General features: G+C 46.0%; 1 protein-coding gene and 1 long non-coding RNA gene across 2 annotated transcripts; one reads left to right on the forward strand and one right to left on the reverse strand.

Moving 5' to 3' along the window:
* The first annotated feature begins 82,664 nt into the window (after nucleotides 1–82,664).
* LOC116991819 (adhesion G protein-coupled receptor E2-like) lies at nucleotides 82,665–239,932 on the forward strand. The gene is made up of 15 exons (XM_033050784.1): nucleotides 82,665–82,964; nucleotides 111,261–111,347; nucleotides 121,359–121,511; nucleotides 149,635–149,672; nucleotides 150,848–151,025; nucleotides 167,868–167,987; nucleotides 176,806–176,990; nucleotides 186,977–187,135; nucleotides 203,262–203,462; nucleotides 217,397–217,617; nucleotides 221,882–221,948; nucleotides 223,747–223,838; nucleotides 224,608–224,776; nucleotides 237,176–237,265; nucleotides 238,525–239,932. Exons 1-15 carry the CDS (start codon nucleotides 82,934–82,936, stop codon nucleotides 238,555–238,557), a joined length of 1,824 nt encoding a protein of 607 aa, XP_032906675.1. The 5' UTR covers nucleotides 82,665–82,933; the 3' UTR covers nucleotides 238,558–239,932.
* Nucleotides 158,722–179,685, reverse strand: LOC116991820. The gene is made up of 3 exons (XR_004416908.1): nucleotides 179,675–179,685; nucleotides 178,864–178,875; nucleotides 158,722–158,937 (listed from the first exon to the last, which is right to left on the reverse strand). It is a non-coding gene; the product is annotated as an uncharacterized LOC116991820 (long non-coding RNA).
* Nucleotides 239,933–288,358: the final 48,426 nt, after the last annotated feature.

The following is a 288,358-nucleotide window of genomic DNA, read 5'->3' on the forward strand; positions in this document are numbered from 1 at the left end:
AATTTTCCCTCCCATTCCCACACTTATCTTTTTGTCCTGGACCTCCTCCATTGTTGGACTGAGGCCCAGCGCAAATTGGAGGAACAAAACTTCATATTTTGCTTGGGTAGCTTACACCCCAGCGGTATGAAGATCTCTAACTTCACATAGGCCTTGCTTTCCCTCTTTCTCCATCCCCTCCCCCTTCCCCGTTCTCCTACCAGTCTTACTGTCTCCAACTACAATATATCTCTGTACCATCCACTCCCCTGACATCAATCTGAAGAAGCGTCACCCGTTTCTTCTCTCCAGAGATGTTGCCTGTCCTACTGAGTTACTCCAGCATTTTGTGTCTATCTTCATGTCAAACATGATGCCAGGTTAAACTAATCTCCTCTGCCTGAACATTCCATATCTCTTCATTCTCTGCAAACCTCTTCTGCAGCATCTTGAAAGCCTCATCATTCTACGTGTAATGGGGTAAACTGAACTGCACACAATATTCCAAATGCAGCCTAACTAATATCCTATGAAGCTACAATGTAACATCCTTTTATGCGATGCTCCAACCAATGAAGGCAAGCATATTATACCTTCAGCCAGGGAATTTTATTTTTCGTAAAAACAAGCATCTGTACTTCATTGTTTCTACAAATACATCATATGCCTTTACCAGAAAGAAATGACTCATATCTTTTTCCAACAGATTAGAAACGACAGGTGTCCATAGAGTTGAGATATTCAGTAGAGATACACTTTGTCACACTCAGTTCATACCTCTTCAATCTATTAAAACAAAATTAGCAAAATGGTTTTTATTGCTCCAAGACTTAGCTAAACCACTGGACATCTTCACAATAATTCCCTGGCAAAAATTAATCAAGCCAGTCAATTTACCGAGAAACTCATTGGTAGGCGTAGCCAATCTTGCAACAAGATTACACTTACTCAAGTAATGGTTTCTTGCTTGGGTGCTGGTTAAGTCACATAATTAATTTGCTCAGTTATAAATAAACTCGATGGGAAACCTCGAACTTAAGTCAAGTAGCAGGAAACTAAAACAACTAAATCTATCCTTATTTTGCATACCCTTAATTTTCCTTTGAATTTAAGCAGTGTGTGCAATGGGCATCAATGATCCCATTAGTTCCCATAAAATTACTTAGTTCAATATTACCCTGCCAACAGCCTGTTTTTTAGTCTTTTATTTTGTTATTTTTAGTGCTTTTAAAAAGTTTGTATAAAAAATGGTCTCCTGTTTGTTTTATGTGGGGGAAGGGGGAGGGGGTTGGAGGTTTTTCTGTCTCTTACCCTGCTGGAGATGCGAGTTTTCCGGATCACATCTCTGGTCGTTCTGTGGCCTAACATTGTGGAGCTGGAGGCCTGCTCGGACTGACTTTGAGCCACACAGCGGGGTGTGGACTTAACATTCAATTCAATTCAATTCAATTCAATTCAACTTTAATGTCATTGCACAAATACTGAGTATGGGTACAACGAAATGCAGTTTTGCGTCAGTCCGTAGTAGTGCAATATAGAAAATTAAATAAAAAAAAGAGGATACAGAATAATAAAAAATACAGAATAATTAAACAATGGGGACGGAGGGACCGGAGGAATCTATCGGCGGGACTCCGAGTTCAGCAATGCGACGGTATGATTGTAGAAGCTGTTCCTCATCCTACTGGTACGAGACCTGAGGCTCCTGTACCGCCTCCCTGATGGGAGGAGGGCAAACAGTCCATGGTTGGGGTGGGAGGGGTCTTTAATGATCTTCCCAGCTCGTTTCAGACACCGTTTTCGGTGGAGGGCATCCATGGCAGGGAGCGGGGCGCCGATGATGTGCTGCGCGGTTTTCACCACCCGTTGTAGTGCCTTCCTGTCCGCAACAGTGCAGCTGCTGTACCATACCGTGAAGCAGGCGGTCAGGATGCTCTCGATGGTACACCTGTAGAAGTTGGTCAGGATCTGGGGGGACAGGTGGGCTTTCTTGAGCCTCCTCAGGAAGTAAAGGCGCTGCTGTGCCTTTTTGATCAGCTTGGAGGTGTTGAGGGACCAGGACAAATCCTCCGAGATGTGTACCCCGAGGAATTTGTAGCTGGAGACGCGCTCCACCTCAGTCCCGTTTATGTGGATGGGGGTATGTCTGCCCCCTCTGACCTTCCTGAAGTCGACAATAAGTTCCTTCGTCTTCTTGGAGTTGAGGACGAGGTTATTATTGGCACACCAGGTTGTCAGGTGCTGGACCTCCTCTCGGTAGGCTGACTCATCGTTGTCACTGATCAGTCCTACCACCGGAACATAAGAGCTGATGCCTTGCCTGGGACTTTACATCGAGAGCTCGCAGTCTCGGGAGAGGCCGAGTCAGGAGCTCCAACGATGCAGAGATTCGACGCCCAAACCTGGAGTCCGATTGCCCATGTGGGGGAGCTGACATCCCCCCGATGCGGGAACTGATCGCTCCAACGAGGAGGGCCCAAACGCCACCGGCTACAGGAATCAAGACCATCCTGTCAACGGAAGGCTCGAGGCCCCCGACCGCAGGGGAACAAAGAAGAGAAGAGAAGATAACTTTTTTTTTCACCTTCCATCCCAGTGAGGAATGTGGAGGAGTCACTGTGGTGGATGTTTATATTAAAATCTATTTTGTGTGTTTTGTTGCTTTTTATTTGTATGACTGACTTGACAAATGAAATTCCTTGTATGTTGCAAAACCTAGTTGGCTAATAAAGTATTATTATAATTTATTATTTGTAATAAAGTATTATTGTATTGTATTACGTATGGTGTGTTTTCACTCCTGTAACTCATGATCCTCACTCGCACTTCCCTCTTGATTCTGTAATTCCTGAATTTGATATAAACATCTGGATAGAGTTAAACAAGACTCTAATAGTAGCGCATGTCATAGTTTATTGTACTTACGAATATACCAACTGCTATTCCTTTGAACATTCAATTCTCTTTTAACTTTAATGTTATTACTCACATTTACAGCTCTTTAACAGCAGATAATCTCAAATAAGTCATTCCAATGATCACCTGGAGTGGTATGTACAGGTGATCACTACTGTCCACTCTCTTGCACTTTGCGAATGTGCATTCACCCTCTTCAATACAAGAATCAAACCCATTACTTTTTGATGTTGTTGTTTACAGTAAACACTTGAAATGGTTCCTCCGCTAGTCCGCCTATGTCTACGTGATCTCCTGGTTGCTAAACACTTTAACTTCCCCTCCTATTCCCATACTGACCTTTCTGTTCTGGGCCTCCTCCACTATCAGTGATACTCAACAGAATTCTCACTGACTTAGCCCATCTCGTGCGGCCTCACTAAAGTCCAATAGAACAGCATCATGACATCCTGATTCTTATCCGAGTGGTGGCACCATCGAGTGTAGCTGTGTCGCCTGCAACTGTCTGTCCTTTCATTCATTTTGTTATTTTTTAGTCTGCTTTGAAGTGTATTTTTGGAGGTCTTTTAGTCTTTTTGTATGTGGGGGGAGGGGGAAACGGTTTTTCTTAGTCACTTCCTGGTCGAGGATGCGACTATTCTCCGAGCCACATCTTTGCCCCCTCCTCGCGGCCTACCATCTGGATTGGCGCGGCCTTTCCTGCTGGAGACTGGCCAGAGCTTCAGCTACAGCAGCGGCGCAGCACTGGATTCCATCGCAGAGCGAGCGATGCCTTAACAGGAATCGCCGTGTTGGAGCTCCGGAGTAATGGGACTGCCGAATATGAACACCATGGAACTGTGGTCTGTGGAGCTTCCAGCCGCTGGCGGCACTGACTTTTCAGCCGCTGACTTTGACATCGCGGAGCCTGGGATTTCTCGTCGAGATCGCCAGTGTTGAATCTCCGCCCAGCTCAGCCTGTGGACTTCGGAAGCTGCGGTTTCTGGTAGGAAGCGGCTGATTCGGAGGCTCCGGGCCGCTGAGAGTGTTGGTGCCAGAGGGACCACATCACCCCGATTCTGGCCTCTCTCCGCTGGCTCTGCGGTTCCGAATAAATTTCAAGATCACCCTTTATGTTTACAAAGCCCTTAACGGGCTTGCCCCCACCTACATCAAAAGTCTGCTTACCCACCACACCACCTCCAGGTCCCTCAGATCGGCCGACTTGGGGTTACTGACCATTTGCGCGGTGTAGGCATAAGCTCAGGGGCGACCGCACCTTTGTGGTTGCAGCTCCTGGTCTATGGAACAGCATCCCTCTTCCCATCAGAACTGCCCCCTCCTTTGACTCTTAAGTCGAGACTTAAAACTCATCTTGACTCTCAAGCCTTTCTTGACGCCCTCTGAGGGAGGGCTATATGTATGTATTTATGTATGTATTAAATTTATGAAAGACTGTTGTATAACGTTAGTACATCCACCAATGTAAAGCACTTTGGTCAACGAGAGTTGTTTATAAATGTGCTATAGAAATAAAAGTGACTTGACTTCCCTCACAGTGGGAAACGTTGATTCCGCTGTGGGGGGGGGGGGGGGATGTTTTTTATGTTTTATGTTAAATTCAATGTTGTGTTTATCTTATTTGTGTGCTGCATGGTAACTTGAATTTCACTGCACCAATTGGTGTATGTGACAATGTCTTTTGTCCTTTATACTTAGAGTCATAGAGCTTGGAAACAGGTCCTTCGGCCCAATTTGCCCACACCGACTAACATGACCCATCTATTCATGTACTGCCACGATTTCCCTCCAAATGTTTCCTATCCATGTACCTGTCTAAATGTTTCTTAAACATTGCGATAGTATCTGCCTCAACTACCTCCTCCGCAGCTCATTCCATACACGCACTACCCTTTGTGTTAAAAGGTTGCCCCTCAGGTTCCTATTAATTCTTTCCTCCTTCACCTTAAAACTGTGACTTCTGTTTCTCTATTCCCTTACTCTGGGCATGTGATTGTGTGTTTACCTGATCAATTCCGCTCACGATATTATACAACTCTATAACAACACCCCTCATCCTCCTACGCTCCAAAGAATGGTGTCCTAGATTGCTCAACCTCTCTCTCTAGCTCGAGCCCTTGGGTCCTGGATACATCGTCATAAATGTTCTCTGTACCCTTTCCATCTTAACAAGTTTCCTGTAATATGAAACTGAACACAATACTCTAAATGTCAGGGGAGTGGGCAGTACAGAGATAAAATGTAGTCGGAGACAGTAAGACTGATTGAACTGGTAAGGGGGTGGGGATGGAGAGAGAGAGAAAGCAAGGGCTACTTGAAGTTAGAGAAGTCATTGTTCATGCCTCTGGGGTGTAAGCTACCCAAGCAAAACATGAGGTGCTGTTCCTCCAATTTGCACTGGGCCTCACTCTGGCAATGAAGGAGATCCAGGACAGACATGCCAATGTGGTAGTGGGAAAGGGAATTAAACACTTGTCCCTATACCTCCCCCCTCGCAGGATCCCAACAGTCTTTTCAGGTGAGGCAGAGGTTCACTTGCACCTCCTCCAACCTCATTTACTGTATGTGCTGTTTCAGGTGTGGACTCCTGTATATCGGCGAGACCAAGTGCAGGCTCGACGATCGTTTCATTGAACACCTCCGCTCAGTCTGACTAAACCTACCTGATTTCCCAGTTGCTCAACACTTTAATTCCCCCTCCAATTCCCACACTGAGGTTTCTGTCCTGGGCCTCCTCCATTGTCAGAGTCCGGCCCAGCGCAAAATGGTGGAACACAACAGCACCTCATATTTTGCATGGGTAGCTTACACCCCAGTGGCATGAAGATTGACTACTCTAACTTCAAGTAGTCCTTGCTTTCCTTCTGTCTCCATCCCCACCCCAGTTCGCCTACCAGTCTTACTGTCTCCGACTACATTGTATCTGTCTCGCCCACCCCCCTGACATCAGTCTGAAGGGTCTCAACCCAAAACGTCACACATTCCTTCTCTCCAGTGATGCTGCCTGTGCCGCCGAGTTACTCCAGCATTTGGTGTCTGTCTTCGATTTAAACCAGAATACAGAAGACATTGATCAGATTTTGTCTGCAACAGAAGCCTGGTTTAAGGAGAGATTGGATGGTGGGTTTCCATTCACTGCAGGTGCTGCCAAACATAATGGAGGGTTATATTATAATGATCAAAGATCCTCTAGTATTTTTGATTATGATGGGCTCCACCACCGCCCCGCACTCCTTGCCCCGCCCCGCGCTCCCTGTCCCGCCCCGCGCTCCCTGCCCCGCCCCGCGCTCCCTGCCCCGCCCCGCGCGCATTGCCCCGCCCCGCGCTCCCTGCCCCGCCCCGCGCTCCCTGCCCCGCCCCGCGCTCCCTGTCCCGCCCCGCGCTCCCTGTCCCGCCCCGCGCTCCCTGCCCCGCCCCGCGCTCCCTGCCCCGCCCCGCGCTCCCTGCCCCGCCCCGCGCTCCCTGCCCCGCCCCGCGCTCCCTGCCCCGCCCCGCGCTCCCTGCCCCGCCCCGCGCTCCCTGCCCCGCCCCGCGCTCCCTGCCCCGCCCCGCGCTCCTGCCCCGCCCCGCGCTCCCTGCCCCGCCCCGCGCTCCCTGCCCCGCCCCGCGCTCCCTGCCCAGCCCCGCGCGCATTGCCCCGCCCCGCGCTCCCTGCCCCGCCCCGCGCTCCCTGCCTCGCCCCGCGCTCCCTGCCCCGCCCCGCGCTCCCTGCCCCGCCCCGCGCTCCCTGCCCCGCCCCGCGCGCATTGCCCCGCCCCGCGCGCATTGCCCCGCCCCGCGCGCATTGCCCCGCCCCGCGCGCATTGCCCCGCCCCGCGCGCAATGCCCCGCCCCGCGCGCATTGCCCCGCCCCGCGCGCATTGCTCTGCCCCGCGCGGATTGCCCCGCCCCGCGCTCCCCGCCCCGCGCGCATTGCCCTGCCCCGCGCTCCCCGCCCCGCGCTCCGACACCTTCCGCGAGCTCCCACAAGTTCCGCGCGCTCCTTCCTTACTGCTACCCCTGACGTGCCCGCGCTCTCTGACCAACCGCCTCCCTGCACCGCTCTCCGATCAATGGCCGCCCTGCTCCGCCCCGCGCGCTCCCATCCCGCGCCGCCCGCTCCACTCTGCCAGTCCACTGCTCGCCATCTGCCGCAGTTTGGTGACGGTCGCTTTGTAAATCGTTTCCAGGGTATGTGAACTTTATAACACGCGGCAAGCTGTGTGCCCGCTGCTGCTGCAAAACTTTCCATTCACCTCCTGCCAGAACGTCAAACTAATTTTAAGATTCCCTATCAACTATATTCCCCTTCCTGTGTAAGGATCTTTCATTCATCGTTGTCTCCTTAGAGCGTGAACCTCATTACATTTTCCAACTGTAAACCTTCCATTCACTGTTTTTCTGAATGTTCACCTCATATTCACCTCATATTCACCTCTATGTAAGTATTCAAATAATGCATTCATTATTTCCTAATTGTAAAATGCTTTATTCATGTTAGCACACAAACATAGAAACATAGAACATAGGTGCTTGAGGAGGCCATTCGGCCCTTCGATTAATTGTGATCATGGCTGATCGCCCCCAATCAATAACCCGTGCCTGCCTTCTCCCCATATCCCATGATGCCACTAGCCCCAAGAACAAAAGATTCTCACTGTATCTTGTTACACGTGACAATAATAAACTAAACATTTACCATCAAAGATAGATCACTCAACGAAAAAGTCGTAGTACGGTCATGGGCAGATTCAAGGGTAATTTTCGACCCCATTTCCGTAACCGGCTTCCGTCTCCACACCAAAGATCACATAGGATACTACTGCGGAGACGGAAGCCAGTTACGGAAACATCCTCGTAAAAATAAAAGTTATTTGGGAAAAATCTTCTAATTTTCAGAATTATAATTTATTAACACAAACTGTCCCTCCGCAACGCTGAATACACTGCAAGTCAGGTCGGGTTACTGAAATGGATTTAAAAAAGGCCCATGTTCCGCTTCGTTGCGTACTGCACGTCAGCCCATTGAATTTAGAAGGAGTGGTCTATCTTGCTTGCTATAGGATCTTTGTTTACCATCTTCATCCAGCATAGGCTGTGGGCCGAGGAGCTTTTTCATTCAGGTTCGTGATGCAACTCACGGAACCTGAATTTTTAACATGTGTAAAAATATTATATAAATCATACCTGAAACTCGTCAAGAACAAAACCTGCACATTTTGAGTAAATATGACAAGAACTTCCAATTTTCCGAGTAGTAATTGTTCAATCAATGCAAGTTTGATGTCGGAAGCAAATTGACCAATCCCGCGATTTGTTTTATGGTCGCTAGGCAACGAGGATCCTGGGATCATAGCTGCCTCCTCATTACATCAAGAGCAATAACAAGGTTTCCAAGGATAAAGGTAATGCTCACCTTGCTGATCAATTTGTTTTTCAATTGATTTATCTTTATAAAGTTATGATGTGAACTGTTAAATAAAAATGATAAATAACAAATGTACAACTAGGGTCAGGGTTAGGGTCAGAGTCAGGGTCGGGCTTGTCGGTAGGCCGTTGGATGCTGTGGAGGATCGGTCGGGCTGTCGGAAGGCCGGTGAGTGCTGCAAAGGATCGGTCAGGCTGTCGGAAGGTCGGTGAGTACTGCGAGGGGGTCGGTCTGGCTGTCGGTAGGCCTGTGAGTGCTGCGAAGGGTCGGTCGGGCTGTCGGCCGGCCGGTGTTGCAGCGAGCGAGCGGGCAGACTGACAGAGTCGGCGCTATGGGGGTGCTGAAGGCAGCCCAGGTGGTGTGCAAGGCAGTGTTACTCCCCACCATCATCATGACGATCCAGAAGGGAATGCTGGCCGAGGTGGACTCTGAACGGCCACACGTATGGAACCCGCAGCCGGTCCGAAAGCGGTTCCAGCTCCAGCCATGGGCAGCTCTGAAAGGGGGGCGTGTTAGGGTTAGTATAGGGTTAGGCATTTTCCTCTCAGTGGAAGGTGCTTTCGCCTTCCCCCAGCCTGGCACTGCCCCAGTCCCACGATGGCCGTGACCCCCACTCTGCACACTGGCAGTCAGTGGGGTTCAGTAAACGGGGGAACCCAGAAGAACTGCCCTCACCCATTAATTAGGCTGGTTCAGGAGGCGGACCTCTGCGGCAGTCTCATTCAATAAACACACACAATTATATTAATTACTAGACTAAGTAGGACCCGTTGGGTCCCAGCATCACACGGGAGGGCTTGTCACCCAACGCAATATTCCACCTCTCCACCAATCCCAATATTGCTGGCCAGTGGGGGGGGGCTTTCTGTTGTGCTAGTATGGGTGTTGTGGGCCGAAGAATCTGATTTCAGGAGGGCTAGTATGGACATTGTGGGCCGAATGGATTATTGGGCTGGCAGCTCAGTCACTGAGGCCTGGCAGTACAGTCACTCAGACCTGGCAGGCTGGCAGCTGAGAAACTGCCAGAAATTGTGCCCAAAACAGGTAATGGGCTCTGTGAGAGAGGAGGAGAGGGTGAGCTGGCAGTTCAGTCACTCATGCCTGGTACGTTGGCAGTTCATTGTCACCCCTCCTCCCTTCATCCCCCCACTCTGCTCTTTTCCCCTCCGCCCACTCTGCTCTATTCCCCTCCCCCCTACGCATTCAGTCCATCTCCCCACAACCTCCCCCCATGCACTCTTCGCAGCTCTCCCACAGAGCAGCCATTCCTGCCTATTAGGTTCCCATTGTGATGAAGAACACGCAGCCATGAAAAGTGGAAAAAGGATTTATTAAAGTTTAAATTGTGAATTACTCTTAAAATATAAGAACAAATTAAATGTTAAAGATGAGAATTATTAAGTACTTTCTTGTTGTGTCTCTTGTTGTGTTCTGCTGCTCACTGCCTCTTGATGGCTATTTGCTGTTGATAAAAAAAGGGACAATTATAATATAGAGAGATTGATCGGTTGTAATTTGTTGTAATTCTCAATCTTCTGGACTCACCGAAGAATTTGTGCAAAACATTTTTTTGAGGCGGGGGCTGCCGGGGTGGTGTGAGGGGTGGCTTCTTCTTTCGTGTGGCGTGCACAGCCTAAAGTTGTAGGACAACTTGTTCTATTTGATCTTCTGTTTGTGCACGTCGAGTTGATTGCATTAGTCGAAGCAGGGCGGATCACGTGAAGGTTGCAATCTTCCACCCCGGGGGTGGCAAACGTCCTGCAGCCGAGGGAGGGGGACGGCTTCAGGCGGGGGCTCTCATGGGCTGATGAGGGAGGGGGTGTCCTGCAGCGGGGGATGGGGGCTGGTGCTGGGGCTGCTGCAAAGGCATATGTAAATGAATCCATTCCGATTGGACATCTGTGAGCATTGGGCATTGTGACATCACACGATGGAACGTTCACCAGGGGCTGGGGCTGCTGCAAAGGCATATGTAAAGGGATCCATTCCGATTGGACATCTGTGAGCATTTGGCATTATGACATCACAGGATGGAACATTCACCAACATTCTTTGGGTGAGGAGCTGTTTTATTTTGAGGGGAGGGTAAGAGTGCGGAAGAGGGGTAGGGGAAGCGGTGGAAGAGGCAGAGATGGGAAGGGGAGAGAGGGGTGGGGGTTGGAGTGGGAGGGGAGGAGGGAGAGAGGGGTGCGGGAGGGGGTGAGAGAAGGTGGGGGAGGGGGGAAAGAGGATGGTGGAGGGGGAGAGAGGAGAGAGGGAGGGGAGGAGGGAAAGGGGAAGAGTGTGGAGGGAGGTGGAGAGGGGTAGGGGAGAGGGGGGGGAAGAGTGTGGAGGAAGGGGGAGAGCGGAGAGAGGGGGTAGAGGGGAGGGAGAAGGGAGGGGGAAGAGAGAGGGGTAGGGAGGTAGATGTGTTGGTGGGTCGGGGGAGATAAGTGGAAGAATGCGGAGGGCTGGAGAGCGGTGTAGGGGGGAGTGGTGGAAGTTGGAGAGAGGGAGGGGGGTAGCGGGAGTGGTGGAAGAGGGACAGAGGGGTAGGGGAAGGGGTGGGGGAGAGAGGGGAGCAAGGGGGGAGGGAGGGGGAAGGGAGGGGGAGAGAGGGGTGGGGGAGGGAGAGGTTGTGTGGTAAGGGGGAGAGAAGGGGGAAGGGGGGAGGGAGGAGAGAGATGGGGGAGGGGGGGGTGGAAGGGAGGTGGGGGGGGGGGAAGAGATGGGAGGGGGGGGGGGGGGGAGAGAGTGAAGGGGGTGGGGGAGACAGGGATTGGGGTGAGGGCAGGAGGGGGAGAGGGGTGGGGAGGGGGAGAGGGGTAGGGGAGAGAGGGAGGAGGAGGGGGAGTAGGGCAGGGAAGGAGGAGGGAGAGGGGGAAGAGTGGATGGAGGAGGAGAGTGGAAGGGGGCGGATGAAGAGTGGGATGGGAGGGGGAGAGGGGTGGGGGAGAGAGGGGAAAGAGTGGGGAGGGAGTGGGAGGGGGAAGGGGTAGCAGGAGTGGTGGAAGAGGGACAGGGGGAGTGGTGGAGAGGGACAGGGGTAGGGGAAGGGGGGGGGGGGAGAGAGGGAAGGGAGGGGGAAGAGAGGGGTGGGGGAGGGAGAGGGGTGGGGTAAGGGGGAGATAAGTGGAAGAGTGGGGAGGGGGAGAGTGGTGGAAGAGGGACAGGGGGCTAGGGGGAAGGGGGCGAGGGGAGAGAGTGAAGGGGGTGGGGTAGAGAGGGAAGGGGGGTGGGAAGAGAGGGATGGGGGTGGGAGGAGAGGGAGAGGGGTGGGAAGAGAGGAGGGAGAGGGGGAGGAGAGAGGGTAGGGGAGAGAGGGGTGGGGAGTAGGAGAGGAGGGAGAGGGGGGGTAGAGGGTAGAGGAGGGGAGAGTGGAGGGAGGGGGAAGAATGGGGAGAGGGAAGGGGGGGTGGGGGAGAGGGGATGGAGAGAGGGGTGGGGGACGGGAGGAGAAGGGTGGGGGAGTGGGAGGGTGTGGGGGAGGGGGAGGAAGAGGAGGGGGGAGTTGGGGTAGGTGAGGGAGGGAGAAGAGTGTGGAGGGAGGGGTAGGTGGAGGGAGCGTGGGAGGGGGGGTAGAGAAGTGGAAGAGTGGGAAGGGAGGGGAGAGGGGTAGGGGAGTGGTGGAAGAGGGACAGGGGGTGTTGTGGAAGAGGGACAGAGGGGTAGGGGAAGGGGAGGGATGGGGATGGAGGGAGGAGGGAGAGGGTAGGGGGGGGGAGGGAGGGGTAAGAGTGTGGACGGTAGGGGAGAGGGGGGGGGGGGGAGGGAAAGGTGGGGGAGGGAAGGGGTGGGGGGCGAGGAGGTGGGGGAGAGAGAAGGGGGGGGGGGAGGGGGGTGGGGCGGGAGGGGATGGGGGGGGTGGGAGGGGGAGAGGGGGAGGAGAGGGAGCGGAGAGGGGTGAGGAGAGGAAAGGGAGAGGAGAGGGGGAGAGGGATGGGAGGAGGAGAGAGGGAGGGGGGAGGGGGAGAGAGGGATGGGGAGGGGGGAGAGAGGGGGGGGGAGGAGGGGAGGAGGAGAGGGGGGGAGGAGGGAGGGAGGGGGGGGGGGGGGGGGGAAGGGGAGAGGGGGGGAAGAGGAGAGGGGGGAGGAGGGGGGGGGAGAGAGGAGGGGTGGAGATGAGAGGGGGGAGAGGAGAGGGGGGGAGAGGAGAGGGGGGGAGAGGAGAGGGAGGGGGGAGAGGAGAGGGAGGGGGAGAGGAGAGGGAGGGGGGGGAGAGGAGATGGAGGAGGGGGGAGAGGAGAGGGAGGTGGGAGGAGAGGGAGGGGGGGAGAGGAGATGGAGAGGGGGGGGAGGAGAGGGAGGAGGGGGGGGACAGGAGAGGGAGGACGGGGGCAGGAGAGGGAGGACGGGGGGGGGAGGAGAGGGAGGGGGGGGGGGAGTGCCTTTTTACTTCAACACAAACAACCATTTGCAGGCAGTGCTTTTTTTACCTCTAACCATATTTTCATTTTCAAACCAAATTAAGGGTACTCGCAGTGCTGTAAACATTTGTCAGTGTCATGCAAAGCTCTGATTGAGGCACACCACTTGCAGAGACTGATTGAGGCACACCACTTCCTGGTTTTATAGTCCCTCTCCCTCCCTCCAGCAGGGGCAGCAGAGAGAATGGGGAATGATGTAAAAACATTAATATCTCTGTCAATTTTCATCGACGGGAAAAATCCTCGGCACACATGTGGCGGAGGGGTCCTGAGCGAGGTGGCCAAAAATGGCGGCCGTAGGTGGCGGCGTACTCTCGGAAACCGCAGCACAGAAAGCCAAAACCGGTCAAGAACAAAGTTTTAGTAATATAGATAGTATAGATAGAATAGATAGATAGATATATATAAACTAAATATATATAAACTAAACCAAACCCCTCCTTCCTATCTGACTTCACTGAACTCCTCACACTTGCCTCATCCCTCTCCTCACGTCTGCTGCTACTTGGTGACTTAAATATTCACATGGACTCCCCCACCTGCAAGCTCGCATCTGAATTCGCCTTTTTACTGGACAACTTCTCTATCTCTCAGCACGTCACCTTTCCCACCCATGACAAAGGTCACATCCTTGATCTGGTCTGCTCCATAAATCAACCGGTACTCGACCTCCATCCTTGCCTCTTCCCCCTCTCTGATCATAAGCTTATACGGTTCACCATCCCTTCTCCGACACCTCGCCCCCGCTTCCTCCGAGAAATCACCTTCCGGAATCTAAAATCCATTGATCCCCTCCATCTCTCTGACCTGCTCTCCACCACTCTCCCACTGGACTCGACCCCCATCTCACCTGATGATCTCACAAACCATCTCAACTCCACCTTGTCTACCTCCCTCAACACTCTGGCCCCCCTCAAAACAAGAACCGTAACTTTCAACACATCCTCACCCTGGTACACACCTGCACTTCGTAAACTGAAACAGACTGGTCGCCAACTCGAACGACTAATAAAAAAATCATCTCTCACAGTCCACCTTGAAGCTTACAAACTCCACCTCACTGACTACAAAGATGCCCTCATTGCTGCAAAATCTGCCTACCTCTCCTCCATATTCACCGATCCCTGCCTAAACCACAGAACCCTCTTCTCCACAGTGGGCAACCTCCTCAAGCCTCGAGCCAACACTCTCCCTACCTCTACTCCGGATCTCTGCAACTCATTCCTCCACTTTTTCGCTGATAAAATCAGCACCATCTATCAATCTTTATCCCCTGTACCCGACTCCTCAGCATCTACTCCACCACCTACCACGGCCCCTCCTTTCAACATCTCCACTGACCTCCTTACCCCTCCTCCACACTGCTTCCTCTCCCAGTTTGACCTGGTCACCCCTATTGAAATCTCCAAACTCATCAGCTCTTCCAAACCCACCACCTGCTCCCTCGACCCTCTCCCCACTCCCCTGTTGAAGTCCTGCCTCCCCGTACTCTGCCCCTACCTCACTAATCTCTTCAACTCCTCATTGTCCCAAGGAATTGTCCCCTCCGCTTTCAAAACTGCTGCCGTTACACCAATCTTAAAGAAACCTGGTCTTGATCCCTCCTCTCTCATTAACTACCGCCCAATCTCAAACCTCCCCTTCCTTTCAAAAACCCTGGAGCGTATCGTTGCGTCACAACTTCATTCCCACCTCCTTGCGTATAACCTACTTGAACCCCTCCAATCTGGCTTTCGCCCCCTCCATAGCACAGAAACTGCTCTCCTCAAAGTCCTCAACGACCTCCTCACCTCTGCTGACACTGGTTCCCTCAACATCCTCATCCTCCTCGACCTGAGCGCAGCCTTCGATACAGTGAACCATAACATCCTGCTCACCAGACTCAAGGACCTCGGCATTGAAGGCTCTGCACTCAGCTGGCTCCGTTCCTACCTTTCCAACAGATCCCACTTCATCTCTCTCCACAACCACACCTCTGCTACAGCCGCAGTCACTCAAGGCGTTCCCCAAGGCTCCGTACTCGGCCCCCTCCTCTTCATCATCTACATCCTCCCCCTTGGTCAGATACTCCGCCACTTCAATCTGGACTTCCACTGTTACGCTGATGACACCCAGATTTACCTTGGCACCAAATCCCCCCACAACCCCCCCCTCTCCCATATCAACTCCTGTTTGTCAGCAATAAAAACCTGGATGCAACATAATTTCCTCAAACTCAACAGCGATAAGACAGAATTTCTCCTCATAGGCTCCAAAGCCACACTTAGCAAAATCAATAACCCCACTCTCACCATCGACGGCACCACTGTCTCCCCATCTCCCCAGGCCCGCAACCTTGGCGTGATCTTTGATTCCACCCTCTCCCTTGAGCCTCACATCCGCCATGTCATTAAAACCTCCTTCTTTCATCTCCGCAACATCGCCAAACTCAGACCCTCTCTCACACCGCCTGCTGCTGAAAGACTCATCCATGCCTTCATCTCCTCCCGACTGGACTATTGCAACTCACTTCTCCTTGGCATCAGCTCCACCTACATCAACCGACTCCAACTGGTCCAGAACGCAGCCGCCCGACTCATCACCCACACCAAATCCTGGCATCACATCACTCCAGTCCTCAAAAAACTTCACTGGCTTCCCGTCTCCCACCGGATCACCTACAAAATCCTGGTCCTCACCTACAAAGCCCTCCACCATCTGGCCCCCACATATCTCATTGACCTCCTCTCCCCCTACCAACCCTCACGGTCCCTCAGATCCACATCAGCCGGTCTCCTCTCCATCCACAAGTCCAACCTCCGCAGTTTTGGGGACAGAGCCTTCTCCAGGGCAGCTCCCAGGCTCTGGAACTCCCTCCCCCAACTGATCCGCAATTCCGTGTCCCTCCCCATCTTCCAGTCCCGCCTCAAGACCCATCTCTTCACCTCTGCCTATCCTTAGCCCCACGTCCCCGTCCCTTTTCATCTGTGCATTAATTGCCTCATGCTGTGTTTTGTATTGAATTCTGTCTTTACTTTGTGTACTAGTCATGTCTCTACTATTTATTTCATTCCCCTTACATGTTTTTCCTATACATGCTCAATTTTTGTAAGGTGTCCTTGAGACTCTTGAAAGGCGCCCATAAATAAAATGTATTATTATTATTATTATTATATATATATGGTATAATATATTGTTTAAATAGACTGCAACATGGAAATCGGCTCTCCATGGTGTAATATCGGCATTGGACATGAGATGGCATTACTTTTTTTAATCTCATTTTCTAATTAGTTTCATTAATTATTGTGCAACGTTTGGTACTGAGGGGTTATGACTTCCTTCTCAATTATATTTAATCTAAATCTGTGGAAAATTTCATGGTGTTCCGAGACATGGGTCCGGAAAGTTGATTTCTAGACACATCTTTGATGCTCGACCCACAGCCTAACAGGCCATCAGTTCAATCCTGCCACCCTTACAATAATGGCACAGTGGCGCGGCGGAAGAGTTGCTACCTTAGAGCGCCAGAAACCCGGATTTGATCCTGACTACAGATGTTGTCTGCACGGAGATTGTACGTTCTCCATGTGACCTGCATGGGTTTTCTCTGGGATCCCTGGAGTGGGTCCAAGACACTTGCTCGCTCCCAAAGACCAGCAACCAAAAGCAGGAGAGTCGGAAACATCGGCGGACGCTTTATCAAAGGGCCAGTAGGAGAACTGGGGGTCTAACCTTCCTCACCCTTGAGGTTGGCTGCTCGAGGCACCCCCGGAGCGGAGAAGGAGGGCTCCCTGGCGAACTAAATGAGGTGATGGCTGAAATAGGTATTTTTGGCCAGCTGCAGCTTAGCACCAATGGCACCAAAATCTAGCGACTATTGCATATGGACTCTGGGCTGTTTCCATGCATGGGTTACTTAATTAGGGATTGTCTTTATGTATGGCAATAATTGCACTGATCTATATTCCACAAAATGTATTTTACTGTACCTTTGGTACAATCGAACCATAAACAATTTATCTACTACCAATGTGTAAATCTTGCATTTACCATTTCATATCCCGAACTGTTTAAATATTTTATTCACCAATCCTTCCAGTGTGTAAACTTTTCATGCACATCCTCCCTTCTCCTATGCATTTGCTGTTCACTAACGTGTGTTATTATTCACTATTTTCCCAGTTTATTTAGTTGAGTTTAGTTTAGAGATACAACATGGAAACAGGTCCTTCGACCCAATGAGTCCATGCCGACCATCGATCGCCCTTTCAAACTAGTTCTCGATTATGTGACTTTCTATTCCATTCACCATTTTATTCCATCGATTCCATTAATCTGAGTGAAGAAATCTTTCAGTTGCTTTTCTTACATTTAACAACCAATCTGATTGAAGCTTTATTGCCTGGGAACTGCTGTTAGAATGCAGTGGAAACAGCCTCAATGATATTTTTCAATGATATTTGGAATAAGTACTGTAAGGTGAAGCGTAGTAAAACTATGGGATTAAACATTCTGCTCCAACAAGAGCTAAATGACCTATCTTGTTTCCTTCTACAATTTCCAAAAGAATTGGTGTAAATTTTAATTAACACACCTCCAAATGAATTGCCTTTCCAATCACAACAAATGAAATTGATTAATTTTGAACAGAAAAGAGTTGTATTAATTGCTTAAATTTAAGACATAAGATAATGCAGATGCTGGAATCTGGAGCAACAAAGTGATGAAGGAATTCAGCAGGTAGACAAAAATGCTGGAGAAACTCAGCGTGTGAGGCAGCATCTATGGAGCGAAGAGAATAGGCAACGTTTCGGGTCGAAACCCTTCAGACTGAATTCAGCAGGCCAGCCAGAATCCATAGAGGGAAAAGGGCAGGCTACATTTTGGGTTGTGACTCTTCTTCAGACTGCTTACTTCATTTTTTGTACCTGCCTAAAGTCTATAATCAAGAGTTTGCAAGAAGTACAGTAACTTTTTAATAGACATGATTTCTTAATAGACATGCATTGAACAAAGCCTTGAGTTCATTGTTTTGGTGAATAGAGAATAAAACAAGGGAAGCTAATGATAGCTGCTGAAAGCATAATGTTACTGAAAGTCTGGAAGACTGGTGTTGCAATAAAAAGGCATAGATTACCACCAAAGTTTGGAAGACCATGGAGTTGCAATTAAAAAGGCATAGATTGTAGGAGCAGGGAGAAGACATGCTAGAGTTATATAAAACGTAGTCAGCTACAGATTTTTATATTCCAAATGACATAAAAGATTTTGTATCACTAGAGCAGGCCTTGTGCTTTCCCATATTCCAGCATTTGACTGCTTTTCTTGCTGTTTGATTATTTTTACTGGGCAAAATATTTTAGCTGCATCCAACCAGAGCATTATCTATTCTAAAGCCTGCAATCTCCTGTTGTGGCAGTACTGTTCAACTTCCTTTTTGTCTTATTGATTGTTACTCCATATTGACTGATCAAGATTAAGTTCCAGAAGCAAGCAATCATGCAAAGTATTGTATGAAATAAGAATATACAATAGCTACAGTATACCAGGAACTAATCAGACATGTATAAAAACGTAGGATCAAGATAACTAAGAAATAAGATTCTTGAGATCACAGCATCACTGATAATCAGTCTTGAAAACAAAGCAGAACACAAAATTGGAAATGCACTATGGCTTTATAAAAGTAATAAAATTAATAATTTATTTTACAGTATGTGGCTCACTGCTTGAAAGCACAAACTTTACTCAATATTGCTCTATGGCAACAATACTTGTCAACTTGAAGCATTCACTTGTTCAAATTTAAACTTGAGAGTACCAAGAACAGCAAGTTGTTATATTGCACCATCAAAATAGAAGAACGTCCCAGGGTGTTTTATTGTATTTTAAATAACATTTGATCTTTGTTCAAAGCTGTGACCTTAAAGCTGAAATATAGGTCGAGGTGGCAAAATATATGGGAGGGATTCCAGATCTTAGGGCCTTGGTAGATGAAGTTACAATGGATCAATTAAACATAAATTAGTAGGTCAGAATTAATGTGGTGCAGGGATTTCAGAGGATTGTAGAGATGGGGAGATTGCAGTCATGAAAAGCCAATAGAATAGCCTAAAAACAGATGAGAATGACGGGTAATAGGTACATGTGAATTGGCTTAAATTAGAATGAATGCAGAATCTTGGATGACTAAGTTAATAGAGGTGAGGTCAAAGGATGCCTACAAGTATCATGTTAGAGATAGGTACAGCTTGGAAACATGCCCTTCGGCTCTACTTCCCCACACCGGCTGACATGTCCCAGCTACACTAGTCCCACCTGCCCGTGTTTGGCCCGTATCCCTCTAGACATATACCTGTCTAACTGTTTCTCAAATGTTGGGATAGTCCCTGCCTCAGCTACCTCCTCTGACAGCTTGTTCCATACCCCGACCACCCTTTGTGTGAAAAAAGGTACCCCTCAGATTCCTATTAAATCTGGGCATTTTGAGCTCCAAGTCCATATCTCCTTGAAAGTGGCAACATTATTGGATAGAATGGTTAAGATGGTGTATGGTATGCTGGCCTGCATTGGTCAGGGCATTGAAATTAAGTGTCAGGAAATCACAGCTTTATAGGACTTTGGCTAGGCTACATTTAAATTATTGTGGGGGGGGGGGGATCTGCGAATGGGCAATTTAGCCAGGCCCAGGAGCAAACTGACACGGAGATCCCGTTTCCACCATGCATCCGTTCCCCCAACGGAACCCTTTTCTCCCACTCACTCACTGTGTAGGTCATTTAAAAAAAATGCAATTGCACTAAAATTTAATGTGATGTAGGTGCCACCGACAAGTCCGTCTTTTGTTATCCAAATCTAATCATTAAACTTTGCTCTGCTGGGTTAGGCTGGCATATTCTTTCCCTGAAGGACATTTGGTGTGAAGGACTCAGTGTTCTGGGATAGAAACATTGAAGTCGGTAGGGCATTGAGACATCATCACTGCCTAACTGACAGTTCAGATTTGAAGAAATCCAATTTTTAAATGTCACTAGACCACGGGGGACCCGTTGGGTGCCGTCCCCTCAACGTGCGCGGGAGGGGGGGGGGGGGGGGGGGGGGGAAAGAAAAGGGATGGCGGGGGAGGAAGAGAGAGGCTGGGGAGAGAAAGGTTGGGAGGGGAGAGAGTGGAGGGGGGAGAAAGGGAGAGGGGGAGGAGGGTGGGAGAAGAGGGGTGGGTGGAAGAGAGGTGGGATGGAAGAGAGGACCTGGGGGTGGGGTGGTGAAAGGCCGGGAGGAGAGAGGCCAGGGGGGGTGGAGAGGCCGAGGGGGGGGGGGGTGGAAGAGAGCCTGGGGGGGGGGAGAGATAGCCAGGTGGGAGAGAGAGCCCGGGGGGGGGGGGGGAGGTAGAGAAACCGGGGGGTGGGGAGAGAGTGAGAGAGCCCGGGGGAGGAGAGAGAGCCCTGGGGAGAGAGAGCAGGGCTAGCAGAACTCGGTGTACTTGGATAGCAACAATGTTGCGAGCAGGGCTACAATTCCTTTGTGACGTCACAACTGTAAGCACAGGAAATTAGCAGTTATTTTTTCCCAAGTCTATTCAGATATTTGAACATTTTGATTAACATTTTGATCAATAACTCAAGAAATAATGCAGGATAAGGCAATTTTTGACCACGGGATAAAACTCTAGATGAATATGTAAAATATTTACCGTCAGAGCATCGTTTTCTCAAGCAGTAAGATTATACACACACGCACCCACACACACACCCACATCCAAGATCAGACTTTTAATAGTTCCTAGACCAAGTGCAGACCCGTTGCGTCTGTTTCCCCAACGCATGTTTGTGGGGGTGGGGGGGGGGGGGGCGGGCTGCGGCATCACACTTTACACTAACCACCCCCCAAACACACAGGTGGGGGGAGGGTGGTAGAGGGAGATGGGGTGGGAGAGGGGATGGTGAGAAGAGGGGAGGGAGGGGAGAGGGAAGGGGAGGAGAGCGGGGTAGGGGAAGAGAGAGAGGGTAGGGGAGGAGAGTGGGGAGTGGGAGGAGAGCGGGGAGGGCAGGAATTGGGGAAGAGGGGTAGGGGGGTGGGCGAGGGGTAGCGGGGAGTGTTGCAAGAGAGGGGAATGGGGTGGTGGGGGAGATGGGGGTGAAGAGGGGTGGGGGAGGGGGGAGAGGGGGTGGGAGGAGAGGAGGGAGAGGGGGGAGGAGAGGGTGATGGAGAGGGAGGAGAGAGGGGGAAGGGGAGGAGGAGAGGGGTGGGGGAGGGGATGGGAGAGGGGTGGGGCAGGGGGGAGAGAGGTGTGGGGGAAGGGGAGAGGGAGGAGGGAGGGGAAGGAGGAGGGGGTACGGGAGAGAGGGGGAAGGGGGAGGGGGAGAGGAGTGAGGGAGGGGAGGATGGAGGGGAGGGAGAGGGGGAAGGGTGTGGAGAGGGGGAGGGGGGGGAGAGGGGGAAGAGTGGAGGGAGGGGGAGAGCGGAGGGAGGGGGAAGAGTGGGGAAGGAGAGGGAAGGGAGGGGGAGAGAGAGGGGTGGGGGAGGGAGATGGGGAGGGGTCGGGGATGGGTTTGGAAAGGTAAGTGGAAGAATGGGGAGGGAGGGGGAGAGGTGTAGGGGGGAGTGGTGGAAGTGGGCGAGAGGGAGGGGGGTAGGGGGGAGTGGTGGAAGAGGGAGAGAAGGGTAGGGGAAGGGGGTGGGGGGAGAGAGGGAGGGGGAGAGAGAGGGTGGGGGAGGGAGAGAGAGACGGAGAGAGGTGGGGTAAGGGGGAGAGAAGTGGAAGAGTGGGGAGGAAGGGGTAGGTGGAGTGGTGGAAGACGGACAGAGGGGTAGGGGAAGGGGTAGGAGAGAGGGATGGGGAGGGGGTGAGAGGTGTGGGGGAGGGAGGGGAGGAGGGAGATGGGGTAGGGGAGGGAGGGGGAATAGTGTGGAGGGAGGGGGAGAGGGGTGGGGGGAGAGAGGGGAAATAGTGGGGAGGGAGAGTGGTAGGGGTAGGGCCAGTCCATCTGTTCCCCATTCCCTATCACCCCCAATCCTCTTTCTCTATTCCTACACACGTGATGACGCGCTTCGACACAGGCTGCGGGGGTGGGGGGGGGGGGGGGGGGGGGGGGCTAGGGCTGGTGCAAAGACATGTAAATGGATCCATTCCGATTGGACATCTGTGAGCATTGGGCATTGTGACATCACACGGTGGAACGTTCACCAACATTCTATGGGTGAAAGCTGTTTTTTTTTACATTTTGGAATTTTGGAGGGGGGGAGTAGGATTGTATTAAAAATGTGTACGTAAACACGACAAAATTTAATCAGGAGTGGATATGTGGATGTAAAAGTGAAATCTCTACTGAAATGGAAAGAGAGGAATATGAACGTTGTGCAGGCAGATGGGACCAGTTTAGTTTGGCGTTGTGATTGAAGTGGGCAAAGTCAGACAAAGGGCCTGTTTGTGTGCTGTACTGTGGTGTTTTTGATGTTTGTAAGAGACTCTAGCACCAGCTCTACCGAGGTGGAGACTAATATAAATCACTCCCTTAGTGTCTCAACCTTGACCTCCATCTCCATGAGTGAATCTCCCTTTTGGTCCCTGACAGGCTGCAGTCTCACTGTTACAACCCTTTCTCTCTTCACTTGCTTGTAAGAAATCTTTCCGGATCCCCCTTTTGTGCGTGCTGCCAGTCTTTATGTCACGCTATCTCCTGCCTCTTTACTTCCACTGCGAATATTCTGAAATCAGCCTGGTTCTCTCTCGTATCAACAACCTGGCATCCGTCAAAAACTCTCTCTTTTCTGCTCCACTTCACTCATTCACTTTTTTGGTCTTTCACGGAGCTCTGGGTTTAATTTCCACTCCCTGTTCCCTCACGGGAATGGGTGGAGACTGTAGCTGAAACATCTCCATTTTAAAGGCCTTTCAGTGAACAATTACGGAGAATGGCACAGGAGATTAGTGATAGGGGTGGATGGGAAACTAATGTTGGCCTTTCTGAATTATTCACAGAGGGCAGTCGCTGCTGTTGGTGAAAGCTAAAACATAAATGTGGAATAGATTTTTACATTCAGTGCAGTGTTCAAGCTCACTGTTTTAATGATGGATCAGAACAAACTCAAGTCTTATCATTCAGCAGCAATGCATCATTCACTACAGCCTCAAGGAGCGAATGACAGCAGCTTTAATCTGAATCATTATTCTCTACAATGCACCCATGGTCAACCATGTTGACCTTCATGTAGATCAAATATCCAGAGAGACAAGGATCGCCCGCCGAGTGGTATGACTGCAAGCCATGTTTTTTGAGGATTATGGAAATTCTACATTGTTTTTATGTGTGGATAGTTGGCAATGGAGAGAAGAAATTCCTCTTTGCTGAATGGAGTCACATGTGGCAGAGGTGGATGGGTGGGGGCGTTTGTTGTGCATAACCACAGCGCGGAGACGCAGCGGTACAGTTGCTGTCTTACAGCGCCGGAGACCCAGGTTCGATCCTGACTGGGTGCTGTCGGCACAGAGTTTGTACGTTCTCCCTGTGATCACCTGGGCTTTCTCTTGGTACTCCGGTTTCCTCCCACACTCCAAAGACGTACGGGTTCGTAGGTTACTTGGCCTGGTATAATTGTAAATTGTCCCTAGTAGCCTTTGTGTGCAGGGATTGCTGGTCAGCGCAGACTCGGTGGGCCGAAGGGCCTGTTTCTGCGCTGTATCTCTAAACTAAACTAAACCAGTAGCTGATAACCTTGCACAGATTGTATGAATTTCTTCCCCACTGGCAGAATGTTTCCCGGCTAAAGTTGTGGGTGTCCGTGGTGACTTTCTACTTCAACCGATCTGGGGTTGTTTTCCCAGGGGCAAATAGACAAGCTGTAGTTGAGGTAATGAAAATGAATGTAGTGGAGCAGAACACTTAACCTTTCTAAAACTGTGCATTTATAAATATATTACTCAGACCCAATGCCCATTTTACATACTTTGAATTTCCATATTGAATTAAATTGAAAGATACAGCTTGGTGACAGGCCTGTGGTGCCTTCACACCCATGTTGGTGTTGCATATAGCCTGTCACCGCTGGCTACTCGCTAGCAGCCTCACGAGAAGGTTTCTGCGTGTGGTGTTGGTGTAGCAACGAATCAAAGGCTAGCACCCACAAACACATCCAGGCAGAAACACACACACACACACACACATAGCCACACACACACACACACAGCCACTGAGTTTTAATATATAGCTAGACTAGACCAACGAGCGGGGGTGGGCGCCTTCGGCATCACTCACACACTAACCACCCCCCTCACACACACACACCTCTCCCCTTGATAGATTATTATTAATTCGCTCCTTTTACCCCATTCTCCGCCCTATCCACTCACTCATAACCTCCAACTGCGCAGAGAGAAGGGGGGTAGTGAGGGAGAAGGTGGGGTTGGTAGATAGAGAGGGGGAGGGGGTAGAGAGAGAGACGGAGGGGGTAGAGAGGGGTGTGGCGCGCAGCGTCACAGGGAAGGGTGGTTCCTGAACGCAATACTCCACCAGAGAGGGAGGGGGGGCTGAGAGGGTGGGTGCAGGGAGGGAGGGGGAGAGAGGGAAGGGGATCAGAAAGGGAGGGGGGCAGAAAGGGAGGGGGTAGAGAGAGAGGGGAAGGGGGTAGAGGCAGCACCTATCCAGGTCGTAGAGCCACGGGGGGATAGGCCGCGGGGGGGGGGGGGGGTGGTGGGAAGGGAGCCGGGGGTCGGGGGGAAGAGAGCCCGGGGGGGGGGAAAGAGTGCTGGGGTTGGGGGAAAGAGAGCCCGGGGGGTGGGAGAGCCCGTGCGGGAGAGAGAGGCCGGGGAGAGAGCCCGAGGGGGTGGGGGGGTGAGGAGAGAAAGAGAGAGACGGAGAGAGAGAAAGAGGATGGGAGGGAGCGAGAGAGAGAGGGAGCAAGAGAGATAGCTCATTCTTCACTCGCAGCGGATGTTGCAAGTCTGAAAAGCGAGCGGGGAGTTGAGGAAGGGTGCGGGCTGCGGTGCACGCGTCAACCAAATTACTGCGTGTTCAGCGGCTTCAATCCAGAGCCTGGGGGGGAGGGAGGCTGTGCTGTGGGCAGGGCGGGGCCGCCGGCCGGCCGAGTGCGAGTCGACTGCGAGCAGGTGACGACCAAATGATTGCGGGTCGGCGGAAGGGGGGTGAGGTGACTCTCAGTGCGTGGAAAGTAGTGCACAGCAGCCGGCGTGTGGAAAACAGTGCGCAGCGGGCGACTGTGAGATGGCATTGTGACATCATCACTGGAAGCTGCTAGAAAATTCTCACTCTCACGATTAGTTAGTGTTTTCAAAGTTGGCTTTTTAAAAACTTTAATCATCACTAACTTGTGAAATATAGCATCAGATCTGAAGGGAACCTGATTATGGTGTGGATGGAGAAAATGTGAGTAAGAATGTGGAAAATTTTCACGCTACCGAAGGTACAAAAACAGACATACACAGACACACACACACATACAAGTTGAGAATTTTAGAAGTATATAGATCAAATGCCTTGGGATTTTTCCTAATCCAACTCTCCAACGGTCGCATTTGGCCCTTCCAATCACCCGCTTCAGTTGTTTCCTGCTTACTTCATATTCCTTATAAGCCCCATCTAATGTCACCTTCGGAATCTTGACATATACTTCCTGTTTCTTCCTGACTACGTTTACAACCCCCTTGGCTTTATCTTGCTGACCTTATGCCTCCATCTTACTGGTACATGCTGATCTTGCTCATTGATCAGCAAGACTTTAAAGACTCCCACATTTTGCCTTGCACTTAACCAATAACATCTGCTCCCAATCTAACCTATTTAGCTCGAGCCTAATGACATTTTAATCTGCCTTGCTCCAATTAAGTACCTTTCCCATCATCCAGATCAATCCATGGTCAAAACATTATTAAAACTTATGAAGTTGTGATCACTATTTCCTAAAATGCAATTTCACCATAGCACCAATCACCTGGCCATGCTCGTTTCCAAATGCATCGCTATAGTTTCCTTTTCGGAAGTAGAGGCTCTCGAATTTGGAGATGCTCTTGGATTAATCTTTCAAGGCTCAAAGAAGACAGAGGGTTGTAGTGGAAGAGTTATTCTGGCAAGTGATCTGTGACAGTGAAGGTCTGCAGGAATCGCTGCTGGGACCTCAGCTGTTTGCTGTTTCCAGAGATTCCCCACGCTCTGGCTAAAGAAACTCTTCATCTCCATTCTTAAGGTACATCCTTTTATTCTGAGGTTGTACCCTCTGGTTCTCGCCTCTCACACTACTGGAAACATCCTCTCCACATCCATTCTATCTCAGTTCCTCATTATTCACTAGGTTATAATGAGATATCCCTTCATCCTTTTAAACTCCTGTGAGTAAAGGCCGAGAGGCATCAAACTCTCCTCATACAGTAACCCTCTGATCCTCCTGCTGTTAATTGTCTTGCCATTAACTGTATACTTTTCCTTTATATCCGAATTCCCAAAGGGTAACACTTTATACTTGCAGAAATTAAACTCCTGATGTCATTTCCCCACTAATTAGGAAGGCAAGTTTCTGGAGAGTATTCTGAGGGATAGGATATACAGGCATTTGGATGTGCAAGGGCTGATTAGGGACAGTCAGCATGGTTTTGTACATGGAAGGTCATGTCTCACAAATCTGATTGATTTTTTTGAAGGCGTGAGCAAAAAGGTTGATGAAAGCAGAGCTGTAGATGTTGTGTACATGGACTTTAGAAAGGCATTTGACAAGGTGCCGTATGGTAGGCTGCTCGAGAAGGCTAGATCTCATGGGATCCAAGGAGAGATAGCTGAATGGATAGCAAATTGGCTCCATGGAAGGAAGCAGAGGGTGGTGGTGGAAAGTTGCTTCTCAGAATGGAGGCCTGTGAGTAATGTTGTGCCACAAGGTTCGGTGCTGGGCCCGTTTCTGTTTGTCATCTACATCAATGATTTGGTTGAGAATTTACAGGGCAAGATTAGCAAGTTGGCTGATGATACAAAAGTTAGCGGTTTTGCAGATAGTGAAGATGGTTGTGAACGATTGCAGCAGAATCTGGATCGATTTGTCAGGTGGGCGGAGGAATGATTGATGGAATTTAATACAGAGAAGTGTGAGCTGTTGCATTTTGGGACGTCGAACAACGACAGTGTGGTAGAGCAGAGGGATCTAGGAGTACAAGTGCATGGTTCCTTGAAACATAGAAACATAGAAACATAGAAATTAGGTGCAGGAGTAGGCCATTCGGCCCTTCGAGCCTGCACCGCCATTCAATATGATCATGGCTGATCATCCAACTCAGTATCCCGTACCTGCCTTCTCTCCATACCCTCTGATCCCCTTAGCCACAAGGGCCACATCTAACTCCCTCTTAAATATAGCCAATGAACTGGCCTCGACTACCCTCTGTGGCAGCGAGTTCCAGAGATTCACCACTCTCTGTGTGAAAAAAGTTCTTCTCATCTCGGTTTTAAAGGATTTCCCCCTTATCCTTAAGCTGTGACCCCTTGTCCTGGACTTCCCCAACATCGGGAGCAATCTTCCTGCATCTAGCCTGTCCAACCCCTTAAGAATTTTGTAAGTTTCTATAAGATCCCCTCTCAATCTCCTAAATTCTAGAGAGTATAAACCAAGTCTATCCAGTCTTTCTTCATAAGACAGTCCTGACATCCCAAGAATCAGTCTGGTGAACCTTCTCTGCATTCCCTCTATGGCAATAATGTCCTTCCTCAGATTTGGAGACCAAAACTGTACGCAATACTCCAGGTGTGGTCTCACCAAGACCCTGTACAACTGCAGTAGAACCTCCCTGCTCCTATACTCAAATCCTTTTGCTATGAAAGCTAACATACCATTCGCTTTCTTCACTGCCTGCTGCACCTGCATGCCCACTTTCAATGACTGGTGTACCATGACACCCAGGTCTCGCTGCATCTCCCCTTTTCCTAGTCGGCCACCATTTAGATAATAGTCTGCTTTCATGTTTTTGCCACCAAAATGGATAAAATTGAAGGTCGAGTCGCAGGTAGATAAGGTGGTCAAAACGGCTTGAGTATTGAGTATAGAAGTTGGGAGGTCATGTTACATAGAAACATAGAAACATAGAAATTAGGTGCAGGAGTAGGCCATTCGGCCCTTCGAGCCTGCACCGCCATTCAATATGATCATGGCTGATCATCCAACTCAGTATCCCGTACCTGCCTTCTCTCCATACCCTCTGATCCCCTTAGCCACCAGGGCCACATCTAACTCCCTCTTAAATATAGCCAATGAACTGGCCTCGACTACCCTCTGTGGCAGGGAGTTCCAGAGATTCACCACTCTCTGTGTGAAAAAAGTTATTCTCATCTCGGTTTTAAAGGATTTCCCCCTTATCCTTAAGCTGTGACCCCTTGTCCTGGACTTCCCCAACATCGGGAGCAATCTTCCTGCATCTAGCCTGTCCAACCCCTTAAGAATTTTGTAAATTATGGACCAAGCGCAGGTAGGTTGAACTAGGGTAGCTGGGACATTGTTCTCCGGTGTGGGCGAGTTGGGCTGAAGGACTCTAAATGGTATGCATGTCTTCATTATAAGAGGATTTGTATAGGAAAAAAGATGTTGCAGTTGTATAAGACGTTTGTGAGACTGTATTTAGAATATTGTGTTCAGTTCTGGGCACCATGTTATAGGAAGGATATTGTCAAGCTTGAAAGGGTTGGGAAAAGATTTACGAGGATGTTCCCAGGACTAGCGGGTGTGAGCTATAGGGAGAGGTTGAGTAGGCTGGGTCTCTATTCCATGGAGCGAAGGAGGATGAGGGGAGATCTTATAGAGGTGTACAAAAACATTAGAGGAATAGATCATGTAGAAGCACAGAGTCTTTTACCCAGAGTAGGGGAATGGAGGACCAGAGGACATAGGTTCAAGGTAAAGGGGAAAAGATTTAATAGGAATCCGAGGGGTAACTTTTTCACACAGAGGGTGGTGGGTGTATGGAACAAGCTGCCAGAGGAGGTAGTTGAGGCTGGGACTAGTACATGGATAGAACAGGTTTGGAGGGTTATGGACCAAGCACAGGTAGGTTGAACTAGGGTAGCTGGGACATTGTTCTCCGGTGTGGGCGAGTTGGGCTGAAGGACTCTAAATGGTATGCATGTCTTCATTATAAGAGGATTTGTATAGGAAAAAAGATGTCTAACTGCCATTATCTTTGATGACATTGCTCCTGGGAGATGGGTACATTTTTAGTCTTCTTACGTAAGAAAAGAAGATACATGCCACAGATGGATTGCAGCAAAGGTACACAAAGCGAGTTCTTGGGATGGCAAGCTTGCCATCTGAGGACAGACTGTAAACTAGGACTGCATCAAAATCCTAACAAGGGTCGACAGGATGGATAGAGAATGGCTAAAGTGATAGATTCAAGTGGTTCTGGTCTCAAAGTGAAATGCAGGCCAGTTAGGACTGAGATGTGCAGAATGTTTTTCCAGAGAAAGCTGAATCTTTGCAATTTTTTGTGTTGAAGGGCATTCATTCAAAACAGAGATTGACAGATTTCTGGGCTTGAGGAATTAAGGGATTTGGTGAAAGAACTAGAAAATAACACTGATGCAGATCAGATATGTTCTTGATGAATGACAGACAGGTTTGAAGTTCAAATGGCCTCAGCCTGCTCTTATATTTTAAATTATCATCGAATGTTCTTGTAAATGAATGTGAGTTTCTCAATAATTGGAAGATCTCTGCCAATTTTTTTCTCTATCATCTGCTCTTATTTAAGATAGGCACAAAGGAAGCAATTGGATCTTATTCCTGCTTGGGTTTGTGAACTATTAGCTATTCTGGCCTTGTGAATACCCCATGTCGTTTGATTTTCAGTGTTCAAGTAGCATTGCTGGTCACCTAAATGGTGTTTGTGAAAGTTCCAGAGAGCGTGAAGGGATGTTGTACTCATGGGAAAGTCTGAAGGAGAGCTCAGGCACTTGGGCAGCTGATGAAGAAGGGCAGCTGCAGGAGTACGTGCCTTGTGCCAGAGGGCCCAGGGAATGCACATGGTGACAGCTCGAATTTCCTGGCAGGAAGTTGCAAGGCAGATGTGTCCCTGTGATGATGGTCTGTAAATGTCTACAACCTTGCCGAATCTACTCAGCCTGTTCTTGTGGACTGAAGAAAAAGCTGACTAAGTCTCTTCTTGAGACCAACAGCGCTGGGCAGCAAACTGTCAGATGATGCTAAGCAGAGATCGACAGCAGGTCAGGAGTGTTCCTGAGACACCAAGCTGATGGTATTGATATCTTGTTCTGTATGGATAAGGTAGCCAAGATGCATGTCCTCCTTTACATGAGCAAAAATAAGAATAGTCTTGGCAACGTTTCACTGAATCCTTGCACTCAATCTGATAAAGGGCCTGTCCCACTTTCACAACTTAATTCACGACATCTGCCGAGTTTGCCCTTGATTCATACTTGCAGCATGGTCGACACGAGGTTGTAGGTAGGTCGTAGCAGGTCATGATGCTAGTCGTAGGTACTCGTGGCATCAAGTAGGTTGGGGAGTTTTTCTAATGTGATGAAAAATGTCCATGAGTAAAAAAGGTCGTGAATTAGGTCGTGAAAGTAGGACAGGCCCTTAAGGCCTCCTGGAACTCCTAGTTGCTAACCATTTTAACTTGCCTTCCCATTCCCACACTGATGTTTCTCTCCTGGGCCTCCTCCATTGCCAGTGAAATCATACACAAACTGGAGGAACAGCACCTCATATTCCACTCGGGTATCTTACAATTCAACGGTACGATCATTGAATTCTCCAGTTTCAATTAATATCCCCTCATACCCTCCCTCTTTCCTGTGCCCCGATCACCCTCAATGCACCCATTTCTATCATCAACTCTTATTCCCCAGTCAACCATATAACCATATAACCATATAACAATTACAGCACGGAAACAGGCCATCTCGACCCCTCTAGTCCGTGCCGAACACATAATCTCCCCTAGTCCCATATAGGTGCAGTCACCCTGCACCTTTCCCCTCCTTCGTACACTCATCTCCCATCCCTTTAATTCCTGGCATGTGAGTGACGAGATCAGCCCAATCGTGCCAATTAAACGGGGTTGGGTGAGTGGGCAGACAGATGGCAGATGCAGTGTTATTTGATTAAATGAGAGATCATCCACTCTGATGGCAATAACAGGAAGACAAAGTATTAGCTGGTGATGAAATGAGAAAGGCGGAGGTGCCACAAGACAAAATGCCTTTGTGCACCAATTGCTGAAGATCAGTGTGCAGGTGGAATGGGAGATTAAGAAGACAGCAGTATATTTAATTTCACAGTGAGCGGATTCAATAAAGCAGGAATACAATACAATACAATACAATATTTATTGTCATTTGAGCCTCAGTGAGGCTCAAACGAAATTCCGTTTCTACAGCCATACAAAGACAATTTCCTACAGACATACACACAATTTAATTCACACAAACATCCATCACAGTGAACCTACTGTGATGGAAGGCAAAGTCTTTTCTCTCCCCTGTTCTCCATTTCTCTCCCGATGTCCAAGCCCCAGGCGGGCGATGATAAGTCCCACGGCCATTTTAGGCCGTGCCGGGCGATTTACGGCCCCGCTCCCGGTCTAAAAGTCACAATGTTGGAGCTCCCGGCGGGCGCTGTAATGTCCCACGGCCATGAAGCCGCGCTGGGCGATGTACGGCCCCGCTCTGGGTCGTTCCAACCCCGCGACACGGGCTGGAGAAGTCGCTTTGCGGGAGCTCAGGTAAGCGGTCTCTCCACCCAGACCCACGAGCTCCTGATGTCCCAGTCCACCGGACCTGCGACTGCGTTGCTAGAGCCTCCGAGCCTCAGGAGTCGAGTCGCAGCAGCGAGTCACCACCGCTCCCCACGCTCCGAGGCCGGCCAGCCCCACGATGGTGAGTAGTCCGCAGCTCCGCAGTCTCCCGAGCCCCCGGGTCGTTCAGGTTGGAGGCCGCTCCACGGTGCTAGGCCCCAACGACAACGGAAACCCGACAGGGAAAAGGTCGGGTCTCCCGGACAGGGAAGAGATTTTAAACAGTTTCCCCCACTCCCCACATATGCACATTTAAAACCAGTATTAAAAAACACCAACACTACATTTAACTAGACAAAAAATAAAAAAAAGACAGACAGGCTGTAGGGGCCGCTGCAACGGGTGAGTCGCGCCGCCGAATACATGCTGCAATTGTACAGAGCCTTGGCAAGAGCACACCTGAGGTAGTGTGTGGAGTTTAGATAATCTTAACTGAGGGAAGATGTTTTTGTTATGGAGGAAGTTCAGTTAAGATTAACTAGAATGATTCCCAGATGCAAGGATTGAAGTTTGAAGAGAGAGATTGGGTTCAAAACCAGCAGAAAGTATACAATCTGTTATTGTATTAACTTCAAGATTTCCAACTTTTGCTTGAACTCTGAAGCCAAAGATTTCACCTCCTTGCTCTTCCTTCCATCAGCAAAGCGTAGAAGTTTCTTATTTAGAAACATAGAAACATAGAAAAATAGGTGCAGGAGAAGGCCATTCGGCCCTTCGAGCCTGCTCCGCCATTTAATATGATCATGGCTGATCATCCAACTCAGTATCCTGTACCTGCCTTCTCTCCATACCCCCTGATCCCTTTAGCCACAAGGGCCACATCTAACTCCCTCTTAAATATAGCCAATGAACTGGCCTCAACTACCTTCTGTGGCAGAGAATTCCAGAGAGTCACCACTCTCTGTGTGAAAAATGTTTTCTCATCTCGGTCCTAAAAGATTTCCCCCTTATCCTTAAACATTTAATATCAGTTCATTTGCCACAAAGAAATGTACAATGTGATGACTGTCCTTTTTGTGAACCACTGGTAACTGAATGAGAGACTTCCTGTTTATCACAGTTCTTGCAGATTCGTTGCTTTTACAAGTTGAGGTATTCACACCAATTTCAGCAAAACAAAAGCATAAGAAAAGTGGAACAATTGTCAGTCTCCAGAATCCTCAACCCTGCCCCATTATTCAATCTTATCATGGCTCATCTATCCTGGTTTCAACTCCTGATCTTTGCAGTTCCCCACAACCGTTATCAGGTAATTTTTCACATATTTATTTTGCTCCACTGTAATTATATATAGTGATCTGGCCTCCATAACCATTGGGCAGAGAATTCTAGAAATTCATCATTCCAGAGATTCAGTTTTAAATGACCATCTCCTCAATTTGAAGCTGTACCCCCTGTGCAACAATCACAGTTCTTGCAGATTAATTGCTATAACAAACTGAAGTATTTACATCAATTTCAGCAAAACAAAAGCATAAGAAAAGTGGTCCAGTTTTCAGCCTCCTCAACCCACAACAAAGCCCTTTACATCTTATGTGTTTATAATATACAAAAAGTAAAGTTACCCTCAATCTTCTGAACTCCAAGGAGTACAAACTCAAACGGTCTCACTTCCCTTGATGGACAATCCTTGCCTGGTGAATCTCCTTTGGACTGCCTCCAATGCTACTACATTTTTTTAGATAAGGAGACCAAAACTGTGCACAGTATTCCAGGCGTGACCTCACCACCACATTGTACACTTGCAGCAAAACTTACCTATTTTCCAACCCCTTCGCAATAAAGGCCAACACGACATTCGCCATCTTTATTGCTTGTTGGACCTGCCTGCAAACTTCTTGTGATTCATGCACTAGAACATCTGAGATTCACTTAGTTATAGTCTCCCCCTCATTTGGAATAATCCACACTTTGATTTCTCTTACCAAGGTGCATGATCTCCCAAGTCATGCACTTGGCTTCAGTAAGGCATTTGACAAGGTTCCGCATTATATGCTGCTCTGGAAGGTTAGATCACATGGGATCCAGGGAGAGCTAGCCGACTGGATAGAGTTATCCTCATGGACAGAAGCAGAGGGTGATAGTGGAAGGTTGTCTTTTGGACTGGAGGACTGTGACTAGTCGTGAGCCTCATGGTTTTCAGTGCTGGACCCATTGTCGTTTGAGGTTTATATCGCTGATTTGTATGAAAATGTATAACGCATGATTAGCAAGTTTGCAGATGACAAAAAAGTGGGTGGCATCATAGATAGCGAAGATAGTTATCAAAAATTACAGCAGGATCTTGATCGGTTGAGCAGGTGGGCTGAGGAATGGTTATTGTAGTTTAATACAGTGTTCTATGTTGGGAAGTCAAACCTGGGCAGGAACTTCACAGTGAATGGCAGTGCTCTGGGAGTGTTGTGGAGTAGAGGGATATCAGAGTGCTGGGACACAGTTCCTTGAAAGTGGCATCACAGGTAGATCGGGCGGTCAAGAAGGCATTTGGTACCTTGGCATCCATCAATCACGGTATTGTATAGAGGTTAGGAGGTTATGTTACAGTCGTATAAGACATTGGTGTTAAGCTAGAAGTAATGCAGGGAAGAATTAGTAACTTGAAATAGAGATCCAAAGTTAAATATCCAAACAAACCAAGGATCGTGGCGTCAAATGCAGAATGATCTGCGTTGGAATGGTCAGACTCATCATGCAACGATGAAAGCAACAGGTGTCCTAAACTTTCTGAGGCGCAACTTTCATCATTGTTCAACTTCTGTCAAGGAGAAGCTATACTTCACCCTCGTTAGACCTCATTTGGACAACGCAGTTGCAGCATGGGACCCATACACAAATAAAAACATTTCTACCATCGAACGTTTCCAAAGACAGGCAACTCGATTTGTTACTAACACCTATGAGAGAGAAGCGAGTGTCACCAAACTTCTGAATTCTCTGGGGTGGAACCCTCTCCGAGACAGACGTGAAGCTCACCGTTTGACCTGTTTTTACAAAATGTTAAATGGTCAGCTCGACATAGACTACAAGACCTACACCAAACCCAAACCAATTAGGAGCAGACGAGGGCATTCGATCCAATTTCTGATCCCATCTACAAAGACAGATGTATACAGCAATTCGTTCTTCCCCCACACAATTAAAGCATGGAATAATCTCCACCCAACTATAGTTACCCAACCAGATGCAACTAAATTTAAAGTAGCTCTTTCTTCCCAATAACCTTTTCTAGCTTAAGCCCTCCCTTCACCACCTCCAGTTTAAATTCCATTTGGAATATTTTGGAGGACCAAGAAACCAAGATCCAAGAACCAAGAATCTTCTGATGAGACCTTGCCAGCAAGGTAGGCTCTAACAATAAAAACAAGAGCATAAAACATTAGAAATACACAATGGATCAGTTAGCATTGGGACCGTCAATATGATCTGACAAAGATGCACCCATTCCTGGTTGAATTAATAATAAAGATAAGATAAGTGCATTTTCTTTTAGCACTTCATAGAAGGTTCAAAGTCCTTTACCGAGCAGGCTCCCACTGGCCTTCGCCAGACGGGTACCATTAGGATGTGATTTACTCATGGAGGCATTGCACAAAGGTTCCCTGGAGAATCAAGCAGCTCCACCTCTCTGATTTTACCTCTCTGATGTCCTTGCCCTGCAGTCTTCTACTCAACCACCAGTTGCACAGCACAACAAAAAAAAATGTTCATCTCAGGCCAGCAAAATGTCTTTCCACTCCTCTTTTTCCACCAGCTATGGAAAATAGACTTTTCCTTTCCAGCTTCTCCCTGATCCATAGTTCCTAAATTGACTCTAATGGACAAACGAGTGCTAAAAGTGAGAAAACTCGTGACAAAGTAAAGGAAGTCAAGAGCCAAGCAGGCAAGTGTTTCTGTGAACAAATTATCTGATAAAGGTGCAAAATACTATTTCCCTATTTCTTTTTTAAACTGGTGATTGTTTTATGATTTCCTCTCAATCATTTTGTTAGAAACTGTCTTGCCGGTGATTCGTGGACATACAACAGTGTAGAGGAAATAATCCTTCACCCGTTAGATTATAATGATGCAGAACACCAGCAGAATCAAACTGCAAATGATTTGCAGACAACAAATGCATCTAAATCATACCACTGGAAGCATAATGAGACAAAAAAGGACTGAAATTAATTTAGGGCGCAATTACCAAATCTTGACTTAAGAGAAGGCTATTAAGAGTCAGGAAGACATGTTTCAGCTTTATGGGACTTTGGTGAGGCTGCATTTGGCGAAGTACAACAGTCTGCCTCGTCCCTTTCTCTCTTTATTGTTTTTTAGTCTGTAGCTAACTGTTGTTTTAGTGTATGTTTAGTTTTGCATTATGTGGGGGGGGGGACTTTTTTATCTCTTTCCTCGACGGAGATGTGACTTTTCCTTTTCGTGTCTACGTCTGCACTGCGGCCTAACATCGTGGAGCTGGCGGCCTCTTGCTGGGGATCGATCTCGGGTCCTCCAGCCGCGGGAGCGTGCGGATTTAACATCGTGGAGCTCATGGTCTCTGGTTAGGCACCGAGTTCCAGAGCTCCAACCGCAGAAGCTTCAACCGCCCCGACATGGGAGCATCAATTGAAGGCTGCGGGAGCTTCAATCATCCTGACTGCGGATGGTTCGACTCCCCCGACCGCGGGAGGAAAGGAGATAAGATTTTATTGCCTTCGATCACAGTGAGGAATGTGGAGGAGCTGCTGTGATGGATGCTTTTGTTTAATTTGTATGTGGTTGCGTGTTTTGTTGCTTTATTGGTATGACTGTATGGCAAATCAAATTCCTCGTATGATTTACATACTTGTTTTGTTTTCATACTTGGCTAATAAAAAAAATAAAAATTACAATTAGTTCTGGTCGCATCATTGCAGTAAGGATGTAGAGGCCTTGGAGAGGGTGCTGAAGATATTTACTAAAGTTTTCTCTGAATTAGAGGGATTAGCTATATGTTGTGTGCTGTACACTCTATGCTGAGGTGTATTGTAATTGTTTCTTTTGTGGACCAGTTGGGTAGGTCAAGGTGTGCATACTTGGGCGCCTCTTTTGAATATTCCTACGTTGTTACAAGTGTGGTATTGTGCCCTCTCTGATGTCAAGAAGATGTAAGAAGACACAGGAAGCAACCACTTTCCATACTCTCATGAGTAATGGAAAAAAGGATTTAAATGAGGAACATAGAACAGTACAGCTCAGGAACAGATCATACTGTCCACAATGTCCATGCAGAATAAGATACCAGGATAAACTAATCACTACATGCAAGTAATCCATACCCTTCATTCCTTGCATATTCATGTGCCTATCTAAAAGATTCTTAAATGCCACTACCATACCTGTCTCCATCACCACCCCTAGCAGCGGGTTCCTGGCACCCACCACCATCTTTGAAAACACTTACCCGTCACATCTCCTTTAAATTTTGGCTTCTCAGTTTAAAGCTATGCCCACTAGTCTTTGATACTTCCATTCTGAGAAAAGGGTTCTGTCTATCTAAAGAAAATATTGGAGTCCTTTCTGTGCCTCTCGTCATTTTATATACCGATCAGATCTTCCCTCAGTCCCTGATGCTCCATAAAAAGTAATCCAAGTTGTCCAACCACTTCTTATAGCTAACATCCTCAAATACAGGCATCAATGTGTTTACAGTTTTGTGTTTGGACCCCTTTAGGGAATGTGGTGTTTAAAGTATTTTGAGCAATACTTTCTGAATTTGATCACCCCTTTCAATCTCCCACATTTGATATCAAGTTTACCTTGACATCATGTTCGACATGGACAGTGTGGGCCAAAGGCCTATTCCTGTACTGTTCTATGTTAATGGCCATCAAATATCTCCCAGGCTGCATGTGTCAGCTCTCCTTCTGTCAAATGCTTGTGAGGCATCTGCAACTGCCTGCAGCTTGCCCAGAGAGTCCTGACAGATCAGACTGGTTTGCTCTCCGATTCCTGTTTCTGATTCTGGTTTGCATTTGCATTTTCATAAGTTCATGTCATAGGAACAGAATAAGGCCATTTGGCCCATCGAGTCCACTCCGCCATTCAATATTCAATATTCACTTTCTCTCTCAACCCCATTATCTTGCCTTCTCCCCATAAGCTTTGATACCCTTACTAATCAAGAACCTGTCAACCTCTGCTTGAGAAATACCCAAATATTTGGCCACCACAACCATCTGTGGCAATGAATTCCATGGATTCACCACCCTCAGAAATTCTTCCTTGTCTCCTTTCTGAAATGACATTATTTTATTTTGAGGCTCGGTCCTCTGGTCCTAGACTCTTCCACTATTGGAAGCATGCTCTCAACATTCACTCTATCCGGGCCTTTCATTATTTGGTAAGTTTCAATGAGGTCCCCCCTCATCTTAAACTCCAGCAAGTATAGACCTAGAGCCATCAAATGCTCATCATAGTACGTCACCCCATCATCCCCGGGAGTATTCTCTTAAACCTTCTCTGAACCCTCTTCAATGCCACCATATCCTTCCTTATGTATGGGGCCCAAAACTGCTCACAATACTCCAAATGCGGTCTGACCTGTCCCTTACGAAGACTCTGCATTACATCGCTGCTTTTATGTTCTAGTCCTCTCGAAATGAATGTAAACATTGTAATTGCCTTCCTTACTACCAATTCAACTTGCAAATTAACCTTTTGGGAATCCTGTACCGCACTTCTAAGTTTCTTTGCACCTCTGATTTCAGAATCGTCTCCCCATTTAGAATGTAGTCTGTGCCTTAATTCCTTCTTTCAAAGTGTATGACTGCACATTTTGCTACACTGTATTACATCTGCCACTTCTTTGCTCGCTCTCCCAACCTGTCCACGCCCTTCATCAAAATCTTTGAGATATCAGTCATTTGCGTGAGAATGCATGAGGCATTATCGGTAAGTTTGCAAATGACAGTAAGTAAATAGTAAACAAAATGTATAAGAAGGAACTGCAGATGCTGGTTTAAACTAAAGATAGACACAAAAAGCTGGAGTAACTTAGCGGGACAGGCAACATCTCTGGAGAGGAATGGATGGTATTTCGGGTCGAGACCCTTCTTCAGATGAAACTTCACCCAGAGATGCTGCCTGTCCCGCTGAGTTATTCCAGCTTTTTGTGTCTTTCTTAAGTGGATAGCGAAGATGGTTAATAAAATTTACAGCAATTGTGCAAGTTGGCTGAAGATTGGCTAATGATGTTTAATGCATTTTGGAAACTCAAACCATGGCACGACATTTAAGGTGAATGTTAGGGCATTGGGGAGTGTTGAAGAGCAGAGGGATTAAGGAGTACAGGTACATAAGTGGCATCGCAGGTAGGTAGGATGGCAAGGAATGCTTTGGTAAACCGCATTATGAGTATTATGTTCCATTTTGGACTCCCTGGTATAGAAATGATGTTATTAAGCTGGAAAGCATGCAGAGAGGACATGATGGCGTGCTGGGATTTCTGAGGCTGAACTATAGGCAGAAATTGGTCAGGCTAGGATTTTATTCCGTGGAGCACTGGAGGGGTATGGTTGATCTTATACAGGTGTAGTATATCATGAGGGGAATGCGCAGTCTTTACCCAGGGTAGACGTCAAAAAACAAAGGTTTAAAGTGAGATGGGCAAGATGCAATACAAACCTGAATGGCAACCTTTCACTCAGAGGTTGGTGGGTACAGGTTGGCACATTGGCGCGGCAGTAGAGTTGCTGTCTGTACAGAGTTTGAACGTTCTCCCCGTGACTGTGTGGGTTTTCCCTGGGTGCTCCGGTTTCCTCACACACCCCAAAGATGTACAGGCTTGTAGGTGAATTGGCTTTGGTAAAAATTGTCAATCATCCCTCGTGTGTAGTGTGTGCTAATCTAATGAGGATCATTGGTCGGTGCAAACTCGGTGCGACAAAGTAAACCTGTACTGTCTGACCTGTAAAAACAATCACAACATTACAATATTTAAAAATCGTTTGGACAGATGTATGGATCGGAATGGTTTAGAGTGCTATATGTAGCAATGTTACAACATTTTGAGATTTTAAAGATCAAGTCTGTAATTTATCCCATCAGATAAAGCATAAAAATAAGTTTAATTTGACACCTAATTCACTTTCATATCTCAAGTATTTAAAAAGTTATGGCCATTTTCATACTGGGAAATGAGCATCTTGTTCCCTATTGATTTTCTATGGACATAACAAAAAAGCTGTGATCGTGAACAGTCAAAAGCCCATAACTTTCTTAAAAATTAAGAGAACTGAATGAAATTTTCAGTTATCATAGATTGAAGCATTCTGAAACAAATATAAAATAATCTTACTTGGATGACCTGAAATTAAAGCATATAATTAGTTAGTTACCTAATTGTAGCTAATTTCAGACTTCAATTACTAGATCTAAACATCTATCCATTTCTTAATAAATGATTAACATTTTTAAATAGCCTAAATGTCCAAATAATATTCACAAATAATTCACAATAAAACATGATTTTTAAATCTCATTTACATTAATTTATAGGCCAAATGGAAGGAATTTAGTGTTTAATTGCTGTAAATAAATGGCCATTTAAATCAGCTTTCCAGTGGGTCCCTGTGGAACGCGCTGGTTTAGAACGTTCACATTGCGGTAGATTTGTGCCCCAAATGCCGAGAAAAATACTGCGCGATATAATGGGCCCAAATTGAGCTACTCGCAATATTAAACTTAGTATAAAGGGATCTTTAGAAGCCCTTTTTAATGTAAAAATATACAACCTAACTTCTGCTATTTGCTTTATGAGACCCTGCGGTTGCTGGCGGTCGCGGGTTTAGAGATTGATTTTTAAACTACTATAACTATTATTCAAGGCCTTTAAACCTAATAATAGCTTTTGCGACGGGGTCTTCCAGCGATTTTTCGTTAATAATTAACTAGGCTGAACATTTTCGATTGGAACAGCTTAGAGAAAATCGCGTTTTAAACCCGCCCCCTCTAAACGGCGCCAAAATCGCGCACACCCTCAGCAGCAGATCTTCAACGACGCTTCAGGTAGGCTTTGCAACATACCTACTATATGTCAAATGCAGGCCAATAGGTCTAACCCAGCATGCTAACTTGATTTACATGGACAGGGCCGGCCTTAAGCCGATTGGACCGATTGATCCCAATTGGGCCCCGCGCCTAAGGGGGCCCCACGCTAATTTTCCGTATTTCGTACGGAAATACAAACTCGCGTTGTTAAATACAGATTTTATTTTTTAAATGAACATGGATAAAAACTGCTGCATCGGCCATCAGGCAAAAATGATTTGTTAACTACCACTTGTAAACAGCCAGTAGTTAACACGTAGTTATGCAATGTGTCATCAATGCATCAATCCACATTCCTCAGTAAATGTAATTGTGTTTTGACTAAGTATTAATGACGCCGCTTTCCTTTTAATATAATTCACGGGAATCCCATGAATTTTATTCACAGGAACACGGCGTCATTAATACATGGTCAAAACATAATTACATTTACTGAGGATTGTAGATCGATGTATTGATGACACATTGAGAATTTCTTAAAACTCACTGTCATGATTGAGGGCTCCGGACCGCGAGATTCTTGGTGTGCAGGTAAAGTAATTCACCAACCGTCCCACGTTGTGTCTCTCTCTCTCCCGCTCCCCATCTCGTCTCTCTCGCTCTCTCACTCCCTCTCTCTCACCCTGTAGCCTCGGCGTTCCCAGAATCATTTGACGTTTTGCGGTGACGGCTGCATCTGCGGTTCCTTTCTGTTGAGGAGGGGGGGAAAAGTCCTGGCCCGTGGCGGCTCCTGATCAGTTCCCTCTGCGGGTGCCGCCTTGCCCGCTGAGTTCCTCCAGCACTCTGTGTTTTTTGTTTGGCTCTGGAGTTGAAGGTGGACACAGGGGGCTGTGGTGGCTCAGCGGAACGGGCAGCGGCTCTGTGAAGAGGGTTGCGTTTCTGGTTGAAACCCTTCTTCAGACAATCACAAGTACTCTCACCGATGAGAGTTCAGTTCAGTCTGAAGAAGGGTCTTCTCTCCATAGTCGCTGCGCTGCATGTCCTGCTGAGTTACTCCCGCTTTATGTCTATCTTCAATTTCAGAGAAATAAAATTTCTCACGAGGGGCTTATAGCGTCTACCCCCCATCCTTCCCAACCTCAGCCTCACGGACCTTAGCGTACTCCTAGTTCCTAAATCCCATTTCCATCACTGTTCATGTTGCACTTATAATGCAGAGACCGGGCTTGAAGTGATTCTGTGATAATGGGTGCTATAGAAAGTGGCCTGATTCCATGGCAGATTTGTTTTCACCAGTGGCGGAAATCCCGGGGGTCCAGGGGGGACGTGTCCCCTCCATGTTTACAGAGGTGGGGGATGGTTACCCACCCACCCCCCCATATGTTGGGTTTAATAAGTAGTCGTTCGTTTCGAGTCGAGTCGTTCGATTCGAGTCATTCGTTCATCACTGCATTCCTCTGAGTCACAAAAACGATGTGCTAACTGTCTATGTGACTTAACTGCTATCGATATCCACTCCTGCATCCTTAGTAATTATAATTGTGTCACATCGTTTTCGTGAGTCAGAGGAATCGATGCATCAGAGTTTTAATGACATCTCCCGTTAATTTATTCAAAGGAACACGAAATACTTGAAGCAAGGTCAGTTCACGAAAATGATGTGTTAACTGTCAGTGTTATTTGCTGCATCGAAATACATTCATTATTCCTTATAATATAATTGTGTGAACTGACCTTGCTTCAAGCATGATGCGTTCCTTTAAATATAATTATGTCATTAAAACTCCATTCCTCTGACTCACGAAAACGATGTGACTCAATTATAATTACTAAGGATGCAGGAATGGATATCGATAGCAGTCAGATGCGGGCACAATTATCATTTGAACTTTCGAGGCTGATTTACGAGAGAAGGAATAGGCGACGTTTTGGGTCGAGACCCTTCTTCAGACCCTTTGTGAACATCGAAATGTCTGACGGTCCAATGCGGAGATGTTTGATGAGAAGGCATCCAGACATACTTCATCTCAAAATGAGAGACAAAGAACACTACATTCATTTTTCGTGCAGGTACCACTTTCCAAAAGGTATATTTTAAGTGCTGATCAACTACCTATCTTTTCTCATTTCACTTTTTTATATTTTGTATGAATATTATTGCATGGAAGAAACTGCAGAAAATCTACCATTATGTTGTAGCAGCCCGTTCTTATTCAGTGATATCATGAAAGAATGTTACTTATATACTTTACCCGGGACTTGCACTTATATCATTACAGATGGGCTAGTGAGGCTTGTGACATTCATCGGCTCTACATTTTGCATTTAATGATAGGAAACAAACTTCATTCCAATGTACATTTTAGGGTCAAAGTTCCCTTGGGCGTTTTAAGTGCATTAGATAAACTTGTCATAAAAATAACAGAAATCATATTTACTAATTGAAACTTAACTTCTGGCAAATTTTCAATGATTTACCAATTTGAACTTTGTTATGTAACCAGCTTTTAAACAAAAACTTTCCAGTTTTTACTTCTAACTGAAATATCGATGTTCTAAAGAAGTCGATCTATCGCTGACTAAATTTAAAATTGGTGAGAAAGCGCAACTATTATGTTCAGGTCTTCCAATTTATTTTTATTCGCCCCTGTAATAATTTGGGGGAAATAAAAATGTTGACATGACAATTTATATATTTTTATTCGCCCCTGTAATAATTTGGGGGAAATAAAAATGTTGACATGACAATTTCATGAAATTTCATTTAAAAAAAATTGTAAAGAGCCATGGTTTTCAAGGGAAATTGGACACTTGGTTCGGAAAAAGAGGGAGATCTACAATAGTTATAGGCAGCATGGAGTAAATGAGGTGCTTGAGGAGTATAAAGAAAGTAAAAAGAATCTTAAGAAAGAAATTAGAAAAGCTAAAAGAAGATATGAGGTTGCTTCGGCAAGTAAGGTAAAAGTAAATCCGAAGGGTTTCTACCGCTATATTAATAGCAAAAGGATAACGAGGGATAAAATTAGTCCATTAGAGAGTCAGAGTGGCCAACTATCTGCAGAGCCAAAAGAGATGGGGGAGATATTGAACAGTTTCTTTTCTTCGGTATTCACCAAGGAGAAGGATATTGAATTATGTGAGGTAAGGGAAACAAGTAGTGTAGCTATGGAAACTATGAGGATCAAAGAAAAGGAAGTACTGACACTTTTGAGAAATATAAAAGTGGATAAGTCTCCAGGTCCGGACAGGATATTCCCTAGGACATTGAGGGAAGTTAGTGTAGAAATAGCAGGGGCTATGGCAGAAATATTTCAAATGTCATTAGAAACGGGAATAGTGCCGGAGGATTGGCGTACTGCGCATGTTGTTCCATTGTTTAAAAAGGGGTCTAAGAGTAAACCTAGCAATTATAGACCTGTTAGTTTGACGTCAGTGGTGGGCAAATTAATGGAAAGAATACTTAGAGATAATATATATAAGCATCTGGATAAATAGGGTCTGATTAGGAACAGTCAACATGGATTTGTGCCTGGAAGGTCATGTTTAACTAATCTTCTTGAATTTTTTGAAGATGTTACTCGGGAAATTGATGAGGGTAAAGCAGTGGATGTTGTGTATATGGACTTCAGTAAGGCCTTTGACAAGGTTCCTCATGGAAGGTTGGTTAAGAAGGTTCAATGGTTGGGTATTAATGGTGGAGTAGCAAGATGGATTCAACAGTGGCTGAATGGGAGATGCCAGAGAGTAATGGTGGATGGTTGTTTGTCAGGTTGGAGGCCAGTGACGAGTGGGGTGCCACAGGGATCTGTGTTGGGTCCACTGTTGTTTGTCATGTACATCAATGATCTGGACGATGGTGTGGTAAATTGGATTAGTAAGTATGCAGATGATACTAAGATAGGTGGGGTTGCGGGTAATGAAGTAGAGTTTCAAAGTCTACAGAGAGATTTATGCCAGTTGGAAGAGTGGGCTGAAAGAAGGCAGATGGAGTTTAATGCTGATAAGTGTGAGGTGCTACATCTTGGCAGGACAAATCAAAATAGGACGTACATGGTAAATGGTAGGGAATTGAAGAATGTAGGTGAACAGAGGGATCTGGGAATAACTGTGCACAGTTCCCTGAAAGTGGAATCTCATGTAGATAGGGTGGTAAAGAAAGCTTTTGGTGTGCTGGCCTTTATAAATCAGAGCATTGAGTATAGAAGTTGGGATGTAATGTTAAAATTGTACAAGGCATTGGTGAGGCCAATTCTGGAGTATGGTGTACAATTTTGGTTGCCTAATTATAGGAAGGATGTCAACAAAATAGAGAGAGTACAGAGGAGATTTACTAGAATGTTGCCTGGGTTTCAGCAACTAAGTTACAGAGAAAGGTTGAACAAGTTAGGGCTTTATTCTTTGGAGCGCAGAAGGTTAAGGGGGGACTTGATAGAGGTTTTTAAAATGATGAGAGGGATAGACAGAGTTGACGTGGAAAAGCTTTTCCCACTGAGAGTAGGGAAGATTCAAACAAGGGGACATGACTTGAGAATTAAGGGACTGAAGTTTAGGGGTAACATGAGGGGGAACTTCTTTACTCAGAGAGTGGTAGCTGTGTGGAATGAGCTTCCAGTGAAGGTGGTGGAGGCAGGTTCGTTTTTATCATTTAAAAATAAATTGGATAGTTATATGGATGGGAAAGGAATGGAGGGTTATGGTCTGAGCGCAGGTATATGGGACTAGGGGAGATTATGTGTTCGGCACGGACTAGAAGGGTCGAGATGGCCTGTTTCCGTGCTGTAATTGTTATATCGTTATATGGTTAATTTAAACACAGACACAATCGTAAACTAACAATTCACACTTGTAAATATTGATGTAAATGCGAGGACAGAACTTGTGGGCAGAAAGGTCCAATGGTGAACAAAGTGACACAAAGGAAAGTCTAAGTATGGTTTTACTAAATAACTTTATAATAAGGCTTATTTGTGCAGCCCGTTTTGAAACAACTCGCGGATATCGGTTCCCACAATTCAGCTTCCCCATCTTAAAATATATATCGTACTGAGGTGATTTGTTAGCTATCGACTCTCCCTATTATTGTGGAGCCAGCAACATATGGTAGGATGGGGGTTGCTGATTTTTGAGTCACTCTCCTTTACTCAGGCAATGATGTGTGGACAATTTGAAGCACTCTTGGTTATTTTCATGCGAATCCTGCCCTCCAGAAAGCAGCTGAAGAAAACAACAACAAAATAAGGCAGCAAATGTGAAACATTTGGTCACGTTCTTGTTTCGCTTGTGTAGAAATAATCAAGCTCCATGAAAGCAAGAAAAGATAAGAAAAGTGGTCGTCTTTGGTGGGCTGCGTAATGAGGTTTGGAGCAAAACCGGGTTAAATCGATGCAACCGGGTTAGAACGAGATGTTATCACGCAAAAAGTGACAGAATTAAATAAAACTGGACAAAAACTAACTGAACCAGAAACGATCGGGTTGAGGAAAGCAATTTGGCCCCGTTTTCTTAGCTCACGTTGGGACAAATGGACTTGTGAATTAAGAGCAGTGAAAAGCTGGTCTTTTCCGGTGGTCAGCATTTAACCTCTGTGCAGGTTCTGAGCCGTTTAATATTGATCTGTAGGTGACACACTATTCCTCAAACATTGTCTTGGAGACTTCTGTTCTCCCGACTAGTGTTGCTAAAGCCCCTGTCCCACTTGGGCGACCTAATCCGCGTGTCCAGAAGAGTTCCTTCAACCTTCAAGCTTGAGGGCACTCACCTGGAAAGCCTCGAGCTGGATTGACCGGCCGCGTTGAAACCGCGTGCTGCATCTTCAGACCACACATGCACACGCGCACACACAAACACATCGCGAAGGTGGGGGCCAGGGAAAGTGGAGTAACGCTGTCTGCGCGATAAAGAAGAAGGTAAACGGCTGCCACAGAGGACGGTAAGTCCTTTAGAGAGCGCGGAGGGGGGAGGGGAGAGAAGGCCCCATAGTAGAAACATCCACGTCGTGGGGCTGGAAACTGGAAGAACCCCGAGTTAATTTCCGTTCACAGGGCGCACAGCTGAAGCTTCCGATGCCTCGCGTGTGTGTGTTGGTGTGCGCATGCCATCAAGGCAAGAAATTGTGTCCCCCCTGTCCCCCGGTCCCCTCCATGTCTTGACAGTGATTTCCGTCACTGGTTTTCACAGCAGCCTGAAGCACTTCAGCCTATTAGCCCTGTGACCAGCTGTTTCAAGTTTTGTACTGCTGTTGGTCTGAAACCAGCTCTTTATCTTTTTGTTTGATGGTGCCTGCTGCTTTGGTGGCAGGCACACCATCACGTTTAACCACTGATTGATTTTCAAGTGGTCAGTGCAAAGACTGCTTTCTTAAAAACTGGTATCGTTGGCAAAAGTGACTTGCTGCGTGAATATGGGCAGTTGTAAAAATAAACCCCAGTGCCTTCTGAGCTACGTGTTGCTGTATTGTTCAATATTCTTGCTAATTTTCGAAACTAATGGATGGCCCCATGCTGCGCTGCCTGTCGTGCTGAGTTACTCCCGCTAGCATGTGCAAGAACATTGTATTAAATCACAAGCGACTGCAGATCTTGAGGAAAAAAAACAAACTGCTGAAGGAATATTGGGTCACACCATTTAGTGAAACCACCTACCAAAGGGATGCTCTTTGGAGGTGAATAGTCACTTCCTGACTAACTGCTGACTCTTTTTAACTTGGCGCAGAGTGCAATGGTTACCCATTTTCTATTACACAAATGCTTGAGTGAAGATATGAGGTTGCTTTGGCAGAAGATATGAGGTTGCTTTGGCAAGTAAGGTAAAAGTAAATCCGAAGGGTTTCTACCACTATATTAATAGCAAAAGGATAACGAGGGATAAAATTGGTCCATTAGAGAGTCAGAGTGGCCAACTATCTGCAGAGCCAAAAGAGATGGGGGAGATATTGAACAGTTTCTTTTCTTCGGTATTCACCAAGGAGAAGGATATTGAATTATGTGAGGTAAGGGAAACAAGTAGAGTAGCTATGGAAACTATGAGGATCAAAGAAGAGGAAGTACTGACACTTTTGAGAAATATAAAAGTGGATAAGTCTCCAGGTCCGGACAGGATATTCCCTAGGACATTGAGGGAAGTTAGTGTAGAAATAGCAGGGGCTATGGCAGAAATATTTCAAATGTCATTAGAAACGGGAATAGTGCCGGAGGATTGGCGTACTGTGCATGTTGTGCCATTGTTTAAAAAGGGGTCTAAGAGTAAACCTAGCAATTATAGCCCTATTAGTTTGACGTCAGTGGTGGGCAAATTAATGGAAAGAATACTTAGAGATAATATATATAAGCATCTGGATAAACAGGGTCTGATTAGGAACAGTCAACATGGATTTGTGCCTGGAAGGTCATGTTTAACTAATCTTCTTGAATTTTTTGAAGATGTTACTCGGGAAATTGATGAGGGTAAAGCAGTGGATGTTGTGTATATGGACTTCAGTAAGGCCTTTGACAAGGTTCCTCATGGAAGGTTGGTTAAGAAGGTTCAATGGTTGGGTATTAATGGTGGAGTAGCAAGATGGATTCAACAGTGGCTGAATGGGAGATGCCAGAGAGTAATGGTGGATGGTTGTTTGTCAGGTTGGAGGCCAGTGACGAGTGGGGTGCCACAGGGATCTGTGTTGGGTCCACTGTTGTTTGTCATGTACATCAATGATGTGGACGATGGTGTGGTAAATTGGATTAGTAAGTATGCAGATGATACTAAGATAGGTGGGGTTGCGGGTAATGAAGAAGAGTTTCAAAGTCTACAGAGAGATTTATGCCAGTTGGAAGAGTGGGCTGAAAGATGGCAGATGGAGTTTAATGCTGATAAGTGTGAGGTGCTACATCTTGGCAGGACAAATCAAAATAGGACGTACATGGTAAATGGTAGGGAATTGAAGAATGTAGGTGAACAGAGGGATCTGGGAATAACTGTGCACAGTTCCATGAAAGTGGAATCTCATGTAGATAGGGTGGTAAAGAAAGCTTTTGGTGTGCTGGCCTTTATAAATCAGAGCATTGAGTATAGAAGTTGGGATATAATGTTAAAATTGTACAAGGCATTGGTGAGGCCAATTCTGGAGTATGGTGTACAATTTTGGTCGCCTAATTATAGGAAGGATGTCAACAAAATAGAGAGAGTACAGAGGAGATTTACTAGAATGTTGCCTGGGTTTCAGCAACTAAGTTACAGAGAAAGGTTGAACAAGTTAGGGCTTTATTCTTTGGAGCGCAGAAGGTTAAGGGGGGACTTGATAGAGGTTTTTAAAATGATGAGAGGGATAGACAGAGTTGACGTGGAAAAGCTTTTCCCACTGAGAGTAGGGAAGATTCAAACAAGGGGACATGACTTGAGAATTAAGGGACTGAAGTTTAGGGGTAACATGAGGGGGAACTTCTTTACTCAGAGAGTGGTAGCTGTGTGGAATGAGCTTCCAGTGAAGGTGGTGGAGGCAGGTTCGTTTTTATCATTTAAAAATAAATTGGATAGTTATATGGATGGGAAAGGAATGGAGGGTTATGGTCTGAGCGCAGGTATATGGGACTAGGGGAGACTATGTGTTCGGCACGGACTAGAGGGGTCGAGATGGCCTGTTTCCGTGCTGTAATTGTTATATGGTTATATGGTTATATGGAGTCGAGTCAAGAATGTATAATTGTCATGTGTACCCACAACAGGACAATTAAATTCTTATTTGCAGCAGCATAACAGGCGTGTAAACACAATACTCATAGATTGTATGAGAACGTATGAGAAACGACTATATTCAATAACTTAATAACCTTAATACTAGTGCAAAAAAGCCCAGGGTGCCCCATCAAATCTTATCAATCGCTTGCTAATCGCACGACTGCATACAACTGCTGTCTGATTCGTTGATCGTATTGCTAAATATGAACTGTTTTGGGAGATAAAAATGTCCTGATCTGCCCACGGCAGACCAAACATGTTAAATAGAGATTTACCCAGTGAGAAATAGCGAAATAATCACTGAATTTTATTTAAAATGATTGTACCTGCATGTTATACTGTTTAGTTTGGAGATACAGCACAGATAGTCCACTGAGTTCGCACCGGCCAGCGAATCCCGCACATTAACGCTATTCGACACAGCCTGAGGACTATTTACAATTTTACCTGAGCCAATCGGCCTACAAACCTGGAGATCCCAGAGAAAACCCACATCGGTCACGGGCAGAGCGTACAAACTCCGTGCACTCAGCACCCATAGTCACGATTGAACCCGGGTCTCTGGCCCTATAAGGCAGCAACTCTACCGCTGCGCCACTGTACTGCCCGCACTGTTATAGTGGCTTGCTACTTCTGTGTGACAGCCTTGCTGCAGGTTTCAGTGGGTTAATCCATTACAATGCAGGTACTACTGTTCAAGTGGTACTTTCTGAATGAGTCCAGGAACAACGACAGTGGCCATGGTCAAGTCCGATTCAGATTCAGATTCAGATTCAACTTTATTGTCATTGTGCAGTGTACAGTACAGAGACAACGAAATGCAGTACCTTCAGTGTAACTGAAGTAGCGCTACTCCCTCCTCAATTCGTGGAGTGCACCACTGGCTCACTATTGTTTGTGATGTTTGCTTTCCAAATATATTCAAGTATTCCGCCTGTCTTCCTCTTGCAAAAACGGAATGCATTAATAGCATGTCTCAATCTCGTCGGGTTAGTTCACTTCATCAACTGAAACTCTCCAGAATGCAGCTTTCTTTACTCCAGAATTTAATGTCTGCCTTTAAATGAAATCCGTGGTCCGCTGAAGAAACAACACGATAGACCACTCTGGAAGTGCAAGTTTTGCTGTATACTTCATACTGTAGAACACATCATAATACACCTTGAGTGAATTAATGGGGTAAGATTCGTTTTTTTAATCTGTTGTCTAGAATTAATCGATACCCACCCTATGAACATTACATCAGATTTAAATCCGATTTTTTTTTAAATCTGATTTTTTTGTTTTCCTATTTGTCAATTTTTTTGTGCCCGATTATTTGACAGCCAATCAACCGCTGTCTCTAAGGGGGTTGCGTCCAATCACCGACCAGCTTGCCTTAAAATTCCCGTCCAATCAACAAATCTATCTCCTCCCGTCCAATCAGCCGCTGTCTCCAAGGGCATTGTGTCCAATCACATAATGCAGTTTAATGGTAATTAGCAGCTACGGTAAAGGTTGGAAGCCAGCGGAGGCACTGACAGTCAGACAGAAGCAGGAGAGATTAAGACAGTGTATAATCCATAGCAGTTTAGTGTACAATTTCATAATATATACTAAATAACAGGGCTGACAAACCTTGGCTGGGAACCTGGGGCTCACCCAAATTGTTCCCCCAACCTCCTAAGGCCGGCCATGGGCATGGACAATAGTCATAGTTTCAAACGACACAGAAATAAGCCTTTCTGACTTACTTTCCCGTGCCGAGCAAGTTGCCCAATCTGCACTAATCCTATCTGCCTGTGTTTGGCCCATATCCCTCAAAACCATGTACCTGTCCAACTACCTCTTCTGACAGCTCTTTCCATACACCCACCATTCTCTATGTGAAAAAGTTTCCCCTTATATCTCTATACCTATAAAAGTCTGATCTTGTGTGTGTGTGTTTGTCTGTCTGTCTGTCAAAACGCTACGCTACGGGGGGGAGGTGGGGGGGAGGGGGAGGGGAGAGGGAGAGGGAGAGGGAGAGGGAGAGGGAGAGGGAGAGGGAGAGGGAGAGGGAGAGGGAGAGGGAGTGGGAGAGGGAGAGGGAGAGGGAGAGAGAGAGAGGCTAGGAGAAAAAGAGAAAGAGAGAGGCAGGGGGAGGGAGATAGAGAGAGAGATTCTGGTTGCATTTTAGTCCCACTATCCTGGTGTTTGGACACAAGGTAGGGAGTGGGGAGGGCCGATCCCGGGTGGGGGTGGGGGGGTGAGGGTGAGATCTCCCTGTCGGTCTGCTCCTGGGCGTGGCCAAGATGCCCGCATCCCCCACCCCTGTCCCCGCAACCCCAATGTGGGGACGATTGAGTGCCGCCATAAATTCCATAATTTGCCTTGCGGGAGTGATGGGGGTGATTTGCTCCAGGGGGTGCCTGTCTCCGGGGTGAGCACTGATGCTGCAGCCCCCCTCCCTCCCGCGTTGGGGGACGGGACACAAGGGGACCCATTTGGTCTAGTTCCCATTAAATCTTCCCCTCTTTACATAAACCTATGTCCCTTGTTCTTGATTTCAAAATCCAGGGTAAAAGGCTCTCTGCATTCACTCTATTCCCCTCGTGATTTTATGTATCTCTATAAGATCACTCCACAGCCTGCCCACCGCTCCCTTTAGCTCAGGCCTGGCTACATCTTTGTAAATCTTCTCTGCACTATCTCCAGTTTAAAATCGTTCCTACAGCAGGCTGACCAAAACCGAACACAATACTCCAAATGCAGCCTCATCAATGTAATGTACAACCGTAATATAACATACCTACCTCTATACTTAATACTTTGACTGATGATGGGTTATGTACCAAAAGCCTTCTTGATCTCCCTTTCTATCTGTGACACTACTTCAGGGAACTGTATCTGCTCTCCTAGATCCCTCTATTCTACAACCCTCCCCAGAATACTGCAATTCACTGTGAAGGTTCTGCCCTGGGTTGGCTTACCAAATTGCAATAGCTTGCAAGTTTTTCTCAATTTTTGATAGTGATCTTTACTATCTATGCTACCACATATTTTAGTGTCATCTGCAAACTTACTAATCATGTCTTGTACATTCTCATCCGTTGATAAAAATCACATAACAGCACTGATCTCACTAGTCGCAGGTCTCCACTCCAAAAAACAACCTTGCACAATCACCCTCTGCTTCCTTCTGATAATATTGGCTATCTTAGAGTCTGACAAAATGGAGGATTTCTGCTTTTGCAAAACCTGCTTGGCATCTTTTTGCAAAGGCTACAAAGATCATGAGGATCATGGCTCCCGAATGTCTGTGACCTGGGAGGAAGTTAAGTACAGGGTGATGTCCAGATGTCCTTTAATTGTTAATATGTATAGTATAGTATATCTTTATTGTCATTTTCCTGAGTACTCACATACCCAGAGGAAACAAAAAAACGTTGCTCAACCAGTATCCATTCAGTGTGCAGTAAAAAATAAATAGAAATAAAAATACATGTATCATGACAAATTAAACACTCTACTCTCTACTAAACATCAACAGGCGTTCCGATCGGCAGCGGCACGATACTTTGGCAGGGGGCAAAGTCCGTTTATCAGTCTTATAGCCTGCGGGAAGAAGCCGAGGAGCATGCTGCTGGTTTTGCAGCTAATGCTCCTGTACCTCTTCCCAGATGGCAGGATGGAGAATATGTGATGCGATGGGTGGTAGGGGTCTTTGATGATGGAGATGGCTCTGCTGATACATCTCTTCCTGTATATGTCCAGCAGGAAAGGGAGTGGAGCACCAATAATCCTGCTGGCGGTCTTCACAATCCTGTCAAGTTGGTGCCGTTCGTAAGCCTTGCAGCTCCCGAACTAGGAAGTGATGCCGTAGGTTAATGTGCTCTCGATTGTCCCCCTATAAAAAGTTCGTAGGTGTGTAGTGGGGAGACCTGCTTTACGTAGTCTTCGGAGAGGGTGTAGTCGCTGCTGGCCTCTCTTGACCAGTGCTGTGGTGTTGGTCGTGGACGTCAGGTCATCTGACAGGTGGAGTCCTAGGAACTTCATGCTGCTGACCCTTTCCACATCAGCTCCATCGATGTGCAGAGGTGTATGGTGTTGTTTTCCCGCCCTCCTGAAGTCAACCACCATCTCCTTAGTTTTTCCCACGTTGAGAATGAGGTTGTGGGATTTGCACCATCCTGTGAGCAGCTCCACCTCCATCCTGTACGCCGACATCATTGTCACTGATGAGACCCACCACTGTTGTGTCATCAGCGAACTTGTTGATGAAGTTGTTGTTGAGTCTAGCAGTACAGTCGTGTGTAAGCAGACTAAACAGCAGGGGGCTTAGGACACAGCCTTGGGGCGAGCCAGTGCTCACGGCTATGGTTTTTGATGTCCTACTGCCCACCCTGACTGTCTGCTGCCGTTGCGATAGAAAGTTCAGGACCCAGTTACATGTGCCAGCATCAACCCCCAATAGCTCCAACTTCTCCACCAGCTGCTGCGGAATGATTGTGTTAAAAGCAGAGCTGAAGTCTATGAAGAGAATCCTGGCATAAGTATTTTTCCGATCAAGGTGTGACAGTACGAGGTTCAGTGTTGTTGAGACTGCGTCCTCTGTGGATCGGTTGGCTCTGTAGGCGAACTGCAGTGGGTCTAGGTCGTCAGGTAGACTATTTTTGATATGCTGCATAACCAGTCGCTCAAAACACTTCATTACTATGGGTGTTAGAGCCACTGGTCGAAAGTCATTATGGCAGGCTGGGTTTGGTTTCTTCGGGACAGGGACGATGGTGGCACTCTTAAGACAGTTGGGCACTACAGCCTGGCTGAGTGATATGTTAAAAATGTCTGTGAAGACATCTTTCAGTTGCTCGGCGCAGTCTCTTAAAACGCATCCAGGAATGTTGTCCGGCCCTGCAGCTTTGTGTGGATTGATGCTGGCATAGGCCTTTTTAACTCCGGCTGCGGACATCCTGAGCGACTGGTCATTGGGAGATGGCAGTAGTGCACGTGTCTGGGTGCTGTTTTTAACCTCAAACCGTGTGTAGAGCTCGTTCAGTTCATCTGGTAGAGAGGGGTCGTTTTGGCATATCCGCAGCGGGGGGGGGGGGGGGGGGGGGGGGGGGGGGGGGCTTGTAGTCATGATGGTATGAAATCCCTGCCATAAGCGACGTGTGTCTTTGTCATTTGCGAAATGGCTATTAAGTTTTTGTCCATACAGCCTCTTCGCTTCCCTGATCCCCCGGGATAGGTTACTCCTTGCCAGTTTGTATGCTGCGTTGTCCCCAGATTTGAATGCAGCATTCCGGATTCTCAGTAGGGAACACACTTCCCCAGTTAGCCAAGGTTTCTGATTGGCACGCCTCCTGACGGTTTTGACCACCGTTACATCATCAATGCATTTATTGATGTATCCGATGACGGATTCTGTGTATTCTTGGAGGTTGATGCCACTGTCATCTGTTGCTGCCTCTCTGAAAATGGCCCACTGTGTGGTTTCGAAAAAGTCTTGTAGTGCTGCGGTAGCTCCCTGTGGCCATGTTCTGACTTCTTTGACCGTTGGCCTGTCCTGTTTCACCCTGGGTCTGTATGCAGGTGTGAGCATAACCGCTAGGTGGTCAGAGTTGCCGATATGGGGGAGGGGGGCTGCTTTATATGCATCTTTAATGTTGGTGTACACCAGATCTAGTTTGTTCTTTCCCCTGGTTGCAATGTTCACATGCTGGTAGAATTTAGGCAGAACAGATGTAAGACTTGCCTGGTTGAAATCCCCAGCTGCCATGAAGAAAGCATCTGGATGTTCCCTCTGCTGCTCACTGATGTTGTTGTAGAGCTCTGTCATAGCATCCTTCACGTCCGCGCTCGGTGGTACATAGATGGCCGTTATGAAGACTGCCGTTAGCTCCCTGGGTAAGTAGAAGGGTCGGCATTTCACAGTCATTAGCTCTACGTGGGGTGAGCAGTTAGTGGAAATCACCACAGCATCCCGGCACCATGATCTGTTCACATACACAGCCAGTCCCCCTCCTCTTGCCTTACCAGCTAGCGAAGCTACTCTATCAGCTCTGTATAGCATAAGTCCCTCCAACTGGATCGCAGCGTCTGTGATGTTCTGATTCAGCCAGGTCTCCATTAGGAGGTAGACACAGCAGTTCTTCACGCTTCGTATGAGGGTTTTGCAGAAGGAGCTGAGTCCTGCTGAAAATGCATGATCAGGATTGGTTGGGGAATGGTATGTTATAATACCATTGTTAACTATATTGCATGGTCTTTGCACTGTTATTTGTGATTGGTCAAGGAGAGGGGCCTTGCCCAAATTGTTTATATTATCTGGTAAAATGTTTCTTAAGGGAACTGTCTCCCACCCCCCGCCCCATGTATTTCGCGCCACAGGTCCGATATAGTATATAAGAGGGGAGAGCACATGAGTCGGTGTCGATCTTCTGAGGTAGCACTTGGGACTGCGCTGACCATCTGGAGGTGTCTATTCACACGAGGCTGAACGGCTTGGACAAGTAGAGTCAAGGATCGGACCCATGGTGTTGGTTAGGTATCATATAGGTAGTGTGTTTGTGATTCAAAAATAAAGTTAGTTGATCCAGTGCCTGTTTTAATTAACCAGACTAACAGGGTGAGAATAGGAGCAGAATTACACTTCCATGAAACTTATTCTCTGTCTGGTCGGCTAGCTCTCCCTGGACCCCATGTGATCTAACCTTCCACACCAGACCAGCAGCCTACCATACAGAAGCTTATTAAATGCCTCATTGAAGTCCATATATACAATGTCTACGGTTTTGACCTCATCAACCTTTTTGGTTACCATCAAAAATCGCAATTAGATCCATAAGACATGATTTCCCACGTACAAAAGCATGCTGACTTTCCCTAATCAGCCCTGTCTATCCAAATGCATATAATTTATCCATCAGAATCCTCTCCTATAAACTGTCTACCTCTGAGGTAGACTCACTGGTCTATAATTCCCAGGCTTTTCCTTACAGCTCTTTCTAAATAGAGGCTACCTTCTAGTTTTCCAGCACTTCACCCGTGTCCAATGATTCCATAAATATTTCTGCAAGGGCCTCTGATCATTTCTTCCCTTGATTCAGTTCGTCAGGCCCTGGGGATTGATCCAACTTAATGAGCTTTAAAACTACTAATACCTCTTCTGTGGGATTCATATATGATCTAAAGGGCCTGCCCCACTTGGCCGTCATTTACGCGACTGGCCGGTAGTGACTGTCGCAGGCGTCATCACGTGTCTTCATGCCGTCTGGAGTGCGTGACGTCATTTGAATACCTAGTTGATGATATTTACCCAGTTTATGATATTTATGGTGATTTTCTAAAATGTTCCAGTTTCTTGTGTGGTGCTAGCAATTGGAAAACTGCAGATGTAATGCACCTATTCAAAAAAAAGAGGTGAATGAAAAGTAGCAAGCTTCAGACCAAATTAATCTGTAGGAAGGAATTGCAGATGCTGGTTTAAATTGAAGATAGACACAAAATGCAGGAGTAACTCGGCGGGGCAGACAGCAGAAGGAATGGATGATATTACGGGTTGAGACTCTTCTTCAGTCTGAAGAAGGGTCTCGACCTGAAACGTCACCCATTGCTTCTCTCCAGAAATGCTGCTGGTCCCGCTGAGTTACTCCTGCATTTTGTATCATATATCTGGTTTGCTCTTCCATTTCTACCAACTCAAGTTCAAGTTCAAGTGAGTTTATTGTCATGTGTCCCTGTATAGGACAATGAAATTCTTGCTATGCTTAAGCACACAGAAAATAGTAGGCATTTACTACAAAACAGATAAATGTGTCCATATACCATGATATAAATATATACACACGTGAATAAATAAACTGGTAGTGCAAATAACAGAAAGTGGTTGCTAATAATCAGAGTTTTGTCCGAGCCAGGTTTAATAGCCTGATGGCTGAGGGGAAGTAGCTATTCCTGAACCTGGTTGTTGCAGTCTTCAGGCTCCTGTACCTTCTACCTGAAGGTAGCAGGGAAATGACTGTGTGGCCAGGATGGTGTGGGTCTTTGATGATACTGCCAGCCTTTTTGAGGCAGCGACTGCGATAAATCCCCTCGATGGAAGGAAGGTCAGAGCCGATGATGGACTGGGCAGTGTTTACTACTTTTTGTAGTCTTTTCCTCTCCAGGGCGCTCAAATTTCCGAACCAAGCCACGATGCAACCGGTCAGCATGCTCTCGACTGTGCACCTGTAGAAGTTAGAGAGAGTCTTCCTTGACAATCCGACTCTCCGTAATCTTCTCAGGAAGTAGAGGCGCTGATGAGCTTTTTTGATAATTGCGTTAGTGTTCTCGGACCAGGAAAGATCTTCAGAGATGTGCACCCCCAGGAATTTGAAGTTCTTGACCCTTTCAACCATCGACCCGTTGATATAAATGGGGCTGTGGGTCCCCCTCCTACTCCTTCCAAAGTCCACAATCAGTTCCTTGGTTTTGCTGGTGTTCAGGGCCAGGTTATTGCGCTGGCACCATATGGACAGTTGCTCGATCTCTCTTCTGTACTCTGACTCATCCCCATCAGTGATACGCCCCACAATAGTGGTGTCGTCAGCGAACTTGATGATGGAGTTCGCACTGTGGTTCGCTACGCAGATCCTACGCAGTCAACTGCACCCCTTCTCGTGTCATTCGTTCATCCAGCTGTAGGAAATACAATATTTGTCTTTTTAACCTCTTCCTTACCCACAATCCAGGGACCCAAGCAGTCATTGATAGTGAAGCATCAATTCACGTTTGCACTTTCTGGTTTAGTGTATTTTAGTGTTCACCAGGTAGTTTTCTCTCCGAAACTGTGCACATTTTAAAATCGCGCGCCCTTATATCCATGACGCGTAAAAGGCGGGCCGAATGCGTATGGGCGGCGCGCTGCCGCGCATGATTACACACTGTGACGTAATCATGCGTCACCACGCACTACATGTACGAGGTCAGGACATCAGCGTGCGATCGCAGTACGTCCGCATGCGTAAGCGAAATGCCACGCTGGTGGCGCGCGAAGATTTAGTGCAGCACGAAATCCCGGAGCGTCGCGCGATACCACGCGCAACTCCACACTCCTCCACGCCTCTCCATGCGCCTGGGACCCATGTGAACATGGGACCCAACGGGTCCCACTTAGTCTAGTTAAATACTATTACTAGGCAGCGCAGCTGAGGACCCTGATAGCATGGATAACAAATGATAAGGAAACGGGGTGGGTGAATATACAGCAAAATTCATGACCCAGTACTGCCCTGGCAGGGCTCCCATTCCTAAGTCAAGCAAACTGGAAGAAATTAAAAACAGATATTGAATGGATCAAATTCACAATAAAAACTTGGTTGGATATAAGAAAGCAACTAAATCTCTTGAATTCTATATCTAGAGTACTGAAGATAGCAAAATTGACAATGGTTTCAGAAATTGGGCGGACAAAGGGCTCACTACTGTGGATCGGCTTTTTTGTGGGGAAGTTTTGAAATCATATGAGCATCTTCAGAAATGGGAATTGGAAATGAATATTATTATTACTGATGAAACGTGGAAAAAAACATGTTTTTTGGGTCATAAGTTAACAAACAGCCCAGCCTAGAGGGAGTTTGAATGGAAAACTAGAATGAGTATTTAAGACTCCTCTTATGTTAGCAAGATTCAGCAACACCTCAGATCTATGCTGGAGACAATGCGGGAAGATTAGTGATCACACCCATATTTTTTGGGATTGTCCCAAATTGTATCAATATTGCAGAGATATTCAGGTGGAGATTAAGCTAATTTTGGGGGTGGATCTACCTCTGGAGCCGGCATGCTTCATACTAGGAGAGATTCCAGAAAATATAGATACCAAAAATCAGACATATTTGCTTGGGGTGTTGCTGTTGATTGCAAAGAAGATGATTACAGTGTCATGGAGAAATGTAAAGCCACCAAATGTTCAACAGTGGAGGGAAAGACTGAAAAGTGTATATTTGATGGAAAGTATAACAGCTAAACTCCAGTTAAGGACTGATGCTTTAAACATTATGTGGACATCGGTATTACTACAACTGCCAAGACTGATTAAGAACACGATTTCTCCATAGCCCCAGTGGAGGGGAGGAGTTTGATTGGTATTGTATACGTGGATTTGGAACCATATGTACAGACATGATTGTGACTGTGTATAAGTCCATACATAGGGACGATCAATGACAAAATAAGTTCTTCAAATGGCATACAAGTGTCTGGTTTAACATAAGGAGTGACTATATATTAAGTAGGATTAAATATGATGAGCTTGCGTGAGTGCCTGTGAATCTGATGCTTCTGCGACAGATCTCTAGGATGATCTGATGTGATGCTGACTGCTGCTGTGTGATTTGTATACCTTGTTTCTATGTGTACTTTGTCGTTAATATATGTTGAGTGCAAACACAACAACAAAAAACAAATATCTTTTGAATACTGTTATAGTATCTCCCTCAACTACCTCCTTTGGCAGGTTGTTCCATATAACCACCACCCACTAAGTAAAAAAGTTGCCCCTCAGTTCCCTATTAAATCTTGCTCCTTTCACCTATGGCTTGGTTTTTGATTCCCCTACCTCAGGTAAAAGACACTGTGCATTCATCCTATCTATGCCCCTAGTGATTTTCCACACATGAATAATAGCTTCCTACCATCCAAGGAATAGTCCTACACATTCCAACATCTGGATTCACTATCTTGAGTGCCTGGCTTTCTTTATTCATGTCAACTCTCACATGTTGATAATTTATACATGTGGCCTACTTACTCCTATCTTTCAGTGCAAGCCTTCAGCAATGTCTTCACCTAAGCACCTCTTTGTCTTGGTTGCAAAGCATGGGCCATATACACATGCTCCAACTGTCCTTCTTGCAGCTGAACGAACATTGATCAAGTACATGTTGTAAATCCTGCTCCATACAATACTAATATTTCCCCAGGATGAGCCAGTGTCATTATCTCCAGTTCCACTATTTCACTTCACACAACTGCTTCTCCTCTCGAAAGGGAGTTCAACGAAAGGGCATCCATCTGCATCTGTGATGCTTTATAACAAAAGCCATGACTTACCTCTTGCTAGTGACAAATTGCAATGCCAGCACCCTGCATTTGTGTTGCATCTCTTCTGCCTGCACATGATTCATATCTCTCTAATACATTCATATACATGGACCTTTCCTGTGTGCCTCTTAAATACCACTATCGTATCTGTCTCCCCCACCACCCCAGGCAGCGTGTTCCTGCCATTCACCGCTCTCTGTGCAAAATGCTTGCCCACCATATCTTCAAACTTTGCCCCTCATTCTTTAAAATTATGCACTCTAATCTTTTATAATTCCACCCTGGGAATGAGGTTTTGATTATCTGGCCTTTTAATGCCTCTTGTAATTTTATATAGTTCTACTAGGTCTCCTCACAACCCCTGTTGCTCTGTAGAAAGCTATCTAAGTTTTTCCAAACACTCCTACACTCCTAGTAGTTAATACCGCCTAATCCATGCAGCATTCTGGTAAACCTCTACTGCACGGTCTCCTGGGCCCCATGTGTTTCTTGTAATGGGGTGACTAGAACTGCATGCAATAATCCAAAATTGGCCCAACAAATGTCCTACAATCCTGCAACGTGACTTTGACTTTTATACTTAATGCCCCGACCAGTGAAGGTAAGCAAATTTTACTATTCTTTATGATGTCTCCGTCAGGGTCCCATGGACCCCAACATCCCTCCATACATCAATGCTTTAATGGATATACCATTAACTATACACTTGACTTCCCAGAGTGCAAAGCTCACATTTGCTTGGATTAAACTTTTTACCACCCATTTTTGTAGGTTTAGTTTAGTGGAGAGATACAGAGTGGAAACTGACCCTTTGGCCCACTGGGTCTGCGCCGACCAGCGATTCTCGCATATATTAACATTATCCTACACCCACCACGGACAATTTTTCTGTTTACCAAGCTAATTAACGTACATACCTGTACGTCTTTGGAGTGTGGGAGGAAACCGAAGATCTCGGAGAAAACCCACGCAGGTCACGAGGAGAACGTACAAACTCTGTACAGACAGCACCCGTAGTCGGGATCTAACTCGGTTTTCCAGCGCAGCACTCACTGTAAGGCAGCAACTCTACCGCTGCACCACCACCAAATTGAGTTTGGTGGCCTGCACTCTGCCTGAAATGCTGTGAAATTGCGTTCGGTGGCTTGCACTCTGCCCGAAATACTGTGAAATTGAGTTCGGTGGCCTGCACTCTGCCCGAAATACTGTGAAATTGAGTTTGGTGGCCTGCACTCTGCCTGAAATGCTGTGAAATTGAGTTCGGTGGCCTGCACTCTGCCCGAAATACTGTGAAATTGAGTTCGGTGGCCTGCACTCTGCCCGAAATACTGTGAAATTGAGTTCAGTGGCCTGCACTCTGCCCGGAATGCTGTGAAATTGAGTTTGGTGGCCTGCACTCTGCACGAAATGCTGTGAAATTGAGTTTGGTGGCCTGCACTCTGCTTGAAATGGAATTTCAAGGAATAGCCGTGAATGAACTGCCAACCCACCAGCCCTGAGTGACTGACCTGCCAGCCCACCAAACTTGAGTGACAGCTGTCAGCCCACCAGCCCTGAGTGACTGAGCTGCCAGCCCACCAGCCATGAGTGACTGAGCTGCCAGCCCACCAGCTCTGAGTGACTGAGCTGCCAGCTCACCAGCCCTGAGTGACTGAGCTGCCAGCCCACCAGCCCTGAGTGAATGAGCACCCAGCCACCAGCCCTGAGTGACTGAGCTTCCAGCCCACCAGGCCTGAGTGACTGAAATGCCAGCCCACCAGGCCTGAGTGACTGAGCTGCCAGCCCAATAATCCATTTGGCCCACAATGTCCATACTAGCCCTCTGGAAACCAATCCCTTCGGCCCACAATACCCATACTAGCGCTCCAGAAAGCCCAATTGGAATTGGTGGAGAGGTGGAATATTGCGTGTGAACATGAGACCCAACGGGTCCCACTTAGTCTAGTATATATATAACACAAAGAACAGAGGTCCCAGCACAGCACAGATCCCTGCAGAACTCCGCTGGTCGGAAAACATTCTTCCACTACAACCCTCTGCCTTCTACGTGTAAACGAGTTCTGAATATAAATGATCAAATCACAATGGATGCCGTACTTCTTAATCTTCGGGATCAACGTATCAAGTTTCCAGAATTGCCGTATTCTTGTCGAGGAATACTGAGGTGTTATTAGTTCACAAATAAGTAATAATTATCATAGTCATTCCAGTATAACACCAAACAAACATAAAGCTGTCATATTTCCCTGTGATAGGTTGGTCAGTGCACCAGTAAATAGTGAGCTGTCTCTGTTTCCACCGAAAACAGAAGAGAACCAACTGTGGTTAACCGGTGTTTGGAGTATTGTGTGCAGGTCTGGTTAATCCATGACACGAAGGATGTGGAGGCTTTGACGAGGGTTTAGTTTAGTTTACTGCAGGCCTTTCAGCCCACCTGTGCCGGCCAACGATCACCCATACACCAGTTCTATCCTACACTCCAGGGACAATTTATATGCCAATTAACCAACAAACCTGCATGCCTTTAGGATGTTGGAGGAAACCGGAGCGCCTGGAGAAAACCCGTGTGATCACAGGGAGAAGGGTACAAAAGACGTGTTCCACAACTGGTTTAAAGGGTTTTAGTGAAAAGGAGATGTTGGACAAACTTTGTCTCTCTGCAGCATCAGTGGTTGACAGAAACTTTGTTTAAGAATGGAAATAGGGAGAATCAAGGGCATTATCATCCAGTGAGCCTTGTGTCAGTGGTAGCGAAGCTATTAGATTCTTCGGGATTGCATTTACTCCCATTTAGAACATAATGGGTTAATTAGAAACAGTCAGTACAGCTTTGTCCATGGCAGGTCATGTCTTATCAAAGGACCTTGACATACTGGTGTAGACGTGTGATTACATGCAACCCAAGGTCCATGGGATATGCAACATCTAGTTTGGTCTTATGTCCCTGTCTACTCTGCTTGACTAATCATGAACAAAACATGTTTATTATAGCCCACAGATATGATCATCCTATCCAGTGCAGCAATGACTGGACCCATAGCGCTGTACTCAGCACCATGGCATAACCACTAGTAAGTGAGTTTGACCAAGGACAGGGATGTTGCTGGTGCCCATCGGCGAAGTGATGTAGCACAATGTTAACAACCCATATCTCTGCGTCCCTAGACCTTTGAGGTTTTAAGTTGATGATACCCTTCATAATCTAGATGTCAGAGGGTGAGACCGGACAGAGTGGTTTATGTTCACCGCAGCCTAATGATGAGGAGGTACTTCAGGCGCAGTAAATGGAATATTAACTTTTTTTATTTATTTTTTTTAATTTTTTTATTAGAAGTACAGTAAATTACATTAATACACATCACATATATCTTATTACATTTTGTTGTACCACTTCGTTTTTAGATCTTTAAAAAAGGTAGAAATAAAAGAAGTAAGGAAAGTGAGCAAGTGTCGTGAAGGTGCATGAAAGTGTTGGGAGAAGAAAGCCCCATTAGGGAAGAAATTAGAGAAGGAAGTAAACAAAGGAAATAAGACCCTAGAAAGAAAAGAAAAAAAAAACAAAAAAGGGGAAAAACAATCGCTCTATTGTAACACATGGAATATTAACTTAATGTTATAATCCCATAAGACTGAATTTCAAGATGTCAGTCATCCGTACCGAGTTAAACGTAAAGAAGCATAAACAATACTTCCCATCTCCTATGAGGAATGCTGCTATTTGATGCTATTCCTGCAATCTGCAGTGAGCACTCCCAATGCTTTAGGTTTGACAACCCGAGCCGCAGGAACGGTCTCTCAGAGTCTATGTCAATGAATTGATTACATCATGCAGAGGATGGTTTCAACATCACAACTGAACCAGCATCTTTGTGCCCAGAAATAACCATGTAACGTTTTATGCTCATACCCCACATTAGCGGGAACCATGGGTAAATCACCCAGGCAGGCATTATGAAAAGCCGGAAGCGGGAATTTTGCATGACCCGTCCTATGAGGCCAAATGGAGGAAGACATGAAAGACCATTCCTCCCTTGTGTAGCGAGAATACACCCTTCGCCACTGATATGCCTCATATTTTTGCAACTGGTGATTGAGCCTGGATGCAAGCATCTTGATCGTTAGTGTTCCATCGATTCACAATGTCATTAAATACCTTGTGATCGCACATTCATTCTGTGTTGTCATTGATTTGCATGATAATACACCAGTGCTAAATGCGGTTAGGTAAAACTATCACCGGATACGTTGATTTGATTGTACCTTAGTGATTAACATATTCCACCAGTAAAGTGTATCACCTAGGACTTGCGCATGCAGATTATGCATATTCACACACACTTTAATGCACAGAACGCACCTGGTGTCCATTGGCAGTTGATACCATGACTGGACAATTGATAACATGCTAATCCCATCTGCCTCCGTAACTAGAGAAGGTATTAGTAAATTACCCATCTTTGAGCAATAGCATCAGTTTGTGAATGACTGAAGAATTACGGATGAGAGGTTTAGTGGAGCAACGCTGAATACTGTTCGTCCACCATTGTGACTTTGATAGTTTCAGCTGCGAACAGCAGATGTCTAATCTTTTGTCTCAGAGCCGAATCCCAGACAAATAAATGGATTGATTGTATTCCAATAATCAATAGTTTCAGTTGGTATCAGCTTGATTTAAATTTAACTGGACGGGTTAAAACCCCAATTTATCAAATATAGCTATGTGGCTGATAGGCTAATTTAGTAAAATTCAGTATGTTCAATATCTTCCAGATTGGCCATAACACTTATTTGTTAGCTCTGTGCAGTCAAAGCACTGATTGTAATGATTTGGTAAAAAATAAGTTAGCCCATTTTGCAACGCTACTGAGTGTCTCATTGCCTCATCCAGTTAAATTTCAATTATCTCCGAATCCTGTGAGCGGAAATGATCACATGTAAGTTATTCAGAAATGTCTATACTGCTCTTGCAGTTTGCGGTTGTTGACAATGATCAGGCCACATCTCCATAATTGTGAGCCTGCCTTGAAAGGCTACTCCAACCATACCTGCTGTGCAGTATAAACTAATCTTATGTTATCCCAAACCAGGGTAAATATTCAAACCAGTGTAAATATTACCAACTTGTATCTGTGACAGGAGACATCATGATGTGGCTCCCTACCTTCACACCGCCGGATGGGGAACTTCCAGGAGTTGCCTCAATCAGCTTCATCCTTCCACATCCGAATGGGAGGACTTATGCAACCCGACCCAGGAGCAGCCTCAACCATGTGTGCATAATTTTGCACTTCTGCTCCTGGGAGGTAGAGGAGCTCGAGTATGGGGTTGGCGCTTCTTCCAGGAAGGCCGTTCTGGGTTGTGGCCTAAAAAGACCTTTGTCCTGGTTGTACGGCCTTCAAGCTTTCACCAGCTTCAATGTATCGTGGTTTGCTGGTGGGTGCGTAGAGGTGCTGCTGTTGGAGATGTGAGGTCTTGCGTGATGATGTGGCCTTCATGAGCCCAACGGCCCTTGTCGAGCTTCTTGACTTGTTTCATCAGGTTGCCCAAATGGCAGTATCCCCCTGATAGCTGTTCACCGCAGGGACACTGAGCGAAATACAGTTCCCTGATGCTGGGTATTTGGTAGTTGTTATTCACAGCCTTCTCCTACTGCTGGTTATGTTGTTCCTACACCCCAATCACACTTGTGGTATCTTCAGCTAAACCCCTGTCTTCAGAGTCAGCCCAGAAGTGACTCCTAATGCTCCCCTCTGTCGAGGGAGATGCATTATGCAGCCCTCGATAAGGTGGCGTCCTAGGACCCCATGGTGACTAGAACTCCATATACATGTCACATTGGAGCATCAGCTCCATTAACCGCTCCATGCGGGATTTGCGATCATAGTTACTACCGCCGGCGGTGAGTCTTCACAGCCCGACTCGTCCGAGTCTTCGGGCCTGTCCGACTTCTGCTTGGCCTTCCCGCCAGTCTGTGGCGTCGATTCCGACTGTGCAGGTGCCAGGTCGGAGACTGCTGATCAATAACGATCCAGGTGCAGCCTACCGCTGCTGACTGCCCGCAATTCCGCGGTCCTCCTCAGTCAGTCTGGATGCGGTCATTCCTGTAACATTCTCATAAAATAGCACAAAACAACCTTTGAGTTACGATTTTACCTGCATGTCCTGTTTTAAACCTTCTGCTGCAGGGGCAACGCTCCTCCCGAGCCTGGTCTCATGGTCTTAGTTGTTGCAGCTGGTGTTCCATCTGTGGTCCTTGTAGAAAGGTTTCCACGTTGGGTATTTCTCTCCCGAGCTTTACCTCCGCGGTCCCTTAAAGCAGAGCTTCTCCGCGATGTTCTCCAGTCGGGGCTTCCCCCCCCCCCCCCCCCCCCCAGCTGGGTATCCCCGCAGTAACTGCAGCCGGGATATCCCCGCGGTCCCTATAAAAGGGATAGCCGCGATTTGCAATGTCGGGGTTCGGTGGGGTGGGGGGGGGGGGCATCTGCTCTGGGTGCCACCAGCACCAATACGAAGAACGCTGGTTTTCTGCCAGCGGCTCGGAAGGCGCATCCACTGCTCCCCGCGTTCCGCGGACTCCGGAGCGGTTCTCCAGGTGCCCCCGGCACCAATATGAAGCCGCTGGTTCCACCGCCAGCGGCTCGGTAGGCGAATCCACCGCTCCCCGCGTTCCGCGGTCTCCCGAGCGGGTTCTCCACCTATATGAAGCCGCTGGCTCCACCACCAGCAGCTCGAAAGGCGAATCCACCTCCGCTCGCTACCTGCATTCTGCGGTCTCCCGAGCGACTTGGTCCGTGGGCAGGCATCCCCGTGACCGGGGTTCCCTGGAAGGTCGTGACGGGTTCCCCCTAGTCCCGACTTTTAGCAGGACCTCTAAGTGGAGGTTCCTGCAAGAAAATGAAAATCCTGAAAAAGTTTTTAAAAAACTTACCTCAGGTCTTTTGCTGGCAGGAGAATCACGTCCATCCTGCCAGTCGTCACGCAATGCAATAGACGATATTACACGCATGCGTACTGGCGGGGTCTTCACGTGTCTCCAAAGTAAAATAGGAATCTGAAGGGTAACATTTTCACATAAAGGGTGGTGGGTGTATGGAACTAGCTGCCAGAGGAGGTATTCAAAAGGGAACTGCAGATGCTGGAATATCGAAGGTACACAAAATTGCTGGGGAAACTCAGCGGGTGCAGCAGCATCTATGGAGCGAAGGAAATAGGCGACGTTTCGGGCCGAAACCCTTCTTCAGTCTGAAGAAGGGTTTCGGCCCGAAACATCGCCTATTTCCTTCGCTCCATAGATGCTGCTGCACCCGCTGAGTTTCCCCAGCAATTTTGTGTACCTGCCAGAGGAGGTAGTTGAGTCAGGGATTATCCCAACATTTAAGAAACAGTTAGATAGGTACATGGATAGGACAGGTTTGGAGGGATATGGACCAAAAGCTGCCAGGTGGGACTAGTGTAGCTGGAACATTGTTGGCCGGTGTTGAATGGTGTCATAACAACAATCATGCTCTCAACGTTATCAAAACCATGAGCAGATTGTTGACTTCAGAAGGGAATGCAAAGATTCAAGAACCTGTCTAATCTGACAATGCAACAGTGAAAAGTGTCACCAGCTTCAAATTTTTGGATGTGTTGATCTCTGATGATTTGTCCTGGGCTCAGCATGTTGATGCTAACATAAAGAAAGCTTATCAACATCTCTACTTTCTTAAAGGTTTGAGGAGATTTGGCATGTTTTTGGCAACACCATTGAACATCTATGGGTGGCTAGAGAGCACAGCGATTGGTTGTAATACGTCAACTCAAATACCCAAGAATGAAGAAGGCTGCACAATGTGGTGTTCACTGCCTGGTCCATCAGTAATATTGACCATCAAAGGGATCTACAGGAATTGCTGCCTCAAAAAGGTTGCTAATATCATTATAAAACCTCCACCACCCTGGTCAGGCTCTCATCGCACTGCTACCATTTGGAAAAACGTAGAGAAGACTGTTAACCATGACCTCCAGGTTCAAGAGCAGCTAGTTCCGATCAATCTTAAAATGTGTGGAGTTTGGAAATCAAAAAATATGAAACACTGGAAATTTGAAACATACACAGAAAATCCTAGAAATACTCAGTCAAATATCATCTGTGGAGCGAGAGAAATAGAATTTGGAAAGAAAAATACCTGAAGAAAGAATATAGATCTGAAATTTTAGATCTGTTTCTCTTTGCACAGCTGCTGTCTGATCTACTGAGTATTGTCAGCTTTTTCTGTTTTATAGACTTTGGAAAGAATGAAGAGGAGGTTTACGAGGATGATGCCTGGAATTGAGGGTATGTGCTACAAGGAGAGGTTGGATTAATGATTGACGAGCATTTGACGGCACTGGGCCTGCACTTGCTGGAGTTTAGAAGAATGAGGGAGAACCTCATTGGAGCTTACCAAACAGTGAAAGGCCTGGATAGAGTGGATGTGGAGAAGATGTTTCCACGAGTAGGACTAGAGGGCATGGCCTCAGAATAAAATGACGTACCTTGACAAAGATGAGGTTCTTTTGGTCAGTGGGGAGTGAATCTGTGGAATTCATTGCCACAGAAGGCTGTGGAGGCCAAGTCATTGGATATTTTTAAGGTAGAGATTGACAGATTCTTCATTAGTAAGGGTGGCAAAGCTTAGAGGGAGAAGGCAAAAGAATGGGTTGGGAGGGAAACATAGATCTGGCTTGATTGAATGGTGGAGTAGACTCCATGGGCCGAATGGCCTAAGTGTGCTGCTATGAATGATATAACCATATAACATATAACCATATAACAATTACAGAACGGAAACAGGCCATCTCGGCCCTACAAGTCCATGCCGAACAACTTTACTGATGAACTTACGATAGACTTGCATTCTTTTCTTTGGAATACCAGAGGTTGAGGATAGACCTGATAGAAGTATATAACTATGAGAAGCATAGTTAGAGTATACTGTCACAACCCTTTTCTCCAGGATTGAAATATCAAATATTAAAGGAAATAGCTTTAAGGTGAAAGGAGCAAAGATAAAAGGAGATTTACAGGGCAAGTTTTTTACACAAGGGTGGCAAATTCCCAGAACTGGCTGCTGGGGTGGTGATGGAGGCAGGTACCTCAATGGCTTTTGATAGATTTTTGGATAGGTACATGAAAATGCAGAGAATGGAGGGATAGAGATTATGTGCAGGCAGTTAAGAGTTGGTCTAGGCATTATGTTCACATTTGTGGGCCGAAGTGCCTGTTTCTGTGCTCTTCAGTTCAATGATCTGTATTTAAGAAGGAACTGCAGATGCTGGAAAATCGAAGGTACACAAAAAAGCTGGAGAAACTCAGCGGGTGCAGCAGCATCTATGGAGCGAAGGAAATAGGCAACGTTTCGGGCCGAAACCCTTCTTCAGACCAATGATCTGTATGTTACTAGGAGGTCAAAGGTCAAAGGTCAAAAACTTTATTTGCCATTTGTGCTTACACACATAGGAACTCTTGTGCGGCTATTCAGAGAGTCAAGTCAAGTCAAGTTAAAAATTAAAATTAAGAATTAAAAGATTTAAAAAAATTAAAAAGACACACAAAAACACATAATCCATAAAAAACACATACCACTCCAGAAATAAAAAAAGAAAATGCCTAAAACCCTATACAAAGGGGAAAGTGAGAGCATTGTAACTTGCACAAACCCTATATCAGGACATCAGTTCATTTTGTTTTGTTTTGGCCAAGAGTCTCACTGTTGCAGGGAAGAAGCTCTTAAAAAAGCGTGTTCTATTTGTGGCGATACTGTCCGCTCGTCTGTGCCTGAGGTTGTATGTGCAGTTTTTGTGTTTGAGCAGGGAGTGAGCTGGATGTAGTGTGTCTCTGATGATTCTCTCTGCTCTTTTTTGACAGCGCTGTGTGTAGCTTGTGTCCATGGAGGGGAGTTCAGTTCTGATGGGACAAGATGATAGGGTTGTGATTGGTTTTTATTTGTAGCATAGGGTTATTTGACCAGAAAGGTTTTGCGAGGATGTTACTGGGTCTGGATGGCTTAAGTTATAGAAGAGGCTGTGGTATTTTTCCCTAGAGTGTAGGGTATTGAGGGTGATCTTATAGAGGTTTATAAAGTCGTGACGGGCATAGAAAAGTGGTTATAGCCTTTTCCCAAGGATGGAGTTTAAAATTAGGGGGATAGTTTTAAGGTAAGAGGGGAACAACTTATAGCAACCTAGCACACAGAGAGTAGTGTGTATATGGAAAGGGAGTAGTTGAGGCAGTTACAATTACAGCATGATGTAATGTTTATATATGTTGCTATATTTAAGAGGGAGTTAGATGTGGCCCTTGTTGCTAAAGGGATCAGGGGGTATGGAGAGAAGGCAGGTACAGGATACTGAGTTGGATAATCAGCCATGGTCATATTGAATGGCGGTGCAGGCTTGAAAGGCCGAATGGCCTACTCCTGCACCTATTTTCTATGTTTCTATGTAAAGACATTTAGACAGCTACATAGATAGGAAGGTTTTGGAGCGATATGGCCAGACGCAGGCAAGGGGGACTAGTTTGGTTCAACAACTTTTTTGTCAAGGACCATTTTGGCTAAAATACTCAGTGGCTGTACAACTCAGTGACTCCAGAATCTGACATAGACGAGGGAATTGCAGACAGGAAGACTTAGGAACTTGGAAATTAAAGAGTGTTCTGGACGGTTGCTATTACATTGGAGGACAGGCTGGACAACCTCAGGCGTATGAGGGACGACAGATGGCACAATGGGCTAAGTGTTCGGCTGGCGACCGGAAGCTAGCCGGTTCGAATCCCGCTTGGAGTGCATACTGTCGTTGTGTCCTTGGGAAAGACAATTCACCCACCTTTGCCTGTGTGTGAATGTGTGTGAGTGATTGGTGGTGGTCGGAGGGGCCGTAGGCGCAGAATGGCAGCCACGCTTCCGTCAGTCTGCCCCAGGGCAGCTGTGGCTACAGAAGTAGCTTACCACCACCGAGTATGACTGAGGAGTGAATGAATAATGCGATGTAAAGCGCCTTGAGTATTAGAAAGGCGCTATATAAATCCCATCCATTATTATTATTATTAGATAAATCTCCTGGGCCTGATCAGATATATCTGATGGTTTGCGGGTGCCATTAAAATTGATGGTGTTGGTGATTATGGTTATCGAATGTCAAGAGACACAAATCAAGAGAATCAAGAGTTGTGTTTAATTATCATATGTACCAAAACAAAACAATTAAATTCTTACTTGCAGCAGCACAAAATTTTTGGAAAGACAGTTAAAGATAATATAATAAACAAAAGTTCAATAAAAAGAAAACAAAAACAATATTTTGCATAAAACAAAAGCTCAAAATCTCTTGTGAAATTAAGACACTTAATCGTATTTCATAATTCTAGACATTTCATAACCTGTTGACTCCCACAGCTATCTAGACTACACTTTCCATCCTGCCTCCTGCAAAGACTCTATCCCCTACTCCCAATTCCTCCGTCTATGCCGCATTGGCACACAAGATGTAGTGGGACATACCACAACGTGCTCATTCTTTAGGGATCGGGATTTCCATCATTGATGAGGCCCTCACAAGGGTCTCTTCAGTATCCCGCATCTCTTCTCTTGCTCCCCCTCCCCCCAGTCACAACATGGACAGAGTCCCCATCATCCTCACATTTAACCCCATCAGCTGTCGCCTACAGTACCTAATCCTCCAACATCTTCGCCACCTCCAATGGGTTCCCACCACTAGCCACATCTTCTCATCTCCACCCCTTTCTGCTTTCCACAGAGATTGTTCCTACCACAACTCCCTGGTTAACTCATCCCTTCTCACCCAAACCACCCCCTCGCCAGGTAATTTCCCCTGCCATCGCAGGAAATGCAACACCTGTCCCTATACCTCCTCCCTAGACTCCATCCAAAGACCCCAACAGTGTTTTCAGGTGAGGCAGAGGTACACTTGCACCTCCTCCAACCTCATCTACTGTATCTGCTGTTCCAGTTGTGGACTCCCTTGTATCGGCAAGGCCAAGCTCGGGGCGGGAACGGTGCTCCGGTGGCTGGGACGGCGTTCTGGCGGCGGTGACCTGAGTCCTGGGTTGAGCCGCGGGCCAGCGGCTGCATGTGCTGGACTGGAGGGCGGCAGCTTCGACCACCCCCGTGTTTGAACCGGCCCGTTTGCGGGGTTTGGTGAGCCGCGGGACTGTTGTGCCATCGCCCGGTGGGGAATCGCCTCAGCACAGAGGGAGAAGAGGAGGGAAGAGACAGTAACCCTAAGATTTTTGCCTCCACCACAGTGAGGAGGTGCTTGGAGGATACACTGTGGTGGTGTTAATTTGTGTTTATTGTTGTTTATTATTGTATGATTGTATGTATGACTGCAGGCACGAAATTTCGTTCAGACCGTAAGGTCTGAATGACAATAAAGGTATTCAATTCAATTCAATTCAATTCAATTCAATTCAATTCAAAAGCGCAGGCTTGGTGATCGTGTTGCTGCACACCTCCAGTATTTTGTGTCTTATTTTTGTATAAAATGACAGGAATAGATAGGGTAAATTCACAGATTGTTTTTACCCAGAGAAGGAGTACCGAGAACTAGAAATCTTAGGTTTAAGGAGAGAGGGGAAGGAGTTAATAGATAGTTCAGTTTAGTTTAGTTTAGTGTCATGTGTACTGAGGTGCAGTTAAACCTGAGTGGCAACTTTTTTCACATACAGGATAGTGGATAAACGGAATGAGCTCAATGATTCATTTCAATTATACTTTATTGCCACCAGGGCAAGTAGTTGAGGCAGGTACAATGGTATCATTTAAAATATATTTGAAAGGTACACAAGCAGGAAAGGTTTAGAGGGATATAGATCACATGTTGGCAAATGAGATTTGGTTAGATGTGGAATTTTTTATCAGCATGGGCTGAGTTGGTTCAAACGGCCTGTTTCCCTGCTGTATGACTCTGATCATACTAGGCTGTGTCTGTCCAATAAATTCCATGCAATTCCATATGAAGTCCTTTGTTTCATAACTAGGCTGTAGCAGGCAACCTGCTGTATGACCACAATTTAGTACAATAGAGGCTAGGATAACTTTCAACTGCTGCTCTGTCTCCATTTCCAGAGCTGTGTTGGTGTCTACCGAGGTGTGATTTTGAACAGTTCTGCACTTACAGCTTTATATATATGGTTTATTTTTAGAGACAGGAAAAGTGACGTTAGCATTCCAAGCCATACACTAAACGAAACTTGCTACATGCTGTGAAATCTTACAAATCTTTGTGATGCTGACAGGAAAGAGAGAAATACCAAAATACATGTACTAAACCATATCCTTTTATGACTGCAGGATGTCGCAATGCTTATCAGATCAACAGCACAAATCCGCATACATGTAGTACTTCTAATGTATGGAATCATCTCTACATCACTTCACAATAGGATGACTGAGGTTTTACACACACATTTCTCACAAATTTTGGGACAAATGGTCAAAGAGGTTGGATTTCAAGTCGTCAAGTCAAGAGAGTTTATTGTCATGTGTCCCAGATAGGACAATGAAATTCTTGCTTGCTGCATCACAACAGAATATTGTAGGCATAAATACAGATCAGATCAGTATGTCCATATAACATAGAATATATATGTACACACGTAAATAAACCGATGAAGTGCAATAGGCTGTTATAGTTCAGAGTTTGTATGAACTTGTGTTCAATAGTCTGATGGCTATGGGGAAGTAGCTGTTCCTGAATCTGGATGTTGCAGATTTCAGGCTCCTGTACCTTCTACCTGATGGCAGCAGAGAGATGAGTGTGTGGCCAGAATGGTGTGGGTCCTTGATGATGCTGGCAGCCTTTTTGAGGTAGTGACTGTGATAGATCCCCTCAATGGTAGAGAGGTCAGAACTGATGATGGACTGGGCAGTGTTTACAACTTTTTGCAGCCTTTTCCGCTCATGGACGCTCACGTTGCCGTACCAAGCCACGTACAGTAGACTCTCTACTGTGCACCTGTAGAAATTCGAGAGAGTCCTCCTTGACAAACCGACTCTCCGCAATCATCTCAGGAAGTAGAGGTGCTGATGTGCTTTCTTTATGATTGCATCAGTGTTCTGGAACCAGGAGAGATCTTCGGAAATATGCACGCCCACGAATTTGATGTTCTTGACCCTTTCCACCATCGACCCGTTGATATAAATGTGACTGTGGGTCCCCATCCTACCCCTTCCAAAGTCCACAATCAGTTCCTTGGTTTTGCTGGTATTGAGAGCGAGGTTATTGTGCTGGCACCATTTGGTCAATCGGTCGATCTCACTTCTATACTCTGACTTGTCCCCATCAGTGATACGTCCAACAACAGTGGTGTCGTCAGCGAACTTGATGATAGAGTTCACACTGTGTCCGGCTACACAGTCATGAGTTTAGAGTGAGTAAAGCAAGGGGCTGAGCACGCAGCCTTGAGGTGCTCCCATGCTGATTGTTATCGAGGATGACATATTTCCACCAATAAGGACAGACTGGTCTGTAAATTAGGAAGTCGAGGATCCAATTGCAGAGGGATGCACAGAGACCCAGATCTGTGAACTTGGTAACCAGCTTGGAGCGGATGATGGAGTTAAATGCCGAGCTGTAGTCAATGAATAACAGCCTGACATATGAGTTTTTGTTGTCCAAGTGGTCCAGAGCGGAGAGAGATCGCATCCACCGTTGATCTGTTGTGGCGGTAGGCAAACTGCAGTGGGTCCAGGTTTTTGTCGAGGTTGGAGTTGATTTGTGCCATGATCAGCCTCTCAAAGCACTTCATCACCACAGACGTTAGTGCCACTGGTCAATAGTCATTGAGGCACGTCACCTTGCTCTTCTTGGGCACTGCTATTATTGATGCCCTTTTAAAGGAGGTGGGAACCTCAGGCCACAGAAGTGAGATGTTGAAAATGTCCGTAAAAACTCCGGCCAGTTGGTCCGCACAGGTTTTATAGCATCAGTTCCAGGCGCTTTCTGAGGGTTCACCCGTCTGAAGGATCTTCTGATGTCGGCCTCTGTGCCTGTGATCGAAATACCATCACGGCGAATGGGGGCTCGGGAAGGCACATCAGTGTTCTCCCTATCAAAGCGTGTGCAAAATGCATTGAGCTCGGCAGAGAGTGATGCTTCGCTGACAATTGAGCTGCCTCCTGATTTTGCCTTGTAGGAGGTGATGGCATTCAAGCCCTGCCACAGTTGCCGAACATCCGTCTCATCCTCCAGCTTGGAGCAGAAGTCCCTTTTGGCCTTTTTGTTGACCTTACCAAGGTTGTTCTTGATTCTTGGTTTCTTGGTCCTCCAAAATATTCCAAATGGATTTTAAACTGGAGGTATATCTGGACTTCTTGTAGACCTCTGTATCTCCAGACCTGAATGCCCGGGATCTGGTCTTCAGAAGAATGCGGATCTCATGGTTCATCCAAGGCTTCTGGTTAGGAAACGCTCGGAAGGTTTTGTTGGGATGCAGTCCTCCACACATTTCTTCATGAAGTCTGTAGCGACTGTGGCGTATTCATTCAGGTCCGTTGCCGAGTCCCTGAACATTGCCCAGTCTACAGACTCCAAACAATCCTAGAGTTGTTCCTCCCCCCCCCCCAATTGCTGCCTATAGGTAGGAAGAAGCAGCACCGCAGTATGGTTGGATTTACTGAAGTGAGGGCGAGGGATAGAGCGATAGGCATCCTTGATGGTCGTGTAGCAGTGGTCGTGGGTGTTTGGTCCTCTGGTGCTGCAGGAGACATGTTGGTGGAAGTTAGGGAGCGATTTCTTAAGGTTAGCTTTGTTGAAATCCCCGGCTATGGTGGTAAATGCCTTCGGGTGAGGTGCTGGAAAAGAGATGAAGATGATTCGAGATGCACTGTGATCTAGAAACCATCTAAAGTTGAAAAAGGTTGCAGTGTGGAATGAAGGCCTTAGAAAGCTTCACTATAATTTAGTTTTGTTTTGAAATACAGCATGAAACAGGCCCTTTGGTCCACCGAGTCCATGATGATCATCAATTCACACTAGTTCTATGTTATCCCACTTTTGCATCCGTTCCCTCGATGAATGGATTAGGGGTTATTTACAGAGGATAGTTAATCGATAAACTACACATTTTTGGGATGTGTGAGAAACTGGTGCACCCAGAGGAAAGCCACATGGTCACAGGGAGAACGTGCAAACTCCACAAAGACAGCACCCGAGATCACGATTGAACTTGGGTCTCTGGAGCTGAGAGGCAGCAGTTTTCTCAACTGGTAGACACAAAATGCTGGAGTAACTCAGCGGGGCAGGCAGCAATTCTGTGGAGAAGGAAGGGGTGATGTTTCGGTTCAAGACCCTTCTTCAGACTGATGTCGGGAGTGGGTGAGACAAAGATAGAATGTAGTCGGAGACAGTAAGACGTGGGAGAACTGGGAAGGGGAGGGGATGGAGAGAGAGGGAAAGCAAGAACTATTTGAAGTTTGAGAAGCCAATGTTCATGCTGCTGGGGTGTAAGCTACCCAAGCGAAATATGAGGTGCTGCTCCTCCAATTTATGCTGGACCTCACTTTGACAATGAAGGAGGCCCAGGACAGAAAGGTCAGATTGGGAATGGGAGGGGGAATTGAAGTGCTAAGCCACCGGGAGATCAGGTAAGTTAAAGCGGACCGAGCGGAGGTATCCTGCAAAACCAGCTGAGCCACTATGCTGCTTTAAATGATTTGATATCGGAATGGGAACCTTTGTATTTTATTAGGTCTACAAGAAGAGAGGTCATGGATGTACATAAGTATTGGAGGACATTAACAATGTGTCTGTCACTGTAGTCACCCCATTTATATTGCATGAGGAATACAACATTAGGCACATCTGTACTGTTTTATTTCCCATTTCCCATCTGCATCACTGCTCAGCTTCCCATCTATCAAAGCAAGCACACTACGACCTCCTCAGGCGCCTCCAGGTAGTATTAACAGGAAATCATCCCTCTTAGGCAGTCCCTTGAGATGACCCATTGCCATTACATAAATCATAGAAAAGGGCACCACAGGAACAGACTCTTCGGCCCACAAATCTGTACTGTGTAAGATGTTTAAATTTAATCTCCATGTATGTGATCCAAATCCTTCTATCCCCTGCATATTCATGTACTTATCTGAGATCCTCTAATGCACCACTATCATAGCTGTCTCCACCGACATTCTGGCAGCGCGTTCCAAGTTCCCAATAATATTTGTGTTCAAAACGTGGCCCAAGGCAAGGCAACTTTATTTATATAGCACATTTAATACACGAGGCAGACTCAAAGTGCTTCACATAAAAACATGTCATACAATAAAATGAAATAAGAAAATGAAATAAAATAGAAGAACTAAAAGAAAAGCAAAATTAAAAATGCATTATAAAAAGTGCAAAAGTTAAAAGTGCAATGTAGTTAAGATTTAGCTGAAAGCTAAAGTAAACATAAAAGTTTTCAGTCTTGTTTTAAAAGTGGTCAAAGTTGAGGCAAGTCTTAAATCTTCAGGAAGTTTATTCCAGCTATTTGTTGCATAGTAACTAAATCCTGCTTTCCCATGTTTTGTATTTACTCTGGGAACCACTAACAGATTGGTTTCAGAAGATCTTAGTGGTCTAGAAGGCTTATATAGTGGAAGCATGTCAGTGATATTCTTTGGTCCTAAACCATGTAGTGATTTATAGGTGAGCAGCAGGATTTTAAAATCAATTCTCTGACATACAGGGAGCCAATGTAAGGATTTAAGAATTGGTGTAATGTGTTCAAATTTTTTAGTCTTTGTTAGAACTCTAGCAGCAGCGTTCTGAACAAGTTGTAGCTGCCTGACAGTGTTTTTCGGAAGATCTGCAAGGAGATCGTTACAATAATCTAGCCTGCTAGTGATAAAGGCATGTACAAGTTTTTCTAAGTCTTGAGCTGACATGAGTCCTCTTAATCTTGCTACGTTTTTGAGGTGATAGTAGGCCGATTTTGTTACTGATTTGATGTGACTGTCGAAATTTAAATCTGAATCCATAATGACCCCAAGATTTCTGGCTTTGTTTGAAGTTTTCAGGGACAGAGAGTGAAGGTGTTGGGTTACTTTAAACCTTTATTTTTTAGCACCAAAAACAATTATCTCCGTTTTGTCCTTATTTAGTTGGAGAAAATGTTGGCACATCCAGTCTTTGACTTGCTCAATGCACTGGCACAGCAGATCTATGGGGCGATAGTCATTTGGTGATAGCGCTACATAGATTTGAGTGTCATTGGCATAGCAGTGGTGGTCAATATTATTATTTCGCATGATTTGCCCTAGTGGGAGCATGTAGATGTTGAATAAAGAGGGCCCTAAGATCGAACCTTGCGGGACTCCACACGTCACGTTGGTTGGTTCTGATACAAAGTCGCCAATGGAAACAAAATAGTTCCTATCTTGTAGATATGACCTGAACCAACTTAAGACTGTGCCTGAGAGCCCCACCCATTTTTCCAACCTGTCCAAAAGTATTGAGTGATCAACAGTGTCGAATGCAGCACTGAGGTCTAATAGCATTAATATTGAAACTTTGCCAGAGTCTGTGTTAAGACGGATGTCGTTTACAACTTTAATAAGGGCGGTCTCAGTGCTATGAAGAGGTCGAAATCCTGACTGGAAGTTGTCGTAGCAGCCAGTTGAAGCCAGGAGGTGATTAAGTTGCTGGAGGACAACTTTCTCAATAATTTTACTTATGAAAGACAGGTTTGATATTGGTCTATAATTGTTAATAATAGAGGCATCTAGGCTCCGCTTTTTTAAAAGAGGTTTAATAACTGCAGTTTTCAAGGCTTTTTGGAAATTGCCTGATTGAAGAGAGCTGTTAACTATTTGCAGTATGTCTATTGCTAGGCAGTCAAAAACATTCTTAAAGAAGTTGGTAGGTAAAGCATCAAGGCAGCAGGTGGATGGCCTTAGTTGTGTCACCGTTTCCACAAGAGTTTTAGAGTCTATGACATTAAAGCATGTCATCATTGCCACATTACCTTTGCCTAAACAGGGTGGCCCACCCATCTTGTTTAAACTTTCCCCCCATCATCCTAAAACGATGCCCTCCAGCCTTTGACATTTTCACCCAAGCTAAATGGTTCTGCCTGTCTATCCTATCTATGCCCCTGATAATGTCATATACGTCTATCCAGACTCTGCTCAACCAACTGTTCAAGTCTGTCCAAGCTCTCCTTATATGTAATACTCTTTAATCCAGGCAGCATTCGGGTAATGCATCATTCTACACCCTATCTAAAACCTCCATGTTGTTCCTGTAATGAGGTGACTCATACTGCAGCCTAGCAAAAGTCCTACAAAGCTGCAACATGACTGCTTTACTCTTAAGATCAATCTGGTGTTGTGGGTTCTAAGATAGCCAATAGTTTTTTTTTTTTTTTTTTTTTTTGGCGCGGCGGGGGAGCAGACAGAGGAGAGAAACAGAGAAGAGAGAGAGAGAGAGGGAGAGAGAGCGAGAGAGCGAAGCGCAGAGAGAGAGAGCGCGGAAGACAGAAGCTAGAGCCCCGAGAGAAGCACGCCGAGAGAGACAGCTCTAGATCTCGCTAAGATCTACTCTCTCTCGCTCTAGCTCCCTCGTCTCTTCTCTCTCTCTAGTCGCTCTCTCTCTCTCCCTCTCTCTCTCTCTCTCTCTCCCTCTCTCTGTATCTACCTCTCTCTGTATCTCTCTGTATCTACCTCTCTCTGTGACTAGTGGGGTACCGCAAGGCTCGGTCCCGGCACCACAGCTATTTACAATATACATCAATGATTTGGATGAAGGGATTCAAAGTATCATCAGCAAATTTGCAGAGGACACAAAGCTGGGTGGCAGTGTGAACTGTGAGGAGGATGCTATGAGAATGCAGGGTGACTTGGTCAGGTTGTGTGAGTGGTTAGATGCATGGCAGATTAAGATTAATGCGGATAAATGTGAGGTTATCCACTTTGGTAGCAAAAACAGGAAGGCAGTATCTAAATGGTGTCAACTTGAGAAAAGGGAAAGTACAACGGGATCTGGGGGTCCTTGTTCATCAGTCTATGAAAGTAAGCATGCAGGTAGAGCAAGCAGTGAGGAAAGCGAATGGCATGTTGGCCTTTGTAACAAGAGGAGTCGAATATATGAGCAAAGAGGTCCTTCTGTAGTTGTACAGAGCCCTAGTGAGACCGCACCTGGAGTATTGTGTGCAGTTTTGGTCCCCTCATTTGAGGAAGGACTTTCTTGCTATTGAGGGAGTGCAGCGTAGGTTTACAAGGTTGATTCCCGGGATGGCGGGACTGTCATATGCTGAGAGAATGGAGTGGCTTGGCTTGTACACTCTGGAGTTTAGAACAAATATGATTGTTAAGGGCTAGAGGCAGGAAACATATTCCCGATGTTGGGGGAGTCCAGAACCAGCGGCCACAGTTTAAGAATAAGGAGTAAGCCATTTAGAACGGAGACGAGGAAACACTTTTTCTCACAGAGAGTTGTGAGTCTGGAATTCTCTGCCTCAGAGGGCCGTGGTGGCAGGCTCTCTGGATGCTTTCAAGAGAGAGCTAGATAGGGCTCTTAAAAATAGCGGAGTCAGGGGATATGGGGAGAAGGCAGGAACGGGGTACTGATTTTGGATGATCAGACATGATCACATTAAATGGCGGTGCTGACTCGAAGGGCCGAATGGCCTACTCCTGCACCTATTGTCTATCTATCTATCTATCTATCTATCTATCTATCTATCTATCTATCTATCTATCTATCTATCTATCTATCTATCTATCTATCTATCTATCTATCTATCTATCTATCTATCTATCTATTTATCTATCTATAACTAAAACTCTGATCTTGTAAACTTCCTGTTTGCGCGGTCTTTCTATTTGCACAAATACGGTACGCATTAGCGCCACGATTTTTCACCAGCTCACTCACCGTTCTCCGGTGCTGATTCAAAGATTCGTTTAATGTCAGTTAGCAAGGTTTAAAAATCTTAAAATCCGCGCTGCGCAGATCGATTAGTCTCTTCTCCTGTCACTCCCCGAGACGGTCCGCCCCTTTCTGCGCCATCGCGTCTTTACTGGAGCTCCAACCGGACACAATTTTTGGAGGGACCGGAAGTGGCCCAGCCCAGCCAAGCCTGGAGTCGGAGATGTCGCCAAACAGAAAGTGGGGACTCTGATCCCGGCAGAGGAGAACGACCAGCGATCTGCGCCCGCTGTGAGTACCTGTCGCCCTGCCAGCTCCAGCCCCTACCCCTCTGGTCCCCTAACTGGCTCCTGCCCCCTCTCCCTCGTGGCTCTTCCCCCGTCTTTTCTCCGAGCTCTCTCCACCTCCCTCCCCGCCCACACACCCACCTCCCCCCACAACTTCCCGCCCACACCCACCCTCCCCCACAACGCCCCGTCCACAACGCCCCGCGAACACCCACCTTCCCCCACAACACCCCGCCCACACCCACCCTCCCCCACAACACCCCGCCCACACCCACCCTCCCCCACAACGCCCCCCCACACCCACCCTCCCTCACAACGTCCCGCCTACACAATGCCCCGCCCACACCCACCCCACCCACCTCCCCCCACAACGCCCCGCCCACACCCACCCCCACAACGCCCCACCCTCCCCCACAACGCCCCCCCCCACACCCACCCTCCCCCACAACGCCCCCCCACACCCACCCTCCCTCACAACGTCCCGCCTACACAATGCCCCGCCCACACCCACCCTCCCCCACAACGCCCCGCCCACACCCACCCTCCCCCACAACGCCAACGGGTCCCACTTAGTCTAGTACCATCTAGTACTCAGTTCTTAAAGTTACAATTACCATTATATACACTACAGAGTGTGCGCTTTCTATGCCTTTCATCATTTTGTATAATATTAGTTTTAGTTTAGAGATGTAGCGTAGAAATAAGCCATTCGGCCCACTGGGTCTGCACGAACCAACGATCACCCATACATTAGCTCTGTGTTTTTCCAGTTTCGCATTCGACACACTAGGGGGGTTTTGCAGAAGCCAATTAACCTTCAAAGCCACACATCTTTGGAATGTGGGTGGAAACTAACACACGGAGAAAACCTACGCGGTTAAAGGGTGAACTGCGGACCGCCAGCGCCCTTAATCAGTGTCGAACCCGGGTCTCTTGCGCTGTCAGGCAGCAACGCTACCGCTGCGCCACTGTACTTATTCTTTTATCAGCTCTTCTCTCAATCCCGGACACTTCAGGGAAAGCGATCCAAGTAACACCGTCTAATTAGGACAGAATTCTGGCGAAATTACAGATTTGAATTTATAATAGGGTGAAAGCCTTCTGGAGGAACTGAAATCGAGCTCCCACTCCCCATCTGTGGGTGGGGAGTGGGACACACAAACTCTACGTTTTGGGTCCAGACCCTGCATCAGGACGGTCTCTGATGCTCAAACTGAACCGTTTTTGCCCCACAGACGCTGCTCTCTGCGCTGAGTTCCTCCAGCAGATTGTTTGTCGCTCCAGATTACAGCATCTGCAGCCTCATGTGTCTCCTCCAGGGTTAACGTCCGGTGCATTGATAGGTCTGGGAACTGACCAGATCTGAATTTCATGTCCTCCTCAGTGGGGCGTGCCTCTGTACAGCTGCTGAAGTTCTGCCGGACGATGTGAGTCGTACAAAAGCCTGAACGAGGTCATTACCGAGCAGTCACTGTTCGATCTTTCTGAGAGCAGGATGCGAGCCGTGTACAGCTGCCTTCTATTGGGTATGTGAAGTGATATTTATCTCCGTGTAACACGCCGTCTCACCATGTTTATACAGTTAAACGCATCTTTTTCTGTAAGAATTACTCGTGGTCTTCTCAGCTTTACGATTTCCTTCCTTCATATACATAGAAAAGGATCCCTTCTCTTACCTCTTAAATAATGTTCAGACCGGATAATTAGACTTGTGGCTAACACAAAGTGCTGGATCGAGTAGCATCTGTGGAGGGAATGAACGGGTGGGGACCTTTCCGATCGGGACCTTCCTTTACATTTTTAATTGAATCTCCCAGCGTGTCGTCTCTTTCCCTGTCACCGCCACCTTATCTATATCTCTACATCTATTTTTGATTTAATCTTTATTCATCGTGGTGACTTTTCCTCTCTCTCTGCCCCATCTCAGGGTAACTCCGTTTCTGCACATTCCATTTTCCGCACTCTCTCCCGAGCGAGTGAATGTTTTCACGAGCTTCCGGAGCAGACCTGTACACTGCAAATAGTCGTGGTTTAACTAGCATTGTGGTGGGAGTCTCCAGGAAGCCCACAGCTTGCTGGCAGTTGTAGCGGTCAACGCACCGTGAAACTGTTCTCCCTGCAATGTTGCAATACAGAAACTGATCGCCTTGAACTATGGAAGCTCATTCGTGAATACAAGACAATTGTAGACTCAATAGTACGTGGGGAAAAGCTAGTACATGATGCGGTCCTCAGGCAGTGTGTGGGTGGAACTTCTTAAAAATATTAGTTTGAAAAGGTGCGCGCTGCTCGAAGACCATTAGTGAAGGCGTGAGTGATCCCCACATGTTGCGCTGCTGTGTCGCCGCAATGTCGCCTCTGCTTTCGCCGAAGATAGACACAAAAAGCTGGAGTTTGCGGGCCAGACAGCATCTCTGGAGAGAAGGAATGGGGGATGTTTCGGGTCGAGACCCTTCTTCAGACTGTCAGGGGCTTGCTTTCGCAGACTCTGACTGATCATTATGGCTGTAGGAAACAACGAGAGGCATAGATAGGGTAGACAATCAGAACCTTTTTCCCAGGGTGGAAATGCCAAAGCCGAGAGGGCATCGTTTTAAGCTCTGATCTTTCGGTTGCTAAACACTTTAATTATCCTTCCCATTCCCACACAGACCTTTCTGTCCAAGGTCTCCTCCATTGTCAGGGTGATGCTAAACGCAAATCCCATGTTTCGCTTGAGCAGCTTACAGCCCAGCGGTATGAATATTGATTTATCTAACTTCAAGTAACCCTGACATTGCCTTTCTTTCTATCCTTCCCCCACCCAAGTCATAACAGCTTTCCGTTTTTCACCCAACAAACACCTGACAATGGCCTGTATTATTGTTAGTTTTTTGCATCTATTTCATTCATCAAAGGTATTTTCATTATACTTTACCTCTCCATCATAGTCTATATCTCTCATTTCCCTTATCCCTAACCAAACTGAAGAAGTGTCTCGACCCGAAACGTCACTCAATCCTTCTCACCGGAGATGCTGCCTGTCCTGCTGAGTTGCTCCAGCTTTTTGTGTAGATAGCTTTAATGTGATAGTTTATAGAGAAGTTTAAAGAAGATGCGCGGGGCAAGTTGTTTAACAGTGTGTTGGGTGTCTGTAACGTTGCTGCCAGGACTGGTGCTGGAGGCAGATACAATTGTGGTGTATAAGAGGGTTTAGATAGGCTCATGGTTATGCAGGGATACAGGAATATGCATCATGCAGACATGCTCTATGTTCTATGACCATGGGAAGCGGCTTCAGCAGGTTTGATCCCAATTGATGAAAATGTCTATAGATTTAATAATTTACAGATTATTGCATTTTAATTATTATGTTGAGTTTTGAAAACACTGCAATAGCAAAAATAAGTTGAGTTTCCTCCAGGTATTCCATTCCTCCCACATGCCTAAGACTTGTTAATTAGCCTCTGTAAATTGCCGCGAGTATGTAGGGTGTATGAGAAAATGGGATAATATAGAACTAATGTGAAAGGGTGATTGATTGATGATCAGCATGACTCAATAGGCCACAGGGCCTGTTTCCATACTGTATCTGTAAACTCAACTAAACTTACAAAAGAATGTTATAGTAATGGTGAGAGTGCAGAAAAGGTTAACCAAGATGTTGTGCAAGAAAGGTCCCGACCCAAAATGTTGTCTCTCTATTTCCCTCCACGGAGAATGCCTGAGTCAGTCTGTTTCCACAAGGCTGTTGAATATACAACTTAAGGTTTTGATTTAAGATGAGAGGGGAGAAATTACAATGTTTAAATCGGTTTGGACAAGTGCTTGGAAAGGAAAGATGTAAGGGAATACCGGGTTCATCCAGGTAATTGGGATCAGCATAGATCGGCATCATGATCAGTGTGATCGTGGGGGACAGGGGTGGCAAGAGGGTCCTGTTCTCTGCTGGTTCCCAATACTTTGCTCTGCGGTTTGACTATACTTTTTTTTCTATTATTACAAGAGAATCGATCTTTCAAATTCATGAATTTCCCAGTTCTTACGAAATCAGCACCCGTTTCCACCCTGTATCTCTAAATAAACATTCGTACCATGTCTGTTATCATGCTTACCAGATTCTCTCTGCCTAAGTGATGATGTGCTGATAATCGCCCAACTCCAACTAATCTCGGCTCTGTGGTTTACACTCGGTGCGGAGACCATGCCCAGCCAATGTGCCTTCCTTAAATTCAATCGAAAATAATTCTCTGCGAGAGGCCTGTATGATTTTACAAGGGTCCATTTGTGAAAAGTGCCAATGTAAAGATGTTAACGGTATCTGAATCCAGAAGGCCAGAGTTCCATGAAGAACCAGCCATGATGTCTACTTAACGCACTCGGAACTGACCGGCCCTTCTGTGGGACTTGCTCATTGACTTTAGTATCCCTACAGGTCATCACGTACATGGTTACTAAAACTGTCAAATACAGAAGTCAAAGTGCTGGAGCAACTCAATGAGTCAGGCAGCATCTGTGGAGGGATTGGACAGATGACATTTTAGGTCATGACCTTTCAAACTGATGGAGTAGTGGGGAGAAAGTTGGAAAAGATGGATAGGCGTGGGGCCTGGCATTTGATGTGGATATATGTGGGGGTGGGGTGATTGGCAGATGAATGCAGTAAATGAAAGAGATGAAAAGGAGACGAAAAGCCTGTCAGATAAGAAGGGAACAGGAGTGAATTGTGTGGGGGGAGGAGACGGCGGTGGAAAGATGGAAAGAAATGGCAATGGGATAGTCAGGGATGGGAGACGAGTCTTCAAAGGAGGGGTAAGGAGCAGAGTCAAGTCAAGAGTGTTTTTTATTGTCAAATGTTCCGGACGGGACAATGAAATTCTTACTTGCTGCAGCACAACAGAATATGTGAATATGTAAACATTGTATATAACGGGAAAAATAGAAAAAGTTCCATAAATAACAAACACAGTGCAAATAACAAATAATAATAGTATTTTGCAGTGGTAGGGTGAGAGATAATGGGAGAAATGGGTATGCAACAGTGCCAGGAGGGACCACAGGACAGAGAGAGACGGTAAGGAGATATTACTTGAAATTGGAGAATTCAATGAAGATGCCGATGGGTTGTAAGCTACCCATGTGGGATATGCTCCTTGTCGAGTGGACTCGTATGCCAAGTTCACAGGACAAAGCTGAGAACTGTTGACAGATAATGCGGTGGGGGGGGGGGGGGGGGGGGAGTGGGGGGGGGGATTGGTCTGCCAACAGTCCTGAAACACAAGATACATGAAACATGAAATTAAAGTGACGAGTGGAAAGTCCAGGATAGATGATGTGCAAATATTGGGGTGGAGGGGATGGGGGGGGGGGGGGGGGGGGTTGGAGTCAGTCTACCCCATGACAGAAGGGCGAGGAGTTGTACAATTTGATAACCACAGGGAAGAAGGATCTCCTGTGGCATTCTGTGCTGCATCTTGGTGGATCCAGTCTGTTGCTGAAGGCACTACTCAGGTTGACCAGTGCCATGGAGGGGGTGAGCTGTATTGTCCAAGATGCTCCTCAGTTTGAAGAGCGTCCTCCCCTCCAAGACGACCTCCAATGAATCTAACTCCACTCCCAGGATGGAGCTAGCCTTCCTGATGAGCTTGATAATTCTGTTTGCATCCAAAGCCTTTGCCCTGCTACACCAGCACACGGCAGCGTAGAAGATGGCACTGACCACCACAGATTGGTAGAACACTTGCAACATCTTACTGCAGATGTTGAAGGAGTGGGGCCTCATCAGTAAGTACAGATGGCTCTGATCCTTTTTATACAGTGCCTCAGCGTTCCTGGACCAGTCCAGTTTACTATCCAGGAACACTCCAAGGTACTTGTACTCCTAGATAAAATGCACATCCACACCCATGATGGAGACAGGGGACAGGGGTGTTCCTCTCCTCCTAAAGTCCACCAGTAACTCCTTAGTCTTGTCGATGTTGAGCTGCAGGTGATGCCGCCCACACCACTCAACAAAGTCGTTGACTACACCTTTATATTCAGCTTCCCTTCCCTCACTGATATAGCCCACAATTTCAGAGACATCTGAAAACTTCAGCAGGTGGCAGGAGTCTGCATTGTATCCGAAGTCCGAGGTGTAGATGGTGAACAGGAAGGGACAGAGGACCTATCCAGGTGAGCATAGGAATGATGGACCAGGTGGATGATGGCGACCTCCACCCCCACCTTTGTTTGTTAAGTGAACTGCAGGGCGTTAAGGTAGGGTTTAACCAGGGGTCGCAGGTGACTGAGGACCAGCCTCTCCAGGGACTTCATGATGGGTGAGGTCAGCACCACTGGTCTGTGGTCATTGGAGGAGTTGGGACACGTCCTCTTTTATACAGGGTCCGGGCAGTACGTCTTCCACATCACAGGAACCCTCTCCAGGCTCAGGCTCAGGTTGACGATATGCTGGAGATGTGAGACCAGCTTCATTTTCTAGATGAAACACATGTTGGTGGCTGTGGTGTAATAAATGGTCAGTTGAGTGCGGTGGCTGCTGGCATTGGCCAGGCTGAGCCCAGTGGCCAGGACCCAGGGATGATTGTGAGGAATCGGGGGCAGTGCGGTAAAGAGTAAAATGTTGCTGCAACGGGATTCCCTCCATAACCGACGGAGACTGATGTCGGGTTTCAGTCTGATGTCAGTCTGAAGAAGGGTTTTGGCCCGAAATGTTGCCTATTTCCTTCGCTCCATAGATGCTGCTGCACTCGCTGAGTTTCTCCAGCTTTTTTGTGTACCTTCGATTTTCCAGCATCTGCAGTTCCTTCTTGAACACAGAGACTGATGTCAGTATGATTTTGGATGCAGACTCTGATTTAATCTCCATGACATTCAAATATCACAGTGCAAGTCTTTTTCCTTTGAGAATAGGGAAGATTCAAACAAGAGGACATGACTTCAGAATTAAGGGACATAAGTTTAGGGGTGACATGAGTGGGAACTTCCTTACTCGGAGAGTGGTAGCGGTGTGGAATGAGCTTCCAGTGGAAGTGGTGGAGGCAGGTTCGTTGGTATCATTTAAAAATAAATTGGATAGGCATATGGATGAGAAGGGAATGGAGGGTTATGGTATGAGTGCAGGCAGGTGGGACTAAGGGGGAAAAAAAGTTGTTTGGCATGGACTTGTAGGGCCGAGATGGCCTGTTTCCGTGCTGTAATTGTTATATGGTTATATGGTTATAAGTCACTCCATCTCCACCACGGCCCTTCAGAGTTCCAGAGGCTGGCCTAGCTCGATCAGCTGACTGCCCCAGCGACTCAATGCCAAATCCAAATGTATAAAAACATTTAATTTAGTCCCAAGACTCCAGTTTGAAAATCACCGTTGCAGGAAGCTGCTGGCTGCCAATCACTGGCCGGTCCAAATATTATCCATGAGGGCAACCTTGCGTATACAGTGACCTAAACCGATGGAGTTTGATGCTTGACCCCCGCTTCAGTTGAGACCATTTCTCTAGCAAACTGAGATCCAGGAACCCATTTGTGGAAAAGACGGCTTTCAAGCATTCTCTGCCGGTCACCTCTTCCTCTTCCTCACCCCTCCTCGCATTAGTGACCCCCCTCACTTCCCCTCTCTCCCATTGAACACCCACCCCCTCTCCATACCCTCCTCTGAACACCAACTTCCTCACCTTCCCCCTCTTCCTCCTCCAACACCAATCCCCTCCTCTCCCCATACCCCTCTCTACACCAGCCTTCTCTGTCCTCTCCTGCTCCTCCCCCACTCTCAACAAACCCATTCTCTCCTCCCCCTTACCTACCTCCTCTCAACACCAACCTTCTCCGCTTTCCCACTCAACCCCATCCTTTCCCTCCCTCCCTTCCCGGTGCCCGAGAGGTCACAGCTCCAGTTCCCCTATTTACACCCTTCCCCCGCCTCCACTGCTGCTTCAGCTTGTGTGAATCTGCTTTCTTCAGCTACTTTCCACAGCTTGTTTGTTCTCACTTCTGTTAACCCTTTCCCACCCACCTTGACCTTTCTTGCTTTTTCCTCACTACTACACGGTCCGAAGAAGGGACCCAGCCTGAAATGTTGTCTGTCCATTCCCATCAAAGGTGCTTCCTGACCCACTGAGTTGCTCCAGCATGTTATGTTTTGTATAAACTTAAGAGTGTTTAATTGTCAAATGGAACGGATGTGAACCGGAACAATGAAATTCTTACTTGCTGCATCTTTACAGACACATTAGATGTGGCATCAACAATGTACATTGACTTATCAATACATTGAGTTATTCTCAATATTTATAACCACGGTGGCACAGTGGCGCAGCGGTAGAGTTGCTGCCACACAGCACCGGTGACCCGGGTTCGATCCTGACTATGGGTGCTGTCTGTACAGACTTTGTACATTCTCCCCGTGACCTCGTGGGTTTTCACTGAGATCTTTGGTTTCCTCCCACATTCCAAACATGTACAATGTTGTAGGTTATTTGGCTTGGTACAAGTGTAAATTGTCCCTAGTGTGTGTAGGATAGTTTTAATATGCGGGGTTCGCTGGTCAGTGCGGACTCGGTGGGCCGACGGGCCTGTTTCCACGATGTATCTCAAAACTAAACAAAACTAAACCACAGTGAAGAATCGGGCATAGAAGGGGAGGTAGTAGAAATCCCCTAGCAAGTGCAGCAAAAACATAGAACATAGAGGTTATCAGAAATTACAACAGGATCTCAATCAGTTGAACAAGTGGGCTGAGGTTAATGGAGTTTAATGCAGATAAGTCTGAGGCAAGTTAAACCAGGGCAGGGCCTTCACAGTGAATGGCAGAGCCCTGGGAGTGTTGCAGAACAGAATGATATGGAGTGCAGGGACCTATATCCTTATCAGTGGCATCACACAAGATACAAGATACATTTATTTGTTACATGTTGGCACAGTGAAATGTGATTACCATACAGCCATACAGTAGAAATAAAGAACACAACACACGATAGAATTCAACATAAAAACATCCCCACGCAGCATAATCAAAGTTTCCCACTGTGAGGGAAGGCACCAATGTCAGTCACACATAATGTGTGACCACACGTGGGTTAAGAAGGCTTTCAGTATATTGACGTTCATCGGTCAGGATATTGAATGTAGAAGTTGGGATGTTGTACATGATGTTGGTGAGATTGCATTTGGAGTATTGTGTTCCGTTTTGTTCACTTTGTTATATGATGGATGTGATGAAAAGAGTGCCGTGAAAATTTACAACAATGTTGCCAGGACCTGAGAGCCTGAGCTCTAGGAAGAGGGTGGGCAGGCTAGGATTTCTTACTTGGAGCGCAGGAGGCTGAGGGGTGCTGCTACACAGGTGCATACAATCTTGTGGGGAATAGATTGGGTGAAGGCACAGGTTTTTTACCTAGAGTATCTCTCCTTGCAGCTAAGACCTTCTAATGCAGGCAGAATTCTGGTAGAAAGTGTTTGAGACTCTCTAGTGGTGAGCAGCATATCTACTCAGGCTCTGTGGCCACGAGCCCTTCTCCACTTCCGAGTACTTGCGCAGGTTAGAGGGCACCGTTGTTACTTGTGCTTTGGCTGTCTACGGTGACAGGCTTCAATTACTGTTTAGTTTAGTTTAGTTCAGAGTTGCAACGCGGAAACAGAGCCTTCGTCCAACTGAGTCCGAACCAATACACAATCACCTGTACACTAGTTCCATCCTAGTCACGAGGAGCAATTTAAAGAGCCCAATTAACATACAAACCTGGACATCTTTGGAATGTAGGAGAAACCCGGAGCACCCGGTGAAATCCTATGTGGTCACAGGGAGAACATACAAACTCTGTACAGACAGCACCCATAGGCAGAATTGAACCTGGTTCTCTGGCACTGTAAGGCAGCAACTCTAACTCTGCGTCACTGTGTCATGTGTGAGGTACATCAGAACCAGCAACTGCCTTCACATTGCCACCACATTCTGTCCTGGCCAGTACATCACCTCATTTGCAATAGGATTTATTTTACTTATGTTGAACTTACAAGTTCTGCCAACTGGTTGTCTGAAACTGTGTAACCTTGGTTTGTAGCTGATATTTTGAATGATTATGGCAATGTGCCAAACATGACTTTTTATGATTCAGAGAAGGAAGGATTTGCTTGAATCTTAACATACGATTGGCAAGAGGAGCAAAGTTTAAAGAAGACATGTGTGGCAAGTTTTTGGTGTAAAACAAAAGTGAGAGTAGTGGGTATCTGGAACATACTACCAGGGGTGGGAGTGGAGGCAGGTACAAGACTCACATGTTAGAGGCTTTTAGATAGGCACATGCATATGGAGGGATATGGATCACATGCAGATAGATGAGATTAGTTTCCAAACCCCAACTCCTTCTCTGCTACATTACTGATCGTATCAGAGCAGCCATGCAAAACGTGTTGATTTCATTAACTTGACCACTACCTTCCACCCTGGCCTCAAATGCATTTTATCCATCTCTGACACCCCTCTCCACTTTCTTAATCAGTGTCTGCTTCACAAGGGGTTGACTATTGACTGGCCTCTAACACAAACACGCTGACACCCATGGTTATATGGACTACACTTCCTTCCACCCTGCCATCCCCTACTCTCAATTTCTGCATATCCACCGCATCTGCTCCAAAGAGGATTACAGATCCTCTCCATTTGCCTAGGCGTATGCAACCCCTAGATCTCATACCAATCCGGAAACCACAAACCTGTCAGACACTGACCAAGTCCAATAATGTAGGATCGATATTCCTCAACTTGACATTCGATGGTATAACTATTACTGTCTTCTCTGCACCTTTTCCATGCAATTGGCATCTTTCCAAATAACAGGGTGACCAAAATTAAACATAGTACTACAATATGTCTAGGGCCTCTTCCATTACAAGAGTTAGGCCTCATGCATACTGGAGGAACAGCACTGCATATTTGTCACTGCTAAGTTACTCCATCACTTTGTGTCTTTTTTTAGATTAGTGGTCCACGGGATAGAGCTGCCAGAGGAAATTACAGAAACAATAATTCCTTCTAATAGATATTTGGACAGCTATTTCACTACGGTGGGTTTAAGGTTAAAGTGGGGCATCTGGTAAAGCTGCTCCCTCACAGCACCAGAAAGTTTGTGTGCGTTTCCTGCAGGTGCTTTGGTGTCCACCCACATCCCAAAGATGTGTGGATTTGTAGGTTAGTTGCTTTAAATTGTCCCTAATATGTAGCGAGTGGATGAAAAACTGGTAAAACATAGAACATGTGTGAGCGGGTGATTGATGAAAGTCATGGGTTGGGTTGGCCAAAGGGCCTGTTTCCATGCTGTATCACTAAACTAAATGTGTTTGGCCCAAGTGCAGGCAAATGAGAATAACCTAGTCTGCAAACTTGGTCGGATGCACATGATGGGCCAAAGGGCTTGTTTCCATGCACAATAGGTAATCACGTCATATGCCACAGAAACACTCCCTTCGGCCCAACTTGCCCATGCCGATCAAGATGCCCCAGCTACACTAGTCCCACCTTCCTGCATTTGGTCCGTATCCCACTAAACTCTTCCTATCCATGTGACTGTCTAAATATCTTTTCAATGGTGTTATATAATAATAATAACAATAATGTTTTGTTTATAGGGACAGTGCATATTAATGAACATTTGCATGTAAATATGCGAGATTGTAGCCAATCAGTAGCTAATTTCCGTCTCTAGTCCCAGGCAAAGGTAGGTGGAGTGTCTTGCCCAAGGACACAATGACAGTACACACTCCAAGCAGGATTCGAACCGGCCACCTTCAGGTTGCCAGCCGAATACTTAGCCCATTGTGCCATCTGTCGTCCTATATTAACTGTTTCAACAACCTCTTTTGGCTGGTCATTCCATACACACCATTTTTAGTGTGCAAAAGTGTGCCCCGCAGGTTGCTATGAAATCTTTCCCCTCTCATTTTAAACCTATGTCTATGAAGCTATGAAACAATGAGGAACTCTAATTCTTCATTCCCCTACTCTTGGTAAAAGTGTACATTCACCCTATCTATTCCCTTCATGACTTTACACACCTCTACAAGATCATCCCACAGGTCAAGGAATAAAGTTCTAGCCTGCCCAACCTCTCCCTATTGCTCAGGTCCTTGAATCATGGCAACGCCTTAATCTTAAAAAAAAAAAAAATGTTTTAAATATAAACGGTCTAATTACCCAAAAGAACCAACATGATCTTCTCAATGTCGGGAGATAAGGCTTTTGTTCTGCACTACACGGAAATTATTTTTGAAATCTCCTGCATTAAACCCTGTCGACCTATAACCTGGTCCTGCTCTCATTCAATTCTGGTCTCCATCTGATCCCTTTGCTTGATAGTGTTACAGGGATATTTTCAGAAATTAAAGGCCAACCACTACCATGACAAGCACAATTTCTCAGAGAACTTAACCAACTGTGTCCTCAAACTCCACGCAAATTACCGATCTCATCTCTGGTGCCACAAATTCCTAACTAACCCTCAATCACAGGTAAGCTTCCCCATCTTCATTCTATCAACTGTGCTTTTGAAGACATTTTTTTAATCTCCCCTCAACGAGCTTTGCAATACAACTTCTATATCCACAAAACAATTCCCCATCCTTTGCACCCAGTCTCTCCACACTCACCTAGACCTTGAATTCCTCTGTAAAAACAATAGAAGTCAAACATAGGTGACCATCTGTATAATGAGAAACCTCCTCGTACAACTCTGATCTAAGTCTGCTTTAAAGAGCCTTACTGAGATATTCAGTTACTGCTGCGATTGTGAATCAGAGCAGTAGGCACCTCATTATTTTTAATCATCACCCAGAGGGTGGTGACTCCAAATGAGCTGCAAGAGGAGGTAGTTGTGGCAGATACAATAACAGGAACACTTGGACAGGGATATGGATAGGAAAGATTTAAAGGGATATTGGCCAAACATGGGTGAATGGGATTAGCTTGAATGAAGTATCTTGGTGGACATGGATGAATTGAGCTGATGTGCTCGTTTCTCTATGCCTCTATGACTGGTTGCACCAAACAACTGAATTGGTGCCGGGCTATTGGAGAGGCAGCTTTATGTCAGCCATGTCAGTGTGAACCAAGTCCAGGCAGATGAAGGAAAGCACACAACATTCTCTTCCAAAGCAAACCTGGATTAGTGACAGGGAGGAAGCATCATTGTTCTTCATCTCAGTCTATTCATCCCCAATGTAATGTTGAGCAGTCAAGAACCTAAATTATATTTTTGATAGTTTAAACGTTCCTCAAATCCAATCAGCATGAGGAGCTTTGAGAATGGGTGAGGAAGTCGGATTTTGGAAGTTCACTCTGGAATTCAGCCCCCGGATTCCTGTTTGGACTAAGACTGTGATGAGATCTGGAGTAAGTGATAGTTGATTGAAAGATACTGCATGGAAACAGGCCCTTTGGCCCACCGCGTCCACACTGATCATCTGTTCACACTGGTTCTATGTTATTGCACTTTCACATTCACTCTCTACACATTAAGGGTCAATTTACTGAGGCCAATTAACCCACAAACCTGCACGTCATTGGGATAATGATGGAAACCTACACAGTAATATGAAGAACATGCAAACTACACACAGGCGGCACCTGACGTCATTGTGACACAGCAACTCTACCAACTGCACCATTTTGCTGCCCTCGGGTAAAGACTTCACAAAACCCAAACTGGAAGCTCGGATTTCTTCCTGCATCCCAAAGATGTGTGGATTTGTAATTTAATGGCCCTCTGTACATTGCCCTGAGTGATTGGTGAATGATAGAATCTGGGTGGAGTTGGTCAGAATATGGGGTGAATTAAAATAAAAGGGATTAATATGTCTATGTCTGATATTGGATTAGTGTTTGATGGTTAGTGGACCTGTTATTTTGTCCTGCACAGAACCACATGTATCTGCAATGCTCCCAGTGAGGTGCCATTGCTAAGGTACTGGTTACATGGCAGCAAGTTTGTCCAAGGGACGTGGTGGGAGCTCTCAATGCACGAGGAAGCTTCACCATCTGAGTCTCCAGCTGATGGAGTATACTGCCACCTGGTGGGAAGAGTTTAGATTATTATCTCATGTACATGATAAAGGAAATAAAGTTTAGTGCATGATAAAGTCTGATTAATGATAATCAGAGGGTCTTCAATGAGACAAATAGTATCTCAGGACCGCTCACCAGTTCTAACCATTTTAGTTTCATGATAACAGCTGGGACGAAAAAGTTCCAGACACAAAAAACTGCAGATACTGCAATCTTCAACAAAATACTGTTTTGGAGGAACTCAATAGGTCATTGCAGCATCTGTGGGGGGGATGGACAGGCGATGGTTTGGAGCAGGGTGCTTTTTCTATTTGTAGAGTCACTCAGCACAGAAACAGGCCCTCCAGCTCAACTAGTGCATATCGACCAAGGTACCCCATCTAAGCTAGTCCTATTTGCCCACGTTTGGCCCATATTCCTCTAAACATTTCCTATCCTTGTACCTATCCTCTTTCTACCCTGCTACTTAAATGCACATGCAATAAAAGCCAACAGACATTAGCCTTCTTAACTGCTTACCTACCATACCCAAATGGTATCTCAGTGACATGCAAGAAGCTTAGTTTTAGTTTAGTTTATTGTCATGTGTACCAAGGTACAGTGAAACGCTTTTTGTTGCATGCTAACCAGTCAGCAAAAAGACTACATATGATTACAATCGAGCCGTCCACTGTGTACAGATACAGGATAAAGGGAATAAGGTTTAGTACATGACAGTCCAGTAAAGGCCGATTAATGATAATCTGAGCTTCTCCAATGAGGTAGATGTCAGCTAAGTTGGTATCCAGTTGGTGATAGGATGGTTCAGTTGCCTGACAACAGCAGGGAATACACTGACCCTGAATCTGGAGGTATGTGTTTTCACACTTTTACCTGAAGGGAGAGGGGAGAAGAGGCAGTGTCTAGGGTGAGACTTGGCCTTGATTATGCTGGTGGCCTTGCAGAGGAAGCGTGGAAGTGTAGATGGAGACAATGGAAGGGAGGTTGGTTTGTGTGATGGTTTGGACTATGTCCACAATTCCGTTATTTCTTGCAGTCTTAGATGGAGCTGTTCACAAACCGTGCTGTGATGCATCCCGATAAAATGCTTTTTATAGCGCATCTGTAAAAGTTGGTGAGAGTTGTTGGGGACATACTGAACTTCCTAAGCCTCCTAAGGAAGCAGAGGGGTTGGAGTGCTTTTCTTGGCCATTGCTTTGCTGTGACTACTCCAAGACAGGTTGCTGATTTACTCTCAGGAACTTGAAGCATTATGAAGTGAAATTGAGGACTGTTTATTTGAGATCCCACACCACCAGGGCTACAGAACAGGTCAGGTATCTAGCCCAATGTCTGTTGTTCAACTACTAACAGATTATAAGGTGGATATTCAATGGTTCAATTGTTATTTTATTGTTCACATGCAAATACCGCAGCCGACCTTGAGGACATGATAGGCCAGACCTCCGTTCCCTCTCCTCTCCTACCAGCCTTGCTCCTCGCCCCTCACGTCCGTCATCATCACTGGCTGTGGTCCATGGGGGATGAGCAGGGGACAGCTCGGCAGGCTCCCCCTTCCAGGCCACAGTTCACCAGGCCACCAAGCTTCCTCCTGCAGGCCGGGTCTTGTGCTCAGCTGTGGAAAGGCTGAGGCCATCTGGGAGTTTGTGCTGCGTGTCACTGTGCATGTCACTGGCATGGCAACATCAGTTTTCCTTCACTACCTGCCCTAGAACCTAGGAAGCATTTATGTTCAATTTCAAGTTCAATATCAAGTTCATAGTTATTGTCACATGTGCCAATTATGGTACAGTGATATTTGAGTTACCATATAGCCATAATAAGTGAAAAAACAAAAATACACACAGCACATAAAATAAAGTTTAACATCAACATCCACCACAGTAGAATCAATATTCCTCACTGTGATGGAAGGCAATAAAGTTCAGTCATCTTCCTCCTTTGTTCACCCGTGATCGGGGCTGAACCCTCCGCACTTGCTGCTGCCGACGGTCCACTGCTCAAGCCATCTCGTCAGGATGATGGAAACTCTGGCATCAGGATCGAATGGAGCATGGAGCTCCCGAGTCGGCCTCTTCTTACCGGAGACCGCTGCTTCACGGTGTTAAAGTCCACAGGATCCATAGGTCGGAGATCCTTCACTGGCGATCCTCGGCAAAGGATCCCAGTCCCCACAATGGTAAGTCACGGCTTGAAGCCCCGAGACGGACTCCAGGAAAGGCCGTACCACTCCACGTTGTTAGGCCGCAGGGGGGACGGAGATGTGACACGGAGATAAATTGCATCTCTGTCGAGGTAAGTGACTGGAAAAAGTCCACCCCACCACATAAGACATCCCAAAAAACATTAAAACAAACATTCAAGACATACTTAAAATAATGAAACAGAGAAGTGGATGAACAGAGTGTTGGCGAGGCAGCCACAACGGTGGCGCCACCCGATGGATAAGTGTTGTGTACATTACTGTGGGTATGAGTTCACAAACCCAGCCCAGGTAACAAGAACAGATTCCTTCCTGAAGAAGGTTAATGACCAGTCTCGACCCGAAACGTCACCTATTCCTTTTCTCCAGAGATGCTATCAGACCTGCTGAGTTACTCCTGCCTTTTGTGTCGAACTTCGGATTAAACCAGCATCTGCAGTTCCTTTCTACACATCAAAATTGGCATCATTGTTTAAAATGAACTTTGTTATAGATCTTTTGGGACATGTTTGAGGTGATTTCTTGAGTTCTCCCCCCTGCACAATATTCCACCTCGGCTTTACCCACTTGCATTGAAGAGCCCTTCCTACTGCCATCGACAACAATCCGATTATCTTTGCTCCAGAGAGAGTATATTTAGGATGCAGGTGTCATGGGCAATGCTGGGATTGATGACGATGGCTAATTATGGGTTGTAGAATCAGCCTCTCTGGCCACTGATCTCTGTGAAATGAAGGTTCTGCTGCAGTAGAATTTCCAGGACGTCATTGAATGACTGTGGTTATGCTGCCCATTGGAGATAGGATGTGACTTGGAGAGGAGTAAAGATGGTGGCATCCCCACTGAACCATGCATCTAGGGAGCTCAGGAGGCACAGGGGATAGAAGTTTGATCCATTCCTTGGCACTGACTGCGTGGAGTTTGCACATTCTCCCTATGACTGTATAGACTTCTCCCGGTGTTTCAGTTTCCTCCCACATCGTAAAGATGTGTAGATTGGTAGATTAATTGGCTACTATGCAATTGTCTTCAGTGTGTGGGTGAAGGGTAGAATATGAGGGGAGTTAGCTTTACGTCTAGATTTATTATTGTCACGTGTACTGAAGAACAGTGAAAAACTTTGTTTTGCATGCTGTCTTACAAATAAGAATATATTGTACATCAACACTATAACGCCAAACTCAAGCACAATAGGTAGAGTGAAGAGAAAGATACAGAATGCAGAAAGAAGTTCTCAGCAATGTAGCGCCACAGATTAAGAGACAAAGTCCAATATCCACAATGGGGTACAGGTGAATTTGAATTGAATTCTGTCTTTACTTTGTGTACTAGTCATGTCTCTACTATTTATTTCATTCCCCTTACATGTTTTTCCTCTACCTGCTAAATTTTTGTAAGGTGTCCTTGAGACTCTTGAAAGGCGCCCATAAATGTATTATTATTATTATTAATTATGGAAGGAGCATTCAGTAGCCTGATAATAGAGAGGAAGAGGCTGTTCCTGAGTCTGGTGGTGCACATTTTCAAGTTTCTGTGTCTTTCACCTGTCAGGAGTGGGATAAGGAGGCATGACCAAGGTGGTCTTGAAGTCTGGACCCGTAATAAGACCCAAGGACTCAAATCATTAACCATCAACAGTTGGTTTATTTTACTTGCGCATGGGGAGATGCGTCTCAGTCAAAGGCGGTGATCACATCTCCAACAATAGTTGAAAACAACAGGAAATTTATACACCAAGATGATTATTGATGATGTTGGGTAGATCAATGTGGAATATACAACAAAGACGACTTTTAATGGTCTGGACGTAATGCACACAGATGACAATTTCTGTAGATCAATGTGTTAATTGCATTGCTGAGGTTGCATCAATCACCCAGGTTGCACAATATTGTGCCAGGTATCCCATTAGGCTTTGCAATACTAAAGGTTTTACTTATACAGCGGGCCAAGTCTTTGATTATGAATGTTGCTTTTTTGAGACAGCATGAAGTGCAGATGGAGTCCGTGATGGGAAGTGTAGTCCGTGTGAAGGATTGAGCTACTTCCATAATTCTGTATAATATCTTGTAGATAGACACAAAAAGCTGGAGTTACTCAGCGGGACAGGCAGCATCTCTAGAGAGAAGGAACGGGTGACGTTTTGGGTTAGGACCCTTCTTCAGACTGGTTAGGGATAAGGGAAATGAGAGATATAAACGATGATGTAGAGAGATAAAAAACAATGAATAAAAGATGTGCAAAAAATTAACGATGATAAAGGTAACAAGCTATTGTTAGCTGTTTGTAGGGTGAAAACGAGAACCTAGTGCGATGGGTGGGGAAGGGATAGAGAGAGAGAGAGAGAGAGAGAGAGAGAGAGAGAGAGAGAGAGAGAGAGAGAGAGAGAGAGAGAGAGGGAATGTTGGGGCTACCTGAAGTGAGAGAAATCAATATTCATACCACTAAGCTGCCAAGCGAAATATGAGATGCTGTTCCTCCAATTTGGTTTATCCTCACTCTGACAATGGAGGAGACCTAGGACAGAAAGGTCAGTGTAGGAATGGGAAGGAGAATGAAAGTGTCCAGGAGATCAGGTAGGTTCAGGCGGGCTGAGCGAAGGTGTTCCGTAAAACGATCGCCCATTCTACATTTGTTCTTGATGATGTAAAAGAGTCCACATCTTGAACAACGAATACAGTAGATGAGGTTAGAGAAGGTGCAAGTGACCTTGTGAACTTGGACAGAGGTGTTAACAAAGCAAGCTGTGATGCAACCCAACATTATGCTTTCTGTGATCCATCTATAGAAGAATGTCTACATTGGAGACATGCTAAATTTCCTTAGTCTCCTGAAGAAATAGATGCCTTGGTGTACCCTCTTGGCTGTCATTTCAATGTGGTTGGTCCATGGCAGACCGTTGATAACATTTATGCCAAGGAAGCTCTCAACCATTTCTATTCTTGCATCATTGTTGCTGATTGGGTCATGTACTCCACAATGTTATAGAGTTATAGTGATGCAGCATGGAAACAGGCTCTTCGGCCCAACTTGCCCACACAGGCCAACATGTCCCAGCTACACTAGTCCCACCTGCCAGCGTTTGGGCCATATCTCCCCAAACCTGTCCTCCCCATGTACCGGTCTAACTGTTTCTTAAACATTGGGATAATCCCTGCCTCAACTACCTCTGGCATCTTATCCATATACCCACCACCATTTGGGTGAACAAGTTACCCCTCAGATTCCTATGTTTAAGAAAGAACTGCAGATGCTAGAAAAATCAAAGGTAGACAAAAATGCTGGAGAAACTCAGCAGGTGAGGCAGCATCTATGGAGAGAAGGAATAGGCAATGTTTCAGAATGAAGAAAGGTCTAGACCTGAAACATCTCCAGAGATGCTGCGTCGCCCGCTGAGTTTCTCCAGCACTTTTGTCTACCTCAAATTCCTATTAAATCTTTTCCCCTTCATCTTAAACCTATGTCCTCTGGTCCTCGATTCGCCTACTCTGGGCAAGAGACTGTGCATCTAGCCCATCTATTACTCTCATGATTTTAAACTCCTTTCTAAGATCTCCCCTCGTCTTCCTGTGCTCCAAGGCATAGAGTCCCAGCCTACTCAACATCCTATAGCTCAGACCCTCTAGTCCTGGCAGCATCCTTGTAAATCTTCTCTCTACTGTTTCCAGCTTGTTTCCTGAAGTCAAGAAATAGCACCTTTGTCTTACTGCTATTGTCCTGACACAATGTTACTTTGTTCTGTATTCTTGGCTCATCGTTGTTAGTGATCCGGCCCACTGCAGTGGTGTCATCTACAAACTGATGGAACGCCCAGGAGCAAAGAAGACTGCAAAAAGTGGTGAACACTGCCCAGTCCATCACACGTACTAACCTCCCCACCATCTAAGGGATTTACAAGAGTCACTGCCACAAAAAGGCAGCCAGCATCATCAGAGACCCACGCCTCGTTGGCCACACTCATATCACCCCTGCTCATCATCAGGAAGAAGATTTAGGAGCCTGAAATCTGCAGTGTTCAGGAACAGCTTCTTTCCTGCAGCCATCAGCCTATTAAACACTACAACCTCTAAATAAGCTCTGAACTACATACTTGGGGACACTGGTTTTATCTTTTTGCACTATTATTGTTTGTTCCTTTGTGTGTAGGTACTAATATATATATATATATATTTATATATATTGAAATTTCCAATTCATTGATCATATTGTTAACAGAGTGCTATGTTTACATATTCTGTTGTGCCGCTGCAAGTAGGAATCTCTTTTTTTAATCCTTGTTCGAGGCGTACCGTGGCCCTATCCCCGAACTCTACCTCCACTACATCGACGACTGCATTGGTGCTACCTCGTGTACCCATACAGAACTCACTGACGATCCATTTCACCACTAACTTCCATCCGGCACACAAATTCACCTGGATTATTTCCGACATCTCCCTACCATTTCTAGACCTCATTATCTCCATCGCAGCTATCAGACTACTGACCGACATCTCCTATAAACCCACTGACTCCCATGGCTATCTGGACTACACTTCTTCCCACTCTGCTTCCTGTAAGGACTCTCCTACTTCCAATTCCTCCGTCTACGCCTCCACTGCACCCAGGATGAAGTGTTCCAAACCAGGGCATCGGAGATGTCCTCATTCTTTAGAGGACGGGGGCTCCCCTCTTCAACTATAGATGAGGCTCTCACCAGGGTCTCTTCTATACCCCGTAATTCTGCTCTCACTCCACATCCCCCCCAATCGTAACACAAGCAGAGTTCCCCTTGTCCTCACCTTCCACCCTACCAGGCGTCACATACAACAGATAATCCTCTGACATTTTCGCCACCTCCAACAAGATCCCATCACTGGCCACATCTTCCCATCTCCTCCCCTTTAGGCTTTCCGCAGAGACCGCTCCCTCCATAACTTCCTGGTCAATTTGTCCTTTCCCACCCAAACCACCCACCCCTGGTACTTTCCCTTGCAACCGCAGGAAATGCTACAATTGTCGCTTTACCTCCCCACTTGACTCCATCCAAGGAACCAAACAGTCTTTCCATGTGCAGCAGAGGTTCACCTGCACCTCCTCCAACCTCATCTATTGCATCCGCTGCTCTCGGTGTCAGTTGCTCTACATCAGTGAGACCAAGTGCAGGCTTGGCGATCGCTTCGCCCAACACCTTCGCTCAGTTCGCAATAACCAACCTGATCTCCCAGTGGCTCAGCACTTCAACTCCCCCTCCCATTCCGAATCCGAACTTTCTGTCCTGGGCCTCCTCCATGGCCACAGTGAGTCCCACCATAAAGCACCTCATATTTTGCTTGGGTAGTTTACACCCCAGCGGTATGGACATTGACTTCTCCAATGTCAGGTAGTCCCTCTTTCCTCTCCCACAGCCCACTGTCTCCGCCTCTTTGTTTCTTCTTCCTGCCCCCACCACACCCACACATGTCTGAAGAAGGGTCTCGACCCAAAACTTCACCTATTCCTTCGCTCCATAGATGCTGCCTCACCCGCTGAGTTTCTTCAGCATTTTTATCTATCTTTGATTTTTCCAGCATCTGCAGTTCCTACTTAATCTTTTTTTTGATTGGGACATGTGACAATAAAATACTCTTGACTCTTGAGTTTGACCACACAGTCACGAGTGTTTTGGGAGTATAGCAGGGACTGAGCAGGGATCCAGTGGGATACCCGTGTTGAGAGTTATTGTGGAGGATGTGTTTTTACCTCTCCCTACTGATCGTGGTCTGGGTCAGAAAGACGAGGATCAAATGGCAGAGGAGTGTATATAAAATGTAGGATTGATAGAGGTGGGCGGTTGATTGTTGCAAGGACTCAAGGGCCCGTTTCTCTGCTGTATGACTAACTCTAACTGGTGTATGACGAACTTTAACAGCACTTAGCAGTCTTCTTCATCACATATTTGAGGAGCTACTGAACTCTTCTGTTAATGTTGTCAATTGGCAAAGCATTAATCATAATCATAATCATAACCATAATTGGCAAAGCATTAACCATAATCGGCGACTGTGGAGGCCTCAATAGGCCCGACTATGGGTGGACAAGAGGATGGGGACTGGACTTTGTGCCTTCCCCCACAGTGGGAATCACTGTGGGGGATGTTTTGGTGTTGAATTTCTTTGAATACTGTGTTGTATATCCGGAGGAGGCGCTGTCCTGAACGGCTGCCTGTCCTGCAGCTGTCCGTTTTTTCCCCTTCTTTTTTATTATTTTTAGTTCGTTAAATGTATAGTCAGGGGGCCTAAATCTTTTATGTGTGGGGGGTGGTGGGGGGGAAGGGGGAAACTGCTTTTCTAAGTCCCTACCTGGTCGGAGGGGTTGCCTTCCTCCGAGCAGCGACTTCGACCTGTCCTCGCGGCCTACCAGCGGGTCCTGGAGCGACGTTTCCCTGAGGACCTGGCCAGAACATCGGCGGTGGCGGCGGCGCAGAACGTTGGCGGCGGCGGCGGCGCGGAACGTCGGCTTTGGCGGCGGCACAGCGCTGGAGCGCTATTGCGGAGCGGGGATGCCTTTCCTGGGTCGCCGCGCTGGAACTCCGGTATGCTGGGACCGCCGAGGAAAACATCGTGGAGCCGCGGTTCTGCGGAGCGGCCAGCTGCGGCGTTTGAACTAACATCTCGCCGAGATCACCAGTGTGCGGAGCTCCGTCTGGCGTGGTCTGTTGGCTTGGAAGCCGCAGGCTTCGGTGGGAAGGCGGCCGTTCCTGGCACCCCAAGCTGCTGAGGGTTCTCCCGACGCCGGAGTACCATCACCCGGCGAGAACATCGGGCGCCGTGGCGGCGACTGTGGAGGCCTCAATAGGCCCGACTATGGGTGGACAAGAGGATGGGGACTGGACTTTGTGCCTTCCCCCACAGTGGGAATCACTGTGGGGGATGTTTTGGTGTTGAATTTCTTTGAATACTGTGTTGTATTTTTATTAGTGTGCTGCATGGACATCAGAATTTCCCCTGAATAAGGGGATTAATAAAGTATTTATCTATCTTATCTATCTATCTAAACTGAATGATATGATTAAATTTTGGAAAACGCTTCCGTTCTCATTGATAGGTAGAATTAACGCTATAAAAATGACTTTCTTACCACAATTAATATATTTGTTTCAAGCGATCCCAATATATATTTCAAAATATTTTTTCAAAAAACTAGATTCCACTATCACTAATTTTATATGGGATTACAGAACACATAGAATTCAACGAAAGCATTTGTGCAAATCTAAAGAAGTTGGGGGTTTATCATTACCTAACTTTATGTATTACTGCTGGGCAGTGCATATTAAGAACATAATGTACTGGCTGGATAGTTCCACTCAGCAGTTGGAGTGGATAAGAATGGAGAAAGAGGAGTGCTATCCACACGATATAGGAACGATCCTGCTCTCACCGATAAAATTGAATAGTATAATATATAAGAAGAACCCAATTATTCACAATATAATAAGAATTTGGAAACAAATAAAAGTATCCTTGAAATTAAATAATTTATCAGTACTAACCCCACTATTGAACAACCCCGCATTCAAACCTTCTCTCATCGACAACACATATCAACAATGGGATAGACTGGGGATTAGGAAAGTAGGGGATATGTATGAATTGGGCAAACTGTTATCATTTCAACAATTAAAATTAAAATTAAATTGAAGGATAATCAATATTTTAAATATATACAGGTATGTGACTTTATGAAGAAATATACACATAGATTTCAAACTATATTTTTAGACCCTTTAGAAGAAGCAATGAATATTAAGGCTGATTCACAAAAATTAATATCATACTTTTATAATAATATATTATATAGAGAATCACCCTCAACAGAAGCACTAAGGGAAGATTGGGAACATGAGCTAATGATAAAGATCTCGAAGGATAGATGGGAAAAGTATTTGATGAATACACATAACTGTTCTATTAATGCAAGACATAATTTAATTCAATTCAAATTATTACATAGACTATATTATTCAAAAACGAGGTTGAATAAATTTTATCCAAACGTCTCTCCCAGATGCGATAAATGTTTGTTTCAAAACGCTAATATAACACATTCATTTGTAGGATGTACAAAGTTGAATAAATTTTGGAGTGATATATTTGATATATTTACAAAGCTCTTCAAGTCAAGAATAGAACCCAAAATGGAATAGATTATATTTGGAATAATAGGAGAAGATACCAATTTAAATAAAGACCAAAATGTTTTTTTTAATTATGGGTTAATAATTGGAAAGAAATTGATACTTAAATTTTGGAAAAATACAACCATACCAACTGTTAAAATGTGGATTAGGAATATGATGGACATAGCACGCCTTGAAGAAATGAGACTCCGACTAATAGATAAATATGACCAATTCTTAAGGAGTTGGTCTCCTTTCATCGACTTTTTGGAATCATGTGATGCAGCGGTACCATAAGGATTGCTGATTTCAGTTCATGACGTGGATAGATTTACATCTCCGAATATAGATTTGAAAAATTCTCTTTTAAGGGACCTTCTCTTCTATTTCTACTTTCCACTTTTTCTTTTTTATTTTATTTTTTTTATTTTTATATACACACTTCACAGTTTTTCTACTCTCTACCATCTATTTTTCCACTCTTTTCCCCTTTCTATTGTTTTCTTTTTCTTGTCTTGCTTACTTCCTTCTCATAACATAAAACTAGAGGTTGTACATAGAATGGATTACGGTATGACATAGTTGGCACCTAAAATTAGGTGCCACTGTATTGTTTTGTACTGTATTAACTTCTAATAAAATAAACAAAAAACAACCATAATAGTAAGATTAAACGAGAACTTACCAGTTTGAAGTTTGATCTGTATTTTATGAGGAGTTACGATGAGGGATTACGTGAAGAACCCGCTCAGTGCGCAGGCGCGGCATACTTCCAAGCTGCGGTGTGGAATCACAGATAGACACAGTTATTTTGAAGTAAACATAGTAAAGATAAGAGAGGAGACATCAATTTATTAGTTTGATCCATATAATGAGGGTGGGAGCGGAGGGCACGTAATCCCTCATCGTAACTCCTCATAAAATACAGATCAAACTTCGAACTGGTAAGTTCTCGTTTAATCTTACTATTTTACTTCGGAGTCACGTGAGTGACTACGTGAAGATTTCAAAGCTCTGTGATTTCAAACCGTGTAACAGTTTCATTTCACTCACTGCCGAAGTTCTTGAGGGAGGAAGTGTTATCGTAATGAACCAATGAGTCTATTTGTAGAAAAACACAATGGTATTTTTTAAACAATAACAACAAAGAATTAAGTTGCTCCCCTGGGCTTAAATTAAATATTTGCAGTTCGTAAATCTTTACTGCAAATAAACCAGGTTTTGCCAACGGCTTATTATAAAATTTCTGAACGGTCTTTTCCCTTCCCACCATCCTGCTGTAGCCAGGATGTGGTCTATAGGCATGTCCATTCTTTAGCCGTCGACATGGATGCTGCCCTGGTGGAATAAAATTTGTACATGTTAGTGTTTATCCCAGCAGTTTCTAGCACCTGCTTGAGCCATCTCGCAATGGTTTGGCTCGTACCCCACCATAAGGTTTTTGTGACTGACCCACAAGGCTTTTCATCTCCCTCGAATATTCTGGTTGTGTCTATGTAGGATAGTAGGTGGGTCATGGCACATAACCGTGGTTCTGGTGGGTAAGCCACGACTGGATTAGGTGTTCCTGGTCTGCTCTGTTTGACCAGTCGCTGGATAACGACAGATCTGGTCTGGAGCTGTGATCATGTTGTCCAGTCGCAATAGGTGTAGTGACTGGACCCTCTGAGCGGATACAAGTGCCATCAACATGAGCGTCTTTAGTGTAGCTTGCTCGAGGCCGGGGGATCTGGCTGGTGGCCATTCCCTGAGATATGTCAGGACCACACTGATATCCCAAATATGGGTATACCTGGGCTTAGGGCTTGATATTGTAAATGCCCTTCATCAGTTTTACCACCAGTGGATGGGATCCCATCGCCTGTTGTCCTGGCCGCTGGTTTGAGATAAGCAGAAAGAGCACTCTGCGCTGTGTTGATGGCACTGTAGCTGATCCCTACATCGTGGTGTAGATAGGCCAGGAACTCCAGTATGTTGGTGGCTGTAGCTGTTGCGTATGTTGTCCCATGTTTCCTGGGCAGTACTTCTCCCTTTTTTGATGCTGGTTAAGTACTGCCTCTTGGTGGATGTTCGAAGGGATGCCGACATGGTGGTGATGGTTTGTTTGGACAATCCCAGTTCCAGGTAAGGTCTGTTCAAACTTGCAACCCAGGCGTTTAATTTTCTCATGGCATGGGTGTTTAGCTTACCTGGTAGGTAAGTAGCTGATAGCCAAATATGTCTTTCGACACACCATTGCCAAATCATGTTGACCAATTTGTCGCATGATAATGATTTTATGCCACCCATATGGTTAATATAAGCCATCACAGTAGTATTTATCAATTTGTAACCGAACATGCAAGTGCTGCATATTAGATACTTATGCTTTTAAACCATAAAAGGCGCCCAACATCTCTAGATAGTTAATGCCCAGTGTAAGTAGTAATGATGACTCTAGTTTAGTCCATCTACCACTTGTGCTGGATATGGAGTTAGTCGCTCCCCAGCCTTGAGCACTGGCATCTGTTTGAATAACTAAAGTAGGGTTAGGTGATAAAGACAGGGCTGAAACTATGCCAAACGTTTTCTGCCCACCACTGTAGCTTCTGATATTGCTTCAGTGGGTAAGTTCATGACACGATCATAGTGACCTGTATGTCGTTTTATTGCCCGTACCTTTGCTCTCTGTAAATCTTTTGATAGTGCAAAGGTCCGAATTGTGTAGCCGGAAATGCTGCTACCATTTCCCCAATTACTCTTGCTACTTGTCGAATAGTTGGTCGCTCGTTGACCATTAATTTGTTGCATGATTGTGCTAATTCAACCATTTTTGCCTTTGGCAAGGTAACAGTCATATGGACTGAGTTAATTGTGAAGCCCAGGTAGTCCATGATAGTGGATGGCTTCAACTTAGATTTATCTGGATGTAGGACGAACCCCAGAGTTTCGAGGAGCTGTTTTGTAGCTGATACTGCTGCCACAGCCAATTCCATCGTTTTCCCTACTATGAGAATATCCTCCAGATATGCCATGACAATATGTTTTTGTTTTCTTAGTATTGCCATGGCTGGGTTCAATATTTTGGTGAATAATCTTGGGCTGAAGTTCGCCCATAGGGCAATGCTTTGTACCATCCAGATAAATTTTAGGTATCTGCGATGATCCTTGTATATGGGTACTAGATAGTAAGCATCTTTAAGATAAATGCTTGCCATGAAGTGTCCTTTGGAATTCAGTTGTTTGGCAGTAACATATGTCTCCATTTTGAAATGTATATACTTAACAAATTTGTTTAGTGATGTTAAGTCAATGATGATGCGACAGACACCATCTTTTTTGGTTTTAGTGAATATATTCGATACAAATTCCAAAGGTTCATGTTTGGTCTTTTCGATGACCCCCTTTGTGATAAGTCTCACCAGTTCAGCTTGTCCCTCACGTTTCTCTTTGACGGAGGGAGAAATACCCTTTGGGGCCATTGTTGAACTGGCGGCGTTTTTTCTGACATGAATTGTATTTTATATCCTGTAATGTTGTTGAGTATATACTTGTCACTCGTGACCATACCCCATGCTTCTTTAAACAAGTGTAATCTCCCCCCTGTTAATATAGCACCCTTATTCTCTATATGCTGGTAGGGACCAGACCCACCTACCTCCATGGTTATTGGCGATTCTCATTTTCCTGAAGACTTTGTTCTGACGTGCTGGCGATGTTGGGGGGAGGCGCATTTTCCAGAGGGTCCGCTGCGGGCCCTGATCTGAAAGATCTTTGGGGATAATGTGCGGACCCCAAGCGTTCACCAGTCCCATATTGCGGACGTCGACTGGTGGATGCCGTGGGGTGCTGCCGCTTGGGTATCGGAGGTCTTGGTTTGCTCGTCCCGGGGCCTGCCCTCATTAGGCCGAAGGTTTTTGATGCTTCCTGCATCTCCTTCAGTTTTTTATTGAAATCTTTCCCAAATAGCAGCGCGCCGTCTCCGCAGCTGGGGCTTTACACAAGCCAGCAAATTTGGGATTGAGGGCAGGTCTTATGTTTCCCTCCGGAGATTGTTGATCTCAAATTGTGTGGTACACATTAATGCCAGCACATCCTGCTGGCAGGTATCCATCTCCGTGGTCTCCACGGAACGAGCAAAGGCTGTGATGGCTGACGTCAGGAGCCTTAGGATCCGCTGTAGCTTGAGTTCTTGGGTCTGGATGTGTGACCCACATGCCCCCAGATTTGGCTGTTGACACTTTTTACTTTGAGGGCCTCACCGTTTTCTGGTGCTGTGTGTTGTTTCAGCACCTCAGCGAGCACCTTTTCCAGTAATGGTTGATGCTGGCCGCCATTCTTGGTTCCAGCGGTGCTCCAGCCCGTGGGGTTGCTACAAGCGGTCCATCACACCCAACAGCTCTTCATGTTCCTGCACCCCTGGCATACTCCCGAATTCGTCCGCCTGCCCCTGTTCCAGACCAGCCCAGCCCTGGTCTCCAATGCTAGCCTCCAGTAATGAGGGAGCAGAGGGCAGTGCATGAAGCACTGTGGAGGGGGTGCCTGACCTCCCTCCGCAAGAGCGCTCTTTCTGCGCATCTCGCTGGAGCTGCTCCAATTGCTGTTGGATGCAGCTCAGGCGGCTGTCTCTCCTCCATTTAGGTGGAGACATGTCCCCGTCCGACGAATCGGACGCCACCGGCCGGATGCCTGTTCGGATGGCTAGACATCCAGCCCGCAGTTCAGGCACTAGCGGGACTGGGCTCGGCGCGGTGATGGGGATAGCGGAGCGACCGGTAATTGTTCCTACCGCCTGTTGCTGCCCCCCTGCAATGGAACGCTCCTCCGCTGGAGTCGAGCGGGGGACAGGTTCTTCTGGAGCTTTTGTGCCTTGTAGTAGCGAGAGCGCCCCTCAAGCAGCGCGTATCGCAGGCACCTGCTCCGTGAGCCGCTCCAGCGGCTCAGGCGGCTCTCTCTCCCCCCATGCGGGTGGAGAGACGTCCCGTCCGACATCGGGAACACCTGCCGGATGCCTCTCGAGTGGCTATGCGTCCAGCCCGCTGCTTCAGGTACTAGCGGGCTGGCCTCGGCACGGTGTCGGGGAATTACGGAACACCGGGTAACGCTCTTACCGCCTGTTGCTGCCCCCCTCCCCAACGGGAAAACGGGGGACAGTTTTGTTCCAGAGCCTTTTTCTCTGCCTGTAAAAAACACAATCAGAAAAAGGCTCACCTGTAAAAGAAAACCCGACCTCAGGGTACTCACCTGACGGTCCGGTTCAACCTGTAACGGGAGTGCCTAGCTCCCGTGGCAGCCGCTGTTGCACTGCTGGCGTAATGCCGCGCCTGCGCACTGAGCGGGTTCTTCACGTAGTCACTCGCGTGACTCCGAAGTAAAATCAATCTCCTTCTTTGCAGCTCTGTGGGAACAGAATAATGTATGGACATGGATTCTTCCAATATCTAACCCTGTTCTGGTTTGTTTTGCAGTGATTTACAACAGCCATCTGACGTTTCTAGTTTCATCCAAAACCTGTGGAGAAGGACACGTGAAAGCAACAAATGGCACGTGCTTTGGTGAGTCAGAATACAATTTCACTTGAGAACGTTCATTCTATCGTTCTATTCTATCCTTTGTATCACTACCTGTCAGCCAGGGCTCGGCAAAATAAATAAGCAACTCATTTTCTTAGACTATTCATAAGTAAAGGATCCCTTGTAGTTGAAGGTGAATGGGGAGGCTGTTGTGCCCAAACATCCACACTTACAGACTGGACCAGGGCAGGTGGGCTTCCGGGTATCACAGCAACAGAATGTGGAGCAGGAGCAGGCCATTTGGCCCATCGATCCTGTTCAACCATTCAGAATGGTCACGACTGATCACCCACGCTCTGTGTCCAGTTGCAGCTTTCTCCACAGCCCTTGTTCCCTTTAACCCCCAGAAATATCCAACCACTTACATATATTTAATGATTTGGCTTCAACACTTTTTAGTGGTGGAGAATTTCACAGAATCTCCATTCTCTGGGAGAAGACATTTCCTGTCAGCCCCCTTCTTAACTGGCTGACCCCTGACCTTTAGTCTGTGACCTCTGGCCTGAGAGTCCCTGACCATCAGGAACACCTTCCTGTATCCAATTCTATTGGTGTCCAGTAGTCTATGACATCCCCCTCATTCTCCTAAATTCTAATGAAGGTGGCCCTAACGAATACAGTCTCTCCATTTATCAGTCTTGCCATCCAGTATCTACCAGAGAGCCAGTGCCATAGAGCATGAAAACAGGCCCTTCGGCCCAACTTGTCCATGCTGATCAAAGTTCTTCACATTTGGCCACATTTGTCTGATATCCTACTCAACCTTTCCTATCCGTCTACCTGTCAAAGTGCGTTTAAATGTTGTTCATAGTACCTGCCTCAACTACCTCCTCTGGCAGCTCATTGCATATCCCCACCATCCTTGAGTGAACAAGCCTCCATCAGGTTTGTGTTACCATAAACACGTGTCTCCTTGTTTTTGATTCCCCTGCTGTGGGTAAAAGACTGTGCATTCACTATCTATTTGGTTTAGTGGTGCTGCATTAAAACAGGCTCTTTAGTCCACCAAGACTATGCTGACCATTGATCACTCATTCACATGAGTTCTGTTTTATCCCACTTTCTTATCCTCTCCCTGTACACTCGGGGAAATTTGCAGAGAGAGGGCCAATTCAACTGCAAACCTGCACATCGTTGGGATGAGGGAGGAAACCGGAGAACCCAAAGTAATCCCACACAGTCACAGGGAGAACGTGCAAACTTCACACAGATAACACCCAAGGTCAGGATCGAACCTAGGTCTGGATCAAACCTAGGTCACTGGCACTGTGATGTAGCAGCTCGACCAGCTGTGTCAACCTAAATCCTTTCTGACTTTCTACATCTCTGAAGGATCTACCTCCAGCCTCCTACACTCCAATGAATAAAGTCCTAGACTGCCCAACCTCTCCCAATAGCTCACTCCCTAAAGTCATGGTAATAACCTCGAAAATCTTCTCTGTCTGCTTTCCAACTTAATGACATCCTTCCTGTGGCTGGATGACCAAAACAGTTCAGTACTACACATGGGCATAAAGTAACTCAGCAGGTCAGGCAGCATCTCTGGAGAACTTCAATAGGTGACATTTCAGGTCAGGAACACCGATTGCAGACGCCATTTAAAATATTTCATCTGAAGAAAGATCCTGAAGTTTGAAAAGTCTGATGAAGGATCCCAAACTGAAACATGCTGCCTAACACATTGAGTTACTGATGCACTTTGTGTCTTTTTTTTATAATCCAGCACATGCAGTCCCTTGTTTCTCCATTCAAGTCCCCTATCACCTTGGCTCTGCCTGTCTTCACCCTTCCATGCTGTGACTCAGACCCACGCCCAATGTTACAAACCTGACTGCTGCTGCTCTCCCGACCAGACATCCCCCTACTGAATAGTATCCAAAAGGGCATACCTGTTGTCAAGGGGAATGGCCACAGGGGATTACTGTACTCTCTGCCTGCTCCCTTTCTTGGTGATCAACCGTCTCCATTCTGCCCATACTCTCGGCATGACCACCTAACTGTAACTGTGCTATCTATGTCCTTCTCAGTCTCCCAGATGATCCCTACATCGTCCAGCTGCTGCTCCAGTGCCCTAACGCCACCTGTAAGGACCTGCAGCTGCGCACACCTCACCCCGGTGTAGTTCTAAGGGACACTGTAAGTTTCCCTGACTTCCCACATCCTGCAGGAGGAAGGTGCCTCCTCTCTTCCTTCCCTAACTGCCGTCTCTACAGTACTAGACAACAGAAGATTTACGAAAGAAAGAAAAAGCACTGACCACACCTTATCCCACCATTACCCTCCACACCAAACCCTGTTGAGCTAAAGTCTCACAGTTACCTTCAGCACAGTCACTCCCAACAGCTCCTCTAGTGTCTGCCTTCCTTATCATGCACCCGCAAGTAGGTCACTCCAGGTTGCGAACTGCTTTCAGCTACAAAACTTAATGTGTCTCATGAAGTGGCTGCTGACTTAAAAGTTCCACTCTTTGTTCCTATTGTCAATTGCTCCCTAAATATGATCTTCTGACCTTTTAATATTGTCACCTTCTCCTTTCAATTGCAAGAACTGAATGTTTTTCTCCTTTCAGTTGGAAAACCTGAATGTCTTGTAAAACTTTGCTGAATTTGTTCTGTAATCAGATCATCCGTCCTCCGATATGGGAAGTGCACACTGTACTCCCGGTGCACTCACAAGGGGCCTGTGGGTTGTTGCTCCTGAACTCAAATCCTCCCACGGCAAAGGTCAACCAATCATCTGTCATGCTATCAGCTGCTGCGTCTGCATGCTCCCATCCCGCCACTGATGCACATGGACACCAGGTCTCATGGTGCCACCACTTATCAGAATCTGAAAACACTGGCCTTCCTGTCACTGCCACCAAAATCCATCAGCCCACATTTATCCACATTCAACAGCATCTGCCAACTGGTGAAATTATTATGGGCAACAAGGAAACATAGAAACATAGAAACATAGAAAGTAGGTGCGAGAGTAGACCACCAGGTCCGTCGAGCCCGCACCGCCATTCGCTCATGGCTGAACACTAAACAGACACACTTACCCACAAACAGTAGACACAAGACACAGAACACAAGACACTACCCTCCCCTTTATACCGCTATCACCCCTCTCCACCCCAAGAACCGCGTGATCTCCTGGGGGAGGCAAAAAACCGGATAAAAACCCAGGTCCAATTCGGGAAAAAAATCCGGGAAATTCCTCTCCGACCCCAATCCAGGCGATCGACACTTGTCCAGGAGATCACTCAGGTCTTACTATACTAACCATACCTAGGTCCATATCCCTGCCCTCTCCCCGTAGCCCCTTATCCCCTTGGCAGCTAAAAAACCATCTATTTTAGACTTAAATATATTTAACGTTTCTGCTTCCACTGCTCCCTGGGGCAGTGAATTCCATAAATTAACCACCCTCTGGGTGAAGAAGTTCTTCCTCATCTCAGTTTTAAAAGAGCCCCCCCTTATTCTGCGACTATGTCCCCTAGTTCTAGTTTCCCCGATCATTGGGAACATCCTCGGTGCATCCACCCGATCAAGGCCCCTCACGATCTTATATGTTTCAATGAGATCGCCTCTCATTCTTCTAAACTCCAAAGAGTAGAGTTCCAGCCTACTTAACCTTTCCTCATATGTCAATCCCCTCATTGCAGAAATTAATCTTGTAAACCTTCGCTGCACTGCCTCCAGGGCTAGTACATCCTTTCTTAAGTATGGACCCCAGAACTGTACACAGTATTCCAAATGTGGTCTCACTAATACTGTGTACAGCTGCAGCAAGACCTCCGTGTTTTTATACTCAATCCCCCTAGCAATAAAGGCCAAAACTCCATTGGCCTTCCTGATTGCTTGCTGCACCTGCATACTAACTTTTAGTGATTCATGTACTAATACCCCTAGATCCCTTTGCGTTGCATTACAACGCAGCTCCTCCTCATTTAGAAAATAACTTGCCCTATCATTTTTTTTCCCAAAGTGAATGACTTCACATTTATTAGTATTAAATTTCATCTGCCAAGTTGTTGCCCACTCACCTAGCTTATCTATATCCTTTTGCAGACTCTTCCTATCCTCCTCATCCCCTACTTTTCCTCCCATTTTTGTATCGTCCGCAAATTTTGATATATTACACTTGGTTCCCTCCTCCAAATCATTTATATAAATTGTGAACAACTGGGGTCCCAGCACCGACCCTTGCGGAACCCCGCTAGTTACCGGTTGCCATCCCGAGTATGAACCATTTATCCCCACTCTCTGCTTCCTATTTGTTAGCCAATCCTCTACCCATGCTAATATATTACCCCCAATCCCATAATTTTTTATTTTTAGCAATAGTCTCTTATGTGGCACCTTGTCAAAAGCCTTTTGGAAGTCCAAGTATACCACATCCACCGGTTCCCCTTTATCCACCCGGGTTGTTACTTCCTCAAAGAATTCGAGCAGATTCGTTAAACAGGACTTCCCCTTCACAAAACCATGCTGGTTCTGTCCGATGAAGTCATGTTTATCCAAGTGCCCCGTTAGTGTTTCTTTAATAATTGTCTCTAACATTTTACCCACCACCGATGTTAGACTAACCGGTCTATAGTTACCCGCCTTCTGTTTACTTCCTTTTTTAAATATAGGTGTTACATTGGCCATTTTCCAATCCACTGGGACCGTTCCTGCCTCCAGGGAGTTTTGGAAAATTATCACCAATGCATCCACAATCCCCACCGCTATCTCCCTCAAGACCCTTGGATGTAATCCATCAGGCCCAGGGGATTTATCCTCCTTCAGTCTCATTAATTTCCCTAATACCACCTCCTTGGTGATCTTAATAGTATTTAGCTCCTCCATTCCTACCGCCCCCTGTTTATCCAGCGTTGGAATATTTTTTGTGTCTTCTATGGTGAAGACTGATACAAAATACTCGTTTGTTAATCGAAATGGCAGAAGAGTTGAATAGGTTATTTGGATCTGTCATCAATAAGGAAGACACAAACAATCTCCCAGATGTACTGGAGGACAGAGGATCTAAGGGGGTAGAGGAACTGAAAGACATTTTCATTAGGCGAGAAATAGTATTGGGTAGGCTAATGGGGCTGAAGGATGATAAATCCCCTGGGCCTGATGGTCTGCATTCCAGGGTCCTCAGGAGGTGGCTCTAGAAATAGTGAACGCATTGCTGATCATTTTCCAATGTTCAATAGATTCAGGATCAGTTCCTGTGGATTGGAGGAAAGCTAATGTTATCCAATACAATACAATATTTATTGTTATTTAAACCTCAGTGAGGCTCAAACAAAACTCTGTTTCTACAGTCATACAAACAAAAAATGATTCCTACTAGACACACAACCAATTCACACAAACATCCATCACAGTGAACCTCCTCCTCACTGTGATGGAAGGCAAAGTATTTTCCCTGCTCTCCATTTTTCTCCCGATGTTGAAGCCCGATGTTAAAGCCCCAGGCGGGTGATGGTAAGTCCCACGGCCATTTTAGGCTGCGCCGGCGATGTACGGCTCCGCTCCAGGTCTAAATGTCACAATGTTGGAGCCCCCTGCGGGCGTTCGAATGTCCCACGGCCATTAAAGCCGCGCCGGGTTTTCACTTTTCAAGAAAGGAATGAGAGAGAAAACGGGGAATTAAAGACCAGTTAGCCTGACTTCAGTGGTGGGAAAGATGCTGGAGTCAATTATTAAAGAGGTGATAATGTGGCATTTGGAGAGCTGTAAAAGGATTAGTCCGTCGACATGGATTTATGAAAGGGAAATTATGCTTGATTAATCTTCTGGAATTTTTTGAGGATGTGACAAATAAAATGGATGAAGGTGTGCCAGTGGATGTAGTGTATCTAGATTTTCAGAAAGCCTTTGATAAGGTCCCGCACAGGAGACTGGTGACTAAAATTAGAGCACATTGTATTGGGGCTAGGGTGTTGACATGGATAGAAAATTGGTTGGCAGACTGGAAGCAAAGAGTAGGAGTGAACGGGTCCTTTTCAGAATGGCACGCAGTGGTGAGTGGAGAGCCACAAGGCTCGGTGTTGGGGCCGCAACTGTTTACCATATATATAAATAATTTGGAAGAGGGAATTAGGAGCAACACTAGCAAGTTTGCGGATGACACGAAGCTGGATGGCAGTGTGAACTGTGAAGAGGATGTTAGGAGGTTGCAGGGTGACCTGGACAGGTTGAGTGAGTGGGCAGATGCATGGCAGATGCAGTATAATATAGATAAATGTGAGGTTATCCACTTTGGCGGCAAAAAAAGGGGGCAGATTATTATCTCAATGGGGTTAGGTTAGGTGAGGTGGAGGTGCAGTGAGACCTGGGCGTCCTTCGACACCGGTCACTGAAAGTTGGCTTACAGGTACAGAATGCAGTGAAGAAAGCTAATGGAATGTTGGCCTTCATAACAAGAGGATTTCAGTATCGGAGTAAAGAGGTTCTTCTGCAGTTGCATAGGGCTCTGGTGAGACCACATAGAAACATACCTAGAAACATGGAAAATAGGTGCGGGAGTAGGCCATTCAGCCCTTCAAGCCTGCACCGTCAATCAATATGATCATGGCTGATCATCCAACTCAGTATCCTGTACCTGCCTTCTCTCCATACCCCCTGATCCCTTTTGCCACAAGGGCCACATCTAACTCCCTACTAAATATAGCCAATGAACTGGCCTCAACTACATTCTGTGGCAGAGAGTTCCAGAGATTCACCACTCTCTGTGTGAAAAATGTTTTTTTCATCTCAGACCTAAAAGATTTCCCCCTTATCCTTAAACTGTAACCCCTTGTTCTGGACTTCCCCAACATCGGGAACAATCTTCCTGCATCTAGCCTGTCCAGCCTCTTAAGAATTTTGTAAGTGTCTATAAGATCCCCCCTCAATCTTCTAAATTCTAGTGAGTACAAGCCAAGTCTATCCAGTCTTTCTTCATATGAAAGTCCTGACATCCCAGGAATCAGTCTGGTGAACTTTCTCTGTACTCCCCCTATGGCAAGAATATCTTTCCTCAGCTTTGGAGACCAAAACTGTATGCAATACTCCAGGTGTGGTCTCACCAAGAACCTGTACAACTGCAGTAGAACTTCCTTGCTCCTATACTCAAATTCTTTTGCTATGAATGCTAACATACCATTCGTTTTCTTCACTGCCTGCTGCCCCTGCATGCCTACTTTCAATGACTGGTGTACCATGACACCCAGGTCTTGTTGCATCTCCCCTTTTCCTAATCGGCCACCATTCAGATAACAGTCTATTTTCCTGTTTTTGCCACCAAAGTGGATCTCACATTTATCTACATTATACTACATCTGCCATGCATTTGCCCACTCCCCCAGCCTATCCAAGTCACCTTGCAGCCTCCTAGCATCCTTATCAACTGTTTTCCCCCTCTGACTCACTTCTAACTCTCCTCCCACTCGGGCTAGAGCCAATCAGTGTTTTCTCCTGCTTCTCTGTGTTGCTGTTGCTTTAAAATCCACGGGAGCTCTGAGTAAAGTCTGTCTGTGCTTTGCCTCTCCTTGTCAACTGTTTTCCCCCTCTGACTCACTTCTAACTTTCCTCCCACTCGGGCTAGAGCCTATAAGTGTTTTCTCCTGCTTCTCCTTGTTGCTATTGCTTCAAAATCCACGGGAGATCTGAGTAAAGTCTGCCTGTGCTTTGCCTCTCCTTATCAACTGTTTCCCCCCCCTCTAACTCTACTTCTAATTCTCCTCCCACTCGTTGTCTACATGGATTTTAGTAAGGCATTAGATAAAGGTCCCATGGTTTGCTGATTCAGAACATTATGATGCATGGGATAAACAGTGACTTGGTCATATGGATTCAGAACAGAGGACTGTGGTGGAAACATAATATTCAGGTTGGAGGTCTGTGACAAGTGGAGTCCCACAGGGATCTGTTCTGGAATAGATGTGTGTGATATATATAAATGAGTTGGATGTGAATGTTATTGGGTATTTAGTAAATTTGCAGATGACACCAAGATTGCAGGGGTAACAGAATGTATGGAAGGCTGTCAAAGTATACAGTGGGATATAGATCAGCCACAGGGATCTGCGGAGAAATGGCAGATGGAAATATCAAATGATTTGACTAGATAACCCATGATGCAACAATTTTCATCGTATATCAGCACATCTGATATAGTTTATTAGTGGCACAGTGGTGCGACTGACAGAGCTGCTGGCTCACAGCGCCAGGAACCCGAGTTTGATCCTGGCCTCGGGCATTGTCTGCTGGTTGCTAACCATTTTAACTCCCCTTCCCATTTCCATACTGACCTGTCCTGGGCCTCCTCCATTGCCAGAGTGAGGCCAAGCAAAAACTGGAGGAACAACATCTCGTATACGCCTTTAACTTACCATCCAATGGCATTAACATTGAGTTCTCCAACATGAGGTAACTAATCCAAAAACAACCCGGCTTCCCCTTTTTCTCCCCCCCTTTTATACCCACCCTATTCCTTGTGGCCAAGCCGGATTCTCACCTATTTCTCTACCTCCGTCCCCTTCCATCTATATATCTATCTATGGATTTATCATTCGACCTTTTCTATCCTCATCTTACATTGTTTGTCTTTTCATGCCTGGCCTTTATACAGTCATCTGTCAATCAGCCCCCTCCCCACTTGTATCTACATATCACTTGCCAGGCTTTGTCCTGTCTCGAATTCTCTACCTGCTTTCTCCCCCCCCCCCCCCCCCCCCCCCCCCCCCCCCCCCCCCCCCCCCCGCCACGACAACGCAAAATGTCACCTGTACCTGTTCTCCAGTGATGCTGCCTGGTCTGCTGAGTTACTCCAGCACGTTGTGTCTTTTTCTATAAGCCAGCATCTGTAGTTCCTGAATGGCGGATGGTACGGATGGTTCAACATGTATCCATGACACCAAGATGGGGAAAGCTGATACAAGGTCAGGGTACCTCACTCTGCCTCAAGTTTCCTAGTCTCCCCACCTTCAATCACCAGGTGTCTCTAACCCTATCAAGGGAAGACTGCTCATTCTGGAATCGCATTGCCTCAAGAGCGATGGAAACTTGGACAAAGCTAACCGCCCTTACTTTCAGATCGCACTAAAGCCTTCGGTTGTGAAAAGTCCAAGAAAATTGTTCTATTTCTCTTGAGATTAATATTTGAATGAGAGTGAAACATGAGGTAGTCTCGGAGGCATGAGAGATCGCAGATGCTGGGATCTGGCACAACGAAGGAGCGTTGTCAGTGGGTCAGACAGCATCTCTGGTGGAAAATGGACAGGTTCTGACCTTCATGTGGGCAGAAAGAATAGAAGGGAGATAGCCACTGTAAAGAGTGTGGGAGGGCTTGGGGCAAGTGTGGCAAGTGATAGGTGGATACAGATGAGTAAGGGTTCATTAGCAGATTGAGTGAGGTGGGGAAGGGAAGGGTGGAGATAGGGACAGGGACCGGGAGGTGATGTGAAAAAGAGAAAAGGCTGCAGATTCAGGAATTTGATAGGAAAGCAAGGTGAAGAGTGAATCAATATGGGAAGAGTAGTGGGGGATGGGTACAACGGAGGGTGGAGGGGGTCCACTGGGAGTGATGTGTGGTGATGGCCAGGTGGGGTAGGTGGGGGGGAGAGTGAGGGGTATTGTGAGAAGCAGGGGTAGGCAAGGCTCCTTGTAATGACATAACACACTTCACAAAAAGCAGAAAGAATCTAAGTTTGCTGATATAGATGTGGGAGTAACAGAGGAGCAGAGAGGCAGCAGCTTTGTCCGTTTAGGCCTGGGCTGAGGAAAGGTCCCTTTGCTCAGAAGGTTGTGAGTCTTCCTGTTCCTCACTGTGGAGCCACAGTTGTTGAGGACACACCAGGCTGACATTGTAAATGTTGATTGATTCAAGGGATGGTGGAGATGGAGGGACAGGTCACGATAGGACCAGGAATGATCAGCTGTGGAGTGTGAGGGCTGGCATGGGCAACAGACCACTCATCCCTTCTTGGTTTTTATTAAAGCATGGATCTTTTTTTCTCTTCCTCTCATCCAGATGAGGATGAATGTATGGGACTTTCTGCACAAACACTGTGTGGCAACAACACTGATTGTCACAACACAGTGGGAAGCTACTACTGTACCTGTAAGGCAGGATATTTCCAGCCGAGCAAACAACGTAACTTCACAGACAGCAGACGCTGCGAAGGTGGGTGGTGAGACTCATATTTTTGTATTAAATACTTTACTGTTTTGCCTCACTGGGGAGCTTGTGCTTTGAACTTGGCATGAATGGGAAAAGGCAAGGCCATAGCAGCAGGTTTCAGGTACATAGAGGAGTATTGGAAAATCAATAGACAACAGACAATAGACAATAGGTGCAGGAATAGGCCATTCGGTCCTTCGAGCCAGCACCGCCATTTAATGTGATCATGGCTGATCATCCCCAATCAGTACCCCGTACCTGCCTTCTCCCCATATCCCCTGACTCCGCTATCTTTAAGAGCCCTATCTAGCTCTCTCTTGAAAGTATCCAGAGAACCGGCCTCCACCACCATCTGAGGCAGAAAATCCACAGACTCACAACTCTCTGTGAGAAAAAGTGTTTCTCGTCTCCGTCCTAAATGGTTTACCCCTTATTCTGAAACTGTGGCCCTTCGTTCTGGACTCCCCCAACATCGGGAATATTGTTTCCTGCCTCTAGCATGTCCAAACCCTTAATAATCTTATATGTTTCAATAAGATATCCAATCATCCTTCTAAACTCCAGAGTATACATTCTCTCAGCATATGACAGTCCCGCCATCCCGGGAATTAACCTTGTTAACCTATGCTGAACTCCCTCAATAGCAAGAATGTCCTTCCTCAAATTAGGGGACCAAAACTGCACACAATACTCCAGGTGTGGTCTCACAAGGGCCCTATACAACTGCAGAAGGACCTCTTTGCTTCTATACTCAACTCCTCTTGTTATAAAGGCCAACATGCCATTCGCTTTCTTCACTGCCTGCTGTAGCTGCATGCTTACTTTCATTAAATGATGAACAAGGACCCCCAGATCCTGTTGTACTTCCCCTTTTCCCAACTTGACACCATTTACATAGTAATCTGCCTTCCTGTTTTTGCTACCAAAGTGGATAACCTAACATTTATCCACATTAAACTGCATCTGCCATGCATCTGTCCACACGATCAACCTGTCCAAGTCACCCTGCATTCTCATAACATCCTCCTCACAGTTCACACTGCCACCCAGCTTTCTGTCATCTGCAAATTTGCTAATGTTACTCCCACTAGTCACTGCCTCCCAATGGTCGCTGCCTACCATTCTGAAAGGGACCCTTTAACCCTACTCTTTGTTTCCTGTCTGCCAACCAATTTTTTATCCATGTCGGCATTCTACCCCCAATACCTTATGCCCTAATTTTGCCCACTAATCTCCTATGTGGGACCTTATCAAATGCTTTCTGAAAGTCCAGGTACACTCACCACTGGCTCTCCCTTGTCCATTTTCCTAGTTACATCCTCAAAAATTCCAGAAGATTAGTCAAGCATGATTTCCCCTTCGTAAATCCGTGCTGACGCGGACCGATCCTGTTACTGCTATCCAAATGTGCCGCTATTTCATCTTTTATAATTGTCTCCAGCATCTTTCCCACCACCGATGTCAGGCTAACTGGTTTATAATTCCCTGGTTTCTCTCTCCCGCCTTTCTTAAAAAGTGGGATAACATTATCTACCCTCTTATCCACAGGAACTGATCCTGAATGTATAAAACTCTGGAAAATTATCACCAATGCATCCACGACTTCTAGAGTCGCTTCCTTAAGTACCCTGGGATGCAGACCATCAGGGCTTGGGGATTTATCAGCCTTCAGTACCATCAGTCTACCCAATACCATTTCTGCCTAATGTGGATTTCCTTCAGTTCCTCTGTCATCCCAGATCCTCTGGCCACTAGTATATCAGGAAGATTGTTTGTGTCCTCCTTAGTGATGACGGATCCAAAGTACCTGTTCATCTCATCAGCCATTTCCTTGTTCCCCATAATAAATGCACCTTTTATAGTCATCAAAGATCCAACTTTGGTCTTAACTCTTTTTTTCCACATTACATACCGAAAGAAGCTGTTACTATCCTCCTTTATATTCTTGGCTTGCTTACCTTCGTACCTCATCTTCTCTCCCCGTATTGCCTTTTTAGTTCGCTTCTGTTGCTCTTTAGATATTACCCAATCCTCTTGCTACCCAGTCATCTATGCTACGTTGTATTTCTTCTCTTTTATTTTTATGCTGTCTCTGACATCCCTTGGCAGCCACGCTCGCCCCTTACTCCCCTTGGAATCTTTCTTCCTCTTTAGAATGAACTGATCCTGCACCGTCTGTATTATTCCCAGAAATACCTGCCATTGGTGTTCCACTGCCATCCCTTCTCGGGTATTTTTCTAGTCAATTTGGCAGCTTCTCCCTCATGGCTCCATATCCCCCTTTATTCAACTGTTAAATTGAACAGTTTATCCACTCTTCTCCCTCTCCAATTGTAGATTCAACGACCATATTATGGTCACTACCTCCTAATGGCTCCTTAACCTCAAGTTCCTTTATCAAATCCGGTTCATTACATAATACTAAATCCAGAATTGCCTTCTTCCTGATAGGCTCCAATACAAGCTACTCTAACATTCCATCACAGAGGCACTCCACAAACTCCATCTCTTGGCGTTCAGATTTTCCCAGTCTACCTGCATGTTGAAATCTCCCATAACAAACGTAGCATTACCTTTACGACATGCCAATTTTAACTCCTGATTCAACTTGGAGCCTCCCACCTCTCCTTACATTGCTGCCGTATATCAATTACAGTCCCCCACCTTTTACCTACAAGATGATTCCAATTCAACAGCTTAGATGACTCGGTTTTTCCTCACACTCTTTCGGATATTTGAGCCGTCTACCCGTGTGAAATTAATAAGCTTCCCTCCGTCCACCTTGTTTGATCAGCATGAACTTTTCTGACATATTTTATTACATTTGATAGTCCGTTGACTCTACCTTTCATAACATTGCTTTTACCCAACTGTGCCATGACTTGTGATTGACATCAGTTGCATCAAACAAACCCGTCAGAAAGGATAGTATGGCAGGTTTGTTCCAAGATTTCCATGTTCTTCAGCCAGCATGGCTTTTTATTTGGGAAATGAATCTGAGTTTTTTCATGATGTCACAAAGAGGATTGATGTGGGTAGGGCAATGTTGTCTATATGGGCTTTGGAAGGTCTTTGACAAGGTCCCTCATGGTAGACTAGTCAGGAATCCAAGGTGAGTTGGTGAATTGGATGTTGTTAGAAAGACCCTGTACATGTATAGGACAGGTTTGGAATCTGGCACAAAAAAGGAGAGTTGTCAGTGGGTCACGCAGCGTCTCTGGTGGAAAATGGACAGGTTCTGACCTTCATGAGGGCAGAAAGAATAGAAGGGAGATAGCCACTGCAAAGAGTGGGGGAGGGCTTGAGGCAAATGTGGCAAGTGATAGATGGATACAGATGAGGAAGGGTTAATTAGTAGATGGAGTGAGGTGGGGAAGGGAAGGATAGAGATAGAGACTGGGTCCGGGAGGTGATGTGGAAACAAAAGGCTGCGGATTTTAGAGATTTGAGAGGAAAGCAAGGTGAAGAGTGAATCACTATGGGAAAAGTAGTGGGGGATGGGAACAACGGAGGGGGGTGGGGGTCCACTCGGAGGGATGTGTGGTGATGGCCAGGTGGAGTAGGTGGGGGGAGGAGTTAGGATATTGTGAGAAGCAGGGAGAGGCAAGACTCCTTGTAATGACATAACACACATCACAAAAAGCAGAAAGAATCTAAGTTTGCTGATGTAGATGTGGGAGTAACAGAGGAGCAGAGAGGCAGCGGCTTTGTCCGTTTAGGCCTGGGCTGAGGAAAGGTCCCTTTGCTCAGAAGGTTGTGAGTCTTCCTGTTCGTCATTGTGGAGCCACAGTTGAGGACACACCAGGATTTCACCCTTATCCTTAAGCTGTGACCCCTTGTCCTGGACTTCCCCAACATCGGGAGCAATCTTCCTGCATCTAGCCTGTCCAACCCCTTAAGAATTTTATAAGTTTCTATAAGATCCCCTCTCAATCTCCTAAATTCTAGAGAGTATAAACCAAGTCTATCCAGTCTTTCTTCATAAGACAGTCCTGACATCCCAGGAATCAATCTGGTGAACCCTCTCTGCACTCCCTCTATGGCAATAATGTCCTTCCTCAGATTTGGAGACCAAAACTGTACGCAATACTCCAGGTGTGGTCTCACCAAGACCTTGTACAACTGCAGTAGAACCTCCCTGCTCCTGTACTCAAATCCTTTTGCTATGAAAGCTAACATACCATTCGCTTTCTTCACTGCCTGCTGCACCTGCATGCCTACTTTCAATGACTGGTGTACCATGACACCCAGGTCTCGCTGCATCTGCCCTTTTCCTAGTCGGCCACCATTTAGATAATAGTCTGCTTTCCTGATTTTGCCACCAAAATGCATAACCTCACAACTGATCCTGAATCTATAAAACTCTGGAAAATCATCACCGATGCATCCACAATTTCTAAAGCCACTTCCTTAAGTACCCTGGGATGCAGACCATCAGGCCCTGAGGATTTATCAACCTTTAGTCCCATCAGTCTGCCCAACACCATTTCCTGCCTAATGTGGATTTTCTTCATTTCCTCTGTCACCCCAGATCCTCTGGCCACTAGTATATCAGGAAGATTGTTTGTGTCCTCCTTAGTGAAGATGGATCCAAAGTACCTTTTCGACTCATCTGCCATTTCCTTGATCCCCATAATAAATTCACCTTTCTTGGTCTTCAAGGGTCCAACTTTGGTCTTAACTATTTTTTTCCTCTTTACATACCTAAAGAAGCTTTTACTATCCTCCTTTATATTCTTGGTTAGCTTACCTTCGTATTCATCTTTTCTCCCTGTGTTGCCTTTTTAGTTCTCTTCTGTTGCTCTTTAGACATTACCCAATCCTCTTGCTTCCCAGTTATCTATGCGAAGTTCTATTTATTCTCTTTTATTTTTATATGTCCCTGACGTCCCTTGTTAGCCATGGTTGCCCATTACTCCTCTTGGAATCTTTCTTCCTCTTTGGAACTGATCCTGCACCGTCTGTATTATTCCCAGAAATACCTGCCATTGTTCTTCCACTGTCATCCCTTCTCGGGTATTTTTCCAGTCAATTTGGCTAGCTTCTCCCTCATGGCTCCATAGCCCCCTTTATTCAACTATAACACCGACACCTCCGATTTACTCTTCTCCCTCTCCAATGTAGATTAAACTTGACCATATTATGGTCACTTCCTCTTAATGGCTCCTTAACCTCAAGTTCTGTAGATTGCTTGATGCATGCTACCAATAATATATAGGTTAGCATCACTAACACTGCCGTACTGTATCATTTATATTAACACCTACTTCCTATGCTACGCAGTTTGGTAGCAGACAGGAGGCAGTGACTACTAACATGCTGTTAAGTCTGTATGTGGATTAAAGATGATCTTAAGTTACGTGTTGTGTAGATGTCATATTTACACGGTGTCAGAAGTGTGATGCTCGAGGTGCACGAGAGAGAGTATCCGCAACGTGCATGTCTGTACCCTTTTTGTAAACAAGGGTGAAGTCAAAACGTTGGAGCTGCATCATCATGCGTTGCAGGCGGGCTGGTGCAGCATGGATTTGTTTGTTCAGAATCGTCACTGGTGGTCTGTCTCAACCGTGAAAGTGTTTCCGAAGATAAAGTCTTTGAATTTGGAGCAGGCAAAGACGACAGCCAGCAGCTCCTTCTCGATCTGTGCGTAGCGTTGTTCTGTGTCGGTCATGGTACGGGAGGCAAGGAACCATCAGCTGATGGTTGTAGGCAGGCTGCACCGAGCCCGAATCGCGAGGCATCACAGGTGATAGTCACGAGACGTTTCAAATCGAAGAATATTAGAGTTGGTGCACTGGTCAGCTTAGATTTTAAAGCGTCAAATGCTTGTTGAGATTGCTGGAACCAGGACCAAGCAGTGTCCTTTTTAGTCAGTTGTCGCAGGGGCGAGCTTAATTCGTTGAGGTTTGGTATGAATTTTCCAAGATAGTTCACCATACCCAGGAAACGCTGCAGGCCGAGCACGTCGGTGGGGGCCGGCATCTCAGTGATGGCAGCAGCTTTCTGTGGATCGGGCTTGAGGCGGTCGGGGGTGAATACGTGCCCGACGTAGGTGACCTCTGAAACCCTGAACTTGCACTTGTTAGGGTTGAGCTTGAGGTTGATCTGACGTGCCCGCACCATGACACGCCTTAGGTTTTGGTCGTGCTCTGTCGCATCTTTGCCATACACCAGGATATCGTCAACAATGATAGCGCACGGTAGACCTGCGAACAGCTGTTCCATGGTTCTCTGGAAAACTTCACTGGCAGAGTTGATACTGAATGACATTCTCAGATCCTTCCCCCTTAAAGAGTGGGGATAGATCTACTTCCTAGTCCGTGATGAACTGGTCATACAGGATGGTGTCATAGTCAAGGGCCACAAAGTCATGATCCCCTCATCATTACATGATAAATGCTACAATCAGGCGCACAGCGGTCACCCGGGAGTCGATGCTACACTGACCCATGCACAGAATCTGTTCTACTGGCCTGGGATGGCCAAATACATACGGGACCGTATATCCTCTTGCCCCACCTACAACAGTCTTGCACCACACCAGCAGAGGCAGCCCCAACTGTAACAACCTCCACCAGCCCTGGCCTGGACGTCGGTGGCGGCAGACATCTTCGAATGGCGCGGTAAGCACTACCTCATCCTCGTCGACTCGTTTTCAAACTGGTTTGAACTCTACCTCCTGACCTCCATCAAATCTGAGATGGTCATCCGAAAATTAAAGAAACACTTCTCCACATTCGGCTCACCCGTTCGTTTGCAGACCGACAACGAAAGACAGTTTACCAGCCACGAGTTCAAGCTCTTTGCCAACTGATGGAATTTCCACCATGTCACGAGCAGCCCTGAGTACCCACAGAGTAACGGACTTGCCGAACGGGCTGTCAGAAGCGCTAAATAACTGATGGAGCAATCGCGCCTGGCCAATTCAGATTTTTACCTTGATCTCCTGAACCTCAGAAACATTACCAGAGACGGAACCCTGGGATCACCCGCCCAGCGACTGATGTCCAGGACAACATGACCTCCGATTCCGATTGCTCAGCAGAAGCTGATACCTCAAGTGCTGAAGCCCGCATCAATCCAACAACGTATTCAGGAGAAACACGATATTCACAAATGGTATAATTACAAATCATGCAAACCCCTCCTGCTTCTACTGCCGGGACAGGTTGTTCGTTTACAAACTACCAGTGGAAATTCCCGTCTGGCTACTGTTGTGGGCATAGCTGACGCACCTCGGTCTTACCTTGTGGACTATGAGGGAACAGTCTACCGCAGAAGTCGTCAACATTTGCTTGCTGTGCGAGAACCCCGTCCGCCACCCTATGCTCCACCGCTTTAGTTCCAGCCATTCGCTGCCGAACATTCTACTGATCCCCGCATGCCCCACACTCCTCCACGAGGCGCGGCCGTGACTAACCACGGGATTATCCCTCCTGCACACTTCCCCTTTCAGCCACCACGTCTCTCCCACGTCTTTCTCGCTTCCGGGTTCACCCCCTCCCTCTAATCTTTCCGGTGAAGGAGGGGAGGATTTGTCCGTATGCGTTCGGGCCGCATCAGTAGACCGCCTGATAGATATGGAGAATTTGTTTAACTTTAATGGCATGGATGCTCACTATACTTACTCTTTAAGGGGGAAGGATGTAGATTGGTTTATGCATGCAATCAATCATATATAGGTTAGCATCACTAACCCCGCCTTACTGTGTCACTTATATTAACACCTGCTTCCTATGCTACGCAGTTCGGTAGCAGACAGGAGGCAGTGACTACTAACATGCTGTTAAGTCTGTATGTGGATTAAAGATGATCTTAAGTTACGTGCTGTGTAGATGTCATATTTACAAGTTCCTTTATCAAATCCTGTTATTACATAATACTAAATCCAGAATTGCCTTCTCCCTGGTAGGCTCCAATACTAGCTGCTCTAAGAATCCATCACAGAGGCACTCCACAAACTCCCTTTCTTGGGGTCCAGTACCAACCTGATTTTCCCAGTCTACCTGCATGCTGAAATAGTAAGATTAAACGAGAACTGACCAGTTTGAAGTTTGATCTTTATTTTATGAGGAGTTACGATGAGCAATTACGTGGAGAAGGCCGTCAACCCGAATGCGCGTCAATCTTCAAAGCAGCGGTGTGAAATCACAGATAACATTTGTTGAACTAAAATAGTAAGATTAGAGCTGACTAGAACTTCCAGAAAAGATCTTTATGTTGCCAGGGTCGGGAGTGGAGGGCACGTAATCGCTCATCGTAACTCCTCATAAAATAAAGATCAAACTTCAAACTGGTAAGTTCTCGTTTAATCTCACTATTTTACTTCGGATTCACGTTAATGACTACGTGAAGATTTTGAAGCTCTGTGATTTCATGCCGTGGAAAACCGAGTCCACACAAGCACAACTGCATCAGTTGACCACAGATAAGGGAAACATTCATGATGCATACAGACATGACACAGATCTAAAAACATGCTGATGCTGATAAATGAACAAATAATAATAGTAGTAACCCCTCTCATCCGAGGGGAAACTATAAATAGAATCTATAATAGAGTTGGCAAATACCCCTGGTCTGGCAAACGGGTTAAAACAAAATGTTGGAACTCGTTCGATAGACCATCCTGCAATCGGCAGGATGTGGTCCAGAGGACCGTACATAACCCTTGCTGCTGATGTTGTAGCAGCCCTGGTTGGAGTGAGATTAAAAAATAGTATCTACTCCTGTATAAGCCAAATCCCCGTTTTAACCACCTGGAGATGGTCTGAACTGATATCTTCTTATGAGGCTTTTGTACCTAACAATCATAGCTAGTATCAGAGCCTCTAAGGCTCTAGATGACCTTGACGTAATGTTGTAAATGTGTGACCACTCATAACCGAAGTTGCATGGGGTATGCCATGAGAATTAGTTTGAGACCAGATACCCCTGGGCTGTCCTGCTAACTAAATCGTAAACATGAATTATCATATAGAGCAGGTGTACCTATCCTGCCCAGTCGCAATTTATGTAACGACTGGACCCGCTACACCAAGGGAATAACTACCTTATGAGGGCTGAGCCTAAGCTAGGGATATAGCTGGAGCCCCCTAGTGGAGATGTGTAACACAATATCAATGTCCCATACTTCCGTGTACTTGGTCTGGAAGAACGTGTGTTAAAGATATCCTTAATAAACTGGGTATCAGAGGGTGAGACCCGACAGAGCGGGTCCCGCTCGCTGCAGCAATATGATGAGAAGCACGTTGGGCCCAGTTAATGGGACTATAACTTAATTTATTGTCAAGGACCCATTTAAAAATGAAATCTAAGACATCAGTGTCCATGCCGTATTATATGTAACATAGCATTTAAACAGAAACGGTACCCATCTCCTGAAGAGGAAATGTACTGCTATTTTTGGTGCTATCCCTGCACTCTGCAGTGAGCACACAACATGGATTGGTCTGACACCTCGAGCCGCAGGAGCTGTCTTCTCGGATTCTGTAAGGCAATGAATTGATTAATCACACAAAGGCTGGTTCCCCGAGTCCCAGGCTGAACCAGCAAAGTTTTATGTTTAGAAACCCCATATAAGGTTCTACTATAATTCCTAACATTTGCGGGAACTATGGGCACATAGGCCAGTCAGACAGTACGAAAACCCTGAAGCGGGATCTTGCTGAACTATTGCAAGACCCTCACTGATGAGGCAAAATGGAGCAACGACACAAAAGAAAATTCCTCCCCCGTGTAACGAGAATGTATCTGTCGCCACTCTGATGCCACATGTCTTTACAAACTGGTGAATGAGCCTGGATGCAAACATATCGAAATTTGGTGTTCCATCAAGCCATAATGTCATAAAATACACAGTGATCGAACATCCATTCTGTGTTGTCATTGATTTTACGTGATGATACACCAGCGGCAAATAAGGTTAGGTAAATTATGACAGGATACTTTGACTTGATTGCACCCATGTGACCAACATAATCTACCACCACAGTGTATCAACCTGGAACTGAGCATGCAGATCATGCATATCCGCACAACCCTTTAACCCATAGTATGCACCTAGTGTCTATAGGTAGTTGATACCAATAAATGAAGAATTGGTAATTCATGCAAATCCCATCCGCCTCCGTAACTAGAGATGGCATTCTTAATTTTCCATCTCAGAGCACTAGCATCAATCTGAAATACAACTGAAGCTTCATTGACCAAAACTACTGGAGCAATGTTTGTCGACCATTGTGACTTTGGTGGCTTCAGCTGGTAATAGCATAGGTCCGTTAACAATAACGTATATGGCCGTTGAGAGATTCCTACTTGCACGTTGTAGGTTCTGATAATGCAAAGGCCCAATTGCACAGCAGAAACACAGCTGCTATATTGCCAATTACACGTTATGAATAGAAGACGGCTTGATAATAAGGTTGTTACAGGCTTCTATTGATTCCAAACTCTTGCCCCAGAGCGGAGTCACAGATAAATTAATAGTTAAAGGTAAAACCGAATAATCAATAACTGTAGTTGGTATCAACTTAATTTTAACTGGATGGATGAGGAACCTCAATCTCTCAAATATAGTTGCGGCTGAAAACAGTAGATTTTAGCAAAACACAGGTTTAGAATATCATCCAGATAAGCCATAACACGTGTTTTTGAGCTCTGAGCAGTCCCAGCACCGGTTTAGTAATTTGGTAGATGACGGGTTCCCTGTGAATGGGACATATAGTATGCATCTTTGAAATCGATGCATCCTAAAGAAATCAGTTGGTTAGACAGTAACGAAGTTCCATATACTGTTGCAAATACGAGTTAAATCAATTATGAACCGACTTCCTCCATCCTTCACAATGAACAGGCCTCGCCTGCCATAATTCCATGCCTGCCTTAAACGACAACTCTGGCCAGATACCCGAGCCTGTCTCGAAAGGTGATCCTGGCCATAATACTGAGCCTGCCTCGAAAGACAACTCTGGCCCCAATTCCAAGCCAAGCTTGGTACCCTTGTACTGTGCAATAATAACCCAGTCTCATGCTATCATTATCATTTGTACAAAAACAATTGTAAATATTACCAACTTGTAAATGATCCACTACCTCATATTTCTGAAGAAACCAGACCCACCTACCTCCATGGTTACCGGTGGTCTATGGTAAGCCCAACGGCCCCTGACGTGGGTTCTATTCCCGTCCTTGATTGGAGAGTAGGAAAATGGTAGTGTATGTGGATTCCATTTTTTCTGAGCCCGGCTTGGACCTTGGCATGAAAGGCCTCTGCGCAGCTTTCAAGCTGCCGCCAGCTTTTGCTTCCTCACCCAGGTATACCTGTTGGATAAGTCTTACCTGAAGAGGAGATTCGGCGGCTGGTTTCATTTCTTCCAATGTCACCCCTGATAGTGCTGTTCACTGCCGGCACTTGTAGCATGAGGGGAACTCTGGCCCCTTCTGGGTTTTCTGCCCACGGCAGTAACCCTATCGTTTGCGAGTATTTCCTTGGAGCCATATGCATGTGCTGCAGTATGTTCCATGGACATACTTCGAATTTGAAGTCAGTTACACACTGACCACTCGCATTCCCTTCCACAGAGAGGGAGATTCATAGGCAACCCTGAGAACAGGTGCTGCCGCAGGCCCCTGAGGATACCTGCGCTGTCATGGCCCCTCCTTCGGCCCTATATCAGGTTATTTCCCCCCGAGTCAGACTGAAACTGACCCTGAATGCTCCCCTCCTCAGAGAGCGAGATTGTGCAGCCCTGAAACAGGTGCCACTGCCTACGGGTTCTCCATAATACCCGGGCTGATCACTCCCTCCTTTGTAGTATATCATTCTGAAGCACCCCTCCATCAGGTGCTCCATGTGTTAAGGCATCCGCAGATGATACCTATAGAAGGAGGGGTACCCTCCTGGCCTGACTCCCCTGAGTCCCAAGGCCTGACCAACTTCCCCGTGGTTTGACTCCGTCCCTGGATATCCATAGCGGTCTGGGAGCCGCTGACCGCTCTGTCAGCGACTCGGGTGGCGAGACCGGCTTACTGCTGGTCTTACCACTTTTTCTGGGGGAACCATAGTGGTCTGGGAGCCGGTGACCCCATTGTCTGCGACTAGGGTAGTGAGACCAACTTCCCTTGGTCCAGCCCCCTTACTTAGGAAAGCACCGCTCGCACTTTCCCCCCCCCCCCCTCCCCGGGTGTCGCTGACCCCCTTGTCAGTGACTGGGGTAGTGAGACCAACTTCCCCTTGGTCTTGTCCCCCCTCCCCCCGGGAGTGTCGCTGACCTCCTTGCCAGCGACTGGGGTAGCGAGATCAACTTTCCTTTGTCTACCCCCTTTCTTGGGAAAACCACCACTCGCAGTCCCCTCCTGGGTGTCGCTGACCTCCTTGTCAGCAACTAGGGAAACTAACCCGACGGCCGCCAGCTACCCGCTTCCGCGGTCCGGACCGAGATTCCCCACGGTCCATAACCGGTTTCCCCGCGGCCCGTCCGACTTCGCCCCGAATCCAGCAGGCAAGCTCTGCAAGGAGCTTCCTGCAACACAAAACACAAACCCTAGAAATTAAATTTTAAACTTACCTGTAGGTTTCAACTTACCGCTGGCAGGAGCAGCGCACCTGCCAGTCAGCCATTGCGCAATGCGCCAGACGTAATGACGCGCATACGGGTTGACGGCCTTCTCCACATAGTCACTCACGTGACTCCGGAGTAAAATCTTCCATAACAACCATAGCATTACCTTTACTACATGCCAATTTTAACTCCTGATTCAACTTGGAGCCTCCCACCTCTCCTTACAGTGCTGCCATATATCAATTACATTCCCCCATCTTTTACCTATAAGATGATTCCAATTCAAAAGCTTAGATGACTGGTTTTTTCCTCACATTAGTAACATAGAAACATAAAAAATAGGTGCAGGAGTAGGCCATTCGGCCCTTTGAGCTTACACCGCCATTCAATATGGTCATGGCTGATCATCCAACTCAGTATCCTGTATCTGCCTTCTCTCCATACTCCCTGATCCCTTTAGCAACAAGGGCCACACCTAACTCCCTCTTAAATATAGCCAATGATCTGGCCTCAACTACCTTCTGTGGCAGAAAATTCCACAGATTCACCACTCTCTGTGTGAAAAATGTTTTTCTCATCTCGGTCCTAAAAGACTTCCCCCTTATCCTGAAACTGTGACCCTGTGTTCTGGACTTCCTCAACATCGGGAACAATCTTCCTGCATCTAGCTTGTCCAACCCCTTAAGAATTTTGTAAGTTTCTATAAGATCCCCCCTCAATCTTCTAAATTCTAACGAGTACAAGCCGAGTCTATCCAGTCTTTCTTCATATGAAAGTCCTGCCATCCCAGGAATCAGTCTGGTGAACCTTCTCTGTACTGCCTCTATGGCAAGAATGTCTTTCCTCAGATTAGGAGACCAAAACTGTACGCAATACTCCAGGTGTGGTCTCACCAAGACCTTGTACAACTGCAGTAGAACCTCCCTGCTCCTGTACTCAAATCCTTTTGCTATGAAAGCTAACATACCATTCGCTTTCTTCACTGCCTGCTGCACCTGCATGCCTACTTTCAATGACTGGTGTACCATGACACCCAGGTCTCGCTGCATCTGCCCTTTTCCTAGTCGGCCACCATTTAGATAATAGTCTGCTTTCCTGTTTTTGCCACCAAAATGCATAACCTCACAACTGATCCTGAATCTATAAAACTCTGGAAAATCATCACCGATGCATCCACAATTTCTAAAGCCACTTCCTTAAGTACCCTGGGATGCAGACCATCAGGCCCTGGGGATTTATCAACCTTTAGTCCCATCAGTCTGCCCAACACCATTTCCTGCCTAATGTGGATTTTCTTCATTTCCTCTGTCACCCCAGATCCTCTGGCCACTAGTATATCAGGAAGATTGTTTGTGTCCTCCTTAGTGAAGTTGGATCCAAAGTACCTTTTCGACTCATCTGCCATTTCCTTGATCCCCATAATAAATTCACCTTTCTTGGTCTTCAAGGGTCCAACTTTGGTCTTAACTATTTTTTTCCTCTTTACATACCTAAAGAAGCTTTTACTATCCTCCTTTATATTCTTGGTTAGCTTACCTTCGTATTCATCTTTTCTCCCTGTGTTGCCTTTTTAGTTCTCTTCTGTTGCTCTTTAGACATTACCCAATCCTCTTGCTTCCCAGTTATCTATGCGAAGTTCTATTTATTCTCTTTTATTTTTATATGTCCCTGACGTCCCTTGTTAGCCATGGTTGCCCATTACTCCTCTTGGAATCTTTCTTCCTCTTTGGAACTGATCCTGCACCGTCTGTATTATTCCCAGAAATACCTGCCATTGTTCTTCCACTGTCATCCCTTCTCGGGTATTTTTCCAGTCAATTTGGCCAGCTTCTCCCTCATGGCTCCATAGCCCCCTTTATTCAACTATAACACCGACACCTCCGATTTACTCTTCTCCCTCTCCAATTGTAGATTAAACTTGACCATATTATGGTCACTTCCTCTTAATGGCTCCTTAACCTCAAGTTCTGTAGATTGCTTGATGCATGCTACCAATAATATATAGGTTAGCATCACTAACACTGCCGTACTGTATCATTTATATTAACACCTACTTCCTATGCTACGCAGTTTGGTAGCAGACAGGAGGCAGTGACTACTAACATGCTGTTAAGTCTGTATGTGGATTAAAGATGATCTTAAGTTACGTGTTGTGTAGATGTCATATTTACACGGTGTCAGAAGTGTGATGCTCGAGGTGCACGAGAGAGAGTATCCGCAACGTGCATGTCTGTACCCTTTTTGTAAACAAGGGTGAAGTCAAAACGTTGGAGCTGCATCATCATGCGTTGCAGGCGGGCTGGTGCAGCATGGATTTGTTTGTTCAGAATCGTCACTGGTGGTCTGTCTCAACCGTGAAAGTGTTTCCGAAGATAAAGTCTTTGAATTTGGAGCAGGCAAAGACGACAGCCAGCAGCTCCTTCTCGATCTGTGCGTAGCGTTGTTCTGTGTCGGTCATGGTACGGGAGGCAAGGAACCATCAGCTGATGGTTGTAGGCAGGCTGCACCGAGCCCGAATCGCGAGGCATCACAGGTGATAGTCACGAGACGTTTCAAATCGAAGAATATTAGAGTTGGTGCACTGGTCAGCTTAGATTTTAAAGCGTCAAATGCTTGTTGAGATTGCTGGAACCAGGACCAAGCAGTGTCCTTTTTAGTCAGTTGTCGCAGGGGCGAGCTTAATTCGTTGAGGTTTGGTATGAATTTTCCAAGATAGTTCACCATACCCAGGAAACACTGCAGGCCGAGCACGTCGGTGGGGGCCGGCATCTCAGTGATGGCAGCAGCTTTCTGTGGATCGGGCTTGAGGCGGTCGGGGGTGAATACGTGCCCGACGTAGGTGACCTCTGAAACCCTGAACTTGCACTTGTTAGGGTTGAGCTTGAGGTTGATCTGACGTGCCCGCACCATGACACGCCTTAGGTTTTGGTCGTGCTCTGTCGCATCTTTGCCATACACCAGGATATCGTCAACAATGATAGCGCACGGTAGACCTGCGAACAGCTGTTCCATGGTTCTCTGGAAAACTTCACTGGCAGAGTTGATACTGAATGACATTCTCAGATCCTTCCCCCTTAAAGAGTGGGGATAGATCTACTTCCTAGTCCGTGATGAACTGGTCATACATGATGGTGTCATAGTCAAGGGCCACAAAGTCATGATCCCCTCATCATTACATGATAAATGCTACAATCAGGCGCACAGCGGTCACCCGGGAGTCGATGCTACACTGACCCATGCACAGAATCTGTTCTACTGGCCTGGGATGGCCAAATACATACGGGACCGTATATCCTCTTGCCCCACCTACAACAGTCTTGCACCACACCAGCAGAGGCAGCCCCAACTGTAACAACCTCCACCAGCCCTGGCCTGGACGTCGGTGGCGGCAGACATCTTCGAATGGCGCGGTAAGCACTACCTCATCCTCGTCGACTCGTTTTCAAACTGGTTTGAACTCTACCTCCTGACCTCCATCAAATCTGAGATGGTCATCCGAAAATTAAAGAAACACTTCTCCACATTCGGCTCACCCGTCCGTTTGCAGACCGACAACGAAAGACAGTTTACCAGCCACGAGTTCAAGCTCTTTGCCAACTGATGGAATTTCCACCATGTCACGAGCAGCCCTGAGTACCCACAGAGTAACGGACTTGCCGAACGGGCTGTCAGAAGCGCTAAATAACTGATGGAGCAATCGCGCCTGGCCAATTCAGATTTTTACCTTGATCTCCTGAACCTCAGAAACATTACCAGAGACGGAACCCTGGGATCACCCGCCCAGCGACTGATGTCCAGGACAACATGACCTCCGATTCCGATTGCTCAGCAGAAGCTGATACCTCAAGTGCTGAAGCCCGCATCAATCCAACAACGTATTCAGGAGAAACACGATATTCACAAATGGTATAATTACAAATCATGCAAACCCCTCCTGCTTCTACTGCCGGGACAGGTTGTTCGTTTACAAATTACCAGTGGAAATTCCCGTCTGGCTACTGTTGTGGGCATAGCTGACGCACCTCGGTCTTACCTTGTGGACTATGAGGGAACAGTCTACCGCAGAAGTCGTCAACATTTGCTTGCTGTGCGAGAACCCCGTCCGCCACCCTATGCTCCACCGCTTTAGTTCCAGCCATTCGCTGCCGAACATTCTACTGATCCCCGCATGCCCCACACTCCTCCACGAGGCGCGGCCGTGACTAACCACGGGATTATCCCTCCTGCACACTTCCCCTTTCAGCCACCACGTCTCTCCCACGTCTTTCTCGCTTCCGGGTTCACCCCCTCCCTCTAATCTTTCCGGTGAAGGAGGGGAGGATTTGTCCGTATGCGTTCGGGCCGCATCAGTAGACCGCCTGATAGATATGGAGAATTTGTTTAACTTTAATGGCATGGATGCTCACTATACTTACTCTTTAAGGGGGAAGGATGTAGATTGGTTTATGCATGCAATCAATCATATATAGGTTAGCATCACTAACCCCGCCTTACTGTGTCACTTATATTAACACCTGCTTCCTATGCTACGCAGTTCGGTAGCAGACAGGAGGCAGTGACTACTAACATGCTGTTAAGTCTGTATGTGGATTAAAGATGATCTTAAGTTACGTGCTGTGTAGATGTCATATTTACAAGTTCCTTTATCAAATCCTGTTATTACATAATACTAAATCCAGAATTGCCTTCTCCCTGGTAGGCTCCAATACTAGCTGCTCTAAGAATCCATCACAGAGGCACTCCACAAACTCCCTTTCTTGGGGTCCAGTACCAACCTGATTTTCCCAGTCTACCTGCATGCTGAAATAGTAAGATTAAACGAGAACTGACCAGTTTGAAGTTTGATCTTTATTTTATGAGGAGTTACGATGAGCAATTACGTGGAGAAGGCCGTCAACCCGAATGCGCGTCAATCTTCAAAGCAGCGGTGTGAAATCACAGATAACAGTTGTTGAACTAAAATAGTAAGATTAGAGCTGACTAGAACTTCCAGAAAAGATCTTTATGTTGCCAGGGTCGGGAGTGGAGGGCACGTAATCGCTCATCGTAACTCCTCATAAAATAAAGATCAAACTTCAAACTGGTAAGTTCTCGTTTAATCTCACTATTTTACTTCGGATTCACGTTAATGACTACGTGAAGATTTTGAAGCTCTGTGATTTCATGCCGTGGAAAACCGAGTCCACACAAGCACAACTGCATCAGTTGACCACAGATAAGGGAAACATTCATGATGCATACAGACATGACACAGTTCTAAAAACATGCTGATGCTGATAAATGAACAAATAATAATAGTAGTAACCCCTCTCATCCGAGGGGAAACTATAAATAGAATCTATAATAGAGTTGGCAAATACCCCTGGTCTGGCAAACGGGTTAAAACAAAATGTTGGAACTCGTTCGATAGACCATCCTGCAGTCGGCAGGATGTGGTCCAGAGGACCGTACATAACCCTTGCTGCTGATGTTGTAGCAGCCCTGGTTGGAGTGAGATTAAAAAATAGTATCTACTCCTGTATAAGCCAAATCCCTGTTTTAACCACCTGGAGATGGTCTGAACTGATATCTTCTTATGAGGCTTTTGTACCTAACAATCATAGCTAGTATCAGAGCCTCTAAGGCTCTAGATGACCTTGACGTAATGTTGTAAATGTGTGACCACTCATAACCGAAGTTGCATGGGGTATGCCATGAGAATTAGTTTGAGACCAGATACCCCTGGGCTGTCCTGCTAACTAAATCGTAAACATGAATTATCATATAGAGCAGGTGTACCTATCCTGCCCAGTCGCAATTTATGTAACGACTGGACCCGCTACGCCAAGGGAATAACTACCTTATGAGGGCTGAGCCTAAGCTAGGGATATAGCTGGAGCCCCCTAGTGGAGATGTGTAACACAATATCAATGTCCCATACTTCCGTGTACTTGGTCTGGAAGAACGTGTGTTAAAGATATCCTTAATAAACTGGGTATCAGAGGGTGAGACCCGACAGAGCGGGTCCCGCTCGCTGCAGCAATATGATGAGAAGCACGTTGGGCCCAGTTAATGGGACTATAACATAATTTATTGTCAAGGACCCATTTAAAAATGAAATCTAAGACATCAGTGTCCATGCCGTATTATATGTAACATAGCATTTAAACAGAAACGGTACCCATCTCCTGAAGAGGAAATGTACTGCTATTTTTGGTGCTATCCCTGCACTCTGCAGTGAGCACACAACATGGATTGGTCTGACACCTCGAGCCGCTGGAGCTGTCTTCTCGGATTCTGTAAGGCAATGAATTGATTAATCACACAAAGGCTGGTTCCCCGAGTCCCAGGCTGAACCAGCAAAGTTTTATGTTTAGAAACCCCATATAAGGTTCTACTATAATTCCTAATATTTGCGGGAACTATGGGCACATAGGCCAGTCAGACAGTACGAAAACCCTGAAGCGGGATCTTGCTGAACTATTGCAAGACCCTCACTGATGAGGCAAAATGGAGCAACGACACAAAAGAAAATTCCTCCCCCGTGTAACGAGAATGTATCTGTCGCCACTCTGATGCCACATGTCTTTACAAACTGGTGAATGAGCCTGGATGCAAACATATCGAAATTTGGTGTTCCATCAAGCCATAATGTCATAAAATACACAGTGATCGAACATCCATTCTGTGTTGTCATTGATTTTACGTGATGATACACCAGCGGCAAATAAGGTTAGGTAAATTATGACAGGATACTTTGACTTGATTGCACCCATGTGACCAACATAAGCTACCACCACAGTGTATCAACCTGGAACTGAGCATGCAGATCATGCATATCCGCACAACCCTTTAACCCATAGTATGCACCTAGTGTCTATAGGTAGTTGATACCAATAAATGAAGAATTGGTAATTCATGCAAATCCCATCCGCCTCCGTAACTAGAGATGGCATTCTTAATTTTCCATCTCAGAGCACTAGCATCAATCTGAAATACAACTGAAGCTTCATTGACCAAAACTACTGGAGCAATGTTTGTCGACCATTGTGACTTTGGTGGCTTCAGCTGGTAATAGCATAGGTCCGTTAACAATAACGTATATGGCCGTTGAGAGATTCCTACTTGCACGTTGTAGGTTCTGATAATGCAAAGGCCCAATTGCACAGCAGAAACACAGCTGCTATATTGCCAATTACACGTTATGAATAGAAGACGGCTTGATAATAAGGTTGTTACAGGCTTCTATTGATTCCAAACTCTTGCCCCAGAGCTGAGTCACAGATAAATTAATAGTTAAAGGTAAAACCGAATAATCAATAACTGTAGTTGGCATCAACTTAATTTTAACTGGATGGATGAGGAACCTCAATCTCTCAAATATAGTTGCGGCTGAAAACAGTAGATTTTAGCAAAACACAGGTTTAGAATATCATCCAGATAAGCCATAACACGTGTTTTTGAGCTCTGAGCAGTCCCAGCACCGGTTTAGTAATTTGGTAGATGACGGGTTCCCTGTGAATGGGACATATAGTATGCATCTTTGAAACCGATGCATCCTAAAGAAATCAGTTGGTTAGACAGTAACGAAGTTCCATATACTGTTGCAAATACGAGTTAAATCAATTATGAACCGACTTCCTCCATCCTTCACAATGAACAGGCCTCGCCTGCCATAATTCCATGCCTGCCTTAAACGACAACTCTGGCCAGATACCCGAGCCTGTCTCGAAAGGTGATCCTGGCCATAATACTGAGCCTGCCTCGAAAGACAACTCTGGCCCCAATTCCAAGCCAAGCTTGGTACCCTTGTACTGTGCAATAATAACCCAGTCTCATGCTATCATTATCATTTGTACAAAAACAATTGTAAATATTACCAACTTGTAAATGATCCACTACCTCATATTTCTGAAGAAACCAGACCCACCTACCTCCATGGTTACCGGTGGTCTATGGTAAGCCCAACGGCCCCTGACGTGGGTTCTATTCCCGTCCTTGATTGGAGAGTAGGAAAATGGTAGTGTATGTGGATTCCATTTTTTCTGAGCCCGGCTTGGACCTTGGCATGAAAGGCCTCTGCGCAGCTTTCAAGCTGCCGCCAGCTTTTGCTTCCTCATCCAGGTATACCTGTTGGATAAGTCTTACCTGAAGAGGAGATTCGGCGGCTGGTTTCATTTCTTCCAATGTCACCCCTGATAGTGCTGTTCACTGCCGGCACTTGTAGCATGAGGGGAACTCTGGCCCCTTCTGGGTTTTCTGCCCACGGCAGTAACCCTATCGTTTGCGAGTATTTCCTTGGAGCCATATGCATGTGCTGCAGTATGTTCCATGGACATACTTCGAATTTGAAGTCAGTTACACACTGACCACTCGCATTCCCTTCCACAGAGAGGGAGATTCATAGGCAACCCTGAGAACAGGTGCTGCCGCAGGCCCCTGAGGATACCTGCGCTGTCATGGCCCCTCCTTCGGCCCTATATCAGGTTATTTCCCCCCGAGTCAGACTGAAACTGACCCTGAATGCTCCCCTCCTCAGATAGCGAGATTGTGCAGCCCTGAAACAGGTGCCGCTGCCTACGGGTTCTCCATAATACCCGGGCTGATCACTCCCTCCCTTGTAGTATATCATTCTGAAGCACCCCTCCATCAGGTGCTCCATGTGTTAAGGCATCCGCAGATGATACCTATAGAAGGAGGGGTACCCTCCTGGCCTGACTCCCCTGAGTCCCAAGGCCTGACCAACTTCCCCGTGGTTTGACTCCGTCCCTGGATATCCATAGCGGTCTGGGAGCCGCTGACCGCTCTGTCAGCGACTCGGGTGGCGAGACCGGCTTACTGCTGGTCTTACCACTTTTTCTGGGGGAAGCATAGTGGTCTGGGAGCCGGTGACCCCATTGTCTGCGACTAGGGTAGTGAGACTAACTTCCCTTGGTCCAGCCCCCTTACTTAGGAAAGCACCGCTCGCACTTTCCCCCCCCCCCTCCCCGGGTGTCGCTGACCCCCTTGTCAGCGACTGGGGTAGTGAGACCAACTTCCCCTTGGTCTTGTCCCCCCTCCCCCCGGGAGTGTCGCTGACCTCCTTGCCAGCGACTGGGGTAGCGAGATCAACTTTCCTTTGTCTACCCCCTTTCTTGGGAAAACCACCACTCGCAGTCCCCTCCTGGGTGTCGCTGACCTCCTTGTCAGCAACTAGGGAAACTAACCCGACGGCCGCCAGCTACCCGCTTCCGCGGTCCGGACCGAGATTCCCCACGGTCCATAACCGGTTTCCCCGCGGCCCGTCCGACTTCGCCCCGAATCCAGCAGGCAAGCTCTGCAAGGAGCTTCCTGCAACACAAAACACAAACCCTAGAAATTAAATTTTAAACTTACCTGTAGGTTTCAACTTACCGCTGGCAGGAGCAGCGCACCTGCCAGTCAGCCATTGCGCAATGCGCCAGACGTAATGACGCGCATACGGGTTGACGGCCTTCTCCACGTAGTCACTCACGTGACTCCGGAGTAAAATCTTCCATAACAACCATAGCATTACCTTTACTACATGCCAATTTTAACTCCTGATTCAACTTGGAGCCTCCCACCTTTCCTTACAGTGCTGCCATATATCAATTACATTCCCCCACCTTTTACCTATAAGATGATTCCAATTCAAAAGCTTAGATGACTGGTTTTTTCCTCACATTAGTAACATAGAAACATAAAAAATAGGTGCAGGAGTAGGCCATTCGACCCTTTGAGCTTACACCGCCATTCAATATGGTCATGGCTGATCATCCAACTCAGTATCCTGTATCTGCCTTCTCTCCATACTCCCTGATCCCTTTAGCAACAAGGGCCACACCTAACTCCCTCTTAAATATAGCCAATGATCTGGCCTCAACTACCTTCTGTGGCAGAAAATTCCACAGATTCACCACTCTCTGTGTGAAAAATGTTTTTCTCATCTCGGTCCTAAAAGACTTCCCCCTTATCCTGAAACTGTGACCTTGTGTTCTGGACTTCCTCAACATCGGGAACAATCTTCCTGCATCTAGCTTGTCCAACCCCTTAAGAATTTTGTAAGTTTCTATAAGATCCCCCCTCAATCTTCTAAATTCTAACGAGTACAAGCCGAGTCTATCCAGTCTTTCTTCATATGAAAGTCCTGCCATCCCAGGAATCAGTCTGGTGAACCTTCTCTGTACTGCCTCTATGGCAAGAATGTCTTTCCTCAGATTAGGAGACCAAAACTGTACGCAATACTCCAGGTGTGGTCTCACCAAGACCCTGTACAACTGCAGTAGAACCTCCCTGCTCCTATATTCAAATCCTTTTGCTATGAATGCTAACATACCATTCGCCTTTTCACTGCCTGCTGCACCTGCATGCGAGCACCAGGCCACCATATCTAGCGCCATCACCGACTTCATCAATTCCCACGCCCTGCCCGACCAAGCTTCCAACCTCATCGTTCCCCAGCCCCGCACGGCCCGTTTTTACCTTCTCCCCAAAATTCACAAACACGGCTCTCCCGGTAGACCATTGTCTCTGCTTGTTCGTGCCCCACCGAACTCATCTCCACATACCTTGACTCCATACTATCCCCCTGGTCAAATCCCTTCCCACCTATGTTCTAGACACCTCAGACACCCTCCGCCGCCTCCGCGCATTCCACTCTCTAGGCCCTCACCCCCTCATCTTCACCATGGATGTCCAGTCACTCTACACCTCCATCCCCCACCACGATGGCCTCAAAGCCCTCCGGTTCTTCCTCGACCAGAGGAGCAACCTATACCCAGCCACTGACACCCTCCTCCGCCTAGCGGAGTTGGTCCTCACCCTCAACAACTTTATGTTTGACACCTCCCATTTCCTCCAAACACAAGGCGTAGCTATGAGCACACGCATGGGCCCCAGCTACGCCTGCCTCTTTGTCGGGTACGTTGAACAATCCTTGTTCGAGACGTACCAGGGCCCCATCCCCGACCTCTACCTCCGTTACATTGACGACTACTTTGGGGCCACCTCCAGCACCCACACACAACTGACTGACTTCATCCACTTCACCACCAACTTCCATCCGGCACTCCAATACACCTGGACCATTTCCGACACTTCCCGACCATTCCTTGACCTCACCATCTCCATCGCAGGGGACAGACTTCTGACCGACATACACTACAAACCAACTGACTCACATGGCTATCTGGACTACACGTCTTCCCACACTGCCCCCTATAAAGACTCCATCCCCTACTCCCAATTCCTCCGCCTACGCCGCATCTGCTACCAGGATGAGACGTTCCACACCAGGGCATCGGAAATGTCCTCGTTCTTCAGGGAACGGGGATTCCCCTCCACCACCATAGATGAGGCTTGCACCAGGGTCTCATCCATACCCCGCAACATTGCTCTCTCTCCCCATCCCCGCACTCGCAACAAGGGCAGAGTCCCCCTAGTCCTCACCTTTCACCCCACCAGCCGGCAAATACAACACATAATCCTCCGCCACTTCCGCCACCTCCAACGGGACCCCACCACTCGCCACATCTTCCCATCCCCCCTATGTCTGCCTTCCGCAAAGACCGCTCCCTCCGCAACTCCCTTGTCAATTCTTCCCTTCCCTACCGTACCACCCCCTCCCCGGGCACTTTCCGTTGCAACCGCAAGAAATGCAACACCTGTCCCTTCACCTCCACCCTCGACTCCATTCAAGGACCCAAGCAGTCGTTCCAGGTGCAACAAAGGTTCACCTGTATCTCCTCCAACCTCATCTACTGCATCCGCTGCTCTAGATGTCAGCAGATTTACATCGGGGAGACTAGGCGGAGGTTGGGCGATCGTTTCGCCGAACACCTCCGCTCAGTCCGCAATAACCTACCTGAACTCCCGGTGGCTCAGCACTTCAACTCCCCCTCCCATTCCCAATCCGACCTCTCTGTCCTGGGTCTCCTCCATTGCCAGAGTGATCAACACCGGAAATTGGAGGAACAGCACCTCATATTCCACCTGGGTTGTTTGTGTCCTGATGGCATGAACGTTGAATTCTCCCAGTTTTGCTAGCCCTTGCTGTCTCCTCCCCTTCCTTAACCCTCGAGCTGTCTCCTCCCATCCGACCGCCCTCGGGCCCCTCCTCCTCCCTTTTTCCTTCCTTCTCCCCCCCCCCCCCTCACCCCCTATCAGTCTGAAGAAGGGTTTAGGCCCGAAACGTTGCCTATTTCCTTCGCTCCATAGATGCTGCTGCACCCGCTGAGTTTCTCCAGCATTTTGTGTACCTTTTGCCTACTTTTAATGACTGGTGTACCATGACACCCAGGTCTCGTTGCATCTTCCCCTTTCCTAATCGGCCACCATTCAGATAATAGTCTACTTTCCTGTTTTTGCCACAAAGTGGATAACCTCACATTTATCCACATTATACTGCATCTGCCATGCATTTGCCAACTCATCCAACCTATCCCAGTCATCTTGCAGCCTCCTAGCATCCTCCTCACAGCTAACACTGCCCCCCAGCTTAGTTTCATCCGCAAACTTGGTGATGTTGCATTCAATTCCCTCGTCCAAATCATTAATATATATCGTAAATAGCTGGGGTCCCAGCACTGAGCCTTGTGGTACCCCACTAGTCACTGCCTGCCATTGTGAAAAGGACCCGTTTACTCCTACTCTTTGCTTCCTGTCTGCCAGCCAGTTCTCTATCCACATCAATACTGAACCCTCAATACCGTGTGCTTTAAGTTTGTATATTAATCTCTTATGTGGGACCTTGTCGAAAGCCTTCTGAAAGTCCAGATATAACACATCCACTGGTTCTCCCTTATCCACTCTACTAGTTACATCCTCGAAAAATTCTATAAGATTCGTCAAACATGATTACCTTTCATAAATCCATGATGACTTTTTTTTTTTTTTTTTGAAAATATTTTTTATTGGAGATAGGTACATAACCTATTTACATCATTACAGTCTTACATTTTTAAATTGATAATATTGTCAATTATTATTACATTGTCTCCAATACTTTTTGCCTTTTTTTTTTTTTTTAACTAGATAGAACTAAAGAGATAGATGAAGTAAAGAAAGAAAAGAAAGAGAAGAAAAACAAAAACAAAAACAAACAAAACAAAAAAAAATTTAAAAAAAAAAAAAAAAAAAAAAGGAAAAAGATAGTTAAAGAAGAATGGAAAAATTTATTAAAATAAAAAAGACTTCATTCGAGATATATTCGTACATTTCAGAGTATAGTATTTCATCCATTCTTTAGCCCGCGTGCTAGTCAGGTTCCTGTGCTGAACTATTCTGACCCTTTAAGTAATCAATAAAAGGAGACCATGTTCCAACGAATAATTCCTGTTTGTCCAACAGGGAAAATCTGATTCTTTCCACGTTTAAGGTCTCCGTCATTTCTATAATCCACATTTTGATTGTGGGGGCCGTAGGGCCTTTCCAAAATTTTAGAATTAATTTTTTTCCTGTTATTAAACTATAATCAATAAAGTTTCTTTGTGTTGTTCTAAGTGTTTGATTTAATTCTACTATTCCGAGTATTATTAATTTTGGATCTGGGTCCAATTGTGTGCTGGTTACTTTAGATATTATACTAAAAATATTTACCCAGAATTTTTTAATTTTTATACAGTTTGCAAACATGTGAGATAATGTAGCTTCTAAATGTTGACATTTATCACATATAGGTGAGATATGTTGAAAAATTTTATGTAGTTTTGTTTTTGAATAATGTAACCTATGTATTACTTTAAATTGTATTAGAGAATGTCTGGCGTTTAGTGAACACTGATGTATGTGTTGCAAACTTTCTTCCCAAGTATCTTTCGTTATTACTTGATTTAATTATTTTTCCCATGTTTGTCTGTGTAAGTCCGTCGAAGGAATGTCACTGTCTAATAAGATATTATATATATAAGATATTAATTTTTCTGTATTAGGATGTTTGTTCCAACATTCATCAAGAATTTCTGAATTTCTAATTCAAAAATTTTGGGAGTTCGATTTTACATAATCTCTAAGTTCAAGATATCTGAAATAATCATTTCCTCGAAGTCCATAAGTCTGTTGCAACTCCTGAAATGTCAGAAAAGTGCCTTCCTTGTAAAGTTGTCCCATATTTTTAATTCCATAATTCTTCCATTGTGTAAAACCCCCGTCCATGATGACTTTGTCCAATGATTTCACCACTTTCCAAATGTGCTGCTATCCCATCTTTAATAACTGATTCTATCAGTTTCCCCACTACCGACGTTAGACTAACTGGTCTGTAATTCTCCGTTTTCTCTCTCCCTCCCTTTTTATGCATGAGTTTGTGCAAAGGGCCTGTTCATATTCTGTGCTACTCTGCAAATCTATAGACCTAATCGGAGGAAATTACATTTGCCAATTAACCTACCAATCCTCATATTTTGGGGATGTGTGAGTATTACAGCATTAAAAGAAGCCCTTCGGCCCAACTTTACTATGCTGATCAAAGTGCCCCATCTAGACTAGGGCCATCTTCCCGTGTTTGGCCTATGTCCTTGTAAACCTTTCCTATCCCGTACTTGTCCAAATGCATTTTAAATGTTTTAGGATGTACCTCAATTACCTACTCTGGCAGCTTGTTCTTTGACATTCTATCTTTGTCCCGCCCCCTCCCTTGACAACAGTCTGAAGAAGGGTCTCGACCTGAAACGTCGCTCATTCCTTCTCTCCAGAGATGCTGCCTCACCCGCTGAATTACTCCAGCATTTTGTGTCTACCTTCGATTAAACCAGCATCTGCAGTTCTTTCTTACACACTCGGTGCCCAAAATTGCTCACAATACTAGTATCCTTCAGTAAATAGATGGTGATGGTGGAGGGTCCTTTGTAACAACATATCCTGCTGACAGCTGCTGCAGCTTTTTTCTTGTTGAAACAAAGCACTGCAGATGCTGGTTTACCAAAAATAAATACAAAATGCAGGAGTAATTTGGAGGGTCAGGCAGCATCCCTGCAGAATATGCAAAGGTGACATTTCTGGTTGGGACCCTTCTTCAGACGGTTTGTAAGATGAGATGAAAAGTGGAAGAGAGGAGGGGCAGGACAAAGCACTGCAGGTAATAGGTAAGCACAAGCAAGGGAGGGTTGATAGGCAGATGGGTGGACAAAGGCCAGAGGTGAAAACGCACAGGGTGTGAGACAAAAGGATTAAAGAGTTGTGATTTAGGAATCTGGAGGAAGAAATGTCGGGGGAGGGGAAGGTGAGTAATAGGTGCCCGGCCAGTTGTGGCCCAGGTCAGCAGAGGGAGGAAGAAAGACGGTTGGCTGGGGGTGAAAGGGGAGGGGATTCCTCTGTCCCACCAGGCCATGTACCTATTTCTTCCCAGCCCCCTCATTTGTCCAACCATTTGCCTATCAAAACCCCTTTGCCTGTGCTCACCCATCGCCAACCACACTTTGTCCTGTCCCTCCTTTCTACCAGCATTTTTGGCCCCCCATACGATCGGTCCAAAGAAGGGTCCCAACCCGAAATGCCTCCGGTCTAAATTTTCCAGGGATAGTGCCTGACCTGCTGAGTTATTCCAGCATTTTGTATCTTTTATCAACTGTTTTCTGTTCTCTTCACAGATTTGATAAATCTTCGCCCGAACAGTTCATCTTTTGCGGTAAGCTCATGTTTTTCAACGGTGCGCACTGGAAAAGGGGGAGGAAGAAAAAATCAACTGTGTTGTTGCTATGGATTGGAGAATTCAATGTTCATACTGTTGACTTGCAAACTACCCAAGCAGAATATGAGGCTTTGTTCCTCCAGTTTGAGTGTGGCCTTATTCTGACAATGCAGGAGGCCCCTGGACAGAAAGGTTGATATGGGAATAGGAAGGGGAGTTAAAATGGTTAACAGCTGGGAGATCCAGTCGGTCTTGGTAGACCAAGTGCAAGTGTTCAGTGAAATGATCCCTTTGACTGCACCTGGTCTCACTGGACACCAGTAATGTAATGCTGAATGCAGTAGATGAGATTAGAGGAGATGCATCTCACCCGAAAGTACAGCTGGAGTCCTTGGATGGTGGTGAATGAGGAGGTATAGGCCAAGTGTTACATCTCTTGCTGTTGCAGGGGAATGTACATGAGGATGGTGCGGTTTAGGTGGGACGGGATGAGGGAACCAAGGTTTGCGGAGGGAGTGGTTTCTGCAAATGTTGCTGGAAATTGAGGGTGTGAGCTATAGGGGGAGATTGGGCAGGCAGGGAGTGTGGGAGAATGAGGGGTAATCTTACAGAAGTGTATAAAATCATCAGGGTTATAGATAGGGTGAATGCACAGTTCTTTTTCCCCAGGGCAGAGGAATTAAGGACTAGAGAACATGTCGAGAGGGAAAAGATGGAACCTGAGGGTAAACATTTTCATATAGAGGGTGGTACATATATGGAACGAGCTGCGAGAGGAAATAATTCAGCGAGGCGTAATAACAACATTTAAAATACATTTGGATAGGTACACAGACAGGAAAGGTTCAGAGGGACATGGGTCAAATGTACATTAATGGGACTAGCTTCGATGGGGCAACTTGGTCAGCATGAACAAATTGGGCCATAGTGCCTGTTTTTTAGACTTTAGAGATACAGTGTGGAAACAGGTCCTTCGGCCTACCAAGTCCACACTGAACAACATTTCTATGCTTGTACATTGGATGGAAGGAGGGAGATGATTGCAAATGAGTAAGAGAATAATCAATAAATTGAAGGATATAGAGCAGTGTAGAGGATTGGATAGAGTACATGTTCACAGGTGCTTAAAGGTTGATCAAGTGCTGATAAAGGCACTGTCTCTATCCCAACAGGATATTGATTCATTTGCTGAGGTTTCTACCACGAGTTTGTTAAAGTTTTGCAAGAGAAATTCAACAGAATTCTTCAAGTTGGTTTCCAATTTCATGGAAGTCATGGAAAATTATGCAATTGCTGCTGCCCGGAAATTACATCACCAACAAAAGGCAGAGTTCTCTTCCAATAACTTGGGTAATGTAACAATCTTGTTTTTCTAGTGGTGTTCAATAAAGTTCTGTTTTAGCCATTGGTTTAAGGTAGACAGTTGGTACCAGCAACCATTGAAACTGTTTAGGTCTGGCAGTGAAGGAGGAAATTGGTGTACTGCTGGAACCAATGATCTTTCGTTGGAAGATGGAATTTCGTTGCTCAGTTTTGTGCAATGACAATAAACATATTCTATTCTTCTATTCTTTCTCATGGGTAACACATCAATGTTTACTGATAGCATCACCGCCTGGTTCTGCAACTCAAAGGCCCATGAACAGAGCTAATTACAAAAAGTGCTGGTCCGATATGATACAATAGAACTTTATTTATCCCAGGTGGGAAATTGCCAATAGTCATAAAAACGCAAAATACATGAAACATGAAATTAAAGTGATGAGTGGAAAGAATTAGGGATTTGCGAAGATTGGGGAGGAGGGAGGGGAGGGGGGGTAGTCAGTCTCGGTCTTCCCCACGACAGAAGGGGGAGGAGTTGTACAGTTTGACAACCACAGGGAACAAGGATCTCCTGTGGTGTTCTGTGCTGCATCTTGGTGGAACCAGTCTGTTGCTGAAGGTGCTACTCAGGTTGGCCACTTTGTCATGGAGGGGGTGAGCTGTATTGTCCAGGATGCTCCACAGTTTGAGGAGCATCCTCCCCTCCCATCAATCCAACTCCACCTCCAGGATGGAGCCAGCCTTCCTGATGAGTTTGTTGATCCTATTGCCGTCCGTGTGTCTGCCTGTGTCCGTGTCCGTATCTGCATGAACACACCAGCCCACACCATTCAACAGTCATTGACTACACCTCTGTATTCACCTCTGTATTCAGCTTCCATCGCCTCACTGATGCAGCCCACAATTGCAGAGACAGACAAACACTTCTACAGGTGGCAGTAGTCCGGGTTATATCCGAGGTGTAAATGGTGAGCAGGAAGGGAGAGAGGACCATCCCTTATGGGGCCCCTGTGTTGCTCACTACCATGTCCGAGACACAGTTCTATAGCCTGTCACAATGTGGTCGGCCAGTCAGTTAGTTGGTGATCCAGGACACCAATGGAGCATCCACCGGCATCCTCATCAGTTTGCTCCCTAGCAGTGCAGGCTGGATGGTGTTAAAAGCACTGGAGATGTCAAAAAACATGACTCTCACATTGCTTCCTGGCTTATCCAGGTGAGCATAGGAACGATGGAGCAGGTGGATGATTGTGTCCTCAACCCCCATCTTTGTTTGGGAAGCGAACTGCAGGGGTCACAGGTGAGTGGGCACCAGCCTCTCCAGGGACTTCATGATGTGTGAAGTCAGTGCCACCAGTCTGTAGCCATTGGAGGATCTGGGGTGTGTCCTCTTTGGTACAGGAACCAGGCAGGATGTCTTCTACATCACAGGAACCTTCTCAAGGCTCAGGTTGAAGATATGCTGGAGTACTCCGCACCACTGGCTGGCTCACGCCTTGAGTATCCAAGGGCTGACACCATCAGGACCCGTGGCTTTGCTAGAGCAGTCTGCTAAGCTCTTTTCTCATCAGCTCAGCCTTGATGGTCAGGTGCCACAAAGAAAGTGTGGAGGAAGTAGATGTTGGGTACATGGAAGGTAGACAAAAATGCTGGAGAAACTCAGCGGGTGAGGCAGCATCTATGGAGCAAATGAAATAGGCAACGTTTCAGTCTGAAGAAGGGTTTCGACATGAAACGCTGCCTATTTCCTTCGCTCCATAGATGCTGCCACACCCGCTGAGTTTCTCCAGCATTTTTGTCTACCTTCGATTTTCCCGCATCTGCAGTTCCTTCTTAAACATGTTGCGTACATGGATTTAAGTAAGGCATTCGACAAGGTTCCCGCATGGTAAGCTGCTCTGGAATGTCAGATCCCATGGGATCCAATGAGAGATAGCTGAATGGATATCAAATTGGCTCCATGTAAGGAAGCAGAGGTTGATAGTGGAAGGTGGCTTCTTGGACTGGAGGGCTGTGACTAGTGGTGTGCCTCAGGGTTCGGTGCAGGGCCCATTACTGTTTGTCATCTACATCAATTATTTGTGTGAGAACATACAGGGCAAGATTAGCAAGTTTGTTAATGATATAAAAGTGAGTGGTTTTGCAGATAGTGAAGATGGTTGTGAAAGATTGCGGCAGGATCTGGATCGATTGGCCTGTTGGGCAGAGGAATGGTTGATGGAATTTAATACAGAGGAGTGTGAGGTGTTGCATTTTGGGAGGTCAAACAAGGGCAGGACCTACACAGTAAATAGTAGGCTTGTGGTGTTGTAGAGCAGAGGGATCAAGGAGTACAGGTACATGGTGCCTTGAAGGTCGAGTCGCAGGTAGTCAAAAAGGCTTTTGGCTCTTTGGCCTTCATCATTTAGAATATTGAATATAGAAGTTGGGAGGTGATGTTGCAGCCGTATCAGACGTTGGTGAGACCGCATTTAGAATATTGTGTTCAGTTCTGGGCAACATGTTACAGGGAAGTATTGTCAAGCTTGAAACGGTTCTGAAAAGATTTACGAGGATGTTGCCAGGACTAGAGGGTATGAGCTATAGGGAGAGGTTGAGTAGGCTGGCTCTCTATTCCAAGGAGTGTAGGAGGACGAGGGGGATCTTGTAGAGGTGTACAAAATCATGAGAGGAATTGATTGGGCTGATGCACAGAGTCTCTTGCCCAGAGTAGGGGAATCGAGTACTAGAGGAGATAGGTTCAAGGTGAAGGGGAAAAGATTTAATAGGAAACCGAGGGGTAACTTTTTGACACAGTATGATGGGTGTCTGTAACAAGCTGCCAGAGGAGGTAGTTGAGGCTGGGACGATCCCATTGTTTAAGAAACAGACAGGTACATGGATAAGACAGGCCGGGCCGGCCCTAAGCCGATTGGACCTTTTATTCCAAATTGGGCCCCGCTCCCAAGGGGGGCCCCGCGTTAATTTTCCGTATTTCATATGGAAACTCAAATTCGCCATACGTTTTTTTTACAAAACTTACATGGTTTTGTACATGGAATACAACCGCTGTACGGCTATCAGACACAAACAATGTGTTAACGACTCTAGCACTTGCGTTAACAGCCAGTTGCATTAACAGCCAGTAGTTAACAAGTCGTTATCCAATGCGTCATCAATGCATCGATCTGCATTCCTCAGTAAATGTGTAATTGTATTTTAGAAGAAGTATTCTACTTCTTCTTCTTGTAGGATTCCGGCAGTGTAGACGCTGCTAAGCGTATTACTGCCCTCCACAGGTCAAAGTTTGAACTAAATCCTTACATACAGTCCTGTAACTTGCAGGAATTGAAGAACAGCCCTGGATATCAGTTGATGTTTCTCACTGTGTCCAAACAAAGATGAAACAGAAAAAGCCTCAACTCCAAGTCCTGTCAGTCTAACAAACAATACTTCTCTTTCTACCCTGTACTTTTTACATTCTAGGAAAACATGCTTAACTGTCTCATTACTCCCACATTCACACAAGCCAGAAACATGTTTCCCTACAATGCACAAATAGTAATTTAACCCACAGTGTCCCAACCTCAATCTATACAGTTTAACTGAGTCCCTACGGGACAAAGATGTACAGAAACATATTTTCCTAACTTCAGATTGTATAGAAAAGTAGTGTCTACCCCTGACTTCCATTTCCCATCCTCTCTGCCATTCTTTTGTTAAGCCCTCTTTAATTATTTCTCTCAGTTCCACTCTCCCCAATAATACATGGATATCTATTTCTCTTCTTAAACTCTCCTTTGCTATGAGGTCCACCTGCTCATTCCCCCTCACCCCAGCATGCCCGGGAACCCAGCAAAAAGTGATGTTACACGCAAACCCAATTCTAGAAAACACACTCATGATTTCATTTAGAATGTCAGGACGAGCTTTAGATTTCCCTACTCTTAAAGTTTCAAGAGCAGCTGCAGAATCAGAACAGATAATGACTTCACTAAAACTGGCTTCCTCAATCCACCATAGAGCCCATTGAATTGCCATTAATTCAGTCGTGAGAACAGAGCTTCCATCAGAAATGCGCCGGCCAATCTTCAACCCAAGCTGCTCCACATACACTCCAAACCCAGCTCTCCCACTAACTGGATCTTTAGATCCATCTGTAAAAACAATCAAAGTGCTCTCACTGATTGAATTAAGATATTCCACTATTCTTGGAGTCACCTCACGCTTATCTTTTTCCTGAAGAAAAGCAAGCTCAATAAACAGTTCAGGAAGAACCCAATGGGGCACAGGTAGCCATATTGTATGCTCTATAATACCCCCTTGTTCCAAACCCAGCTTCTTAGCCCACTGATTTATAATGACAAAAAATGTGTTATATTTGTTACCATCATCAACCTCTTGCAACAAACACCTTGCTGGGAAGGTATCATTACACCCACAAAGTTTAGCCCAGTAATGTAACCCTAGCTTAATGCGCCTTAACCATAAGGGCATTTCTCCCATTTCAACAATCAGGGCAGGGACTGGGGAAGTCCTGAAGGCTCCACAGCAAAGCCTCAAAGCCTTTGCCTGCAACACATCTAGCCTAGCCAGAACAGTTTTAGACGCAGACCCATACACAAAACACCCATAGTCAAGAGAAGATCTGATCATGGCCTGATAAATTAGCAGCATTGTCTCCCTGTTGGCCCCCCACTCACACCCAACCAGACTTCTCATAACATTCAGAACTTTTCCACACTTCAACACAATTTTACCTACATGCACAGCCCAAGTCATACGCTCTTCAAACCAAACACCCAAAAACTTAAAAACCTTTACCTTCTCCAATAGAGACCCATACATATACAGCCCTAACTTAGGTAACTTTCTTTTAAAACCAAATACCATATATTTAGTCTTAGAGGCAGATATTTTAAAGCCCCATGTGTTCCCCCATTCCTCTACAGACACTAACACTCTTTGAATCTGTTTTAAAACAAACTCTACATTACGACCTCTTTTCCAGATGGCCCCGTCATCTGCAAACAAAGACAGACCAAATCCTCTCTCTAATTTACAAAATATGTCGTTTATCATGATATTAAATAAAACTGGACTGATAACACTTCCCTGCGGGGTTCCATTCTCTATTTCTACAGTCTCTGAGCTGACACTACCAACCATTACTTGTATTGTTCTATTCAATAAAAAATCCTTAATCCAGTTGAACATTCGTCCCCTGACTCCCAAGTCAAAAATTTTAATCATTAATCCCTCCTTCCACAAAGAATCATATGCCTTCTCAATATCAAGGAATACACTCACTGCTATTTCCTTGCTTCTAAATGCCCTTTTAATATCCTGATCCAAAACTGATACAGACTCCATTGTAGACCTTCCATTCCTAAAGCCATTCTGTACATCAACAAGTAGTCCTCTGGTTTCTAAAAAATAAACTAGTCTGTTGGTTACCATCCTCTCCATAATTTTACAGAGCACTGCTGTGAGCGCTATAGGGCAATATGAACTAGGGTCAGATGCCTCTTTGCCTGGTTTTAAAATAGGGACCACGACTGCATGTTTCCATTCCTTTGGTAAATAACCCTCTGCCCACACAGTATTAAACAAAGCTAAGATTTCATCAAGTACAATATCATCCAGATGTTTAAATAACTCATACGACAACCTATCTCTCCCCGGGGTGGTATTTGCCCCAGACATAATTGCATCCTTCAACTCTTTTATGGTAAAAAACAGATTAAAGGTATTATCATTTACTAAACTCCTCTCCAGCTTCCACTGATTAACTGCCATCAGCTCAGTTCTCTTTCTACACCTCTCCACTCCCATGCTTTCTGATCTATGCACTGCTTGAAAACTGTCAACACACATGTCTGCTTTTTCCTTATTGGAGACTGCTACCACCTCACCCTTCTGCAACACTGGTAACAAACTTATTTTGTATACTCCTGACATTCTACGCACAGCTGACCACAAATGCCTTACTGGAGTTTCCGGGCCTAGCGTACCACAAAACTTCCTCCAACTATTCCTCTTTGCATCCTTTACAACTCGTCTTGCTACTGCCCTTAGCCGCTGTACTCCATTGCATTGACCAAAATTGGATACTTTCTTAATTTTCGATAGGCTATATTCCTATTCCTTACAGCTTCATCACATTCTTTATTCCACCAAGGAACAGACATACGGGACCTAGGTTCCTCCTTCACAGGAATAGTACAACAAGCTGCCTCATGAATCATGAGACTAATGGAAGTATTCCAACTATCTACAGAACCCTCACTATTAACCTCTCCAACTAAACTTTGAGCCTTCTCTTGGAATTTATCCCATTTGGCCTGAAAAAAGTTATATCTAGGGACTTTCTTTTCCACTTCTCTCCTCAAATCCCTACCAAACCTACATAAAATTGGATAATGATCACTACCCAGTGTATATCTATCCATTACATCCCATTCACCAATTCTTGCTAAATTTGATGAAGCAATTGATAAATCTATGTGGCTGCAGGTGTTTCTCACAATATTATACCTAGACGGCCTTCCATCATTTAACAATACCAACTCATACTTGTCTAGAAATTCTTCAACAATAACACCATATTTATCCCTGTGATCACTACCCCATAAAGGATTATGCGCATTAAAGTCTCCAATCCATATAACAGGACACCTTACCTTCTCCATTATCTCATCAAAATCTGACAATATCAAGGGTTGACAGGGGTTATAATAATTTATCACAGTGATAGAATTCTGGCCGCTCCTAACTTCCACAGCCAAAACCTCAAGATTAGAATTAATGTCAACTTTCCTATACTGCAACCCAGTCTTAACAAAAGTTGCACAACCCCCACCTGATCTATCAGACCTGTCTATTCGCACACATTCATAACCTGGGATTACAAAATCTAGACAGGGCTTTAACCATGTCTCTTGGATACATATTAGTTCTGGTGCTTCTTTAAATTCATCAACAAATCTCTTTAACTCTTGACCGTTTCCAATCAGACTCCGGGCGTTCCATTGAAGTATATAAAACATGGTGTTAATGAGGATCCCCATCATCCACCTCACTGACATACTCCATGCTGCTAGCTCTCGACAACTGTGACCTCTCCATACACTGACTCTCCGTCATGTATTGATGCAACTTTTCTGGCAACTGCTTTACACTGAGGAACCTTTCAGCTGCCCCCACCACTAACCTGATGATATCTGACCGGTTAGCTGCTTTCTTAGCTCCTACCAGCACATCAGAAACAAAAGACAGAAATGACTCCTTATTAAAAATCAACATGTCAGATGGAAAAGCCGACGGCAAGTTTGGCACAGTGATCTGGCTTCCTAGCACCATTCTAGTCCCAGCGCTCACATCTCCGCGTTCTCTAGCCACCCTTTGAGCTGCCTCTGCATATGACACGTTGTTCTGATCCTTCACTTGCTGCACTCGCTTCGCCTGAACAAAGCGCTCACAACCATGAAACCCTGCTGCATGATCCCCATCACAGTTAGGGCACTTAGGAGCCTCTGCCTTGCAATTTTGTATTACATGATCTCCACCGCACTTTGCGCACTTTCTTTTACCCCGACAAGACCCAGCAACATGTCCAAACCTCTGACAGTTATAACAGCGCAACGGTGGTTTAATGTACTCCCTCACTTGATACGCCATACTCCCAAGAAACACTCTCTGTGGCAGTACTCCATCTTTGAACGTAAGCAGGGCCGGTGGGTCCCTGACTCCATTCCTACTCTTAAATCTCACAACATCAGTTACCTGGGCCCCCTTAACATTTTCTAAGATCTCCTTCTCAGACAAGCCATCATACATCCCATACACCACTCCCTTTATTCCCGGCTGTCTTCCTCTAGGGACCAAACTCTCCACCTTGACCACCAATTTCCCCACACCCCTAGCATCATTAAACTGTTTTCTGTCTTTGCAACAAACTCTTAACATCCCATTATACAGAATATTAGCCTGAAAATCCCTGCCTATCTGGCTCTCCAAAGCGGTGGTAATTTTTAATGGATTCACTGCTCTAAATCCTGCATCTCCTTGATTTACTCCTTTAACTTTAAACAGCACGATGAATTCTTCAATAATTCTAGTTCTCCTAACTTTACTTCCTTCGTCTCCTGACATTTCGGGTCTTTCGCTCGATGCCTCTCTCTTAGAGCCCCCCCTTTCCTTACCTACAGTCTGCCACCCACCACCCTCAGCCCCACCGCTCTCTGAAGCCATGGGCCTCTAGAATCTCCGAAGTGACTCGAACGACCTCCCGCAGCTAAATCCCCTCAACAAGTCCTAAATCCTGCAAGTTTTCCAGGTTGAGCAACTTTAGCCTCTCTCTGGTGTCGGCCGCCGAGAGCTCGAGCTTCCGTCTCCCCTGCAATCCTAGAAGAAGTATTAATGACGCTGCGTTCCTTTGAATACAATTCACGCGGCGTCATTAAGACTTCTTCAAAACATAATTACATTTTACTGAGGAATGTAGATTGATGCATTAATGGCACATTGAGAATTTCTTAAAACTCACCATCATGAGTGAGAACTTCTTTTTGGTCTGCAGCAGGTTAGTCATTCAATTTAACTACTGACCCACGTTGTGTCTCTCTGTCTTTCGCTCTCTCCCTCCCTCTCTCTCCCGTGCGCTCTCTCTCCCGTTCCCCACCTCTCTCTCGAACTCTCTCAGCATTCCTGGAATAATTGACGTTTTGCGGTATACAAAAATGCTGGAGAAATATAGCGGATGTGGCAGCATCTATGGAGCGAAGGAAATATGCAACGTTTCGGGTCGAAACCCTTCTTCAGACCCGGCTATTTCCTTCACTCAATAGATGCTGCCTCAAGCCCTGTCGCACTGTGCGAGTTCACCCAAGAGCTTAAAATCTCCATGTAGCATCTCTGTCCCTATCTTCAAATCTGGCGTATCTGGCGCCGACCTGTAGGGGGTATGGCTGCCTAGCCTGCAGCTGTCTATTTTTCATTTCTTTTTTCTTATTTTTAGTTAGTTTAGTGTTTTGTTTTTAAGGAGTTCTAGCTTTTTTATGTGTGGGGGGGGGGGGGGGAAGGGGGAAACTAATTTTCAGGGTCCCTACCTGGTCGGAGATGCAGCTTTTCTCCGGGATGCACTTTCGACCCGTCCTCGCGGCCTACCAGCGGGCCTGGAGCGGTATTTCCTGAGGGGACCGCCCGGAGCATCGGCGGCGGCGGCTGCGGAGCTGCGGGTCCGAGGAGCGAGGGGACCGCCCGGAGCCTCGGCATCGGCGGCGGCGGCACCGGCATCGGCGGCGGCGGCATCGGCGGCGGCGGCACCGGCATCGGCGGCGGAGCTGCGGGTGTGAGGACGGCGGTGCAGCACTGGAGCGCCATTGCGGGGCGGGCGGTGCCTTGCCTGGGTCGCCGCGCTGGAACTCCGGTGAGCTGGGACCGGCGTTAAAAACATCGCGGAGTGCGGGCGGCGGCGCTGAACTTTACATCGGGAGCCTGGGATCTCGCGACGAGATCGCCAGTTGAGCTCCATTCGGCGCGGCCTTGTCGGCTCCGGAAGCCACGGTCTCGAGTAGGGAGGCGGCCGTTCCAGGGTTCCCATGCCGCTGAGAGGACTCTCCCGACGCCGGAACATCATCACCCGGCGAGGACGGCCTGGAACATCCGGCCTCCGTAGAGGCAACTGTGGAGGCCTCAATAGGCCTGACTATGGGTGGACATTGGGGATGGGACTGGACTTTGTGCCTTCCCCCATAATGGGAACCATTGTGGGGGGATGTTTTTATGTTAAAGCTATTTATTATTGTTATATTTGTATTCTTTTTTATGTGCTGCATTGGCAAAAGGAATTTCACTACATCTAGGTGTATGTGACAATAAATCAACCTTTGAACCTTTGAACCTTTGAAATAAAATACAGTTTTCGACTTAAACATTTCGCAGCAGGATTAGTTGATTCCCACGCATTCAATCATCGTTCGATTCAGTGGAATTTTCACACCTGGTTGATATAGTTTTTTTTAAAGATACAGTATCTCACAATAAATTGTTTCAAGCATACCCGGTAGTAAATGCACGTTCATTTAAGTGGTTACTGATATTAGAAACGGTTATAAATGAATATAATTTCAAAGTGAAATAGGAGATTTCCGTGGAAAGAATGTTTTACCAGAATATAAGGTGAGGTCGCTGCAAAATGCTCACTTAAAACAATACGCCGTCAACTCAGGATTGTTAGCCCTCTGACAGTTTCAATCTCACCTCGTAGCTCGCTGTTAATCGATTCATAGCTATTAATTTTCATTACTGGTCCGTATCGAACTTCTCCAAATGTAAACGCTTCAAGTTACGCTTCTTGTGTGGTGGTAAGGGGGGGGGGGGGGGGATGCTAGGATAAAATACCATATATTTGCATTTATATAGCGATCCTGCTGCAAATTTTTTGTCGTATTTTGTTGTATTTTATTTCAAAGTGGGAATTGGATGAGGGACAGAGATGCTACACAGATTTTGATAGGAAGGAAACATTGCAGCAGCCGAGTAAAATATTAGTCAAATGGTGGGTTCAATGAAGATCGGGCGAGGGGGATTGGGGGTGGGGGGGAAAGTATCTATAGCTTGGGACTTGCCTAAATGAGTACAGAGATGGATTATCATTTCACACAAATTTCTTAGACAATAATACATTTTATGCAATTATCACCACAGTTTGTTGGATATGGATCAACCTATGGTACATGCTCGTAAATTAGTAAAACAAATGTTCTTTAAGTACTATTTTATCTGGGATGGGATTACTGATAACAAATAACCTACATTCTACATTTTGTCATAATGTGGCTGAAACAATGGCAAATTTTGTGATATTTATTGAGATAGAAAGATACAACGGAGTTTGGGCAAGATATTACCTTGCAACATTCTATATGTCTGATAGATATTGTGAAACTCAGAAATTATGGGAGGATTACATAAAACTACAATTCAAAAGTAATGAATATACAGAGTATTCTTATTTCCATCATGAACATACAATAGTGATATAGGACACAGGTCCTACTACGGCAAACTCACGAGCTACTGCGATATGACTACGTGTTAAAAGTATCACATTTTTACATCCTGAGTATATTTTACATGTGGACATTTTTCAACATGTTGCAAAATCTTCACGAGTTACCACGTTTCCCGAGTACCTGCCGTTAGCGCTAAGAAATGGCATGTTGGCCTTTATAACAAGAGGAATCGAATATAGGAGCAAAGAGGTCCTTCTGCAGTTGTACAGGGCCCTAGTGAGACCGCACCTGGAGTATTGTGTGTAGTTTTGGTCCCCTAATTTGAGGAAGGACATTCTTGTTATTGAGGGAGTGTAGCGTAGGTTTACAAGGTTAATTCCTGGGATGGCGGGACTGTCATATGCTGAGAGAATGGAGCAGCTGGGCTTGTACAATCTGGAGTTTAGGAGGATGAGAGGGAATCTCATTGAAACATATAAGGGCTTAGACACGCTAGAGGCAGGAACCATGTTCCCGATGTTGGGGGAGTCCAGAACTAGGGGCCATAATTTAAGAATAAGTGGTAAGCCATTTAGAACGGAGACGAGGAAACATTTTTTCTCAGAGTGGTGAATCTCTGGAATTCTCTGCCACAGAAGGTAGTTGAGGCCAGTTCATTGGCTATATTTAAGAGGGAGTTAGATGTGGCCCTTGTGGCTAAAGGCATCAGGAGGTATGGAGAGAAGTGAGGTACAGGATACTGAGTTGGATGATCAGCCATGATCATATTGAATAGCGGTGCAGGCTCGAAGGGCCGAATGGCCAACTCCTGCACCTACTTTCTATGTTTCTATGTATGTGGAATTCTCTGCCTCTGGTGGAGGCAAGTTCTCTGGATGCTTTCAAGAGAGAGCTAGATAGGGCTCTTAAAAATAGCTGTGTCAGGGAATATGGGGAGAAGGCAGGAACGGGGTACTGATTGTGGATGATCAGCCATGATCACATTGAATGGCGGTGCTGGCTCGAAGAGCCAAATGGCCTGCTCCTGAACCTATTGTTTATTGTCTATAGAAACGTCCCGAGCTCCGACGTACCCACTATGTTCATTCTACGTGTTTACCACGAATTTTGATTTTTTTTATAACCTCGGGAGAGCTCTTGGGTGAACTCGCACAGTGGGACAGGGCTCACACCCGCTGAGTTTCTCCAACGTCTTCGATTTTCCAGCATCTACAGTTCCTTCTTAGATGTTTTGTGGTGATGGCTGCAGTTGCGGTTCCTTTCTGTTGGGGGGGGGGGGGGGGAGAGAGTCCTGGCCCGTGTCAGCTCCTGATAAGTGATATGTTCCCTCCGAGGGTGCTGCCTTGCCCGCTGAGTTCCTCCAGCACTCTGTGTTTTTTGTTTGGCTCTGAAGTTGAAGGGTGACCCCCCTGTGTCTACCTTCAACTCCCTGTCTGTGGTGGCTTAGCGGGACGGGCAGGGGCTCTGGGGAGAGGGTTGCAGATTTGGTCGAGACCCTTCTTCAGACAATCACAAGTACTCTCACCGACGAGAGTTCAGTTCAGTCTGAAGAAGGGTCTTCTCTCCAGAGTCGCTGCGCTGCCTGTCCTGCTGAGCTACTCCAGCTTTTGTCTATCTTCAATTTCAGAGTTAGATAAAATTGCAGACTTGATTTTTAAAATCTCAAAATTTTGTAACATTGCTAGAAAATGTACCTGCATCTTGGAGACCGAAGGTTAGGTTGTTAGCCAAGAAGGATAGACTTTGTTATCCCTCAGTACAGCAACATCAAGAACGATGTTGCTGTACTGAGATATAGCCAAGTCTATCCCTCATTGCTAGCAGCTGATGGGAAGCGGCTGTAAAGTGGGAGGCGACTGTAAAAGGACTGCGCTGCTTGGGGGGGGGGGGGTTCCTTTCACAGCGTGTGGGTAGTCTGTCCATGGGTAAAGTTGCGGGGAGGGCAGGGGGGTTGAGAAGGAGGGGGTCGGCCGGGGCTCATCCAGCTCAAGAGCGGGTCAGCGGGCGATGGATAACAGGCAAGCGGGCGATGTAACTTACTCCATATGTCAGTGCGAGTAACCTCAATTGATGGTACACAAAAAAGCTGGAGAAACTCAGCGGGTGCAGCAGCATCTATGGAGCGAAGGAAATAGGCAACGTTTCGGGCCAAAACCCTTCTTCAGACTGATCGGGGTGGGGGGGGCGGGGACAAGAAAGGAAAAAGGAGGAGGAGCCCGAAGGCTGGGGGATGGGAGGAGACAGCAGGGGGACTGAGGAAGGGGAGGAGATAGCAAGGACTAACAACATTGGGAGAATTCGATGTTCATGCCCCCAGGATGCAGACTCCAAAAGCGGAATATGAGATGCTGTTCCTCCAATTTCTGGTGCTGCTCGCTGTGGCCATGGAGGAGACCCAGGACAGAGAGGTCAGAGATGGAGTGGAAGGGGGAGTTGAAGTGCTGAGCCACCGGGAGGTCAGCTTGGTTATTGCGGACCGAGCGGAGGTGTTCGGCGAAACGATTGCCCAACCTCCGCGTGGTCTCACCGATATAGATCTGCTGACATCTAGAGCAGTGGATGCAATAGATGAGGTTGGAGGAGATGCAGGTAAACATCTGTCGCACCTGGAACGACTGCTTGGGTCCTTGAACGGAGTCGAGGGGGGAGGTGACAAGTGTTGCATCTCTTGCGGTTGCAAGGGAACGTGCCCGGGGAGGGGGTGGTACGAGAGGAAAGGGAAGAATTGACAAGGGAGTTATGGAGGGAGCGGTCTTTGCGGAAGGCAGATATGGGGGCAGATGGGAAGATGTGGCGAGTGGTGGGGTCACGTTGGAGGTGGCGGAACTGACGGAGGATTACTTTTTGTATGTGACGGCTGGTGGGGTGAAAGGTGAGGACTAGGGGGACTCTGCCCTTGTTGCGAGTGGGGGGATGGGGAGAGAGAGCAGTGTTGCGGGGTATGGAAGAGACCCTGGTGCGAGCCTCATCCATGGTGGAGGAGGGGAACCCTCGTTCCCTGAATAATGAGGACATTTCAGATGTCCTGGTGTGGAACGCCTCATCCGTGGAGCAGAAGCGGCATAGACCTAGGAATTGGGAGTAGGGGATGGAGTCCTTACAGGAAGCAGGGTGGGAAGAAGTGTTGTCCAGATAGCCATGGGAGTCAGTGGGTTTATAGTGGATGTCGGTCAGAAGTCTATCACCTGCAATGGAGATAGTGAGGTCAAGGAATGGTAGGGAAGTGTCGGAAATGGTCCAGGTGTATTTGAGTGCCGGATGGAAGTTAGTGGTGAAGTGGATGAAGTCAGTCAGTTGTGTGCGGGTGCAGGAGGTGGCACCAAAGCAGTCGTCGATGTAGCGGAGGTAGAGGTCGGGGATGGGGCCCTGGTATTTATTGAACAAGGATTGCTCGACGTAACCGACAAATAGGCAGGCATAGCTGGGGCCCATGCGTGTGCCCATAGCCTTGCATTTGGAGGAAATGGGAGGAGTCGAACGTGAAGTTATTGAGGGTAAGGACCAGCTCCGCTAGGTGGAGGAGAGTGTCAGTGGCTGGGTATAGGTTGCTTCTCTGGTCGAGGAAGAACCGGAGGGCTTTGAGTCCATCCTGGTGGGGGATGGAGGTGTAGAGTGACTGGACGTCCATGGTGAAGATGAGGGGGTGAGGGCCTAGAGAATGGAATGCGCGGAAACGACGGAGAGTGTCTGAGGTGTCTTGAACATAGGTAGGGAGGGATTTAACCAAGGGGGATAGGATGGAGTCAAGGTATTTGGAAATGAGTTTGGTGGGGCACGAACAGGCAGAGACAATGGGTCTTCCGGGACAGTCAGGTTTGTGGATTTTAGGGAGAAGGTAAAATCGGGCCGTGCTGGGCTGGGGAACGATGAGGTTGGAGGCTCGGTCGGGTAGGGCATTGGAGTTGATGAAGTCGGTGATGGTGGCCTGGTGCTCGTCAGTGGGGTCATGGTCCAGGGGTAAGTAGGAGGAGGTGTCCGAGAGTTGGCTCATGGTCTCAGCTTTGTAGAGATTGGCGCGCCAGACTACCACGGCACCTCCCTTGTCGGCAGGTTTGATAACCCAATCTGGGATGTTGCGGAGTGAGTCGATGGCAGAACGTTCATGGGGGGAGAGATTGGAGTGAGACAGGGGAGTGGAGAAGTTGAGGCGGTTGATGTCGCGACGGCAGTTATTGATGAAGAGTTCTAAAGCCGGAAATTGGCCACGATGGGTGTTCCACGAGGAGGCGGTGCGTTGGAGACGGGAACAGGGGTCATCAGTGGGGGGCGAGGACTCCTTCCCATGGAAGTACGCTGTGAGGCGGAGGCGACGGTAGAAGAGCTCCAAGTCGTGGTGGGCGCGGAATTCATTGAGGTGGGGACGGAGGGGGACAAAGGTAAGACCTCTGTTGAGGACAGACTGTTCGGTGTTGGAGAGGGGGAGGTCGGGGGGGATAGTGAACACCCGGCAGGGATGGGGGTTGGGGCCGGAGGAAGGCAGGTGGGTGGACTGGGGACGAGGCAATGTGTGGTGGGGTGGCGATGTGTGGTGGGGAAGTGGTGGGTGGTGGGTGGTCAGGGGGTGGGGGGGGTGAGAGGGCTGTGGTGTGGTGTGGGTGGGGAAGAGCAGGGGTCACATAGTTAGAGGGGGTTGGGGAAGACTCAGTGGAACTGCCACTGAGGTATGCCAGGCTGGGTCGACTGGCACTAGGACCCAGTGGAGTCAAACCCAGGAGACCCTTGTTCCCTTGATCCCTTGATCCCTTGTTCGCGCTAACACAAGAGTAAGCTCCACCACCCGCTGCGATGCCCCACCATCAAATCTATTAAAAAAAAACAGGTTTAGGTCATTGGCCCAGTCCTGATTGCTTTCCCTCCCCAGGCCACTGGTCTTCTTGTGGTCTGTAATGCTCTTCATACTGCTACACACATCCCTCATGTTGTTCTGCTGAGGTTTCTGCTCCAGCTTCTTCCTGTAGTCATCCTTGCCCTGTCTCAGTCTTGCCTTCAGGTCTTTTTGCACTGTCAGGGCAATCGAAGCTCCCTCGTCGGGGCGATCGTAGCTCCCACGTCGGGGCGGTCGAAGCTCCTGCGGCTTGGAGCTCCCGAAGTCGCTCTCTAACCAGGGGTCGCGAGCTCCACGATGTTAATGTCCGCAGGCTCCTGCGGTTGGAGCTCCAAAGTCGATCCCCGACAGGGGTCGCGAGCTCCACGATGTCAAGTCCTGCAGGCTCTCGCGGTTGGAGCTTCCAAAGTCGGTCTCCAGCAGAGGCCACCATCTCCTCGATGTTAGGCCGCAGTGCGGACAGAGATATAATACGTGAAAAAATCGCATCTCCGTCCGGATAAGAGATTAAAAAAGGTTCCCCCATCACTGCCCCCACCCCCCACATCAGCTAAGCTAAAGAACACTAAAATATACATTTAACACATACAAAGAAAACAACAAAGAAGGAAGAGATAAGACAGACTGGTGGCGAGGCAGCCATTGCTGGCGCCACCCGGTGGTTCAGAGATGCTGCCTGAGTTACTCCAGCTATTTGTGTCTCTGCTGGATTATTAATGTATTTTTTGTGAAAGCTTTAAAGAAAGACCTTTATGGTTTAAAGAAGATAGACACAAAAAGCTGGAGTCACTCTGGAGAGAAGGAATGGGTGATGTTTCTTCTTTTAAAAACAATGCTCCACTCGTAATTAGAAAAAGACGTTGACAATCTCTGTGTACAGGGTATTGTGAGCAACTCATTGGGTTTCTGGAGTGAGATAGGATTGAGAACCATTGGAAATATTACAAGTTATTTTCTACACAAAGATTTGACAAGTTACTGAAGCTGTGTGACATTTTATTCCCTGTTTTTAATGCTGCTGTTGACTTTTCTCATCCATTTTCAAAGAAATCTTCATGCAAGCAATCCGGAACAGCACAATCCCAAACGATAACAGATTAAAGTTATCCATTGCCAATAACAGCCTGAACATTGGCTGGAAGAGCGTGGCAGGGAAAGAGAATTTTGGTAAGTTCAAGTGCAGCGTCAACCCTATTCATGGCTTTTTGCCATCTTATTGTAAGCTAAAGTATTACTTTTTATGTAGTTTACTTTGTTAGACAGGCGAATGCCTAATTCTTTACTCCTAGTACATGGGGGAAACTTCCAGATAATGGGAAGGAGAGTACACAATATAAATGCCTCATTATACATCAATAATATCCTGATATTATGGAGCATCTTTTGTAATGTGTAAGACAGGTTTAGGAGATTTCAGAAACAAGCCCCTTTACCCAGGGTCTTTCTACCTAGAGGACATGGGTTTAAGGTGAGAAGGGAATGATTTTATTGGAACCTGCGGAGCATCCTTTTCACAAAGGGGAGTGGTGAGTACATGGAATGAGCTGCCAGGGAAGGTACTTGAGGCAAGTAGAATAACAACATTTAATGGAGACTTAGAGAGATACCTGGATAGAAAATGTTATGGATATGGACCAGTTGTTCGCAAATGGGAAGGCTTCTTGGTCAGTATGGGCAAGACGGGCCAAATGGCTTGTGTCCGTACCATATGACACTATGAAATGGTTAATGTAGGAATAGATCAGATGGGAGACAATCTGGATGTTATAGGAAGAAACTGCAAATGACGGTTTAAACCGAAGATAGACACAAAATGCTGGAGTAACAGGCAGCATCTCTGGATAGAAGGAATGGGTGATATTTCAGGTCGAGACAATCAGGGGTGAGGGAGATAGAGATAAGGAAATGTAAAATGTGAAAAAGAGACAACGGTGATGGAGATCAAGGACAACGTAGAATAGATCATTGTTAGCTAGGAGAAGTTAACAACAAAGCAAACAGAGATAAAATGTAAACAAGGACAGTAAGACTGGTCGGAAAATTGGGAAGGGGGGAAGGATGGAGAGAGAAGGAAGGCAAAGGTTACTTGAAGTTAGAGAAGTCAATATTCATACTGCTGGTGTGTAAGATGCCCAAGTGAAATCTGAGTTTTTGTTCCTCTCATTTGCGCTGGGCCTCACTATGACAATGGAGGAAGCCCAGGACAGAGAGATCAGTGTGGGAATGGGAGGGAGAGTTAAAGTGTTTAGGAACTGGGAGATCAGGTAGTGAGCGGAGATGTTCAGTAAAACGATCGCCGAGTCTGCGCTTGGTCTCGTCGATATATATGAATATATTATGATATAGTTGGGATCACGGAGACATGGCACCAGGGTGACCAAGGCTGGGAGCTGAACATCCAGGGATATTCAATATTCAGGAGGGATAGAGAGAAAGGAAAATGAGGTGGGGTAGCGTTGCTGGTTTGAGAGGAGATTAACGCAATGGAAAGGAAGGACATTAGTTTGGAGGATGTGCAATCGGTATGGGTGGAGCTGCGAAACGCTAAGGGGCAGAAAACGCTGGTGAGTGTTGTGTACAGGCCACCTAACAGTAGTAGTGAAGTTGGAGATGGTATCAAACAGGAAATTAGAAATGCGTGCGACAAAGACAAAACAGTTATAATGGGTGACTTCAATCTACATATAGATTGGGTGAATCAAATTGGCAGGGTGCTGAGGAAGAGGATTTCTTGGAATGTATGCGGGATAGTTATCTAAATCAACATGTAGAGGAACCAACGAGAGAGCAGGCTATTTTAGACTGGGTATTGAGTAATGAGGAAGGGTTAGTTAGCAGTCTTGTTGTACGTGCCCCCTTGGGCAAGAGTAACCATAATATGGTTGAGTTCTTCATTAGGATGGAGAGTGACATTGTTAATTCAGAAACAATGGTTCTGAACTTAAAGAAAGGTAACTTTGAGGGTATGAGACGTGAATTGGCCAAGATTGACTGGCAATTAATTCTAAAAGGGTTGACGGTGGATATGCAATGGAAGACATTTAAATACTGCATGGATGAACTACAAAAATTGTTCATCCCAGTTCGGCAAAAGAATAAATCAGGGAAGGTAGTTCATCCGTGGATAACAAGGGAAATCAGGGATGGTATCAAAGCGAAGGATGATGCGTACAAATTAGCCAGAAAAAGCAGCATACCAGAGGACTGGGAGAAATTCAGAGACCAGCAGAGGAGGACAAAGGGCTTAACTAGGCAAGGAAAAATAAATTATGAAAGAAAATTGGCAGGGAACATAAAAACTGACTGCAAAAGTGTTTATAGATATGTGAAAAGAAAGAGATTAGTTAAAACAAATGTAGGTCCCTTGCAATCAGAAACAGGTGAGTTGATCATGGGGAACAAGGATATGGCGGACTAATTGAATAACTACTTTGGTTCCGTCTTCACTAAGGAAGACATAAATAATTTGCCGGAAATAGCAGGGGACCGCGGGTCAAAGGAGTTGGAGGAATTGAGTGAAATCCAGGTTAGTCGGGAAGTGGTGTTGGGTAAATTGAATGGATTAAAGACCGATAAATCCTCAGGGCCAGATAGGCTGCATCCCAGAGTACTTAAGGAAGTAGCTCCAGAAATAGTGGATGCATTAGTAATAATCTTTCAACACTCTTTAGATTCTGGCGTAGTTCCTGAGGATTGGCGGGTAGCAAACGTAACCCCACTTTTTAAGAAGGGAGGGAGAGAGAAAACGGGGAATTACAGACCAGTTAGTCTAATATCGGTATTGGGGAAACTGCTAGAGTCAGTTATTAAAGATGGGATAGCAGCACATTTGGAAAGTGGTGAAATCATTGGACAAAGTCAGCATGGATTTAGGAAAGGTAAATCATGTCTGACGAATCTTATAGAATTTTTTGAGGATGTAACTAGTAGCATGGATAGGGGAGAACCAGTGGATGTGGTGTATCTGGACTTCCAGAAGGCTTTCGACAAGGTCCCACATAAGAGATTAGTATACAAACTTAAAGCACACGGCATTGGGGGTTCAGTATTGATGTGGATAGAGAACTGGCTAGCAAACAGGAAGCAAAGAGTAGGAGTAAACGGGTCCTTTTCACAATGGCAAGCAGTCACTAGTGGGGTACCGCAAGGCTCAGTGCTGGGACCCCAGCTATTTACAATATATATTAATGATCTGGATGAGGGAATTGAAGGCAATATCTCCAAGTTTGCGGATGACACTAAGCTGGGGGGCAGTGTTAGCTGTGAGGAGGATGCTAGGAGACTGCAAGGTGACTTGGATAGGCTGGGTGAGTGGGCAAATGTTTGGCAGATACAGTATAATGTGGATAAATGTGAGGTATCCATTTTGGTGGCAAAAACAGGAAAGCAGACTATTATCTAAATGGTGGCCGATTAGGAAAAGGGGAGATGCAGCGAGACCTGGGTGTCATGGTACACCAGTCATTGAAAGTAGGCATGCAGGTGCAGCAGGCAGTGAAGAAAGCGAATGGTATGTGAGCTTTCATAGCAAAAGGATTTGAGTATAGGAGCAGGGAGGTTCTACTGCAGTTGTACAGGGTCTTGGTGAGACCACACCTGGAGTATTGCGTACAGTTTTGGTCTCCAAATCTGAGGAAGGACATTATTGCCATAGAGGGAGTGCAGAGAAGGTTCACAAGACTGATTCCTGGGATGTCAGGACTGTCTTATGAAGAAAGACTTGATAGACTTGGTTTATACTCTCTAGAATTTAGGAGATTGAGAGGGGATCTTATAGAAACTTACAAAATTCTTAAGGGGTTGGACAGGCTAGATGCAGAAAGATTGTTCCCGATGTTGGGGAAGTCCAGGACAAGGGGTCACAGCTTAAGGATAAGGGGGAAATCCTTTAAAACCGAGATGAGAAGAACTTTTTTCACACAGAGAGTGGTGAATCTCTGGAACTCTCTGCCACAGAGGGTAGTTGAGGCCAGTTCATTGGCTATATTTAAGAGGGAGTTAGATGTGGCCCTTGTGGCTAAAGGGATCAGGGGGTATGGAGAGAAGGCAGGTACAGGATACTGAGTTGGATGATCAGCCATGATCATATTGAATGGCGGTGCAGGCTCGAAGGGCCGAATGGCCTACTCCTGCACCTAATTTCTATGTTTCTATGAATCGACACCTGGAACAGTGGATATAGTAGATGAGGTTGGAGGAGGAACAAGTGAACCTCTACCTCACCTGAAAAGATTGTCGGGGTCTTAGGACGGAGTCGAGGGGGGAGGTCTAGGGACAGGTGTTGCATCTCCTGCAGTTGCAGGGGAAGTTAACTGGGGAGGGGGTGGTTTGGGTGGGAAGGGACGAGTTAACCAGGGGGTTGCGGAGGGAATAGTCCATGTGGAAAGCGGAAAGGGGTGGAGATGGGAAGATGTGGCTATTGGTGAGATCACATTGGAGGTGGCGAAAATGCCCGAGGATTATGTGCTGTTTATGTGACGGCTGTTGGGGTAAAAGGTGAGGACTAGGGGGCTCCGTCCCTGTTGCAACTGGGAGGAGGGGGGGAACAAGAACAGAGCTGCAGGATATTGAGGAGACTCATCAATGATTGAAGAGAGGAACCCCCATTCCCTAAAGAATGAGGACATCTCAGATCTCCTGGTATGGAACACCTCATCTTGAGCGCAGATATGGCGTAGATGGGGGAATTGGGAGTAGGAGATAGAGTCTCTACAGGAAGCAGGGTGAGAAAAGTGTAGTCAAGATAGCTGTGGGAGTCAGTGGGTTCACAATAAATGTCTGTTGATAGTTTATCTCCTACGATGGAATCGGTGAGATCAGGAAATGGTGGGGAGATGTCATAGATGGTCCAAGTAAATTTGAGAGCACGATGGAACATAGTAGTAAAGTTAATGTAGTCAGTGAGCTCTGCATGGGTGTAGGAGGTAGCACCGATGTAGTCATCAATGTAGCAGAGAGAGTTCGGGGATAGGGCCAAACCATCAGAAGTTGTCTTTACTAAACACATAAATCCTCCAACATTTTCGCCACTTCCAACATTTTCGCCACCTCCAACTGGATCCCACTACTGGCCACATCTTCCCATCTCCACCCCTTTCTGCTTTCCACAGAGACTGTTCCCTCCGAAACTCCCTGGTCAACTCATCCCTTTCCACTCAAACCACCCTCTCCTGAGAAACTTTCCCCTGCAACCGAAGGAGATGCAACACCTGTCCCTTTACCTCCCCTCTCGCCTCCATCCAATGACCCAAACAGTCTTTCCTGGTGAGGCAGAGGTTCACTTGCACCTCCTCCAACCTCATACACTTTATCCGCTGTTCCAGATGTCAACTTCTCTATATCAGTGAGACCAAACGCAGGCTCGGCGATCAAGTGTTTCGCTGAACACCTTCGCTCAGTCCAGCTAAACATACCTGATCTCCCAGTGTCTCAGCACTTCAACTCCCCCTCCCATTCCCAATCTGACCTTCCTGTCATTGTCAGAGTGAGGCCCAGCGCAAATTGGAGGAACATCACCTCTTATTTTGCTTTGGTAGCTTACACCCCAGCGTTATGAACATTGACTTCTCTAACTTCAGATAGCCCTAGCTTTCCCTCTCTATCCCCTCCCCTTCCCAGTTCTCCCACTAGTCTTACTGTTTCCAACTACATTCTATCTTTGTCCCGCCCCTCCCCAGGCAGCAGTCTGAAGAAAGGTCTCGACCCGAAATGTCACCCATTTCTTCTTTCTAGTGATGCTGCCTGTCCCATTGAGTTACTCCAGCATTTTGTGCCTACCTTCAATTTAAACCAGCATCTGCAGTTAATCCCCATAAACACATAAATCCCCATGCTCTGTTACTTGGTTTGATGTTGAGTGCTTGGATTGGTTAGTCCTATTTCTACCACAGTGTCTCCCTACAAGTAACTATTCAATGTTTGCCCTTCCTGTTGACAGAAATCAAATCCAATCCAATCTCAAATATCCAAAGTTCACACTAACCATTGGTCATCCATTCACATTAGTTTTAAGCTATCCTACTTTTGCATCCACTACCTACAGGGGCAATGTATGAAGACTGATTAACATGCAACATTCAACAATACAACACAAGAGAGACCCTTTGGCCCACAATGTCTGCACTGAACATGATGCCAAGACACTTATCTGTCTGCACATAATTCATATCCCTCCATTCCCTGCATATCCATGTGCCTATGCAAAAGTCTCTTAAATGCCTTCTTTGTATCTGCTTCCACCACCACCACCATCAGCAGTAAACTACAACCTATAAACCTACAAACTTGCATATCTTTGCAATATTGGAAATAGCAGGAGCACCCAGAGGAAACTCACACAGTCACAGGGAGAACGGACAAACTCCACACAGACAGCACCCGGGATCAGGATCGAACCCGGTTCCCTGGCGCTGTGAGGCAGCAACTCTACCAGATGCACCACAGTGCGATGAATTAGCATTATTTTCAAAATCGGAGATCATCCAGTCAGAGCAAGAATGAGAAGAAATGTCTTCAAGCGGTAGGTCATCAGCCTCAGAAGTTCCTATCTAACGAAGGCTGTGACTGGTCAGGTCCAGAGGGATGTTGCTGCTATATTGTGTCTTTGTGAATAGTGAAAGGATTAATGTGAGGGATCAACCTTGTTCTCCACCTTATCTACCTGTCCACAATAACATTGGTACAAGTGACCAACACTGTCCTTGTGGAGATCAACTGCCCAGCACAGTGGCGCAGCGATAGAGTGGATGCCTTGCAGTGCCTGAGACCCGGGTTCGATCTTGACTATGGGTGCTGTCTGTGCAGATTTTGTACGTTCTCCCTATGACTGAATGCGTTTTCTCCGGGTACGCTGCTTTTCTCCCACATTCTACAGACATGTAGGTTTATAGGTTAATTGGCTTCTGTAAATTGTCCCTAGTATGTAGGATAGAGTATCGGTGATGATGGGTCAGAGTGAACTCGGTTGGCCATAGGGCCCGTTTACACTCTGTATCACTAAACTAATTTAAACTAAACTACATTTTCTGAAGCATTTCTAATTTCTATATAGTAGAGAGTCAGGGCCTATCTGGCAGCTCCAAGTTGTGCATCATGAGGCATGGTGGGGCTTCAATGGCATACACATTCACCAGCACCATCTGTAAGCATATGGCCCATACACCTTCACTCGATTAATTCTCTCCAACCAGGGAGTCGACGTTGGCTCAGGCAGGGCATCTGCACCTGATGTACCCAGGAATGAGATGCCAGACTAATGAAACTGCAAAGTTAAACCATGCAGGAGACAGGGCCAAGTCGACTCATAGAGGATCTTTCTGGAGATCAACATCCCTACCACACCTAGTCATGAATGATGCTCATGAATAGTGTGCTGAAGGCAACGCTGAAGCTTTGCACCAGACCCAGTCAGAAGTAACAAGTGACTGATGCATCTGAGTTCCTCCTGAGATCTCCAGTATCTCAGAAGCTGGTCTTCAGCCAGTTCAGTTCACTCGAGCTGATAAAGAAATGGCTGTAAGCATTGGACAGAGTAAAGGTTGGGTGATCAGATAACATCCTTGCTGCTGTATTAAAGAGCTGCTCTCTAAAACAAGCTGTGCCTGTAGTCAAACTGACCCAGTGTAAGTCTAGCATTGGTATCTACCCTACCAGTGAGGTGAATTGCCCAGGTGATGTCCTGTCACAAAAAGCAGGACAAATGAATACAGCTACTTGGTGCTCGATCATCATCAAAGTGATGGGAGGAGACATAGAAGGTGCTTCCATCAATCACTCACTAGCTGATTCCCACTCTGGGATTCACAAACCCAAGGATGGAGCAAATACGCCTATAGCGAATGCCCCTGACAGCAACGCAGTATTTGATGGAGTGTGGCATTAAGCAGCATCTGGTAATCCAGGCCAGTGTGCATCGAAGGGAAAACATTCCAATGGATGGAGTCAGATCTCACTCGTGGAAAGGCACCTGTGGTCATTGGAGGTCAATAATCCCACCCCAGGGGCATTACTGCAGGAGTTGCACAGGGCAGTATCCTCGGCACAACCATCTCAGCTGCTTCCATCAGGAGATCAGAGGTTGGAATGTTTGTTGATGGATGCACAATGTCCCATTCCTGTGACAACTCCACAGCTAATGAAGCGGCCCCTGGCTGCAGGCAGCAAGGTGTAGACAACATTCAATGTCACATGACATTCACACCACAAATGGCTGGTAATGACTGTCTCCAGTCAAACAACCTGGCTGGACATCTCCTGGCACCTGTATCAGCTCTGGACACCACAAAACCTTTCCACCATCTACAAGGGACAAGTCAGGAATGTGGGCAAATACATGGCCAACATCTGTCAAGAGTTTAACACCATCCACGATGAAGCAATCCCCTTGATTAGTATCCCACCTATCACACTGAACACTTACTTTCTCCACTATTGGTGCCCAGTGATTTGAGTTTCATTCATTAGTTACTCACCCAGGCATGTGGGTAGTAGAGTGGTGAACCTGGTAGAACAACAGCCTCACAACGCCAGAGACCTGGGTTTGATCTTGTCTCTGTGGAGTTTGCAAGTTCTCCACATAGGTTTTCTCCGGGTGCTCTAGTTTCCTCCCACATCCCAAAGAAGTGCTGGTTTGTAGGTTCATTGGACAGTAAATTGTCCCCAGTGTGTAGTCAATGGATGTGCAAGTGGGATAACATAGACCTAGTGTGAACCTAGTGTGATCGATGGTTGGCGAGGACTCGATGGGCCAAAGGACCCGTTCCATGCGGTATCTTTCAATCAATTTGATCAAACACTGTGGAAGCCCCTTCAACAGGGCTGCATAGTTTACGATAGTGCCACCACCACCATGAACCAACAGGGATGGTCTATAGACATTGACCAGGAAATTAATCTTTGTGTCTCTGCTCCTGAATCACACTTGATGTCTGCACGTTGCCATGGCAATGAGGGTAAGCGCTCAATGTTTAACATTTCCTTTGTACAGATGTTGCTGCCGTTGTCCTTATCTCGTACAAACATCTGGGCTCTCTTATGGAACAGAACCTTATGGAAGGCTGCGAGAATGAAAGCAAGCTGGGACTGAACTCAGACATTGTTAGTGCTGCAGTAACGAACACAGGCAGGAGCCACCTCCTGGAACCAGTCACTCTCACCTTCGGCAACAAGAAGGTTTGTTCAGGAGCAGCAGCTGGAAATCTGAAATAAATGTAGAAAGTGCTGGAGTTATTCAGCAGGTCAGTCAGAATCTGTGGAGAGGAAGGAGCTAATACTTCCCAATATTGTTTGGAATTCCATGATGGAGGAATAGCAGGGTGTGGATGAGTCGTGGAAGGAAACTTGTGCCCTTGTCCTTCTGACTGGAACAAGCTGGCTGAAAATAGCAGGAGGAGGCCATTTGGCCATTTGAGCACTCATTGTGATCAAGGCTGATCATCCACAATCAGTAACCAGTGCTTGCCTTCTCCCTGTGAGATTCAAAAATCACAAATGCTCTTGAGACAAATTCAGACAAAGAAGTGTTTTTATTAATTTCATATTCTGCAGAATAGGTGCCTCTCCACTGATGTCCCCTAGAGGCACACCGAGGATCGGGATGTCTTTTATCTTTATACATTTCTTTTCATTATTACCACATTCTCATCTCTCCCCATTGAGCTTCTTCCAATCATAACATAAAGCCCAGATTCCCACGAGAACGTCGTGGAACGCCCACCCAACGTCAATTAGGCATCTTGTCATAATGGGTGTGAGTACATTTTCATGGCACCTCATCAAGCAAGTGCATTATAGAGTAGCTCATGCCCCTTCCCCCAGTCCCCGTTATGTTCTTGTGTGACTGTGGTTATCTTCTGACTCTCATCCTTGAAATGTCACCATCTGTACTTGCTGCTATTATCTAGAATTTCTCTCTGTTCTTTATATTGTTACTTTCTATTCTACCAGCAGTCTGGTTTCTGCTGACACCTTATTTCTTTCTAAGTTATATTTCTATCCCTAGTCTAAATCAACCATGTCTGTTAACTCTTTCCTCACAATCCATCCTTTTCTTTTTGCTACGCACCCTTGATTTATACTATCTCCTCCTTTTCTAATGCTAGCAGAAGATTCTTCACCTCCCTATCCTCCTCTCGTTGGTCATACTGTGTTCTGAAGGCCATTATGGTGGCAGCACTGTTCTTCGTCAGGGCTGTTTCTATCAATCGCTGAGCCAATCCCCGTACGCAGGGAATGATACAACATCCGAACAAACACAATAACCCTGCCATGACTATTACTGATGTTAGGGCTGATGTAAAGATGTGCTTCCATTTCCCAAACCAGGAGTCTAGAAACCCGGTCCAGGAGGTGTCTACTCCAGAGTTCTCAGCCAATTCGATAGACAGAGAGGTGAGACCTGCTAGGGCTCTTGATACTGACCCATCCGGAGCAGTGTTGTTGGGGATGTATGTGCAACATTGTTCGCCAAACATTACACACACCCCTCCCTTCTCAGCCAGTAGCATGTCCAAGGCCATGCGATTTTGCCAGGCCATTTGGCTGGTAGCTGTCAGTTGTTCCGCTAATCCTTCAACTGCATCTCGAGTGTAATTTATAAAGCGTTGTTGATTGTAGTATAAGTAGTTGATCCAGTCCACATTTTTATTAATTGTGGACCAACTCCCGGTATGGGAACCAAGAGTATGGACTCAAAGCCCGCAGCTATCTGATTTCTGGCTTTAAATTCATCGGGTACCCCTCTTGGCACCCCTATCGCATCTATATAGATGTGTGTGTCGAATGATCCTCTCACCTTTCTCTTTTGTCGTCGGCTTCCTTTATTGAGTTCTACAGCATGTTCTACTGCTATGGTGAAGGGCATCATCAGTTGTATGAGGGTACAGGTTCCCGTCCATGACCCTGGTAACCGGGGCCACAGGGTATTCTCCCCGCACCACCACCAGACATCGGCTCTACTGACTATCTGCTTTTTCAGCCAGGAGCTATTGAACAGCGGCCCCTGTTCCTCAGCCGTTATATTATACGTCTTATTGCAGTTGAGCACCTCCCCCATGTCCTGTCCCTCTGGGTTATTTCTTGTATAGCACTCAAACCCCTCCTCCCCAAAAGGAATGGTAAATGGAGGAGGTCGAGGGTCTTCCCTTCGGCCCTTTGTATTGTTGTTGCTGGCCTGAAATAGGTAATGATAACTCTGGCATATCACATTCTTTGGTAAGAGGGGATTCGTGAATAGCTGTAGTATACATGTCATAGCCCTAGGTGTTCTATCCCAATTCAGGGGAAATGGTACTGGGACCAGCTGAGGCCTAGCTCCAGCGCAGGCGTAACAATTGGTTCGTTGCATACTTCTGGCTGTGTACATCATCCAGGCAAGCCAGGTGTTGGCTCCTTTTCCCCCTGTTGGTATTCCTTTCTTATATAACTGCCTTAATCCTGTTTCTCCTGCTACTATCATTATCTTCAGATCCTTAGACTCATCTTCCCTGGTGACATTGCTGACTACTGGTGGTGCTGGTGTTGCCCCGGGATCCCTATTCTGACTGTCATCTATCTTGAACACCTCTCCCCTATCCTCGTATATTACCATCTTCCCATCTTGCTTTACTTCTATCTCAAACTTCAGACATGCGTCTTTCCCTGTTTTATCTGCACATATCCAATACCTACCACTTTCCTGTATTTGGACACTCTGTATGCTCACATATACGCGTCCTGGCAATTTCTCGTTCGGGTTTTGATATACTCTCCACCTATCAGTTTGATAGGTGGTCCGATGCCACCCATATTTTGATGAAGTAAACACCGCGTGCCAATCTTTACAGGGATGGGTGCATACATACATTCTATAGCCGCACCACCATTTTCCTTTACATACATTAAATGGGATGGTGGTGGACCTTCTATTCTGTGGTATTGTGATTTTTATGCATGTTACATTACTTACAAGTTGGGTAACCACCCAACACACGACCCACCAATACGAAATCTTCATTTTTCCTGCGGGTTCTTTGTAAATATTAAAGTCAATGGTTCTTTTCCTTTGCGCACAGTCCACGGGCTGATATCGTCTGGTGGGGCCTCCACAGGACCCTTAACTCGACTTGCGTGTGTCCACCCTTTCTCTTTTGTTCGTACTGCTGTCTCCGTGATTAGTAACACCAGGTAGGGTCCAGTCCACTTAGGTTGCAGCTTTTCTTCTTTCCACGTTTTTATTAATACCCAGTCTCCAGCCTTGACTGAGTGAATCGGAAAGTCCAGTGGTGGGCTCTGGGCCAGCAATCCTTTAATTTTTAGTTCTGCAAGAGATTGGGACACTGCCAGTAAATAGTTCCTCAGGAACACATCGTTCCCTTGTATTGTTGGGACTCCTTCTATCTTCCCTAAGTATGGGAGCCCGAATAACATTTCATATGGTGATATCCCTATGTCTTTTCGAGGTGCTGTTCGGATTCTCAACAGGGCTATCGGGAGGCACTTAGTCCAGGGGAGTCCCGTTTCCTCTATCAACTTGGTGATTTGGGTCTTTAAGGTGCCATTCATTCTTCCCACCTTTCCTGAGCTCTGGGGATGCCATGGTGTATGCAATTTCCATTCTATTCCCAGTGCTTCACATATCATTTCATGTGTTTTGGAGGCAAAATGGGTCCCTCTATCTGAGTCTATTGTTTCCACAATCCCATATCTGGGTATAATTTGTTCTAATAATATCTTGGCTACCGCCTGTGAGGTGGCAGTTGCCGTGGGGAATGCCTCTACCCATCTGGTGAAATGGTCCACTACCACTAACAGGTACTTCCATGTTCGTACGCGGGGCAGCTCGGTAAAATCTATCTGTATTCTTTGGAAGGGCCTAACTGCTAATGGTTGTCCTCCTCCTGGGACTGCTCTCATGATTTTCTTATTAATTCGCTGACATATTACACAGCCCCTTATGACTTGTTTGGCCATGGTAAATATCCCACAGCAAGCGTAGGTTCTGAGGAGGGTGTCACAGAGGGCTTGTGTTCCCCAATGGCTGTGTCCATGTAATCTCCCTAATAACTCCCTCATTATTTCTTTGTTCAATAGCTGTTTTCCATTTGGTGTCCACCATTTCCCATTTGAAGTACGCTGAGCCCCCATTTCTTTCATGTTTTCCTGTTCTTTCTCACTAAAGATAGGTATCTTTTCCTCTGGTTCCCTTAAAGGTATTAGTGACTTCATTTCTACCATCTGTTCTGTGGCTGCTCTTTTTGCAACCCCATCCACTGCCCTATTTCCTCTGGCCTCCAGGGTGTTACCCTTCTGATGCCCTGCCACATATGCTATGGCTATTCGTTCTGGTTTTTGCAAGGCTTCCAGTGTCTGTCCTACCAATTGCTCATGCGCTAATTCTTTACCTCGAGTTGTTATCATTCCTCGCTCTCTCCAGATCTTCCCAAAGGTGTGTACTACTCCAAAAGTGTATTTTGAATCGGTATATACTGTCCCTTCCTTCCCCTCCAATAATTCTAAAGCTCTCATTAATGCATATAATTCACAAGATTGAGCTGACCAACTACCAGGCAGCCTGCCGCTTTCAATTTCCTCCATAGTTTCCCCGTTCACTATACCGTACCCACTATGTCTTTTTCCATCTATGCACCTGGAGGATCCATCTATCCACAGTCGACAGTATCCTATCAATCCCAGGAATTTTCAGATCTCTTTCTTATTCTTTGGTATTGGTACTCCCGTGATCCCAGCTATCCTTTCAGGGTTGATTCGTCTCTTTCCTCCACTTATCAGATGTCCCAGATATTTTACCTCTTGTTTCACAAATTGAAGCTTGTTACGAGACACTCTTAACCCCTTCCTTCCCAAGATGTTTAACAGGCTTATTGTGGCGTCCCTTACTTCATCTTCTCTCTCTCCTGACAAAAGGAGGTCATCCACATACTGTAATAGTTGTGTTTCCCCGTGACCTGGGAAATCCTCCAATACCTGCTCTAAAATTTGGCCGAATAAATTTGGTGATTCTGTAAAACCTTGAGGGAGCACCGCCCACCGGAATTGTTGCTTTCGCCCGGTTTTTAGGTTTTCCCATTCAAAGGCGAATAAGTCTCTACTCTCTGTTGCCAGCGGACAGCTCCAGAAGGCATCCTTTAAATCTACCACACTAAACCATTTGTGGCTTGGGGGTATCCGTCCCATGAAGGTGTAAGGGTTAGGCACTACCGGGTGTCGGGCTTGGACCACCTTGTTCAGTTCCCTCAAGTCCTGTACGAGTCTAAACGTCCCGTCGGTCTTTCTGACTGGTAGGATCGGAGTATTGTAGGGGGACATACATGGTTCCAATAACCCGTCCTCTAATAAATTCTCAATGATTGGTTGTAAGCCTTTTCGTCCCTCGGTTGAAATGGGGTACTGTCTTACTCGTACTGTGTCTGTGTCTCTCTCTCGCTCTCTGTCTCTCTCTCTCTCTCTCTGTCTGTGTTTCTCAACTTGTATGTCTACCATAAAACAACATAAAAGCTGGTCATGTTTCATCAATTAACTTATTTCCAGTTAACTTTACTGACAAGAAATCTAAAAGAACATCAAGAAACGATTTTTACAACTTCTCTCTCTCAGGTTACCAGGATACAAATAGTTCATTTTTGCAGCTTGTTCGCAATCCCCCACGGCCCAAACACAGTGGGAATTCCCACCTCCGCCACGGGGGCGTCTGTGTTCAATTTTACAACTTGCTCATTTCAACCATTTGTTCCAAACCGGTTTTCAAACAAATCACTTCGTTTCATTCTTACTTCAAATAGATTATTCAATTTATATTTTCTCCCTGCCTGCACTGTTGTCCCCGGCCTTTGCCGTCTTCTATCACATCCCCCTTTCGCGGCCTCTGCCGTCTTCTTATCTGCTACTTTCGGGTTAACTCCCTTATCATCCTGTCTCAGGAACTTTCCTGTCTCTATCTGTTCCTTATTTCTTCCTTACATCAGGCCAGGATTTGGTCACGAAATTGGCCCTAAGCAATTGTTGTCCTGCCCCTGAGTCCGGGTCTATTCCAGAATACTGTTGCATGTTCTTCCTGAGTCTCTGAAGGAACACTGTCGGGGCCTCATCTTTCTGCTGTCCATTCTCAAATGCTCGTTCGAAATTCTGTCCTTTGGGTACTGCCTCTCTTATCCCTTTTATAATTATATCCCGCAGGTCCTTCATATTCCTTCGTCGTGCTTCAGTTCCCTTGTCCCAATCTGGCTCTTGCACTGGGAATTTATCTGCTGCCGCTGCATTCTGCTGCCCTGGAGGGTTCTCCTGTTCCCACTTTTTCATTGCTGCTGCCCTAATCATTTGCCTCTCCTCCGATGTGAAGAGATTCCCCATAATGGCCATCAACTCCTCCCATGTATAAGTGTTTGGCCCAAGGAATTGATCTAACTGCTCTGCCAGACCTAAAGGATCCTCTAGGAGGCTTTTCATCTCCTTCCTGAAGTTCCTCACTTCGGTACTGGTTAAGGGGACATTAACAAACCCCCTTCCCCCTTGGGGTCCTCTCCTAGGCACCTCCCCCAGGGGTCTAATTCTCTCCTCCCTGGGTATTCCTGTCCCCAGTGGCTCTGCTCTACATCTACCCCGGCCCCTGTATTCTCTCTTCCCTGGGTATTCCTGCCCCCAGCGGCTCTGCTCTACATCTACCCCGGCCCCTGTATTCTCTCCTCCCTGGGTATTCCTGCCCCCAGCGGCTCTGCATTTGCCCCAACGGACTATTGGGCAGAATGCGGGGATTTGGCCTACAGCCTTTCCCCTCCCTTTCAGGTTTTTCATTTACATTTCCCATTCTCTCGATCGGAATTCCTCTCCGATCTCTTATCAAATTGCCCAGGTAATACTATAATAGTAAAAGTTTCTTACCGGGGTCTCTGCACAGAATCACTCGATTTTCGCGATCTCCTATCACTCTCACTTCTTTGTCGAGTCTCTGTTTGGTCCGGATACTACTGCTTAAACAGCTGACAGCAAGCAAGGAGTCTGAGACCGCCTGAACTCAGCAGGGTGCACCTTCCCTTCGTCCGTCTACTCCCGTCAGTTGTCTAGAGTATTGGATCTCGGAAACGAGCCCCCAAGTTGTGAGATTCAAAAATCACAAATGCTCTTGAGACAAATTCAGACAAAGAAGTGTTTTTATTAATTTCATATTCTGCAGAATAGGTGCCTCTCCACTGATGTCCCCTAGAGGCACACCGAGGATCGGGATGTCTTTTATCTTTATACATTTCTTTTCATTATTATCACATTCTCATCTCTCCCCATTGAGCTTCTTCCAATCATAACATAAAGCCCAGATTCCCACGAGAACGTCGTGGAACGCCCACCCAACGTCAATTAGGCATCTTGTCATAGTGGGTGTGAGTACATTTTCATGGCATCTCATCAAGCAAGTGCAGTACAGAGTAGCTCATGCCCCTTCCCCCAGTCCCCGTTATGTTCTTGTGTGACTGTGGTTATCTTCTGACTCTCATCCTTGAAATGTCACCATCTGTACTTGCTGCTATTATCTAGAATTTCTCTCTGTTCTTTATATTGTTACTTTCTATTCTACCAGCAGTCTGGTTTCTGCTGACACCTTATTTCTTTCTAAGTTATATTTCTATCCCTAGTCTAAATCAACCATGTCTATTAACTCTTTCCTCACATCCCCATATCCCTTGATTCCACTAGCCCTAGAGCTCTATCTAACTCTCCTTTAATGTATCCAGTGAATTGGCCTCTACTGTGGCAGAGAAGTCCCCAAAATCACAACTCTGGGTGAAAATGTTTTTTCTCATCTCTGTTTTAAATGGCCTCCCTTTTATTCTTAGACTGTGGCCTCTGGTTCTGGACTCCCCCAATATTGAGAACACTTTTCCTGCATCTAGCTTGTCCAGTCCTTTTATAATTGTATATGTTTCTATAAGATGCCCTCTCATCCTGCTAAATTCCAATGAATAGAACCCCAGTCTTTCAAATCTTTCCTCATATGACAATCCCGCCATCCCAGGGATTAATCTTGTGAACCTACGCTGCATTACCTCAATAGCAAGGATGTCCTCCCTCAAATTATGAGATCAAAAACTGCGCACCATACTCCAGATGTGGTCTCACCAGGACCCTGTACAACTGCAGAAGGACCAGTCTCAACTGGGTCCAGGTGAGACCACGTCTGGAGTTGAGGGGGAGTTAATTGCTTAGCGGTAGATGGGTGCCAGGAGGCAAGTCACTGAGTGGGTTATGATTAGTGTTATGGTTGGAATCATGTCACCACATTCATTCACACATTCATATAGCATAAGAACAGGCCATTCAGCCCACTGCACCCTCACTGACCAGTGGCTACACATCTGGTTCACAACCCATTCCCAGCACTTGGCCTATAACCTGCTCTACCAAGGTGTTTGAAGTTCTCATCCAAACATATATTAAATGCTATAATTCTCATCTACTGCATCCGTAGGCCCCCTCCAATGTGGGCTTCTGAACATTTGCACGATCAAGTGTAGACTCAGCGACTGTTTCACTGAACACTTGTGCTCGGCCTGCTGGATCACCTGGACTTCCCCTTCCCAACTGACCTTTCTGTCCTAGGCTTCCTCCACTGCCAGAGTGAGGCCACACACAAACTGGAGGAAATTGGGTGGCTTAATATCCAATGGTATAAACATTGAATTATCTAATTTTATGTAAGGTATATAAACACCTCACTCTGCCCTTCCCCTTCTTCAAGCCCCCCACTTCCTCCACTAAAGGTCCATTAACCAGCCCCTCAATTCAAAACTATGTATCCCTTTTGTTTTCAGACCTATCTCCAGCCTACAATCAGCTGTTGCTGTCCCTGATTTTTCGCTTACCGGTTTTTCCCTACTCACCCGACTACAATCGGTCTGAAGAAGGGTCCTGATCCAAAACATCACGTATGCAACTTCTCCAGAGATGCTGCCTGGCAATGCAGAGTTACTCCGACAATTTGTTTCTCTCTACTTATGAAATGCAACAGTGACTCTGCTCCCACCACTCTCTCAGGCAGTGTGTGCCACTCTCTGAAAATGCATCCCCTCAGATCCCCTTGGTCTATGATCTTACCTGATCAAAGTTCTCAATTTTTATCTATCATAGTTTCCTGCGGCCGACCCTTGAAACATCACCTCATAAATCATAATAGCTCAGTGATGTTCCATTATGAGAAAAAACACACGTAATCTCACCAGTCTTTCAGAACTGAAACTTAATCCCAGGCAACATCCTGGTGAGTCTTCTCAGCACCCACTCCAATGTTATTGAATCTTTTCAATAAAGAAACTTATAAAATTGAGGTAGCGAGACTTCAAGGTCTGCTTGTTCCTTCTCTCCAGAGATGCTGCCTCCATCTCTGGAGAGAAAACACTCCAGCATTTTGTGTCTACCTAGCGAGAGTTAAAGGTCTGCTTGTTCTTGTTAGAGTGAAGAGCATGGGTGGCAGAAGAAGGAAATGCTGGATGACAAGAGATATTGAGGCTCTGGTGAAAATAAAGAAAGAGGCATATGTCAGCTGGAGGCAGCTGGAATCGAGGAGATACCCAGAGGAGTACAGGGGATGCAGAAGTACACTTAAGGAAATGAGGAGGGCAAAAAGGGCAATAAGATAGGTTTGTTGGAGAAGATTAAGGAGACACCAAAGAGTTTTTAGAAGAAATTTTAATATGATAAAAAGAGTAACTTGGGTGAGAATTGGGAGCCTCAGAGACTAAGGTAGACATCTATGTGTGGCCGCAGGAGATGGCAGAGGTCCTCAATGAATATTTCACCTGTGTTTTTACCGTGGAGAAAAAGCAAAAGACTAGGGAGCTCAGAAAAATTATGCTGTGATCTTGAGTAAAACACACGTGCTGGGTAACTCAGCAGTTCAGGCATCATCTTTGGAGGGAACGGACAGGCCACATTTCAGGTCAGAACACGTATTCATATTTATATGAGGTGTTGTTCCTCCACTTTGCATGTGGCCCTAATCTGGCAATGGATGAGGCCCAGGACAGAATGGTCAGTATGTACAATGGGAAGGGAAGTTAATATGGTTAGAACTGGGAGATCCACTCTTGGTGGATCGGGTGTAAGTGTGCGGTGATTCGGTCATCTCATCTATACTTGGTCTCCTTGATGCTAAATATTTTTTTCTCTCTCACCAGCTCACTGATAAAAGAGCCCAGTGTGTCTTCTGGAACAGTTCAACCTTCAGCTGGTCCACTCAAGGCTGCCAATTGGTTGAGTTCAACGCAGCATACACAGTGTGCAACTGTACGCACCTGACAAGCTTTGCGGTGCTCATGGCCCTGGATGTAATAGAGGTACAGTCCGCACGAGCCTGGGTTGTGAGTGGAAGGTGTCTAAAATCATGGGGCTATAGTTAAGGTGAATAGCCACAGACCGTTCCCCAGGGTAGAGGAGTCTAAACCTAAACGCACTGGCTTAAAGGGGGGATGGGATAGATTGAAATGAGACATGAAGGGTGACGAAGTACTTATGGAACAGGCTGCCAGAGAAAGTGGTAGAGGAAGGTACAAGTATGCTACTTAAAAGACACATACAGGTACTTGGATAGGAGAGGTTTGGAGGAATATGGGCTAGCACAGGCAAATGGGACTTGCTCAGTTAGGAAATTAATCCTATTGACGAGTTGGGCCGGAGTTCCTGTTTCCTTTCTGTATGGCTCCATGAACCTTTGTGATAGAGTGATAGAGCTATACAGCATGGAAACTGGCTATTCAGCCTACATTGTCCATGCCAACCAGCTTGGTCTTTGGGCTAGTTCTATTTCCTTAAATATGGCCCACAGCACTCCTAAACCCTTCCTATCCTTATATCTGTCCAAAGCCCTTTTGGAAATCCTAATTGTGTTCACTTCTATTGCTTTCTCTGGCAGCTCTTTGCAGATACTGACTCCCACGAGTGAAAAAGCTGCCTCAGAGGATCCTCTTAAACCTCTCCCCTCTTAACTTAAGCCTATGCCCTCTAGTTTTAGTATCCTTTATCTTGGGAGAAAGATTGAGCCACTTAGGTCACCCCCTCAGCCTCCGACACGCCAAAGAAAAAAGTCCCTGCCTCTCAAACCTCTCCCTATATCTCAAGCCAACAAGTCCAGGCAACATCCTGGAGAATCTCTTCTGTGCCCTTTCCAACATAGTGACATCCTTCCAGTAGCTGGCAACCAGAACTGCATAGAGTATTCCGTTTGTGATCTCACCATCGACACGTACAGCTGTATCATGATAAACCAACCATTGTACTGAATACCCTTCCCAATGAAGGCAATCGTGCCAAATGTTTACTTCACTACCCCGTCGACCTGAACCATTACTCTCAAGGAACCATTCACCGAGATGTTCTTTTAGCTTCAAAATAGTTATGGATAAAGATGGGTGGGGGAGTGGTCACAAGCCTTGCCCTTCATCCCAACAGGAACATGCTGCCCCTGTGCTCTTGCTATCTCACGTTTGGAAGCCTCCCATTTGCCAGTTCTCCTTACCTGCAAACAAATTCTCCCCATTGACCTCTGCAAGTTGTCACCTCATGGCTCTGAAATGACCTTGCCCCAATTTAGGGCCTTAACTTTGAAGTAGTCCTACATAACTACTTAAAAACTAATAGGAGTATGGTCCTGAAGTCTCCCCTCCATCCACACCACTACTGAAACTTGTTCCCTAAGAGGAAGTCCAGTGTTTTGCCCTCTCCATAGGCCCCATGCAGGGCTGTCTTTGATTTAACCAATTCAATCCTGTCCAGACCCTTTACACCATGGGAAACCAGTCAATTAGGGAAGTTGGAATCTCTCACTAATACAATCCTATTATTTTTATAGCCATCTGCAATCTCCTGACACATCTCCACTAATTCCCATTGACTATCGGAGGCCTATAATACTCTTCCATCAAAGTGATAATTCACTTCCTATTTCTAGGTTTCACCCATATAGCCTTACTATATGATAACCCCAAGAATACCGTCTCTAAGCACTGTAGTTATCTCCTCCCTAATCAAAAAGGCAAATTCCCCTACACTCCTCCCTTATCTGCGTCTCTATCAGCTCCGTAGCATCTGTTCCCTGTACACACTGAGCTGCCAGTCCCGCCCTTCTCTCCAGGGAATTCCCACAAGGAATTCCGGGAACTCACCACTCTCGGTGAGAAGAAATTTCAAGCAACTTAACTTTAAGTGCTGCCCCCTGTCATATAACTATGTCTCCTTATTCATGTCTCCCACTGATGGAAACATCTCAATGGCTGCCTGTCACACACCCCTAGGATAATGAACGTTTCAATACGATCAGCTGGCATTCTTCTCAACTCCACCCAATACAGATTCAATTTCTTTAGCTGCTTATAATAACAACCCTCTCAGAGAACCAATCCATGAACTCTTTAGATATACACAAAATGCTGGAGTAACTCAGCGGGACAGGCAAGGTCTCTGGAAAGAACGAATGGGTGTTGTTTCGGTTTGTGACCCTTCTTCAGACTGAGAGTCAGAGGAGAGGGAGACATAGAGATATGGAAGGGTGCGATGTGACTCCAGCATTTTATGTCGATCTTTAGTGTAAACCAGCATCTCCAGTTCCTTCCTGCATAATACCCATTAACTATTTATTTGACTGTCTTTAATACCACTGGATAATTTTTAAATAAAGGAAGCAAAAACTGTGCACAGCTGTGGTAACCAGGGCAGAGGGTCTTCAAATGGAAGAAGTGATGGGAAGATAGAGGTTATGACCAGTAAATCTTCAAGGAAGGACAGGCAGGAAGAGGTTTAACTGGCTTACTGATGGGAGACAGAGGCTGAAGATCTGTGACCAATTGGGGAGACATTGGGGAGAGGCTGAAGATCTGTGACCAATAGTGTTCCATAGGGAACTGTGCTGGGACATCTGGTGTTTAGTTTATAGTTTAGTTTAGAGATACAGCGATGAAACAGGCCCTTCGGCCCTCCGGGGCCATGCTGACCAGAGATCTCTGCATATTAACACTATCCTACACACACTAGGGATATTTTTTACATTTAACAAGCCAATGAACCTACTTACCTGTATGTCTTTGGAATGCGGGAGAAAACCGAAGATCTCAGAGAAAACCCATGCAGGTCAGGGGAGAACGTACAAACTCTGTACATACAGTACCCATAGTCGGGATCGAACCCGGATCTCCGGCACTGCGAGCGCTATAAGGCAGCAACTCTAACTACGCTGTAACGCCGCCACCCTGCCGCCCTGGTGTTTGCGATATACATAAATGATTTGGACATAAACATAGATTGGTTGGTTAGTAAGTTTGCCAATAACACGGGTGGCACAGTGATGCAAGGGTAGAGTTGCTGCCTTACGGCTCCAGACACTCGGCTTGTGCTGTATGCTTCAGCGTCCATGACACTGTTGTACCATTTACGTCGCACCAGGATGTAATCTAGCTGGCGCTTTTCTTCTGTGCTCCGGTCCTGATGTGTCCACAGCTTTCCTTGGCGCCTTTTGAACATGATGTTGGCTGCTAGGAGTCTATACTCCTGGAGAAAGCTGCCGAGTTGTTGACCATTCCGATTAGTGTCACCAGTGTGATAGATGTAACAGGCATCCTCCGGTCCGAGGCGGACATTGAAGTCCCCAAAGCACAGCCAGAAAATTGTGCACATGTACTCGCTCCATCGCAACTTGGAGAACAGAGCAGAATTGTTCCACTTTGGCCTCAGGGCTGCTGTTGTGAGGGGAGTAGCATACTATGACAGTGGTGACAATGTTACCACTAAACTCAGCAATTAGGACTCGAGAACTGACAGAATGGACACCCTGCAGCACCCTTCTTGCTCTCTGACTCAATGGCAGACCCACTCCTCCCTGAGCAGAGTTGTTTACAGGACCATGTGATGAGGTCCATGCCATCCGCTTTGTCAAACCTGATCTCCATGTCTCGGTGGACACGACGATGCTCTTGAATGCCCAGGACGTCAACCCTGCATCTCCGACTACACGCTGCCATCTGGGTAGACCTTGACTCTTCACGAATAGTTAAAGCGTTGAAAGATGAAAACATCAGGTGACCAGGTTTTAAAGACCCATCGTCATGGTGCCCAGATGGGCCAGAACCTCGAACAGCCGCAACTTCTACTGAAGTGTGGATGGCCGTTGGCTCGCTAGGAGCTCATCCGCCCTTTGACAGATCTTGTTTTTGGTCCTGATGGGGGTCCTCAACCCCCTCCTCACCTGGCAAACCAGGTGGGGCCGACTATCCGACCATGTAGCAGGTAGCACGGGATTACATGGTACCCGTGGCGGGGGAACTCCCCCCCGACCTGACATGTGTCTTGGCCAAGGTCTACAACCGCTTGATTCTCAACCGGATTAGGACTGCCATCGACCCGAAGCTACGTTACAATCTGAACGGCTTCAGAGAGAAGAGGAACACGGTCACACAGATCCTTGCCCCCCCCCCCCCCCCAAAGAATCATTGAGGGGGTGAAGAATAACAACCTGCCGGCCATCCTAACGTTCATAGACTTCAGGAAGGCGTTTGACTCGATTCATCGATGTAAAATGATGAGGATTTTGAAGGCTTACGGTCCTTAGAGCAATTGAGGATATGCACTTGGGCACCACAACCAAGGTTGTCACCCGTATGGCGAGAACAAAGTGCTCGAGATCCTCGTGGGGGTCTTACAGGGAGACACACTGGCACCCTTTCTCTTCGTTATTGTCCATGATTATGCCATGAGGCAGGCGCTCAAGGAACATGAGGACCTCGGCTCCACAATCACCCCAAGGAGTTCGAGAAGAATCGGGCCAATTAACTTGACAGACCTCGACTTTGCTGATGCCATCGTCCTGCTGTTAGACCAGATTAGGGAGGCACAGGAGCTGCTCGGCAGGGTCGAGACGGAGTGTGAGAAAGTGGGCCTCCACCTCAAGAAGACGGAGTACATGGTGTTCAACGTTGGTGACCATGAGCCTCTCAAGACCAGTGGCGGTGCATCTCTCAAGAAAGTGGAGGACTTCATGTACCTGGGAGCGAGGATGCAGGGCTCGGAGAATGACATCAAGGTCCAGAAAGCGCTCGCATGGAAAGCCCTCAATAACATGGGGAAAATCTGGACGTCTCGGATGTCTAAGGGTCTCAAACTGAGATTCTTGCATGTAACTGTAGAGACCATATTATTGTACTGGCGTGAGGCATGGACTCTCACTCGAGCACTGTCCAAGTCTCTCGATGGTACATCCACCCGAATGTAGTTGGAGGGACCACATCACTAACACCCTGCTCTATGGGGAGATTCCACCTCTGACCGAGAAGATCAGAATGAGAAGGATGAGGCTCGCTGGTCACTGCTACCGCCACCCAGAAATGCCAGCAAACAAGGTTGTGTTGTGGGAACCCACGCATGGAAGACGTGACCCGGGACGGCCAATCAAGACGATGCTGAAGACGTCGATGGAAGACGCATGTGAAGAGACAAAAGAGGAGCTTGCCAGCTGCATGGAGGACAGAGATGTGTGGTGCATCCATCACCGTGCCCGTCGGAAACCAGCACCACTGCGTCACTAATGTTTTCAATGATGATGATGATGGATGGCAGAAGACAATGAGTGGCAATAAACGGGGCTTTTTGTAGTTGGCTGAGAGTGGAATTCTCTGCCACAGAAGGCAGTAGCAGCCAATTCACTGGATGTTTTCAAGAAAGAGTTAGATTTTGCTCTGGAGAAAAGTGCCACCACTCTGTCAGCGGGAGATTGAGGAACAGATGGATAGACAGTTTACAGAAGGATGCAAAAGCAACAAGTTGGCGTTGTGGGTGATTTTATCTTCCTCAATATTAACTGGGAATTGCTCAAAAGCTTCAGATGAGGCAGAATTAACAGGTGTATCCAAGAGTATGTAGATAGTCCAACTCAAAGGGGTTCCAGGTTGCCTCGTGTTGGGAAACAAGCTTGGCTGGGTTATTAAATTCAAATATTAAGGGCCAGCATAGTCTCTCAGCAATTGAATCCAGAGATCCAGGTTCAATCCTGACTCAGGGAGTTGTCTGTATGGAATTTGTATCTTCTCCCTGTGACTGCAGGGGTTTTCTCTGGGTGCAGTTTCTTCGCACACTCCAATGTACAGGCTTGTAAGTTAATTGGCTTCCGTAAAGTGTAAATTGTACCTAGTATACAGGATAGTGCTAGTGTACGAGGTGATCGCTGACAGTGGGCCGAAGGGCCTATTTTCCTGTTGTATCTCTAAAGTCTAAAGTAAGGTCACTGGTGTTTCAATGAAAGAGGATTTTGGGAACAGTGATTATAACTGCAAAGGTATTCAGATAGTTATGAATAAGAATAAGTCTGGACCTTGTGGTACTAAGTGGGGTTAGGTGCAAGCAGCATTATTAGGCATCTGCTAGGGAGAGTATATTGGGAGCATCGGTTATTGGGTAAGTCCACATCTGACATGTGGAAGTGGTTTAAAGACCAGCTGACTAGAGTTCAGGACCATATGTTCCAGTGAGGAGGAGACATAGGATGGCAAGGTAGGGGGAACCTTGGATCATCAAAGAGGTTGCAAATTTGATCCCAAAAAATAGGGAGCTTATGTAAGGTTGAGAAAGATAAAATCAGACAGGAACTTTGAGGAGTATAAAGCCACGAGGAAAGAAGCAGGCAATTAAAAGCTCCAAAAGGGACAGCAAAATGGTATTGGTGAGTAGAAATAAAGGAAAATCCTGGGCTTTTTATCCGTATATTACGTATAAGTAGATAACTGGAAATAGGTAGGACTGTTCAAGGCTCAAATGTTGATTTATGCTTGAAGGATATAGATGAGATAATTAACAAGTACTTTGCATCTGTTTTCACCAAGGAGAAGGATGTGGAGGATAGTGAGATCAATGTGGAGAATACTAATACACAGTGGCACAACTGGTCAAGCTGTGTCAGGAACAGTGCCAGAAACCTTGGCTCGATCCTGACCAAGGGTGCTATCTGTGAGGTTCATAAGCCCACAAGTTCTGGGAACACCATTAGGCCATTCCGCCCATTAAGTCTACTTTCATGTTCAATCATGGCTGATCTGTTTTCCCTCTCAACCTTTTTCTTCTGCCTTCTCCACATTATCCCTGACACCCTTAGGAATCAAGAATCTGCCAATCTCTGCCTTAAAAAATATCCATTTGCTTGGCTTCATCTGTGGCAAATAATTCCACAGATTCACCACCCTCTCACTAAAGACATTTCTTCTCATCTCCTTTCAAAACATACACCCTTTTATTGTGGCTATGGCCTCTGGTCCTAGACTCTCCCATTAGTGGAAACGGCCTTATTCTATCCAGGCCTTTCACTATTCGGAATGTTTTAATGAGGTTCACCCTCATCCTTCTATAATTCAATGAGTAGAGGGCCCAGTGCCGCCAAACGCTCATCATATGTTAGTTAACCCAATCATTCCTGTGATCAATCTCGTAAACCTCCTCAGGACCGTCTCCAATGCCAGCACATCCTTCCTCAGATATGGGGCTCAAAACTGCAAACCTGCTTGCACTTTCTCCCTGTGACCGCACGGGTATTCCTCTGAGTGTTCCAGTTTCCTCCCACATTGCAATGCTCATAAGTCATTGCAGCAGAATTAGTCCATTCGACCTATCAAGTCTACTCTGCCATTCAATCATGGCTGACCTACCTTTCCATCTCAACCCCATTCTCCTGCCTTCTCCCAATACCTCTGGCATCCTTACTAATGAAGAATTTGCCAATCTCCACCTTAAAAATACCCGATTTAAAGTGGCAAACTCTGCTTTAAAGTGGCAATGAATTACACAGACTCACTACCCTCTGACAAAAGTAATTCTACCTCATCTCCTTTGTAAAGGTACATCCTTTTATTCTAAGGCTGTGCTCTCTGGTCCTAGATTCTCCAACTCGTGGAAACATCCTCTCCACATCCACACGAACCAGACAATTATTCGATGTTTCAATGTCCCCCTCATCCTAGATAATACCTTAGGACTGCTCACACATTGTTGGTAGGATGGTTCAGTTATCAGGCTATTGAACCATCCCACCAACAACTAGTCCAGATCTACTATCTACCTCATTGGAGACACTTGGATTATCTTTGATAGGATTTTACTGGATATCTAGCACTAAACATTATTCACATTATTCCCTTTATTGTGTATTTGTACACTGTAGATAACTTTATTGTAATCATGTGTTGTCTTTTCACTGACTGGTTAGCACGCAACGAGCTTTTCACTGTACCTTGGAACACATGACAATAAAGTAATCCTTCTAAACTACAGCGAGTACACGCCCAGTGCTCGTCATCATACATTAACCCAATCATCCTCTGGATCATTCTCATAAACCTCTGACCCTCCAATGCCAGCACATCTCTCCTCAGACAAGGGACACAAAACTGCTCACAATGCTCTGACAGTGCCTCATAAAGCCTCAGCATTACATCCCTATTTTTATATTCTAGTTCTCTGGAAATAAATGCTAACATTGCATGTGCTTTCCTTACTACCAATTCAACATGCAAATTAACCTTTTGGAAATTCTGCTCCAGCATTCCCATGTCCTTCTGCACCTCCACTTTCTGAATCCTCTGCCCATCTAGAAAATAGTCTACCACCAAAACATTCCTACTCCCAAAGTGTATGACTGCACATTTTGCTATGCTGTATTCCCTCTGCCACTACTTTGGCCACTCTCTCAACCTATCCAAGACCTTCTGCAGAATCCCTGCCTCACTGACATTACCTACCCCTCCACCTATATTTGTGTCATCCACAAACTTGACGACAAAGCCTTCAATTCCCTCATCCAAATCATTAATAGACAATGCAAAGTCTAGTGGCCCCAAAACCAACCCCTGCGGAACTCCACTAGTCACTGGCAGCCAACCAGAGAAAGCCCCCTTTATCCCCACTCTTTGGCTCTAAAATCTTACAACCATTGAAGTCAGGCTAATCGGCCTATAGCTTCCCCTCTTATCCTTCGTTGCCTTCTTGAATAGCGGAGTAACATTTGGAATTTTCCAGTCCTCTGGCACCACTCCTGACTTCAGTGATTCTTGAAAGATCACAGTAATGCCACCACAATCTCTAATGCTATCTATTTCATAACTGTGGGGTGTTGTCCATCTGATCCAGATGACTTATGCACCTTCAGACCTTTCTGTTTCCCAAGCACCTTCTCTTTAGTAATAGCAACTCCACTACCTTCTACCCCCTAACTCTCTTGAAATACAGACATTTGGCTGGTGTCTTCTTCTGTAAAGACTGATACAAAAAACTTTTTTAATTCATCTGCCATTCCATTATTCCCTGTTATTACTTCAAAGAACATTACAAAGAAGGGTAGTCGAAGTAATCCAAGACATTCTGGGCCTGGGAACCACACGTCAGAACTTTTTTCGCAGAGTGGAAATGTCAAAAACTGCATGGCACAGCATAAAGGTATGAGAGGCCTTAACACCTTAAGTTTAATGGAGATGAATGGGGCATGTTTTTTACACAGAGCGGCGGGCGCCTGAAACACACTGGTGGTGTGGTGATGGTGGTAGATATGATAGTGGCATTTAATGCCGAGAATGGAAGGATATGGATCATGCACAGGCAGAGGAAATTTGGTTAAGCTTCATGCTTGGCATGGCCATTGTGGGCTGAAGGGACTGTTCCTGTGCTTCTAACACTCCAGATGCTGCCTCACCACTATGATGGACCATAGTCAAAGATCTTCCTTATATCTAAACATAAACGTTTTTGCAATAAAGGCCATCCTAACTAACACCCTAAAGGCCATTCTTGCCTTCCTAACTACTTTCTTCAGCCTGCTAACGTTTTGCAACTCCTGCACAAGAACACATGACTTCTCTACTTCCGCAATAGATCATGTACAAAATATTGAACATAGAATAGTACAGCACAGGAACAGGCTCTTCCGCCCACGAGGTCTGTGCCTAACATGATGCCAAAAGCAACATATCTGCCTACATAATCCATATTCCTCCATATCCTGCACATCCATGTGCTTATCCATAAGTCTATTAAATGCCACTATCATAACTGCCTCCATTTCCAACCCGACAACTTGTTCCAGGCACCCACCATCCTTTGTGTAAAAAAAGCCTTGCCCCACACATCTCCTTTAAACTTTGCCCCTCTCACCTTAAAGCTATGCCCTCTAGTATTTGACATTTCGATCCTGGAAAATAGGTTCTGACTATCTCCCCTATAACCATATAACAATTACAGCACGGAAACAGGCCATCTCGGCCCTACAAGTCCGTGCCGAACAACTTTTTCCCCTTAGTCCCACCTGCCTGCACTCATACCATAACCCTCCATTCCCTTCTCATCCATATGCCTATCCAATTTATTTTTAAATTATACCAACGAACCTGCCTCCACCACTTCCACTGGCAGCTCATTCCACACCGCTACCACTCTCTGAGTATAGAAGTTCCTCCTCATATTACCCCTAAACTTCTGTCCCTTAATTCTGAAGTCATGTCCTCTTGTTTGAATCTTCCCTATTCTCAAAGGGAAAAGCTGGTCCACATCAACTCTGTCTATTCCTCTCATCATTTTAAAGACCTCTATCAAGTCCCCCCTTAACCTTCTGCGCTCCAGAGAATAAAGACCTAACTTATTCAACCTTTTTCTGTAACTTAGTTGTTGAAACCCAGGCAACATTCTAGTAAATCTCCTCTGTACTCTCTCTATTTTGTTGACATCCTTCCTATAATTGGGCGACCTAAATTGTACACCATACTCCAGATTTGGTCTCACCAATTCCTTGTACAATTTTAACATTACATTCCAGCTTCTATACTCAATGCTCTGATTTATAAAGGCTAGCATACCAAAAGCTTTCTTTACCACCCTATCTATATGAGATTCCACCTTCAAGGAACTATGCACGGTTATTCCCAGATCCCTCTGTTCAACTGTATTCTTCAATTCCCTACCATTTACCATGTATGTCCTATTTTGATTTGTCCTGCCAAGGTGTAGCACCTCACATTTATCAGCATTAAACTCCATTTGCCATCTTTCAGCCCATTCTTCCCAATGGCCTAAATCACTCTGTAGACTTTGGAAATCCTCTTCATTATCCACAACACCCCCTATCTTGGTATCATCTGCATACTTACTAATCCAATTTGCCACACCTTCATCCAGATCATTGATGTACATGTCAAACAACAAAGGACCCAACACAGATCCCTGAGGCACCCCACTAGTCACCTGCCTCCAACCCGACACACAACCATTCACCATTACCCTCTGGCTTCTCCCATTCAACCACTGTTGAATCCATCTTGCTTCTCCTGCATTTATACCCAACAGTTGAACCTTCTTAACCAACCTTCCATGAGGAACCTTGTCAAAGGCCTTACTAAAGTCCATATAGACAACATCCACTGCTTTACCCTCGTCAATTTCCCTAGTAACCTCTTCAAAAAATTCAAGAAGATTAGTCAAACATGACCTTCCAGGCACAAATCCATGCTGACTGTTCATAATCAGACCCCGTTTATCCAGATGCTTATATATATTATCTCTAAGTATCTTTTCCATTAATTTGCCCACCACTGAAGTCAAACTAACAGGTCTATAATTGCTAGGTTTACTCTTAGAACCCTTTTTAAACAATGGAACAACATGCGCAGTACGCCAATCTTCGGGGACTATTCCCGTTTCTAATGACATTTGAAATATTTCTGGCATAGCCCCGGCTATTTCTACACTAACTTTCCTCAATGTCCTAGGGAATATCCTGTCAGGACCTGGAGACTTATCCACTTTTATATTTTTCAAAAGTGTCAGTACTTCTTTTACTTTGAAACTCATAGTATCCATAGCTACTCTACTAGTTTCCCTTACCTCACATAATTCAATATCCTTCTCCTTGGTGAATACCGAAGAAAATAAATTGTTCAATATCTCCCCCATCTCTTTTGGCTCTGCAGATAGCTGTCCACTCTGTCTCTCCAATGGACCAATTTTATCCCTCGTTATCCTTTTGCTATTAATATAGCTGTAGAAACCCTTTGGATTTACTTTCACCTTACTTGCCAAAGCAATCTCATGTCTTCTTTTAGCTTTTCTAATTTCTTTCTTAAGATTCTTTTTACATTCCTTATACTCCTCAAGCACCTCATTTACTTCATGCTGCCTATAATTATTGTAGATCTCCCTCTTTTTCCGAACAAGATGTCCAATTTCCCTTGAAAACCAGGGCTCTTTCCAATTTTTACTGTTTCCTTTCAACCGAACAGGAACATAAAGATTTTGTACTCTTAAAATTTCCCCTTTAAATGTCCTCCATTTCTCTTCTACATCCTTCCCATAAAACAAAATGTCCCAGTTTACTCCTTTTAAATCATTTCGCATCTCATCAAAGTTAGCCTTTCTCCAATCAAAAATCTCAACCCTAGGTCCAGTTCTGACCCTCTCCCTAATTATATTGAAACTAATGGTATTGTGATCACTGGACCCGAAGTGCTCACAATACCTATCTATGCCTCATTTGCAACTCTCCTTCATTTAGATAATGTTCTACTTTTGAATTCCTCTTCCAGTGCATGACCTCACACTTTCCACATTAAACTCCATTTCCTAACTTTTGGTTCTTCATTCTCTCTGTAGAGTCATAGATTCAAAGTGTCAAAGAGTGATACAGTGTGGAAACGGTCCATATCCCTCCAAACCTGTCCTTTCCATGTACTTGTCAAACAGTTTCTTAAACGATGGGATAATCCCAGCTTCAACTACCTCCTCTGGCAGGTTGTTCCATACCCCGACCACCCTTTGTGTGAAAAAGGTACCCCTCTGATTCATATTAAATCTTTTCCTCTTCATCTTGAACCTATGTCCACTGGTCCTTGATTCCCCTACGCTGGGCAAAAGACTCTGTGCATCTGCCCGATCTATTCCCCTCTTATACACCTCTATAAGATCACCCCTTATCCACCTGGGCTTCATGGAATAAAGAACAAGCCTACTCAACCTCTCCCTATAGTTCACACCCTCTATTCCTGGCAACATAAATCTTTTCTGAACCAATTCAAGCTTGACAATATCTTTCCTATAACATGGTGCCCAGAACTGAACACAATATTCAAAATGCGGCCTCACCAACGTCTTAAACAACTGCAACATGACCTCCCAACTTCTATACTCAATACTCTGACTGATGCAGGCCAAAGTGCCAAAAGCCTTTTTGACCACATCTACCTGCGAGTCAACCCTCAAGGAACCATGCACCTGTACTCCTTGATCCCTCTGCTCTACAACACTAACCAGAGACCTACCATTTATTGTGTTGGTCCTGCCCTTGTTCGATGTCCCAAAATGCAACACTTCACATTTCTCCGTATTATATTCTATCAACCATTCCTCTGCCCACTTGGCCAATCGATCTAGATCCTGCTGCAATCGTTCACAACCATCTTCACTATCTGCAAAACCGCTAACTTTTGTATCATCAGCAAATCATGCCCTGTATGTTCTCATCTTGATGTAGATGGCAAGTTCCATGAAGTCCATGCACACAATTACTGAAGTCCATGCACACAACATCTACAGCTCGGCCTTCATCAACCTTTTTGGTCACATTTTCAAAAAAATCAATCAGATTTGTGAGACACAATCTCCCACATACAAACCCATGCTGACAATCCCTAATCGACCCTTGCCCATCCAAATGCCTGTATATCCTGTCCTTCAGAATACTCTCCAGTAACTAACCAATTATAGATGTTAAGCTCACTGGCCTATAGTTCCCAGCATTTTCCCTGCAGCCCTTCTTGAAAAGAGGTAAAACATTTGCCACCCTTCAGTCTTCCGGCACCTCTCTTGTATTTAAGGACAACTCGTAAAATTTCAACCAGGGCTCCTGCAATGTTCTCTCTAGTTTCCCACAATGTCCTCAGATATATCAGATCAGGCCCTGGAGATTTGTCTGCCTTCAAACACGACGGTACCTTCAGTACTTCTTCGACAGTAATCCTGACTGCTCTCAAGACACTTCCAGTCACTGCTCCAATTTCCTAGGTCCTACTGTCTTTCTCCTCGGAAATACAGAGGAGAAATACTCATTGAGGGCCTTGCCCATCTCCTGTGGCTCCACACAGAGGTGACCGCTTTGATTCCTGAGAGGTCCCACTCTCTCCCCTCCAGGGATGCACTTGATCCCAGCTGCCTATACATGTCCCATGCATCCTTCTTGTTTTTGACTAATGTCTCAATTTCCCTCGTCAGCCAAGCTTTCTTATGTTTGCCTGCTTTGTCCTTCACTCTAATGGGGACGTACACATCCTGAGCTTTCTTCAGTTCACGTTTAAAAACATCCCACTTGGCTGATGTTCCTTCCCCATCTAATAACCTGCTCCAGTTAACCTGAGCGAGACCTTCTCTCATACCCTCAAATTGGCCTTAACCCAGTTGAGCATTTAAACACGTGACCCTCTCCGTCCCTATCCATATAACTATCTTAAACCTAATCGAAATGAGATCACTGGTCCCAAAAGGCTCCTCCACACACACCTCATTAACGTGCCCTTCCCAATTTCCCAATACTAGATCCAGCATTGCCCTCTCACGTGTAGGGGCCTCCACATACTGCTTAAGAAACCTCCTGAACAGTTTTGAGGAATTGCACCCCATCTGAACCCTTCACGCTATGATTTTCCAAATCTCTATTGGGAAAGTTGAAATCCCCTCCTACAACAACCTTATTTGACCTGCAGCTGCCTGCAATCTCCCGGCACATTTGTTCTTCTAATTCCTGTTGACTATTCGGCGTCTGTAGTACACCCCCAACAAGGTGATCATCCCTTTCTTGTTCCTCAGCTCCACCCGTATAGCCTCACAACATGAACTGTCAATAATGTCACCTCTCAACACAGCCGTGACATCTTCCTTTACCAACAATGCAATCCCCTTCTTTTCTCCTCACCCCTGTCTCTCCTGAAGCTCCTTTACCCCAGATTATTGAGCTGCGAGTCCTGCCCCTCCCTTAATCAGGTTTCAGTCATGGCTACAACGTCCCAGTCACTCGTACCTATCCATGCCCTAAGCTCATCTGTCTTACCCATCAGGATCTTTGCAATAAGATACGCGCAGTTTAAACCAACCTTCCTTCCTCGCTCTCCTACCTATTCTGCCCACTAACCTTTCCCACACCATCCACCATACCAACTTCTAGCCTCTCAGTGTCATGTCCTGCACGAGATCCCACCCACCTGCCAATCCAGATTAAACCCTCCCGTGTAGCAATAGCAAACCTTCCCGCTGGGATGTTGGTTACGTTTAGGTGCAACCCGTCCCCTATATTATGTGCAACCCTACCCCTTTTTGCAACCCTGCCCCGGAAGAAATCCCAATTATCCAGAATCCCTGCCCCCTTCACAAACTCCTCAACCACATATTCATTTCCCCTGTCTTCTTATTCTTACCTTAACTAGCACGTGGTACTGGAGGCAATCCTGAGATCACTATCCTGCAGGCACTACTTTTCAGTCTTCTACCCTATTCCGTAAATTCTTGTTGCAGAACCTCCTTCCTCTTCCGACGTATGTGCCAATATGCACAACAACATCCGGCTGCTTCCCCTCTTGAGGATGTGGTGCAGCCGCTCCGAGACGTCCTGTCCTAATACCAGGGAGGTAACACACCATCCTGGAGTCTCTCCTGCTGCAGAGTCCAAACATAATTCAGCATCTTATTTCATCTGCGTCACGGTGGTGCAGCGATAGAGTTGCTGCCTTACAGCGCTTGCAACACCAGAGTCACGGGTTCGATCCTGACTATGGTGCAGTCTGTTCGGGGTTTGTACGTTCTCCCCGTGACCACATGGGCTTACTCCGAGTTTCGGTTTCCTCCCACACTACAAAGCCGTACAGGTTTGCAAGTTAATTGTCTTGGGTTTGTATAGTTGGTATAAGTGTAAATTGTCGCTAGTATGTGTAGGATAGTATTAATGTGCGGGGATCGCTGGTCGGCGCAGACTCGGTGGGCTGAAGTGCCTGTTTCCATGCTGTATCTCTAAACAAAACTAAAATCTATTATAATCTTATCGGCAAACATGACACTGAGTCCTCGCCCCCAGGTCATTAATATAAATTCCAACTAGCCTAATCCAAGAACTGACTTGAATGCACCCTCATTGCAGACTTACAGCTTGGAAAAGATTCATTCATTCTTATATCTGTTAACCTTGGCTATTTTTCAGGTATGATTTCAAGGATGAAATTTGTATGAATGGATTTCATGAAAATAGAATTTAGAACAGTGCAGAAACAGGTTCTGCAGATACAAAGTCAGTGCCGATCGTGATAGCAATTTAAAGCACACATCCCCCACATGTGGTCTGTAACCAGCCATCCCCACTGTTCATGTGTCTGTGAATGCCTCAAACATTGCTCTCATTTACAATGGCTCTTTTCTCCTCAGGGGAATGATGCTCACAATCTACATCTGATCACTCTGGTCGGCGTTATTGTCTCTCTGGTTTGCCTTGCGCTGTCAGTCCTCACCTTCACCCTGTGTCGGGCCCTTAAAAGTATCAGGACCACCATCCACACTCACCTGTGCATCAGCCTCTTTTTGGCAGAACTGCTGCTCATCTTTGGAATGGACAAGACCGAATATCGGGTAGGTGAAGATAATGGTGACCACTTCTCCCGTTGACCTCACTCAGGAACAGACCTTGGTGCACAACACCAAGATGGGCAGTGAGCCACATCACTGTTCATTACTGCACTCAACACATGCTACTGTTTGGCGCCGACAGTGTAATGGCCCAGTGTATAATCCAATGCATCATCCAATGTACAACCCAATGTACCAATCCATTAGTGTGTAAGAAGGAACTGCAGATGCTGGTTTCAACGTAAGATAGACACAAAAAGCTGGAGTAACTCAGCGGGACAGGCAGCATATTTGGGGAGAAGGAATAGGTAACATTTCAGGTTGAGACCAGTCTGAAGAAGTTTATATGAACAATTTGTATGAGAATATGCAAGGCATGATTAGTAAGTTTGAAGATGCCATTAAAATAGGTGGTATCATAGATAGTAAATAAGGTTGTCAATAATCAGCCGGGTAAGTGTACCAAGGAATGATTAATGGAGTTTAATTAGGATGAGTACATAGTATTTTATCTAGAATAATGGAATCAAGAACCAGATGGCGATAGAGGAGGCCCAGAACAGAAAGGTTACTGTAGGAACAAGAAGGGGAGTTAAAATGGTTAGCAACCGGGAAATCCAGTTGGCCATGGTTTAGTACGAGCGTAAGTGTTCAGCGAAACAGTCGGCCGATTCTACACTTGGTCTCGCCAATGTAAAGGAGGCCACATCTGGAACACAGAGGATGAGACACAAAAAGCTGGAGTAACTCAGCAGGACAGGCAGCATCTCTGGAGAGAAGAAATGGGTGATGTTTTTGTGTATATCTTCGGTTCAAATCAGCATTTGCAGTTCCTTCCTACGCACAGAAGATGAGGTTGGTCACGTGACCCAACTTCATCTCAACTGGAAGGGTTGCTGGGGTCCTGGGTTGATGTGAGGGAAGAGCTACAGGGACAGGTGTTACATCTCCTGCGGTTACAGGGGAAGGTACCTGGGAAGCGGGTGATTTGGGTGGGAAGGGATGAGTGAACCAAGGAATAGAAGAGGGAGCTGTCTCTCTGGAAGGCAGAAAGGGGTGGAGATGGGAAGATGTAACTACTGATGGGATCACATTGGAGGTGGTGGAAATGTCAGAAAAATAAATGTTGGATATGGAAGCTGGTGGGGTGAAAGGTGAGGACCAGGGAAACTCTATTCTTGTTCCGTTTGGGGGGAAGGGGACGCAAGAGCAAAACTCGGGGACACTGAGGAGGCGCAGGTGAGGGATCTGTCTATGACAGCAGGGGGAATCCACATTTACTACAGAAAGAGGACATCTCGGATGTCCTAGGATGGGAAGCCTCCTCTTGGGAGCTGATTTATGGATAAATTGGCTGTAGGGGACAGTGTCTATATTACAATTGTACAAGATGTTGGTGTGGCCACATTTGGAGAGTTGTGTTCAGTTTTTGTCAGCATAGGATCAATGTCGTTAAGGTGGAAAGAGTGCAGAGAGGATTTATAAGGATGATGCCAGGACGGAGGCCTGAGCTATGGAGTGAGGTTAGGCTGGCTCGGATTTGATTCCTTGGAACGCAGGAGGCTGAGGGGTGATCTTATGGAGGTGTATAAGATCATGGGGGAAATAGAGGTGAATGCACAGAGTCTTTTCTCCAGAGTAGTGGAATCAAAAACCAGTGGACAACATTTTCAGATTAGATGGGCATTTAATAGAAATCTGGAAGGCAACTTTTTCATACAGACGGAGGTAGATATATGGAGCGGACTGCCAGAGGGGTAGTTGAGGCAGATACTGTAACAACATTTGAACAAAATTTAGACAGATACCTGGATAGGAAAGCTTTCCAGGGATATAGGCCAAATGTGAGCAAGTGAGACAAGTGCAGATAGGACAACTGGGTGGTCATGGGCAAGTTGGGCTGAAGGGCCAGTTTCAGTGCTGTACGAGTCTACGACTCCATTACTTGAACTGTCCCAAAATCTGTGAGAAACATTGTTGAACTTCTTTCATTCTACTGTGAGTGATTCAGAGATGTTTCTATACATCAGCAGTACTACATATGTGTTGTCCTTCTGCAACATGCTGAATCATAAAAGGATCTGGTTCAGTACATCTTGTTATTTCCTTTTTTTCTGCATTCTCGAAGAGATCTGTAAGATTATACAGCAAGTAGCAAGCTTTATTTAGTGTATGGTTTGGTCCACCCAGGATGATAACATCACTTTCTCCGTCTCTCAAAATAGACCATAGATATAGAAATGTCAGAGCAGAACTGGTGAAAACCACACGTGCGCACAAACCAACTCAGCTGTAGAGATAGAGAAGGCAAGTGAGAGAAAGTTGTCCTCGCCCATATTGTACTGAACTGTGGTGAGCAGCATGTGCCTGCTACAACCCAGCACAGTTATGAAAGGACATTGAGCTTCATAAATGCTGCCTCACCACTTCCTCTGGCAGTTTGTTCCATATACCCAGCACCATCTGTGTGAAAGCATTGTCCCTCAGTTTCCTATTAACTCTTTCCCATCCCTCCTTAAACCTAAGCTCTCTAGTTGTTAAATGCCTGATGGGAAAAACACTGTGCAGGGGTAGCACAATGGTGCAGCGTTAGAGCTGTTGCCTCACAGCGCCGAAACCCAGGTTCAATCCTGACAACGAGTGCTCTCTCTGTGGAGTTTGTACGTTTTCCCTGTGACCGCGTGGGTGCTCCACTTTCCAACTACATTCCAAAGACGTTCGTGATTGGCTTCTGTAAATTCCACCTAGTGTGTAGGACTAGCGTAGGGATGATCGATGATCGATGTGGACTCGGTGAGCTGAAGGGCCTGTTTCCATGCCGTTTCTCTAAAGTCAACTAAACATTCACTCCATCTACTCCCCATGACTTTATACATCTCTGTAAAATCATCCGTCAGCCTCCTATGCTCAAAGGATTAAGGTCCTAGCCTGCCCAACTCTCTCTGTAGCTCTAGAGAGCTCTTGGGTCCCAACAACATCCTCATAAACCAACTTTGCTATCTTGTGTCAGCTTTATGAAATCTTTCCTAAACTGAAGACAATGCCCAAGTACAAGTTCACCTTACTAAAATCCTTGTAGACAACATCCACCACCCTGACCTTATCGACCACGTTTGTCACCTCCTCATAGGTCAGGGCATTACAACCATATAACCATATAACATATAACAATTACAGCACGGAAACAGGCCATCTCGACCCTTCTAGTCCGTGCCGAACACGTATTCTCCCCTAGTCCCATATACCTGCGCTCAGACCATAACCCTCCATTCCTTTCCCGTCCATATAACTATCCAATTTATTTTTAAATGATAAAAACGAACCTGCCTCCACCACCTTCACTGGAAGCTCATTCCACACAGCCACCACTCTCTGAGTAAAGAAGTTCCCCCTCATGTTACCCCTAAACTTCTGTCCCTTAATTCTCAAGTCATGTCCCCTTGTTTGAATCTTCCCTACTCTCAGTGGGAAAAGCTTATCCACGTCAACTCTGTCTATCCCTCTCATCATTTTAAAGATCTCTATCAAGTCCCCCCTTAACCTTCTGCGCTCCAAAGAATAAAGCCCTAACTTGTTCAACCTCTCTCTGTAACTTAGTTGCTGAAACCCAGGCAACATTCTAGTAAGTCTCCTCTGTACTCTCTCTATTTTGTTGACATCCTTCCTATAATTAGGCGACCAAAATTGTACCCCATACTCCAGAATTGGCCTCACCAATGCCTTGTACGATTTTAACATTACATCCCAACTTCTATACTCAATGCTCTGATTTATAAAGGCCAGCACACCAAAAGCTTTCTTTACCACCCTATCTACATGAGATTCCACTTTCAGGGAACTGTGCACAGTTATTCCCAGATCCCTCTGTTCACCTGCATTCTTCAATTCCCTACCATTTACCATGTACGTCCTATTTTGATTTGTCCTGCCAAGATGTAGCACCTCACACTTATCAGCATTAAACTCCATCTGCCATCTTTCAGTCCACTCTTCCAACTGGCATAAATCTCTCTGTAGACTTTGAAAATCTACTTCATTATCCACAACCCCACCTATCTTAGTATCATCTGCATACTTATTAATCCAATTTACCACACCATCATCCAGATCATTGATGTACATGACAAACAACAGTGGACCCAACACAGATCCCTGTGGCACCCCACTAGTCACTAGCCTCCAACCTGACAAACAACCATCCACCATTATTCTCTGGCATCTCCCATTCAGCCACTGTTGAATCCATCTTGCTACTCCACCATTAATACCCAACCATTGAACCTTCTTAACCAACCTTCCATGAGGAACCTTGTCAAAGGCCTTACTGAAGTCCATATATACAACATCCACTCCTTTACCCTCATCAATTTCCCAAGTAACCTCTTCAAACAATTCAAGAAGATTAGTCAAACATGACCTTCCAGGCACAAATCCATGTTGACTGTTCCTAGTCAGACCCTGTTTATCCAGATGCTTATATATATTATCTCTAAGTATCCTTTCCATTAATTTGCCCACCACTGACGTCAAACTAACAGGTCTATAATTGCTAGGTTTACTCTTAGACCCCTTTATAAACAATGGAACAACATGCGCAGTACGCCAATCCTCCGGCACTATTCCCGTTTCTAATGACATTTGAAATATTTCTGTCATAGCCCCTGCTATTTCTACACTAACTTCCCTCAATGTCCTAGGGAATATCCTGTCCGGACCTGGAGACTTATCCACTTTTATATTTCTCAAAAGTGTCAGTACTTCCTCTTCTTTGAATCTCATAGTTTCCATAGCTACTCTACTTGTTTCCCTTACCTCACATAATTCAATATCCTTCTCCTTGGTGAATACCGAAGAAAAGAAATTGTTCAATATCTCCCCCATCTCTTTTGGCTCTGCAGATAGCTTTCCACTCTGACTCTCTAATGGACCAATTTTATCCCTCGTTATCCTTTTGCTATTAATATAGCTGTAGAAACCCTTTGGGTTTACTTTCACCTTACTTGCCAAAGCAACCTCATATCTTCTTTTAGCTTTTCTAATTTCTTTCTTAAGATTCTTTTTACATTCTTTATACTCCTCAAGCACCTCATTTACTCCATGCTGCCTATAATTATTGTAGGATCTCCCTCTTTTTCCGAACCAGTGTCCAATTTCCCTTGAAAACCATGGCTCTTTCCGATTTTTACTATTTCCTTTCAACCGAACAGGGACATAAAGATTCTGTACTCTTAAAATTTCACCTTTAAATGTACTCCATTTCTCTTCCACATCTTTCCCATAAAACAAAATGTCCCAATTTACTCCTTTTAAATCCTTTCGCATCTCCTCAAAGTTAGCCTTTCTCCAATCAAAAATCTCAACCCTAGGTCCAGTTCTGACCCTCTCCATAATTATATTGAAACTAATGGTATTGTGATCACTGGTCCGGAACTGTTCCCCAACGCATACCTCTGCCACCTGACCCGTCCCATTTCCTAACAGGTGGTCCAGCACCGCCCCTTCTCTAGTAGTTACTTCTATGTATTGCTGCAAAAAACTATCCTGCACACATTTTACAAACTCCAACCCATCCAGCCCATTTACAGAATGTGTTTCCCAGTCTATGTGTGGAAAATTGAAATCTCCCACAATCACTACCTTGTGCTTACTATTAATATCTGCAATCTCCTTACATATTTGCTCTTCCAATTCTCGCTCCCCATTTGGCGGTCTATAATACACCCCTATAAGTGTTGCTACCCCTTTCCCATTTCTCAGTTCCACCCAAATAGCCTCCCTAGACGAGCCCTCTAATCTATCCTGCCAAAGCTGTAATATCTTCCCTGATAAGCAATGCAACACCTCCACCTCTTGCCCCTCCAATTCTATCACACCTGAAGCAACGAAATCCTGGAATATTTAGTTTCCAATCACAGCCCTCCTGCAACCATGTTTCACTGATCGCCACAACATCATACTTCCAGGTGTCAATCCAGGCTCTAAGTTCATCCACCTTTCTTACAATGCTCCTAGCATTAAAATATACACATTTAAGAAACCCACCCTCTCTTATTCTCTGTTTATTGTCTTTTTCTTCACTCTCCCCTACATTTTGGGTCAGAGTGCTACCATTCTCTGCCTCCTGCCTCACACATTGACTGCTAGCTTTCCCAATTTGAGTCCCTCCCCCCAACCATACTAGTTTAAAGTCTCCCCAGTAGCCTTTGCAAATCTCCCCGCCAGGATATTGGTCCCCCTTGAGTTCAAGTGCAACCCGTCCTTTCTGTACAGGTCGCACCTTCCCCAAAAGAGGTCCCAATGATCCAGAAACTTGAATCCATACCCACTGCACCAGTCCCTCATCCACTCATTTATCCTCCACCTCGCTCCATTCCTACTCTCACTGTCGCGTGGCACAGGCAGTAATCCTGAGATTGTTACCTTTGCAGTCCTTCTCCTTAACTCTCTACCTAACTCCCTAAATTCTTCTTTCAGGACCTCTTCTCCTTTTTTATCTATGTCGTTGGTACCTATATGCACCACAACTTCAGGTTCCTCTCCTCCCATTTCAGGATTTCTTGGACCCGTTCAGACACATCCCTGACCCTAGCACCAGGGAGGCAAACTACCATCCGGGTCTCTTGTCTGCGTCCACCGAATCGCCTATCTGACCCCCTGACTATAGAGTCCCCTATTACAATTGCCCTCCTCTTCTTTTCCTTACCCTTCTGAGCAACAGGACCGGTCTTTATGCCAGAGGCCCGGCCGCTGTCGCTGCCCCCAGGTAGGCTGTCTCCCCCACCCTTACTCAAACATGAGTACTTATTTTCAAGGTGTACAGCCACCGGGGTACTCACCAGTCCCTGCCTCTGCCCGTTGCCCTTCCTAACTGTGACCCAGTTTTCTGTCTCCCGTGGTCTTGGAGTGACCACCTCCCTGTAACTCCTATCTATGACCTCCTCGCTCTCCCTGAGCAGACAGAGGTCATCGAGTTGCTGTTCCAGGTTCCTAACACGGTCCCTTAGGAGCCCCATCTCGACGCACCTGGCGCAGATGTGGACGTCTGGAGGGCACTCAGACTCCACGACCTCCCACATCTGACATCCAGAACAGTAAACTGCCCTGGCCCTCATTCTCCCCCTTATCCGAATACAATAAAGCCTTACCCAGGATACAAGCCAATCAGCTGCTTGAGTATAAGAGTCAGGAAATCATGGTACAGGTTCAAAGGTTCAAAAGGTTCCAAGGTTCTTTATTTGTCACATACACCAATTGGTGAAGTGAAATGCGGATTGCCATTGCAGCATATTAAAAAGAATACAACATAACAATAATAAAGAAATTTAAACATAAAAATGAGGATGGGTCGACGGAGGAAGCCGCCTCTTCGACCGGGTAGGGACCCTGAAAGCAGTTTCCCCCTCACCCCCCCACCCCCCACATAAAAAATAATAGACCTCCAAAAACAAAACACTTGACTCACTAAAAATTAAAAAAAGAGATGAGAAAATGGACAGCTGCAGGCTGGGCAGCCGTACCCATACAGGACGGCGCCCCCCCACCAGTTCATAGGACTTTGGTGAGGCCACATTTAGAATATTGTGTGCAGTTCTGGTCACCCTATTGCAGGAAGGATGTGGAGGCTTTGGAAAGGGGGCAGAGGAAGTTTACCAGATTGTTGCCAGGATTAGGGGCTACATGGAGAGGTTGGACAGACTTGGATTGTTTTCTCTGGAATGCCGAGGCTGCGGGAAAACCTGATGGATGTACATAAAATTATGAGAGGCATAGATAGGGCAGGCAGTCAGAACCTTTTCCCCTGGATGAATGAAATCAAATACGAGAGAGCATTGCTTTAAGGTGAAAGGGCAAAATTTAAAGCAGATCCACTGGGCAGCTTTTGTTTTACACGGAGGGTGGTTAGTGCCTGGAATGCACTGCCAGGGTTGGTGGTTGTGGCAGATAGAATAGTGGCATTTATGAGGCTTTTGACTAGAGATATGGATATGCAAGGAATGGAGGGATGTGGATTATGCGCAGGTAGATAAGGGATAGTCTTGGCATCATGCTCAGCAAAGACATAGTGGAATGAAGGGCCTGTCCTTGTGCTGCACTGATCTGTGTTTTATGAACACTTGGGAGCTTTGAAACTTAATGGACAGTTTGCATTACAGTCAAGGAAGGGCTAAACATCCTATGACGTATGAAGGTCCAGGTCCTAATCAGATATATACAAGGATACAGTGGGAAGCTGAAGATTAAATCGCAAGAGCCCTGGCTAAGATATATAAATCATCATTAGACAAGGGTGAGGTGCCAGAAGACTTGAAGGTGGTTAATGTTGTGCCACTATTTAAAAAGTGCTGCAAAGAAAAACTTGGAACTATAGATCAATGAAGTTAACATCTGTGGTAGGTAAGTTACAGGAGAGGATTTTGAGGGATAAGGTGCATTTGGAAAGGTGGGGGATGTTTTTGATTGATTTTTTTAAATGAAATAACCAAAGGTTGAGGGCAGGGTTGTATCAATAGTCTCTATGGACTTTAGCTGGGCCTCGTGTAAGGTTCCCCATCGTAGGCTTCACTGGAAGGTTCGATAACGTGGGATCCACGGAGAGCCAGCTAATTGGATATAGAATGTGTAAGAAGGAACTGCAGATGCTGGTTTAAACCGAAGATAGACACAAAAACCTGGAGTAACTCGGCGGGTCAGACAGCATTTCTGGAGAAAAAGAATAGGTGACGTTTCGGGTGACGTTTTGGGTCGAGACCCTTTTTCAGACTCGACTCGAAACGTCACCTATTCCTTTTCTCCAGAAATGCTGTTTGACCCGCTAAGTTACTCCAGCCTTTTGAGTCTAACTGGATATAGAATTGGTTTCATGGATATGAGCAGGGAGTGTGTGCCTCACGGATCGATGCTGGGCTCATTCTGTTTGTAATTTATATTAACAATTTGTATGAGAATATGCAAGGCATGATTAGTAAGTTTGAAGATGCCAATAAAATAGGTGGTATATAGTAAATAAGGTTGTCAATAATCAGTTGGGTAAGTGGACTAAGGAATTTAATTAGGATGAACACATAGTCTTTTATCTAGAATAGGGGAATCAAGAACCAGATGACATAGGTTTAAGGTGAGAAGGGAAACTTTTAATAGGAACCTAAGGGCAATTTTTTCCACACAGAGGATGGTGGGTAAATGGAACAAGCTGCCAGAGGAGGTAGTTGAGGCAGGAAACATAACTACATTTATATGCCATGAAAGGGAAAGATTTAGAGGAGGGTGAAGTGGTAAAAACAGGAAAGCAGATTATTACCTAAATGGTGTCAAGTTCAGAAAAGGGAAAATACACTGGGATCTGGGGATCCTTGTTCATTAGTCACTGAAAGTAAGCATGCAGGTACAGCAGGCAGTGAAGAAAGCGAATGGCATGTTGGCCTTCATAACAAGAGGAGTTGAGTATAGGAGTAAAGAGGTCCTTCTGCAGTGGTACAGGGCCCTAGTGAGACCACGACTGGCGTATTGTGTGCAGTTTTGGTCTCCAAATTTGAGGAAGGGCATTCTTGCTATTGAGGGAGAGCAGCGTAGGTTCATTAGGTTAATTCCCGGGTTGGCGACCATGTCATATGTTAGAAACATAGAAACGTAGAAAATAGGTGCAGGAGTAGGCCATTCGGCCCTTCGAGCCTGCACCGCCATTCAATATGATCATTGCTGATCATCCAACTCAGTATCCTGTACCTTGTTGATAGAATGCGACATCTGGGCTTGTATACTCTGGAAATTAGAAGGATGAGAAGGGATCTTATTGAAACATATAAGATTATTCAGGGATTAGACACGCTAGAGGCAGGAAACATGTTCCCAGTGTCGGGGGACTCCAGAACCAGGGTCCACAGTTTAAGAATAAGAGGTAAGACATTTAGAACGGAGATAAGGAAACACTTTTTCACACAGAGTTGTGAGTGTGGAATTCTCTGCCTCAGAGGGCAGTGGAGGCCAGTTCTCTGTATACTTTCAAGAGTGAGATAGATAGGGCCCTTGAAGATAGCGGAGTCAGGGGATATGTGGAGAAGGCAAGAACGGGGTACTGATTGTGGATGATCAGCCATGATCACACTGAATGGTGGTGCTGGCTCAAAGGGCCGAATGGCCTACTCCCGCACCTATTGTCTATTTTCTATTATCACTGGCTCATGGGACTAGTGCAGATGAAGCAAGTTGGTTGGAATATGCTATTGGGCCGAAGGCCCTGTTTCCATGTTGTATGACTCTATAACTCCATGTTAGAGTGCTCTCTGCCAGAGAAGAGAATTCAAAAAAGTATTCAACATAGGGAATCTCTTCAATCTACTGGGGAAGTGAAGACAATGATGAGTTTTCATTGTGATGCATCAATACACTGGGCCCAGGACGGGCCTTCACAGATACACACGTCCAGGAACCTGAAGCTGTTGACTCTTTGTGTAGGAAACATAGAAACATAGAAAATAGGTGCAGGAGTAGGCCATTCGGCCCTTCGAGGCTGCACCGCCATTCAATATGATCATGGCTGATCATCCAACTCAGTATCCTGTAACTGCCTGCTCTCCATATCCCCTGATACCTTTAGCCACAAGGGCCACATCAAACTCCCTCTTAAATATAGCCAATGAACTGGCCTCAACTACCTTCTGTAGCAGAGAATTCCAGAGATTCACTACTCTCTGTGTGAAAAATATTTTTCTCATCTCGGTCCTAAAAGATTTCCCCCTTATCCTTAAACTGTGACCCCTTGTTTTGGACTTCCCCAACATCGGGAACAATCTTCCTGCATCTAGCCTGTCCAACCCCTTAAGAATTTTTAAAGTTTCTGTAAGATCCCCCCTCCATCTTCTAAATTCTAGCGTGTACAAGCCGAGTCTATCCAGTCTTTCTTCATATGAAAGTCCTAACATCCCAGGAATCAGTCTGGTGAACCTTCTCTGTACCCCCTCTATGGCAAGAATGTCTTTCCTCAGATTAGGAGACCAAAACTGTACGCAATACTCCAGGTGTGGTCTCACCAAGACCCTGTACAACTGCAGTAGAAACTCCCTGCTCCTATACTCAAATCCTTTTGCTATGAATGCTAACATACCATTTGCTTTCTTCACTGCCTGCTGCACCTGCATGCCTACTTTCAATGACTGGTGTACCATGACACCCAGGTCTCGTTGCATCTCCCCTTTTCCTAATCGGCCACCATTCAGATAATAGTCTACTTTCCTGTTTGTGCCACCAAAGTGGATAACCTCACATTTATCCACATTATACTGCATCTGCCATGCATTTGCCCACTCAGCCAGCCTATCCAAGTCACCTTGCAGCCAAGTCATCCGCAAACTTGGAGATGTTGCATTCAATTCCCTCGTCCAAATCAGTAATATATATTGTAAATAGCTGTGGTCCCAGCACTGAGCCTTGCGGTACCCCACTAGTCACTGCCTGCCATTCTTTAAAGGACCCGTTTACTCCTACTATGTGCTTCCTGTCTACCAGCCAGTTCTCTATCCACATCAATACTGAACCCCCAATACCGTGTGCTTTAAGTTTGTATACTAATCTCTTATGTGGGACCTTGTCGAAAGCCTTCTGAAAGTCCAGATATAACACATCCACTTTTTCGCCCTTATCCACTCTACTAGTTACATCCTCAAAAAATTCTATAAGATTCGTCAGACATGATTTACCTTTCATAAATCAATGCTGACTTTGTCCAATGATTTCATCACTTTACAAATGTGCTGCTATCCCATCTTTAATAACTAGCAGTTTCCCCACTTCCGATGCTAGACTAACTGGTCTGTAATTCCCTGTTTTCTCTCTCACTCCCTTTTTAAAAAGTGGGGTTACATTAGCTACCCTCCAATCCTCAGGAACTACTCCAGAATCAAAAGAGTTTTGAAAAATTATCACTAATGCATCCACTATTTCTGTGGCTACTTTCTTAAGTACTCTGGGATGCAGCCTATCTGGCCCTGGGGATTTATCGGCCTTTAATCCATTCAATTTACCTAACACCACTTCCCGGCTAACCTGGATTTCACTCAGTTCCTCCATCTCATTTGACCCCAGGTCCCTTGCTATTTCCGGCAGATTATTTATGTCTTCCTTAGTGAAGAGTGAACCAAAGTAGTTATTCAATTGGTCTGCCATGTCCTTGTTCCCCATGATCAATTCACCTGTTTCTGACTGCAAGGGACCTACATTTGTTTTAACTAATCTTTTCTCTTCACATATCTATAAAAACTTTTGCAGTCAGTTTTTATGTTCCCTGCCAGTTTTTTTGTTATAATATATTTTCCCTTTCCTAATTAAGCCCTTTGTCTTCCTCTGCTGGACTCTGAATTTCTCCTAGTCCTCTGGTAGGCTGCTTTTTCTGGCTAATTTGTATGTTTCATCTTTTGTTTTGATACTATCCCTGATTTCCCTTGTTATCCACAGATGCGCTACCTTCCCTGATTTATTCTTTTGCCAAACTGGGAAAGGACTGCAGATGCTGGTTTAAATCGAAGGTAGCCACAAAATGCTGGAGTAACTCGGCGGGACAGGCAGCATCTCTGGCGAGAAGGAATGGGTGAAGTTTCGGTTCCACAGTCTGAAGAAGGGTCTCGACCCGAAATGTCACCTATCCCTTCTCTCCAGAGATGCTGCCTGTCCCGCTGAGTTACTCCAGCATTTTGTGTCTGCTGTTGACTCTTTGTTCTGTTGTCCCGTTAATGAAGACAGGTTCATGGATCCCTAGCTTTCCTGAAGTTGTCTGGTTGCGTTATGGACTGGTTTGGCAATTTGAACACCTAGGAAGGAAGGAGAAAAGGAGAACACAATAATGGTGAACACAGCCTGGTCCATCACGGGTACCAACCTCCCCACCATTGAAGTGATCTGTAGGAGGCGTTGTCTCAAAGAGGCAGCAAGTATCATCAAGAACCCACACCACCTGGCCACGCTCTCATTTCACTTCCCCCATTGGGAAAAGGTTTGGGAGTCTGAAACTATGACCTCAGGCTGTTCAGGAACAGCTTCTTCCCAACAACCTCCAGGCTTTTGAATACTACACACTCCAACTACACTACAAACTATGAACTGCACCAAGTAATTTCAGTTTTTGTTTCGTACTAATATTGTTTTTTTGTAATTTATTGAACTTTGGTTTATTGCATTACCTATAAGTTCTGTGTTTACACAGCTGTTATGGCTGCCATGTAATAATTTCACAGTAGAAATAAGTGAGTAGAGCAGGGGACTGAGCTCACCGCCCTGAGGTGCCCTGTGTTGATGGCCATCGAGGAGCAAGTGTTGTTGCAATCTGGACTGATTGTGGTCTGGTGATGAGGAAGTCGTGAATCAATATAAACGACAAACCTTATAGGACGTCATCCAGCACAGAAACAGACCAACGGAAGTCATAGTGAAAATAGTGAGTGCATTGATGCTGTCTCCAGAATTCAACATAATGGAGTTGCCACTTTGGAGGGCATCAAACAGAATCCATGCTACGTTAGAAAAGGAGCAAGGGAGACGATAGGAAACTACAGGCAGTTGGTCAAACTTGAGTGGGCAGTGAAATGTATCTTCGTACCAATGCATTATCCCTTATCTCCCTTATCATTTATCCACACACTGTGAATGGCTCACGGTGTACAGATTCAATTGTAATCATGTATTGTCTTTCTGCTGGCTGGTTAGCATGTAACAAAAGCTTTTCACTGTACCTCGGTACACATGACAATAAACTAAACTGAAACTGCTGTGTACAACCAACCAAGTGTCCTGGCCCAGTGTAATGACCTAGTGTACCGGCCAAGTATACCAAACCAATATACTCAGCGCGCAGGCCCAGTATATTGACCTAGTGAACCAGCCAGTGTACCACCCTGTGCAGCCCAGCTCAGGCTCATTAATTCCTTGTTGTTCTCTTGCATCACTTCCAGGATCTTTGTGCCGTCATCGCTGGATTCCTGCATTATTTCTTCCTGGCCTGTTTTTCCTGGATGCTCCTGGAAGGTGTGCAGCTTTACCTCATGCTGGTGAAAGTCTTCAATGCAAAGAGTATGAGACCAACGTACATGTACTTGTTTGGCTACGGTTGCCCCCTGATTACTGTTGGCATCTCAGCAGCCGTGTATTCCCAGGGATATGGAACAGAGAAGCAGTAAGTATGAAAACTGTAGATTTTTTTACAGACATTGCACTCAGAGTACATTGAGTTTCCGTGACAGGAATAAACATGGTTGCCGGAGGAGGCCATTCGACCCTTTGCACCTATTCTAGCATTCAGTTGGTCCATGACCAAACTACAACCTCAGGACCATTATTTTGCACTGACCCTATTTTCCCCATATCCTTGATATCCATCTCTGTCTGAAAACACTCAGCCACTGAGCTTGCAAAACCCACTTGGGGAGAGGATTGCAAAGGTTCTCCACCCACTAAGTGAAGATATTTCTTCCCATCTCCACATGCAGCATGAGAACAGGTCCTTCATCCCATGAGGTCAACCATCAAGCAGCCTTTTATCCCAATCCTACACTGATCCCTCTTTCTCTTCCCAAAATTTCCATCAACTGCTCCAGATCCCCAAGTCCCATTCCTGTATTGTACTGTTCCATGTTCTGTGCTATCATTCATGGGATAATTTACAGCAACCTATCAACCTACACGTGTTTGGGATGTTGATGGAGACTGCAGCACCCAAAGGGAATTTGCGTGGATTTAGGTGGAACGTGCAAACTCCACATAGGCATCACCCAAAGTCGGGATCAAACCCAGGTGTCTGGAACTGAGGCAACAGTTCCATTAGCCACTCTAATTATGATCCCTGGTTGCCTGGGGAAATACTATCCTTGCATCTATTCTATCCCCATAGGAATTTCACATAAACTCTAGATATGCTTTCACCCTACCTATTCCCCTCATGATGTCATACACCTCCACAACATCACCCCTCCCTCCTGAATTTCAAGGAATAAAGATCTAGCCTGTTCAACCATTCCCTACAGCTCAGGGCCTCGAGTGCCAACACCTCACCACACAGGTGAGGTGCTGCAAGGCTGAAGGGTGTGCCTCTATTCAAGAAGGGCTCGAAGGAAGAGAGTATTCTGAGGGATAGGATATATATGCATTAGACAGGGGCTAATCAGGGCTAGTCAGCATGATTAGGTACATGGAAGTGTGTGACTTACCAATCTAATTAAATTTTGAAGTCATCAAAGAGGTTGAGAAGGGCAAAGCCATAGACATTGTCTACATTGGCTTCAGCAAGAGATTTGATGAGGTTCCGCAGGGTAGGCTGCACTGGATCATTAGATCATATGCGATCCAGGGAGAGCCAACTGACTGGATAGAGAATTAGCTTTGTGAAAGGAAGCAGAGGGTGATGGTGGAAGGTTATCATTCAGAATGGAGGTCTGTGACTAGTGGCATGCTAGAGAAGTGTGAAGGCATGATGAGTAAGTTTGTAGATGACACTAAACTGAGTGATATAATAGATAGCGAAGATGTTTATTAAAAAAATGCAGTGGTACAAGCCATTGGTACAAGACATTTAGAGTATTGTGTTCAGTTTTGGTCACCTGTTCTCACAAAAGATCTCCTTTATATTCAGCCTGTGGTGGGTGCCTGGTAATTTGTGCAGGGGAGGTGGTGGAAGCAGATATGATAGCATGTTTAATGGGCATTGAAACAAATACATGAGAAGATAGGGAATGGTGGGATACAGACCATGTGCAGACAGATGAGAATTTTTATGTTTTCATCATGATATGAGCAGTGAAGGTCTCTTTCAGTGATGTACAGTTCTTTGTTCAATGTTTTATGTCCTTGCCAACGTATGTATCCATCTACAATACAAGAATGCCATTTGCCTCCGTAGTGCTGTATCCATCTAGGCCTAGCCTATTTATTTACTACAAACAAAGGTCCCAGCACCTATAACTATGGTGCAACACTTTATATACTGTACACCCAGTCAGAAACACCTCATTCACCATTACCCTCTGCATCCTATCACCAAGCACAATGTGGCACCAGTTTATGCCCAGACAGAGTCAGAGTCATAGGGTGATACAGTGTGGAATCAGGCCCTTCGGCCCAACTCCCCTACACCGGCCAACAATGTCCCAGCTACAATAGTCCCACTTGCCTGCGACCTATGTACTGAAGTCTTCGGGATTCTCTGCACCTTAATCTTCTGAATCAGCCCACCATGTAGGGCTTTGTCAAATGTCTTGCTAAAGTCCATATGGGCAACATCTTCTGCCCTGCTCCATCAATCTCTGTTGCCTCCTCGAAAAACCCCATCACAATTTCCCCACACAAATACATGCTGACCAAACCTAACCATTCCTGCCTTTCCAAATATTTTCTGTCACTCAGAACTCCCTCCAATATGTTCCCAACCACTGACACAAGGTTCACTCGCCTATACTTATCTGGCTTACCCCTTCTGCCCTAAAATGAAATCTTCTTGCGGTCAAAGCAACATAGTTTGCCTTCCTGACTGCCCCCTGCACCAGCACATTAACTTCCAGTGGTTTGTCAACATAGAAAATAGATGCAGGAGTAGGCCATTCGGCCATTCGAGCCAGCACCGCCATTCAATATGAGCATAGCTGATCATCCAGAATCAGTACCCCATCCCTGCTTTCTCCCCATATCCCTTCATTCCATTAGCTCTAAGACCTATATCCAACATTCTCTTGATTACACCCAGTGAATTGGCCTCCACTGCCTTTTGTAGCAGAGAATGCCATGAATTCACAACTCTCTGGATGAAAAAGGTTTTCCTCATCTCAGTCCTAAATGGCCTACCTCCTTTTCTTAAACTGTGACCCCTGGTTCTGGAATCCCCAAACATCTGGAACATTTTTCCTGGATCTAGCCTGTCCAATCCCTTAAGAATTTTATATAAGATTCCATCTCATCCTTCTAAATTCCAGGGAATATAAGCCCAGTCGATTCAATCTTTCATCATATGTCAGTCCTGCCATCCCGGGAAATAACCTGGTGAACCTACACTGCACTCCCTCTATAGAATGTCCTTCCTCCAATTAGGAGGCCAAAACTGCATACAATATACCATGGCCCCGTACAACTGCTGTAGAACCAACTTGCTCCTATGCTCAAATCCGCTCGCTATGAAGGCCAACATGCCATTTGCTTTCTTCACGGCCTGCTGTACCTGCATGCTTACTTTCAGTGGTACACAAAAATGCTGGAGAAACTCAGCGGGTGCAGCAGCATCTATGGAGCGAAGGAAATAGGCGACGTTTCGGGCCGAAACCCTTCTTCAGACTGATGGGGGGTGGGGGGGGGAGAAGGAAGGAAAAAGGGAGGAGGAGGAGCCCGAGGGCAGGGGGATGGGAGGAGACAGCTCGAGGGTTAAGGAAGGGGAGGATTCAACGTTCATGCCATCCGGGCGCAAGCAACCCAGGCGGAATATGAGGTGCTGTTCCTCCAATTTCCGGTGTTGCTCACTCTGGCAATGGAGGAGACCCAGGACAGAGAGGTCGGATTGGGAATGGGAGGGGGAGTTGAAGTGCTGAGCCACCGGGAGTTCAGGTAGGTTATTGCGGACTGAGCGGAGGTGTTCGGCAAAACGATCGCCCAACCTCCGCTTAGTCTCCCCGATGTAAATCAGCTGACATCTAGAGCAGCGGATACAGTAGATGAGGTTGGAGGAGATACAGGAATCTGTTCACCAACAGCCCCAACTTGTCCTCAAGGAGGTCACACGTGGCCTCTCTCCGGCTCAGGGGGAGGTGAGTTGGAGTGGGATAGGGAGACTGAGAGGCAGATACGAGGGGTGCAGTGGAGATGGATGGGGTAAGGTCACTGAACATTCGTCAAGGGAAAAAATATAGCTAAAAATGTTAAAGCCCTTCCCCAGCCACAACTCCCTGCACAAAGACCAGAAGGCTCGAGGCTCTCGACCATGGGAGAACAAAGAAGGGAAGAGATTGAACTTTTTTTTGCCTTCCATCACAGTGAGGAATGTGGGGGAGTCACTGTGGTGGATGTTTATGTTAAAATGTATTTTGTGTGTCTTGGTGCTTTTTATTGGTATGACTGTATGGCAAATCAAATTCCTCGTGTATTGCAAAACATACTTGGCTAATAAGTTCAAGTTCAAGTGAGTTTATTGTCATGTGTCCCTGTATAGGACAATGAAATACTTGCTTTGTAATAATGTAATGATTATGAAGACCAACAGTGCCAAGCTGGGTCCACACAGAATTGAGTGAGATAGCAATGTACCCATGATGGGAGTAGTCGATTCCTGCCGAGCCTCACACATGGCAGGGAGGCCGTCTGAGCAGCAATGTTACTGGTGTGGGAACATTCCTGTACGTGTGTGCGCAAAGTGTAAACATTCTACAGTGTCATTTGGAAATAACATTTTTTTACTCTTTCCCCAGTTGTTGGTTGGATCTAAATAAGGGATTTATCTGGGCTTTCCTGGCTCCGGTCTGTGTGATTATTCTGGTAAGTTTAGAAAAATATGAAACAGAGATTGTCTGTTGAATTCAGAATGTAAGCTGATAGATTTTGGAACCACTAATGATGATAGGACATCAACCATGAATGGCAGGTCGGAGGAACAGAAGGGCCTTGGAGCATTAACCTGTGCTGTAATCTTGGGTATTAATATTTAGCAGTATCGGATTGGATGACATTTCTCCAAAGAGCATTGGTAAAGATTATGTCTTTATCACTGGTTTTCGTGATAAATCTTTAGACTGTCCATAAATATTTGTAGATTCACAATGCATATGAGAAGATTTGAAGTCATCCACTCTGTGCTGATGCAACACTACGGTAATATCTACATCATTGTCTTTTTGCCCACCTACTGACTTGTGGCGGAGAGGCATGCACTGCGGACGATCTCCGCAGAGGCACAGGCTGTGGCAAAGAGATGGCAGAACTTCGTCTGACACACCAGCGAACAAACTGTCTTTTAAAAATGATTGTTGAGGATCAATGTAGAGGCAAACATGGCCAAATGTAACTATTTATGCACTGCTAGATGTTTCTATGAAAATGGAAATGCATTAAAGATAACATCTGCTGCAGTTGTATAGTGCCCTAGTGAGACCACACCTGGAGTATTGTGTGCCGTATTGGTCCCCTAATTTGAGGAAGGACATTCTTGCTATTGAGGGAGTGCAGCGTAGGTTTACAAGGTTAATTCCTGGGATGGCGGGACTGTCATGTGCTGAGAGAATGGAGCGGCTGGGCTTGTATAATCTGGAGTTTAGAAGGATGAGTGGGGTTCTTATTGAAACATATAAGATTATTAACAAGGCATTGGTGAGGCCAATTCTGGAGTATGGTGTACAATTTTGGTCGCCTAATTATAGGAAGGACGTCAACAAAATAGAGAGAGTACAGAGGAGATTTACTAGAATGTTGCCTGGGTTTCAGCAACTAAGTTACAGAGAAAGGTTGAACAAGTTAGGGCTTTATTCTTTGGAGCACAGAAGGTTAAGGGGGGACTTGATAGAGGTCTTTAAAATGATGAGAGAGATAGACAGAGTTGACGTGGATAAGCTTTTCCCACTGAGAGTAGGGAAGATTCAAACAAGGGGACATGACTTGAGAATTAAGGGACAGAAGTTTAGGGGTAACATGAGGGGGAACTTCTTTACTCAGAGAGTGGTGGCTGTGTGGAATGAGCTTCCAGTGAAGGTGGTGGAGGCAGGTTCGTTTTTATCATTTAAAAATAAATTGGATAGTTATATGGACGGGAAAGGAATGGAGGGTTATGGTCTGAGTGCAGGTATATGGGACTAGGGGAGAATACGTGTTCGGCACGGACTAGAAGGGTCGAGATGGCCTGTTTCCGTGCTGTAATTGTTATATGGTTATATGGTTATTAAGGGTTTGAACACGCTAGAGGCAGGAAACATGTTCCCGATGTTTGTGCTGGTCCAGAACCAGTGGCCACAGTTTAAGAATAAGGGGTAATCCATTTAGAACGGAGACAAGGAAACACTTTTTCTCACAGAAAGTTGTGAGTGTGGAATTCTCTGCCTCAGAGGGCAGTGGAGGCCGGTTCTCTGGATACTTTCAAGAGAGAGCTGTGCAGGGCTCTTAAAGATAGCGGAGTCAGGGGATATTGGAAGAAGGCAGAAACGGGCTACTGATTGGGGATGATCAGCCATGATCACATTGAATGGTGGTGCTGGCTCCCTACACCTATTGTCTATTATCAAGAAAATATAATTTCAATAAACCACTGTCTTAATCGGAATAATGTGGCTTTTTCTTTTCTTGGAAGGTCAATGGAGGATTTTTTATTATGACTGTGTTGAAACTGGCTGAAAAGTTTTCAAGTGTCAATCCTGATATGGGCCAGTTGAAGAAAATCAGGTGAGAACAACTGCTGTGGCTGCTGGTACCTTCCTTGGTTGATACGGTATCCAGGTTATGCAAATGGCCAGCACTTGTCCCTTTCCCATCCTTTTCCCATTATTCACATGAAGCTGCTGATGCTGACAGGTCCTAGAGTCATACCGCATGGAAACAGGCCCTTTAGCCCAACTCGTCCATGCTGACCAACATGCCCCATCTAAGCCATTCCCGTTTTCTGTTCTGATTTGGGATTCACGCACTGATAGCTGGGCCCTTTCCAAACTTACCAAAAGGGGAAATAACATCAGGCATATACAGTGGACCGGATAGAGGGAACTGTCGGCTCCAGGGTCATAGGTTAGGTATCACACATGGAAGGTTAATCATGTGAATAACTCAGTTGCAATTCCTGTCCTGTTATCTGTCGAGGTTTCTGAATGTGTTTAGGGGATGGGCATTCTCTGGTTACACCTCAGTGTGAGAAGGAATCAGCTTTGCATTATTCTGTTTGAAACAAACATTTCTCAGCAGAGGCCAACATAAATCATTTTTTCTTTTCCAATAAATCCTTTGACGTTTGGTGTGCCACAAGTCATAGCTCACCATTGTATCAGCTGACTGGCTGATATCTCTATCGCTGCAGTCTGTGCATTGAAGTCAACACAAATAATTGAAAGAGAGAGGATCTAGAAGCAGCAGGAAGTTTATATTGCACCTTAAAGTATGCACTGTAGTGAGTGACACAAATTATTGTCTTGCATTCAGCTTCTCGTGCCTCTTGTTTTAGGGTCTTTACCTTCACTGCTGTCGCTCAGCTCTGCCTCCTGGGATGTACTTGGATATTTGGCATGTTGCACTTCCAGAAGGAAACAATTGTCATGGCCTACATCTTCACTGTGATCAACAGCATGCAAGGAATGTTCATCTTCATCCTGCACTGCCTCCTTAACAAGCAGGTAAGTCCCCTTGAATTTGTTCAGCAACGTTCACTCAAACAGTATGTAGATGGCCAACCAGAGAGAGGGCAATGCTGGACCTTCCATTGGGGAATGAGGCTGGGCAAGTGACTGGCCTGTGTGGGCGAGCACGTTGTGACCAGTCACCAGAATTATGGACTCAAGCCAACAGTGTAGCCATGGGCATTCGCATAGGTCCCAGCTACGCCTGCCTTTATTGACAGCTGCAGGACTAATAAGGTTATCATAGAAGGGGATTTTAACTTTCCAAATATTAACTGGGAATATCAGTGCAAAAGGTTTAGACAGGGTAGAATTGGTCAAAAGTATTCAGGAACATTTCCTCCGGCAATATGAAGAGAGCCCTTCTCCAGAGAAGGCAACGCTTGATCTGGTCTTCAGAAATTGGAAAGGACAAGTGGATGAAGTGTTCATGGATGAGCCTTTTGAGACCAGCAGCCATTGTCTATTAGGTTTACATTAGTTAAGGATAGAGACCAGGTGGGCCCACAAATTAAAATCCTAAATTGGGGCAAGGCCAACATTGAAGGTATCATCATCATCATCATCATCATCATCATCATCCTTTATTGTCATCTTGCAAAGCAAAAGTTGTACAGTGCAAAATGAGAAGACGTTTCCCAGGAGCATCGCACATAAAACTTAAACATTTCACGCATAAAAATAAAAACAATTTAAAAAACAATCCAGTTCCTGATAAAACAGTACGAATAGTTTTTTAAAAGTGCAGGTAAAAACAGCAACATTAAAATACAAGTAAAAAGTCATAAAATGTCCAGGGCGGCTGATTTAAGTGGCCAGAGCCAGTGCCAGAGTTATTACTCAGTGCCAGTTATTAAATTGTCAGTGCAAACCAGCAGAATCAGGTGGAATGACTGTTTAGCAGCCTCACAGCCTGTGGAAGGAAGCTATTTAGCAGTCTGGTTGTCCGGGCTTTGATGCTACGGTATCTCTTTCCTGATGGCAGGAGATCTAGATGTGTGTGGAGGGGTTGCAGTCTGTCCTTTTCTATGCTCAGTGCTTTTTTCAGGCAGCGGCTCTGGAACAGTTCTTGTACCGAGGGTAGGGAGACGCCAATGATCCTCACTGCTCCCCTCACTATCCTCTGCAGAGACTTCCTGTCTGAGCAATTACCGTTGGAGTATCACGTGTTCATGCAGTACGTGAGTACAGACTCCACGGTGCCCCTGTAAAAAGTCCTGAGGATGTTGGTGGGGAGTGAGGCCTGTTTGAGTTTCCTCAGGTAGTGCAGTCGCTGATGGGCCCGTTTGACAATCCCAGTGTTGTTCCTGGACCAGGTGAGACTGTCTGTGATTTGCACTCTGAGGAACTTAATGCTCTCCACTTTCTCCACCGTGGTGCCACTGATGTTGACGGGTGTGTGTTTGGGCTGCGACCTCCTGAAGTCGACAATCATCTCCTTTGTGTTGTCTACGTTTAATTCTAAATTGTTGTTGCCCCACCAGTCCTCTAGTTGTTTAACTTCCACCCTGTACATTGATTCATCATCTCCACTGTGGTGTCATCTGCGAATTTTATAATCCTGTTGTACCTGAATCTGGCAGCACAGTCATGTGTGAGCAGTGTGAACAACAGCAGGCTGAGCACACAGCCTTGAGGGGAGCCGGTGCTCAGCGTGATCGAGCCTGAGGTGTATTAGACAGAAACTTGCTCATGTTGGTATGAGAAGGTTGTTTGAAGGAAAAGGACCATCCAGAAATGGGATGTTTGTAAAAGTCTGCTGACAAGAGTCCATGACCTTCATGTTCCTGTTAGCGTGAACGGTAAGGCAGGCAAACCTGGATTATGAGAGAAATTGAGGCTCAGGTCAAGCGTAAGGAGGCATGAGACAGGTCTAGGCAGCTGGGATCGAGTGTATCCCTAGAGGAATTTTGGGAACTGAGGAGTAAGCTGAAAAAGGAGATCATGATGGCAAAAATGGTATAGTAAAGACAAATAATATTAAGAATAATTGCAAGAGATTTTATGTACTTTACAGGAAAAATGGTAGCGAGAATGGGAACCCTCGAGAATCAAAGTGGTCAATTCTGTGTGAAACTGCAGGAGATGGGCAAGGTCTATAATATTTCTCTTCAGTTTTTACGTGGAGACAGACATTAGGACTGGGGAACTTGGGGCAGTCAATGGAAATGTCTTCAAGGTTTCAAGATCTATTTATTGTCACATGTACCAATTAAGGTGCAGTGAAATTTGAGGTACCGTACAGCCATACCGAAGTGAAAAGCAACAAGACAGGCAACAACATAAAAGTTACCATAAACATCCATCACAGTGGATTCCACATTCCTCACTGTGATGGAAGGCAATAAAGTTCAATCTTCATCCTCTTTGTTCTCCCGCGGTCGGGGCAGACAAACCATCCGCAATCGGGGCGATCGCAGCCGACGATCGAAGCCCCGGTCGGGTTGATCGAAACTCCCGCTTCGGGGCGGTTGAAAGGCTTAAGGGCAGCATTATGGTCGAAGAGGTATGAAGGTAGACAAATATCCCGGGCCTGATCAGATTTATGCAAGGACACTGTGAGAAGCTAGAGAAGAAATTGCAGGTGTCCAGGCTGAGATTTACGGTTTGTCATTAAATACAAGAAAGGTGCCAAATGACAGGAACATGGCAAATGTTGAACCTCTTTTTAAGAAGGGCTCCAGAGAAAAGCCAGGGAACTACAGGCCAGTGATTAACATGTGTGGTTGGCAAGAGAGTATTTCGAGGGATGATATACATGCATTGAGATGGACAGGGGCTGATTAGGGATAACCAGCATGATTTTGTACGTGCGATATCATGTTTCACAAATCTGATTTTTGCAGATGAAACCAAAAAGTTTGATGAGGGCAGAGCTGTAAACATTGTACATATGGATTTCAGCAAGGCGTTCAATAAGGTTCCGCATGGTAGGCTGCTCTTGAAGGTTAGATCAACTTGGATCGAAGGAGAGCTAGCTGACTGAATAGAAAACTGGCTTCAGGGAAGGAAGCAGAGGGTGATGGTGGACGGTTGCTTTTTGCACTGGAAGCCTGTGACCAGTGGTGTGCCTCAGGGTTCAGTGCTGGTCCCATTCCTGTTTGTCATCTGTATCAATGATTTGGATGAGAACGTACAAGGCATGGTTAGTAAGTTTGCAGATGACACTAAAGAGGGTGGTATTGTAGATAACAAGATGGTTGTCAAAACTTGCATCAGGATCTTGATTGGTTGGGCAGGTGGGCTGAGGTTTGCTTAATGAAGTTTAATAAATGTAAGTGCGAGGTGTTGCATGGGGGAAGACTAATCAGAGCAGGACTTACACAGTGAATGGCAGGACTCTGTGGAGTATTGTAGAGCAGAGGGATCTAGGGGTTCAGGTACATAGTTCCTTGAAAGTGGCATCACAAATAGATAGGGTGGTCAAGAAGGCTTTCGACACATTGGCCTGAATGTAGACGTTGGGAGGTCTTGTTACAGTTGTTCAAGACATTGGTGAGCCCACATTTAGACTATTGTGTTCAGTTTTGATTACCCTGTTAGAGGAATCATGTTAAGCTGGAAAGGGTGCAGAAAATATTCACGAGGTTGTTGCCAGGACTCGAGGACCTGAGCTACAGGGAGAGGTTGATCAGGCGAGGACTTTATTCCTGTGAGCACAGGAGGATGAGGGATGATTTTATAGAGGTGTGTAAGATCATGAGAGGAATAAATAGGGTAAATGCAGTCTTTTACCCAGAGAAAGGGAATCGAAAACAAGAGGACATAGGTTTAAGGTGAGGGGGGAAAAGATTTAATAAGATCCTGAGTGGCAAATATTTTACACAAAGGGTGGTAGGCAGATGGAACGAGCTGCCGGAGGAAGTAGTTGAATCATTTATTATTACAATGTTTAAGAAACATCTAGACAGGTACATGGATATGATAGGTATAAAGGGATATGGGCTAAAAGCAGGTAGGTGGGACTAGTGTAGATGGGGCATGGGTAAGTTGGGCCAAAGAACCTGCTTATACACTGTATGATTCTCTAACATTGACCATAGAACAGTGCAGCACAAGAACAGGCCCTTCAGCCCATAGTGTCTGTGCCAAACATGTTGCCTAAGACCAACTCTGATCTGCCTTCATATAATCCATTTGTTTCCATTTCCTGCATATCCATGTGCATATACAAAAGGCTCTTAAATGCCACCATTGTATCTGCCTGAACCACCAAACCCGGCAACTCATTCCAGACTTAGCTTTTGTGTAAAAAAACCTGACTCGCACATCTCAGAGTCCTATAGCACATAACAGGCCCTTCGGCCCAACTCATCCATGCTGAGCAGAATGCCTAATCTAAGCTAGTCCCATTTACACGTTGGGCCTATATCCCTCTATACATAGAAATGTAGAAACATAGAAAATAGGTGCAGGAGGAGGCCATTTGGCCCTTCGAACCAGCACCGCCATTCAATGTGATCATGGCTGATCGTCCCCAATCAATACCCCGTGCCTGCCTTCTCCACATATCCTTTGATTCCACTGGCCCCTCGAGCTCCATCCAGCTCTCTCTTAAATCCACCCCGTGACTTGGCCTCCACTGCCCTCTGTGGCAGGGAATTCCACAAATTCACAACTCTCTGGGTGAAAAAGTTTTTTCTCACCTCAGTCCAAAATGGCTTCCCCTTTATTCTAAGACTGTGGCCCCTGGTTCTGGACTCGCCCAACATTAGGAACATTTTTCTTGCATTTAGCTTGTCCAGTCCTTTTATAATTTTATATACTAAAGTTATTTATAGTTTTATGGTTTTAAAGTAAATAAGGGGTGGGAGGGGGGTGTCTAATGGGATAGTCAAGGACAGAGTTAAAGGGAAAGGGAGTAAAGGGATAGTTAAGGACCCCATAATTAACGGGAATGAAAACCCACAAAGGGATAGGAGAGTATGGGCAAGTGTAATAGGGATCGATGTGAAAGGTGAGATGCGTAAGGAATTAAAAGCATTGTATTTGAATGCGCAAAGTATAAGGAGTAAAGTAGATGATCTTGAGGCTCAGTTAGAGGTTGGTAGATATGACATTGTGGGAATTACTGAGACGTGGCTGTAGGAGGATCGGGCTTGGGAACTTAATATTCATGGTTATACGTCCTATAGAAAGGACAGGCAGGTGGGCAGAGGGGGGGGGGGTAGCTCTGCTGGTGAGGGATGGAATTCAGTCCCTTGCGAAGGAAGACATAGGGTCTGGCGAGGTAGAGTCACTGTGGATTGAATTGAGGAATTGCAGAGCCAAGAAGACACTAATTGGTGTTATCTACAGATCCCCAAATAGTAGCCCGGATGTAGGGTGTATATTGCAGCAGGAGTTAAAGCTGGCATGTAACAAAGGTAATGCCACTGTGGTGATGGGGGATTTCAATTTGCAGGTAGTCTGGGAAAATCAGGTTGGTTCAGGACCCCAAGAAAGAGAGTTTATAGACTGCCTCCGAGATGGATTCTTAGAGCAGCTTGTAATGGAGCCGACCAGAGAAAAGGCAATTCTGAATTTAGTGTTGTCCAATGAACCAGATTTGATAAGAGAACTCGAGGTAAAGGAGGTAGTGATCATAATATGATTAGTTTTAAACTGTAATTTGAGAAGGAGAACGTTAAATCGGAAGTGTCAGTGATGTAATTGAACAAAGGGGACTATGAAGGCATGATAGAGGAGCTGGCCAAGGTAGACTGGAAAGGGATCCTAGCAGGAATGACGGTGGAACACCAATGGCAGAATTATGTGGGCATAATCCGGAAGACACAGGATCATTTCATTCCAAAAAGGAAGAAAGATTATAAGGGGAGTAGGAGGCAACCGTGGCTGACAAGAGAAGTTAGGGATAGAATAAAACTGAAAGAAAAGATGTATAACACGGCAAAGAGGGGATAGTATTATTCGGGGGGTAGATAAGGTTCTCTGCGGCCAGCAGAACATGTCCCGAAGGCTGTGTTGCCTACCCGGTGCTAGGGTTAAGGATATCTCTGCGATGCTGGAGAGAAATTTGCAGAGGGAGGGGGAGGATCCAGTGGTCGTGGTCCATGTGGGGACCAATGACATAGGAAGGACGAGGAAGGAGGATCTGCTAAAGGAGTTTGAGCAGTTAGGGAATAAATTAAAAAGCAGAACCTCGAGGGTACTGATCTCCGGATTGCTACCTGAGCCACGGGCCAAATCGGCGAGGGTACGTAAAATTAAAAAGTTAAATGCGTGGCTCAAAGACTGGTGTGGGAAAAATGGGTTTGGTTTCTTGGGCCACTGGCACCAGTACTGGGACAGGGGGGATCTGTTCTGTAAGGACGGACTTCACCTGAACGGTGCTGGGACTGGGGTCCTGGCAAATCATATAACTAGGGCAGTAGAGAGGTCTTTAAACTAAGTAGCGGGGGGGAGGTATCAAGGGGGGTAATAACGGCAGGGGTAGAGGAAATAGAGCAGGGTATCAGTGGGGAAACGGAAAATCAAAATGTGACAGGAGGATTCAGAATGTGTGAAGATAAAGCTCTAGATGTTAAAGGGGCAAAAACAGAAAGGAAGGGTAGTAAAAATCATCTGAAAGTGCTTTATCTAAATGCACGGAGTATTCGAAATAAGATAAATGAATTAACGGTGCAATTAAATATATATAGTTATGATATCGTGGCCATTACGGAGACATGGCTGCAAGGGGATCAGGACTGGGAGTTAAATATAGAGGGGTACTCGACAATTAGAAAAGATAGACAGGAAAGAAAGGGAGGAGGGGTGGCCCTTTTAATAAGGGAGGGAATAACGGCAATAGAGAGGAAGGATATTGCGTTGAAGGATCAGGATAGTGAAACAGCTTGGGTACAGATAGAGAATAACAAGGGGAAAAAAACACTAGTGGGTGTAATTTATAGACCTCCAAATAGTTGTGACGCTGTTAGTCAGAACATAAATCTGCAAATAGTTGACGCATGTAAAAAGGGAACTGCTGTAATCATGGGGGACTTCAATTTTCATATTAATTGGGCAAACCAAACTGGGCAGGGTAGACTAGAGGAAGAGTTTATAGAATGTATTAGAGACGGGTTCCTAGAACAGTATGTCACAGAACCGACAAGGGGGGAGGCAATCTTGGATCTGGTCCTGTGTAATGAAGTAGGAGTAATTAAAAATGTCATAGTTAGGGACTCGTTGGGAACAAGTGACCACAATATGGTCGAATTCCATATTCAAATAGAAGGGGAGCAGGTTGAAACTCAGGCTAGGGTACTTAGTCTAAATAAGGGGGATTATGAAGGTATGAGGACTGAGCTGATCAAAGTTGACTGGGATAGCAGACTCAAGAATAAGACGGTACATGAGCAGTGGTGTACGTTTAAGGATCTACTGTATAACCTTCAAGAAAAATTTATTCCTATGAAGAAAAAAAGGGGTAAGGGTAAGAATAGTCAGCCATGGCTCAGTAAAACTATAAAGGATAGTATTCGGCTGAAGGCAAGGGCATATAAGGTAGCCAGAGATAGTGGGAGGGTAGAGGATTGGGAAGCATTTAAAGGTCAGCAAAAAATAACTAAGAGATTAATTAAGACGGGGAAAATAGACTATGAAAGGAATTTAGCGAACAACATAAAAACTAATAGTAAGAGTTTTTATAGCTATATAAAAAGAAAAAGGGTGGCTAAGGTGAACGTTGGTCCATTGGAGGGTGAGACTGGAGAGTTGTTGGTGGGGAACATGGAAATGGCAAAGGCATTAAATGAGTATTTTGTATCAGTCTTCACCATAGAAGACACAAAAAATATTCCAACGCTGGATAAACAGGGGGCGGTAGGAATGGAGGAGCTAAATACTATTAAGATCACCAAGGAGGTGGTATTAGGGAAATTAATGAGACTGAAGGAGGATAAATCCCCTGGGCCTGATGGATTACATCCAAGGGTCTTGAGGGAGATAGCGGTGGGGATTGTGGATGCATTGGTGATAATTTTCCAAAACTCCCTGGAGACAGGAACGGTCCCAGTGGATTGGAAAATGGCCAATGTAACACCTATATTTAAAAAAGGAAGTAAACAGAAGGCGGGTAACTATAGACCGGTTAGTCTAACATCGGTGGTGGGTAAAATGTTAGAGACAATTATTAAAGAAACACTAACGGGGCACTTGGATAAACATGACTTCATCGGACAGAACCAGCATGGTTTTGTGAAGGGGAAGTCCTGTTTAACGAATCTGCTCGAATTCTTTGAGGAAGTAACAACCCGGGTGGATAAAGGGGAACCGGTGGATGTGGTATACTTGGACTTCCAAAAGGCTTTTGACAAGGTGCCACATAAGAGACTATTGCTAAAAATAAAAAATTATGGGATTGGGGGTAATATATTAGCATGGGTAGAGGATTGGCTAACAAATAGGAAGCAGAGAGTGGGGATAAATGGTTCATACTCGGGATGGCAACCGGTAACTAGCGGGGTTCCGCAAGGGTCGGTGCTGGGACCCCAGTTGTTCACAATTTATATAAATGATTTGGAGGAGGGAACCAAGTGTAATATATCAAAATTTGCGGACGATACAAAAATGGGAGGAAAAGTAGGGGATGAGGAGGATAGGAAGAGTCTGCAAAAGGATATAGATAAGTTAGGTGAGTGGGCAACAACTTGGCAGATGAAATTTAATACTAATAAATGTGAAGTCATTCACTTTGGGAAAAAAAATGATAGGGCAAGTTATTTTCTAAATGAGGAGGAGCTGCGTTGTAATGCAACGCAAAGGGATCTAGGGGTAGTAGTACATGAATCACTAAAAGTTAGTATGCAGGTGCAGCAAGCAATCAGGAAGGCCAATGGAGTTTTGGCCTTTATTGCTAGGGGGATTGAGTATAAAAACACGGAGGTCTTGCTGCAGCTGTACACAGTATTAGTGAGACCACATTTGGAATACTGTGTACAGTTCTGGGGTCCATACTTAAGAAAGGATGTACTAGCCCTGGAGGCAGTGCAGCGAAGGTTTACAAGATTAATTCCTGCAATGAGGGGATTGACATATGAGGAAAGGTTAAGTAGGCTGGAACTCTACTCTTTGGAGTTTAGAAGAATGAGAGGCGATCTCATTGAAACGTATAAGATCGTGAGGGGCCTTGATCGGGTGGATGCACCGAGGATGTTCCCAATGATCGGGGAAACTAGAACTAGGGGACATAGTTGCAGAATAAGGGGGGGCTCTTTTAAAACTGAGATGAGGAAGAACTTCTTCACCCAGAGGGTGGTTAATTTATGGAATTCACTGCCCCAGGGAGCAGTGGAAGCAGAAACATTAAATATATTTAAATCTAAAATAGATGGTTTTTTAGCTGCCAAGGGGATAAGGGGCTACGGGGAGAGGGCAGGGATATGGACCTAGGTATGGTTAGTATAGTAAGACCTGAGTGATCTCCTGGACAAGTGTCGATCGCCTGGATTGGGGTCGGAGAGGAATTTCCCGGATTTTTTTCCCGAATTGGACCTGGGTTTTTATCCGGTTTTTTGCCTCCCCCAGGAGATCACGCGGTTCTTGGGGTGGAGAGGGGAGATAGAGGTATAAAGGGGAGGGTAGTGTCTTGTGTTCTGTGTCTTGTGTCTACTGTTTGTGGGTAAGGGTGTCTGTTTAGTGTTCAGCCATGAGCGAATGGCGGTGCGGGCTCGACGGACCTGGTGGTCTACTCTCGCACCTACTTTCTATGATTCTATGAAAGAGTAGTCGGAAGCCAGAGGATTGGGAAACTTTCATAGGACAACAGAAGGAAACAAAATGGGCAATACAGGCTGAAAAGATGAAGTGCGAGGGGAAGCTGGCCAGGAATATAAAGAAGGACAGTAAAAGCTTCTTTAGATATGTTAAGGAAAAAAGAGTAGCAAAATCAGATGTGGGTTCCTTGAAGGCAGACACAGGTAAAATTATTATGAGGAACAAGGAAATGGCAGAGGAGTTGAACAGGTACTTGGGATCTGTCTTCACTAAGTAAATCTCCCAGAAGGAGGTTATTGGAGGACAGAGGATCAAAGGGGGTAGAGGAACTTTGGCGAGAAATAGTATTGGGTAGGCTGATGGGAGTTTAGGGTCTTATAGAAACATAAAATTATAAAAGGACTGGACAAGCTAGATGCAGGAAAAATGTTCCCAATGTTGGGCGAGTCCAGAACCAGGGGCCACAGTCTTAGAAAAAAGGGGAGGTCATTTAAGACGGAGGTGAGAAAAAACGTTTTCACCCAGAGAGTTGTGAATTTGTGGAATTCCCTGCCACAGAGGGCAATGGAGGCCTAACCACTGGATGGATTTAAGAGAGAGTTAGATACTCTAGGGGATATTGGAATCAAGGGATATGGGGAGAAGGCAGGCACGGGTTATTGATAGGGGATGATCAGCCATGATAACAATGAATGGCGGTGCTGGCTCGAAGGGCCAAATGGCCTCCTCCTGCACCTATTTTCTCTGTTTCTATAAGATTCCCCCTCATCCTCCTAAACTCCAGTGAATACAAGCCTAGTCTTTTCAATCTTTCCTCATATGACAGTCCCGCCATTCCAGGGATCAATCTTGTGAATCTACGCTGCACTGCCTCAAATTAGGAGACCAAAACAGGACACAATACTCCAGATGTGGTCTCACCAGAGCCCTATACAACTGCAGAAGAACCTCTTTACTCCTATACTGAAATCCTCTTGTTATGAAGGCCAACATTCTATTAGCTTTCTTCACTGCCTGCTGTACCTGCACGCCAATTTTCAGTGACTGGTGTACATGGACGCCCAGGTCTCGCTGCACCTCCCCCTTGCCTAAACTAACCCCATTGAGATAATAATCTGCCCCCTTGTTTTTGCCGCCAAAGTGGATAACCTCACATTTATCAATATTATACTGCATCTGCCACGCATCTGCCCACTCACCCTGCAACCTCCAAACATCCTCTTCACAGTTCACACTGCCACCCAGCTTTGTGTCATCCGCAAACTTGCTAGTGTTGCTCCTAATTCCCTCTTCCAAATCATTGATATATATGGTAAACAGTTGGGGCCCCATCACCGAGCCTTGCAGCCTTATGCAGGTCCCTCTCCGTACCTTCTAAATGCAGTTATAGTACTGCCTATTCTGACAGTTCATACAATATAACCAACACTTTCTGTGTGATAAAATTGCCCCTAAGGTTTGTATTAAATCTTGCTCCTCTCGCATTAAATGTATTCCTTTCTTGTTCTTGATTTCCCTACCCTGGTAAAAGTCTGTGAATTCACCCTCATTCCCCTCATAATTTTATCCACCTGTAGAAGATCACCCTCGCCAGCCTGTGCTCCAAGGAATAAAGTCCTAAACCTCTTGCTATATCTCACCCCACTCAAGTTCTAGCAATATCCTCACAAATCTTCTCTGCACTCTTTCCAGCTGAGTGACCTCCTTCCTAGAGCAGGGTGACCAAAACTGAAAACAGTACAGTGTGGCCTCACCAACATGTTGTACAACTTTAACATAATGTTCCAACTTCTATACTCAATACCCTGACTGTTGAAGGCCAATGTACCAAAGTCCTTCACCACCCTATCTCCTTTCAACTTTACCCTTCTCACCTTAAAACTCTGCCCTCTAGTATTTGATTTTACCCTCCTAGGAGAAAGTTTCTGACGGTCTGCACTATATATGCCTCTCATTATTTTATATACTTCTATCAGGTCTCCCCACAACCTCCAGCAAAAAAACAAGCAATGTCTGTCCTACCTCTCCCTGTAGCAAATACCTCCTAATCCGGGCATCTTTCATGTAAACCTCCTTTGCACATTTTACAAAGCCTCCACATCCTTTGTGTAATGGGGAGGCAAGAAAATGCACACAATACTCCAAACGCTGCCTCACCAAAGTCTAATAAAGCTACCTGACCAAGTGTATCCAATGACATTGTGGAAACCAAGGGAAAAACTGGTGCCCACAGGTTGGCATGGATATCGTGGGCCGAATGGCCTGTTTCCATATTTCTTAGACACCATGACAATGATGGACAACATTATTGACCACAATATCTACACAACTGAATCTACACACAGAGGAATCTGTAGATGCCACAGAGTTCCAGGGTCTGGCAGATATTAACAACCACTGGGCCACCAATACCGAGTTCAGTTGTGGAACTGAGAACGGTGTCAGGTGCGGGGTGGAATCTGGAGCTGGAGCTTTCTGGGTGGTGTGGCTGACAAATCCACTCACTGCAGATAAAGCTGGAGTGACCCTTTGTCCTGGTGCTGATCTCTTGCCTTCTGCTTTGGCAATGAGAGTGAGGCAGCCAGAAGCCGGCAGCTCGGGGCCTGGATTGTGAACTCCATGGACAGCCCTGGTGTAATGGCCACTGGCAATGGTGTGGACAGGATTGTAAACACTCCATGTCACCTTGTCTTTCAGGTGAGGGATGAGTACGCCAACTTCTTCCACCGTTTCTACCTATTGAAGAAAGACTTAAAATACTCTGAGTTTTCAACTTCATCGACGCAGGTATGGTTACGATTAGTCTAGTGCCGTGTCTGTCATGGGAGAGTGATTGTAGTCATGTACAGTGTGATGTGACTGGATAGCACAGAAACGACATTTCTCACTACATCTCTGTACACGCGACTATAATAAGGACTAGTACCAGGACTTGTACCCATTAAGTGGCCTGTTTTCACCTGTATCTCTTACTTAAATGGGCTGTTTTTAGCAGTATCCGCTTCGAGAGAACCTGAAACTTCCAGAATCAATCTTGATTGACAGAATTGAAAGATGCAGCAGGAAACAGGCCCTTCGGCCCACCGATTTCACACTGACCATCAGTCACCCGTTCATACTATATTCTATGTTATCCCATTTGTGCATCCACTCCCTACACACTAAGGGCAAATTGACAGCGGCCAATTAACCAACATGTCTTTGGGTAGGGGACAAAAGTGGAGCACCCGGAGGAAACCCATGCAGTCACAGGAAGAACATCCAAATTTCACACAGACAGCACCCGAGGTCAGGATCGAACCCGGGTCTCTGACACTGAGGCAGCGGCTCTACCTGCTGCACTGCTGTGCCTCCCTGGTCATTGTTTTTTCTTTTACCAGGGATCTGCAGCACGTTCTCTGACACCCACAATGTCACATTGTCCTGTGGCTGTTGGAGTAAGGGGCTCACTCCATCCGCACACCACCCTACAATTGTACACGTCTGCACTCACACACCCAAATCCCAATTAACCTGACCAATGCTCCACTCATTGGCCCGGCCATGGCCCACACGGCCTAGATCAGGTTACACTGTCGTGCTACACAACATCACCAGCCATTCCCCATACACTGCCTCCCACACACCCACATACAAACCTGCATCATTGGCCATATATCCACCCACTCAGTGTCACACATGCTGACACACACACTCCCCACACTCGTTCACACACCCCCCCCGCAAACTGTAAACATGTCCCCCAAATATTCATCCTCCAACTCGGCCACTCACTGCACCCACAAACCCGCACACCAAGACACTCGCTCCCCTCACCCTTTGTCCCCATCTATCCCCTCAGACAGCCCCAGGTGCAGTGGTCTGTGTTGGCTCTCGTGGTGTTGCCTGCTGTGCCATGGTGGGGGTTGGCAGGGTTGATGTGCTGGTGTCCTGCTCATGAGAACATTCGTTCTCTGCTGCCTCAGCCAAAGCCAGCAGGTGCCTGGCCCCGACAAGCTGCCACGTGGTTAGTTTGTGATCTCGATGTCTTGTCTGCTTCCTTACAGGGCCTGAGAAGCGTTCATGAGACGGAAATGTGATTGAAAGCACGAGAGCTCTGCAGAGCTGGCTACAGCTGCTTCTAAAGCGAGAGGCACAGAGCACAAGAGCAACAGTGCACTGACTCTCTTTGCTTGGGACTGTAACTCGCCTCTCCACTGGGACTACCCCATTGCTGCTGCCACCCTCTCCCCATTCTTACCTCCATCGCTCTGTTTCAATTTGCTACAAACTTCAGAAGAGGCGAGAAGTTGCAGCTGAGAGTTGTACTGCTTCAGCTCTCTGCTTCTATTGAGCATGTACATAGCAGGAGTTCATAGCTTCTACATTGTTGAACAGACTGTCCAATAATAAGCACGGTAGCATCTAGCCTGGATTCTGGGGAATGGAAGAGTTGCCTTTCACTTCAAGCACCTCCCTGGGCAGATGGGATGATGTCCGTCTGGCTTTAAGGTTGCTTGATTTGGTGATCCTCTAATTGTTGGCTATTGGACAGTGGTTGGCAAGGTGACAAACCAGGATTCAGCCATCGGAAGGTGAGCACGGGCAGCACAGGTCAATGAGTGCTTGTGAGTTTGGAAGGAGTTTGCTTGGGGTCCAACATGGGCAGGGTGGATGTCTAGCAGGTTTAGAGTTGAGTTAGTGTTGAGTTTGTAAGCTGACAGAGGGTGTGTCCCAGACTGGCTTTTGCCTGCTGTTGGGTTGGTGACACAATATGATGACAAGAGTGCATGTGAGCTACAAAGCCATTCCCCATCGCCGCCCATCATTATTTGGGGCTTTTCAAGAGCCAACATAAAGCAGGTTGTAAATGCCACTGACAACCACATCTCCTGATTGATTCGGGACATGTGAGGCACAGATGAGCTTCTCTCTCTAGGCAGTGTCGAGGGTGAAAGGCTGAAGGGTAAGAAAGCTTGAACAGGACCCACCGGTCACCAGGTGAGATGCCAGAGTCTGGGCCAGGCCGCTGCTCAGCCCTGAGTCAGGCTCAGTGCAATTTCCTCAGCAGAGACCCCATCTCCTCCCGGTTTCCTTCAGCCCCTCGGCACCAGCTAATAGCCACCACCATTGAGTGATACCCACTACCATCTCACCACCACATTATCTGGGTGGAGTGGTTCATGGATGGACCTCCCATTGTCACCCTCTCAAAGACAGTGTGGGACGGAACACTCAACCCTGCCTTTGCCTGAGGCTGATGAATGAAAATGCAGCCAGTGCTGAGCACGGCTGTGGTTCCCAGTGCCCCGGGTTTGCCCTGTAACTGCCGCAGGTGAGACAAAGGAGGTTTCACCGGCTCATACGGAGGAAGCAGGAAGGGCAAGCTGGTTACACCTTGTTATTGTGTATTGATACGTAAAAATGCAAATTTTTTTAATATGCCATGCTTTTATTGAATAAAATATCATCCTGATCTGTGTGTCTTGTTAATATGTTCACATTCCTCATATTAATAATTATTTCTCATAACTTGTAAGAAGGTGTGGTCTAAATGTGAAATATCAAAGCGTTACTGAGCAAGGGCGGTTTAGACCAAATGTGCCTTTGAAATCCATGGTTACGGGAAGGCAGGAGAATGGGGATGAAAGAGAAAAATTGACCAGTCATGATTGAATGACAGAGTAGAGTTGATGGGCTGAATGGCCTAATTCTTCTCCAATGTTTTATGGTCTTATGCCCTGGGGAACAAGAAGTCATTCCTAAAACCCAGGACTGAGATTCCTTCCTGCACTTGGCCACATGCATCAATTTCTCGGAACTTGCTAGAACATTTGTGGTTGGTTAACACTGTCTACACCACCGTCTACAGAGTGTCGACTGTCTAGACCAATGTACACCTGTCTACACAGTTAGTGCCCATTGTCTTGCTAGTGAGGGAGTGCAGTGTAGGTTCACAAGGTTAATTCCCGGGATGGCAGAACTGTCATATGCTGAGAGAATGCAGCGGCTGGGCTTATATACTCTAGAGTTTAGAAGGATGAGAGGGAATCTTATTTAAACATATAAGATTGTTAAGGGTTTGGACACGCTAGAGGCAGGAAACATGTTCCCGATGTTGGGGGAGTCCAGAACCAAGGGCCACAGTTTAAGAATAAGGGGTAAGCCAATTAGTACGGAGACGAGGAAACACTTTTTCTCACAGAGAGTTGTGAGTCTGGAATTCTCTGCCTCAGAGGGCGGTGGAGGCCGGTTCTCTTGATACTTTCAAGAGAGAGCTCGATAGGGCTCTTAAAGATAGTGGAGTCAGGGGACATGGGGAGAAGGCAAGAACGAGGTGCTGATTGGAGATGATCAGCCATGATCACATTGAATGGTGGTGCTGCCTCGAAGGGCCGAATGGTCTACTCCTGCATCTATTGTCTATTGTCTTTCTAAAGCCTCCACATTCTACCAACAGTGTGTCAACAAGAATGCACAAAATACTCCAAATATGCCCAAATACGGTAAATCCTGAATAGACACACAATGCTAGAGTAACTCAGCGAGAGAGGCTGCATCTCTGCATCTCTGGAGAGAAGGAATGCAAGACATGTTGGGTCAAGACCCTGTTTCAGACCGAGTGAGGGGAGAGGGAGTCCAGAGATATGGTGGGGTAAGGTGCGAAAATGACAGATCAGACGATGATAAAGAAGTAGAATTGTTCATTGTTAGCTGAGGGGAAGATAACATGGAGGCATACAATCAGTAAAATTAATCAGGAGGACAGTGAGACTAGTGGGAGAACTATTGTGCGGGAGGGATGGAGAGAGAGGGAAAGCAAGGTTGGAGAAATCAAGATTCATACTGCTGGTATCCGTTATTGCCGTATGTCCACTATAACCAAGTAAGGTAATATCATTGTATACATAGTAGAAACAAACAAGTGCAGATGTTGGTTAATACACAATGGACAAAAAGTGCTGGAGTAACTCAGCAAGTCGGGCAGCTTCTCTGGAAAACATGGATAGGCAACGTTTCTGGTCGACATCCTTCTTCAGACTCTTGGTCCGGAACAGGAGCTGGAATCCAGGTGAGTTGATGGCCCTGGCCTGTGGTAGCCGGGGGTGAAGTGAGGAGAAGCCAGAGCACAGATAAGGATTGGCCATGGCGGTGGTTTCGGTGCCAAGAGCAGTAGGCACGGCATGGGAATGATGTGTGTGGTGGGGATGGTGGTGGTGGCGATGGCTGCTGTGGTGGCAGGTGTGACCAGGGTGCCGGTGGCGGCAAAGGCAGCTTGCCCAGGGGCTGCTAGCGATGGTAGGTGTGTCCGGATCGGTGGTGGTGGTAGCGTTGTAAGCAGCAGGAGAGGCGCCGGAAGCCAGGGGTGGCCGATGCTGTGGACGGTGAGGAAGGCGTGGGTGGACGGCACTGCGGGCAGCCAGGGCGGTGACATGAGCTGGGGGCGGCTAACACTGCGAATGGCATGTGGTGTTTGGATGCATGATCTTGCATTGAGCTTCTCGAATGTACCAACCAGCCCACAATTGTCTGGATTAAATTCCATCTGGAATTTCTCAGTCCAAATTTCCAGATGAACTATATACTGCTGCTTTCATTAGCAACCTTCCTCACTCTCCACAATTCCAATGTTCATATCATCTGTAAACTTATCATTCAGCTCCCTTACATTTTCATCAAAATCATTGGACAAAGCACTGCTATTTACAGATCACACAGCTCACAGACGTCCAGTCAGAGAAACACATCTCCAAGTCCATCTGTCGTCTGTGACCCAGCCAATATGGATCAAATCGCCCAAATCTCCGTGGATCCCATGTGATTTATTCTTCTAAACCCACCTATCATGAAGAACATTGTCAAATGATTTACTAACTACATCTACGTAGACTACATCCATTACCCAACACTCATCACTTAATGTCGTCACCTCGATATATTCAATCAAATCTGTAAGTTAGGACCTGCCCCGCATTAAGCCACTCTGAATATTACTAGTAAATCCATGATTTTCCAAATGCAAATACCAAATCCTGTCCTTAAAAATCTCCTTCAATCTTACACCCCTGGCTTGTGGCGCCTCTCCTGCCATTAGCAAGGCTACCACCACCACCGCTCCGGCCACACCTACCATCACCATGGCTAGCAGCCCTTGGGCTGTTCCCACGCGGTCCCTGCCTTTGCCACCGCCGCCGGCACCCTGGCCGCGCCTGCCACCACAGCAGGCGTCTTACTTGCCTATAGTTTCCCAGAATATCCCGGTCAAGGCCTCGAGTATCTCCTCCCTTGCCTCTATTAGTATCCTTGAATAGATTCTATCAAGCTCCATGGCCTTGTCTTCCTTAATGTTCTCCAAGACACACAATAGCTGCTCTTCCTTAATATGGACATGGCCGAGAATATTAAACACACACTAATCTCACTATCACCTATGCCTTTCTCCTTGCTCAATTCCGATGCAAAGTATTTGTGTAGTACCTCACCCACTTCCTCTGAATCCATGAATAAACTCCCTCCTTTGTCCTTCAGTGGACCTACCTTTTCCCGCTCCCTACATATGTATCAAATGCCTTGGAATAATCCCTAATCGTACTTGCCAAGGGCATCTAATGGCTCCTTTTAGCCCTTAATTTATGTTAGAACATAGAACAGTGTAGTACAGAAACTAGACCTTCAGCCTTCAATGTTCACACCAAACAAAATACCATGAAAATAACCTTTGTTTTGATGTGATCCATATCATTCCATTTCCTGCATATCCATATGTTGATATACAATCCGCTTCAATGCCAAAATCATAACTGCCTCCACTACCAGCATGTTCAAGGCACACACCACACATCTCATTTAATCGTTGCCACTCTCACCTTAAGCTATGCCCTCTAGTCTAGCGGATGAGGCGCAGTTCTGTGTGCGTGCAGCTGCCGAGAGCCGGTCCACACTCCACTTCCCGTCCCCCCGTCTACCACTCGTATCTGCTGCTTCTATCTGCCCCCTGACAAATACAAACTTGAAGAAAGAATAAAAATCAGACCCAAACTCATTCACTAAATCTACAGCACTTCATTCGATTTTTATTTGTAGCGTTTGACTTTTCACAAATCCCATGATTCCTTGCATTTTTTGGAATACCGAACTCGCTTATTTCACTGTACCTTAATTGGTACATGTGACAATAAACCCATCTTGAATCTTAAATCTAAAACCTAAGCCCCTGGCACTAGGGCAGGCCTAGTCAATAGTAGGTAATTTAAAACCACCACTACAACAATCCTGCTTTCCATACTGTGTATGGATGTTCCCCAGTTGACTATTGGGAGACCTACAGTATAACCACTTTATTATTCCCAAGCTCTATCCGTGTGGCCTCGCGGAATGAGACCTCCATCTCGGAGGTTTACTGCAAGGTACATTGGCTACTGTAAATTAACCGTGAGTGTACGTGATCAACTGCAATCATGAGTCACAGAGCACGGAAACTGACCTTTAGCCAACCTCTACCATGTCGACCAAGATGCCCCATCTACACTGGTCCATTTGCCTGCAATTGGCCTATATCACTCTAAAGCTTTCCTATCGATGTATATGTCCAAATGTCTTTTAAATATTGTTATAGCACTTGCCTCAACTACCTCCTCTGGCAGCTTATTCCATATACTAACCACACTGTGTGAAAAAGTTGCCCCTCTGGTCCTATTATATCTTTCCATTCTTGCCTTAAACCTATCCTCTAGCTCTTCATTCCCCTTCTCAGGGTAAATGACTGTGCATTCACCCCACCTATTCCCCACATCATTTTATAAACAAGGTATTAGAGATGATTCTGAGGGATAAGGTATGTATGCATTTGCATAGATAGGGGTTGAGAAGGGATAGCATGGTTTTGTAAGTGGGAATTGTGTCCAACAAATCTGGTTGCTCTCCCTCTCCACTAAACATAGACACGTACATGGATGGGAAGGGATTAGAGGGACATCTACATGGGCTTGTTGGGCCTGTTTCTGTGCTGTACAACGCTATGACTCCAAGTAAGATTGGGATTTGTTCCCAAGACAGAGGAAGTTTCAAGGTAAATTGACAGCGGTTTCCATCCCCAGAGGTCAATCATTGCCAAAGAGGTGAAGGAAAAGCAGGGCAATGTTGGAGGGGGGATGTGACTTCACCCACAGGAACACAGATGCAAGCACTGGACAATTTGTTCACCAGCTGTGGGAGTAAATAGAATCCTCCCTTGATGTTCCATCAGTGCACAGTGAGCACGAAGGATAATCCCAATAGATTTTATAAGCGCATGAAGGGGAAAAGGGTAACCAGAGAGAGAGAGCGAGAGGGGCCCATAAGGAATCAAAGCAGTCCACTCTGTGGAGCCATAGGAGATGGGCAAGGTCCTCAATGAGCATTTCTCCTCTGTTTTTACCACGGAGAAAGACATGAGGACCGAAGGTTTAAGAAGAAACTGCAGATGCTGGAAAATCGAAGGTACACAAAAATGCTGGAGAAACTCAGCGGGTGCAGCAGCATCTATTGAGCGAAGGAAATAGGCAACGTTTCGGGCCGAAACCCTTCGTCTGAAGAAGGGTTTTGCCCCGAAACTTTGCCTATTTCCTTCGCTCCATAGACGCTGCTGCACCCGCTGAGTTTCTCCAGCATTTTGAGGACCGAGGAACGTTCAAAAGTTTCAAAGGTATTTTATTATCAAGTGGACCAATTAAGATCCAGTGATATGCGAATTACCATACAGCCATATGAAAAAACAAGCAAATAGACACAAATACATAAAAGTTAACATACAGTGGCTTGCAAAAGTTTTCATACCCATTAAACTTTTCCAAATTTTGTCACGATACAACCACAAACGTAAATGTATTTTATTGGGATTTTATGTGATAGACCAACACAAAGTGGCGCATAATTGTGAAGTGGAAGGAAAATGATGCATGGTTTTCAAATTTTTTTACAAATAAAAAACTGAAAAGTGTGGCGTGCAAAAGTATTCAGCCCCCCAGAGTCAATACTTTGTAGAACCACCTTTCGCTGCAATTACAGCTGCAGTCTTTTGGGGTATGTCTCTACCAGCTTTGCACATCTAGAGACTGAACTTTTTGCTCATTCTTCTTTGCAAAATAGCTCAAGCTTGGATGGAGAGCGTCTGTGAACAGCAATTTTCAAGTCTTGCCAGAGATTCTCAATTGGATTTAGGTCTGGACTTTGACTGGGCCATTCTAACACATGAATATGCTTTGATCTAAACCATTCCATTGTAGATCTGGCTGTATGTTTAGGGTCGTTGTCCTGCTGGAAGGTGAACCTCCGCCCCAGTCTCAAGTCTTTTGCAGACTCTGACAGGTTTTCTTCCAAGATTGCCCTGTATTTGGCTCCATCCATCTTCCCATCAACTCTGACCAGCTTCCCTGTCCCTGCTGAAGAAAAGCATCCCCACAGCATGATGCTGCCACCACCATGTTTCATAGTGGGGATGGTGTGTTCAGGGTGATGTGCAGTGTTAGTTTTCCGCCACACATAGCGTTTTGCATTTAGGCCAAAAACTTCAATTTTGGTCTCATCTGACCAGAGCACCTTCCTCCACATGTTTGCTGTGTCCTCCACATGGCTTGTGGCAAACTGCAAACGGGACTTCCTATGGCATTTTTTCAACAATGGCTTTCTTCTTGCCACTCTTCCATAAAGGCCCGATTTGTGGAGTGCACGACTAATAGTTGTCCTGTGGTCAGATTCTCCCACCTGAGCTGTGGATCTCTGCAGCTCCTCCAGAGTTACCATGGGCCTCTTGGCTGCTTCTCTGATCAATGCTCTCCTTGCCCAGCCTGTCAGTTTAGGTGGACGGCCATGTCTTGGTAGGTTTGCAGTTGTGCCATATTCTTTCCATTTTCGGGTGATGGATTGAACAGTGCTCCGTGAGATGTTCAAAGCTTGGGATATTTTTTTATAACCTAACCCTGCTTTAAACTTCTCCACAACTTTATCCCTGACCTGTCTGGTGTGTTCCTTGGGCTTCATGATGCTGTTTGTCACTAATGTTCTCTAACAAACCTCTGAGGCCTTCACAGAACAGCTGTATTTATACTGAGATTAGATTACACACAAGTGGATTCTATTTACTTAGGTGACTTCTGAAGGCAATTGGTTGCACTGGATTTTATTTAGGGGTATCAGAGTAAAGGGGACTGAATACTTTTGCACGCCCCACTTTTCAGTTTTTTATTTGTAAAAAAATTTGAAAACCATGTATCATTTTCCTTCCACTTCACAATTATGCGCCCCTTTGTGTTGGTCTATCACATAAAATCCCAATAAAATACATTTACGTTTGTGGTTGTAACGTGACAAAATGTGGAAAAGTTCAAGGGGTATGAAAACTTTTGCAAGCCACTGTAAACATTCACCACAGCAAATTCCCCACATTCCTCACTGTGAACTTCTTACTTCTTAAGCCCTTAAGCATAGGCCATTGACAAATGTCCTCCACCTCATTTGGTTGTTGGCAGTTCTTCCCCAGTTGAGCCCACTCAGACATTTCTGTCTGGACACCTCAGTTCCAGCTGTTCCTGCAGTGACCTCTTTTCCATTTTAACATTACATCCCAACTTCTATATTCAATGCTCTGATTTATAAAGGCCAGCACACCAAAAGCTTTCTTTACCACTCTATCTACATGAGATTCCACCTTCAGGGAACTATGCGCAGTTATTCCTAGATCCCTCTGTTCAACTGCACTCCTCAATTTGCTACCATTTACCATGTACGTCCTATTTTGATTTGTCCTGCCAAGATGTAGCACCTCACACTTATCAGCATTAAACTCCATCTGCCATCTTTCAGCCCATTCTTCCAAATGGCCTAAATCTCTCTATAGACTTTGGAAATCTACTTCATTATCCACAACACCACCTATCAAGAAGGTTAGTCAAACATGACCTTCCAGGCACAAATCCACGTTGACTGTTCCTAATCAGTCCCTGTTTATCCACATGCTTATATATATTATCTCTAAGTATCCTTTCCATCAATTTGCCCACCACTGACGTCAAACTAACATGTCTATAATTGCTAGGCTTACTCTTAGACCCCTTTTTAAACCAGCATTTATGTGTACCTACAGTTTTTTCAATACTGCCTCTGCAGCTTTTGCTGTTTTCAATACTGTTTCTGCAGCTTTTATCTTTAAAGCTCTTAGGTTTTAAAGATAATACAGCCTTTCGGCTTGCTTCATCTCCGTGAGCGTTCGGTCTCACTCGGGCCTGCACAGGGCTGGGGCGCGATGTGGGCTCACTCACCACCCTCAGCTGCTTGCAGTATCCTGCCGGTAGCTCGGCACTGACGTCCAAACAGGTACTTACATGTGTAGTGGACCCGTCGAGATGCATTCCTGGCATTCTTTACTGAGCTGGAAAGCGTCAATTTTTCAAGGGCTTTCTTTTTTCTGTTTCTTTCCAGGGCTAAATCACACAAACCGCTGCCACCATGTTGTACATGGTACGGTATCTGTTATGCCATTATTATGACTCTGGAATGACCACAAGTACACATATTTAGGGGTTTGAAGCTGAGGATAAATCAAGGCTCTGTGTAGTTCACGGCCAACTGCAACCAGAGTGCCCAGCCCATCTTACATCATTTCCACATATACATGTAGCTACGCGGGCAAACAGAGAAGTCCTTGTGACAAATAAATGTATTGTATTGTATAACAAAGTAGTCCTTGCAATATCACAACAAGAGCCCCCCCCCCCCCCCCCGTTAACTGCTGCGAATGGCAGCTCAATCCATACATATGGCGTCCGCACGGTTCCCATCATTTTCAGCGTGCCATTTCACCTGGCCATTCATCATCGCGGACGCAGTAATCTGGGCGCAGATTTATTGTGGGCGCACTCGCTCCTCATGGACATGAGGGGCCAACGTCTCGTCCACGCATCAACATTTGAGAAGATCTCCTTGCTCTCAACTGCACCCACCGCGCCGGTCAGCAACCCCGTAGCGACGGTGGACAATGTCTACACCCAGGTACTGTCTGAGTTTCTGGACCTTGTCATCCCCAAGTTTGGCTCGGCCAGCCTGAGGCACGGTGTCATGCACCATATTCTGACATCGGGTCCACCGCTCCACGGCTCGCTCCCGACAAGCTCCTCATAGCAAAGGTGGAGTTTCGGAGTATGGAGCATCATTTGATGTTCGAACAGCCCATGGACCTCCCCGCTGCACATGGTGCCGAAGGCTGTGTGGGGACTACAGCCGCCTTAACGAGGCCACGACCGCTGACTGTTACCCTATTCCCCACATACAGGACTTCTCAACACATGTGGTCAGGGAACGGATCTTCTCCAAGAACGACCTAGTCCGGCGATATCACCAGATCCCCGTGCGACCGGAGGATGTCCCCAAGACGGCAATTAACACCTATTCGGGTTGTTCGAGTTCCTGCGGATGCCCTTCGGCCTCATGAATGCTGAGCAGGCCTTTCAGCACCTGATGTACACCGTGGTGCGCGGACTCGACTTCCTGTTTGTCTACTTCGATGACATCCTCGTGGCAAGTCGCTGTGAGAGACACACTGCGCCCATCTGCCTCTACTCTTCCAGCGCCTCAGGGACCATGACCTCGTAATTAATCCGGCAAGTGCCAATTCAGCCTTCGGGCCATCAACTTCCTGGGGCATCAGGTGACACGGCATGGAGCAGTGCCTCTGCCGGACAGGGTAGAGGCAATCCGCCAGTTCCCTCGGCCTGCTACAGTATGTGGCCTCCGGGACTTCGTAGGGATGCTCACATTTTACCATCGGTTCGTTCCGGCGGCTGCCAAACTTTTGTGGCCACTTTTTCAGTTGCTGACGGGCAAGCAACGGGAGATACAGTGGGACACTGTTGCCACGGCAGTGTTTGAAGGGGCGAAGGAGGCCTTAGGTTGGGCGACTATGCTCCTGCATCCGTGGATGCCTTGGACTCTGCGGTCAGTGGCGTCTTGGAACAGTCGGTTAACGGCCATTGATGGCCTCTCGCCTTCTTTAGCCATCACCTGAGCGCAGCGCTACAGCGCTTTTGACCAGGAGTTGCTCGCCTTACACCTCGCAGTGCGGCACTTCCGGTACTTCCTCGAGGGCCGTTCCTTCGTAGTCTTCACAGACCACAAGCCCTTCATATTTCTTTCTCGAATGTTTTGGATCCTTGGTCCACCCGTCAGCAGCGCCAGCGGCTATTTCGTAGTACACAACGTACTTTCGACACATCACCGGGAAATGTAACCTCGTGGCGGATACTTTTTCCCGTCCGGCAATTGCAGCCATGCTTAACATGTTCTCGGGAATAGATTACTCTGCTTTGGCGGTGGCGCAGCTGGCAGACGATGAGATGCTGGTGTAACACACCGTGATCTCTGGCTTGGTGCTTGAGAACGTGCCGTTGGGCCCCTAGGGTTCCAGCCACGGGTCAGCCGAGTCCTATCGTTCCAGCGGCCTGGGGCCATCGCATGTTTGAGGTGATCCATGGGCTGGCCACCCATCCATCTGGGCCACGGTAGCTATAGCGGCCGCAAGGTTTATGTGGCACGGACTTCGGAAGCAGGTCGCTCGCTGGGCACTGGCGTGCATCCCGTGCCAGACATCAAAGGTGCATCGAGGCGTCCGGGCTCCCGTTTCAGACTTCACAGTGCCACGCCGGTGGTTCGCTCACGTACATGTGGATATCGTGGGGCCACTGCCTCCGTCCTTGGGTGTTTTACATCTGCTTATGGTGGTTGACCATTTTATGCGCTGGACGGAGGCCATCCCGCTTACAGACACTTCAACTCAGTCGTACGCTCGTGACAACGTGGATTGCCCGCTTTGGGTTCCACTTCACATCACGTCCGATGGGGCACCCATTTCACGTCTTAACCGTGGTCCGCCATGGCCCTCCTGTTGCAGACGCAGCTCCACCACTCGACAGCGTACCATCCTCAGTCAAATGGTTTGGTAGAGCAGTTCCACCGCTGTCTGAAGGCTGCCCTGAAGGCTCGTCTCACGGTTCCTGGGTGGATGGACGAGTTGCCGTGGGTCATGTTGGGGATTTGGACAGCCCCCAAGTTGGATCTGTCATCGTCCTCCGCGGAGTTTGTGTATGGTGCTCCGCTCATTGTCCCCGGGGAGTTTGTCCCTGCTGCTGATGGGTCCCAGGAACCCCCGTCATCAGTGCTGATCCGGTTGCGGGAGAGGGTCGGCGCCCTATCCCCCAAACCTTCACATGTGCCACTGCTGCTGATGGGCTGCCCGTACGTTTTTCTTCGCCATGTTGCCTTTGCAGCGCCCATATGAAGGTCCCTTTCGCGTGCTGTGGCACGGACCTACTACATTTGATTTGGACGTGGGAGGCCGGCGTGAAAATTAGTCCATGGCTTGTTTGAATTCGGTCCACTTGGACCTGAGGTAGCCAGTCCATGTGGCTCAATCGCCCCGTCGTGGGCGTCCACCGCCCCGGGCTCCCGGAGATTCTTCCGAATTGAGCAAGCCCCCAGGAGCGTTGAATTGTATCTGATCGTTCTGGCCGCCTCGTTCAACGTCCAGTCCGGTTCGGTGCCTCTGGTTCTGGGGGGTGGGGTTCATGTTGTGGCACCTGGTGACAATCCAAGGGCACAACGAACCCTCAGCTCTAGAGGGCGGCGTCTTTGTGTGGGAGGCGTTAGTCACTGGGTCGGTACCTGAGTTGGTATTTAAGGCCGGATAACGCCCGTGACCTTCGAGGAGTACGGAGCTGTATTGGAGAGAATAAACACGTCTAGTGCACATACGGTAACTCGTGTCCGATTAGTTTTTGGCTGGACTCCTGCGAGTCCTCACTACAATAATTTAGTTTAGTTTAATTTCTGAGATATAGTGCGGAAACAGGCCCTTCGACCCACCGAGTCCGTGCCGACCAACGAACCCCACGCTTAACACTATCCTACACGCACTAGAGACAATCTAGGGACAAGTTACATTTATACCAAACCAATTAACCTGCAAACCTGTACGTCTTTGGAGTGTGGGAGGAAACCGAAGATGTCGGATAAAATCCATGCAGGTCATGGGGAGAATGGACAAACTCCATACAGACAACACCCGCAGACAGGATCGAACCCGGGTCTCTGGCACAGTAAGACATCAACTCTACGTCTGTGCCACTGTGCCACCACTAGGCACCCCACTAGTCACCATCCTCCAACCTGACTAACATTTATCCACCATTACTCTCTGGTATCTTCCAGCCACTGTTGAATCCATCTTGCTACTCCACTATTAATACCCAACAATTGAACCTTCCTAACCAACCTTCCATGTGGAACCTTGTCAAAGGCCTTACTGAAGTCCATATGGACAACATCTACCACTTTACCCCCAAACCATGTCCAAATGTATTTTAAATGTTGTACTACCTCCTCTGATAGCTCGTGTGGTCAGGGCCTTCCTGTGTGAAGAGGTGGCGTGGTCTTGCCAGTCATTGATGGAAGATTCCAATTCAACAACAAATGGGGCACGGGTAGGACAGCAGGGATGTCTCAGATGGCAGAAAGACCAGAGGAAATGCCTTCACTCTCCCAGTCTCAGTTTCCCCTATCTCACCTCAGCCTGGCTCCCATCCACTGCTCAATGGTCTACTGCTCCTGTTTTTTCATGTGAATTCATGGAATGACCTTGGGAAGTTATTCTAGGACAAAGGGTTTCTTCAGCCAGTGCTGGGATCTGTGTTGGGTCCACTGCTGTTTGTCATATACATCCATGATCTGGATGATGGTGTAGTAAATTGGATTAGTAAGTATGCAAATGATACTAAGATAGGTGGTGTTGTGGATAATTAAGTAGATTTTCAAAGTCTACAGAGAGATTTAGGCCATTTGGAAGAGTAGGCAGAAAGATGGCAGATTGAGTTTAATGCTGATAAGTGTGAGGTGCTACATCTTGGCAGGACAAATCAAAATAGGATGTACATGGTAAATGGTAGCGAATTGAGGTATGCAGTTGAACAGAGGGATCTAGGAATAACTGTGTATAGTTCCCTGAAGGTAGAATCTCATGTAGATAGGGTGGTAAAGAAAGCTTTTGGTGTGCTGGCCTTTATAAATCAGAACATTGACTATAGAAGTTGGGATGTAATGTTAAAATTGTACTAGGCATTGGTGAGGCCAATTGTGGAATATGGTGTACAATTTTGGTTGCCAAATTATAGGAAAGATGTCAACGAAATAGAGAGAGTACAGAGGAGATTACTAGAATGTTGCCTGGGTTTCAGCGCCTAAGTTACAGAGAAAGGTTGAACAAGATAGGTCTTTATTCTTAGGAGTGCAGAAGGTTAAGGGGGGACTTGATAGAGGTCTTTAAAATTATGAGAGGGATAGACAGAGTTGACGTGGATAAGCTTTTTCCATTGAGAAGTAGGGAAGATTCAAACAAGAGGACAAGATTTGAGAATTAAGGGACAAAAGCTTAGGGGTAACTTGAGAGGGAACTTCTTTACTCAGAGAGTGGTAGCTGTGTGGAATGAGCTTCCAGTGGAATTGGTGGAGGCAGATTTGACTTTATCATTTTAAAATAAATTGGATAGGTATATGGACATGAAAGGAATGGAGGGTTATGATCTGAGTGCAGGTAGATGGGACTAGGTGAGAGTAAGTGTTCTGCATGGACTAGTAGGGCCGAGATGGCCTGTTTCCGTGCTGTAATTGTTATATGGTTTTAAGGTTATCCCAGGTAACATTCTTTTGAATCTCCTCTGCATCTTCATCAGAGTAATCATGTCCTTTCTAAACTGTGAACTCTGAAAGCCACACACGATATTCGATCTGTGGGCTCACAAATGTTGTATAAAACTGTCCCACAACTTTCCTGGTCTTGTAGTCCATATCGCAGCTAATGAAGGCTAGCATTGATAAAGCTTGGAAACTACACTGTCCACCAGTCCTGCCACCAGTCCTTGGACATCGAGGTCCTTCTGTTCCTTGGCACGAGCATTCACAGTGCAGAGTCTATCCTTAATTGACCGCCCAAAAAGCATTACTTAGCACTATTGGGGCTAAATCCCATCTGCCCAACATACCAGCTGATTAATGTCTGTATGTTGCCTCCTCACTATCCATAAACCCCACCAGTTTTTGTTCCTCTGCAAACATACTACTCATACCCGTTACGTTAAAGTCTAAGTCATTCATGGATATAACAAAAGGTCCCAGCAGTGATCCCTAGAATGTATCACTGGTCACGGGCTTACATTTTGAATGTAAGGAGAGAGTATACAGTTAATGGCAAGACCCTTAACAGCATTGCTCCACTACGAAATCTCCTCAAAGAATGCCTACTTTGAAGAACTTTGCCTCCCTCTCCGACAAGAGTTCTGTAGCTCCACTGCGAAATCTCCTTAAGGTATGCCTACATTGAAGAATTTCTCCTCCTCTTTCCGATGAGAGTTCTGCATCGTCACCTATTCCTTTTCGCCAGAAATCCTACCTGGCAGCTGAGTTACTCCAGCATTTTGTGTCTGTCTTTGGTTTAAACAGCATCTGCAGTTCCTCCTGACACATAGATCTGCTTCACTGCAAAATCTCCTCAAGGTAAGCCTACTTTGAAGAAGTTCACCTCCTCTCTCCAATGAGAGTTCTGCAACACTCTCTCTTGCTTTGCCCCCTCTATGAGACCTCCTGCTCTCTGGCTCTACGACCATGTTTTAACCCAGCCTCTCTCTCCATCCCTTCCCCACCCTAGTCGCCGTACTAGTTTTATTGTCATCCCTGGTGATTCCACTATCTGTATAACTCGTTATCGCCTATTTCACGGCCAACAATGGACCCTTGTGGGCTCCTAATTTCCTTGATTATCATTGCTTTCTGCATATCTTCCATTCATTTGTCCTAAGTACCGTCTATATTTCACGTTCCCCATTCCCGACTCTTGGTCTGAACAAGAGTCGCGACCCAAAACATCACCTATTCCTTTTCTCCAGAGATGCAGTCTGACCCACTGAGTTATTCCAGATTTTTGTGTCTTTGGTTTAACCAGTATCCTCCCTACACCCTTAACAGCATTGATGTGCAGAGGAATCTTGGAGTCCAATTTCCTAACTCACAAAAGGTGGCAGCACAAGTAGATCGGGTGGTAAAGAAGGCGTATGGTATACTTGCCTTCATTGCAATGGGCATTGGATATAAGAATCAGGAAGTTATGATGCAACAACTGGATTTTGGTTTGGCCACATTTGGAGTATTGCATACAGTTTTGGTCGCCCCATTACAGGAAAGATGTGCAGATTTGTAGAGGGTGCAGAGAAGGTTTATACAAATGCTGCCTGGTTTAGAGGGTTTCAGCTTTCGGGAGAGGTTGGATTGACCTTGATTGTTTTGTTTGGAATGTCAGAGGTTGAGGGGGACTTGATATTATGAGATGCATGAATAGGGTAGACAGTGAGAACCTTTATCCCAGGGTGGAAATGTCTAACACTAGAGGGCACCTCTATGGTGAGAGAGGGTATGTTTAACGGAGATGTGCAGGGCAGGTTTTCTACACAGCAAATGATGGGGGTTTGGAATGCATTGCCTGGGGTGGTGGTGGAGGCAGATAGGATCGTGACGTTTAAAGAGCTTTTAGATAGGCACATGGACATGTTGGGAATAGAAGGATATGGATCATGTGTAGGCAGAAGAGATCAGTTTAACTAGGCATCATGTTCAGCACAAACATTGTGGGGTGAAGAACCCGTTCCTGTGATGTACTGTTCCATGTGATCACAAGAGCTATCCTCCACAATCCCTTCTGTCTCCTATTCCCAAGCCAATTTTGGAGCCAATTTTCCTTTCAACCCAGGGACACTAATCTTTGGACTCTTCTGTCTCAGCTCCACATAACTCACTTTTCCAGGCTTTCAAAAATTGATTTACTTGATAGAGCCACAGAGTTGTGCAGCACAGAAACAGACCCTTCAGCTCATCAAGTGCAGGAAGTCCTTTTTTTGCCCAAATGTGCAAATCCCATTTGACCACATTAGTTGCCTGTCTAAATGCCCATTAAATGGAGTGATTGTACCCGACTCAAACACCTCCTCTGGCAGTGAGTTCTAGATATCAGCCACACTCTGTTCACTCGAAAAACTTTACTTGCATTCCTTATAAATCTCCTTCACTTCACCTTAAGCTTGAGCCAAAAATGCTGGAGAAACTCAGTGGTTGAGGCAGCATCTATGGAGCGAAGGAATAGGTGATGTTTCGGGTCGAGACCCTTCTTCAGACTGATGTGGGGGTGGGGAGAAGAAAGGAAGAGGCACAGACAGTGGGCTGAGTGAGAGCTGGGAAGGGTCTCCAAAAACCTAAGCAGTCTTTCCAGGTGCAGCAGAGGTTCACCTGCACCTCCTCCAACCTCATCTATTGCATTTGATGCTCTAGGTATCAGCTGCTCCACATCGGCGAGACCAAGCGTAGGCTTGGAGATCGCTTCGGCCAGCACTTCCGCTCAGTTCGCAATAACCAACCTGATCTCCCGGTGGCACAGCACTTCAACACCCCCTCCCATTCCGAATCCGTCCTTTCTGTCCTGGGCCTCCCCCATGGCCAGAGTGAGTCCCACCGTAAATTGGAGGAGCAGCAAATCGTATTTTGCTTGAGTAGTTTACACCCCAGCGGTATGAACATTGACCTCTAATTTCAGGTAGTCCTTGCTTTATTCCTCTTTCCTCTCCCCTTCCCAGTTCTCCCTCTCCGCCTCTTCCTTTCTGCTTCCCGACCCCGCCCCCCCACCCTCCCCATCCCTGCATCAGTCTGAAGAAGGGTCTCAACACAAAACGTTACCTATTCCTTCCCTCCATACATGCCGTCTCACCTGCTGAATTTCTCCAACGTTTTGGCTACCTTCGATTTTTCCAGCATCTGCAGTTCCTTCTTAAACATTAAGCTTGAACCACCTTGTTTTGATATCCCTACCATTGAAAAAATATCATGACTCTCTATCTGTGCCTTTTCAACTACCTCAATTAGGACATCTCTGAGGCTTCCTCGTTGCAGGTGAAATGAGTCCAGACAATCTAATCTCCACCGCTGAAGACCTGAAAACTATAAAAACAATGGAGAAATCTCAGTGAGGACCTTGCCCGTCTCCTGCAGCTCCACACAGAGATGATCACTTTAGTTTCTGAGAGGCCACATTCTCTCACTGGTTACATTCTTTCCCTTTATGTACATAAAATACCTTTGGAATCTCCTCAGTAAGATCATCCATCAGCCTCTTGCACTCGAAGAAATAAAGTCCTAGCCTGCCCAAACTCTCCCAATAGCTTAGCCCCTTGATTCTCAGCAACGTCCTCGCAAATCTTCTCTGCAGTCTTTCCAGTTTAATGACATCCTACCTATAGCAGGGTGACCAGAACTGAACACAAGGCTCCATCTCTATACTTTCTCCATCCCATCCATACCCTTCCTATGTTCAAGATGACCAGAACTGTAAGCTCATGCGATATGGGTGGGGAAGGGATAGAGAGTGAGGGAATGCGGGGTTACCTGAAGTGAGCAAAATCAATGTTCATACCACTGGACTGTGAGCTGCCCAAGCAAAATATGAGGTGCGGTTCCTCCAATTTGCATTTAGCTTCACACTGACAATGGAGGAGACCGAGGACAGAAAGGTCTGTGTAGGAATGGGAAGGAGAATTAAAGTGTTCAGCAACAAGGTAGCGCAGCGGTAGAGTTGCTGCCTTACAGTGTTTGCAGTGCCAGAGACCCGGGTTCGATCCCGACGACGGGTGCTGTCTGTACCACATTTGTACGTTCTCCCCATGACCTGCTCTGAGATCATCGGTTTCCTCCCACAATCCAAAGACATGCAGGTTTGTAGTTTTATTGGCTTGGTATAACAGTAAATTATCCCTAGTGTGTGTAGGATGCTGTTTCTGTGCGGGGATTGCTGGTCGGTGTGGACCCGGTGGGCCGAAGGGCCTGTTTCCGCGCTGTATCTCTAAACTAAACTAAACAAGCGGGAGATCAGGTTGGTTCAGGCAGGTTGAGCGAAGGTGTTCCGCGGAACGATCGCCCAGTCTGTGTTTCATCTCGCCGATGTATAAGAGTCCACATCTTGAACAATGGATACAGTAGATGAGGTTGGAGGAGGTGCAAGTGAACCCCTGCCTAACCTGAAAGAACTGTCGGGGTCCCTGGACAGAGTCGAGGGAGGAACAATAGTGACAGGTGTTGCATCTTCTGCGGTTGCAGGAGACCGTACTTGGGTATGCGGTGGTTTTGGTGGGATGGGAAGAGTTAAGCAGGGAGTTGCGGAAGGAACAGTGTCCGTGAAAGGCGGAAAGGGGTGGATATGGGAAAATGTGGATAATAGTGGGATCCCATTGGAGGTGGCGGAACTTTTGGAGGATTATGTGTTGTATGTGATAGCTGATGGGGAGGAAGGTAAAGACTAGGGGGACTTTGTCTCTGTTGCAATTAGGGGCAGCAGGAGCAAGGGCGGAGCTGCGGGGTGCCGAGGAGACAGGAGTGCGGGCCTCATCTATGATAGCAGAGGGGAACCACTGTTCTCTAAAGAATGAGGACATCTCGGACTTTCTAGAATGGAATACCTCATCTTTGACGCAGATGCGGCGTAGACGGAGGAATTTGTAGGAGAGGATAGAGTCTTTGCAGGATGCAGGGTGGGAAGAAGTAAAGTCGAGATAGTTGTGGAAGTCATTCGGATTGTAATGGACATCAGTCAAGTCTATTTTCTATGATGGAGACTGTGAGATCAAAAAAGGGGAGGGAGGTGTCGTAGATGGTCCAAGTAAATTTGAGTGCAGGATAAAAATTGGTGAAGTTGATGAAGTCCATGAGTTCTGCACGGGTGCAGGAGGTAGCACCAATGCAGTCATCAATGTAACAGAGATAGAGTTTAGGGATAGGGCCAGTGAACGCCTGTGCAGGGATTGTTCAACGTAGCCTACAAAGAGGCAGGCATAACCGGGGCCCACGCGGGTGCCCATAACTACGCCTTGGACTTGGCATAAAGGGAGGGAACTGATGAAGGATAGTCAACATGGTAAATCATGTCTCACATTTTGTTATAAGCTTCTTGAAGTGCTGGGATGGCACAGTGAAGTAGCGGTAGAGCTGCTGCCTTACAGCGCCAGAGACCCGCGATCGATCCTGACTGTGCCAGAACTGTCTGTATGGAGTTTGTACCTTCTCCCTGTGACCACATAGGTTTTCTCCTGGTGCTCTTGTTTCTTCACATACTTCAAAGTGCGAGAGTACAGGGTGATCGCTGGTCGGCGCGGACTCGATGGGCCGAAGGGCCAGTTTCCACACTGCATCTGTAAATCTAAAGAAATGGCGACCAAGACGATAACGTAGTCAGGGAAGCAGACGTTTTCATGGACTTTAACGGCCTTTGTCTTGGTTCCGTATAGTAGATAGATCAGGAAGATGAGATCACATGGGATCCAGGGTGAGCTGGCCAGGTGGATATATCATTGGCTTGGTGGTCAGAGTCAGAGGGTTGGAGTGGAGGGTTGTGTTTCAGATTGGAATCCAGTGACCAGTGGTGTGCTACAGGGACTAGTGCTGGGTCCCCTGCATGTCTTGTACATTGACAATTTGGATGAGAACATAGATAACCATATAACCATATAACAATTACAGCACGGAAACAGGCCATCTCGACCCTTCTAGTCCGTGCCGAACACATAATCTCCCCTAGACCCATATACCTGCGCTCAGACCATAACCCTCCATTCCTTTCCCATCCATATAACTATCCAATTTATTTTTAAATGATAAAAACGAACCTGCCTCCACCACCTTCACTGGAAGCTCATTCCACACAGCTACCACTCTCTGAGTAAAGAAGTTCCCCCTCATGTTACCCCTAAACATCAGTCCCTTAATTCTCAAGTCATGTCCCCTTGTTTGAATCTTCCCTACTCTCAGTGGGAAAAGCTTTTCCACGTCAACTCTGTCTATCCCTCTCATCATTTTAAAAACCTCTATCAAGTCCCCCCTTAACCTTCTGCGCTCCAAAGAATAAAGCCCTAACTGGCGTGAGCTTGTGGATGATACAAAAATTGTTGTTGTGATGGACAGTGAAGATGTTTATTCACGGTTACAACAAGATCTAGATCAACTGGGAATGTGGACAAAGGAATGGAAGCTGAAAGTTTACACCGACAAGTGGGAGTATTGCCTTTAGTGGTTAAACCAGGGCAAGCAAGGCCCTGTCATTTAAAGTGTGTTTTAGAATTGAGAGACCTTGGGGTACAAATACATACTTCCCTGAATATGATGATTCGGGTGGATAAAATGCTGGAGACCATTCTTGTACAAGTGTTGGGACATCATGTTATTTGTTTAAGAAGGAACTGCAGATGCTGGAAAATCAAAGGTACACAAACATGCTGGAGAAACTCAACGGGTGCAGCAGCATCTATGGAGCGAAGGAAATAGGCAACGTTTCGGGCCGAACCCCTTCTTCAGACATCATGTTACATCTGTAGAGAGCATTGGTGAGACCGCATGGTGCGCAGATGCCACAGGACGGATGTGACTAAGCTAGAGAGGCTACAGAAGTTTCACAAGGATGTTACTGGGACAAGAAGGTCCGAGATATAAGGAGAGCCTGGATAGGTCAGGGTTGGTTTTTCTTGGAGTGAAGGAGGCTAAGGGGTGACCATACAGAGGTTTATTAAATCATGAGGGGCATAGTTAAGATTTGTGATCACATTCATTTTACCAGGGTGGAGGAGTCTAATTGTTCAAAGTCTGCATGAACTAGACGGTATTAATAACAAGGATAGGTTGGACTGATTGGGATCGTTTTCTTTGGAGTACTGGAGGTTGAGGGGAGAACTAATAAAAGTATATAAAATTGGCATTGATAGGGTAGATGTTCAGAATCTTTTTACCAGGGTGGCAATGTCAAAGACTTGGGGCATAGCTTTAAGCTGAGAGGAGGAAAGTTTAAATGAGGTGTGGGACTAGATTTTACACAGTGGGTGTCTGGAATGTGTTCCCAGGATCGGCGGTGGTTAGATGTGATAGTGGTGTTTAAGAGTCTTTTAGATAGGCACAGGGATATGCAGGGAACGGAGGGATATGGACAACGTGCAGGCAGATGAGATTAGTTTGACTTGGCATCATATTTGATGCAGATATTGCGGACTAAGGGACTGTTTCTGAGCTGTACTGTTCTATGTTCCAACGTGAGCAGGGAAAGAGTTAAATGGAACCTTTCATTGACAGAGTGTACTGGATTCATGGAACAAACAACCAGAGGAGGTGGTATATGGGAGTACAATTACGACAGTTAAATGTCGTTTGGACAGGTATGTGGATATGAAAAGTGTGGAGGGATATATGTCAGGCATGAGTGAATGGAACATGGACCACAGAGCCTGTTGGCATGCTGTATTTATGTGTACGGCAGCCAATGCCCCATTTACTGTCTGCCTGTTATAGTTCCAGAGACCAGTGTCCAATGTGACGTGTTTGAGTCCAACAGCAATGATGCTGTGTTTCCATTTCCAGGCCTCATTCCACCACACAGCTCAATGCTGCCACGTTGGATGATGCTGGAGTGGAGGATAAAGTCTGTCACTGAGAAGCTGGGCTGAACAGCCTGTTCTTCCGTAGAAATGTCTAAATAATTCAATCTTACTCCTGCAGACTTTACAGATTGCAATCAAAATATTTCATGGGTTAATTCTGCTGTATTTTTAACAGGAAGCACAAAGACTGAGACCAAAGGCATTTTCACGTCAAGGAAACAAATGATATTTGTTGAAATGTTTCAGATGCAAATTAAGCAACCGATGGAAACTAGAAATGCAAACTAGTAAACAAGGAAGGCTTGGTGAATGGATGCGAGTTGGTGGGGAGAGCGACACAGTTTCCATTGCAATTTAGTGTTCAAGTCATGGGGTCATATAGCACTGATAAAGGCCTGTACCTGTCCAAGTGTCTTTTAAATGTTGTTATAGTCCCTGCCACAACTACCTCCTTTGGCAGATCATTCATGTATCCACCACCTTCTGGGTGAAAATGTTGCCCCTCAGGGTTTGTGTATAACCTTGTCTCTCTCAACTAAACCTTATGTCCTCTGGTTTTTGATTCCCCTATGCTGAGTAAAAGACTACACATTGATCCTAACTATTTCCCTCATGATCTTATACACTTATCATAAGATCCGATGAAGGATCTTGACCCATTCCTTCTCTCCAGAGATGCTGCCTGTCCCGCTGAGTTACTCCAGCTTTGTGTGTCTATCTTTGATTTAAACCAGCATCTGCAATTCCTTCCGACGCATATCATAAATCACCTCTCCGCCACCTGCACACCAAGGAATAAAGTCCTAGCCTGCCCAACCTTTCCCTATAGCTCAGCCCCTCAAGTCCTGGAAACATCATTGTAAATCTTCTCTTTCAAGCTTACCGATATCCTTTTTATAGCAGGGTGACCAAAACTGAACACAGTACTTCAAATGTAATAAAAAGTAACTACAGATGCTGGTTTACCTGGCTTCCCGACGGGCCAGAGGCTTCCCGATGGGCCATGGCTGTGGGCTGGGAACGCTGCTGGAGGTGTTTATCAAGGCGCCGCTGTCTCGATGCCTCCCGGATCGATGCATAGAAGCCCAGGTCGGGGCCCGGCCGGAGTCTTGTGGCTGACGGAGCCCACGGCTGGGGCCTGGGTCGGAGCCACGGAAGCGTGAAGTGGGGCATCGACAGCGGTGACGCCTCAGCAGCGGTGAAACCTCGCGACGATGGGGCCTCAGCGGCGGTGAAGCCTCGCGGCGGCGGCGACCCGCGGTCGACGGTTGATGAGAGCGTGGAGGACCACAGTGAGGGGGGGGGGGGGAAGAACAATGGAGGACCCGGCGTGGGGGGACCACTGTGAGGGAGAACAATGTACAATTGGGGAGGGTGGGGGAACAAAGAACAATGGCGACCCAGCGCGTGGGGGACCACTGTTGGGGGGGGGGGGGGGGGAAGGGGGAGAACAAAAGGAGGAGCCGGCGTGCTTCGTAACTTTGCCAGTGGTGTAGGTGGCTGCTACGTATACATTGGGTAAGCAGCAAAGAATTTCACTGTGTCTTGTCACAAGTGACAATAAAGTATTCCATTCCATTATACCAAACACAAAAAATGCTCGAATAACTCAGTGGGTCAGGCAGCATCACTGGTGTAAATGAGACAATATCACAAGTGCAGCCTCACCAATGCACAACTGTATCATTACTTCTCAACCTTCAGTATCCTGACTGATGAAGGTAAATCTACCAAAAACCTGCTTGACCACCCTATCTACCTATGAAGCCACTTATAGGGAACTATATTTAGGCAACTATCCAAGATCCCTGTGCTCTACAACACTTCCCAGGACCCTACCAACACTGCGGTTCTGCCCTACTTTGACTTCCCAAAGTGCAACAACTCACACCAATCTGCATTAAACTCCAAAGATAGACACAAAAGCTGTAGTAACACAGCGGGACAGGCAGCATCTCTGGAGGGAAGGAATGGGTGACGTTTCGGGTCGAGACCCTTCTTCAGATTAGTTTGGGATAAGAGAAACGAGATATTGACGATGATATGCTAGGCGGAGTAGAGTGTTAGTAGAGGGAAATTGGATGCTTCTGCGGTCGAGGAAGAAACGGCTTTAAGGCCTTACTGGTGGGGGATGGAGGCGTAGAGTTAATGAACGTCCATAGTAAAGATGAGGCAGTCAGGGCTCGGAAAGTGGAAATCATTAAAGAGACGAAGGGCATGTGAGGTATCTTGGACATAGATTGGGAGAGATTGGACCAAGGGGATAAGATGGAGTCGAGGTACGTGTAAATCATTTCAGTGGGACAGGTTCATGTTGAAACAATGGGTCTGCCAGAGCAGTTTTGTCCCCACTCCCTCATCTTTACTATAGACATTCAGTCATTCTACACCTCCATCCCACACCAGGAAGGCCTTAAGGCCCTCGGTTTCTTCCTCGACCGCAGAACCTTCCAATTTCCCTCTATTAACACTATACCCCACCTATCGGAGCTGGTCCTCACCCTTAACAACTTCTACCTCGACTTCCACCAAGTCCTAGGAGCAGCTAGAGCCACCGCCATGGGCCCCAGTTATGCCTGCCTCTTTGTAGGGTACATTGAACAATCCCTGTTCCAGGCGTACATGGGCGCTATCCCTGAACTCTGTCTCCGTTATATTGATGACTGCAGCAGTGCTACCTCCTGCACCCGTGCAGAACTCATGGACTTCATCAACTTCACCACCAATTTCCCTCCTTCACTCAAATTCACTTGAACCATCTCCGACACCTCCCTCCCCTTTCTAAAATGTTTGCAAAAAGTGTCTATTGGTTTTAAAATGCTTGGAAAAAGTGTCTTTATTCGTTCTAAAATGCAAAAAGTGTCTACTGGTTCTAAAGTGCTAGCAAAAATGTCTATTGGTTCTAAAATGCTTGCAAAAAGTGTCTCTACTGGTTCTAAAATGCTTGCAAAAAATGTCTCTATTGGTTCTAACTTGCTTGCAAAAAGTGTCTTTGACAATGGCTTGACTAAGGGAGATGTTAAAGATGTCTGTTAGCACATCTGCTAACTCCTCAGCACATTCCTTGAGCACACGTCCTGGGATGTTGTCGGGTCCGACTGCTTTCCATGGGTTGACCTTAGACAGGATTCTCCTTGTGTCCATTGGGTCTATGGTCAGGACTGGCTGGTCGGTTTGTAAGCAGGGGCTGGCTCTCCCCTTGGGTGTGGTGTTTGCTGCATCAAAACGTGCAAAGAAGTTGTTCAGTTCATCTGGGAGAGAAGTGTCCGTGTCAGTTACCTGCTGCCTTGCCTTATACCCTGTCAGTGTTTGGATTTGCTTCCACACCCTCCTGGTGTATCCTGTGTCACAGAGGTGTCCCTGGATTTTCCCCGCGTAGGCACGTTTCGCTGCCCCGATTCCTTTTTCCAGTGCAGTCCTGGTAGATTGAATGGCAGCTGTGTGACCGGCTCTGTAGGCTGCATCACGAGCCCTCAGCAGCGAGCGCACCTCTGCTGTCATCCATGGCTTTTCTTTTCCACGCGCAGTGAAGGTTTTCATGATAGTGACATCCTCGGTGCACTTGGCAATGTAGCTGGTTACAGTCTCTGCGTACTCCTCGATGTTGATGAGGTCATCATAGGATGCTGCTGTCCTGAACACATCCCAGTCAGTGTGCAGGAAGCAATCCTGCAGTGCTGAGGCTGCTCCCTCTGGCCCTTTGAAGCCAATACTCAAACATTCCATAGGTTGAGTAGCTTCCTTTTCGACGGATGGGTAGTGCAATTCACTACCTTGGAGAGTACGAGACATGAAAGCCACTGGTCGTCCTCCTTGATTTAACGTTGCTGATACTGCTAAATCGGAGGCATCACATTCAACAACAAAGGGGAGATCCTCATCGATGGCGTGTAATGTCGCAGAATCCAATTGTTTCTTTAAAGAAGTAAAGGCACCAATTGCTATAGAGTCAAGGGGGAAAGATTTTGCTCTAATCAAAGGTTGAATTTTGTCAGAAAAATTTGGTATCCATTTAGCATAATATGCAAACATCCCAAGAACCCTTCGTAGAGAGTTTAATGTTGCTGGGACAGGTATCTCTTGGAGTGGGCGGAGTCTTTCTGGATCAGGCTTGATTATATAATTTCCAACCCAATAACCAAGAATATTAATTGATGATACTGATGTTATTGACTTAGCCTCATTTAATGTTAGATTTTTAGAATGTACAACATCTAAAAACCGTTGTACATTTTCATCATGTTCAGTTTGGTCTTTTCCTGCAATAGTTATATTATCAAGATAAGGGAAAGTATCTTTAAGGTTTTCCTGTTCAACAAGTTTGTCCATCTCTCTCTGAAAAACAGCCATGCCATTAGTTACCCCAAAAGGAACTCTGCAGTAGTGATATAATTTCCCATTTGCTTCAAACGCAGTGTATTTATTCTCTGATTCCTTCAGAGGAATTTGATAGTAAGCACTTTTTAAGTCAAAAGTAGAGAATATCTTATAATCAAAAGTAGAGAATATCTTATACTTATTGATAACCTCTTCTATTCGAGGTAATGGATATGCATCAAGCTCCGTGAACTGGTTTATAGTTTGAGAGTAATCAATGCAGAGTCTCTTTCTATGTCTCTCCAAGGGGTCCTTAACCACGACAACTTGTGCCCTCCAAGGGGAAGAACTGGGTTCTATAATCCCTTCTTGTAAAAGATTAGTTACTTCTGTGTTGATAAAGTTCCTATCATCTTTACTAAAATGTCTTGATTTTGTAGCAATTGGCTTGCACTTAGAGGATAAATTAGTGAATAATGAAGGACATTCAACAGATGCAGTAGAAAAATCACACAATACTGGTGGCTTTGACAATACAAGATCAGGCACAGTTCCTTCATACATTATTTGAAGTGATCTGTGCAGTACCCTACAAAGAAATTCTGACCTAGAATTATATCGCTACACAAATTTTTCAAAATACCAAGACATACAGATTTATGTCTTGATTTATATAAATAATAATAATACATTTTATTTATGGGCGCCTTTCAAGAGTCTCAAGGACACCTTACAAAAATTGAGCAGGTAGAGGAAAAACATGTAAGGGGAATGAAATAAATAGTAGAGACATGACTAGTACACAAAGTAAAGACAGAATTCAATACAAAACACAGTATGAGGCAATTAATGCACAGATGAAAAGGGACGGGGACGTGGGGCTAAGGATAGGCAGAGGTGAAGAGATGGGTCTTGAGGCGGGACTGGAAGATGGTGAGGGACACGGAATTGCGGATCAGTTGGGGGAGGGAGTTCCAGAGCCTGGGAGCTGCCCTGGAGAAGGCTCTGTCCCCAAAACTGCGGAGGTTGGACTTGTGGATGGAGAGGAGACCGGCTGATGTGGATCTGATATGTCAGATTTATAGCTAGTTTTGTTCAGAATAAAGTTTACAATACAAGATCCTACAATTTGAGTATTGAAAGTTGTCAGAGCCATCGAGATTTCTCTATTTGAAGGAATTATAGTTAGATTTAGTCGGGACACAACTTGTTCACTTATAAAATTTTCTGAACTGCCAGAATCAAGTAGTACATTAAGTGTATGGCCATTAATGGATGCCGTTGTAGCTGCATGAGACAAGCTCTGAGGAAATGCAGCTGTAATTGCACATAAAGAAGGCGTGTATATGGCAGCAGTCACACTTTTAGTAGTTGCTTTGGACTTGCATACTCTAGAATAATGTCCCTTCTTGCCACAACTATTACAAGTTGCCTCTCAAGCAGGACATGTCTCTCTCTTATGAATATTACCCCCACAAAAGTAACAGTTCCTTTTTGAATAATTATATGCTGCAGCAAGGGCACCTTTATCAGTAGAAATTGTTTCCGGTTGCTCCATATTCGTACGTGGGTGAAATTATTTTGTAGTAGTTGCAGCAGAATACACATTAGATGAACCATTAGCATCTGAATTTTTCTGAGCCAAGTCTAAAGAGTAAGCTTGATTGTAAACTGACTGTAAATCCAAGGTTTTGTGTTCTAATAGTCTCTGTCGTATTAAAGGCGATGCCAAACCATTGATAAAAGAGTCTCGAATAACTTCCTGTCGATATTGATCAGCCGTAACTGCTTTGAGGGCACAGTCTTTACTAAGTCTTTGAAGTTCTTGGAAAAATTCATCAAGTGACTCATCAGGTTTTTGTTTCCGAGTCGCAAGGAGGTGTCGAGCGAATATCACGTTGGGTGTCTTAACGAAGAGTTTGCTTAGTACATCAATAGCAGAATCATAAGTTGTACATTCCTCTATGTAATCATATACATCAGAAGAGACAAAGCTTATTAATGTCTTAAGTCTGTCTGGTGCATCAATGCCACACTCATCAAAGAAGTTATTTAGTATACGAAGCCAGTGCTTCCAATTCTTTGCAGCAGCAGGTGAGTTGGGATCCAGATCCAAGCATTGTGGTTTCAGTAGCTTCTCCATCCCAAGCCGGACTCTTTGACTTCTAAGATAAGTTGCTTAAATTGTTGTGAGATAAATGAAACTTTCACGACTCGTAATTAACTTAACCATATAACATATAACCATATAACAATTACAGCATGGAAACAGGCCATCTCGGCCCTACAAGTCCGTGCCGAACAACTTTTTTCCCTTAGTCCCACCTGCCTGCACTCATACCATAACCCTCCATTCCCTTCTCATCCATATGCCTATCCAATTTATTTTTAAATGATACCAACGAACCTGCCTCCACCACTTCCACTGGAAGCTCATTCCACACCGCTACCACTCTCTGAGTAAAGAAGTTCCCCCTCATGTTACCCCTAAACTTCTGTCCCTTAATTCTGAAGTCATGTCCTCTTGTTTGAATCTTCCCTTTTCTCAAAGGAAAAAGCTGATCCACATCAACTTTGTCTATCCCTCTCATCATTTTAAAGACCTCTATCATGTCCCCCCTTATCCTTCTGCGCTCCAGAGAATAAAGACCTAACTTATTCAACCTTTCTCTGTAACTTAGTTGTTGAAACCCAGGCAACATTCTAGTAAATCTCCTCTGTTCTCTCTCTATTTTGTTGACATCCTTCCTATAATTGGGCGACCAAAATTGTACACCATACTCCAGATTTGGTCTCACCAATGCCTTGTACAATTTTAACATTACATCCCAGCTTCTATATTCAATGCTCTGATTTATAAAGGCTAGCATACAAAAAGCTTTCTTTACCACCCTATCTATATGAGATTCCACCTTCAAGGAACTATGCACGGTTATTCCCAGATCCCTCTGTTCAACTGTATTCTTCAATTCCCTACCATTTACCATGTACGTCCTATTTTGATTTGTCCTGCCAAGGTGTAGCACCTCACATTTATCAGCATTAAAACTCCATCTGCCATCTTTCAGCCCATTCTTCCAAATGGCCTAAATCACTCTGTAGACTTTGGAAATCCTCTTCATTATCCACAACACCCCCTATCTTGGTATCATCTGCATACTTACTAATCCAATTTACCACACCTTCATCCAGATCATTGATGTACATGACAAACAACAAAGGACCCAACACAGATCCCTGAGGCACCCCACTAGTCACCTGCCTCCAACCCGACAAACAGCCATCCACCATTACCCTCTGGCTTCTCCCATTCAGCCACTGTTGAATCCATCTTGTTACTCCTGCATTTATACCCAACAGTTGAACTTTCTTAACCAACCTTCCATGAGGAACCTTGTCAAAGGCCTTACTAAAGTCCATATAGACAACATCCACTGCTTTACCCTCGTCAATTTCCCTAGTAACCTCTTCAAAAAATTCAAGAAGATTAGTCAAACATGACCTTCCAGGCACAAATCCATGCTGACTGTTCCTAATCAGTCCCTGTTTATCCATATGCTTGTATATATTATCTCTAAGTATCTTTTCCATTAATTTGCACACCACTGAAGTCAAACTAACAGGCCTATAATTGCTAGGTTTACTCTTAGAACCCTTTTTAAACATACTTAACTATTTAAGCTTTAAGTAACATTTCTTTAATACATAAACCTCAGAAACGTCTGGCAAACATGGCTGATTCCACAGGCTTTTCCTGCCCGAAATACTTCGCACATGTGCACACTCCGGAAATGTCCTGCACATGCGCACACTCTAGAAGAGCTCCGCACATGCGCACATGCGCCCACTTCACACCGCCATTCATTGTGATCATGCCTGATCGTCCCCTATCAATAACCCGTGCCTGCCTTCTCCCCATATCCCTTGATTCCACTAGCCCCTAGAGCTCTATCTAACTTTCTTTTAAATCCATCCAGTGATGTGGCGTCCACTGCCCTCTGTGGCAGGGAATTCCACAAATTCACAACTCACTGGGTGAAAAAGATTGTTCTCACCTCAGCCTTAAATAGCCTACCCTTTATTCTAAGACTGTGGCCCCTGGTTTTGGACTCACCCAACATTGGGAACATTGTTCCTGCATCTAGCTTGGCCAGTCCTTTTATAATTTTATATGTTTCAATAATAATATTGCCCCTCATCCTTCTAAACTCCAGTGAATACAAGCCCAGTCTTTTCAATCTTTCCTCATATGACAGCCCCGCCATCCCAGGGATCAATCTTGTGAACCTACGCTGCACTGCCTCAATCACAAGGATGTCCTTCCTCAAATTAGGAGACCAAAACTGTACGCAATACTCCAGATGTGGTCTTACCAGAGACCTATACAACTTCAGAAGAACCTCTTTACTCCTATACTGAAATCCTCTTGTTATGAAGACCAACATTCCATTGGCATTCTTCACTGCCTGCTGTACCTGCACGCCAACTTTCAGTGTCATATGCTGAGAGAATGGAGCAGCTGGCTTGTACACTCTGGAGTTTGGAAGGATGAGATGTAATCTCATTGAAACATATAAGATTGTTAAGGGTTTGTACACGTTAGAGGCAGGAAACATGTTCCCGATGTTGGGGGAGTCCAGAACCAGGGGCCACAGTTTAAGAATAAGGAGTAAGCCATTTAGAACAGAGACGAGAAAACACTTTTTTTCACAGAGAGTGGTGAGTCTGTGGAATTCTCTGCCACAGATGGCGGTGGAGGCAGGTTCTCTGGATGCTTTCAAGAGAGAGCTAGATAGGGCTCTTAAAAATAGCGGAGTCAGGGGATACGGGGAGAAGGCAGGAATGGGGTACTGATTGGAGATGATCAGCCATGATCACATTGAATGGCGGTGCTGGCTCGAAGGGCCGAATTGCCTACTCCTGCACCTATTGTCTTATCTTTGTCTATTAAGAGTAAGGACCATCTCTTCTAGGTGGAGGAGAATGTTGGCTGGTTCTGCGGTCGAGGAAGAAACGGAGGGCTCTAAGACCTTCCTGGTGGGGGATGGAGGTGTCGAATGACTGAACATCCATAGTAAAGATGAGGGAGAGTGGGCCTGGAAAACGGGTGATTGAAGTGACGAAGGGCATGTGAGGTGACTTGGACATAGGTTGGGAGGGGGATAGGATGCAGTCGAGGTATGTGGAAGCTTCCGTGGGACAGGAGCAAGCAGAAACAATGGGTCGGCCATGGCAGGTCTGTTATGGATTTTGGGGTGAAGATAAAACTCTGCTGTGCGGGGCTGGGGAACGATAAGTTTGGAGACTTTGGAGAGCAGACAGCTGGAAGTGATAAAATCAAAAATGGTCTGTGAGATTATGGCCTGGTGCTCATCTGTGGGATCATAGTCCAAGGAAGAGTAGGAGGAGGTGGCTGAGGCAGGAGGAGGAGGCACCTGGCCTCAGCGCCAGACTACCACAGCACCTCCCTTGTCGTGGGGTTTGATGATAATGTCGGGGTTGCTGCAGAGTGAGCGGAGGGCTATACGTTCAGAGGGGCAGTGGTTAGAGTAGGTAACGGGAGTGGAAAATTTGAAATAAAAGGGTCAAAGGAGAGTAGAAGGCTGTCAGGGAGTCTAAGAGGAAGGGGACCGTTGGAGATGGGAGAAGGGGTCAGCACTGGGTGGTAAGGTCTCCTTACCATAGAAAAAGGCGACAGAAGAAAAGCTCTACATCGTGGCAGACCCAGAACTCATTGAAGTGGGGGCGGAGCAGAACAAAAGTGAGGCCTCTGTTGAGGAAGACCAATGTACTAAACGCCTATTAACCATCCAATCTACCTGTGACACCACTTTTGACGAACGTTGCACCTGCACTCTTAGATCCCTCTGCTCTACAACTTCCCAGAGCCCTGCCATTCACTGTGAAAGTCTTGCCGTGGTTATGACTTCCCAACACCTCTTACTCATCTACATTAAGCTCTGTGAACCATTGCTCAGCCCACTTGCCCAGCCGATCAAGTTCTTGCAGTAATTTTTGATAAACATCTTTACTATCAACGATACCACCTACTTCTGTGTCATCTACAAACTTATGCTTTGTGTGGTCTCAACCAAAACGCTAAAATAAACCACAAACAGCAATGGGCCCAACACCAATCCCTGAGGCAAACAGCTAATCACCAGCCTCTAGTTGGAAAAACAACCCACCACCACCCTCTGCTTCCTTCCACGAAGACAATTCTTCATCCAGTTGATAGACACAATACGCTGGAGTAACTCTGCGGGTCAGGCAGCATCTCTGGAGAAAACAAATAGGTGGCGTTTCGAGTCAAGACTCGTCTTCAGACCCTGTACAAATATAAAGAAAAATGTATATTACTGAACTGCAACTCCATTGCAATCCATTGCGAATTCTATAGAAACATATCAAATTCTTAAAGGATTGGACAGGCTAGATGCAGGAAAATTGTTCCCGATGTTCTGCGATCCCGGGAGTCCAGAACCAGGGATCGCAGTTTAAGAATAAGGACTGAAATGAGGAAAAACATTAAGGACTGAAATGAGGAAAAACATTTTCACCCAGAGCATTGTGTATCTGTGGAATTCTCAGCCACAGAAGGCAGTGGAGGCCAATTCACTGGATGTTTTCAAGAGGGAGTTGGATTTAGCTCTTCGGGCTAACGGAATCAATGGATATGGGGGAAAAGCAGGAACGTAATACTGTTTTTAGATGATCAGCCATGATCATATTGAATGGAGGTGCTGGCTCGAAGGGCTGAATAGCCTACTCCTGTACATATGTTTCTATGTTTCTAATACATGCCAATATGTAATTTGCTTTCCTCATCAGATGCTGCTTCTTCATTCTGTCTGAGCAGAGTTGATGAATACCCTTGTGGAAAACAGGGTTGTTTAACAACCTGTGTCTGTGCTGTAATATCACAAATAATCTTTCCAGTTACATCACAGCAGCAGGATTAGGGAACTCAGGCCGAGGGGGGATTTGAGACACTGGTCTGGAAATAGATGGAGGTGCATGTCATGTATAGGTATCTGGGATCAAACAAATCCCCTGCAGTATGTGGGTAACAGGAGAACAGTTTGTGTGGAAATCGGAAAGGCAAAACTGGAACATCTGGAAAGCTATTGACATTACAGAAGAGGAGGTGTTGATGTTCTTGAGGCTCCAGGGGCTAACCAGGTGCACCCTTGCATGTTTTAGGGAGCTGGATAAGAAAATGCTTAGTCCCTGGTGTGGAATGTTGTTTCTTGGCTAGCTGTGAGATATCGGATGACTGGAATGTGGCTGATGTGCCTTTGTTTAAGAACACTGGAAGAATAAGCCAGGGAACTGCAGGCCGGGTGAGTCTAATATCTGTTATGGGTCAGTTAATAGAGGGTATTCTGAGCGACAAGGTACATCTGCATTTGGAAAAGCAAAGACTAATTATGAATATCAATGCTCATAAGGTCATGTGATAGAAGCAGAATTAAGCCATTCGGCCCATCAAGTCTACTCCCCCATTCAATCATGCCTGATCTATCATCTCTCCATCCTAATCCCATTCTCCTGCCAATAATCTATCTATCTCTGCCTAAAAAATATCCACTGACGGCCTCCACAGCCTTCTATGGCTACGAATTCCACAGATTCACCACCCTCTGACTAAAGAAATTCTTACTCATCTCCTTCCTAAAAGAACGTCTTTTAATTCTGAGGCTATGACCTCTAGTGCTAGACTCTCCCACCAGTGGAAACATCCTCTCCACATCCACTCTATCCAAGCCTTTCATTATTCTGTACATTTCAATGAGGTCCCCCCTCATTCTTCTAAACTCCAGCGAGTAGAGGCCCAGTGGCGCTAAACGCTCATCAACCTATTAACCCATTCATTCCTGGGATCATTCAATACAATACAATACAATTTATTTATTGTCACTTTAACCTCAAAAGAAGTTCAAACGAAATTTGGTTTCTGCAGTCATACAACAAGAAAAGAATCATGACACACAACCAACACAATTTACTCAAACATCCATCACAGTGAATCTCCTTCTCACTGTGATGGAAGGCAAAGTCGGTCGCGCTGCCCTTCTCTGGACCCTCTCCAATGCCACAACATCCTTCCTCAGATACGGTGCTCAAAATTGCTCACAATATCCAATTGCGGCCTGACCAGCGCCTGACTGAGTATTACATCCCTGTTTTTGTATTCGAGCCTCTCAAAATAATTGCTAGCTTTACGTTTGCTTTCTTTACCACCGATTCGACTTGCAGATTAACTTTGCACCTCCAATTTCTGGATTCTCTCCCCAATTATTAAATAATCTAAGCCTTTATTCTTTACACTATTTTCCATCTGCCACTTGTCTGCCCCCTCTCTCAATCTGTCCAAGTCCTTCTGCAGAGTCTTTGCTTTCGCTACACTACTTGCCCCTCCACCTATTTGCGTTTCATCCGCAAACTTGGCCACAAGGCCTTCAATTCCCTCGTCCAAATCATTAATATACAAAGTCAAGAGTAGCGGCCCTAGCACTGAGTCTTGCAGAACTCCGCTAGTCACTGGCAGCCAACCAGAACAAGCCCCCTTTATTGCCACTCTTTGTCTTCTGCCAACCTGCTATCATGCTAGTATCTGCCCCTTCCTTAGCAGGGTCACATGTGGCACCTTTTCAACGGCTTTCAGAAAGTCCAGGTAAACAACATCTACTGACTCTCCTTTGTCCGTCCTGCTATTTACTTCTTCAAAGAATTCCAGCAGATTTGTCAGGCAAGACCTCCCCTTCACAAAACCATGCAGACTTTGGCCTATTTTATAATGAAAGAAGTTCATGATAAGTACTCCATAACTTAATTCTTTATCATGGACTCTAAAATCTTACCAACCACCAAAGTAAGACTAACCGGCCTATAGTTCCCATTATTCTGCTTTGCTCCCTTCTTGTGCAGTAGGGTAATATTCCCAATTTTCCAATCATCCGAAACCACTCCTGACTAGTGATTCCACTAAATCGCCAAAACGACCTCTTTCAGAACCTTAGGGTGCAGTCCATCTTATCCACCTTAATGGGCCTATCCCACTAGGCCGTCATTTGCGCTTAATTTACGCGACATCATTTATGTGTCATGACACACAACGCGCGAGTCGTGACACACACGTGGTGCGCGATGACATAGGCAGTGACGCGCGGCGTTGCAGGATTTTGTGATCTACAAAATCTTTGTGCGGCATCTGAATGAAGCGCAAATGACGGCCAAGTGGGACAGGCCCTTCAGCCCTTTCAGCTTCCCAAGCACTGTCTCCCTAGTAATAGCCACTCCACTAACTCTACCCTCTTGACTTTCAGGCACGTTGCTGGTGTCTTCCACTGTGAAGACGGTTACAAAAAAGTTATTCAACTCCTCTGTCATTTCTTTATTCCCCATTATCACTTCACCTGCATCATTTCCCAGCGGTCCAATGTGCACTCTTGCCTCTTTCTTACTCTTTATATAATTGAAAAAGTGGGAATATGGAATGAGATTCCACAGGAGGTAGTTGAGACAGGCACCATAACAACATTTAAAGACATTCGATAGACACAAAATGCTGGAGTAACTCAGTGGGACAGGCAGCATCTTTGGAGAAAAAGGATAGGTGACATTTGGACATATAGATAGATAGGAATGTTTTTCAAGGGATATGGACTAAATGCAGACAGGGTATTTTGGGTCGAAGGTCCTGTTTCCATGCTGTTGGACTCTGACTATTGTGTTGGTGTAATGGACAAGGTTGCCAAAACAGAGATATGTACGAATTGAAAGCCAGGGTGAGAATACTGTGACAAGGGCAGCACTCAGTGTGTGAGTAGGGAGGTAGGGCTCGACTACGAGCTTCTCTAAGCAGCCATCTCACAGGCATTCTACAAATTGCTTCCCTTGGCATCCAATACCAATCTGATTATGCCAGTCTACTTGCGTATTGCAATCCCCCATGATCACTGTAACGTTGCCTTTCTTACATCCCTTTTCTATTTCTTGATGTAATTTGTACCTTACATCTTGACTACTATTGGAAGGACTATACGTAACTCCCATCATGGTCTTTTTACCCTTGTAGTACGTTAACTTTACATACAAGGATTCTGCATCTTCTGATCCTATGTCTCGGAAAAAAACTGCAGATTCCTCTGTATTTACTCCATCGTATTCACCGAGGCGAAAGATAATAGGATGGAGGAACTTGGGTCAGTCAATGGAAGTGTCTTGAGAGCAGTCAGTGTTACCGCCGAAGAAATACTGAAGGTACTATCGTGTATGAAGGTAGACAAATCTCCAGGGCCTGATCAGATATTTCCGAGGACATTGTGGTAAACTAGAGAGGAACTAGAGGTTGAAATTTATGAATCACCCTTAAATATAGGAGAGGTGCTGGAAGACTGGAGGGTGGCAAATGTTGTACCCCTATTCAAGAAGGGCTGAGGGAAAATGCTGGGAACTATAGGCCGGTGAGCTCAACATCTCTAGTTGGAAAGTTACTAGAAAGTATTCAGAGGGATAGGTTATACAGGCATTTGGATGGGCAAGGGCTGATTATGGATAATCAGCAAGGTTTTGTACGGGGGAGGGCGTGCCTCACAAATCTGATAGAGATTTTTGAAGAAGTGACCAAAAAGGTCGATGAGGGCAGAACTGTCAATGTTGTGTACATGGATTTCAGTAAGGCATTCAACAAGATTCCACATGGTAGGTTGCTCTGTAAAGTTAGATCACATGGTATCCAAGGAGAGATAGCTAAATGGATAGCAAATTGGCTTCATGGAAGGAAACAGAGGGAGATGGTGAAAGGTTGCTTCTCGGACTGGAGGCCTGTGACTAATGGTGTGCCTCAAGGTTCGCTGCTGGGCTCGTTTATGTTTGTCATCTACACCAATGATTTAGATGAGAACATACAGGGCAAGATTAGCAAGTTTGCTGATGATACAAAAGTGGGTGGTTTTGCAGATAGTGAAGATGGTCGTGAGAGATTGTGGCAGGATCTGGATCGATTGGCCAGGTGGGCTGAGGAATGGTTGCTGGAATTTAATACAGAGAAATGTCAGGTGTTGCATTTTGGGACATCTAACAAGGGCAGGATCTACACTGTGAACGGCAGGCCTTTGGGGAGTGTTGTAGAGCAGAGGGATCTTGGAGTGCAGGTGCATGGTTCCATGAACGTCGAGTCACAGGTAGATGAGGTGGTCAAAAAGGCTTTTGGCACATTGGCCTTCATCAGTCAGAGTATTGAGTTTTGAAGTTGGGAGGTCATGTTGCAGTTGTATAAGATGTTGGTGAGACCACATTTAGAGTATTGTGCTCAGTTCTGGACACTGTGTTATTGGATATTGTCAAGCTTGAAAGAGTTCAGAGAAGATTTACAAGGATGTTGCCAGGACTAGAAGTTTTGAGCTATTGGGAGAGGTTGAGTAGGTTGGGTCTCTATTCCTTGGAACACAATAGGATGAGGGGTGATCTTATGGTGTATAAAATGATGAAAGGAATAGATTGGGTAGATGCACAGCATTGTGTAAGATGGAACTGCAGATGCTGGTTTAAACCGAAGATGGACCCAAAAAGCCGGAGTAACTCAATGGAACAGGCAGCTCTCTGAAGAGAAAGAAAGGGTGACGTTTCAGGTCGAGATCCATCTTCAGCCATGGGCTATTTGAAGTTAGAGAAGTCAATGTTCAGACTGCTGGGGTGTAAGCTACCCAATCAAAATATGAGGTGCTGTTCTTCCAATTTGCGCTGGGTCTCACTCTGACAATGGATGAGGCCCAGGACAGAAAGGTCAGATTGGGAATGGAAGGGGGAGTTAAAGTGCTGAGCAACCGAGAGATCAGATAGGTTAAGGCGGACTGAGCAGAGGTGTTCAGCGAAATGATCGCTGCGCCTACGCTTGGTCTCACCGATGCACAGATGTTGACACCTGGAATAGTAGATGAGATTGGAGAAGGTGCAAGTGAATCTCTGCCTCACTTGAAAAAACTGTCGGGGTCCTTGGATGGAGTCGAGGGTGGAGGTAAAGGGACAGGTGTTGCATCTCCTGCGGTTGCAGGGGAAAGTACCTGGGGAAGGGGTGATTTGGGTGGGAAGGGACGAGTTGACCAGGGATGAGGAGGGAACATTCTGGGGAAAACAGAAAGGGGTGGAGATTGGAAGATGTGGCCAGTAGTGGGATCCCATTGGAGGTGGAAAAAGTGTTGGGGGATTATATGCAGTTTGTGATAGCTGACGGGTGGAAGGTGAGGACAAGGGACGACTCTGTCCTTGTTGCGAATGGGGGATGGGGGATGGGGGGGCAAGAAAGGAACTACGGGATATCGAGAAGACCCTAGTGAGAGCCTTATCTATAATGGAAGTGGGGAACCCCCATTCCCTCAAGAATGAGGACATCTCCGATGATCTAGTATGGAAAACCTCATCCTGGGCACAGATGCGGCGTAGTCGGAGAAATTGGGATTAGGGGATAGAATCTTTACAGGAAGCAGGGTGGGAAGAAGTCTAGTCTAGATAGCTATGGGAGTCACAAAATACTCGATTAACTCAGCAGGACAGGCAGCACCTCTGAAGGGAAGGAATGGGTGACGTTTCGGGTCGAGACCCTTCATCAGCTAGGGGAGTCAGTAGGTTTGTAGTCGATGTCGGTCAATATTCTGTCTTCTGTGATGGAGACGGTGAGATCCAGAAATAGTTGGGAGATGTCGGAGTTGCTCCAAGTGAATTTGAGTGGAAATTAGTCGTGAAGTTGATGAAGTCAGTGAGTTCTGCATGTGTGCAGGAGGCAGCACCGATGCAGTCGTCAATGTAGTGGAGGTAGAGTTCGGGGATAGGCCCAGCGTACGCCTGGAACAGAGATTGTTCGACGTACCCTATAAAGAGGCAGGCACAGCTGGGGCCCATTCAAGTGCCCATAGCCTTGGATTTGGAGGAAGTGGTAGGAGTCGAAGGAGAAGGTGCTGAGGGCAAGGACCAGCTCTACTAGGTGGAGGAGAGTATTAGTAGACAGAAAGTGGCTGGTTCTGCTATCGAGGAGGATACGGAGGGCTTTAATACCTTCCTGGTGGGGTATGAAGGTGTAGAGTGACTGGACATCCATGGTAAAGATGAGGGAGTGGGGGGCTGGAGAATGGAAGTCATTGAAGAGACGGAAGGGCATGTGAGGTGTCTTGGACATAGGTAGGGAGGGATTGGACCAGGGGGGATAGGATCGAGTCAAGGTATGTGGAAATTAATTCATTGGGACATGAACAAGCAGAAACAATGGATCCACCAGGACAGTTCTGTTTGTGGATTTTGGGGAGAAGATATAATCGTGCCGTGCGGGGCAGGGGTGCGATAAGGTTGACGGCTTTGGAGAGCCGGAAGTAATAAAATCAGAAATGGTGTGTAATATTAAGGTCTGATGCTTGTCTGTGGGGTCACGGTCCAAGGATGAGTAGGAGGAGGTGTCTGAAAGTTGTCACCTGGCCTTAGCCCATTAGAGGTCAGCGTACCAGACTACCACGCACCTCCCGTGTCAGCAGGTTTGATCACCCAGTCGTGGTTGCTGCAGAGTGAGTGGAGGGCTGTATGTTCAAGGGGGGAGAGATTAGAGTAAGTCAGGGGAGTGGAAAGGTTGAGGCGGTTGATGTCCACCGCAGTTGGAAATAAAAAGGCGTAAAGTGGGTAGAGGGCCATTTGGGGAAGTGCAAGAGAGGGGGACCAGTGGAGACGGGTCATCACTGTGTGGTGAGGACTCCTTCCCACAGAAAAAGACACGGAGGTGGATGCAACGGAAGAAAAGCTCTACATCGTGGCACCCAGAACTTGTTGAGGTGGGGCGGAGGGGAACAAAGGTGAGGCCTCTGATAAGGATAGACTATTCTGTATCAGAAAGGGGGAGGTTGGGGCAGATGGTGAAGACACAACAAGGGTAGAGTTTGGGGTCGGAGGAGGGCAGGTGAGTAGATGGAGGCCGAGACGATGTCTGATGCGGGGATGGTGGGTGTTCAGAGAAAAGTGGGGCATGAGGACTGTTGTATGGGTGGGGAGTAGCAGGGGCCACCTGGTTAAAGGGGAAAGAGGAAGACCCAGTGGAACCCCCACTGTGGTTTCCTGTAGGCGGGGGGGGGGGGGGAGCAGTAGGACCAAGCACAGTCAGACCACGTGGTGTTGGAGACTGTGGGCCCGGTGCTGAGCCTGGGACTCAGGTAAAGTGTCGGTTGCGGTCCGCTGGTGGTAGATATAGCACTTTCTGTTCCATATTCACCACCCCTCTTCTCAAATGGCCCTCATATTGCCTGAAGTTAGACTCGCTAGAGGCAGGAAACGTGTTCCCGATGTTGGGGGAGTCCAGAAACAGGGGCCACAGTTTAAGAATAAGGGATAAGCTATTAAGAACGGAGGCGAGGAAACACTTTTTCACACAGAGAGTTGTGAGTTGTGGAATTCTCTGCCTCAGAGGGCGGTGGAGTCCAGTTCTCTGGATACTTTCAGGAGAGAGCTAGATAGGGCTCTTAAAGATAGAGGAGTCAGGGGATATGGGGAGAAGGCAGGAACGGGGTATTGATTGGGGATGAACAGCCTTGATCACATTGAACGAGTCGTCTTTCAATCCAGGAGTGATGCCAGAAGACTGGAGGGTGGCAAATGTCGTGCCTCCTTTCAAGAAGGGCTGCAGGGAGAATGCTGGGAACTATAGACCGGTGAGCTTAACATCTGTAGTTGGAAAGTTACTGGAGAGTATTCTGAGGGATAGTTTATACAGGCATTTAGACGGACAAGGGCTGATAAGGGATGGTCAGCATGGTTTTGTACGTGGGAGGTCGTGTCTCACAATTCTGATTTTCAAGACGTGACCAAAAATGTCGATGAGGGCAGAGCTGTAGGTGTTGTGTACATGGATTTCAAGAAGGCGTTTGACAAGGTTCCACATGGTAGGCAGCTCTGGAAGGTTAGATCACATGGAATACAAGGAGAGATAGCTGAATGGATAGAAAATTGGCTCCATGGAAGGAAGCAGAGGGAGATGGTGGATGGTTACTTCTCGGACTGGAGGCCTGTGACTGGTGGTGTGCCTCCAGGTTCGGCGCGGGCCCGTTACTGTTTGTCATCTATATCAATGGTTTTGATGAGAACATACATGGCAAGATTAGCAAGTTTGCTGATATACATAAGTGGGTTGTTTTGCAGATAGTGAAGATGGTTGTGACAAATTGCAGCAAGGTCTTGATCGATTCACCAGGTAGTCTTAGGAATGCTTTAGTTTAGTTTAGAAATACAGTACGTAAACAGGCCCTTCGGCCCACCGAGTCCGCAGAGACCAGCGATCATCCTAGATTGGGTAGATGCCCAAAGTCTCTTGCTCAGAGTAGGTGAATCGAGGACCAGAGGACATTGGTTTAAAGTGAAGGGAAAACATTTAACAGGAATCAGAGGGGTATCTTTTTCACACAAAGGGTGGTGGGGGTATGGAACAAGCTGCCAGTGGAGGTAGTTGATGCAGGGACTATCCCAATGTTTAAGAAACATTTTGACAGGTACATGGATAGGTTAAGTTTGGAGGGATCTGGGACAAATGCAGGCAGGTGGGACTAGTGTAGCTGGGACATGTTAGCCGTTGTGAGCAGGTTGGGATAAAGGGCCTGTTTCCACACTGTATCACTCTATGATTATACGTTAAATCCACCCCCACTATTTAATTTAAAGGCCTAACTACAGCCCTAGTTATCCATTTTGCCGGGATCCTGGTCCCAGCAGGGTTCAGGTGGAATCCATCCCATCGGAACAGCTCTCTCCTTCCCCAATACTGATGCCAATGTCCAAGAAAATTCAACCCCACTTCTCCCACACTAATATTTGTGTGATGCGCTTAACTTTCTAATTTCATCCACCCTATGCCAATCTGCTCGTGGCTCAGGTAGCAATTCAGATATTATTACCATTTTGGCAGTGCTTTTTAATTTAGTTCCTCTCTGCTCAAATTCCCTCTGCAGAACCTCTTTCTGTGATTTACCTACGTTGTTGGTACCAACATGGACTGTGACAACTAGATTTTCCCCTCTAATTTCCTCTGTAGGTTAGATGAGATGTCCTAAACACGGGCACCCAACACAGTCTTTGGGAATCTTGTTCCTTGCAACAGAGAATTGTGTCGATTCCCCTGATTCCAACTGCGTGTCTCTTCTGCCCCCCTCTTGAATGGCTCCCTTTGCCTGCTCCAGTAAGGTACTGACTTCCCCACCAGATAAGGGACCGACAGGACTCATAGCCTCAAAAAGGCAGCCAGCATCATCAGAGACCCATATCACCTTGGCCACACACACATTTCAATCCTGCCATCGGGAAGAAGGTGCAGGAGCCTGAAAATTGTAGCGTCCAGATTCAGGAGCAGATTCTTTACACCCATCAGGGTATTAAACACAACAAATGCCAAACAAGCTCAGAACTACATTGACTTGGAGGCATTGATTTTGTCTTTGTACTATTATTAAAAAGATAATAATATTTACAGATATGTACATATAAACATCATAATAAATAGTTCCATATATATCCATGTATATAGCTTCATATATGCATATATACATTGACATATCTGTTGTGCTGCTGTATGTAAGAATTTCATTGTTCGGTATCGGGACAATAAAACACTCTTGACTTGACTAGCTGCAGATGTGGTCACCAGTAACCACACTGGGATCCACCAGCTCCCACATCACGCAGCTACAGCACACCCACGTCATCCTGCATCCTTACTTTATTCCCAATGTCTCCTCTTTAAACTGCCCGCTGCTGCTGCTGCTGCTGTTGCTCCACTGGGCTTGAACCTGACTCGCCCACTAGTTCAGCACTCCTTTCCTCAGCTCTTCTCGCCGAAGCCTCTCGAGCCTCAGCCTCAGTTCTGCACTTGGCCTCAACACGGCACAGCCTCGGTTAGGAAGGGTTTAGAGGGCTTGGGGCCAATTGCAGGGAAAAAAGACTAGCCAAGTGTGCCAACTTGTATCGCATAGACAATGTGGACAGAAGGGCTAGTTTTGGTGCTGGATGACCCTAGTTAGTTGGCAGGGATATATACAGGACCTACATTCCCACTCATACATTTGCCCCTCACCATTACAGCTCCTGCTCAATGTTGCCCGTCACTGTGGTTGTGAGAGGAAGTTCACCGACTGGGAACAATGAGCTCTTCATTCCAGAAACCCAGAATAGGTGTGGGCTTGCTTGTTTTGCATGTTTATCTAAAACATACATCAACTAAACTGCCATCCTGCTCTGCAGTTTATTCACTTGAGAAGCAGAAGTGGAGAGTAGTCAGTGACCTGTCACTGAACACAACACCACTCGGGGAAGATTGTCGCCAAGACTGAGGAGGTTGTAGGTGGTCACATCTCCCTCCATCTCAGACAGCAACATCACTACAGATCCAGGTAAGAAGACAGCTCCATTGCTTGATCAGGCTCAGAATTTTACCTTTGGTTGTTAACTGGTTGTGTGCGTCTGTGAGTGAGTGTGTAAGTGAGTGTATGTGCCTCTGTGTGTTAACTCACTGTAATGCCCTAAGATAAAGAGGGGTAGATCACACCTCTGGGGGGGGGGGGTCACAGTGAGGCAGAGAGGGAGATTTCACCTCCCGCAGTGAGGGAAAGAGTCAATAGTCAAGAGAGCTTTATTGTAATGTGTCCCAGATAGGACAATGAAATTCTTACTTGCTGCAGCACAACAGAATATGTAAACATAATTCAAAACGGAAGATAAAAGTCCAGTATGTCTATAGACCATCGGCCATACATACACAATAATTAAACAGATATAGCGCATTAATAATAATAGGCTGTTATTGTTCAGAGCATATTTGATGTTGTGTTTAATCGCCTGATGGCTGTGGGGAAAAAGCTGAGAGAGAGAGAGATCACATCTTTGTGTGTGTGTGTGTGGGGGGAGGGGGGGGGGTGGTCCAGTGACCTGCGATCCCCGCACATTTACATTATCCTACACGCACCAGGGATAATTTTACATTTATACCAAACCAAGTAATCTACAAACATGTTTGTTTTTGGAGTGCAGGAGAAAAAAACCCGCAGGTCACGGGGAGAACGTACAACCTCCGTGCTGACAGCACCCGGTCAGGGTCGAACCCAGGTCTCTGGGGCGGTTATGCAGCAACTCTACCGCTGCGCCACCATGGAAGAGATTACACCTCTACGTGAGGTCCCAGTGAGGGAGAGGGGGGGTGATAACACCTGTGTGTGTGGGGGGGTCCCAGTGGGGGAGAGGGGGGGAGATCACACTGTGTGGGTGGGGGAGGGGGGAGGGCGAGTAAGGGAGAGGGGGAGAGATCATATTCCAATGTTCTATAGATTCAGGATCAGTTCCTGTGGATTGGAGGGTAGCTAATGTTTTCCCATTTTTTAAGAAAGGAGGGAGAGGGAAAACAAGGAATTATAGACCAGTTAGCCTCACGTCGGTGGTGGAGTCAATTATAAAATATGTAATAGTGGCACATTTGAATAGTAGTACGAGTCAGCATTGATTTACGAAGGGGAAATCAAGCTTGAATAATCTTCTGGAATTATTTGAGGATGTAACTAGGAAAATGGACATGGGAGAGCCATAGTGTACCTGGACTTTCAGAAAGCCTTTGATAGGGTCCCACATAGGAGATAAGTGGACAAAATTATAGCACATGGTATCGGGCGTAAGATAATGGCATGGATAGAAAATTGGTTGGGAAACAGGAAACAAAGAGTAAGGATTAACAGGTTCCTTTCAGAATGGCTGGCAGTGACTAGTGGGGTACCGCAAGGCTCGGTGCTGGGACCGCAGCTATTTACAATATACATTAATGATTTAGAAGACGGGATTAAGAGTAACATTAGCAAATTTTTTGATGACACAAAGCTGGGTGGCAGTGTGAACTGTGAGGAGGATGCTATGAGAATGCAGGGTGACTTGGACAGGTTGAGTTAGTGGGCAGATGCATGGCAGATGCAGTTTAATGTGGATAAATGTGAGGTTATCCACTTTGGTGGCATAAACTGGAAGGCAGATTATTATCTGAATGGTGTCAAGTTAGGAAAAATGGAAGTACAACTTGATCTGGGAGCCCTTGTTCATCAGTCGCTGAAAGTAAGCATGCAGGTACAGCATGAAGAAAACGAATGGCATGTTTGCCTTCATACAAGAGGAGTCGAGTATAGGAGCAAAGAGGTTCTTCTACAATTGTGCAGGGCCTTACTGAGACCACACCTGGAGTACTGTGTGCAGTTTTGGTCTCCAAATTTGAGGAAGGACATTGAGGGAGTGCAGCCTAGGTTCACGAGGTTAATTCCCGGGATGGCGGGACTGTCGTATTTTGAAGGAATGGAGTGACTGGGCATGTATACACTTTAATTTAGATGGATGAGAGGGGATCTTATTGAAACATATTATATTATTAAGGGACTGGACACGCCAGAGGCAGGAAAAATATTTCTGATGTTGAGGGAGTCCAGAACCAGGGGCCATAGTTATACAATACAATACAATTCAATTTATTGTCATTTGGACCCCTTGAGGTCCAAATGAAATGTCGTTTCTGCAGCCATACATTACAAACAAATAGACCCAAGACACAACATAATTTACATAAACATCCATCACATTGCTGTGATGGAAGGCCAAAAAAACTTATCTCTCCACTGCACTCTCCCCCCCGATGTCAGAGTCAAAGTCAAAGTCAAAGCCCCCGGCGGGCGATGGCGAATTGTCCCGCAGCCATTAAAGCCATGCCGGGTGATGCAAGGCCGCACACCGGGTCTTGATGTTAGAGCCCCCGGCGCGCGCTCGCAGTCCCGCAGCCATTCCAAGCCGCGCGGGGCGGTGCTGTAAGCCCCGCTCAGGTGCTCTTCAACCCCGCAACTCGGGCGGGAGAAGTCGCCGTTGCGGAAGCCCTGAAAAGCGGTCTCCCTCCAGGGACCCGCGGGCTCCCGGTGCCGCCCGCCAAACCCGCAGTTGCAGCCACCGAATCTCCGGGGGTCGGGTCGCAGCAGCGTCCACCACAGCTCCACCCGCTCTGGACTCGGCCAGCTCCGCGACGGTGAGGTGAGTAGTCGGCACCACAGCTCCCGGTCTTCCTGTTGGAGGCCGCTCCTCGTCGCAGCCCCAACGACAACGGAGACCCGACAAAGAAAAGGTCGGGTCTCCCGTGCAGGGAGAGATTTAAAAGTTCCCCCCACCCCCCCCCCCCCCACACCCCCACACACATACCCCAACAAAAATAACAAAAACTACATAAAAACATAAGACATAAAATAATAAAAACGCAGATGGACTGCAGAGGCCGCTGCTGACGAGAGTCGCGCCGCCCACCGAATTTAAGAATAAGGGGTAGGCCATTTAGAAAGGAGATGAGGAAAAGCTTTTTTCACCCAGAGAGTTGTGTGTCTGTGGAATTCTCTGCCTCAGCAGGCAATGGAGGCCAATTCTCTGGATGCTTGCAAGAGAGAGTTTGATAGAGCTCTTAAAGATAGCAGAGTCAAGAGATATGAGTCAAGTTAGTCATAGAATAAAACTAAAAGAAAAGATGTATAACACAACAAAGAGTAATAATATAATAATAATAATAATTTGTTTATAGGGACAGTGCATATTAATGAACATTTGCATGTACATATGCGAGATTGTAGCCAATCAGTAGCTAATTTCCGTCTCTAGTCCCAGGCAAAGGTAGGTGAAGTGTCTTGCCCAAGGACACAACGACAGTACACACTCCAAGCAGGATTCGAACCGGCCACCTTCAGGTTGCCAGCCGAACACTTAGCCCATTGTGCCATCTGTCGTCCTAGCCGGAAGCCAGAGGATTGGAAAACTTTCATAGGACAACAGAAGGAAAGGAAACGGGCAATACGGGCTGAAAAGATGAAGTACGAAGGGAAGCTGGCCAGGAATATAAAGAAGGACAGTAAAAGCTTCTTTAGATATGTTAAGGGAAAAAGAGTAGCAAAGTCAAATGTGGGTACCTTGAAGGCAGACACGGGTGAAATTATTGTAGGCACAAGCAAATGGAAGAAGAGTTGAATAGGTACTTCGGATCTGTCTTCACTAAGGAAGACACAAACAATCTCTCAGATGTACTGGAGGACAGAGGATCTAAGGGGGTAGAGGAACTGAAAGAAAATGTCATTAGGCGAGAAATAGTATTGGGTAGGCTAATGGGACTGAAGGATGATAAGAGGATGTTAGGAGGTTGCAGGGTGACCTGGACAGGTTGAGTGAGTGGGCAAATGCGTGGCAGATGCAGTATAATATAGATAAATTGAGGTTATCCACTTTGGCGTTTAGAAGGATGAGGGGGATGTTGTAGAAACATATACATTATAAAAGGACTGGTCAAGCTAGATGCAGGAAAAATGTTCCCAATGTTGGGCGAGTCCAGAACCATGGGCCACAGTCTTAGAATAAAGGGAAGGCCATTTAAGACTGAGGTGAGAAAAAACTTTTTCACCCGGAGAGTTGTGAATTTATGGAATTTCATGCAACAGAGGGCAGTGAAGGCCAAGTCACTTGGTGGATTTAAGAGAGAGTTAGGTAGAGCTCTAGGAGCTAGTGGAGTCAAGGGATATGGGGAGAAGGTAGGCACGGGTTATTTGTAGCGGACGATCAGCCATGATCACAATGAATGGCGGTGCTGGCTCGAAGGGCCGAATGGCGTCTTCCTGCACCTATTTTCTATGTTTCTATATGGGGAGAAGGCAGGAACGGGATTCTGATTGTGGATAATCAGCCATAATCACAGTTAATAGTGGTACTGTCTCGAAGGGCCGAATGGCCTACTGCTGTATCTATTGCCTATTGTCTTTTATCATACCTCTTTTTTGGCGTGGGGGGTCCCAGTGTGGGAGAGAGGAATCTCATCTCTGTGTGTGGTGTCACAGTCTGGGGAAGAGTGCGATCTCACCTCTATGTGAGGGAGTGAGCTATTTTGTCCCAGAATACAGCTTTGCCTGAACCCCTAGTATCTCTTTTTCCTCTGATTTTAATTCCTGCTTACATTTCCAGAATGCCACCTGGTGAAGTGAGGCTTCTGCTGCTGATTCTGGGCTCTCTGGGTGAGTAGTTATTAACAAGAGTGTGGTGGGAGGTGCACTGTGCACTGTGTACAATTACTGGATGTTGGTTATGTATTGTCTGTGTGTTAAAACATCATCTGAATACTCCTCAAATACCTCGAATGATCTAGTGTCCATCATCCTCCGGAGTAGAGAATTCCAGCGATTCTCCGACCTCTGTGAGAGGAAGCTCCTGAGCAGTTTTAAATGACCCCCCTCTTATCTTGTAACTATGTCCCCTCATTGGTGCCTCTGCCTCTGCACATAGTTATAGAGATCTCCGGCACAGAAACAGGCTCCCTGATCCACCGCACTTATACCGGCCATCATGCTGAGTGACACTAATCCAACTTCCCAACATTAATTGGCTATCCCTCTGTGCCCTGTCGTTCAAATACCTATCAAGATGCCTCTTAAAGATTGTTACTGTTCCTGCCTCCACCGCCTCATCTAGTATCTACCAACAACACTTTGTGTGACAAATTACCACTCTGATCTCCTTAAACCACTCTCTTCCCATCTTCAACTGATACACTTTGATCTTGGATACCCGTACAGTGGGAAATGGCCATCGTCTCTGTCTATGCCTCTCATAATTGTATATAACTATATCACAGTTATTTCTCACCCACCTTTGCTCCAGGGAAAACAGACCCAGTCCAATCTTACATTAGAACTCAAGTTGGCCAATCCAAGCAACATCCTTGTGAATCGTTTTCACCCTTCCCTTCACATTTACCCTCTCATCCCCCCTCAGGATCATGCTTTATAATAAGATCACTATATAATTTGGCCCACCTGACCCATGCTGACCAAGACATTGCATCTCAGCTAATTCCATTTGCCTACGTTTAGAAACATAGAAAATAGGTGCGGAAGGAGGCCATTCGGCCCTGCGAGCCAGCACTGCCATTCATTGTGATCATGGCTGATCGTCTCCAATCAATAACCCGTGCCTGCCTTCTCCCCATATCCCTTGATTCCACAAG

The sequence above is a fragment of the Amblyraja radiata genome, chromosome 35, assembly GCF_010909765.2.
Source record: "Amblyraja radiata isolate CabotCenter1 chromosome 35, sAmbRad1.1.pri, whole genome shotgun sequence".
Lineage (NCBI taxonomy): Eukaryota > Metazoa > Chordata > Chondrichthyes > Rajiformes > Rajidae > Amblyraja > Amblyraja radiata.

Bases quoted from the DNA above. Each gene is read 5' to 3' on its own strand.
- LOC116991819 (XM_033050784.1), top strand. From the start codon at position 82,934: ATGCGAGCCGTGTACAGCTGCCTTCTATTGG. The intron at 82,965-111,260 runs GTATGTGAAGTG...TTTGTTTTGCAG, and splicing joins GTACAGCTGCCTTCTATTGG to TGATTTACAACAGCCATCTG. The intron at 187,136-203,261 runs GTACAGTCCGCA...TTTTCTCCTCAG, and splicing joins TGGCCCTGGATGTAATAGAG to GGGAATGATGCTCACAATCT.